Raw genomic sequence first — 260,662 nt, forward strand, 5'->3', positions numbered from 1 at the left:
GCTCTTCTTTAAGAAGCAATATTTTCATCTCCATTGTTTAAAGATCAGAAGACTAAGAGAGACCTTTATGTTCATCTGGTCATCAGAATGCAGGTAGCGAATTTCACCCAGGAATGGTCCTACCAAAAGCTTCCTACTTAATAGTTAATATCAAAGAAACAATTAATAACAAATGTGGACAGTTAAAATGTTATAACAAATAAAATTACCATCATGAAAAACAACTGATTTCCAGGTCTGATTTCCAGGTCTCTGAACAAATCCCTGACAGTCAGATGCTATGTTGACCATTCTGTCCTCCAAGTAACACGTGGGAAGCTTAGCACAGCTATCACGTTAAAGCCTTGTGTTAGTTCACAGATAGATACACTGGTAGTATCTCAGACTCACATGCATTAATGCTGCATGGATGAAACTCCAGTTTCCATAGTCAAGCAGAAGAGCAGAGTCAAACTACACAGCTAATACATGTAAATCTCATTGTCTCCACACAAAAAAAAAAGCTTTGTCATGTTTTCAGAATAAGCCTTGACTGACGCCAGTATAGCCAATATAGTTCAACCAGAAAATGTGGAAAAAGAGGTTTCTCTGAATGAAGGATATTAAAAGACGTAAGGATGTCTGGAGCAGCCAACCCCAATCTTACTAAGTATCTCCTCCTCCCAGTATCAACTAGCAGTATAATTTCAAAGTGGTTTTCTACAAATTCCCTAACTCAAATTTCACAGCTTCCTCCTATCTATTGAGTTAAGTGAGCCCGAAATAATTCAGCTTTGTCATCTGAGTCATCTTTGAAGCAAATATCAATGACACCCAGCAGCGCAGTGTGACGGCAGAAATCAGCATGACAAAGAAATGCATTTTACAGGTAGAGGAGATGGGTCTTCAAATTTAGACTAAAGAACCAGAGTAAGTGACACATGAAAGCTTTTCAAAACATTAGTTGTTCATACCTAGCTACCACATTGAGACCTGCAGAAAAGGCAGATAACGACAGTGCCAGGTAAGTAAAAGAGGGCAGGCACAAATAAATTCTATACGTACAGAGACAAGTTGAACGAGAATCTTGAAATTCAAGAGGTTTGTGCTAGATCATGAAATGAATGCCTTGAAAAGAAAGACCACCACAAATTGTTAAAAATTGCTATTGGATATCAGACTTCATTCACACATAGCTGTCACTAGGCGCTAGGCTAGTACTGAGGGGTTATTCGCCTCTCAGTCAATTCACAGAATTTCACTTCAGTGTTGAGATTGTATGGATGTATATAAGAACCCTTTTTTAAAAATCAACTCTGAGCTGAATTCAGTTACATTTTTCCCCATCCAGAAAACATAGTAAGGAGGAAAGAAATATTGCTAATGAGACTTTGTCTTGGTTGACTTTCAAACTTGTGAACTTCCAGCTTGCAACAGCATTTAACAATATTGATTTTTAACACAGTCTGTAAGATGATTTATATGCCCATATGCTCGTATCAGAAATAGTCTGGCCAGCAGGACTAGGGAACTGATTGTCCCCCTGTACTCAGCACTGGTGAGGCTGTACCTCGAACACTGTGTTCAGTTTTGGGCCCCTCACTAGAAGACAGGCTTTGAGGTACTGGAGCGCATCCAGGGAAGGGCAATGAAGCCCCTGAAGGGTCTGGAGCACAAGTCCTGTGAGGAGCGGTTGAGAGAGCTGGGGTTGTTTAGGCTGGAGAAAAGGAGACTGAGGGGAGATCCTATCACTCTCTACAACTACCTGAAAGGAGGTTGGATGTTGGTTTCTTCTCCCAAGTATCAAGTGATAGCATGAGAGGAAACAGCCTGAAGTTGTGCCAAGGGAGTTTTAGATTGGATATCAGGAAAAATTTCTTCACTGAAAGGGTTGTCAAGCACTGGACCAAGCTGCCCAAGGAAGTGGTTGAGCCATCATCCCTGGAGGTATTTAAAAGATGAGGTGCTTAGGGAGATGGTTTAGTGGTCGACTTGGCAGTGCTAGGTTGACGGTTGGACTTGATCTTAAAGTTCTTTTCCAACCTACATGATTCTATGATTTTGTTCATATAAAGAATGCAAATACATTAATAAAATGCTGAAAAAGAGGCACTAAAAATTGATTAATAATCCAGATCGATATGTCAAAAAAACGTTTCAAATGGCTTCCAAATTTTTCAGCAAACAAGTGCAGAGATAGTAGAAATACCTCTTTGCATTTGGAAATGACTCGTTCATAAAGACCATCATTTTATATGACCTAATGTTTAAAAAAAATCCTGCACTGAATATAGAAGATCTGTTACACAAAAGTTTTGAAATGACAGAGTAGAAAAGTATGCATAATACTGCAATAAAAATATGCCTAACAATCATCTAAAGACTTTAAGGTCTTCTTCATGGCTGCTTTGATTTTCATAGCAGTAATGGATTGTATCCATTTTCCAAAAGCAAAAGCAGATTTTCCCTTAGCTGTTAGGAGCTCAGACAGGTATATTTTAATCATATCACCCAGTCCATGACACACAGTAGAACAAATATGACCTTGTCCAGTAGAGAAATGTTCATCACAATTAGCCGGGGTGCAGGTTCAGTAATACTTCAGATGAAAAATAAAATTCGCTGTGGAAGTATTTCAAATATGAAGGCAAAGGGCATTAAACCATAGCATATAATTTTCATGGTTTCTTACTTCTTCAGATAAGCACCTTTTCTTTCAACCAGTGATGATTCAAGTAACTTAACAGTTAACACAAAAGTAATGTTCTATGCATCACTTTGAATCAAAGATGGTAAAATATAACCATTTCTCTATTTTCTGATATGGTTAGCTATGGGAACTGTAGTGCCTCTAGTGAAAGGGATTATAGCAAAACAGAGGATGATAATAGCAGAGATATTGTTACCATAAAACCACACAACAGTTTTAACCTGATTGTTTCCATTTGCTCAATACATACATCAATTAAATGGATGTCACTGCAGTCAGGGAATACTAGTACTTGTCATGTTAGAAGAACAGCACTGTACAGATAGAACCAATACAATGTGGCTGCACTTGGCAACTAAACACCATCTCATGTCTGCTTGTATTTTTATATTCTTAGCTAGTTTTTTGGGGGTGTTTCCTCATTTGATCCAAATTTGGGTTTCTCTCCCCTTCTTAATTTAAAGTGCTGGCTCACTACAAACCTTTGGAAGTCATGAACTTCCAATTACTTTAAAATCATCAACATATTTCTTAATCCTTGGTTTTTATAATGATGAGAGAAGTCTTCTATCAAGATACATCAATGAGAAAGGTAATTACTCAAAAGGTTACTAGCAGCTTCATAAGCCTGAGAATTACCAACCCAGATTTTGCTCTGGAAATACCTCAGCAGGTCAAAAAAAAAGTGCATAATTATCTCCCTTATCAGAAAGATTTAATATCACTTCAAAAGGGCAGTGTTATATGCTGGTAAGATACCTTCAGAGCTTACTGGGGTAGCTTCCTCGGGACAGGCAAAGCACCAGATAATGATTTGCTGTGTTCACTCTAGGAGTAACAGGGGCATATCTCAAGTTCTCCCACTTAGGAGATAAAAGGGAAGAGAAAACTCAGTCCCACTCTGGAGATTAAGACACTGTGGGTTTTGATACAGTATGTCTTTAGTAAGACATTCACAATCCTGCAGTAGAAAGGAATATTGTTACTAAGAGAGGATATTTGGAAAAGCATAAGGTTTGCATCTTTGTTTGTCTTCAGGGTGGGATTACTCATTCCTCAGTGCAGCTTCCTCCTTGTTCAGTTTAGTGCAATAAAATGATAGACTGATTTCTCTCATAGAGGCACCGAATCTTAAATAGACAAAATTGGATGCCTAAGAAGACAAGACAGAAACACCACAGACTTTGTAAAAGACACTATAAAATTGACAATCTTCCCTCTGCCTCACAGAGCATATAAGCTGAGGCTACTCAGATTTTACCAAGATCTAACAGAATTTTCTGAGCTCAGCAATGTGCCAACTCCAGTTCAATTAGATTATCTAAATTTTATTTGTCTCACTTGAATGCACGTGGTCTCAGTGCACTATTACTGTTCACTACAGTCTGAGAAATTTCTCACTAAAGTGAGAAGCGTTGCATTTCCTACTGATACACAAGGGGATTTGCCAAGATCCAGGTAAAATTTACATAATGTGTATATCTCAGTGCACCATTTTAACATTCTGGGTTCAGTTGTAAAATGGAAGAAGAAAATAAAAATCACTGTCTGCTTCAGTGAGAAACTGACAAAATGGAACAAGTTATTATCACCTACACACGGCACCTATGATACTACTTGAGAGAGGAGAATCCAACAATTATATATGCAGCAGGAAGAAATCCTAGGGCACTTCAGCACCAAGACATACCCGTCATCTTGACTAATACATGTAGATTTTTGCAAATTGATCTATCATTTAAATTACTCTAAAATTGTTAACAAATTAGTCTTTCCAACAATGTAGTTATCATCTTTGCCTTTGCTAAATAAACTACATTCATGCCTAACAAGGGAATTTCCATTTTAGCTCTAAGAGAAGATTTAATGTATTCATGTTATTAAAGATTTATAACACTTTCCCTCAGATTTCACTCATTCTGCTGCTGAAGATTCTTTTTTAAATTAGTTCTTCTGTGACAGATGTCTATGCATGACTTTAAAGAGGGATTCATGCAGGGGACTGTCACCAGCATATTGGGGAAATACTTAAAATATTTAAGAGAGTATTATTAATGCAACAAAGAAGATCAGAGTAATGAATGAAGAAACATAGCATTGGAATAAAAGTATTTTTTCATTATTAGAAATTCCAGCCCAAGCATTCCTGATATTTTCAGATGTTCTCGATTCAGTTTTATAGAAGTTATTACATACTCTCAGACTTATAAAAGACTGGAATTCTTACATAGCTTTGGCCTGGGTATCTTTAGACTATGGTTCTCCCAAGGAAGTGGCAAATGGAAAGAGAAAACAAACTCCCAGTTGTTTGCACAGTACAGTAGGACTTTGGGAACCTAGTTTAAGAACCTGCTCTACTCATCTGTTACGAGTGGCCATAAGCAAGTCAGGTAGCTTCCGTGTGCCAAATTTGTCCAATATTCTGGTGAGTTTAAAAGTTAAAAAAATGGAGGCTATGTAAACAATACCAGAAGAAAGATAAGTACTAGGCAAGTACTGTCCAAGGAAGGCATCCATACCAAACTAACACCAGAATCCCTACGCAACAGCTTTTAAAAAAAAAACTAGATACCACTCATTTTTAAATCTTCTGAAACCACATACCATAGAAAATTTAGGATGCAAAATAACTGTTTTAACCTATAGTAACTTTAGCCTAGAAAAATAGCTAATATGGTTGGTTAAATTACTTCAAGTCAAGCAGCATGCATCTGCAAACTCTTTTTTTTCTTAAACTTTTTTCTAGCTGTGTTCAAATAAAAATGAAATTTAACATAATCACATATAGAAGTACTGGAGAGAGATACTGATGTTTGAGGCTCCCAAGGAAAGTGTTCCATCTGACTGTAGTGCCAGAATGGAGTTAATATTCACCTGCGAATCTATAAGAAGCACTCTACAGCACTGCTGATGATTCCATTCTCCTTCCTGTCTGGCTGGATCTTTAATTAAACAAAAACTTTCAAGGAGCTTATTATCAGAGCCTATTCTTCTGGTTCTCTGAAATGATGGATTAGCATCACTCTGCTTATTTTGTAAAAGTACTAGCAATCAATGAAAGCAATTACAGTCATAATAGAGTACATAGATAAACACAAGATTTGATGACCCTTTAAAACGTCAATTATCCTTGTAGCTAAATAATATTGCTAAAACACTCCATCTATATTAATGATTTATACTACTGACCAGTCCTACTGTGCTTAACTGCGTGCTGCGCTAATTAGACAGACTACCTGGAGTTTCTGGCTTTTCCCGCATTTGGGTTACAGAACATTGCCTTCACATATCAGGTTTTTGCTGGGTAACAACAGGTAGTAATGTGCCTGTAATTCTGTTCTTTCAGAACACTGTTTTCATTATCTGGCCATAAAGAATACCATGAAAACAATATTGATATTCAAATGGCACAAGACATAAACAACATTTCTGGACAAGCAACATATGTTCCATTTTTGTTTAAATGTAAACAAGCTGTTTCACAGAAGTCAGAATTGGGATGTGGCAGTTTTTACCACATGGATCTTGAAAGTTTAAGCAACGTTATTTGTTGCATCACGAACCTGTGGCAGAACCATAGCAGAGGCACTTAATCTCCCACAGACAATAGATCCGTGTCTGAACCATCTACAACTCCAGCTTCATTTGTCAGAAGAGCACACTCTCCTTCTCGACAGCTCCTCCCCTTTCCTCAAACACCCAGAGGAGCTCCCAAATCGCTGAACAGATGAGCCAGAATGGGTTTTAACTGGCAGCCTAAATTGGAGATCGCCACCTGAGATTATCAGGACTCTGTATATATATTTCAAGCGTCAAAAGAGGAATCAGCTTCAGGACACAGGGTGCACACAAACCTAATGTAGTGTTTAATTAATTACAGTCTACATAACAATGCTTGTTAATCAAATCAGAATTTCAAACTGTGTACACATTTGCATATTCCTTCATGACCACAAAAAAGCAAAATAACAGATTGCTTAAAGGTGCATTGTTGCTTGGAGTTAGAGTGTGAAGAAACAGTGTTTGTGATGAGCAAACCAAGCATTATTTATAGTACTGAACTTATTAAGTACTGATAACATCCATGCCCGTCTTTGTATTAGCAGAATTTCACTAAATACTAATTACCTTACAGAATTATTTGTCAACTGAGAAGCTTTAAATGGGTAACTGCTTCTCAAAGCGTGTTTTATACTGCCATGGTGACTTCAGCTACTTGGCACAATGCTTGTTTTGCTCCAAAATAACCTTTAAAAAAACAAATAATGCTAAAAATCCAAGCAGGAAGCCTTAGAAGTTTCAAATCAGCATTATGAAGAAGAAACTGAACAGAACAACTTCTAAGTCTGCTAAAATCACTGATTACTGGCAGGAAATAGCGGTATAGCAAGGCTGCTCTCAAGTAGACACAGTTACTAATAGTAAAACCAAGGAGGCTGGAATGCATACGCAGCACAGCTGAAAACGCAGCGTGGGCTCCACACACCCATTTACAGCCGAAACCAGAAGGGACTAGTGAAATAATAACTACGCTGATACCATGTAGAGATAGCATTTTTTTTTTTCCATGACAGCTTTCAATTTTTATAAAAGGGATATGCTAAGGTCTGCTGCAAAATGTGGGTAGAATTGCTGAAATTCATAGATGACTTTTCCCTAACAATAAGGTTTTCTTATTTGTTGCATGTAACATAGGACAACTACTCCTTGTGAAAAGGGTATCAATGAGAAAAATAGTGCAATAATTTCACAAGTGCATCTAGGTTGAAACAAATAAACCTGAAGAGATCAAAATGGGAAAATAACCAGCATTTAACAGCTGAGGTTACTAGGAACCTTGCATTAGCCAACCAATGCCTGTAGTAAAAACCAAAAATGCGTCCAAGCACATTTTGCTACTTTTGAACCAGGAGTAATTTCGAGCTAAATGCAGAACATGAATAATCATTCTGAGTTAATGCACCTATGATAATTAAAGCACTTGAAATAGCATGGTGATTGGCACTACCAGAGCATAAAGAAGTGCTACTAACAAACACGGTAAGTCATTATCTCTGGTGGGAGGGAGAGACACAAGTAATTACTACCTGCAGATCACTGAGGAGTTGGTTGAGATACATTGTGAGGGAAATGGCAATGTATTATGAAACCAGTGTCTTTATTTAATCTGTAATTTCAGTATCCAGGGTTACACTCCAGCCTGGCTGGAGTCAGGCTCTCCGCTCCCAGCCATGCCTGTGGAAAGTATGGCCTGTGCAGGGTCCTCTTGGGGAGCTGAGCCAAGAGGCCAGGAAACGCACAGCTGGCTTTAAGAGAAACATTTCTTCAGTCCGTTTTCAGTCGTGTGCAAATTCATTAGAGTCATTATGAGCTTTCGTGGCCTGCTTTTATTTGCTTTTCATAAAACATCTCTAAGGCAGCCATACCAGTGACCTACACTATTGAAGTAAAGCCTGGTTCCTTCAGGAATCACTTAAAAATAAGTGAAAAAGCCATGATGTAGCATCTCTTTTGGTTGTTGTCTCTGTCAATCACCTAACAACAGAGTGACACAGTGCTTCATTAAATATACATGTTAAAACTCTTGGAGTACAGAGAATACTAAAGATGTTTACATCCAGAATCTGTTTTCATGATGGTTAAATTTATGTATAAAGAACAGACTCTGTACCTACCACCCAGCAGTGTTTCACAACCCAGGACCCCACTGCCACTTTAATTTTTGGCCTCTTCTGAGGGGGAATGGCTTGGTAAGAGCAAACTGCCTTACTGCTCTCCCCAGTACTGCTCTCCCCAGTTCCACATGGGTTTTGGGCTACTTACAAATAGTATTTTATCAGCCCAAGCAAACAGTTTTATGTAATTTTTTCCCCTAGCTACAAAACCTCAATAACCACAAAAGCTCCTTAAAGACTTCTGACATCAAGAAGGCCCTTTAAAAAAAAAGACTTTCTAAGTGGCTGTAACAATGTGCTTACTGGCAGAGCTTTGCAAACAGCTCTAATGAGTTGAAACACACATATATACTTTATTACAATCTTCTGAGTCCAAAGCTACCTGATGGCTCTGTTTTATGAGAACTATTAAGTATCAGATACATTACAGCCTCTGGCGTCTAAGCCACTGGGGAAAAATAGTCTCCCTGACCTTCATTAGAAAGTTTCCCCAAATACCTGTGTGCTGCAGCCCAAAAGCCTAGCTTAGTAAGACTGGCTCCTATGCTTACAGGAACTGCCATAAATAACCTGAAAATTCCTTCACTAATCACAGGCCTGCTAGGAAACAGCAAGAGGCCATCATACGATCTCACACCATCAAGCAGGCCTTTGTTCAGCAGAGCGCTCGACCTCTGCAGAACGGTTTCATCAGTCCTTTTGGAATAGTGAAAAATTGAACAAAAGCATGCCATTCTGACTATCAATTGGTATTTCCTTTCAAAATAAGATACTTTGATAGTAAACAAGATTGGCCTAAGATTTTAGGCTGACCATGAAAACTACTGAAATTGCAGACTCATTAAGTGGCCTGGAATTAATCACAAAGCTTGAAGCTGCAAACAGTGTGCGGATAAACACATCTCTTTTGAAAACAAAACAAAACCCCCAAAACCCACACACTAACTTTGAATAACTGCAAGGGATCAGGTGTTTGATTTTACTTCAGATGTGAATACAATTATCTATAAGAAGAATTTCCCAAAGCCAAACTGGAGCTTAGTCAGTGTTGACCATTACCAGCCTCATAGATGGATGACTTCTGGGCATTTGCTTAACCCAACTGAATTGGTGATGTGGGTCACAGACCACACAAGGAACATATTTCCTCATTTTAAATTTTTCTTTTTTTTTCATCGGAATATGAAAAATAACAGATATGTTTTTTTCTTCTTTTTTTTTTTCTACATTGATAGTTTTCCCTGCTGTGCTTGGTCACATATGTGAAAAATAGCACTGAAGAAACAAATAACCATAAATTCACTTAAAATATGTTCTGAACTAGGAAGATTACATTTTCCATGATATAGTCCTGAAGTTGCCTCATTTTATCTTCATGAAAAAAGAAACACCTAAAAAACCTGCATGTATTACATTAAGTCAGAAACTCTGCTACCTTTTATCATCATTTTCTAACAGGATTACGATGTTCTCAAGACCGTGGCTATTATAAGCTTTGATAAGGTTACAACAGATATCCAGAATTGCATTGTCCATTGTTCATAAATATCAGGCTGAGCTTCACACAGCAGAAGGCTTGAACTGTGCAGAGCACAGACCAGTTTTGACCAGAAAATAAACAGACATAGGGGAGCCGAAAACAGGAGGGTCAGGCAGCTTCATGAAGAGGTCAGGCAGCGTCATGAAGTCTCATGCGCTTCATCTCAATGGAGAGATTAGTACAAGTAAGTAATAGCACACACAAAAAAGCTATGTCAGAGAAAAATACTTGTATAGTGCTTTGAGATTTAACCTAGGCATGTTGATTGATGCAAGTAGCAATTCAATTTCTATTTTCAATGGGAACCTGCTGTCCTAATAATATTAGAAACACTAACCAGACTGAAGACTTTTAGACTCTGGAATGAAATTAATGCATTCTTTTGGGTGTTTTTTTTTCCCCTGATCCAGCAGGAGTAAAGTTAGAGGATACAATCAAATCTTAGCAACTCACTGTGATTGTTTTTTCAGCATTTATAGCTCACACTTTTGTGAGCGGGCGGCAGATAGAAACACAAACTTGTATCTACTTACTCCATTTTTTACTTGGCTCACAGAAGTCCTGGAGTCCCAACTGCAAGACTTCTCTGGCAGCTTCATTTTTGTCCTGACTCAAGGCTGAGCGAGATCCAGATGAAATCTAGGTGCTACAATATATTGTTCTTTCCCATTCCAAATCCAAGTATTCTTGAACTACTGACATTGCTATGCTAACCTATGCTTGTGCTCCTCCTGACATGCCTTCACGAAAGAACTAGCAAAATGGGAGAGGGCATAAGTAGGGAAGGGGAAAGAGGAAGTATTGGTTTAAAAAGATGACAAATTCAGTACACTGACTTGCTGAAACTTTTAAAAAATGGTTTAAGATTGTATGAGATCATATGCTACTATAATTAGAAAATTTAAAAAGTCTAACCTTAACCTAAATGAGATATGTCTTTAAATTTAGGTATTCTCAATTGTTCTTTCAGCTTATGTAATGTCTATTTTCGATTAAAATAATATTAATTCTAGTGAAAAAAGGCACTTTACATCATCAAGGCATATGCAGTATAGGGAAACATAAGGGGAATATTGTTCTAAAATATCTCCTAGCAAGATGCATATACCTTACATCATATAATATCGACAACTTTATATCTTCAGCAGGGCCTGTTGTGATAGGATGAGGAGTAATGGTTTTAAAATGGAGGGAAGTAGATTCAGATTAGACATAAGGAAGAAATTTTTTACAATGAGGGTGATGGAACATGGGAACAGGTTGCCCAGAGAGGTGGTAGATGCCCCATCCCTGGAAACATTCAAGGCCAGGCTGGGTGGGGCTCTGAGCAACCTGATCTGGTTGAGGATGTCCCTGCTTCTTGCAGGGGGGTTGGACTAGTTGACCTTTGAAGGTCCCTTCCACCACAAACCATTCTATGATTCTGTGATTATTGTACCTTGCTTCATTCTGTCTTTGAGACACAGTGAGCTTAGAACATGTGATTTAATTTAGCAGACTACGGGAACTGTAATAGTACTCAGTGAGAGACACAAAGAGATCCACCTCTTACAGCATATCCACTGACCTAAGACCCTATCAGATCAGTTCAATACACTGATGTTTAGGCAGATGAAACATTTGAATTGTGTCATGAGGGTAACCTAGAAGCCCTATACACACAACCACATTCATAGTCTAGTATATTTTTCCTAATTAACTTCAGATCTGCTGATGTCTGATGCTGTCTACGTCAATCTGCCAGAGATACGGCCAATGGCCTAAATGACAGAATTTCTCACTGCAGATGAATCATCATGGAGACCTCATTCTCATGCAAGTGGAAAGATATCTGTACGAACTGAAGCAGAAGAAAAAAGCATTGTATGGAACTGGGAGATTTTAGTGTTTCCTTTCTCCGTTTACCCTTTCAAAGATCATGATCAGAAAGAAAACACTGCAATGAGACATCCTTTCTTTACATTGATCTTTGTTCATGCTAGAAGGAGGTAACACTATGTAAAGACAAAGACATCATCTTCTGAATGCTGCTCTGCCCCTAAAGCTTGTGAAGGGTAAAAGAAGACATAATTTCAGAGACGTTGACCTCTGTCAGGGTATACTGCATTATACTAAAGAGTCTTATTTAAAAAAAAAAAAAAAAAAGTGCATTCTTTAAAAATGCTTATTTATCCAGCTTAGAATACTTTATTTGTTATACCACTGAAATCTTCCATTTTATAAAGAATTCCAATTTACCATGATGACTCTTCAGTGATGAAGGACAGTTGTTTTTACAAGCAGTGCAGTCCAACAGACTAGAATACAAATAACCCTTAGGAGTGTGCTGCTTGTATGGAGCTGGGAATAAGCCTTAGAGGAGGCAGCATGTAAGTGTCTCTGTCTGAACTTGCTCAGGTTTACTTCTCTCTCATGCCTCTGCTCCTTCCCTATTTTACTTGTTTTAATATTCTCTGATTATGAATGCACTTGTCAACATTTGAAGACCTGTAATCTGTAATTATTGATGACAGCTGGAAGGTGTATTGTACTCCTCTGAAATAAACTAATTAAGAACAATTCCAGTGACTAGAAAGTATAAAATTCAGCAGTCTTTTCTGAAGCCAATAGTAACAGACAGAAAGCTTATATAACTTTCCCCATCCATTATTACTGCTCTCCTGCTTTAATTAGAGGAGTCATAAATGACTAGAAGAGGAGACATGTACTTTTTGGAGGATGGATATAATTGCAAGCCAGCAGGAAGACTGTAGTGAATGTAGGGAGAAGAAAAAGAAATGAGATAATACTGTGCCATGATTTAAAATCACACCAATTTACACAGCCAGGTTTAACACTAACTCAATTATTCTAGAAAGAAAAAAGACTCAATTCTTACTTCCAGTTAGTACAAAGTCTGATGTCCAGACTTTAGACTGATGTCCAGACAGCACCTTATTTACATGTATACAGAATTAATCAAAACACTATAAAGCACCCATTGGAATAAACAGCAGACAATCTTGCTTTCCTCTACATGAAATAAAGTATATGCACCATTAAGTATTTTACTGCTAAGATCTTATAAAAGCCTCCTTATTTGCTAGAGAATTTAGCAATATCACTAAAGAGCTATCTGAGATGTTTGGCAAACAAGTGAGGCTTTCCAATCCAAGGTAATGGTAGTTATGCCTAGCAAAGAAAAAACATTCAAAGCAGCAGCTACACTGAAAAAAACAATGTCGTAGAAAATTCCCTTGCTGTAGCCCATCGCTAGGTCCTGTGTGGAAATGGATGTAACACTATACTGGTATTGTTGCTGCTAAATGACAAAAAAGGTCCCCAGAAATACTCCACATGAAAGAGATATGGACAGGTTTGAAACGTGTGTCCCCAAAACAGAACAACACCGTTCTAGACAAACGCAGTTGAGAATCAGACTGAAACAACCACCTACCAAACTGGCTAACATTCCCTTGCATGGACTCTCTTAAAAATCCTTGGTTTTATTACTTATTTCTGAGAATAGCACTGTTAAAAGCTAGCAAACATGAACTCAGAGTTTTCACGTACTAGGAAGAAAACAAAACCAAAAACCTCCAAATCACTTCAGGTATATATTCAACACAGCAAAGTGACCTCACCTTCAACAGTAATGGGTTAAGTTACTAGGTAGCGTGAGCTCACTGAAACATTCTGAAGGTCAGTACATTGGAGGAGAGATGCAAACATGCCAAAATCATTAATAATGGTTATTCAGGCCACAAAGCAAATGAAAGTACTGAACACCTGAATTGTGTTCCTAGAAAAGAGTCCACCACAGTACTGAGAGGTGTACTCAATTAGGCTCAGTAAAGAGAGCAAAAGGAAGAGTCTTTCGCAGTAAAGCAGGGAAGACCTTCTGTCCCCCTCAAGATTAACACCGATGATCAAGTGACGGCGCGGGAAAAAGCTGAAGTCACACTAAAGCCTACAATGTATATGTCAAACACCAGTGTAACTTTGGGGTATTATCTTCTGTGTTTTTAATTAAGGCCAGTATTGGGGATACAACTGAAGCACATGGACTTTGTGTCCGACTGAAACTACGCAGGATAGAAATCAACACAAGAGTACCTTCTGAATTTTCAAGGCCATGTGACCTACAGTAAATACTGTATACTTAAATGGATGTGGTGGTAATTGCTTTCCCAAACTCAGAGTTAGTTCCTCACAGTTCCTTTTTTATTAATGCACATATTTTTATGGCATTATATATAGATTTATAGACAGGAAAGATCTATGTAGAAAAACAAGGTTTTTTTGGTGTAGCATGTGCATGCATAAATATACACAGCTGCAATGAATCTGTCTTTCTCATACAATTTCTTAAGATAAAGTAATAGAAGGCACTTATCTATTTGTCACAAAGTTGCCTGATAAATAGAAGCTGTGCAGGACAGGCAATTATGAGGTCCTTCTTCTATATGGAAATGACTGCTGTGAAAACGGTAAGTGTTAAGTGCTTAAAGGACATCTCCAGTTATTTCTACTGGATGGCCTCTCTGAGGTGGTGAACATCATACTCGTTCTGTTTACCATCTATTCATGATGTAATTTATCTGACACACTTCAGATTCAGATTTCTCTGTGTGAATCAAAGCATGGCTTATAGTACAGCTGTGAAGAAATAAATTAATGGAGAATTTGATTCAGTATCATAACATGTAGAATTTATCCTTAAACTCATCTGCAGACCCAAAAGGCTCTTTAATGGCTACAGCCTACTCACAGTCAGGACAGTGATGTACCTCCCAGTATTGGTACAAAAAAACCCAAACAAACAAACAAATTACATCCTCTAAGATAAAGCAAAACAATTTTGTCATTCTGACAAGCCTTACATGGCCTGAATTGTTCAAAAGGTATCCATGCAGAACAACTCTGAATGAGAAAAAAAACATACTGAGCACACAAAACGTTGGTCACGTTGGTGAAATAAGATTTCCAGGTGTTCATGTGATGATCAGTGATTAAGAGTATACTTTCTTCAGGAAAAAAGACGGCCGCAGTTGCTATCTCAGTTCTGGTCATAGGTACAAAACAAGGAATTTGCTCTTATATCTTTCCCTGATGCCATGATGCTGGCCCTTATCAGAACAAATTTACATGAAGAACAATTTCACTATAGTGACAGCCTTTGGTGCAGCGCAATAGCTCTCAGATAAAAAGGTTTCCCCTAAAGAATTAATACTTACCACTTTCCATGTAATTTATAAGAGTGACTTACATAAAAATGATTGTGTCAATAATGTGGCCAGAGATAAACTTCAAGAGTTTTTCCCTGTAGAGAAAAAAAAACCCATAATGACAAGATGTAAATAAATGGAACTGACTTCCATCTTCCAGTTGTTTTAATGGGATCATGAGAACTTAAGACAAAAAATAATGTTAATTTTAATAATAAGCCAGCTAGATGCATAGAAATTAGACAGTCTATATAAGGCAATATAAATGAAGACTGACAGACACATAGAAGGAGATATCAAAGAGGTGTATTGGTTTAATTTTGCTCAGAATTAATATAGAAATATATGCATCTTTAAGAACTACATACATTTTATTTAGATAAAGGTGTGCAATGACAGAAGTATGATTCTCAGCCATTGCAGAGAAACAAAAAAGGGACAATATTAAGTTATGTTCATTTCATGATTTTCTGTCTACAGCAATTGAAACAGCTTGTTTATTAGCAGTATAATGAATCAGTACGTTGACGTTAAGTAGCCTGTAAATGTTTTAATCATTGGTTCTGAACTAATTGAAGTTTCTATGTTCTAAAGTTCTTCATTGCTGTGGTAGATGATCAAGCAGTTCAGAGTTTGGCATAATCTTTCAGGATCATTTCCAGTTTCTGGCTCAGCATGATGTTCCCCTTCACTTTTAGTTTACCAGAAAAGAATGCCTACAAAAAGCAGAGGAGGGAAAAAAAAATTATTCAACTGTTCACTCACAATCCAAAGAGCTGCTAGAGCCAAACAAGAAGCTAAAGGTAAGTCTGCTTATTTAGTGATCAGGAGAAAGCTTTCAGTGTGCAATGCCCATTGGTTATTGGTTATTAACAGAAAGCCACCTACGTTTGATTTTAATAGCATCCAGAATCATCGTTTTCAATCTAGAGTGCAGGTAAGGCTAAGTCTATTACTCAGGGGAAAAAAAGATAAAGACAAAGCAACATCAGTCGCTTCCATTTATTTTCTACATATAGCACAGAGGACTTCTCCTGATATAAGACAAACTTCTTCACAGAAGCTGATGGCAAAACTTCATCAGGACATAAAAATAAAGCTCCCAGTCCTCCCCTATGCATGCTACAGATATCCATATATCCTTATATGAAATGAGAAAATGGAATGAAAAGGCCATTTAATGAAAATTAAAGGTCTAATTTAAAGGTCAGCTCCTCTCTCAAATTCATAATAAATCCAAACAGGAACTTGCACAATACATTTACACACATATTCCAAAGAAAAGCACTGGCTTCATACATAGCATATTACAACAAACAGGAATTAAACAAGATTTCATTGTGTTTGGGAATCATAGACCAACCAATGTTTTTACTGAAATGCTAGTATAGCACATTTTGGTTGTCCCTATTTGAAACAGGGAATACAGCTCTTTGAATCTAGTTCAGTATTTTTTTTTAAATTAGTTTTGCTTCACTGTGGCTTTACAATTTGAAAGCTTTTTGAAAGTTCTGAAATAATGTGCTTTTGCATAGTTCCATTAACTTGAAAAACATTCAAAAAAAGAAGAGAGAGAGCCAGCAGAAAATAATTTGAATAGATGCTTTGAGCTTCTTTAGATTAAAAACTTCACAGGAACTCGAAGGAAATACTAATACTTAAGAATAGATAATGTTCCTGAATTGCAATCTCTGTTCTTCAGCATTCTGAAGGTTACATGTTAACATCTTGTTTGCTTATGCTTTATGCTGCTATATACAGAGGGTCACAAAGGATTTTACTCATGTGGTATGTAGGACTTAAAACAAACATTTGCCATCATCGTTAGTCTCCAATTCTACAACTAAAGTTTCCAAAAACTTCTGCCTGGGATCAAAGAAAAGGAATTGTTTGATGTATGATAAGCTTAATTAAAGTTTTCATTTGCTCAAGCTTTAATCTGTAAGCTGACATATTAAATTTGTGACAGTTTAATTTACTTTTTACACAAGGCATTTTCATTAGTAAAATCAGTAGTTTTAAGCAGCTAATTACTCCAAGAAGCTACATGTGCAGACTCAGATTATATACCTTTCCTAAATCTTTCTCTGCCTTAAAAATCTACCTAGTTTGGGTGAATTTCGACCGGTTTCAATGGATCTACATGCATGTATTGTCTGAGATTTCTCTCTGCTGCAGTAGTAGCAATAAATCAGAATATGGCAACAAATACCAACTTCCTGCAAGATGACCAACCAAAATAACTTGAATGATCCAAACTGACAAACTTTTACCTTGCAAATTATATATTAGGAAGTGCCAGGAAACAAACAAACAACCAACTTTGTACTGCCAGGCTTTATGTAATTTAAGGTATCTTTATCTCAAGATGATAAAGGTGGCATAAATTCCTCATCACGTCTTCCACTTAATTCCACCTTATATCTCATCTGACTCTGGTTTGCATTGTCAAAACACCAAGTGTTACAGATTTTGGAAGGCAAACAGTCATGAACCAGAACTTTATTTAAGGCAAACAGTATGTCCCCATGCAAGTGAGTATGTCTGTGACACACAGGTTTTACCTTTTGGGGGTTAGTCTTTTGTTGTACCACATCCATGAAATCCTCATCTGACAGAGTGAAGGTGGTATCAGCAGAACTTCTTGCAGGTCCTTGATACACTGCTCCAGAGCCATTCTTTAAGTCAATTGCTGAGAAGCAGCAAAGATTGTTTTATTTAAAAATAAAATTGTCAGTTTAAAGAACTCTACTCTTCTCATATATTATTATGAAGCATCCAATCTAAACAAAAATCTTGAGCTAAGAGCCACTTAGAAAATGAAAGGATTTTAATTCTTCTTCTTTAATGAAAGAAAATAATTGAGATTAGAATAGAAAAAAAAAAATTATTCCTGTACTAAGAGGGTAGGGGTTTACAACAAAGACTGCCACTTGAAAATTCATGCATAGAGGGCAAAAAACCATTTTTAAACAACATTTAAGATTCACAAGATATCAATTAGTGCAATTACTGCAGAAATGTTACAGTTAGCAATGAAGCTCTGATGTTTTGAAAGAGCATCCTATATTCAGAGAAGGCAAATGTGGTGGTATTCAAATATGCTGCTGCATTTTCCCTGTTCTGCCCTACAGGCAATATAGCCTGTTCTGTTTCATGCAAAGAGCACTTAAAGCCTTGCCAAATATCTGTCTTTCTCTTCTGGAAAGCCAAAAATTCCTCAAAGTGTCTGGAGCTTCAGAGTATTCTTCTCCCATACCAAATGACCTGCCAAAATAATCTATTACAAGGCTAAAGCTATCAGGTATTTTGTCATTTGTTTAGAAGAATATTTTGACAGGATGTGCTCTGCCAAATCATTCTCAGATTTTGCAAATTCCCAGTCTTTCCCTTCACACCTTTTCCTCTTGGTCCTTCCCTGTTTTTTAAGCACAAAACAAAATCACTATTCAAGTGGATGTTCCCATAATGATACAACATCTCTAATCACAGAATCACGGCTGCCTAGCCAATACTAATACTGTCAGTTGGTTTCTCTTAGTTAAGATACTGGTCTAACTATGGAGACTTATTTCTGCATAAACTCCCTCATATGTATTTTCCAAATACTTTTTCTGAAAGAGTAAGGTGAACTATACAGACTGGGAGTAGCTTTTGTCTGTTTGAGTTAAGTTTTTCATTTTCTGAAATCTGTTCTAAGTGATATTTACCCACTTAACAAAACTAGAAGGGGAATTAAGTGTACAATGATGCTCAATTAGAAGTGACATACGGGCTGATTTTTTTCCACTTGATTTTAAGTTGAATTATAATTGCAGGAACAGGTTTAATGGACATCATTAACTTGATGCAATAAGAGAAGAAAGAAAAAAAGTACTGAGCACTAGATGAACAATCTATACCTTTTATGTTTGTGGGTAGGAGCTGTGTAACAATTTTTTTGATCCAAAACAGCTACTACATAGTCTAACATCATCAGTGAGACTTTAAACATTGCTCCTATAAGTTTTGCAGGCACAGACTATTATTAAAAAAAAAAAAAATTAAAAATTATATAGTGAATCATGAAACACAAGTTTCACAGTGGATACCAGCTCCTCAGACTCAGTTAACGAAGCTTAACTGTCAATATGCTTTTAAAATGTACCTCTACTCAAATGCTAGCAATGGTATGAACCACACCAATGTAGCCAAACTGAGCTCCCTTTGAGCCAAACAGCGCTGGTCACCGAGCCCCACATATAAATTCAAAAAACACACATATGGTTTACTAAGATGCTTACAGTTCTTAAATATTTATTTTAAATTACTTTTGGACCTTAGAAATAAAAAAGCAGCATGATTCCCTTCTTATGCTCCATTTCGCATGCATTCATTTTTTTTGGCTGTCTCCACCCTTCCCAGAATGTTCCAGAAGGGAATCCAGACGCTGAAAGCCTGACATAACATCTCCCAAGACACAACAGATCCTCTTTTCTTTCCCTACTAAGCACCGGCTGGAAAAGCAGTTTTGATATATCTCGTTAATACTCATCCATCAGCCTCAGTAATGTAAAGTTTAGATGATAAAAAGTTAGAATGAAAAAGGTGTACTGACTCAGGAAAGTTCTAACTCCTCCTAGATTTTAATCTGAATATAGTACATACATAACACTGTTAAAATCCCTGTTCTCCTTCTCCATTTTCTATCCAAGTCTTGAGAGCATCACTTACCAATCCATGTCTATAACTAATTGTAAGCTCTCAAAGCACAAATATACCTGTAAACATTGCATCATCAGAATACCATGGGCAAAACTGTTATGTTTAATCACATCAAATCCTTACCCCATCTCAAACTAAAACTTCTGAGACATTCTAGGAAGAAAGAAAAAAAAAAAAAAAAAAAAAAAAAAAAAAATCAATCTAATAGTATGTTCTTCTATGTTCTCTAATGGAAGTAGGGGGTGGTGGCGGGGGGGAAGGCACCCAAAACCCCAAAGGAAATAGCTGGAGGAAATTAAATCCCAAAACTTGATATGTAAACCCTAGTGGGTGAATTCTGGTGATCATACTGGAGAAAGAGTGATCCAAAATACACCATATGTTGGTATTTCAACGAGGGAAAGAAACACTTTTTTTTATACAGAACGGAAAACTACCCCAAAAACTTATTCATTCTTTTTTTTTCGCAAGGGGAGAAAAAAAAAAAAGAATTAGAAATATACACAATCATTTTTCTTGCCTCCTGATGTACACCTAGCCTAGAGTATTCAGATGACAACTGAGACTAAACTACAGCACTGGCACATGGACAAATGAATATAAACTAGCAATAAAAGAAATGAGCCGAATATCAGAACAGATTCTAACCAAAGATCCTTACTTTCTAAAATGACCTGAGAGGGTGCCTTCTTGTAAAATACAACTTTATGAGATAAAGCTATATAACACAGCTGCTTGCTGCAGCAGTAAATGGTCTTGATGCAAGGCTCCTACACGTCTTCCACATACAGATCCTGGATACACATCTGTATGATTACAGCTACCGTCTCGTCACTGCAGCTTGCGCGCTGCACTACGACTGCAGCAGCCAGCTTGGTAATGACTTGGTACTGGCATAGCTATGTCCGTGCTGACCACCTGAGGTGGCAACTACCTCACACACTGCTAGTGCGGCTCCACTGCTAGCAGTAACAGATGAGTAGCCTTAAGGTGTCTCTGGTGTTCTTTGTTTCTCAGAACATGTAGCTCGCCGTGCCTGCTACAGATGCAGCTACTCTCATCCATGGCTGATCCACTCTACACAAAAATAGAAGTTTGAAACACAGGTGTGGTACTCCTCAATACTGTGTGTAGCAAGACAAATTAAACTTAAAACTGAAGTCTCTTTTAAAAATCAACTAGCTTCTTAAATATGTAAAATTTTAGTATTATGCATCTGGCAGAAAAGCAAACTCAAATAGTTTCAGTGATGAAACAGTATTATCCTTCAGATTTTTGTTTTTACTTGTATACATGTCATATTACAGTAATTAAATACCTATGAATAACTATAATCCATAAGATGCTATAGTCAGAGACATAATAAAAAGGTCAAAAAAATCATACATATACAGGCCAAAAACCACTAGACATTGACATTCCATAGCAGGTAGCCAAATAGCCTAAAAACCTAAGATTTGGGGCACATGTTTTGCTTTGCCTTCGAAGACTGCCTTATAATTTCTAGGAGAGAAATATTAAGGGGTCTGATTATTTTTTGTTTGGTTTGGTTTGGGTTTTATTCTCCTTTACAGAGGGTAAGTAACTGCAATACAAGCCTCAACACCAAAGCAAACAGAACAAAGTTTCACCCACTCTTCAGTGTCTGAAGTCATATTGCATCATAAACTATTACGCAGTTTTGCCATAATTTGTTAGATGTTCACAATCAATTGCACATAACTATCTCCCCCTAGTCTTCCCACAAAGTTTTATTCTTCTGAGAACTGGAAGGGAACAGAAGTATCTTCTGCCTTCAGAAGCATAATGAAGAGCAACAGATGGGTAAGCTCTTCTGAGTACTGTTCTAGAGAGCCATTAACTACCAGCTAACAAATCTCCATAGTAATGGTTTTTTTCTCTGTGGAAAGAGAAGTTGAAATTAAGTAGCTTACCTCTAAAAAAAAGATAAATAATTTATAACCATTGAAAACAAAGGCAATTGTAGTATAGTAATAAATATGCAGGAGAAAGCAAAGCATGCTTTAGGTAGTGAAGCAAACTGGAGAAGTCAAAGCTGGGGGGGGTCTCAATTAATAATTTTGTTAAAGAACAAGAAAACATAGCTTCAGTACTACTAAGCGGATTCCTTAGGTTTTGATACTGCCAAAATCTGTACTGCTTTATCTTCTTAAGAGTATTTTCAGTATCCTCTTAGAACAGCTTGCTTCTATAAAGAAATTTCACTAATTAAGATCAGTTGTCAGTGGCTACAGTTCAACATTGTTTAGATAGCGAATGAGCTGTCCAAAATTTCACATCCTGAGTGCAAGATCAATGGTTCTACATCTCCCCATGGCTTCACACCATCCACAGAGGGCTACATAAAAGCAAAGGTCATTGCTAATTAAACAGACTAGTGTTACTAATATTAGTGCTACCATCAAGAAGTGTCTCTGTAACAACAAAAGCTATATCAAGTTCACAAATCCCATTTAATTTAAACTAATAAACAAAAATCTAGGCTTACTGCAGAGAACAGAGATCAAAAGGTTACAGTTGCAATTAAAACAAAATACTAAAAACAAATACAAATTAAAAAAAAAAACAAACCTTTTAGTTCCCGAACATTTTGAAAACACCAGAACGACTGCAAACATGAGAAAATTTCAGAGCAGTCCTTAATACTGCTGCTTTCTCTCATTTGCTTCTCTCCCAGATCTTAAGAGGCTCAAGGACATTAGCAGAAAATGCTAAAGCTACAACCATAATATAAGACAGCAATGAGCTGCGGGGCCCTGATTGTTTCTAGTGCTGTCAATTGCTGCAGTTTTCACAACAGCACAAAGCTGTGCAAAAGTGACAGGTCAAAAAATTAAAAGATAAGCCAGTACATCTACGTAACAAATTTAATAAGGGGAAGAGGCCTAGCAGATAGCCCAAGAGAACAATAAACACTGGCTGTAAAGGCCTGGGAGGCGCTCAGAAAGAGGCCTAAAAACAAAATTGATAATGAAATAATTAGTGTCAACTCAAGGCTTAAAACAAAACAAAAAACTCCCCCAAAATAATTTACCTCTTCACATTTCAATTGTTTCTGTGATAACATGTCAGGAATTTTGACCCTACACTGAAGGCGTATGCAATATTTATCCACAGGAACAAAATTCTAAATTAATTTTAATGTCATATTTTCCTATGTGCTTTATGTATTTATGTATGTTATATGATCTAACTCTCAAACCAGCAATTTTACTTCAAGAAAGAAAGATAATTCAAAATAAAATTGTTATACTCTAACTTAGCATAACATTTACAAAACTGTTTTAAAATTATCATACACAGACAACCCAACCAATAATAAAATTGGCTGTGATCATTTACATGCATTACAAAAGTCTGGGTGGTGACTGTATAAAGATCTGTCAGAAATCTTTCTGGTTATCGACAATATCTTAACTGCAAGAAAGTTGTGTTCCTTTGAATGCCAAGCCAAAACTGCTCTCTTCTGCCACATACACCATGCAAAATGAATTATGCTAGCATCTGGTAGAAAAGACAGTACATGATTATGCTTTTCAATAGCTGAATAATAATGTATGCATACAAGCAAAAAGAACTAAGCTGGCAATTTCAGCAATCAAGCTGAAATCTTGAATGCTTTTCTCTGGAAGATTTTTTTTTTTTGCTTTGTGTTTGTTTGGGGTTTTTTAATGACCATAATAATGTTTAAAAAATCCCCAAAATAAAAATTTCGTCAAGCATATATATACACACACACACACACACACCTTGCCATTAGAAAACTACTATTAGAGTTAAATAGACAGCAAAAGTAATATGCTATTAATCCACATAAGGACAAACTGTTACAGTTGGCACTACAGTTGTCACAACTACTAACGCTCTACCAGTGAGTTTACATAACAATTTTAATATTATAATGTAATACTTATATTAATAAAAAACTAATTTTTTTTAAATACAAACCAACTCCTGCTTTTTTCAGCTTTTAACTACTTGAGATTTCAAAAACACACAAAAACATTCAGAAAACTATCAGATGATACACAAGGTTCTTTGAAAAAGTGATATAAAAAAGGACTGCTTGCATAGTAATATTCCTAATTAAAAAAGTAAGCAACATTTTCTACAGACACCCTTCTTGTCACCCAGATATTTAGCCTTACGTATTTACTACATCACAGAGACTACAGTAATTCATAAACACTAGCCACTGTTTTGACATCTAAGCTTAAAGGAACTGACCAGACTACATAAAAATTTGCAGTAACTTTTCCAGGATTTTGGAAATGTTTCATTTCAGCTCCTAATAGTAGTCAGCAACAGGAAATGTTTAAAACGTTAAGATTACCTCCTCCACTCTCCATCTCACAGGCAGCTTTAAGCAATTCCAAATTCATATACAATTATAGATACTGTTCATTGCAACAGAAGTAGAGGGAACAGGACAAAAAAAAGTTATGTCTATTTAATCCCTTTTAGGTAGGGAAATAAGTATTGTAAGAAGGCACTACTTTCCTTCCATTGCTCCACTAGGAAAAAGAAGAGAGGACAAGCTTTGTCTGAAAACCAGAAGAGGCTGACTCTTGATTTACTCAAAGTAGGAGTACTCTCTCTCTCTCTGGATACAATGGCAAAAACATCCACCTGTTTCCCCTTTAAGAAAACTTGGTCTCATTAGGCAGGCAAGGCCACTGCTCAGGCCTATATCTTTAAGTGCACCTGTTCTGTGCTCTGCAGTTTGCAGCTTAAGGTCTTCCTAAGTGAGAAATTTTATTCATGTCTTGAACACTTTTCATCAGATTTTTCTTACATTGATTTCTCCCTCCATTCTTTGAACATAACGTAACACTGAGTTTAAGTGACAAACAAAGCAGTTCTAAAATTAAAGACAATGATAAATCATCTTGAAGATCATTTTCTGGTTGTTATTATAAACAGGACCATCATTTACATTACGTTTAGTTACACATGAAACCATAGATATGACTGATGTAGTGTACAGAGTGATTCTCTAACAAACACAAGCGTCCACTTTAGGTACTTTGAAGTTTAATCTATGTGCTCCTCATGCATCTTCTAAAAATGTAAGCAAGAACACAGGAAAGACCTCATAAGCCTTCTGTCCAGGTTCTAAGCATGCCCATCATTTAAATTACTGAGTGTAAATGTAGAAAAATGCAGACGGTAGGAACGATCAAGAGCAGTAATGAGTTTTAAGACAGATCTGAGTTGAATTATGCAGTATTTACCTCCCTCTCATTTTGATGTGTAGGTACTCAGCCTCCATAATCTACATAGATATAGTCAATATGTTGATTAACTACTATCCAAGTAGAAATAACCACTTATCCCTCAAAAATTGGTTAAAAGGCAATCCAGGTAGAACAGAACTATCTTGATCAATTTATGTATGGTATTTTTCCTGAAACTTAACAGCAGCCTTACTACTCAGAATGTCTGCTGGTTAACATTAGGAAAAGCAAAGTGAAATTATAGGTTTCTAAACTGCTCTGTAAAAGAAAGAGCAGTTTCTTGAACACAATAACCACTTATGGAGAACAGAAATTGCAAAGACTTACCAATAATTTTTAAAAGTCACAGTCTATGGGACAAAGCACAATGCAGACCTTATCTGAACTACCAGCACGACAGTCTCTCCCGTCAGTCTGTCAAACGGCAGCCCACCTCATCTGTATCTCCCCCAAAACTGTTCTGACTGGATCCAACCATTGAGACCAATCAAAATGGAGCAGCTTAAGTGACAGACTTGACCCCAAGACTTGCATTTCTCCACAAAAAAAAGTAAAGGCCTGGAAGTTACAGCATGACTATGGTTTATGCTTTTGGAAAACCTTTACATTCTACTAATAAACCATGTAGGACACCTCAGCAAAAAAAAACCTGAATAATTACAAAGACAATGAAATATATCCAATTACTAAAATTAGACTGCTTTTTTTTTGCAAATACACATGTCCTTAGAAACTGAGCACAAAAGAATTTAAGAAGATAAGTTTTTTGAGGATGTAGTTTTGTCCTCATCAGACCATTTCACGTAGTTGTATAACCCACCTTACCAGGAAACACTTGCCCTTTAACCCATTGCTGTTACAAGCTTTAGCCTCTCTTCACAGACTCAGTCCCAAGCTTAAAGGACAGGTCAGCATCATCATACCTTCATAAAACCTTGATCTCAGAAAATTTGAACAGAAACAAACTCAGCTATATTTTCACTGAAGTGAGAAGAACAATGCAGTAGAAATAAATACTTATGTGTTTTAGATTAGTTAGCATGTACACCACCAGCAGACTAATTACAGAGCTCCTAGTAGGTTAATTTAGCCTGCTTTCCTAAGTGCACTTTCCTAAGTGATCCATTCTGGAAAATGTAAATTGAAATGTACTGAAATTCTAGAGAATGGTTTGCCCATGCCTACCTAAATAGGCAAGTTACAGAAGTATGTTCCTAGAAAGGTTAGTAGCTGCCATTATGGAACCTGATCTAACCTCTTTGTCACTTGTGTATTCAGCACGCATTCAGATTTTTAGGTCTCAGTGAATATTCATCTACCACCTTATGCTTATTTTCAATATATCGGTTAATTACAATGAGTATAATTAATCTCACTTCATTTAAAAAATGCATCAAGGGATTATATAAAAGCTACAACTTACTCCACTGCATTGCTGTTTTTCCATCTTTAGTGATGTCCCACTGGAATATGGCATTTACTTTCTTTACCAATTCATTTCCAATCTCTTTTACACGACGACCAATTTCTTCAAACACAACATCACTCTGCAGCCCTGCAGTCTTAAAAAAAAAAAGAGTGAGTACGAAAAATTTACAATTGAAACTCTGTTTAAAGTGCACTAAATATGTCTATCAGGAAAGTCTCTACTGCAGAATTATTAAATGCAACTGAGATTTCTTCCACCACAAATAATCACCCCTAGCAACTGTCAGCATTAAAGAGTACATTCAAGCAGAAATGCTTCATGGACAATTCCTTGAGAATTATTTCAAACCTTGCTTTTGCAGCTTTTGTCATTTATCACTGCAATTTAAGCTATGTTTTGTAATTTGGGCTCTAAGGGCTTCTAAATTGCCCTTTATTCCCTTTGGAGGATAACCATTGCCTCTTTTTCCAAGGTGGACAGCACGTTAGGTTTTAGAACACAAAAATGTTTTTCCCAGTTGTGGTGGTTTTGTTACTGAGGGGGGGCCTAAGGTGGTAGCTTCTCTAGGAAACTGCTAGAAGTCGCTCCTCTTTGTTCAGGGGACTTGGACAGGCCTAGGGTGGACCCACTGCTGGCCAAGGCCGAGCCGATTGGTAGCAGAATGTCCTGTGATAACGCCTCTGCGATAACGTATTTAAGAATGGGAAAACAGAAAAAAAAAAAGAGGAGAGAAGATGTGAAGAAGCTGAGCGGGGGCAGAGGTGCAGAGGGGGAGGCGCAGGCCTCATGGGCCTTGCAGGTCTCACCCTCTGGCCTCTCGCCAGGCAGCCAACTGGGCCCGACTCGGGCCGTGTCAACTTGGCACGGAAGATGTTCAAAACATATGGCGCTATGAACACAGTCGGAACTCCAGTGCAGACACAATGTGTTTATCATTTAAGCATGGGATTAGCTACACTTATATTTTCAAATTTTCAAACACTTACTATTTTGCAAGCCTTTAGTTGTCTTTCTTCAACAAATATTTGTACTGGATAAAATGCTACACTTTAAGAAGCTCCTCCAGTGACATTTTTCATCTAAGTGGTACTGGAGCAAAGAAGCTCTCATAGCTTTAGTTCTTCTGTACTTTTCTGTACAGCAGAATGCAATACTCCTCACACTGCTATCTTGTCACCTCTTTGGTTAGGCCCAACATTTTCTGTTATATAAGAGTTCTCGATGACATCTAAATTTGCCAATCTTCACTTACTCTGGCTAGTTTCCCCTGGTGGATGACTGCCTCTGTCAGTAAATGTCTGCCAAAGCACCTTAATTTCTCCAAGCAAGCTTAAAGAAAAAAAAATATTCTGCACATGTTAAAAAAATGTCTATAACTATTTCACTGAAAAGTTCTAATGCTTAGATGTTTGAACTTTAAATGCAGACTTGGTAACAGTTCAGAATGTCAGAGGACTGAACACAACCAGGAAAACGAAACAGGTTCCAGGAATATATCACAGGCTTTATATGAAGGTCACTACTTCAGTATTTCATAAACTTCCACGCACTAAAGTTTCAACATTTGCAGGCAAGAATCAATGGGGAAAAAAAAAGATATAGTCCATTAAGGCAATGCACTGTGCACCCATGTCTTTTAGACCACATCAAGAACCCAGGACACCCTCAGCATTGCATGTTGGATTCTGTCTTTTGTGACAAGTCCAGTATCCAAGACTTAATGAATGCATGCAGAGGATTTTTTATATACATATATACAGTATAAAGTGCTTATGGTGTGTTAGGCCTAACCACACACACAAACAGCCATCAGAGCCTTCTTTCAAAATGATTCAATGACAAAACTGTCTTTCTTTTCTACGATTCAATGACCAAACTAATTCTCTTCTATGAGTATACTATCTCATTTTCATTTTTTCTGCTCTTCTAATGCCTTCCTGCCACTTCACCCAGGAAAAAACTGAGAAAGAAAAATCACATACTTTTACAAGTTACATTGAGTTTGATCTTCAACATCTACAAAATAAAAACAAAGTGCTCATTTTATAGGTACAGGCCCAAATTACAGGTACTGATTTCAATCTTAGGTTATGCAAGTGCTCAAAACTTCCAGCCCCCATTGATGCATGCCTCACTTGTTTTGTAACATACAGTGCGATACTTATCATAATGGTTCAACTGGCATCGAGCACTTCAAACTACATCAGCCATCCTGTGTATCTCAAAGTGTCTGTACTTTTCCCCTCAAACTGATCCATAAACTTCTGTGTCTTAAACAACTATGTGTTCACTTCTCTGAACTCATATACTCATCTAAATACTGCAAAAATAAAACTGGTAAGTGATCTAAGGATTTTTCCCATGGTTTTCACAAAAATAAAGCCTAATTTGCTGCTTTGCAAGTTAAGACTTATATCACTTCCCCTTACCTTCAGAGGCTTCTGAGCAGAAGGCTTATCCAAGCCTGGTACTATATCCACATAGCCCCCTGCGATAGCAACTTCTCCAGTCTCTTTGACCTGTGGTGGGGGAAAAAGTTATATTAAAGGGGCAACATACTTGCAAAAAGTCACAACAGAAAGGCAACCAAGGAGTCTTCCTTACATTTTAAAATCAGAGATGAAGAAAAGAGGAAACATAAGAGCTTCAGAGTGAAAAAAAAAAAACCACCTGATAAATACATTGTACTCTTGAGGCAAGTTAGTATACTATGTTTTGCAAACAGCTCTTCAAACAAAATAATTATTTGCTTCTTGAGAAATTATACCAAAACACATTGCTGGTTTTCTGTTCACAAAGTCATAGAAAAGTCTTATTTATCTGAAAATTTATCTCCAGTGTTATAGATTACTTTAATGTCACTTCAGAAATAATTCTGAGAAAGACACTGTTCTAAAATGTTTTTCCTTGAGGTAGATACGCAGTTGCCAAGACTTCATCCAAACAGTTCCACTATCTCCAAGTGCCTTACACTGCAATGTTTTAAAGCACTGTAAAACCAGAAAGATTACAAGAAGAAAAAGATGAAAAATACTTGAATTCCCTTCTGGTTTAGTTTTTTGAAATAGTTAAGTCGGAGAAGAAAATGTGTTTTTATTTTGGCATTGTCTGCTTAAGGAGTCTGACAAACCATTCTGACTTACGGCAGCGAACAGAAGATAGCAAAACAATTCACTGACAATGCATAGACAGAGTTACATGATAAATAGCCAAAGTGGAGGAACATCCAGGATCACATCCTAACTCATTGCACAGGTGAAATTAATACAGAAAGACTACATAATAGCAATTAGTGAAATAATGCCTAACAGCTTGTCACCTGCTGCCACTGCACTACAGACAATGCTGAAAATGGATTTAAACCAGCATATCAAAGTTGTATGTCTACTTTTAGTTTGATTTAAACAGAGTTTATTACAAGTAGAAAGATCGTTTTACTTCAGACTAATACAACGTGCAGTAAGAAATAGAATTTTGGACAATATGTAACTGTAGAACCAAGGTGGTTTTCTATAATCTTGTTAAACATTGTAATTTCTCTCCAAAATAAGTTACTCCACATTTGTGAAAAAAAACCCTGTATCAAAATCCACCCAAACTCTACAGATTAACAATGACTAAACCAAATGTAATAACAAATCCAGCCTTTAAACACAACAAAATATCCCACTCTGTTTACAAATTCCAAAGGGCTTGGAAGCATATCACTAATTCTGCTAATTTACACTGTACATGCAAATCCTCAAAAGTAAATACATGAAGTCTAGAAATTCTGTAAGGACTGGGTGGCAGTACCTTTTAAATATAGCTGCGCCATCTCCAATACAGTACTCTCCAAATCTCATTTGAGGCACTGAACTGTCTTCTTTACTACTAGTAACCAGGGATGGAAAGTTTGTACATAGTAGCCTCGATGTTATCATTCTGAAATTCTATAGCTGCTAACACTCATCAGGTCTGCAAACAAAATTTACCTCCTTTAGTCAATGTTTATTCCACAAAGCTGTATTCCTGTGGAACCAGCAATCCTATGCTTTACAATGACTCTCCTCATTTGATTTTGCCTGCCCAATCCTCCCTGCAGCTATCACTGCTGCTGTACTCACTAATCAACAGCTGCCTACATTTTTACAGAGATGGGGTCGCAAAACACTGGCCTGCCAAAGCAATGTAAATTACATCTGCATAAGCCAACACATATTGACAAATACCAGTAGTAAATCATAGTTTAAGAAAGTAGTAGTGTCATAGGATGCTACCACAGAAGCGATTAGAATTTACTTTTCCCCACTACATGGAGGATTTTACCCTTAGCTTCCAGTAATTATCCTACCAAGTGTAAGAGCCCATTACAGGATACCTACAGAACACGCTAACAGCAATGCCAAAGAAAACAGAATAATGCAAAAACTGGATTTATAAAAGTGTAAACTCTGTTTTATTGTAGTTACTATGTCCAACTGCTATGAAACTTCCATTTTTAAGTAAGCTGTTCTGTGTAGACACAGCTTAAATTTAACTCAATTTAAGCTAGATTTGTAGAAGTTTACCTGCATAAACTAACTATCAGGAGTTTATTTAAGATAAACAAATGTTTAAAAAGATGCATACATAAGGTTATGATTAACTACAGAAAACACAAACAAAATATACAGACCTGAGAATGACAAACACAGAAAATGCTATACAATTAAATGAATTCTCATATTATTTAATGTAAAGACTGTATTGAATCCTATGAGTATAATAGCATTTTTATCGGAATCTTAGTGACACCATAAAATAAGTAAGAATATTTCATTCTATTCACTTAATTTCTTTTCAAAACCTTCTTCAATGGTGTGCTTGATGAGCCACTTTCTTTGCTTCCCTACTCTTTGTCTAAAGCCCACAATGGTGACTGTGTTCTGACCTTAGTCTGAAAATGGATTCTATTTCCTTCCTTCCACATTTCTGTTTGCAAAGTTTGTCCTGGGAACACTGGTTTTGCAAAGCGAACCTAAAAAAGAAAGTAAAAAAGTGACAGTGTGAACAGGTGTGCCCTATGTGCATGATGTACACGCAAAGCTTAAAAGGATAGGCTCTACTGAAACGAGAAAAAGCTAAGAGAAAAATCAGTCAACTAGCAATGTAGAAAGCCTAAATATTTAAGTCAACATTCTAGACAGAGGCATTAAAATGCATGCAGCAATAAGTAAAAGCAACTGTGGCAGTTAAGACTGTGCAAAAGCCTTTTCCCATCCTAAACAATTTTTTTTTTTTGGCACCAAAACCAGAAAAATCAAGAAAATTAACTGCCATGAATGAGCATACAGACCTTGATCGCCTTAAATCTGTTCACATCATTATTTGCAAACTGCTTCAAAACGTTCCTAGCAGCAAACCCAAAGGAGCACAGTCCATGAAGTATCGGCTTCTTAAATCCTATTTCAAAAAGTAACATTTTAGCATTCGTAATATTAGGAGTTTGCATGTTGCTTCTACAATTATTTATATTTTATTAATAGTATTTTCCTCCAATAATGTTCTTAATCCTTTTTCTTTTTAACCTGATTTACATCACTGAAAAAGTGTCTGTTACCATTTATTATTATTTCCTCTACTTTGAGGCAAAGGAAAGTGCTTACTGAGAACTCGCACTCCAACACTGCCTATACTATGTAAGGCTCATAAGTAGAATTAGTCTCTGTCTGTAGAGGTGACAAAATAAAAAAAAATAAGGAGATTGGCTGTTCTAGTATACGTGCATAGGCACAACAGACACACAGTTACATGGAAGTATGCATATTAAGAGGTATTGTAATGATTAAAATGTGGTGATACCAAGATTATTCAATGCTTCCTATTTTTCATTCCTGTTCATGATTGCCAAAAGTCTTCAAAGATAATGCACACTTCAGGATTAACTTTTTTTTACTTAGAAGTGGAAAAAACCTTGAAAAGATTTCAGGCATTTTGAACACATCTAACAAAAAGAGGGAAAAAAAATGGCAGTGTTTTGTTTATACTGTCATTTTTGGTCACGTTTCCTCACACTTCTAGACTTTGGAGCAGGAACTGAAGTCTGGTAGAGGATCATTTTTGTATGAGCTCTGAGTACTTTTCCAGTCATGTCACAGTCTGGCAAAATAAACCTTTGAAAATTGGCCTGAGATTTGCTAAAGTGCAACGGTTAAGTTCTAAAGGAGCTGCTTCTATTGAGTATGTTCTGATCCCTTAACAGGTTGCTCTGACCTGACAGCATGTGAACAGTAATTGATCACATTTGCAACAGCCCATGGATTTGAGACAGGTCTGTCCAGTTTTGGCTCTGAAACCACTTTGCCTGGAACTCATCTGCCACTCTCACCTGCCAGAGTCTGTTTTTCCTGAGGTCTAAACCATTCCTCATAGCATTTATGCATATGAAATGTTGTGCCAAGGGACAACAGCTGGAAGAAAAAAGCAAAAGCAAAACCAAAGAAACAAAAAAGAGGAGACAGCAGAAAGTCTGGCATGTAGACAATCAGAAGATGCAGAAGAAGAAGAAACCACTTTCAAGGTACAGACAAAAAAGTCTCTAGGACTCAATGCTAGGAAAGATGGGATGAGACATGGCCCAAAGGGAAGACAAGACTAGCAGGAGTAAGGATGAGAAACAGGAATTTTGACTTGTTAGATTAGTAGAGGAGATGTGACAGAAGGACAGGCTAAAAGGAACACGAGTCTGTGTTCTTGCTCTAAGTACTCCACTCTGATCATTCTGCCATTTCTTTCCTGTAAAATATTTGAATATGCACACCTTTAATAGCACTCTTTTTTGTACACTATGCACAGAATATTTCTGAAAGCACAAAGATACAATGCAGTCTTAAAAGACATTACTGGCATTATTGTAACAATATCAGTATTCAGTATCCGCCACACAGCATGTTACGGTGACATTTACCTCTTTAAAAGCTTAGCTTAATTCACCATGCAAGAACCAAAACCATCACTATTTTCAAAACTCTGAAACAAATATATATGGTCCTATTCTTCCCAGTACCTTCTTTATAAAAATAATGCATACTCAAAGAAAAATTCACGAAGCAATCAAGTTACTTTTTATGTAGACTGAAATGAAAATAAAGTAAATGTTGCTTTCACTTTCTAATACATCGGAAATACTCACAAGCTACAGGAATAAAGGCATAAGAATATAAACAGGTGTTTTCATGTAGTACATCTCTGAAACACTACCCACAGAAAGGCTTAACAACAATCCTGGAACGACCTGAGTACATTAGGCTGAATGCTTGCTTCCAGCGCACACTGGTGAGAGCCGGTCAAAGAGAACATTTACAGAGATTAAAGGCAAGAAGGTGTGTGAATATGCCCAAAGAAAAAAGCTTTTGTATAACCAGGAAAAATGTTTGTGGAGTATCTCTATAGTAATTTTCTTCTTTGTTTGAACTTACATTCAGTGTAGGTATTTAAGCAGGAGACTGCCACATTTCCAAAATCCAATGTGGCAGTTTTCTGCTCAAAGAGACTCTCTCATCTACAGAGTTAATTTCATTTTTCACTGTGTCTACGACCCAGTGCTCTTTGTGTGAGCAGGCAGAAGATTTCTACTCCTCTTCTTTTGTAAGGTTTTTATAGGATTATGATCATTATATTAAACACAAGGGTTTCAATTATAATCATGTATCCATCATCTTCAAGAGTAATTGGGTGATTCCATCCAAATATTTATCCAGAATCAGCTGAACAAACAAAACAGAACAGTCTAATAAACCGAGGAAATCTCTTTATGGACTTTGGTATTTGATTATCACTATTTATTAATACAAATTTAGACATAATTATACAAAACAGAAGGGTTTTTGCTTATGAAGCAGAGTCTGTAAAGATGGGACAGTGGCAACAAATAAGCTCTAAAAGGAAAATAGGAGGCAGGTCGAGTCAAGCATCATTCCACATTCCTAGCTACAAGAAGCAATGCTTTAAAATGAAGCTCCACACAGAACTTTGAAGACATCTAATGGTGACTCTGAGAACAGCTATTTAAAAAGCACTGTTTTTCCCAGCTTGTTAAAGATGTACAGACTAAGTGAAAAAAAAGATTAAAAATAAATTTACATCATACTTCATCCAAATATTAATACAATGGCAACCCTCAGCTCACCTCCGAGAGCAGCAAAACTTGGATCAACATGTAAAGGATTCCAGTCCCCACTTAGCCGATATAAGGCAGCCTGCAGAAACAGAGAAAAAAAAATGGGAGGCTAGCTGTGTTTGGCAGAAATGAACAGAAGCCACTCAAAAACTTATGACAAATTAACCAACTTATCACAATCTATTTGACTAGTCCTTAGATAGCATATTCTACAAAAAGCAGGTAAAACAGAAATTAAATGTTATTGTGCAGACAAACTGCCAAAGCTCCAAGGAAATGTGCCAAGATACATAAAGTAATACAACTGCTTAATGGGAGGAAAAAACAACCTACTGTGCTGACATACAGATCCAGCTTCAATAAAAGTTGGCAACAGTGAAGTAACGCATTTTCTAGAATTTGTTCATAGGTTCTTTAGCTTGAAGCGTAATTTTAAAGAGTCTTCTCCCATGACAGATTCATCCATATTTAAAAAAAAAAATTACATATGGAAACTTCTTTTTTTTTAAACACACACACACACTCTAACATGCTTTTTCAACATTTGATTCATCTTACAGTGATCAGAAAGTTTTTTATCCTTCTAAGAGTAACATGATTGACTAATTGGGATAAACTCTTAGTAGCTTCAGGCATAGCTGGTCTCAATATTAAAAACAAACAAACAAAACCCCAAAGTAACATGCCAAGTTTTCTAGAAGACTTTTGCTTCACATTAAATATTCTCTTTCACTAGCAAACAGTAGAGAAACACAGATTTAGCCTATTGATATACTATGAATGTGAAAAAAACCTGAGAAATTATACAGAATATGGCCACCGCACTTCAGTTTTCTGTCTCTGTGTGGCCTAGGCGTTTTCATTACCAAATCTTGTATTTACTGTACATGTACAGCAGCCAGCAGTCCACAATACAAGACCAACTTGTGCTTCTTTCTGAACTAAAAACTTATTCCCAGGTCATCACATTCCATTGAAATTGACTAAATTATTTGTGGAGTACTCTCTAGTACGACACTCCCAAAAGTACAGAGAAAATCAGTACAGATTTCAAGAATTTAGTAGTATATGATATATATATATATATGATATATACATATAAAAATGGAACATGAATTTAATTGAAAAGAGCTTCTAAATTTTAATTGAGCACATTATTGGCCTTTGGAACCCCTTATCACTAAACATCTTCTCCCAGCATTTTAGACTAGGATTGTGAAAAATCGTATGTGTTTATCCAAATGATAGTAAACTGCACTGAATTCTGTCAGCAGGAAAGAAGCTAACAGATTTTTCAAAAGGAAGACAAAAGAAGAAAGATTCCCCAAAGGAAGTATATTTTCTGATATAATATTCAGGTCAATTTCTTCAAGTATATACAGCTTTCACATTAAGCTCTAATTCTCTCTTACTTGTTCTGGTAGCCTTCACTAATACAGCAAATGTTTTGTATCTCAGTTATGGTGGAATGTAGAAGAGCCGGTGACTGCTTTTGTGTGTGAGAGTTGGAAATATGCACTAAAACCAGCAAGAATAAAATCCTAAACTGCAGCACAGCTTAAGCACTCAAATCTTAGAAATGCAAGAACTAAGCTAATACTTCTTCATGGCTGCTTACATTGTTGTTTACTCTTTTTGAAACAGTCTTCCTTTTGAAAACAAAGATGTATCACTAAGTATCACTGGATCTGAAATTTTTAACTGTAATTCTACTTTCTCCCAAAACATATATTTATTAAAACTTTTTTTTAAAAATTATCTTCTAATTGATCCTATAAATTCTTAGAAAAGTAGTCAAGAGTGGAAATTTCCTAGTAATGTAAGACTACAGTTCAGATGGGTCCGAGTTTTACCTTCCAAAATGGACAAAGGAGAGGGTAAATCCTTTGCTGAAGGAATAAGTAACCTGAAATTAATCTTACAGCATCACCAAGAACTAGAAATAGCTACAGTATCTCACTTGGTGAGAAGAATAAAGTCATGATCTTCTGAAGGCAGTATCCTCCAGTGCCAGGACTCTTCAGTTAGCAATCTACGAGCCAAATCAAGTCCAAAAGAGCAAACCAAATGGACTGCCAAGTGATCCTGTGCCACAAAGGCCATGCTATAGGGGCCACCCAAGAAGTGTGTGGTGAAACACATAGCTGAGGTTGGTTGAGGGTGCCTGGTTGCGGGGTGGAACATGAAAGCAAACTCAGGTAGTATAAAAACTGACACTCCACTACACCACTAAGGCAGCTGGAGTGAAGCGATGAGTGGGAAGAGACAGCTGGAAATGGGCTAACAATTACCATCCACGGAGGCACCTGCTCCCTTCATTTACCATTCTCTCTTATCTCAATTCTCACACAAATTGAAGAAAAATGGGGAACTAAGAGTGCCACTGCACTCCCTTTTGCACACATAAAAAAACTCATAGCAGCAGGGGTTCAGAGCAGAAGACACACATGCTGCTATTCTGACTCACTGTGTCTTCACTTGCACCCACTCTTCCCCTGAGCAGTTGTTAAAACTCTGTTTCCACTGTCAAAAGGTAGAGATGAGCTAGATGTGCCACTAGCTTCTTTGCTAAGACCTGTCTCAGGCCTTAATACCACCAATATCAAAGTTATAACACTATGAAAGAGATTTTTAGTGAGGAAAAGACCCTTAGTTCCTTTTTTAAAAGAAAAAAAACCTGACAATTTAAAGAGAGTTACTCTTGATAGACATCTACAAAGTAGAGGATCATCCTTCATGACTGAAGTTTTCTTTCAAGAGAGTCTCAAATCTAACAGCAAATCGCCAGTCTTGAGAACTAGAAAATAAAAATTGCCAGATGTGAAATAATTAAATAATAAAATTACTTTTTAACTAAATTAAAATTCTATGGTCTCATTTTCATTATTCCATTAATTTGAATTTTTACAAAAGATGGCAGGAGGCTATTTTAACGAAGGAGCTTTAATAAATTTTAATTAAAAGTAAATAACATTCAGTTGTATCACTGGAAAATTATATTTATGTATTATTAAAAGAGACAAATTTCTGTTTTAAGCTCAAATTTCAACTACAGTGGCACTAGTCACAGCTAGACAACACATAGGCTGAACTGAATAAAACAGTTAAACAGCAGGTTATTTCAGATTCAGTGCAGCCAAGTAGGGTCTGCCAACAAACTTCATTTACCACAGTCTTTGGTATTACTTCATTATATAAATTACACTCCATGTGAGAATATAGTTGTTTTAAAGCCTTGTTGGTTCTACTTTATATATTCCTCAAATAATGACATTTCCTGAAGTCCTGAGTGATAGCATTAAAAAAATTAATTAAAAAAACCCCAAAAAACAAAGAAGTGATGCATCCTTGGAGAATGACAAGAGTCAATCGATGCGGGGCACTAGATTGAAGTTACTCATAATATGGTTGGATTGTTCTCCAATTAATAACACAAACTGTCAAGTCTCATTTCCTAACAATTTAGGAGTTCTGCCAGACCACAAAGAAAAGGCGATATCCAACCTGTCTATGCCAATTTTTCAGTCTTGCCTGCAGACTGCAATAAAGGTCAGTGGTTAAGCTAAGGAAAAAGGAAGTCAACTATCCATATATTTTCCCTTTTAACTGAGGGGAAAAAGAGCTCTGCCCAAGAGCTTATTTTACCAGGTACATCCTTATGTATGTATACATGTAGATATATGTGTGTACACATATGTACGTATAATTTACCTAGCAGCTTATTTAAGTAAATACAAGCAGTCAAGTAATCTCTTGAAGAAAAACAGCCACAAATCTCATCTATACAATGCAAATTGGAGCTCATTGAAATAAGAACAATGAATGTTTCCAGTTAAACTGGCAGTGCTGATGCTTCAAGGGCTCAAATTTAGCACTGTACTTAAATAATTCACTGTAGTTAAAATTAAGCAGCTACCCTTTGACTGTCTGAGATCCCCATTTGCCATATCCTCTTTAATTAGTTATCTCTGTAAGGGTAAGGAGAGATATTAAGAAAGAGGAATTGGTAGAAACCAATACATACAAAGATAAAAGGGTTTATTGTTTCTCCACATAACCAACTATTTTTTTCCAAGTAGGTGTAGGTGGAAAATAAACAAAATAGCTTAAGTTGCTCATAATAGTTTCCAATGCCTAAACATATTTTGTGGAAATCTGGATCACACATGATTCTATTTTCTAACAAGACTGAAATTAAGAAATAAGTATGGTTTCCTGGACGGACTACCTTACATTTGCAATTACATGCTCTCAGTGGTCTGGACTATCCAAACACTACCTTATTCCCTACATATCTTTGACTCCCTCAACAGTAAGTATTACTAAAATGTTCAATTAAAACACCTTCACATACACAGCTACAAACAGGAATAGGTACAATGAATATGAAACAGCACAACATCTTTTCTCCTTCCTCACCACACATTATTCATGTCTTCACTGTTTATCCCTACCACATATTTCAAATTTAAAATCAACTTATATATTCTGGCACAGGCTTCACAGGTCATTAGCCATTTTCAGTAGCATGGCAAATGTACAAGAAGCCTTGCATTTAACAGTGTCCCCTCTGAAACAAAAAAAAAGCGACTTCGGTTTGGGGAACTTCAAACAGAATAAAAATTTTTATACGCTTTACTAAGACATGCACATATAATGGGAGGAAACAAACTCTTGGCAATGAAGAGCATCTTGTTTAAACAAAATGACTGCCAGGCTTGTACCTTTTCTTCTTTTATCATCTTACCACACAAAATTCTAGTATAATACAAGCTCTCAACAACTTTTCAAAACTGCCATGATTAGAAAACTATATTCTGATTTTCTCAACAGGAATAAACACACAGGGTGGTGCGGGGGTGGTGTATAAATCTTGAAATTACCATCATAACATGTAACAAAGTTTTAAAATAATTACTATTGCAAATGCTCATTTACTATACAATTTCAAGAGTTCTGAGAGTATCATCTCTGCATACTGAAATCTCTAGACAAATTAGGAAAGCATTATCAAATCCTCACCATGGCTTCAGATCCCTTTGTTTTGCTTCTACCATTCTTGGCTGTTAAAGAACTTTTTTTCAGCCATGCTTTCCATATCTGTGAACCTACCACAGAACTTCATTTTCTCTTTCATGATACAAATTATTTATGCTACAAACAGAATAAAAAAAAAAAAAAATCACCTGAGGCTCTCAGGAGGCTCTCTTGTGCTATTCTCTGAAGTTAATTTAAATTTACATGTTTCCAGGCAATGCTGTACTACAATCTGTACAGAGCAGGACACAAAAAACCCTCATTTCTCCTGTAACCATATTTTCCCTATCCATGCACATGTTTTCATCATCTTCTCTCTCACATGACTTTATTATGCATATTCGAAAAACATCCTTAACTCAGAACACTTACCTTTCTATAGCATTTTTCTTCTAATCTGTTTAAAATAAGCACAAAATTTCTCCAAGGAAACAAACCCAAGCTAGAAATAAATAACTTTTTCCCCATATGTTATCAATTACTTATTCTATCTACATATATGTTATCTAAAACCACAGAAAAATATTTACATATGCTTAAAACGAAAACACAAATGAAATCTGTGTAGAATAAAAGATGACTTTCCATCATAGGGAAGTAGCCATAGCCCGATTACACAGAAGCTTGCAAGGGTCCTATCACACCATCCTCCAAGTAAAGCATTGACTTATTGTACAGAACCTGTTAACAACAAGCAGAAAGCACTTTACAGTAAGTTTTAGTTTAATAATTCATTAGACTGTTAAATGTTTCCCATCAACCTCTTTCCTTCCAAGGTATCTTTTTAATGAGTTTTTACTGCAAAGTCCACTATTTTACAAGAAACTAGATTTGTGCATAATTGTCTTCACAATTGTTTTCAGTTACATTAAGAACTGCAGTTTTAGCTGAAGTTGACACAGTGAAAAACTAAATTCAGGTAGCTAGAGGACAGCAGTATGAGCAAAAGAACTGCAGCACCGAGAATGACTCAGGAAGGGAAGGACACTCCTGCAGTCTTAGTCATAGGATGCTGATAATACCACTTGAAACATGGCAGGTGCCAATTATTTTCCCCTCTTTCAGAGAAAACAAAAGAGAACTGTATTGTAGAAAAAAACCTAACCACTGAAAAGCAGCAATTTCTTCACACCTTGTCAATGTTTGATATATACCTGGAACAGAAGGCTTTACATAGCTGGTATATTTTCCTACTAGAAATCCTACCAGATTAGTCTAGGTGTGAATTTACCAAATCTCTCTAAAAATCTCTGAATGCGTAAAGAACCATATTCTCTAAACTGGCTTTTTTTAATGCTGCTCAGTGTATCACATTCTCAAAAATCACCATCGGATGCTATACGCCACTTCTTTAAACACGCTCTGTACAATTAAAATGTCTCAAACATTTATAAACATCTTACTTTACAGACTGGACACTATAAGATAGCAGAAAAGGTCATAACTATCAGCAGCACAAACCAATTCTGGCTTTCCAGTTTAACCTTTGAGGGGGAAATTCTTCAAAGTGCATCACCTTTTCCAAGTATACTGTACAAATTCAGAACAGAGCTCCTCTGAATTTCAGTTTCAGCCTGTGACACTCCCAAATTTCATCTTCCAAATTCCATCATCTCATCCTCTCATATCAGATACTGATTAAGCAGCACCCATAGACCATAAGAATTCTATGGACAAAGCAAAGAAAATCCCATTGTCAAAAAACTGCATCTCCAACCGGTCACTAACCATGAGATCATCTTCCTTTCATTACTCTTTCTCAGAACACAACTTCCTGCAACAAATAATAAGGAAAAGTTACTTCCTACGCTATCTACTACTTCCTACTCATGCCTAGAGTCCTCTCCTTGCCTGTCAAAGGAGATCTTGAAGGAGACTGAACACTCCATTTATGCCTGCATGACTGAAAACTGTATTATAAAGCACTGTATACAAAGGGGATTAACACTATGAACAAAGCAAGCTTTATTTGAAATTTTTATCTTTTTAGACTCTGTAACATTTAAAACATTATTGTAGTTTTGCAAATGGAAGCAACTTAAAAATGATAGGATATCAAAAAGCTGTTCTTCCAGCAGACCAGTACCAGTCTCAGTTTCATCATCTCTACCAAGGAATTTAAAAACACTTGAAAGCCAGGACGTCCAATTTTGCTGACTCTAGAAACCACAGAGGAGAATTACCTTGTGCTTGAGACACTCAAGTTGCATGGAAAAGTAGCTCTGGCAGAAATTCACACGGATAGCTCACATGACACTGCTTTGCAGAGGCTTACATGTGCACAGCTGGTCCCAAAGCATGGTAGCCTGAGACACCATATTTAAAAAAAAAAAAAAAAAAAAAAAAAAAAAAAAAAAAAATCTATCTAAATGGTCTTTTCTACCTCTTTGTCATGTCTATTTCTTTCTATCAATTAAAGTAACAAATACTCAGAGTCAGAATTTACAGCAGGAGAATGCTTTGTATGTTACAGTTGAAAGCAAAAAGAATTTTTCAACTGCCAACCATTTCTTAAAATCATTAGCCATTTTACTGAAATGAGCTGGCATTAACAAAAACTTGGAAATCCTGCAAACTCCACATGTAACAGCTTTAGGTTTTCTATATAGGCCAACAAGAGAGGTAGCTTTCAGAAGAAAGTGGGAGGAAACACAGAACAGTAAAACTGAAACAACTTCCTGAAAAATTCCATTCTATGGGCTACTGTTATAATGTTTATTTATTGTCACAACATTGTGTATTCTGAATATTAATTCTGATATTTGAAGACAGAGAACAGCTTATTTCTTGGGAGGCAACCTGCACAGTATCAGAACATTGTGAGTTTTTCCCACAAGCAAACAACAAAAACCCCCACAAATAGCCCCCAACAAACTCAAGACCCCATATTTGCTTCTTTTTTTAAAAGTGACCTGCATCACTTGGACATCATGCACTTTAAATACCTACTGCTGCTCATTTTGTGTGTCATCAGAAAATGAATTCTGAAGAAATCAACACACTTGGGAAGGAAGTGAGAAGAAAACTCTACAGAGAAAATCCTCCAGAGATACAGGTCATTCACTACCTGGGACTCTTAATTGCATTAGGAACCATTCAGCAAAATCTGTTTGATTAATTTAAGGCCCTAGTTTGAAAACCAGCAGGACAAGCGTAGCTTGGTGATACTGAAGCTATGTAACTACATTAAACATTCCCTACAGGGTTGAAATTGAATGATTCATTTCTTGCTAAACGGCTAATAGTCAAATGCCCTCTAGACTTCTTGATCTTCTGTCAGAAGGTCTATTCAAAAGATTTATGGCAGTATATCTGGTAAAGCATAGCTCAGGTTACAGAGAGAGAACAAGCTAGAAAAATAGCACAGCACATGCACATCTCTACAGGGCAAGATGGAAGAAATGTCATCTAGTTCTTTAGAGAAAAATTCACAAGCGCACAGAAATATTTTATGTCTTTCTTCAGCAGGATGCAAATTCTAAGCCTTAAAGCCTTTTAGAAGGTCAGATACTTCTAAATTTTTCTTAGCCATTTTTCACCTTTAAGCAGCTTACATCATGGTACTGCAACTCATTCATAAGCACTGGTTGGTGTTTAAAGAACTTCTCAAAAATGGGTATAGATTTGAAAGGGATAAACATTTATTATACTACCTACTATTAGTCTTTGATACCACTAACCAAAAGGATTAATTTGTTCTGTCATGGGTCAACGACATAACACAATCATTTTTCAATAAACTGTAGGTGCCTGTACCCTCCATTCTGCTGAACACATGGTGATCAGCAAAAACAGCTATTAGCCCTCTGTTCCCAGTATCCTCTTCACTAAGCAGTGCTTCCCCCTTGTCTGAAAAAATGTAAAAGCCATTCTTCCTCTTGGAAAACAAAAACCAACAACGTAGTTGTGTTAGAACTGAATATAACTTTGAAGATAAGCACAATCATTGACTTCAGTGAAAGACAGGAGTCATCCCTGTGAACATTTTTAAAATATGCATGATGGTCTGCTTACCAGGAAGTTTATTACATGGTCATACTGTGAAAAGTTAAGGAGGGAAAATACAAACTATGAAGAACGGTTTAGCCACATAATCATGGTAACACAAAAAAACCAAATATCACAACTATCATTGGAAATTAATACAGTTCAAGCTGTATTATGCCATCTGCAAAATGACTCTTTCAGTCTGTCTCATACTCTATACTAATTCAATAGCTGAATGGCAACAGTCATTCCTGCCAACACCTTTTTCATTTAAACATTAAGAAAAAAAAAATTCAGACTTTGATGCAATTTGTGTGCCAGCTTCCATTTTCAAAAAGGATTTTAGACAGTTACGTGTCATTCCACAGACGCATAAATGTAAAATCTTGATAACATTTCCACAAGCTGTCCTTCACATGAAAGTTATGTATTCCTCTCCATAAAGTTCCCAAGTTCTACACATCTCCTTCCCCTCCTGTACGCAGGCATCATCACTTAAGCACAGATGCTACCGAATAATTTGGCAGATAAGCCCTCTTGAGATTCTCAAAGTCCACTGGCTGTGGTTCCTCCAAGATCTAATTAGATAGGAATTCTCTTTATATACCTACCTGTCAGAGTAGATCTTAAAATAAAAAAAAACCTGTGGTGGCTACTCTGTGCCACTTCCTTTCTTTCCAAAAATCAATTTTGCAGCAGCAAAATCTCCCAACTTCTGCATTACAGAGTTACTACCACCTTCTTTTTTTTAATGAACTTCGCATTTTCTATACAGACACAATTCCAGACATAAGAGTTTAAGGCTCAGAAATAAGATTACTGTATGAACAAGGGGATCAATAAGAGGTTCAATAAGACCAAGTGCAAGGTCCTACACTTGCGTCAGGGCAACTACCAGTATCAATACAGGCTGGGGGATGAAGGGATTGAGTGCAGCCCTAATGAGAAAGACTTGGGGGTACTGGTGGATGAAAAGCTGGACATGAGCCCTCAATGCGCACTCACAACTGAGAAAGTTTCAATTTTATCCTCAGCTGAATCAAAAAGAAGTGTACTCCCCACCTGGAGTACTGCATTCAGCTCTGGAGTCCTCAGCACAGGAATGACATGGAACAGTTGGAGTGGGTCCAGAGGAGGGCCACAAAAATAATCAGAGGGCTGGAGCACCTCCTATGAGGACAGGCTGAGTTGGGGTTGTTCAGCCTGGAGAAGAGGATGCTCCAGGGAGACCTTATAGCAGCCTTTCAGTATTTGAAGGGGGTCTATAAGAAAGATGGGAAGAAACTTTTTAGCAGGGCATGTTGTGTTAGGACAAGGCGTAATGCTTTTAAACTAAAAGAGGGTAGATTCAGACTAGATATAAGGAAGAAATTTTTTACAATGAGGATGGTGAAAGCACTGGAACAGGTTGCCCAGAGAGGTGGTGGATGCCCCATCCCTGGAGACATTCAAGGTCAGGCTGACTCAGGCTCTGAGCAACCTGATCTGGTCAAAGATGTCCCTGCTCACTGCAGGGGAGTTGGACTAGATGACCTTTAAAGGTCCCTTCTAACCCTAACCATTCTGATTCTATGATCACAAACGTCATCTGAAAATTCATGGACTTTGAATCAATTCCCATATAACCACGCAGAGGAGAATCTAGGAACTAGGGTTCCAACATTCAAAGGAAATACTTCTAGCTACCAGGCCATTAGGGTTGATGTATCTTACCTAAGAAAGCGTTGGGTAGAGAGCACCTTCCACTACTTTTAACCACCTCTTAGGAGCAAAGTACTCTCTCACCACTCCCTGCTCCTTGCTCACCTTGCCAACTTCCAACGAAGCCTATTCCTAAGAATTAGACATTTGTACCTCCCAGACCAGTGCTGTGAATTTTAGGATGCAGCAAGTACATCAGTGACAGAAACAGAAATGCTGATCTCAGCTCTCTTTCCTGGTTTAAGTGGGTAGGACAAACTTGGACTTCAAGCACATGAATCAGCTGGATGAGATTTAAATTTAATTACAGTCAGAGGCTAAGCAGACATCACAGTTATCACAGTTCAGCTGATGCTGAACTTAATTGCATCTCCAAAACCTACAGCCTCCTGCCATGACTAAGTTGCTTTTGAAAATAGTACTCGGTGTACTGACACGTCCCTGTGTTATTCATCTAACACCTGCGTATGTTTACCTTCAGATGAGGATATATTTATTTACTCAGGTTTTTGCCAATGGAAAGTAGATGCCTGTGAACCAGTGGGACTGTGGACAGACAGAAACATACCTGGACAGACATCTGTCAGTATTTCAGATTACTACTACTGCTACAGAAATTTAACTTTTTCAAAACTGAACTTTAAGTACTTTTTTTTTTGTCACTATGTGTTTGCTTGCACCGTTTGTTGTAAATTTCACAGATTCTGAAGCTCTTTTTATTCTTAAACTACAACAGAATACAAATGTTCATGTCCTCCTTCTATGCAGAATTTTGTAATAAACTATTATAAAATTCCATCAGCCCTGTGAAAAGTGCTTCACATAGTACACTGAACACACTGTCATAACTTAACCTAGCACAAATTTTAGCTTCATGTTATACTTAGATATATACACACACACTCACACATGTATATACATATCCACAAACAAATATACATATATATATATGAGGTATATCAGCAAACTTGAACTATTAGTGAACATCATATAAGACTCCTCCAAACAAAACAAACATTTCCACACCTAGAAGCTTACAAAGCTTTACCTGATCAGCTGTTGTGACATCAGAAGTTACAGCATCAGGGGGCCTCTTGGGTGGATTCACTGTTACCTAAAGCAAAAGCAGCAGTATTAATATTTCACTGCAAAAATATTTTATCCGTACCCATGCCAGAATATGTCAGGTATGTATAAAAAACCCCAGCATTTACAAAGCTGTTAAGGTTCCTCCTACCCTTTCTACATTTACAGATAAATAGAAAAATACATTTAGGCCAGAAATGTCTCTTATCAAGATTAGCTTTACAAAGATAGTGGTCCTGAGGCACCAGATCTGGCTAACAGTTATTGATTACATTTCTTCCAAACAAGTCAAAAAAGCTCAAGCAAGAATTATTTACCCAGAAAAAAACAGTTGTCTCATAGAACATTAACGTTTTGGAACACAGAAATGAAAATGAAGCTTTTTAAAGTATTATGAAGCTTTTTAAAGTATTATTTTTAAAAGTACGATACAGTACAAAACTATTTACTACCTCACTCATGGAATACATCGCTTTTGGTCTTTAAGACCTTCCAGTTCTTTTTTTGTTTTGCACTTTTTTCTTTTGTTTTTGCAATTACATGCTGCATATTAAACCTCACAATACTGTAAAAAAAAGCTGTTCCATCTGCAACCTACAGCTTCATTGTTCAGCTCTGAAGAGATAACTTCGCCAACAGACTGACAGAAAACAACCAAGACCATGCTAAACACAAAGAACACCATAACCAATTCAAAACTATTAAAGTAGATGAAATCTTTTTTCCACTCTCCTTCTTGGGTTTTCAAAGCAAACTAAAAGAAGCCCAAAGAGAAACTGGCATAAGCCCTAAAATGAAAGGAATCAACTTGACTCTCATCTGTAGTAATTCTACTTAATCTTAGTTTGTGTAAGCTCTTTACCAAAGAAAAGAGAAATCAAAAGAAACGGAGTGCTGCGTAGTTTCACATCAAATAACAGGAAAGGTTCTTTCCTGTTCATTAACAGCAGAGAAAAGCCACCTCTTGGGTAGAAACTTGGTAACATCACTTCTGCTTTTTGTCACTTCAGAGAACCACAACAGACCTACACATTAATCAGCTTGATAACAAGGACACTGCCTAATATGCTTTCAGAACAAGAATGGCTTGCCAATATATTTCCAGTTAGTTTAAAGAAACTCCACCTGACTTTCTGAGCCACTAAAACATTAAAACTACCCAACATACAAATAGTTAAGGAAATCTTTATGCCAGTAAGGCAAGAAAACCCTAACTCAAGAGGAGAGATATGACTTACACAACTTGTTGCTCATCATAGACCTCAACTTGCAAATTTGTTCTCCTTAGTTTGCAGATGTAACAAATGTGTAAAGTGGCAAAATGACGCCATACAAAACATATCTGATCAGCTTGGGATTTCTTTTTGGCACAGAAAGACCTGAAAGTCTTTTTAATTGGGAAGGTTTGCAAAGACAAAGCAGCAAAAATTATTGTTCGAAACTGGCCTCTTGCATGCAAAGGTCTCGCATTTGCTATCACTATGTTGTCTTAACTAGACTACATTTTGTTTTCGTCTATCACAAGAAGGACTGCTGCCTAAAACAGGTATTCTTTCTGTTTTAAAATGAAAAATCATTTATACAGCATTCTCATACTTCACTAAATAGAGTGAAGGAGTTGCAGTTGCCTGAAGTGCAATGTTTAACTAAAACGTGCCAAGGTACAGTGGACTCACCACTGTAGATTAGCAACATTTCCTTTGAACCACTATTTTTTTCACAGGCACTGTTATAAAATCTGATTACAGAAGAACTAATGGTTCTGTCAAAGACCTCTGTGTACTGTCTGCAATAATATTCTGTGAATTTTTCATACTACAAAGAGGCTTTTCCCATTTCTCTTTGAAGCAGAAGCATTTCAAGATTTGGTTTGTAAAATTACATATGGAAAAACTTCTATATAATTGATATAGATTTTTTCTGGTTTTGTTAGTGAGGGGGAGCCTAAGGTGGCAGCTTCTGTAGGAAACTGCTAGAAGTCGCTCCCCTTTGTTCAGTGGACTCGGCCGGGCCTAGGGCGGACCCGCGGCTGGCCAAGGCCAAGCCAATTGGTAGCAGAATGTCCCGTGATAACGCCTCTGCGATAACGTATTTAAGTAGGGGAAAACAGGGAAAAAAAACCAGAGAAGATGTGAAGCAGCTGAGCTGGGGGCAGAGAGGGGGAGGCGCGAGCCTCATGGGCCTTGCAGGCCTCACCCTCTGGCCTCCCGCCGGGCAGCAGACTGGGCCCGACTCGGTCCAGCCCGGCTGCAAGAAGTGGAGAGGAGATGAGAAGTGAATAAGATGTAAAAAGGATCCTGAGAGGCATCTGCCAGCCTGTTGTAAGGAACGGCTGCAGACGCTAAGGTCAGTGAAGAAGGAGGGGGAGGAGTAACACGGCTCCTGGCCAAGATTCCTCTGCAACTCGTGGTGAAGACCATGGTGGAGCGGGTTGTCCCCCTGCAGCCCATGGAGGTCCATGGAGGGGCAGAGATCCACCTGCAGCCCGTGGAGGACCCCACGCCGGAGCAGGTGGAGGCCTGAAGGAGGCTGTGGCCCATGGAGGGCCCGCTGGGACAGCTGTTCTAGAGGGACTGCACCCGTGGAAGAGATGACCCACGCCGGAGCAGTTTCAGGAAGGACTGTGGCCCGTGGGAGGGACCCCACGCTGGAGCAGAGAAGGAATGCAAGTTCTTCCCCCGACGATGACACAGCGGCATAAAACAACGCGTGATGAACTGACCGCGACCCCCATTCCCTTCCCCCCCCATGCTGCTCAGGAGGGGAGGTAGTAGAGATAATGTTAAGCCCGGGAAGAGGGAGGGGTGGAGGGAGGTTATCTTGTTCTCTGTCTCATTCTCCTGCTAATTTTAGAAATAAATGAATAGTTTTCCCCAAGTCGAGTCTGTTTTGCCCGTGATGGTAACTTTAAGGATTTCTCCCTGTCCTTATCTCAAACCTTGAGCCGTTTTCCTTATATCATCTCCTCCTATTCTCTCAGAGGGTGGGGGGAGCGAGAGAGAGACTGCATAGTCTGGTCCCGATCGGGGCTGAACTACTACAAGATTTAAGTAAGTTCACATCCAAAAATCCCAAAAAACATTACCTACAGTATTACAGATGTACAAAATCGAAGTATTTGACAATAAATTTTCAAAAAATCTGAGCTTAAAATAGCCTCTATTCAAATGACTGTTTCTTATTGTAGTGCCTCAAGGCTCTAGTTCACAGTAAGATTCAGTCATAACTGGCACTACCCTTAAAAATAGTATTGAAGGAGACAGTAGTTGTGTGTTGGGTACGTGAATAGCTACTTCAGGCATTTGGACATAAACACTGTGTTCATGTGACATTGTGTAAAAGACTATGTAAAAAATTTGTCTCAACTCTCTCCCAAAATGGAGGAGTTCCACTCCACTGGAAGTGAAAAAACTATAATGGTACTTCTCTCTTTTCCTCTTTATGCTTTCAAACCTCTTTCACACAAACATATAGATTTACAAAGAGCTACACCTAGAGATCTCTTCTAGAAATTGCAAGTTCAAACCTAACACCACACATTTGAGTACTTCTCAGCTTTTTACTGAGCTAGTCTTTTTACTAGAGCAACATCTTGCAAAATTAACATGTAATCATACCTATTAGCACAAATGTAACACATGAAAAATTAGTTACTAAACTAAACATGAACACTCTGTATATACATACAAGTGAAATTATCACTAGGTATCAATTTATTGTTAAATTATATAGTCCTCCCCACCCCCTATAAAGAGAAGCAAATAAAATATCTTCAGCAGAACACACTGTAATGCTAAACTGGTGACAGACAGATCACATATTCCCAGTTGGAGATGTAAGCACTGAGGCAGAAATTGAAATGTGATCATGAGAGCAGAGCTGAGATAGGTATAAATCAGGACTCTGTATGAGTCGAGTTGGCACAATCCAACAGCTCACTATTAGGTCCTGTTGTAGTTCAGCCCCAATCGGGACCAGACTACATAGTCTCTTTCTCACTCCCCCCCACCCTCCGAGAGAACAGGGAGAGATAATATAAGGAAAAAGGGCTCGAGGTTTGAGATAAGGACAGGGAGAAATCCTTAAAGTTACCGTTACAGGCAAAACAGGCTCGACTTAGGGAAAACTATTAATTTATTACTACAAACGGCAGGAGAATGAGACAGAGAACAAGATAACCTCCGTCCACCCCTCCCTCTTCCCAAGCTTAACATTATCTCTACTACCTCCCCTCCCCGAGTGGCACAGGGGGGAAGAGGGAATGGGGGTCGCAGTCAGTTCATCACGCGTTGTTTCATGCCGCTGCTTCATGGTCGGGGGAAGAACTCCTCATGTTCCTCCCCTGCTCCGTTGTGGGGTCCCACCCATACGCCACAGTCCTTCCTGAAACTGCTCTGGCGTGGGTCATCTCTTCCACGGAGTGCAGTCTCTCCAGCACGGCTGCCCCAGTGGGCTCTCCGTGGGCCACAGCCTCCTTCAGGCATCCCTCTGCGCCTCTGCCCCTGCTCAGCTTCTTCACATTTTCTCTTCTCTCCTTTTTTTTTTCTGTTTTCCCCTTCTTAAATACATTATTGCAGAGGCGTTATCACGGAACATTCTGCTACCAATTGGCTTGGCCTTGGCCAGCAGCGCATCTGCCCTAGGCCCGGCCGAGTCCACTGAACAAAGGAGAGCGACTTCTAGCAGTTTCCTACAGAAGCTACCACCTTAGGCCCCCCCTCACTAAACAAAACCACGACAGGTCCCTAGGCGAAGTACGTAAAATCTCAACTTTTTGTCGCTCTCCATGCTCAAACAAGAGCAGCCAAAAAAATCTGCTCTTAAAGCTACAGAATAAAGGAGATAAAGCTCCCAAAATCTACTTGAGAAAACCTTATAGATAAAAGCCAGTTCTCTGCTCTTGTTCTGATCTAACAGGTCTCTGAAAATTTTTCAATTCGAAAGTAGATTGAGAAAATAAAACCTTTCTCAAGCTAGCTTTTAACAAGAAATTAGTAACTTTCCTCATCTGTTCATTTACAGAGAGTGTGATTGAAAGTAACTAAAGAAAGAAAATCAAAATGCATAAAGTTTCTTTTCTTTGCAAAGCATACACTTGGGTTTCAGAAAACCAAGAGTCTATAAGACTCCTGATAAATTGGACAGTTGAACTGATAGCATCTTCCATCTGCCCTAAGGAAGTAGGATTTTAAAGGATTTTGCATAGGCCAAAGTACAATATGTAGCAGATTTTACCACTTCTGTGGAATTAATTGGGTCAAATCGGGTTAGATTACAGCCTGCTACATGGTCGACTTCAAAATACCCTCTTCTAAGAGATCTAATAAGAATCCTCTAGAGGAGTGTTTTGTCCACATCATCATGAATTTCCATTTTATTCTAACTCAGACAAAATTTTCTAATTCCAAGTCCACAGAATTTAGATTCTAAACATTTTCCAGAGAATCTCCTATTCTGTTTTCCATTAGTGTAGTCCATATCTGTAATGTCAAATATTTGAGCATAGGAATATCTCATCAGTTGCATATTTAGCAATTCACTTTTGTCCCTGTCAAAACAAAACCATCCATTTACCATGTCCTGAACAGTACCTTTTCACGCAGGTTCTTCAAGGAACAGATGTATTTAAATTCTATTTGAATTTGTACTGCCACACTGCTCAAACGCTATTTTATCCTTCCTAGTTGATATAGCAATTATTTTTCTTGCAGTGCTGACAGAAGTTATGTGGTTATTTTTCAAATATGAATATGCATTAATTTACCTTGGCCTTTTCTGATGTTCGTTTTCCACCAAATCCTCCAGCTCCAACAAAAAACAAAGAGAACTGATTATAACACACTAGGTCCTTTCCACAGTAGGTGTTCACTGAAAGGCAACAAAGAGGAAGGTCATACATTGTCTTTGATGTCCTTTTTCATATAGGTAGCATGTGTTGTTACAGGAGAAAAGTCTAGCTTCAAACCTGACAAAGCTTATTATAACAACTGAAGGGACAATGGTCACACTTTCAAGTTGCACTGTTGGAAGTCACTTCCTGGCTAGTGAAGGCTAATGATCTGTTTCAAATAACATTATCGTGAATTTTATCTATATGAAAGCATTAAAATTAAAAAATGAGGTATCAAAATGCTGATGACATTCAAGGCGCTAAAAATACTTGACAACTGAGTGCTGAAATTAGTACAGATTTCAGCATCTCTCACTGCATTAGCAATTTGTTTAAATATGATAGAATTGTGCCACAAAACACGATGTATTGGAAGCTATTAAGAATCCCTAGTGTGTAAAGCACTTTACAAACTCATACAGAAAGCAGTACTAGTACATTGTATGAAAAGAGCTCCAGAGCAAGCTCTAGTTTAAGGTCACTTGTTAAGTTAAATTTCTTACAGTGAATCGAGATTCAGCTTCCTAGTTCTGATTCATGCCTATTCCACTCCCTTACACCTCAGACTGAAATTTACAGTATTGTTAAAAACGTTCATTTCCAGTTCCAGAAGAAATTTAAAAACCACTAAGACTCTGTTCACATAAAGAACTTCTGTGTGTTGCAGAAACATATAAGCTTAATGTTAGCCCAGTATGGAAGCAAAACACAGCTAGGAGGAACAAAGGGACAGTAAATATTTTTTTTTAAATTTTATCTGTGTACTGAATGAATAAAAGCTCAAGAGTATTTAGAGATTCACTGCCTGTTAACCTACTCTTGCAGTCTAATTTCCCAAGGGACCTTGGTATAACTATACCTGAAGATACCAAAATTCTAAAAATGACAACTTACTATTCTGATCCTTTAACTTGGATACAAGGGGAAGGAAATGCAGTTTTGTTTCCTTTTATTTACAAAAGAGTAGTGTAGACACAAAAAAAAGAACACAGGACATGCTCATAAACATGGCTGCTTTGCAGATGAGTCTACATAACATATCCATATGACTAACCATTGCAAAACCACTCCATAAAACACATGTACACACACACACCCTTGCTGAAGGGTGGCACAATCTAAAATGGCTGCCTTCAGATAGGACTAAGTATTATTACTAAAGAACTTTGATCAGTTTGCATAGTGCACTATTCCAGCTATACATCGGAAAAAACCAAACCTTCACTGAAATCTTCTTCCAAAGAGTGTTTTTTAATGTGTTTCAGTACATTAACTGCCCAAGAACAATTACATTTTACACTTACACATGCTAATTAGCTCTTTTCTCAGCTTTCATTGAGATTTAATAAGCTAACAGTCTTTACTGTGGAACGGCTGGCAGTTACTGGTACAGCTAGTTAAAAACTAAGCCTGTCAAATTTTACTGTACCCCTTCCAAAAATTATAAACCTTCTTACCATCTATAAGCAAGACTGCTCCTGATCCTTTGTCGAGAATATCAGCAATGGTGGAAACTGAAGTTAATTGCCCTGTAAGAAAAGCAGAACATGCACATATTGTAATGTTTTCCTTCAGGAATGAAGTCCACAGATCACTTTTTACACTTCCTTACTAACGATAACAATAATGGAAATAATAATCATAGTGATAGTCATAGTAATCACAATCACCATTATTATAATAAAACCATATAAGAATCTTTACAAATCTTGGTTTGCAGATGTGAGGAATTTATTGGGGTTTTTTTTTTTAAGTTTTGGAGGTTGTTAAAGTGAATGTTGCTATAGCTTATGTATTCAGAGCTAAACATAAATCACATTTCAGACTCAAACACATCACTAACTTCAAAGATAGCTCCCATCACTGAAGGATTGTCCACAAATTTCAAGAGGGTTGAGACAATTATAGTTCTACAGAAGAGATGCTCAGCTCAGGGCTTGGGTCTGTGGGTTTATGAAGTTTGTCTCCAAAGAAGTCATTACTCTAGAGAGACATGTAACCATCTATACGTTTACATAATCAGCCTATGGAATGGAAAAATAAAAAGCTTTATGAAGCTCTGGCAATCAGTTATTAATTATGAGACTTCTCTGAAGTTAATACAGGGCCTGTTGTGGTAGGACAAGGGGTAATGGTTTGTTGTAGTTCAGCCCGATCGGGACCAGACTACGCAGTCTCTCTCTCACTCCCCCCACCCTCCAGTGGGACAGAAGGGAGAATTGGTAAACCAAAAAAAAAAAAAACAAACAAACAAAAAAAAAAAACACATGGGATGAGATTGACCAAAAAGTAAATTTAACAGCAATAACAGAAGAAAACAAAACAGTGATGGAATACAAATACAGTATAATGGTTTACAACAAATCTCCACACCTAGTTTCTTCCAAGTAGCAGGAGGCTCCCTTCAGCACCCTCCTCACTTATATACTGAGCATGATGTCACATGGGATGGAATAACCCTTGGGCTAATTTGGGTAAATTAACCCCAGCTGTTAGCTAATTAGTTAATTATCCCAGCTGGGTGCCCCAGCCACAGGGGCTACCAGCTCCAGTTCTCCACCCAGCTCAGGTGAATAGTAACTCTATCCTAGCCAGAACCAGGACATGGTTTTAAAATAGAAGGAGGTAGATTTAGATTAGATACTAGGAAAATTTTTTTTACAATGAGGGTGGTGGAACACTGGAACAGGTTGCCCAGAGAGGTGGTGGATGCCCCATCCCTGGAAACATTCAAGGCCAGGTTGGATGAGGCTCTGAGCAACCTGACTGGTTGGAGATGTCCCTGCTCCTTGCAAGGGGGTTGGGCTAGATGACTTTTAAAGGTCCTTTCCAACTCAAACCATTCTATGATTCTAATATAACTTTCATACATCTCCGTTTTGTTTCAAAAATAAATTATGCCATTTATCTGTGGCTTGCAAGATTTTTTTTCCCTTTTGCTCTCTGGAAAAGTTAATTTTTAAAAACTACTAATGAAGAAACCCAGATACATGCATGCATATCCTGAATGCGTCTAACTAGTACCTCGCAAGTGTTGTAATCTGCGAAAAACGAGCCATCTGAGGAAAGAGCTTGCAACTGCAGTAACTAGTATCTTGAGAATTTTGACAGGAAGAAAAGTAATTGTTTTTTAGCCTCCACTGTCCATTCCACCTTTACCGTACATAATTTAAACTTTACCCTGTTACAGGCACACAGATGCAACCAAAGTTGAATGATTTTTAGGTAAATATCCAAAAAGTTCTATGATACAACCTTACAGAAAGCATTAAAAGTTCTGCTAGTTAGTATCAAATTGCATGAGTAATACATCAGTATGTGGTGCATTTGCTTATTATGTTAAAGATTAGTCATGAGTTTACTAAGTATACTATAGAAAAGCAACACCTGATCCCAAGAACATAGAGTTTCAGAATTCCTTCAATAACACAACAGGTTTCCTCTCTTCTCCTTCACCCCTTGTAAAAAGAATATGCAAAAAAAATCCAGTTGGAAAGATCTGAGCTTCCCTAGTTCCATTTATAACATGGCTACAGGAACTGCTGTCCTAGTGAAAAGCAAATCAGGAAAATTAAATGACTAACCTGAGGTTGGTAATGGTTTATACAGTTCCAGATATTGCTCACCATGCAGCATCTATGTAAAGAAAGGCAGTGCTATAACAACAATCAATATATTCTACTGCTTTCCCCTTACATAATTGCAAGGAAATACAGTAATTTTTGAAAGTGTTCAGAACAAATTTTTTTTTAAGTAATTTTTTTTTGTTTATTTTCCCAATTTCATCCCCAATACTTTCAAGGAAAGTTTTAAACTTACGTGGTTTCATAAAAGTACAGTGAACATAAAATTTAATAGAAAAATGATCATACCATCTTAGGAAGACATAGGTTATACAAGATGTGTATGTATGATGTAAGAATACAAAACATTGGATTTTCCTTTTCTAGAAAAAAAAGGGAACTTACCGATATTACAAACATAATTATTAAAGTCACCTTAGAGTTATATAAAGCACAAACAAAATTAGATACTTAGCTCTTCCATACCTTTGCAGGATCAATATTTAGTCCTGGAAGAGAAGGAACACCATTAAACATCGACGTCTGAGCAGGAATTACTCCAAAGGTAGGTAAACAGCAGAACTCTTCACTTCCTTCAAAGAGAAATTTTAGGTGATCTGGATCCTTAGTTGACATTCCCACTCCAAGGGCATAGAGAATAGGCTCTAAGTGAGTATAATTATACACGTTGGTAGCCAATTCCCGGCCAACAATGCTTGCCTGAAAATTAAATGTCAATATAAAATAAAACTTCATAATAGTTAATATTGCACTTGCATTCTCACATCAAACAAAGTTCACATTTGAGCATTTTCTTTACAGTCACATGCAAACATAAAGTATGAGTAATACACATAACCTAAAATATTAATATATTTGTTGCAGTATAAGCAATGTAATGCATTACACCTTGCTGTAAGCAATTTACTTCAAGAATAAGTAGTATAATGTCATACAGCTACACTCCCTGCAATGCATAGGAACTTCTCTAAAACAAACCACAAATGAAATAAATAACACTGTAGTAAGATTGAAACAAGCAAAAATTATCTATCTATAGAAAAGGAATCAGAGTAAAACCACATTGCCCAACAAGACCTATCCGCTGCCCCTTTTCTGAACAATACCCTAACTAAAGAGGCTTACAGAAGTCAACTAGAAAAATAAAGAGTGGATTCTGGAGATTTTTCTTATTCTGTTTCCTCACTTCACAGCTTAAACTCCACCTTTCTTTTTGCAGATCGGAAGCCAGAGTAGAAGCTGATCAGCAACACAAGTCTCTCTTGATCAAAGTTTTCACCTAACTTTGAGTGCCTCTGGTAGACAGAGGTACTTACCGTTTCAACAGAGGAAGACACCACTGATCCAGAGCTTGTTGAATTCATAGAAACGTTCCCCTGAGACTCTATCTGACTTAGAGCATCATTCAGTACACTTATGGACTCTAGAGGAAGAAATTGAAAAAAAATCACTTATAAATAGCCATAAATAAGACACTCCAGTTAGACACACAACAAACACACCAGCAAATGTGATATAGCCTGGTATTTCTCAATTTATTTTTTAACACAACAAATATATATCTGAAAATTGAGGATAGTGCTGTATTTTATAAGCATCTACACAACAGTTGACGATAAGTGGTCTCTACACTGGTTCCATCAGTTCTGCACTGAGAAGTCAACCATGACACTTGTCTAATTCAAGGGCCTGAAATACAAGTGGTGCTGTACTCCACCATTCAAGCCAACAGGAATATGTCAGTCGATACTTTGCTTTATTCGCTGAACTGTGGTGCTAACAAAAAAATAATGAGCATTACATTTCTATTGTATCAGAAATAAACATATGAAAACTAGTACTGCTTTCTTATCCTGAGAATTATTTTCAATACAAGTAGCAAATCTCATCTCCTGGCAGGTACCCTCTTTCCCAAGTCACCTAAATAAATAAATAAATAAATAAATAAATAAATAAATAAATAATCTGAGGCTTGAACAATGCCAAGATTACAAGCCAGTTGATGCATGGTTGAGATACAGAACTCGGGTATGGTAAAGGCAGGCCAACAAGAACAGTCCTCTCCTTCAAGTTCAGTATGGCTAAAATCAATATTAAATATCTATGTGTTAGAAAGAATCAAACAAAAAGTGGTGAGAACAGTGCTACTACCTTTACCTTGGAGCTGCTCCTCTCCACTCCAAAACCCCTATACCCATACTGACTTGCACTGTTGCTTGGACTAACACCATGTTGCTCTACTGCACAGCACTCCCCTAAATATCCTTTAAGTTTGCTGCGTACCCTCTTGCAGAAACTTGATTTTCTAAACTATTCCTAACTTCCCAGTCTCACTGCCAGAATCATCATGATGTTTTATTTGTGGCCTGAATCTCATGAAGAAAAAGGAAAATCTATGAAACAAACACACATCGTCACCTTTTCTGCCAAAGACAAGCTTTATCTTTGGGTACAAGCACTATCATAACGTGACATGAGGTTATAACATTTACATAATGTGAATATGTGCAAAACAAGAGATTTGTAAGTTACAAACCCTTCTGTCGTAGTTCAGCCCCAATGGGGACCAGACTACGCAGTCTCTCTCTCACTCCCCCCACTCTCCAAGAGAATAGGAGGAGATTTGACAAACAAGAGAAAACCAGAAAAAAAAAAACAAACACGTGGGTTGAGATTGAACAAAAAGTAAATTTAACAGTAATGACAGAAGAAAACAATAGAGTGATGGAACACAAATACAGTATAATAGCTCACAACAGATCTCCACATCCAGTCTCTTCCAACTAGGAGGGCCTCCCTTCAGCACCCTCCTCACTTATATACTGAGCATGATGTCAGATGGGATGGAATAGCCCTTTGGCTAATTTGGGTAAATTAACCCCAGCTGTTAGCTAATTAGTTAACTATCCCAGCCATAGGGGCTACCAGCTTCAGTTCTCCACCCAGCTCAGGTAAATATTAACTCTATCCTGGCCAGAACCAGGACACCTTCAAAAAGTAATCCCTTTTATCTCTGACCTGCTGAGCACACTTATTTTGATGCAGCCCAAGATATGGTTTGCTTTCTGGGCTGAGAGCACACATTGTCAGCTCACGTCTACCAGTACCCCCAAGTCTTTCTCGTTAGGGCTGCTCTCAATCCCTTCATCCCCCAGCCTGTGTTAATACTGAGGGCTGCCATGATCCAGGTGCAGGACCTTGCACTTGTCCTTGCTGGACCTCATGAGGCTCCCACGGGCTCAATTCTCAAGCTTGTCCAGGTCCCTCTGGATGACGTCTCATCTCTCAGGCACATCAACCGCACCACACAGGTTAGTGTTGTCTGCAAACCTGCTGAGAGTACATTTGATCCCACTGTCTATCTCATTGATGAAGATACAACACAGCACTGGTCCCAGTACAGACCCCTCAGGGATGACACACTAATCTCCATCTGGACGTTGTGCCATTGACCACTACCCTCTGGACATGACCATCCAATCAATCCCTCGTCCACTGAACAGTTCATCCATCAAATACGTCTCTCTCCAATTTAGAGAGAAGGATGTTGTAGCGGACCCTGTCAAAGGCCTTACAGAAGTCCAGATAGATGACATCTGTAGCCCTTCCCTTGTCCACTGATGCGGTCACTCCATCATAGAAGGCCACTAGGTTGGTCAGGCAGGACTTGCCCTTGGTGAAGCCATGCTGGCTGTCTCAAAACACCTCCCTGTCCTTCATGTGCCTTAACTTCTAGAAGGATCTGTACCATGATCTTCTCAGACACAGAGGCAAGGCTGACAGGTCAGTAGTTCCCAGAGTCCTCCTTTCTACCCTTTTTAAAATGTGAGATGTCCTGTTGTTCACCCTTAACATCAAAGGCCTCACTGAAATTTGTTTTTTTTTAACCTTCAGTATACTGTTATATTAGTAATCAGCAACAGCACTTGACCTGGATCATACCACCACCATTCAGTAACACTTTTATTGATTTTTCAAAGCTGTCTTTAAGGACAGACTATTCTTTCACTGAGTCCTGGCTTTATTTCACTGTATCTACAAGAGATATGAACTGCATGAGATATGTCTATGGTTCTAGGCTCAAATTTCTTGAGAGCTATCACCAAAAAGTGTGTGTGATGCTTTCCATTTCAAGGTGGTTCTCATCCTTTAATACCAAAGCTACTTTTCAGATGCTGTCCCTTCAAGTTGCCTGAAAAGCTGAAGTAAGCTATTAGAATATCACCAAATACAAGCAGCAAAGCTTTTTTTCTCTTTTTTTTTTTTAAATAAAGAAAAGGGGGATTTTTTAATTCCCCTCCCCCCAACTACTATGTTACAGAACTTTTCCAGTTAAGAAGCCCAGTTCTTACATATTTCTTTTGTCTTCCAGGGCCTGCTAGGGCAGCATGCAACTGAAATGTCTCAACATATTAATTTATTTCAGTCTTCACTGCTGTTCTGCAGCCTGGCATAAGAAACTGGACTAGTATAACATTAGATTTACAGTAATATTCTAGCAGTTGACCAGATACAAGTCCTCCATGTGAGGCAGGGTTACACCTTCAAAGAAAGAGTAAATTATATTACTGCATTAAGAAGTACAAAGGTTATAATCAAATACATTGTTATGAGCTAACAATGCAATGAGATTCCCAAAAATAAAGATGAAACATTACAAAACCACTGATAAGTGAGTTTGGACACTGATAAGGATGGTTTCAACAGTCTTTATTTTGCATTCATTTTGAGTACTGAAAGAGACGAGGAGGGAAGCACAGAGTGGTACATGTGTTTTCAGTCATGTAAACACACAAGGATGTCTATGTTGTGGTTTGTGGACTGAACTACGACAGTCTGAAATTAACGTTTCAGGAATAGACTTAACTATTACAATTGGTACTTTTTAATACATGACTCTACAAGCTGAGTAAGGTTCTTCTAAGATCCAAGAAATAGCTCAAAGGGTATAATTTTGGCAGAAACAACCTTTTCATTAATATAATAATTTTTAATACTGGGGTTGGGGTATTTTTTAAGTTGCTATGCTGTCAGTGAACTCTAAAACCTTAAGTGTCCACTACCCCAGCATGGTCTGCTATTATACAGCAAAATATGAGCAGATAAAAGGGAAAGATTAACCTGAAGAGCAAAGGTTGAAAATGGTCATGGCAAAGTCCATCACTTTTCAAAAGCATTCCTCTCACTTCCCAACAAGGGAACATTGCATGTGAACCCTACTGCTTAACTATGGAGGAAACAGGACCACTGTTTAGACCCCTTTTAAACACATACAAAGAAAGCTGACATTGAAGCTAGACGTTTTCTTCTTATGCTATTTTTTTTATATACACACAAAGTATGTGCACATAAATACACATAATCTATATGTTTTAGATTAATTTGCTCTATATCAGAGATAAAATTTCAAAATGTGTCAAAAGTCAGCCAGTGATAATACTCAAGCTGTGTTGTGTGCCTAGACAGCTTCTAAGAGAAGCATGTGAACGTAAAAGCAAATTACAGACCTTTAAAATACTAGATTTAGCTGAAAGTGGCTCATTTTCACAACGATGGAGGACATGGAGACAGAGAGATAGAGATTGCCTCATATGTGTGACAGACAATGAATTCTGTTTTCCTAGATAACAAAGCAACTAAACCTACTAACCTGTGCAACGCACACTACAGAACGCCATATAGAGGATACAGTCTGCAAGACAAGGACAGTTGTCTTCCACCTATCCCACAATACAGTTTGATTTCTCCCTTTGCATACCAGGAAGAATCAGACTAGGACACAAGAGCAAGTAGTGCACTGTGGAGGCAAGGGCTGCTGGACCTAGCTTTGTGTGAGAGGGAATACAACGAGAAAAAAACGCCATGTGCAGTGCAATGTGCAACTATGACCCACTGCACGTGCACTACACATTAAGCAGCTTCTGTATCACATTTAATTTGGTCTTTCTGCTTATCATAGAATCATAGAATGGTTAGAGTTGGAAGGGACCTTCAAAGGTCATCTAGTCCAACCCCCCTGCAAGGAGCAGGGACATCCCCAACTAGATCAGGTTGCTCAGAGCCTCATCCAGCCTGGCCTTGAACGTTTCCAGGGATGGGCCAGCTGCCCAGGACCTCTCAGTATCTCAAAACACAGAATCATGTTACCATAACAAATATGTCAGCTCACTAGATCCAGCTGCAAATAAGAGCCTGTGCAATTCTTTTTTAGTATTAGTTAAGTCACATTATTCTGCCACTGCTACTGCCAAAGGGCATACAGGGAGCTGGTTACAGTGACTCACCCACGTACACTGTAAGTTGATCTGTGTCCTAACCTTAAAGCTCTGATTATGCCCTGTTTATCTTCTTGAAAGATTTCTAGCTTGTTTGGAAGAGGTATAAAGTAACTATTATTTCAGCTTAATCATTAGTAAGAAAATAACATGATGCAAATTAGGAAAAAGCTCTAACACATAAGTCACTGAAGATTCACTGCTGCCTCAGATGCAGTGACATTGTCATGTTATGTTAAGTAGATGGTTACCTTGGTAAAGGGAATGTAGAAGAATACAGGCTAGCAAAACTACGTCTTCAACTTCCTAAAGCATAAATTCTCACACAAATTCTTAAAAAAATAAAGAGTCCATTCTCAGATTTTCCTGTTGTTAAAAAGCCATCGTGTAGTGAATCTGTAAGTAATCATATATTTTGCTAGTTAACAGGACTACACCTGAAACTGTGGAAGTATGGAGGAACTGTCAGAACTTCTCCAAGTACATTAAGTACATTAAGCCTGTAAAGCTTAGGGAATAACTACAGACCACATTCAAAGACATCTGAGGCATTAAAAGGAAAGTAGGCATAATCAGTTATACTGACCGTGTCAGATAGCTTTTGGGGTAAGGGTCTGAGTTTGGACAAAAGACTGTATTGCACAATCAGCAGCTGCTCATCTAGAAATACGTAGACTAACTACTGAGAAAGATTGCTTTATTGAGCACATTATCACAATATCCGAGAAACTTCAGTGAGTTACTGAATTAACATGAACTGCCAAATCAAGCAACAATTAGCTATTTCCTGTTATTTAAAATTGCACAAACCCCATAAAATCATGTTCTGCTACACAAGCAAGAGTTTTTTAGCTCAACTCAGTTTATGTGTCAAGAGAACAAATTAAGCCTACAAACTGAAGAAGTTCTTGAAGTAAAAAAAAAAAAGGAAATTAAGATTTGGATCTTTTTACTTAAACTGGTTTTAAGAAAAATAATTCAATGTTTTAATTTCTTCAAATACCACTACTAGAACATAAAGATGAGACAGTATTTCCATTTAGTCTTCAAGAGTTCAGTATCTCCGGCGAAATGACATTGGCTAAAATACACAACTACGAGCATGCCCTAGTTAAATATCAAATGAGTGCTCTGCTAGGCCAGGCTCTCAATGCATGATCATTCAGATATTAGATGTCGAGCATTTAATTTATTTATCTTTAAGAGAATGACTTCCCTCTATGCTTGCAAAAAAGAGAATTCTAAAAGAAAAAAAAAAAGTACAACATGAATCTAAGTATTCCATTACATATGATTGTTATACATGTAAGAAAAATTACCTTTAAAAAAACCCTCAACCAACCAACCGATGACGCTCTTACTTTTTTTCTAATCTAGAATGAATAAAGTCAAACTGTTCTTATCAGTATGCCCAAATTATGAAACAAGATTAACATCTCTGATTATGATATTTTCTACTATATTACAAGCAAATATTTCATCTAATTGTTTTTTTTTTTTAATAAACATACATAATGGTTAGTACACGATTGCTCTTCACATCATCAAATTACTTAAATTAATGAAATCTTCTGGGAGAGTTTTAACTTGCAGACATTAGGTATTGTAACTTTTCATTTTTAATGCAAGTACTCTAATTAGTTTCCCTTATTTAACAGTTGAATACCTTCAAGCAATAAAGTGGTGACTTTGGCAATAGAAAAAGCTTTTAATATAGAACTGAAAATTCTATTCAGCTAACTTATTCAGAATTTTCCTCAAACCTTCTGCTGATTGTCACATCCAATAAATTAATGTAAGAGTTTTCATTCAGCCTGGCAGTATCTATGGCTTCATGTTACTGGAAGGACAAAGCTGTATTTTGGATAAGTTCATAACAAAACAGAAAGTAAGATATATACACTGCACGAGAGACTCATGCTAATGTAGTATTTACAATTTCCTGACTGTAGAAACCTGCTGTGTTGTATTGTAAGCACATTTACTTCAGAAGTCCAAAGTCTTGTCCAATTTTTTCTTCCAATAGCAGCAAGAGGCAGATGTAGACTATCACATGTAATGCTGAAGCAGCTTTCAAAAGGAACTCCTATCTACAACTTTTTTCCTACAACATTTTTCTGCTAGCAGGGCCATAAAAATAACATAGTACACATGACAGGTTGGAGAACAGATCAGAAACTATAAAGCTGGAATTATGTTTTTATAAATACGATTTCATAGCAGGACAGACAACAATTATAAACTAACATACATTTGGAAATGGGACATCTGTAAGCCAAAGAACAATGAAAACAGTTAGTAAGGTGATACAGAACTGCTGTATGGCTGGTTACATTCCCCTACCAAGATCTGAGGGAAAGGACAAAGTATCTCCTATTCTGGTTTTGGTTTAGGCATCTAAAAACATAACCTTAAGTTTTTACCAAAATGCCATAATAGATTTCAGGACCAACAGCTTAACCATCTATTGTGTATCTAAGTATCTTTTAAATTTAACTGGCATTGTACATAAGGATGCCTTTTCCCTTCTTCCCTCAAACACTTAAATGCTGGCATTTCCTAATTTGACAAATATCCAGTCCAACCTAAAAAACTACATACATAATAAAAAAAAAAAACCATCAGTGATACTAAGCATACATCACTGACACGAACAAACTAAAGGTAACATCTTAAGAAATCTTGGAAACCAGTCAGGAAAATTACACTATGAACTAATTCATCTATGAACTATGATATCTATGGATCTAAATAAAGAGAGGCATAAGGCAACAAAGAGAAAGCATGGAAGACGAAAGAAAAGCAAGTACGGCAACAGGGAAGATCAGAGTCATTTTGGAAAAGAAAAAAAAACAAAACAAAAAACTAACAAATAATAGGAAGGAACAAAGAAGGGAAACAAAGCTTTGAAAGAGATAGTCATCTTGGTCACCAGACAATGGGGTGATGTTACCTAGGAACACAAAGCAGTAAGGAAGAACATCTTTGCTGTGTTGTACCAAATGACTTAACCAGAGAGCTTTTTGATACGGAAATGTTTAAGAAAAACCAAGATTCTAGGCCTGAAAAAAAAGTACAATCTCTAATGCACTGCTACTACCTGTAGGTGCAAACCACATAAAACACTACCATTAGTCTAGCTGTAATACATAAAATGACAGCGATCTTGCTTCCCTATAAACATAAGAAAGATAAAACTGTCTTAATTTTACAGGTAAGAACACAAAAGTTTCATTTAAAAGATATGACCATAGTGAAAAGGTAAGTGATTAATGTTACACATTTACAACAGGATTTACTGGTTCTGGAGACTTTTGAAGTAAAGTTTCAGCAAACATCTGACAAGAAAGCATTCTCTCTTAAGCTTTGCTTGCCCAAGCTATCCATATTATCAAAGTGTCCTTTACCTTGGATACTTCTGGGTTTGCTGGCGTTATCAAAGTCACAGACCTTCTGCCATTTATCTCTCACTGCTTCAGGCGTCATTGGCTGATTCTTTCCTCTGACAATAGCACCCAGGGATCGCTCCCAGCGCACTAATGGGAAACATGTGCCAGGGAGTTCAAGTAACAAACAAATTTTTAGTTTCTTTAGATCACTTTCATCTAGGCCCCTACTTCCAAGACAGTGCAAGAAAGGAAAGTACTCCAATTTAATTCACCAGTAAGACTTCAAAGTAGACTAAAAGAGATCACTGCCTTTAATTAACATTTAGAAAAGGAATAGCACTAGTTTTAAATTTCATTAGAGCCACAACAGACCAATTCCTCTCTGGAAATATTATGTAAGTAATATTAGCATTCTGTCTAGTGAAAAGTTTTAGCTAGTATATATGTACAGACATTCTCTTCTGACATGATTTTGGCTACTAATGCTTAAGAATCTTCTGAAAGCCTTGGAAAACTATACAGGAAATGTAAAAACCACTTGTTATCTATGAAAGAATGTTAATACCAGTAGCCAGCATCTCCAAGTGGTCCCTGAAGTGCTATTATTTAAAACTAGTGCTATTCCAATACTGTAACTTGGGAGAAACTGGTAAGCCTCACGTGAAATCAGGAGATTCCTCTTGACTTCAATTATACTCTCAGGATCCAAGAGTTAAGGTTACTTAGGCAGATTTTCAGTCACTATTTGTCAGCTCAAAAGCATAACAAAGCTCATACCTAAGTTACCAGTTTACTCTGTGCATAGTGAAACTTGTGACTTTTACTTAAAATAAGCAGTCTCCTCAGAACCCTAGGCTTTTGTTAATCTTCTCTCCCTAAATACAAATGTCCTGAGCAGAGGTTAACTGCAAAGACAATTTGCACACTCTTGTCATCAATTCAAACAGAGTCAATCCTGCAACACAAAGTACTTACACTTTCCAATCCATCCAGCTCCCACCTGCCAAGAAAAAAGAAAAACATCAGCTTACCACATGTTACAAAGCAAAGTTCTGCTAATGTAGGGAAAAAAAACTATACTTCAGAACAAACTCAACATAATAAAAATTTCTGAACTACCACTGGTTGCATTTAACAGTTTAGTTAAGCACTGGAACATGAGCAACATAAAACTCCAAGAACAAGATAACAGCTTCCATCCTATCTATAAGCTAGCATTTTGATGACAATACTTACAATGTATTCCATAACTTAAGTAATTCTTCCTTCCTGCAAGTAACTTTCTGTGTTTGAATGATTTAGAAAACAAAAACTTCACTTTAAGTAGTTGCTTTGATACCTTTTCAAGCTCACAAGGGTACAGTAAAGAATTGTAACAATCAAAACAGTAGCGTTTTGAGCACGTACCAGAATTTGACAAGGTTGTTACTGCCTAATGTACTTGTCATATACAGCACAACAGGGTCAACAGCTCTTGTGTCTATGCTGAGTATGTAGGGTCTCACATGTGATAATTTGGTTTCAGCAAAAAGGTTAAGACTGGACAGGCTAAAGCAAATTACTGATTTCAGGGGAAGGAGCAAAGGGAGGGAAAGAGAGGGAAGAAAGAGAAAACAAAAAAATTACCTCAAACAGACTGCCATTCTCTGCACAGCTCTCGTGGCAAAGCCAAACAACTAAGGGAGCAACATACTCTGGTTTGAAAGCATCGACCAGATCTAGAGCAAATTAGAAGGGGGAATCATAAAATAGAAATACTGTATGATTTAATCAAATTATTATTACTGTAACACCTTCTGATGAACAGCAGAACCAGGAGAATTTAACCAACAGTGTTCTGCAATGAAAAGAAGGGACAAATGAAATGAAATATTTGAAGATTCATTAAGTACAAACAACTTGTGAGACAGGTGCATGCGTCCAAATCCAATGATGTTCTTTCTCAGCCAGTCAGATGAAAGAGGATCTAAATGTTGGGAAAACCATAACACCTCAACTCCAAAGCCAAGTACCCTTCTAAATTTCCATTCGATAGGCAGCCTGAAAAAACAACAACTCAGCTAGAGATAATCCTGATAGAGACGGACCTGAGCAATTTCCCTTTTAATTTGCTAGTCAGTTATAAAGAAAGACAATATGAAAAAAATTGTAGCTCTTGAATATTTGAGAGACATCCCATTTGGAAACTTTGATATTTCCAAATGAGATATTGGGAATTATCAGCCCTGATAAATTTATGTATCAGCTGTATTTTAGAATTTTCATTGTCATGTGTCATAAGAGAAAACTAACTGAAAATAGACTTATTGTCATGGAGCAGAGTGTGGTTGCCCAGGCAGCTCTTAAGAAATGATTAAGAAATAGGTGGTAGAAGTTTAAAAAAAAACCACACAAAAGGTGCAGACTACATTTAGAGTTCTAGCAAGAACAACAATAAGTGGGCCAAGTTGAACATAAGTAACTGTGGCAATGGTAAAGCACAGGTCCTTGCAGACATATAAAGATGAACAGAAAGTTCTAAGATAACAAGGATAATTTGAGAAGACATATGAAAATTTTTAAAAAGTTCTGGTGTCCAAACCTTTTAAGAGCATTTGAAAAACTGGAACATGGAGGGAGTTAAGAAATAAACGATCAGAGTTGTAACTATCTTATAGGGAGACCAAAGGATCTCACTCTTATTAAAATGACTAAGAAAGAAAACAAGGAGGTAGTTTTATTACTCTATGTAAATATCTTCAGGAAATTCCAGCTACTGAACTTCAATTTATCCTTCAGGAACTTATGGCTGCAAGCTTAATGCATTTGACTCTTCTGTAAGTAAGTGTAATAAATCCTTGGAACCTGCAGCCTACAGAGGTGCTGAATTTTCTGATTGGATTATACAGACCTGAATCACGATACTTTACACAGAACTTAATTAGTCAAACAAAATCATGCACTCAATCCATGCATAACTGTATAAAATATATTACTCTTCAATATCTCATATATCAGTCTGAAAAATTTAATGATTCCCTTGGCTTTGAAATCTGCCTATCACTAGGGAAAAGAAAGGTGGGAGGGAAATGAAGTAGATTGATTCTAGAAGACTTTCTGAGAGTAATTTCCCATAACAGACTTATATTTTTCCAAGTTCTTTTTGTTTTTTTCTGGTCATCTGCCAGAGTAATTAGTCATTCTATCCTAAATTTACACTTCACATACTGTTGTCTCCTGCAACATTCTTTACACTGACTTCCCAATGCAGTGCTCTTTTAAAACCTGTTCAAGTATTCAAAGATTAGTAACTGACCAATAAAGAAAAATGTAATATATTAGGCAACTCAGTTTATTATCATCTCCTGCTGATGATGGAATGATGAATTACACATGATAGCTTGTGCTAAAAACAGTATTTTGCAATTAGACAATATTATAACAAGTGTAGACAACTTATGCACATATCTGATTCCACATCTGATGAGACAAGCAAGCCTTTCCACTACAATAGGAGGATCTTGGAAGAGACTATAATTTAAGAGACTTGCCACATGAAATTACTTCTGTGAATTACAAAAATTACATCTTATCTTGTGGCAGAAAACAAGAATTCCTTACAACAGACAAATAAGCTAGTTGACAGTTCAGAAACAAAAAGACAGTAGGAATAACGAATTAGCAGTGTAGGAAGCGTAAAGGATTTGCATTTTCTAAAAGGTAAGGAAGTTAACTGGGCTTCAATTCACTAAAAAAATATCAGTACATGTAGACCTTAAATGATTCACCTTGTGGCATGACAGTCTGGGTCAGTCTGGATCCAGCGGTAGGAGCAATGGTGTTGCAGTGGATGTTATACTTCCGGCCTTCAATTGCAATTGTGTTTGCAAGTCCCAAAAGGCCAAGTTTTGCAGCACTGTAGTTTGCCTGACCAAAGTTTCCATATATTCCAGCAGCTGAGGAAGTCATAATTATTCTTAAAGGAGAAAAGGACAAAAAAAAAAAAAGAAAAAAATAAGTTAAAAGATTTCTTCCAGTTGTTTAATTCTACATAATAGCATTTTCTAGCTTTGGCATTATATTCTTCATATTCCACAAAGCAAAAGTGTGCAAATAAGAAAACATTATTTGTTGGTTTTGCTAACAAATAGATACCTTTCATATGTTTGATTGATAGCAAACATCTGACAAACCCTGAAGAGTTGTCATAGTAGCAGAAACCTAACAAAGTCACAAGCCTTTCTGAGTTATACTGCAAAACTAGAACAGACATTCTGTGACGATGGGGTAGCGTATAGAGAAAAGTATCTTCTTTTCATGTTCTAATTGCCCTTCAAGTGGTGTTACTCTTATAACTAATGAATGGCTTCAGCGGTCAGAAGAAAACAATTTTATTGAAAATTACTTCATCTTAGTATCTACCCAGTAATATGTGAAGATGCAGTCTTACGGAATTCACATTCAAGGAATCCTTAACACATGAACAAAGAAGATAGCAAGCTCTTGCCCTTTGCTGTCCCCTAACATTATCGCTGTGGAGATGACTGAACTGCTCATAGGAAAGCTCTAAAATCACTGCAGTTCAAAGCTGGTTTGAGACAAGAAAACACTGTACTGCATGTCTTCTCATAAACTGGAATTCAAAACAAAAGGGCCTATACCTTCACTTCTAAAAGAAGCCTTATCAGAACCTGTTCCAACCTACTATAAACACACTGCATAGCTGGGATTAAAACCTATTTCATTTTTATTATTATTTTCCTCACTGACAATAATCCACTGGTTTTAATCTAAATAAAGAGACATGTTACAAGTACTGGCTCAATACAATCAAGACAAGAAAAGCTACAAAATCTATACAAAGCAGTCATTTCACAGATGGCACGCATCTATATATAAACTACCTCACTACAATTGCTATCTGAGCAAATAGAGAAAAGGAGCCAAGGGAAACGTTTTCCTAAATGGATGCAGCTCCTAGATTTTAGACAGGTATTCTACCTGCTGATCTCTTCCCTTATCCTTACAGGTCAGTTCCCTGGATAAGAATGGATGTCAGTCTGGTCACAGAATGACAAAGAAGCTCATACAGTTTTCAACATGTGGGTATTGTTAAGATCAGTATAATCACTCCGTGTTCCCATAAGGAAAAACACCAGAAGTGAAAAAACGTCTCAATTCACTGCACTCTTTCAATTAACAGTAACACATACCAAAATAGACTAAAAACACTTCCACAGCTTCTAAGACAAATATCTTTGTCTGAAAGGGGAAAAAACCAACCAACCAAACAATTCCAAACAATAAAAAACAAGACTCACAAGCAGAACTGTATGTACCTGTCATTTGAATAAGAAGGAGCAGGAGAAGAATCCCTCAGACTTGCAGTAACATACAGGCAACAAACATTTCTAACCAGTCCTCATGAAAAGAAATGGTATTTCTAAAACCCTACAGCACCTGTCTGGGATATCTGCATCTACACGGAAAAAAAATTTGAACATTTGGCTAGGGAAGCAGAAAGCAGGGCAGAACTGAAAAAAAAAAGAGCTTACACATTTGGACTGATTTTGTTTCATCTCAGTGACAGTGAAAGAAAAGGACACAAAACTCCTCCTTCACTGTCAGGGCATGCATCATATTCTACTGGATAAGCAATAAGAAAAAAAAAAGAAAAAAAGACAAATTTTTACCTGCCAAATTTCTGATTTTTCATATGATTCCATGCAGCTCGCGTGACCAGGAATGATCCCCTCAAATGAATTCTATGAATTATATCTAGGAACAAATCAGTGTTGGTTTAATAATTCCAGGATTTTGTCTCCCAACTTGGAATACACCATTTGTTTCTTCTTCATGACAAAAACTATACTCTCTTCACACTCTCAGACTGTCACTAAAAAAGCAGTGGGCTTCTGGGCTTTTTTTTTCTTTTCTATAGATATTTTTGAAGTGCTTGCCTGAATATGCACGAATCATCTCTTCTGTCTCTTGTATGAGGCTCTCCTGTATAGAATTCACAAGCATTCAAAATTCCTGCACTTAAGCACAGTCAAACAAGGACTACAGAAGCCAGACCATCTTTGCAAAAGTCTGCTCAACTAGCTTATCAACACCTACCATCTCAATGAAGGCTCCCCCTGTTCTTCTGTTCCTTGGCACATCAGCTTTCTTTCCTCTCTTTTTAGTTCACAGTCTTTTAAATCTGTTTAGTATTCAGCCAGTCAGTGCTGGTGCTAGGAATGTGTGGTCCTCACAAAAACTACTGTGTGTGTTTCACATGGCTCTTTTTTGTATTCCACTCAGCAACTAGGAGTGTCAGCTTGAGCCTTTCTTCCCATTTGGGAAGAAAGGTAGACCTACCACGCACTGCAGCACAGATATGGTTCACAAGCTGAACACAAGCAGCTGACCACAAAGTTTTCAAGGTAAAATATAATTCTCTGATCTGGCATACACAGCCTTCCCTGCATTCTCTTCTTCCCTGTACCAACGGGAGGGATGTAGGCTTCATCTGGCACACAGAAAGTACATTTTAAAGTTTATGAACTCACCCCAATCTTCGTCACTTATTCGAACAAATGAACGGTCTCTTAGGATCCTAAAACACATCATTAGGAGAACAAAACAACAACAACAAAAAGATGAGCGGGTGTTTACACAAAAGTGTCAGCCCACAATCAAACAGGAAAACATCTGGTTTACTCACCCAGCATTGTTTATAACAATATCTGGAAAAAAAAAAAAACAAAAACAACAAAACACCTAAGTGAATGCACTGATAAAATACAAGTTTGATTCTATTTTTCTCTCACTTCTGAAAATACATACAGACAAGAACACTGCACACATACATCATATTGCTATCCTAGAGCTCTTTGTCCCAGACAGTGGAACTCTACCATTGGACAATGATTAAGACAAAACACTTCAGTACAGGCAAGTCTTGGCCTGCCACAGAACAAAGCCTCACAGGGAGGTATAGCCAAGAAGTGCTGGCTACCTACGAACACCATCTTGCAAGATAAAGCCATCCTGCACAGTTTTGCACCTTGCTTTGAATTCCATAATGCTCCCAATATGTGGTTTGTGCTACCATCTTTGTTGCAGTAAGCCCAAACGATAAATGGAAAAACCACAGAGTCACAGAGCCACTAAAGCAACCTGGATATTTAATTTGATTCCTGATGGCTTTGATCATCTGTACTTTCAGTCATTTAACCCTGAGTTTACAATCACATAAACATCACAATTAAACAGTGATAATCACATAGTAAAGAGGAATATTACTTGTTAGGTAAAATACCTCAAGTTTTCTTGGGGTTTTTTGTTTTTTGATTTTTTATAATTTGTGTTAAAGCATTTTGATCTTCACATAGGCAAAAGAGCTTCCAAAACATAACAGAGCATCTCTGACTCTTCAGCAACAATGTTTATCCCAATTTTAGGCAGCTAGTTATAATACTTGATGAACTTTGTGCTTTGAGACAGAAATTGTTAACCATTACTGAAGTATCACAATTCTGAAGGGCAGAAAACCAAGAATCATATATTGAGCTTTAAACTTCTGCTAAAAAGTACCAAAAAGACAGAAAAGCTGCCCATTCAGATTTAAAGTGGAAAGCCCCTGATTTAGGTTTCACTAACTAAGGGCATCAAGGATTGGTGAGTTCTACTGTTCCCCTACTGTACTTCATACACTTGTTGTCAGTTGCACTGCTTATAATGGCTCTGCACTTGGACACAAGTTACAAGAATTAAGCAACTGTACCTATCCTTCCAAAAGCCTCAAGTGCTGTCTTCACAAGCTTTTCACCATCTTCCACTGAATCTGTAAGAAAAAAAAAAAAAAAAGTATAAATTTTCAAGTAAGATGAACTGGATATACTGTACTTCCTGGAAAGTAACAACTAATTCCGTGGAACTAAGAAAAATAAATTGTGTATAACCACTATATAAAATAAATTCAAATTAAGCCACTATTTGCATGTGGCCTAAAGCAAATCCCACACAGTAAGTCTAAATGGCACATGGTAAGAAAAACAAGAAGCGAAAAAGGTAAGAATCATCCAGTCCCATTTTCCCTCTGACAACTGCAGATGGACAGTTTCTCAGTACTTCAATGGTAAGAAAGCATATGAAAGAAAAGGGCATTACTAGATGAGAATTAATTTAAAAAGCAATTTATGTACTTGCTTTTAGCATCTCTGTCTCCCTACTCCACATTACATTACTCTTATTTAATTTATACAGTATTGACAAGCTGGCAATAGTCCTTTATTAAGCAATGTCAAATTTTCATTCAACAGGTCCACTATTCCTTTAGATAAAGCATTACATTAGTCTGGAAAAATAACATACCATAATTGGGCACTGCTTTCCCTCCTTTTGCTCTGATTTCGTTGACAACTTTGTCAGCAGCTGAGGAGCTCTTGCCATATCCCTTGAAATCACCTCCAAGATCATTCACTGTGCATCACAAAGAAATGAATTTTTCTTAACACTCAGACTTCATGATCTCCCCTTATCTCATTATCACAGTGGATGTTATATGGAGTATTAATAAAACCTGCTGCCTCTGGATCCTGCTGAGAATCTTAGATTATTGGAAAAGAACAATAGGACCCTTTTTTTTTTTTTTAAATAGCACAACGTACAGTATCATTTTTCTAAAATAGCATGGAAAACAGAACATTTTTTTTTCCTCTCCACCATGCATTCAACTGGCATGCCCTGCCCAGGCTACCTCTTGAATTGGGTTATTGTAGTTCAGAGATTAAGATAAAGGTTACATACCAATCATAGGTGATTAATTCTGGTCTCCTGTCAAACTGCTATAGCTACTGCGTGAACCGTAAAGAAGACTGAGAAGACTTTGTTCTTGTTTAATAAGGTAGCTAAAATATTACTAGTAACTTTCACCACAGAACAGATCAAGTGGCCTGAACAAAGGGAGAAGAGCCTGCTCTGGAGGTTCAGATCGTGCTCCTGTGGGACAAGAGGACCACCTGACACAGAAAGCTGCTTTGTTTCCAGGCTGCCTTCTGTATTGGGGCATGAATTATTAATGGTAGCTGCACTATATCATCACCACAGTTTGCTGCACTGCTGTATTGACATGTCCCAGAGTTCCAAGGAATTCATCATGGGAACAAAAACATGTCCCAAAAAAGTCTACACACACTTGGACAAAGAATTCACAAAATGTTATGTTTAAATGGGTGCAAAATGAAATTGTAAGAAAACAAGAATTTGCTGTGGATTTACATGCAACATTCATATTTTGCTAAACAGTCTTTTTCTATGGTGAACTCCAGCTTTTTGCCTTATAACTTTTTTAAGTCCTCAAGAAGCCAACCATAGTGAAAACCACAAAATATGCACGATAATCTTGCTGGTCTGGATGATAAACAGCAACTGTAAGTCTGCTGTATTATCACAAAACAAAATAAACCCATATTGTGCACTTTTTTAAAAAAAAAACTTCTCCATGTAAAAAGGAACATAGCTTAGAGAACACATGACAAAATTGTTCTCTCTTACTCAGACCAAGAAAGTCTCATTTGGAACCCCGTATTCAATTTTGCATATAGCACTTCAAGAGAAATGCAGAAACACTGCAGAAAATCTGTATGAGCAAATGAAAATGCCAAAGCCCAGAAGAAGTGAGCCATGTAAAGGAAAAAAACAACAACAACAAACCAAACCACAACCAAGAACTGCCTAGCCTGAAGCAGGAAGAATTAAGACAGAACATGATGATATACTTGAGTATATTAACAGACCGATGCAAAAAAAGAAAGGAGACAAAATCTCCAAGTTGAATAGATTAATATCTAACAGTTCAAACATGCAGCTAGCACAATTCAGGTGAGGCACCAGGGAAAATTTCCAAGTGTAGTGAAGCATTAGAATAGGCAACACAGGCAGACTTCTCAATCTGCAACATCAAAGGTCTTTAATACGACATTAAAGTAAAGCGAGCCAGGAACAGCACTAGGATTTCTAATCTGTCCTGGGAAAGAAGAGTCAACAATTTTGTGTTCAACATTTATACAAAAACATTCAGTTAGTCTTGTTAACACATTACAGCTCTCTACCAAAGACATACTTATATATGTTTATCCTTCCCTTCAATAGTAATTTGCTCACAAGAGTTTAATTAAATATTTGGGAAAATTACCAGAGGCAGGAAAGCACCTTAGGCTGAATGCAGGCAGTAACAGAGTTGAAGCAAAAATGAGTACGCAAGAAAGAACAGAGCTATTCTAGGCTTTGAAAATAACAAAATTAATTCATGAGTGTGACAGAATATTAAAAAAAAACAAAACAAAACAAAAAATAATGTATAAATAACATTATTTTAAGCTCAAGAGATTAATCTCATAATTTCCAGTTTAAAACATCCAGTAGAAAAGAGCCAGAGACTGTAGCAGCTGTAGTAGAGCATGGCTATAAGTCTAAACCATAGAGAACGATTCCTCTAAGGCTATGAGTGCGTTATTAACAAGGAGTGCAGTGCAGCAAAAGCAAATCTGTTGAGTGAAACAGTTGGTGCTGAAGACCTGACATCTACAGTATATGTTTTTTTAAAAAAATAAACTAGCTCATTTCTTGCTGTAGCGTGGTGCTACAAAGCGAGTACACATTTGGAACAATTCAGGTGCACTACTAAATTGCATCTTCCAGTTTGGTTTTCAAAGGAACTCCACTCATGTACTTCAACGTCATCCCACAATGCAAACAAAAATACAAACAGATATAAACGTGGAGAGATGCTTCAAAAGCATGACTCTAATCTAAACTAAAACAGCAACACAGAAGACCCCTCAGGTAGACTAAAAAGGAAGAAACAGTAGGGTTTGGACATAATACAAGTTGCAAGACAAAAAAAAAAAAAATGACATTCCTTTCCTCCTGCTTTCAACTTTTTCTGATTAGAAGCATGAAAGACATGACGCACCACAAAAAAGGTGGCAGGAGACAGCCTCTGTATGATAAGAAAAGTGAGATTTCCACTTGGGTCACACTGGTCAGTCTAACCATGCCAACAGCAACTCACTCAACAGAAGGCTGTACATCGAAAGAGATGTGGGACAGGACAGAAAAAGCTTCCACGTTGAGACCCACTGCTATTCCTCCAACTAGAGTATTTGATCACTGTTCTTACAGCATATCTTCATTTCCATAAATTTAAAAAGGGAACTTGTTTTAAAGAGACAAGACATGAGTCTCATACGTGCTTTAGTTAAAAAAATTCAAACAAAGTAACACAAGTTACTTCTCAACTCTTTGAAGTCAGAATCATAAGAGAACAAGCGTAAGAAAAATAAATACAAGCATATAGAGGCAATTGCAAAGCACTGCTATAAGAGAAAGTGAACTGAGGTGCAGTTTCCAAAGGGAAACAAGAACCTTCCCCTACAGACAATTAGTTTTTAACTTACTGATTTAGCTATTGTGCAATAAGGTCATGAGATAAAGGAGTATTAGTTGTGGGCAGGTAATACAGTACATTTTCTTTCAGACCATTCTGGAAAGTCAGAACACCACTAGCTATATAGAATCAATATAATTAAACATTTAGGCTACTTTAGTGATGTAATTTTTGTTAAATAGGAACTAGAGGTGAAGTATTCATGTTCCTAGTAAATAAGGTAAGTAGCAAAGGTGGCAACTATCAGGAAAACAAATGTAGATTTTTTTTTTAATTATCTACACACAGACTTCTTAATTAATCAACTTCCTTATTTAATCAATAAGGTAAACCTATTTTTTTTTAAATTTTGTACACTGAAATTGGGATTTTTATTAGAAAGCAAGTTCTTGTCCGTAACCTGTTTAAAGGTTACCTTGAAGGTACCTCAAGGTTAACCTTGAACTCATCAACAATACCTGTGCAAATTTGTTCATAGGCACTCAAATGGTGATGCCAACTGCCAGAGAGCGCCCAAGAATATAACTTAACCTTCAGAACTGGCTTGTGATACAGCATTTTGTACAACTAAATATTCCCAAGGTTCAACCAAATAACTACGAAATTATCAGAAATCCTTTACTGAGAGCTGTCAATGACACCGAATGGCTCTTTTGTGTAATACACAGCAGAAAGGAACAATGCAGTGCACTTTCAGCACATCCTGTGTTTTCTAGGGGATACTGATACCGAGTTACACTCCAATAATGTCTTTCCTGGGAGAAGGTACTAGAAGATAACATATTCACATTTTCAAATGGTCATATTAAAAGTTTCTGAACAGTATTCACCTGAGACAACATCCTCTCTGGCCACAACTCACAGTAAAGATTGGTATGTACGGATGAAAGTAAAGGCTGGGAAATGATCTGATTCAAATTGCCTTTGCAGCAAAGATAAGGCCTTGGACAAACTTAGGCAACTTGTTTCGTAAGAAAATAAAGCTTAGAAGCAAAATTTAAATAGCAAAAGATAAGACAGAAAACCATTAAATAACAAAGGTTACTCTCTAAAAGTGCATGGACTGTTGAATATGAGCTACGTAAAAAGGCAAAGGTTATTGTCTAGATCAAGTTAGTTAACATAAAACTTACCAACTACTGAAGCTCCTCTTTCAGCGAAAGCCAGAGCATATGCTCTGCCCAAACCTAGTTAAAAAAAAAAAAAAGTAAAAAAAAAAATAAAAGAGAAAAAGAGACACAAAAGTAAATTGTATGAAGAAAAATGCACCAAATCAATACAAATACCTTGAAGGCTCAAAGTAAAACCCTGTTTCCCCTAGGACACTAAAAGTTTTGCATAAGTTCAAAAAATAAAAGTAAACAAACAAATCGTAGACAAAACTTCCAGTCAAGAGAAAAAAAAAATCCCCATGCTTACTCTTCGTAATTGGACTCAACAGAACCATCAGGGAAAGCTGTCTGCTGCTGAGCTTGTGCTTATGACAGAAAAAAAGCATTTGTAAAGTCTAATATCTTGACATAAGCTTGAAGGAGGGGATGTTTCAAGTTAATTAATTACATTCTAAGTGAATAAAATTTTTTCCTGGTTAAAGTTAGCCTTTAAGATTTGTAGGAGAAGCTGAATAAAATTTAACTATGACTGAAGATGTACTGACAAAACCCTTCCAATTACTTGAATATAAAGGAATCACTTAATACCACAGTTAACTAGATGCATCCACAGTTTACCTGTTGTAACAGAACACTCTCATCTTTGCCTCACATACAAAAGCAAGACTGTTGTACCTTCACTCTGTGTTAGACTCTAGGTGTGTTATACATTAGTTATTTGTTATGACAAATAATTTACAAAGATATTATCCACAGTCAAAAGTTACTGAAATCAATGATAATGATGCTTTGTTTCATTCCAAAACAGACTGAGATTTGAACTGTCAAAAGAGGATGAGTCAGAGAAAAGTTTCTCAGAGTGCAACAGTATCTATTTGTCCCTCACAAAAACATCCAAAGATAGCTCTAGGGAAACAAAAAAAAAAGTTTAAAAAAAAAAAATCAGAACTGTTTAGACTGTTTCGAAACACACTAATCTCACACCAACAAATTGCAATTTTCCTTAAGACTCCTGTGAGTCTCTGCAACGGAGATTATCACATGTGAGGTAGCATGTATGCCCACTGCCTGATGTAACCGAAGTCCAAGAAAACTATGTTTTCAAAAGCCGCACAACTGAGAAGGGCACGTAACTCAGACTATGTTACATGTGCCAATATTCTCAAGTGGCAAGCAAGGACTGAATGCTTAAGAATCAAAACGAATCTTAAAAAACAAGCAAACAAAAAAAAAGAGCTTGAATTGCATAAACAATAACAAGCAGGAACAACACTTCACAGGGCATTTGCTCAAAGTGAAGAGAAACTACTGTACTTTTAGATGTCTGTGTATGTAAAAACAGGTCTCACTTTAAAACAAATTAGTGATCCAGATGTTTTAGATAAATCCCTACCTCTGGTCTGTTCACCAGCATCCAGTTCAAAAATCAATGTTGACAAACAATGCTATTAGCAGTACAGCCTAACTACAGTGCTATAAAATAAATAAAAGAAAACCAAGAACTAATCTGACGTTAACAGGGCCTCCCACTGTCTTGGCTTAGATTTAATCAACTACTTATAAAAAAAACTGTTGTGAAATAAAACATCCAAGGACATTTTTCTCTACTAACAAACCATTTTCAAGCATCCTAATACTAGAAGTACAAGGGCCACTGTACCCACATTTACAACAAGCAATTATTGCTCCATGCAGTGCTTTTAGAAACTCTGTTATTGCTAAAGTCTTGTTTTGCTGTTACCCAAGGTCACAACCTGTTCTTCAGTGAGACTTCCTATATAGAGAGAAGTACATAACTACAGATCTGGTAAAAGCTGAAAAGCAGCATACAAAGTCACGAGTGGCGTCCCCCAGGGGTCCGTGCTAGGCCCGGCCCTGTTCAACATCTTTGTTGGCGACATGGACAGCGGGATAGAGTGCACCCTCAGCAAGTTCGCCGACGACACCAAGTTGTGTGGTGCCGTCGACACGCTGGAAGGGAGGGATGCCATCCAGAGGGACCTTGACAGGCCCGTGCCAATCTCATGAAGTTCAACCAGGCCAAGTGCAAGGTCCTGCACCTGGGTCATGGCAATCCCAGGCACAAATACAGGCTGGGCGGGGAATGGATCAAGAGCAGCCCTGAGGAGAAGGACTTGGGAGTGCTGGTGGATGAGAAGCTTAACATGTGCAGGCAATGCGCCCTTGCGGCCCAGAAGGCCAACCGCATCCTGGGCTGCATCAAGAGAAGCGTGGCCAGCAGGTTGAGGGAGGTGATTCTTCCCCTCTACTCTGCCCTGGTGAGACCCCACCTGGAGTACTGTGTCCAGTTCTGGAGCCCCCAACACAAGAAGGACATGGACCAGTTGGAGAAGGTCCAGAGGAGGGCCACGAAGATGATAAAAGGGCTGGAGCACCTCTCTTATGAGGACAGGCTGAGAGAGTTGGGGCTGTTCAGCCTGGAGAAGAGGAGGCTCCAGGGAGACCTGATAGCGGTCTTCCAGTACCTCAAGGGGGCCTACAAGAAAGATGGGGAAAGGCTGTTTAGTAGGGCCTGTTGCGATAGGACGAGAGGTAATGGTTTTAAAATAGAGGGGGGTAGATTTAGATTAGAAATTAGGAAAATTTTTTTTACGATGCGAGTTATAGAACACTGGAACGGGTTGCCCAGAGAGGTGGTGGAGGCCCCATCCCTGGAAACGTTCAAGGCCAGGCTGGATGAGGCTCTGAGCAACCTGATCTAGCTGGGGATGTCATAGAATCATAGAATCATAGAATCACATGGTTGGATGGGACCTATAAGATCATCTAGTCCAACCGTCTTCCCACTACCATTGCTGCCACAGCTACTAAACCATATCCTGTAGCTTCTCATCAAGCCGCCTCTTGAACACTGCCAGGGACGGAGACTCCACCACCTCCCTGGGCAGGCCGTTCCAGTGCCTTACCACTCTTTGAGAGAAAAAGTTTTTCCTCAAGTCCAATCTAAACCTCCTCTGGTACAACTTGTGGCCATTTCCTCGGGTCCTGCTTGTTGCCTGGAAGAAGAGGCCAAACCCCTGTTTATCACAACCTGCCTTCAGGAAGCTATAGAGTGCAATGAGGTCTCCCCTGAGCCTCCTCTTCTTCAGACTAAACAACCCCAACTCTCTCAGCCGCTCCTCATAAGACTTGTGCTCCAGACCCCTCACCAGCTTTGTTGCCCTTCTCTGGACACGTTCCAGGGCTTCAATGTCTTTCTTGTAGTGAGGGTCCCTGCTCCTTGCTGGGGGGTTGGACTAGATGACCTTTGAAGGTCCCTTCCAACCCTAACCATTCTATGATTCTATGATCTGGCCTTGATTATTCTCAGGTTTGTCACCTTCAGGTGACACTAATGCAATGTTCACTGCTTTCCACAAAATCTCATATTCTTGGTCTTTCTCTGCAAGGGATCACACAACCTAGGCTCCCAAAATGACTCCTCTGGCTATGTGCACACACAAAAAAAAGAACAAAACTTCACTGTACAAAGGCTCAAGCTTCTTAGAAGATGGTAGAACAAGCTCCTTTAGTGGCTCACCACTACTACAAACTTTGCCTCTCTCTCTTCTACATTCACAGCTTTTATCTTTGCTGGAAGTACCGAAGTAGGCAAAGGTCAAAGCATGCATTCAGAGAAAAAAAGGAAAGAAAAAAAAAAAAAAGGGAAAAAAACCCCACCAAACACAACAACCAACCCCCACACCACAACAAATACAGAAACACTTCTTGGCAAAACCAAGCATTCCAGTGCAGAACCACCTCCCCTGGAGAGGCCAGGCCTGCAGCCCACCAACAGCACAGGCCAGTCCTGCTGCCAAAGAATCTCCCCACCCTTTCCCCTCCCTGCTGCCCTCTCCCCCGTGCCTCCGGGCTGCCTCCCGGGTGGGAGCCAGGGAAGGCACCAGCAGCAGCTCGGAGGCCGCTTTCTGGCACACGTCGGACCCCGGCTCCAACAGCCCTGTGCCAGGTCACGCAGGGCACAAGGGCCCGTCCCTAGGTGCCAGGCAAAACTGCAAAGCAGCAGGATACCAAAACAGTACGCGGAGCAGGACATGCACCGCTGCCTGCCGCGTATTTACAGAACGGAAAGCACGCCCCTGCGGGCAGTACTACCGTGCTAGTTTCCAGCAGTACCGCGGCTCAGACGGAACCGCCGCAGCTCCCAAGCCCGGCAAGGCAGGCGGCGGTAACCCCTGTACAGCCTTGGCACTGCCACGCCGGCCCTGCGGGAACAGGGCCCGCACCTCACAGGCCTCCCCCGCAGCCCCGCGCCTCCTGCCCCCCGCCACACCTCTCTCTTCTGCGGGGAGGTAAAAAAAAAACAAACCCGTTTTTAACCAGCGAAGCCCTCGCAGACGTCCCCGGCTGGCACCGGAGGGCACCTGTCAGGGTAGTGGGGTGTCCGCTTCGCCCGAGCCCCGCCACAGACCCAGCCGCCTCCTGCGAAGGACGAAACCCCCGCCACACCGCACCCCGGGACGGGACGGCGCTGCTCACCTCCTCCGGCGCCGGTCACCAGCACCACCCGCCCATCAAACCTCATCCCTGCCGCCATGGCGCTCCGCTGACCTGCGCTCCTCTGCGCTGCCGCCGGCTCGGCCCCGCTGACGGAGCGGGGCGGGGCGGCTGCACCGCGCATGCGCCGCCCCGCTGCCCTCTGGGAAACGTAGTCCGGACGGCGGCGCCGGTCCCGACGGCGCCGAGCTGAGTGGCGGGGAGAGCGCGGCCCCGGGGCGGGGAGAGGCGGTTGCGTTTGGGCTGCCGCTTCTTCTACTCGCGCTGTTTCCACACCTGTGCAGGGGCGGGCCGGCGCTTTGTGAAATGCGGGGGTTTTAACAGGCGAGCTGGTCTGTCCTGCTCCGCGGCAGGCACATCTTCACCGGCCTCTAGAGAGGGCACCGCCGGGGAGGGTGGGTTTCAAGATCAGGCTGCCTGAACGTGCCTCTGTGCAAAGTTAATCTTTATTTACTTCACTCATCTGATGGCTTATGTCGTGTTGGGTTTTTTTTGCTCTGTTTGCTATTTCCCAATCCAAATCACTGCTTTACAGCCGTTCCTTCCCTGGCTGCGGGAGTTCTTCAGATTGAACAGCGAATGTGAAACGCGCCCCCTTCTCTTCTCCCCAGATTTATCCCCCTCCCTCTGCGGAAGCCTGCGCGGCGTGTCTGTGCCCAGGCGCTGGCCGGGGGCTGCAGGGGCCGGGCCTGCCCTGCCCTGTGCGGGGACTGCCGGCCCCGGTGGGGCCACCCCAGCTCAGCCCGGCCGCCGAGGTGGAGGTGCCCCTGCGAGAGCATATTTAAGAAACTGTGAGAGGGGAGTGAGAGAATGTGAGAGGAGCGGCCCGCAGGCGCCAGGGCCAGTGAAGAAGGAGGGGGAGCAGTGATGCTGCTCCCGGCAGAGATTGCCCTGCAGCCCGTGGTGCAGCCCATGGTGAGGCCGGCTGTGCCCCTGCAGCCCATGGAGGCCCACGCAGGAGCAGAGATCCACCTGCAGCCCGGGGAGGACCCCACGCCGGGGCAGGGGGATGGCTGATGGAGGCTGTGGCCCGTGGAGGGCCTGCGCTGGGGCAGGCTCCTGGGAGGAGCTGTGGACCCGTGGAGAGAGGAGCTCCGGCTGGAGCAGGTTTATTGGCAGGGCCTGTGACCCCATGGGGGACCACACTGGAGCAGCTTGTGAAGGACTGCAACCCGTGGAGTGATGCCACAGCGAAGCAGAGGAACAGAGTGCAGAGGAAAGAAGTAGCAGGGATGATTGTATATTGTGGAACCAGGCAGTGGGTTAAGTAGGAGTTAGCATGCCTGTCCATTATATCATTACAGGCATGGCACAGTGTCGTTCAGAATGTAATTGTACTGGAGTTTCATAGGGCCACTACTCTAGCTCTCAGCAGTAGTTCTAGTTAGGACATGCCAGTATTACCTACCCAACTCAGGTGATGACAAACTATCTAAACAATGGACAAGGATCTCATGAAGCTATTCCTTCTTACAAACACACTCGCTCAGCTGACTGAGCACCATAGGCCTGAGCCTCTGTAAACTCCCTGCTTCTTGGCAGTGTCTGTCTTAAATCTAGGCAGTGCTCAGGGAACAGAGGATGGTGTAAGGAGAGTCCACAATTCAGAGCAGCTATCTAGCTTATTTTGTTGGGGAAATCACCTACATACTCCCTCTGCACAGATGAACTTTAATTCATTATTAACCTTTCTTATACACTTTGTAGAGTTTGGATTATTTCTGGGGCTAGTAGAAAGAAAAAATATTTTTGCTGCAGATTATCTCCTCGGCTGTTGGTGCTTTACTGCCTACACTGAAGTGAGGTGTGACTGCTATTTGGAGACTTCCAACGAGAAGAAATTAGCATTTCTGACCTCAAGTAGTCTGTAACATTCACTCCTTTAGAAGTATTAGGAATAGAGATCTATTGCCTGTGATTTTATTACCTGCAATTCAGTTTGAACGGAGAAGTTGCATTGAATTAAATACTATAGTTGCAATTCACAGTTTGGGCACTGGAGGGAGCATTGCGATACAGTAAAACTGACTTAAATATCTGCATTTACAGGTGCCACACCACAAGTAATGAAATTCTTGTACGACGAACCTAAAAAAGGCTTAGGCACAGATCGAGTCAAAGGAACACTGCTTTTGATAGACACTGGTTTTACTTAGCCAATACATTCATTGGCATGGTGTCATTCTTCTGGCTGTGTACACATGTTATGTGTATGCACTGGAAGTTACAAAAAGTTGTTCTGGAGGCAGGCAAGGGAACACAGGACACATAAGTAGTGTACAAATAATCACGAGTTTTAAGTATGGGAAATATTGTTGAATGTCTGCAGAAACAACCCCTTGCACTGAGTGTGTGTTATTCTGGCACTGTATTAATCAGCACAAAATACCCTCACAACCAATTACACTCCCAAAGTTTGGCTATTTCATTTGATTGCAGCTCAACGCAGGAGCAAATTTCCCAACAGTGAGAGGCCCAGCGCAGTTGCCTGTGTATTGCAGAGAGAACATCCCTGATGGCAGTTTGTCTGTGCTGCACTTGGCGGCAGGAGGAAGCTGTTTCCCAGGAGAGCTGAGCTGTGAGTCAGTTTGCAATTGCTCTTCCTGAGGAAGTAACAGATGGAGCTCATAACCGCCTGTGAGCTTTGGTTCAGCCTCAGCATTCAATATTTTGCTTATTGTTGCTACACTGTGGGATTGGGCTCCCACCTGGGAGAAGAGAAGGAAATCTCCAGGATCAGAGCAGTGCTGGCTGCTGTGACAGTGTTGTGGTTTTGTTTAGTGAGGGGGGGCCTAAGGTGGTAGCTTCTGTAGGAAACTGCTAGAAGTTGCTCCCCTTTGTTCAGTGGACTCGGCCGGGCCTAGGGTGGACCCGCTGCTGGCCAAGGCCAAGCCAATTGGTAGCAGAATGTTCCGTGATAATGCCTCTGTGATAACGTATTTAAGAAGGGGAGAACAGAAAAAAAAAAAAAAGGAGAGAAGAGAAAATGTGAAGAAGCTGAGCGGGTGCAGAGGCGCAGAGGGGGAGGTGGATGCCTGAAGGAGGCTGTGGCCCGTCGGAGGGCCCGCTGGGACAGCCGTTCTGGAGAGACTGCACCCGTGGAAGAGATGACCCACGCCAGAGCAGTTTCAGGAAGGACTGTGGCCCGTGGGGGGGACCCCACAATGGAGCAGGGGAGGAATGTGAGGAGTTCTTCCCCCAACCATGAAGCAGTGGCGTAAAACAACACGTGATGAACTGACCGCAACCCCCATTCCCTCTTCCCCCCTGTGCTGCCCGGGGGGGGGGAAGGCAGGAGAGATAATGTTAAGCTTGGGAAGAGGGAAGGGTGAGGGGAGGTTGTCTTGTTCCCTGTCTCATTCTCCTGCTAGTTTTAGAAATAAATGAATACTTTTCCCCAAGTCGAGTCTGTTTTGCCTGTAACGGTAACTTTAAGGATTTCTCCCTGTCCTTATCTCAAACCTCGAGCTGTTTTTGTTATATCATCTCCCCCTGTTCTCTCGGAAGGTGGGGGGAGTGAGAGAGAGACTGCATAGTCTGCTCCTGATCGGGGCTGAACTATGACAGACAGCCACCTGGCTGGCCCCGCAACATGAGCGTGACACAGGGTGTGCCTTTAAGGTACGGCGCACGGAAGAGAGCCTTGCACTGGTGCAGTGTGAATCCAGTTCACTATCTGCTGGGGTGTTACATACCCTTATTCGCTCCTACATGTTTATTATGGGTGTTAAAAGGCTTGTTTCTATACTGTTGTGTTTAGGATTAATTTGTTACAGTAGGAAATGCATGCAAACTAAGAGCACAAATACCCAGCACAGTCAACTGTTCATGCACTTCTGGAAACAACCGGTTCAGACTGGAAATACTCAGACATTTAGACAGGAACTAATGTGGTCATCCTTACACCACCAAATTTATTTGCATAATCCGTTGTATAATCATATCTATCTAAAGCAGCACAGTTCTGTGTGCATGACTATAAATGAGTCCTAGGAGAACTTGTTTTGTTTTCAGTGCTGGTTCTGGCCTCTTAAATGATCTTGAACAGGCAATTTCAGCTCTAGCCTTTCAGGTTCCATATTCTTCTGAGTCCTGTTTGTTTTTTGGTTTTTTTTAGATGATGGGCTATTCAGGGAAAGGACTCTACTCTGGAATTTGCCTGGAAGCTAGTGGTTACAATGACCCAGGTAGATCAGACCTTGAGGTACTTCTACAGCATTATTTGTTCTTTACACAGCTAATGAATAGGCCTTGTTAACAAGTCAGAATGTTTTATAGCTTCCTCATTTTAATGCATACACTGGAATTAGAATCAGCAAAGAGCTCACACTGCAAAACAATAAATAAAACTGGAGTTTCCTCTGCAGATTTTTTTTTTTTTTCTGCGAAACACAACAGAAAGTGCACTGGAGTGAAAGTATGTAACTTTTATGCTTTTAAAGTGAAACCTATTGCTATTTAAAAGATCCAAAAGACAAAAAAAAAAAAAAACACTCAGAATTGAAAGGGGTCTGAGGGGTTCCCTTAACAGTCAGAAGTGATTTGTCGCAAAAGCCCTGCATCTATCAGGAAATACTTACATTTGTCTGAAAGAAGGTAGGAGCACAAAACTGCCACTGTGAACCGCAGTGGGGTGATCTTAGGTGGAAACTTGAATGGAGTAGATGTCAAGCCACAAATCAGTAGCAGGTGTCAAACTGATATTTGAATGAGTGAGCCGTAATGGGAGATGAATAGCAGGAAATGGAGATTCCAAACTCTGCCAGACAGGATTTAAAGTGGTTGAAACTGGTAATGAAATAAGTGAGTCAAAAAGGAAGACAAATCTACTTTATTTTGTCTCTAAGTGTGCAGTGTGAGCCAATATATATTTATTATTAACTTTTTTACTAACACAGTAGGCTTTGTACACCAGGAAAAATTTGCCGAAAACCCCAAGCAGTACCCTGGAATATTGGTTATGATTATGTATTTTTCTGTTACATTTCATTGCCTAGAGCAGGTAAGTTCTTTTATAAACAATGAATTTTCGTATTGTGCACTAAACCAAATTTAGTGTATATTCTAAAGTCATTCTTTTGAATGACTGATTAGATAATTGGAGGGGTTTTTTTGGCTTTGTTTCTTTTATAAACTTGTTGCTTGTGTTGTGGATACTCTAAGAACCTTAACATTGAAAATGTTTTCTACCGTCTGCTGCTGTACATGGTGTGCCCCTTTGAACCTTTTATTCAGGGGGATAAAATGATTGACTGACGTGCTTTTACTCTGTATTTTTAAATATTGCTAAAAGATCTGTTTGGATCATAAGGCTTATTTTCAAGTACTTTATTTGCTTTCTAAATGGTTTTGCTCATAGAGATTTGTGGAGGCCTACTGACTGAGAGCAAAGATTTCTCTACAAATGTGAGTGAAGGGGGCAATCAGGTGCTTCTTGCCATGTTCAAAACCGTGGCATCCTGCACTGAACATTACAAAAGCATGGCCTGGAACAGAAGGTACCTCCCCACAGCCTTAGTGCTGTAGAAGTCCCCGGCATTTTGAAGACAGATATTTTCTGCTGTGACCAAAGAGGCCTCACTTGCGGCCAGGTCATCATCCCCATTTCCTCTCTCTTTGCAGCCATCCTCTGGCTGCCAGGGCAGAGAGGTCATTGAGAGGTCTCAGCTGGTCACAAATATTCATCTCATATAAACTAACTGTATGGCCCAGCTCACCCTACTAATTACTCTTTCAGTAAAAGTGGTTAGAGAAAACTGCTTATTTTGATTACGTATACAACTTTATGTGACTGAAACCCCTGCTGAGGAATTCTTCATAGCTAGCATATACTGTTTCTATTGATTCCTTTCATCTGCAGGAACAGTGAATAGTATTATTTCCATTCTAACCTGCATTCTCTTGTATTCTTTTATTTTTTTAGTGAGCCTACAGCACTTAGTAAGTGGGGTGTTTCTTGCCATTAAATCCATTGTTTGTCACCTTCAGAACTTGAAAAGCAGCTTTCCTAATGTGATGTTGAGGAGCAGCCTACTGTGTAGTTAAGACTGGATATATTCTTATGAACCAACTGCAAATGTAAATGCAAACATTTTTATAGCTCTTGTTAACAGCCGACCTCACAGGAGGTCTTATGTCCCTGTTTTGGTAAGAAATGTTAATTTTGGCATTTGTAGCGCATACCACTCAATTAAGTGGAAAAATCCATGCTGGGGGCGCAGGCAGAGCACTATGGAAGCTCTCCGTTTGATTCCATCAGACTCATGGTTTAAGGGAGACTGAAGCCCTGGGTCAGTCAGGGCTTGGTGGACTGCTGAGCTGGTACGTAATAACACATTAGCAGAACAAACTCATCAAGCAGAAACTAGTTGATAGTGCACATCTAGAGCTTTGAAAATAGATCCTGTGGAGAGATGTTAGGGAAGTGCCAGCAAAAGGTTATGGTGTTGCTCCTGTAATGCAACCACTGCATTTCATCCTAAATGATTCTTCATGAGAAATCCATTAACTTTGTCTCCTTGAAGGCAAAAAAAAAAAAAAAAGGAGACTAAAAACCACATGGACTAAAATAAGAGGTAAAAAGATTAGAAAATAACCATATGTAACATTCTGTAGAAATCAGATGAATATTGGCACTACTACCAAGTTACGAGTAAGTAGAATCTACAGACGAGCTGATTCTTTACGGAATAGATGGAAGACTTGAAACGCCTCATGAGAAAACTGATTCAGTGCAGTTGCTTCCTGAGTTAATGGCCATATTGAGCCAAAAATTCCAAGAGGTTCTGCTCTTGGAATAAATCCAGGCAGCTCCTTTAATAAACAGAAAACATGCACAAAAGAGAAGCTACTTTTAAACTGTGCCTCCTAAAATGGCCTCTTCTCTCTAGTTGCCACTAGAGAGAGAACACTCTAGAGTTATTAATCCCAGTGTTGCTGCAGAAGCTTTCTCTGTGTGCAACAGCACATGTATATTTATTCCCCTCAGATAAACAGCAGACTTAGAGTTGTCTCTCCGAAATACCACTTACCCACTCCACCAGCTTCCATCCCAACCACCCCAAAAAGGCAAATGAAAGCCAAATACCACAGGTTCAGACTGACTATATTCTGTGGTGAGAATTCCTCCCCAACCTGCAGTGAAAAGCAATTCAATTTTAGCCAAGAATATATATTAAGTATAGAATAGACCACTAACTGAGAAGCAAGATGGATAGATGGACAACAGCCAATCAACTAAGTAACAACATAAACCCCTTTTACTTTAGTCGTTTGTACTCCTTTTCAGCACTTCGTTTGCTCATCAGGAATGAGGTGGGATGTCTAAATTCCCCAGTCAAGTTTCTCCCAGCTCCAGACAGTAGCAAAGACTAGTTTTCATCACACTGTTTTGTAAAGGGCTTCCTTCCCTCTTCCGTATTTTGTAGCACAAACTTCTCAGTTCTAGTTTTGGGGTAAACTGCAGATTGCAGTGTCATAGGATACTGGAACTGTAAGCTTAAACATACTGTCTTAGCCAAAGTCAAATGCCTGTGCTTCTGGTAAGGAGACGACCTTATCACAATGAAGATGGCAAAGCAAACTTAATGAGATCTTTGTCTCATTACAGCCTTCTGCCATAAAAGTGCTGAGCTTTCCTTTCCACTTTTCCTTAATAGTTTCTTGTATGATGGCACAGCAAATGTACCTTTGGGAGTGTCCATAGCGTTGAAATTGAGTTAAGCAGACTATAACTGAGATAGCTTTTCAACTGGGCAAAGAGACTCACTTTAGTTCCAAGGATGAGATCATTTTTTTCTGTTGCTGAATTACCAAGATCCTTGAGATATAGAACCAGCTTTCTTCAAAGTAACAGCTGATCTCATGTTAAGTCCCAGCTCCAATGCGCTTACTTCCACCCTGGCTCAAAGCACTGCCTCAGTCTGTTTTATTTCTGCATTTTCTTAGCAGGCCTAGCAGATGATGCACAGTTGGTAGGTCTTGACTCCTCACAAAATAGAACTGAACTCCAAATAAACAAAGCAAAAACCCACAGTACCTCAAGTCCAGTCAGTGAGGTAAACTGAAAGCATCAGCTAAGTGCTTCTGGAATGGGGAAAGGCTGTCCCTTCATGTCACAGGAAACCTTAATTAACATCAGTCTATCAACAGAGAGGGGACTCTCGCCTCAGGACCCAAGCTAAGCCCAGCTACTGAAACACATTCCTCAAATGCAAGGAGACTAAATTCTGATGAAGAAAACCAAAGAATTTTTCAATACTGTCCCATAATGGAGTAGAATTCATTCAAGAAAAGAAGGGTTGGTGGTATATGAGGCCTGCTTGGGCTGATTTATTCCATCTACACCATCATCACCTCTGTATAAAAAAAAACCTCACACAAATTAAACGTAACAATATTTTTTCATCCACTATTAGCTGTGGCTTGGCAGAACAATCAACAGTAAATGAATTCTGAAAAACTTCTCACAAAGGGTGTTGCAAATGAAGTGCTCTAAATTGCTATGTTTAAAGACCAGTGGGGCTGATACTCTGAAAAGCTGCCAGCAGGAACTGGAGAACAAGTGGGTGAAAAGCCAACTATTTTCTTTTGGAACAACCTACATTTATCAAAACCTTCAGAACTATATCCACTAAGAAGACTCTTTATAGCACACAAAACACCTACTGACTGAAGAAAAAACAAGGTATCCAGGAAGAAAAATAGGATGCACAAGGCTGACTTCTATTTTGTTTCAGCTCATATTTATGTGCATAATAAAGGCCCACTTAAAACCCAACTATTTAATACAAACTGAAATAGGAATTAATTTGTCATTAAGCCAATGGGAAGCATGATTTTAAAATTTAGTGTTAAGATTTTTAGAGTAGAAAGTGGAAGATCTTACGTGTGATGGTAGAAGTAATTTATATCTAAATCACGGCAACTGTAGGAAGCTCCACCTTTGTTCTCCACCTACCACATCAAGTTTTTCCCACAGGGGAGAACAACAAATAGCAAACAAGTTTCGGTTGCTTGGGAAAGTTTGGCAAGTAACGTACCTCCTTAATTCCATTATTCTTAATTGTTATAGTCTTGTTTCTTTGCTTGATACTGTGTAATTATGGAACATCCCAAAGTTATGAGCTGCCTCTTTTCAATTTGCTCCCTAACAGAAAGAAATGCCATAAGGGATGTTTCTCTAGAAACTGGGGGAGGGATAGTAAGTAGAAATTTACAGATTGTTAGAAGATACACTTCAGTTTCTGTATGTCCCAAACTCACAAGAAAAAGTAGGTATTGATTCAGGAATGTCCTATCCGTAAATATCAGCTTTAAAATTAGAAACCAGATATTAAAACTGAGTACTAAGAAAACAGAGGTCACTTCAGCAATTCGTGGTTTAAACATTAAGAAATCTTGGTCTGGGATACAGACCATGCACTACTGTAACAGAGATAGCTCTTAGCTTAGCCTGTGAAGAGATACTACTCCTTTATTTTCACAAAGGGAAAATAAATCACCTACACAATACTATAGATATGAATGTCAAAGTTGCAATTTAATTTCAGCTGCAGTATGCAAACCAATAGATTAGTAATTTAGTATGAATTAGTTTTTTAGAACTTCTTTCTCTGTAAGAACAAATGCAAGGGTTTTTTTAACAAATTTGAAATAAGTACATTACTTAGTCTTTCTGAGTAGTAGCCACAGTGTGTTTGGGTAGCTTTTTTTTTTTTTTAAGATAGATAGGAAACTTTCCTCTTCCCAAATAAGTTTCATTTATGTGCAAATCATAAAAACAAGATATTACGGAACTTTTCTGGACAACCTTTGATAGTTGTTTTATCCAGAGCACAGATGTTTGCCACTTAACTATGAATGTTGGCTGACCTACCCAAATCTCAATCAAAAACAGTCGTAACAGGAAGGTTTCTCTGCAAATCATTATGCAAACGGGAATCTTCATTCCGTGTTCATACTAAAGTATACCCTCTGTAATGTATTCCAAAAAACTACTTTTTTTTTTTTTTTTTTTAAAGGCTCAGAAGTACATGTACTGAAATCACAGCTAAATGCTTACTATACTGATAAGGGTATAGATTATATCCAAAACAGTATTAAGAACTAAATAAAGATGTAACTATTCTTTCAGATTTAAAATTACATTGCAAAAAAAACCCCCGGAAACTGGTATTCAGCTCTGTTTTTTTCATTAAGAGAAATGGGTAACATATTCTTCTACTGTTCTCCTTCAATGCATACACAATGTAATACAATCTTGGGGCAAAAAATGGTAGGGAAGGAATAGAGCTGTCTGAAGAGCAGTTCTGCTGCCTAGAAGGGCAGGAAAAGCATGTAAGGCCAAAGGAAAGCTATGGTTGCAGGTGACCAGATGGTGAACGCTTGTCAGAGAGAGATCATCTAAGCCAGTACAACATGTAACTTCTCTGTCCCCCTGATAACACTGTCATCTTTGACAATGATGGACTTGGGAGTAGTGTGGATTCTTCTCTGCTAGACCATGAAAGCAAGCATGTTCTGGTCCTTTAAAGAATTACATGCAGAATTCCAGTTCATGTTTAGTTACATTTTAGCTGTTACAGCTACAAGGGGCTGGAAAGCAACCGAAGCCAACTGGCATCAAAACCAGATCACTACTTCCTTGGGACAAAGCAATATTTTTAGCGAGAGATGTGAGAAAGCAATTGGCCATCTCCTCATTCCTTTATTTTACGGGAATTTGCTTTATGGGTGGGGTTGAATCTTTTTTTAGAAGAGACATGATTTGCTATTTTTCTAAAGAAAAAAAAAAAATCCACACCAGTTGCTGAAAGGTTCCAGACTCCTAATCATCTCTGTACCTTCTGAATGGAGATAATCCTCAAGGCAGCTTAAGGACAAGAATAAGGCTTATAACTTAACCAATTGTGTCTTTTTGTTTGTCTATGCATACACACAAATGCATACAAACATAATTAACGGGTAGCCAAAAGTTCTAGTGAATCCTTTTTAAGGTGGCACACACAAAATGGCCATGATAACTTCCCTGTATCTCATTTTCTTTGCACGGCTGAGATCACAGTTGTTTGAAGCGTCTTGCAAAAGGTATCCAAGGTCTGACTTAACACTTTTTCAACTCCTCTAGAGGCTCTAACATTAGTTTTAACTTCCACAACTTCACAAACGTAGATTTGGATGGCATAAGGCACTACATTAACTAAACATTAAAAGGACATTACAAATATGAAACACCTAAGGTACTGACATTTAAAAGCCTATTGTAAAATGAATCCAGGGTGACTAGATTTTAATACATTAGTAATTTTGACCCTATTAAAGCCCAGTGTTGCATCAGTTTTACAACACAGAATAACAACATTATCCTACCCATAATTAAACAGTAGTAGTATAACCTTTTTTAAAACTCTTGACTATATCAAGTTTCTGCTATAGTGTCAATGCTTTAATGAGACAAGGAAAAATGCTATCAATTTATTTCAGAATTTTGACAATTAAAGCCACTATTTATGTATACTGCAGAAAAAATAAATTAACTGCAAAATTATACAGCTTGAGTGCTATGTCATGTTATTTATAAAGCTACGTCTTTGGACATCTGGTACAATTGTTTTCTTTCATCATTAAGAAGTCACTTCTTTGTAACTGAAAATGAATGCCAGACAAAACTATTGTTACAGCACCTCAGAAGAATCTAATGAGATTGTGAGCTAAATATAACTTCTCCAAATTGTGAAGTTTTTATGGTTATAATTTAATCTCCATGAGCAATTTTCACTTTTTCTAAACAGTATATGGCCAGATAATGCGACTAAATAAGAAGTTACTGTGTCATGAAAATATACATAGTTGTACTATGTATGGGTCATAGACATGTAAGCAGGTGTTCATTAACAATGTACAAAGGCCATTTAAGCAATTTTGTCCCGGAAAAAATTCATATTTCAGCAGTCAAAATGTCCTGGGTCACGGATGAGGAAAATCTTCTGTGGTTTACGCAGCACATGCGTATATTGTGCCTGGTTCTAAACAAGGTACCGTCCTGTCCTCCTTAGTGAAGACACAAGTGGCTTGCATAAAATGAGTTAATATTTTGAATACACATTTCTCTGGCACATTTCCAGCACCTTTTTGGGAATATTCAGAGGCTAATGACGAAACAAACATGAATAAAAGTGAATTGTCTCTCAAAAAATCACAAGTAATGCTGAAGCCATATGTTAGGAGCTGTGATGCTTTTGTTCCTGACACAGGTCAAGTCTGCTCTTTAAAATGCAACAAGGGAAAAAAAAAGGCATGAAAAGTTCAGAGTGCAAATATTCTTTGGTTTACTCATTAAAACAAAAGGACACAGCAAACAGCAAAAACACTGGCAATTAAATAAACAGCAAATTCTTTATATGCTTCCTAACAAAAAATCTTCAGGTGTTTGAAATGTATTAACTTCATGTTTTTAAGTACATTACAGTGTCTAGAAAGTCACATTTTTTTATCCCCAAAGGCAAGGCAGGCAGAACATAAGGGAGAAAAAGAAGGATGAAAGGTGAGAAAAGAAGAAAAAAAAAATTATTCAAGATTCCATTAGTTAAACAGTATATAATGCAACGATAAACCTATTTTCTGTTTCTAGTTTCATTGTACACAAAGCAAATCGTCTTGGAATTTATTTTCAGGTGATTACATTTTCTGAATTCACATCATCATCCACATCAGCCTAGTGTATAGAATATACTGACTCACACCTTTTCAAAAAGAATTATGACCTATAAGCAGGATTCTAAATATCGTAAGGAATTGCACAGGTAAGTCACTGCGTTTTACCTTACAGGCAGAGTTAAAATTACGTACCACAAGTGTTTTCTAGGGAATGCTTTTCCCCAGTTAGGCTATTTTTCTGTAGCTTATTCCTCAAATAATCCCCATATAATCATAAGGAAGCAAGCATCTGTGCAGGTCTATAAGGATCTATACTTGGTAGTCTTGCAGACAGGAAGTTTTCACCGCTGAGCTGGAGATGAACAAGTCCATTAAGACTCTACGTAACAGCATCACTGATACTATTTAGAACTGAATGCTTCAGAAGGGCAACACTAGGAAGCTGTGATCTGTGCAGAGAGCATAAAAGACTATAAATTAATCAAATCTATATTTTACAAATAAGTCAAAGAAATTATAGAGTGTACCATCACCATGATAGCCTGTTACTAACATTACTGGACTCTGATAGTTTAGAAATAATTCTGTAAATATTTGAAAGATTTGGATTGTCTGACAGCATATTATTTTGTTTTCTGTATCTACCTTGCAACTCTTACTCTACTTGGACTGTTCTATTGGCTTTATCCAGCTGTTCTGTAAGCAAAGCACAGTAAAAAAAGTCATGTGCAGTCTTTCTTCCAGATGGACTGTGAATAGCAACAGATAGCTCATAATAAGGAATGAATTTAATAAAGATATTTTGCAAATATTGTCATAATGTAAAAAACCCTTTTTGCATGCTCCCTTATTCCTTCATAAATCAACAGTGTTCCATCTACAAACAATGCATAGGCAGTCAACTTTAATACAAATACTTATATGTTCCCCTCATCTAGCATTTTGTTGACACCATCACAAAGTTTCTGCAAATGGAGTTTATAAGGTCCAAAGGGATTGTACAAGGCAGCCAAAAATTCACAATCAGAGAAGTGATCAAACACATTGTTGACACGTCCATGTGACTTTGCAGTTAGGTGACGCTGAATGATTTCATGAAGTAGCTCTCTACAATCGTTTAACAGTTTGGACAAAAAATTCCTGTCAAAGGTATAATCCACCTGATGGAAACTGACAACGGTCTTAGCCAGCTGATGAACTTTCTTCTTGAATTTCTCCATCAACGCTATTTCATCTTGATTGAATTGGTTGTTCCTGTAGAGGATTGCCAATTTGAGGACTATTTTAATGAGGTTTTTGATTATTTTCTCTGCTTCCTTTTTATTTTGTGTATATTCCTTTGTCACTCTGTAGAGCTCATCTAAAACATCACTGCTTGTATCATCAATCAAAGTAGTTGCTATTGATTTGGACACCATTTTTCCAAGGATCTTCTTCTGGGCCTGAATGGCCAGACTTTTGGAGTTGAAGACATCTGTGGCCACTGGGGGAGGAGAAAAAAAAAAAAAAGGTATGTAGTCAGTACTTCATAACAGACGAACTATGGACCATAACTTGAGGAATATTTCCATGTCTATTCATTCAAGTTAGTCCTACTAATTGCCACAAAAACAATGCAAACTTATGTATGTAGTTGCAGAAAACCTTATCTTTTAAATCCCTAAAACTCTGTTGTCTTTAGATTTACATTCTTTTAGACTATTTTATTTTTGAGAAAACACAAAATGAGATAGAACTTGCTCAAAATTGTTCTGAAGTATCTCTATATATAGATTGGTGAGATTTCAAAGCGAGGCAGTAAACCTGCCCTGTTTGATCAAATGAGTGGTAAGTCTGATCTGAGTCTCATACTCGTAATGAAATCTGAAACCATGACTATCCCAGTGTCATGACAATTACCAGTGCTACTCAGTTAGAGATAGTAATTCAGTGAATTTACTACTGCAAAACTTTTTCCTGCTTAGCATTTTACATGATCAGTGAATTTAAATCCCACACATGTATTCTATTTTATGTATGTATTTTATACATATATAGAGATATATAAATATAATACAAACATAAAAATCCTTCATCAGCAAGCAATACTGAGATTCTCTGGGTGCAATCTGAAGATGCTAGTTTTCAGAAGGAAAGCAAGAAGGAAAGAGTAACACTTCTATGTCCTACACTTAATGCAGAAATAGCCAAAAATTAACAGTCTAGGGATTGCTATAACTTGGTAGCATAACCTGACATAGAAATCCTTCTGTGACCAATAAAGTAGATCCTACAATAGATTTATACCTCTAGAACTGTGCTTGCTTGCACCAATATACCGAACGACTAGTTTGTAATTTCTTCAAACACTTAAAAACCACAAACATTCTTTCAGAGACTTGTTTTGTGAAATGCTACTGCTCGTGTTCTGTTGCCAGTGACCATTATTTACAGCATATTCCCTTTGCAGCATGTTCTCCACCAAGTCACACATGAATTTGTATTTCCAGATTGAACAGTCTGGGGCATGGCTGCCTTTATGCTGCAGCTTTCCTGGAGACTCAGACAGGCTGAAGGAGAGCTTCCTCTGTTTACACTTACTTCATATATGGAAGGTTTCCTTTGCAAACATAGGGCCTGGAAACATTTTTTTTTTTTCCTTTTAATGAAAACATAAACTCTGCAGATGCCAAACCATAAGCCCCTGAATTTGAAAAAGGTTTCCTCTTAACTGTTTATATTTGGGCAGCTGAGTGTGTTCAGACGCAGGATGGCTCTGAGGTTCCAGCAAATAGAAGGAACTTGTCCTTCAGGACGTGTGAGACACACACATATTTTTTGATTCAGCAGTACCTTTGAGAAACTTAGTAACAGGCTCCTTTTTTATCATCTCAGAACCTTCCAAGCAGGTTTTTTTCTTAAGGCTTTCCGTGCATACCTGCATTTTGTTTTGAAGCTTACAGCGTTTGAGCGCATTTTTTAGAATTCTTATTAAGTGAAGATACTCAAAAATCAAAGAACCCATTGTTAACTATCGTGGGCAAAGCACTCAAGATCACAAGACAGACATGTTTCTCAACCACAAAGATACAGGAAGACATTTAAGACGCAAAGCAGTCAATCGGAACTGAAAACATTTGACTTACTTTTTGTGCTTTTAAATATAAACCTGCAATTGTTACTATTAAAATAAAACTAATCAAAGTATTTCAAGGGGTGGTCAAATATTAGAACTCAACATCCAAGGCTTTACAAAGATCTACAGATGAACGATAGCTTTTTTCTTCCAAAACAGGAATATCAATTGTTCCTTCATAACTTCTATTTCTGAAAGCCTTCCAATTTACTAATTGCTCATGATACCTTCTTTCTGACACTCCACAAAGATATATAGATGATCGTACTAACAGCAGTTGCTGTTTCAAAGTACATTCCATAAATTGTAGAGAAAAACCTCCTACAATACAAAATATATGTGTTTTAAAATGTTATTTCTCCGGATGCTGTAGGTATTCTTATAAAATGCTAACTATATCACACAGAATACTCCATGGTAACTGAACAGAAATCTGTACAACCTGCCTCCAGCCAGTCCCAGAAACACTCAGGTATGGTTCTAACAATTTACACATAACCACCTGCAAAATATCAATAAACTGAAAACATGACAGTTTTCTAAAAATTTTACAGTTTATCAACAACAAACCCCTTACATTATGTAATTTAACATTTGTCAAAGTGAAGTTTGAGGTGTAATTACCATTGTTAAGCAAAAAAAGGAATTGCTCATTTACTAGAGGTATTAAACTCTTAATGGTATTTATCTAAAAACTGTTCAAGTTTTGGGACTACCCCACATTGCCTACTTTCTATCTACTTTGCAATACATCAAAAGTCCGCTTCATTTTCCCTGTGCTATTACATAGGTTATAATGTAATTTATAAATATGTAAATTTCCTACTTCAGTATTTAACTCAATCCAAAAAGGAACGTGCAAACTGTTTGTATTTTATAATCAGAATTTTTCCTCACTACTCATAACAGAAAGACCTAAAACGTTTATTCACTGGTAATTGCTTAAATAAGACTGAGTTTAAGTAGTTACATTATAGAGCTCCTTCAGACCAAACATCCATGCTCCCTTAAAAAACAGTAAAATTTCTTACTTGTTCATCAAATGGAATTGCAAACGTTAATGCTGACAGCTGAAAAAGAGACAAAATACCGGAGATGAAGACTGGCCTGAGGCTTATTTACTCCGCTCCATCCAGCACACACTTTATCATGCACTTCGAAACGCAGTCAGAAGGTATCACGGAGTGAACGTGAGTTTTTCCCTCTCACCATAAGAGCAGCTCTTCTCAGCTACCTTTCTCTCCTGCCTGCAGTGCTTCATTTTGCTTTAGCACCTCAGAATGCAAAAATATATAGCAGTGGTTTCACTTCCATGAAAAGAGAGCTGAAAGGAAATGGCACTGCTGAGCAAGCAGTGCAACACCAAGAGCCGTTACTGCTAACTGACAACTGGAACCATTAGCAGAAAGGGAGGGAGAAGAAAGGTCCGGTGACTCAAAAGGGCAGGGGACGTGTCAAGAAGAGGTTAAAACATTAACCTGGTATCTGCAAATGCAGATACTCGTCTGTATCAGAGATGACTGATTCACGGGTCACTGGGTGCCAGCGAGGGGTGTCTGCTGGCTGCAAGTGTCGCCAGCCCCCACTCCCAACGTTGAAGACAGCCGAGCATCCCCTTTCACACCTCTGACAACAATTTCAGACACAAGCACCTAAAAATAAGACTGTAAATCTACATTTAAACAAAACAGCCTCATCTTCTTAGAGTTGGTGGTACAGCATCAACTTTTCAGAGTGATTACAGTAGCTGGCCAGGATGTATAAATCTCTGACTACACCTATTGTATTGACAGGTCCCATCCTTGCACTTTAATAGTGCCATTTCTCTGGTGGCCTGCAGTAGCCTCAGAATTTGGGCAGGTGATCCCACTAATTTTAAGCATCTCACAGATAGTTTTTGCTCATGACTGCTCTTCATAGCTCCTATTTCTCATGTGCAGTTTCACACTTCACTTTTTTAAAGTATATGATGAAAAAACACCCCTTTGAAATCAATGAGGTGTCATTTTCTGTACAGTCTATACAAATAAACATGATTATGTTCAAATGAACATGATTATGTTCAATAGAGCCGCCCCGCCGCAGAAGAGAGCCGTGCAAAGGGAAAGGCTCTGAGAGGAAATCCTGTCTCCCTTACTGTGAAACTCACAGGATCTTAGAGGAAACAGGGACATCTGCAAAGTCGTCTAATTTATGATTTAGAGGACCAAACAAATTGCTAGACATTACCTCCTGCGAAAGTTGGGAGCTTATTAACTTCTTAATTTTTGCAACCAACAGTAGGTACATTTAGCATTAGTACTTTGTGTGTTAAAGTCTGTAAATATTGGAGATGTAGCGTTCTGGATGTGTTTTCCCCCAGCTATTTTACCTTACACATATTTTCCTTAAAACTGTGGTGGAAGTATAAACTGTCAGTAAAAATTTAGAATTGTGGGTTAACAGGGTCTCAGGAGACTGGTATAGAAGTACAAGAAGGCTACTGCGTACGGCTGCAATGCTGACTTTTCCCTGACATGGAAGCCAGTACACCTCACTCTGTACTGTGACAAATACCTATTACCAAATACCCTATTTCCCAACTCTATTTAAACTCAAAAAAAAAAAAAAAGAAAGAAAGAAAGGAAAAAAAAAGAAGTATTTGGGACGAAAAAGAGTTGAATCAGATCTTTTCATTGCCTTATATCAAGGCAGGATGTTTTTTCCACAAGATAAGTGTCAACAGTAGATTCGACACTACTTGCAGTTAAGATTACTGTATTCGATCTTGTGTACATTGACAGTGAATACTTGGCTGACTGACTATTTTTAGTCTTCTTGTAATAAAGAAGGACCAGGAAAAAAAGCACCCAGTAAAAACTTCCAGGGAACCATGTTAAATTCCATGGGCAAGTCAAGAGTTGACATGAGCTGCATTTCCAGCGTATGTACTGGGTGGTGTTGATACAACAGTCCCAGAGGAAGAGAAAATGCCACTGTGAAGCCATTAATAACAACACTGCTGCGTGAGACCCAGTTCTCATTTTAATGACCAGCATACCTGTACTGCATCAGTACGTGGTGAGCGCAAGGTCCAAAAATTACAGGGTTTTTTGGGCAAGGAACAAAGAACATTTACATGAGATTAGGAGGAAAGAGACAGCACCAACTGAGCACTTCAGACAGCATTTAAAAGTCTGTACCACACAGCTCTGAGAAACATCAGAACTGATTTCCTGCCAGGCATCCTGTGTGGATGAGCGTGTTTGCCTCTCTAGAGACTGCAGGTGAGAGCTAAAGCTGGAAGCCTGTGCTGGCTGTACGAACTGCATGTTCAGTCAGACTCCTGGAGTGAGAGAGCATCATTTCCCTGGAAGGAGGCAACTTGAAATCAAGCAGGACTGACAGCACTACGCTCTCCGGGTGTGTATGACCATGAGTCATGCACCTCCAAAATAATGAGATTACCTAGATAGTAAGGAATTAAAAACTTACTGAATTTTTACTTTTCCTTGTGCCTTCTACTTTCTGGGTCTTTACAGGGCTACCTTTGTTTTCAGGAATGATAAAGGTCAAAAACATTGAAAAAATAAATATACTGAGGCATATAAATATATGACTTCATGTATAAACACATTACTTCAGTAAGGTAAAACTCTGACAGTGAGAAAATGCAAGAGCTAGCATCAGTGAATGAGCAAGTCCTGAAGTACAGAATAGGCAGAAATAGTCATAAACCTGTTACCAGGGCTGTAACAATTTTGACAATGTACTTACTACATTGTCAAATGTAGTAGTCAAATGTATTACTGACAATAAGATTAAAAAATGAGTGGAAGGACACAGACTATGAGTTCTTCAAATATGAATAAGGTAAGCTGATTTTTCTAGTTGCCAACATGATTTATAGCTGCTTCTTAGCCATCTGAGTAAGTCACTGTTTCAAAGAACGATTTCTGGTGGTGGTGGTGTTTTGGTTTTCTAAACAGAAGTCAGTGCTTCAAAATTTCTTGGGAGAAAGGTGCATTAAATTTAAACTTTTTATAAGCACAGATAAAGTAATGTAGAAATCATTAAAACAAACGCAGCAGTCCCCAGGCAGTCACTTCAGCATATTGGGCCGCCCCTGTGTTTGCAAGCATTTGTTCACATGTTGGCGTTCCAAAAGCTGATGAAAACTGAAGCTTGTACCAGACATGCAAGACCAGACAGCGCTCTGACAGCTTTCGCTCCGCAACCTCAGACAGTCGGGCTGCAGCTTCTGAGCTGGCTGACGGCAGGGGTGAGGAGACCAGGCCAGCCACAGACTTTACTGAGAAAAGGACTGCAGCAGCACACACAGCTTGGGCAAGCACCATCAGGCAGTGGAAAACCCAGAGGGCAAACGGCTAAGTGCAGGAGAAAAAAAAAAAAAAAAACCCAACCAAAAACAAGTGCCCTATACAGTACTTATTTCTTCCACGTCTCTACTTTTTTGATTCAAGTACACAAGGTCCTTATTTGAAGAGCAAATATTTCATTTGGCTTCTTGTTTTTAAAAAGGTAGATTTATATATGAATATAAATTTTAACTAGAAAATAGTTAAACTACAATTTTCAATGCATACAAAGCATTCATTCATCAAGCTAAGTAACCTTTGCCTACAGTTCTTTTAATAGGTACAGTAAATTGTACTAAATTCTCACTCACTGTAATCTTTACCAAGTAAGCATACTATGAGAATGTTAATTAGTCAAGCAACATGTACTAATTTTAACATTCAGACTGGAAGACCTTCAAAAGAAAAAATACCCTATCTGAAGCCAAGCCTAATGCATGGCGAATAATTGCATGAGCAGGCTCACTGGATTTGGAAGTCAGCTCTGAGGCTGCAAGTCACTCTGAAGCAACAGTTAGTCAAGCCATTCTGGAAAAAAATCTGGCTAATCAAGTATTTTTTGAAATATACAGTATGACTAATCTACGTACTCAAAGTGAGCATACATTTAGCAGCAGGAACACAGGAAAGAAAAGAAAAGCTAGCAAACACCATTGGGAACACCTTTTTTTACTCAGTCAAGTGCTGAATAAGTCATTGTCAAGAGGTTTACAAAATGCATATGATACTGTTTCATGTTTCCTGATTTTGCTATTTAATTCTAGTGTATTAAAATGTGCAAAATTTGACCAATAGCAAAACACGACCCACTTTCTAGCTGCAAAACCAAAACCAAATCATGAGAAGACAGAAAACAAACGACTTTTTTTGATCAAGACGTGAGAAGAATTGCCAAAAAAAGTACCTGGAGGTTAAGGCTGGGTAGTGTGGCAGGGAAAGATGCTATTTCCAACAAGAATGTATGTGCAGAGATTTGCAGTCCCATGAGAGCAGTCTGTGCCAACAAGTTATTCTGGTTTTACATGCCTGTGCTTCCCACAGCCACCCTGCACATCACGTGATACACAGACTGGAGCTGATTTAGAAATTTAAAAAGCCTTCTTAAAAGCTCTTTTTCCTAGGGTCTCTGCATGTATTTTAATAAGCTATTGCAGCCTTTATAAGAAAAAAGCAGATTAACTTCTGATGACTGCTTTTAGAAAAGCATATTTTAAAACACGTTGGATATTAAACAGAGAAGTGACAGTCACACAGAACAGAGTCATGAACTTAATTTGGTATTTCACTCCTTTGCCACCATTTGTTATCTTGCTAGAATGTAACAGCAGGTGCTGTGGTACTAAACATGCAGCCCGTGTATCTCAGCTGTTGGCCATTTCAGGGCTACACCAAATTCCTCCGCATCTGCCAGGTGTCCATGCACACTCAACAGTAATACTGCACAAATCTTTTAATAGGAAATAAAGTGTATCTTAGGTCATTCCTTCTGATCAAACAAATGCAACGCAGGTACTGTATTTTTTTGTCCAGCCTTATAAACACGTACCAAACTGCAGCCAGGCAACAGTGCCAGGCTCCCTAACCCAAGTGGCACTTACCATAAAATAATCTGGCCATTACAACTGAAGGTCTTAACAAAAGTTAATGTTTAAAAAGAGGTATCTAATAGCTCTTATAAACATCCTGGCAAAAGGACTATCTTCATACAAAAAAAAACCTTAGCTGTAGGCAGAGGACTTGGAGTATAACTGCAGAGCTTTTGGCTTGAATGCAGAACGAAAAGCAGAGACCAACAGCCCTGGGGAACTTTGAATATGTTGGAGAGGCTTAAATTCAACATGGGGGGAGGGTGGGGTGGCGAGGAAGTTCCTCTGAGTTCAGAGGAAGGGTAAGATACATGTGACAAAAATACAATGAGCTGGAAGGTTAAGACAAGATGGCAATCTGGCATGAGAGGAACAGGGAACTCAATTACAAGGACAAGGTAGCACCTGGCTGTCAAAATGCGAAGGGCCTATATTTTGAATAGCATGTAAAGAAAGCCACAGCAGAGGCTTTAGAGAGTTCAAATGACAGAAAGGTTTGTCAGTGATCTTACAATGGCTTTGAAAGTAGTTAATAATGCTTTTCCTGTCTTTCTAGTTCTGGTTCTCTGTTCTTCTCGATGTCGCTCCGTGCAGCAGCCTGTTTCTTGCAGACAAGATGCAGTCCCTCAGTATCTCTCTTTCAATGTAATGTTGAGAAGGCTGGATTGCTACCTTGCACTTTGTTTATATATATTACTCTTGTATCTTCCACTGACAGCTCTGAGAAACTAAATGACACCTGCCCCCGCCGCCCATAGTTTGATTTCTGTCTTTTCCTTTCTAAAGAAACTTCTGAGGCACTGAAGATTGCCACAGCGACAGGCTAGATACAGGAAAAAACATCAGTGATTCCCAGGACACTCAGTTCTCAGGTTTCTGGTTACTGTATCCTTTTTTTCAATATCAGCCTTGAAATGCAGATTATAAAATGCAAGAAAACACGCCATCTAAGAATTTTACTTATCTACTTTACTTACACTAGTGACACCTCTTCTGCAGTTTTTAATTTTTTACTACCTGTTTTCCTGTTTTATGGGATGAAGGCCAAGTTTTCTGGCATTAAATGCATGGCTGTACATACACTGTGTGCTCTTCTGCACCAATGCTACCTGTGATTATGGAGGACTGCACTTGGTGGCCATTTTGGCCTTTTCCATTGCTACTGCTAACATGCATTTCCTTCACTTTCCTCTTCCACAAGCAGAAAAATAAACGAACCCCTCAGTTTTAATTTTTTCTCACAGTATTTAGTAGCCACAACCTGCTCCCTCTCTATCCGTCCCACAATTACCAGGACTTCTGTCCAAACTTCCAGCCATTAAATCAGTGGCTGAGAGTATTTTCTCTCCCTCATTCCCTTACTCCCTTGCTGTCAGTTCAGAACAGGCTCCCCAGGACCCAAATGCACAGTCTGTCTTTTGGAGGCTTTGCTTTGACTCCTATCTGTTTCCACTTGGTTTGCTTTATTCCTGGCATCTCCAATTCAAAATTAATGCTGAAAACAGCTGAAAAAGTATGCAAAGTATTTCTATGCATAACACTTACTTGGAAAAAATAACCAGACCAGCAGCTTTCAAACCTTGGCCTTACAGCATCTAAACTCTCAAGCACTAAGACTGCCAAAACATAGGTCCACCTCCCCACATATCTTAAGAATTTACTTTTGCTTTCATTAATGTCATTAAATCCTAGTAGAATAAAAAGCATAAGAGAAAAATCAGGTCTTTAATACTGTTAGCAACTTGTTCTCCTGCAAAATTAAATCTTCTGGTTAAACATCCTGTGTGTGACACTGTCATTTTATGTCAGGAACCAGCATTATTTGGATACAGACCTTTGACAACCAGCAAAGCACTAGCAACCCTATTTATTTTTAAATGTTGCAAATATATTTACTGACTAAAACTTAACAGTGTCCAGAGGTCCCTTTCAGCCCCAACTTGCTCTGTGATTCTGTAAAAGCTGCATCTATTTTGTAGTTCACTCCTTAGGGAAAGGCACAGGACTCTGAGCGTACTGTTTTTTACAGTTGTCGACTACTGTAGAATTATCCAGCTTCTTTACTTCTTTTTCTTATGTCTATTAATAAAACTATCTTTGTAGAATAGTTGTGCGGACACAGTAAAAGCAAAAACAGATCTCATGACGGAATTTCTGCATTTTTCAAAGTCAAAGTTTCTGACACACTTTGATGAAGTTAATTAAGTGGAAGCTTGTCTGTGCATGCACTGATTCAGTGCTTCATTAATTCCTGTGAAATGTAAACTTGTTGGGATCAAGACTTGAGGATATCACATCTTAGAAGTGCACTGAAATCACAGTGCCTTAGAGAAACCTGCAAGTACTGACCTTCACAGATACGTAAAATACATCTCAGAATGTGTCCCTGGATTTCAAATTACAAACCTTTCAAGGATAAATACTCTCAGTGAAATGAAATCCTAACTCCCACTTTACTGCAATTTGTTCTCATTACTGTAATCTGCCAGCAGGAACAGGACTCTCTGCAGATACCCCAACATTTGTATATTTTACATCAAGTTGAAATGTAAGTTTCCCCTATTTCTATGCAAAACAGACTCTTTGATCTCGCATTACTAACCTGTCTAGCTACAAATATCAATACTGAATTCAGCAGAAGGTCGGGAAAAATAAATTATCTTATACAGTGTTTATTCAATCCTCTACATTGCTTCCACTGAAACAGATGTGTGGTGAACTTTATGGATCCCAAGTACCCCAGACTGAATCCACCATGCCATGCAGAGGGGCAGGCTCTCTACTTATCGCTGCTGGCCAGCCAAGCACTAGAAATGAACCACAAAACAGAACTGTGACAGAGAATCAACTGATGAAACTGAATCAAGCCACGCTCCAACCCAGGCAGGGAATCTTATGAAGAAAACCAGAATTTATGAGAAAATATCACAAAACGATGAATGCAGAATGGAACTCTCAAAGGGCTGGTTTCCCACTTTCTCTCCTCCTCACTCAAAACAAGACTGTGCCCAACAGACAGCAGATTTAATCTTGTGCTTTTGCTGACGTTATGGTTAAAAGAACTAAGTCACTGGCAGTTGCATTTGCATCGCTAATCCCACAGCACATCTTGGCCAGTAGTCATGACGGAGGTGAGTCCACAAAAGAAAAAATGTACACTTACCATTAAAAAACACAAGTAAATCGGCAAATCTACTGATGCAGGCAGAAAACATGAAAGTCTTTAACTTCCAGATTTACCACAGTACAAAAAAAAAAAAATGTTTATCAATAAGAATAACATTGGCATTGGTGCTATTTATTAATGCAAAAACAGTCAGTTTAAGCACTCCAATTTCATATACAGCAACTGTTACTACCAGCAGTACTACTACGGGATACTACTGGATCCATGAAGTATCTACCCAACAAGCAAACAAGAAAAAATAATCCTTAAACATGAAAAAAAGTAATTTTGGCTTTAAAGCCATTACGAAATAGATGAAACTATTTTTAGCCTACTACTTCTTCTATTGAGCGTGATGTATGGAAAAAGAAAAACAGAAGTTGTTTCATAAAGCAGCATAAAAATCAGTAGCTGTTTTACACCTCTTTCCGAAATACTCTCCTCTCACCACATTTTGTAATCTAACAGAAAAAAAAATCAGTCCAGAAGATTGAAATAACATCTGCAATATAGTTTTCATTTGCTTTATATATTACCCAAATGTGATTCTAGAGACTCTAAGTCTGAGGAGAGAGGGGGAGGGGAAGCAATTTGGTTCTCAAAAAGCAGTATTGAAGAACCCTTACGAAACTGTCATACTTAACAGAAGATTTGAGCAAATGACAAATCGTTACTGAGGAAAGGAATGATGTGTGCTTTTGAATAGAAGTTACAAATTACAATTAGTATTGGAGAGTTACATTTTCCTTATATTATCCCTGGCACATGTATTACAAAACACTCATTATTCTGAGAAGCCATTCATTTATCCTGTTGCTATACTTGGAAACAATACTGATGAAGAACACAGCTTTTCAAATGTAGGCACAAGGCCCTTCCCTCACCCGGTTACTTACTTTGATTCTCAAGAGATTCACTGACTTCTGCTCCCTGATCTCCTCGAACCTGTTTCATTTATGACAGTGCATAGCTTGCAAATTCCTCAGAGAAAATAACCTGAGGGTCTAAGAAACACTGTAACACAGCAAATGCTGTCAACAACAGACAAATGCAAGGAAGAAAGGGAAACTCAGTCTCCAATACAACAATCAGTTCTATAAGATGGGAAAGACTTGTAGAATTTGAAAACAAAGTACTGTCTTCCCATATTGTAGTACTGCATCCAGCCTGGGGCTCCCCAGTATCCCTCCAGAAAAGGAGCTGACAAACTGAAGCAGGTCCAGCAGACAGCCACCAAGATGGCTGGGGAGCTGCAGTGCACAACACGGGACATGCTGAGAGCACTAGGTTTTTTTACCCTGACGATTAACAGTGGACCTAACCGATACCTCTAACTTACTACCAAATGGTTAGAAAGAAGACAAAGCCAGGCTCTTTTGAAGATACGCAGCAAAAGAGGCAACAGACACAAGCAGCAACAACTGGAATTCTCATTAGGAATGACCACCTTCATAGCAAGAGTGGTCAAATATTGGAACACATTGCTAGAGAAGTAGTGAGACCAGCACTCTAGAAGACACTAGCAACTTGACCAGAAAAAACCTAAGCAATCTCATCTAACTTAGAATTTGGGTCCAACTTCAAAGCTGGCTCTCCCTTGCGTGGACAGTTGTGCCTGGTGACTCCAGAAATTCCCTGCAACCTCAGTTAATCTACGATTCTATCGACCAGATAGCTCAAGGAACTGTATCTTATTTGAAATTAATCACGAGTCTTGTGGTTCACTATGGATTAAAATATTTGATTACATAAGTATAACTACACTAATGGAATTTTCACAAAGCAATCTAATATTTAACCTAACAATTGCAGCTAAATTATTAACCTGTCTCAGTGATTCTCTGAAGTAACCTACCAGCTACAGCCAGTGCTTATCCCATGGCCTCTGCTCAAATTACCACCTAGCTTCCTCATCTGCTCCAACTGGACAAAGGACAGGTGGGGTACAAAGTGTTCTGCAGAAGACAACTACTCCATATGGACTTCCAAACACGGTATACAACAAAAACCACCAGTTCAACTAATTCAATTCTGAGCCTGTAGAAGAAGCGATGAGAGTGGCCACCTAGTCCATTCACAGGTAAGTTAACTTAAAGGTTGCCCTGATTCGGCTAGGAAAATAAAACCAACCATTCTTTCCACTTTTGAGGGGAGAGATGCAGAGCTGCTTCCAGGGTCTGATGGTTTAATAGCCTTAAGTCAGTGCTTTTAACAAGAGAATCAAGTGCCCACAGCTAGATGGAACTGTAGCAGCTGTACTACAAACCACGGCAGTTGTATTCCTGTCCTCAAAGCCCTCTGTTTCCTGTATCTTGCTTCATTACACGTACAATCCTCCAAACTACATTAAAAAAATCTAGCAGTTCTGACTTGCCTGTGTACTATGGTCATATTTCCTCCAAATTTCCCACTGTTCCTTCTTCATTAAGATGTTAGCCTCTTGCTTTTCCTTCTGCCCCCACTATCTGCACCTCTGGCAATGCTTTCCCCATGCCTATGTGATACAGCATTACAGAGTCCGGTTAGTAATATTTCTTTCTTTCTAACATCTCATAAGCTTACTTCCTTTTTTCATTCTTTCCTGTATAAAATGATTTATTTTGCCTTTAGCTTGCCCTATTAAACTTGAATTCTAATAATCTATAGAAGGGATTACATGAAACGCCGAATGGTTAAGCACTGCTCCGGTCTACAGAGCTGCGTACATTATATGTATGACCCCAGTAATCTTTCAGTTCTCTTCATCGGCAGTACGCAAGTTATCTGGGGAACAAACAAATCCTCAAATTGACTAATCTAGATCTCTGACATATCCATTGGGGCCAGATGACTCTTCCTGCTCCTGAAATGAACTTTTCAGACTATTCTCAACAAAAAGCCCCTGTTTCACCGTCCTTAACGTTTTACAGAGATTGATGTTTTGACACGGGAAAGTAGGTGAAGAGCAGGTGAAACAAAGGAAGCCCACATTTTGTAGTCTTTAGGGTGAGAGCAGAAGGTGGGTCTAGTATGTGGGGTAAGTCCTTATTGTTAGTGCTGCTTTCCTGGAGCTGCATATGGAAAAATGAGCTCCACAGAAGTCAAGGGGACAATCTCTAACTTTGTCAGCTGTCAAAGCCACCACGATTCACATTCAGAGTAATGTACAAAAGTGAACACTGAGACATCCCATTTCTGTTTAAGCTTATGGTTGTCATGCAGTTCATTCTAATTATAGAATTACAGAATCATTTGGGTTGGAAAAGACCTTTAAGATCCTCGAGTCCAACCATAAACCTGACACTGCCATTAAGCTATCTCTCTAAGCACCCCATGTACACGTCACCTTCAGGGATGGTGACAACACCACTTCCCTGGGAAGCCTGTTCCAATGCTTGACAACCCTTTCAGTGAATAAATTTTTCATAATATCCAATCTAAACCTCCCCTGGTGCAATTTGAGGCCACCTCCTCTCCTCCTATCACTTGATACTTGGGAAAAGAGACCAACACCCGCGTTAGTCTGTAACTTCAAAAGTGAACATGAAATGGTGCTGTCATCTCCTGGTACATGTTGCATTTACATATGGATAGGGCTCTACTTTTGCACAGTTCAGATCTCCCCATTCACTATCACAAAAGCATAAAAGGTTCTAAAAAATGCTGGTTTTGGAAATAGTGGGATGCAGAATCTTACATTACAGACTCCCATCAATGTTTTGTATGGAGTAAGTGGCCTGTAGGAGCAGAAGAGCAGACAATGATTCTACCCTGGAAACCTTTCATACAGTGAGATGTGAATGCAAAACGTCAAAGCAAACCCATGACTACTTACAGGAGGGAATACTGACTTCGCAAAACAGCGAGTGTTCTGCAATTTTATAACCCCTGTGCCTCTGTTCTGAGCTCTAAAAGAACCTAAACAGGTGAGCTCATTCCTCAGTAATCTCATTTGGATGAAAAAATGCTAACTGTGGCTAAAAAAGCTCCGATCACTTCTAGGAATACAGAGAGATCTCTCTCCCATGAAATGTGGTACTTAAAACTATAAGTATGATAAAGATGCAACACAGGCTCTCACTGCTTCTGAGTTTGTAATACAACATCCACTGTCTCACAGGCCATGCATTACACTTGCTCTGATACCTGTTATTATTTTACTTTTCCTTTGAGACATTAGATTTATCTTCTGTTGTTTTCTAAATACACAACATAAAACCGGTAAAACAAAGCTGAAGCATTCTGAAGCTTTACATAAATTATTATTTCCTTCTATTGAAGAAATACGATGTAAGGAATCCATTAACACCACAATAGTTTTAACCAGTATTGGGACGTACTTAAAAAGCTATATATTAATGATACATATTTTTAATATGATAGCATTAAGAACATTTCCTTCTGATCGTAGAAAGGAATTAAGTCAAATAACAGCCCGAAACCATTTATTATCTTCCTTGGTACATGACAGGCCACAATGCAACATCAGATTGAAATTGTGCCATGCAATTAAATGCTGTAGTCTTTTGCTTGACTTTACCATGCTCTTTGCTTCACCCACAGCAAAAGTAACTACAAGAAAACGTGCCAGGGTTATTTATATCACGACAGTTGTTGGAATCTGTAAATGCAATACAGACTGATGCCATACACACACCAACACATGCACGTACACATATTTACCACAGTATTCTGGGATACAGATGAATACAAAGATTGTTCTAATGTTACTAAGCAGCAGAACAGGAAAACAACAAAACTGTTTCATGTTACCATTCCAATACGGACCACGCAGAGATCAAAGGCAGAAGTTGAAAAGCTCAGACACATTGCTGCATACCCCATATCCAGCAATTAGTACAAAATACAGTGAAGTAATGATTGTCTTCTCACAAGGTCTTTTTACTCCCATTGCCTGCTAAAAAATTAAGATTTTACTTGCATCAAAGACTTTACCTTTATTTGATTAAATATAAAAAAGAAAATATTCAGGAGTTAGCCATTCAAAATTGACTTTGGTTTTGTGTTTCACTGTAACAATGGCTATAGTTCATTTTTACAGTAGTAAAACCTATGGTCTTTGATCTTGTTATGCAGATTTTAAAAAATAATCCACATTAACCCATTAAATCCACTTTTATAGAGACTCCAATATTCTCCAAATACTGCGATTCACTTGTATAAAGTAGCTGACAGTGCAGTATTGCTCACTTCTGCCTCAGATCATTGTCAGAACACATTTACATGATGTTCAATGCTATTACTGTGCCCTCAATCTTCATTTTCATTCAGACTGATCTTCCAACACATGGTCTGAGAGTCATGCCTGGCAGCTGAAACTGAATTTCAGAGCTCCTGGTATATCCCTTTACTCACTCCCGGCCAGTGATGCTTCCTGGGCTACCTGAGCATCTCTGCTTTAAGGAAAATAGAAAAACTCTGCCTTCGCTTACAAATAACATTAAAATAACATTTTTCCTGTAGCTCTCTCCTCCTTTCCTTTCTTTTTTTTAGTATGTAGCAGATTAACCACTATGCTTTCATCACTTGATTTGGCCCTGAAATGTACAGCATTTGGTAAAACAACTATTTTATAATTGTCCAAATGTACCCTCTACCCGTTCCATAATCAGTCACAGACCTTTATGTACTAATTCCCTGGCCAGGCCTCACAATTAGTGGGTAAGTCAGAGAGTGACATTGGGTCTTGCACCTAAAGGAAAAATCAACCACTCCTTCTTTGGTAAACCACTTAAAAGATTATATATCTTTAATGCCAAAAGCGTGAGCCCCAAATTCAATTTGAATTTGTGAAGCATCAAAATTTTTTTTTATGCAAAAAGCACAGTTTCTTGCTTAAACACAGCTAGTTAGTTGAAAGACTCTCAATACCTATTTTATGCCACATAACACTGGACCACCACAAATCCACAGGTATTTGACTGTATTTTTCAGTATTTTGATCTGTGATTTTTCATGGCACGTTGAATTAGACTAGGCAAAGAAGTGTAAAAGCTGCAGTTCTATATATTCACCCATTAATCCCAGACTTTATTCACATACACACTACGCCACCTTTTCTCAATGCACCTTCTAAATTATTCTCTTACAGATGGGAGCGTTTTACCAGCAATATGTTTACAGATCAACTGAAAAACCTTCTCAGTGATATCTGTCCCTCATCTTCCCACAATGGCTACTGCTTTTATTTTCCATTCTAACCTATTAAAATCGCGGGACAGCAAAAACCAAATATTTTCCCAGCTAAAAATAACTAACCAAAAAGCTACCCTTCTTTTCCTGTCTCAGCCACCTGCTCCAAGTGCTTTTTTCAGCATGAAGATCTTGACATCTCAAATTGTTTCAAAAGAAATGCACAGAAAGGCAAAAATATTCTCAGAGGATTTTAAGAATCTCAGTCATCTAAGAAGGTAAGAGGTTTCTTTAAACATGAAGATTTACATTTCAAATATAGCCAACTTGGTAAAATTGTCTGGAGCTTCCTGCACGTAAGCCCAAGGACCTTTCATGCTATGGCTTGCATGCTGATCTCTTCTGCTGTAAAACTGAGGGAGCACGCTCATATTGCCATATTCTTATTCACATATTCTCTTTTTCAAAGTTTCTATAGAGAAATATTTTTTTCCGGTCCTGCTTTTCAAAAAATCTGTTCTACAGCATTAAGTTTGATTCAGTCCAAGATGACCTGTCTGCAAATCAACAAAATACTCTTTCAGGCAGGTAAGCAGACAGAGGTACCTGGCAACGTTATTCTTCAAGGGGGGAAAGTTGTACAGTGTGAGGGGAAAACCATCTGAAACATTATAGAAACTTCTTGTTTTCACCAAATACAAAATGCTTAGGTTGCCTTGCTGCTTGCTTATCGGTTGTGGTTTTTAAATTATTTTTCTGAGCCATACTGGACCTCTGTAAGTTTGAGTCTCCCTAAGGACTACACATAACGATGAAACATCAGTTCTGCTCTCAGAAATCCAGTGCAAGGCCCCACTAGTGCCCCGTTCCCTCTTCTGTATCAATGCTCTTTTGTATTTAGGCACTTTCAGGAAATTGCCCTCCTCCTCCCCCACTTGCTCCCTACTGTCCTACTCCAGCTCGCACCCCCTCCCAATCAACACCAGTGAATAACAGTATTTTTGTTGGAGCACTTCCAGCTCCTCCACACGTTCCACTCCAGAAGCAGTAAATGAAACCCTGTAGCTTTGGCACACTCCTCTGAGCTTTAACACACGCACACGTGTGCACACGCGTGCGTGCACACTCATTCGCACAAGGGAAGTAAGCAGCATCAAGCTTATTCCCAAAATAATGACCTTTTACTTCTCCCCCATTCAACTTCCTCTTTTGCTGAAAAATACAGTGCTTCCAAATTAAAAAGATCTTCCTCTTTCGATAATCTACTCCTAGGCAGTCTGGAAACAGCGTTTCTTCCGCTTATCAGTATTCCACATGCTAGTAAACTACCATTGCCAAGACAGACAGATACCCCTGGGTGCCAACACTTCGGTCATTTCGTATCCAGCGCAATCGGCAGGACTTCGGATGGTTTTGCCAAGTCCCTTTTCCCTCCCCTTTGAACACCCAAGAGCTAAAGCGAGCAGAAACTCTCCTCCGCACTCACAAAAGTGCTGCTAGCAACGCAAGTGTGCGCGTTTCCTCTCCTGTGAAAATAATTAAAAACTGTACCTTCCTTGGGCTCCTCAGCCTCTGAACTCATGGTGTCGGCACAAGGCACTGGGGACCAGATTACAGCTGACGTGCGCACTGAGAAGCAGCTGCAAGTCAACTTCTCAGAAAAAAAAAAAAAAAGAAGAGAGAGGAAAAAAAAAAAAAGAGAGCGAGAGGGTTGGGATTTTAAGGGGAAAAGTCTATGAATTCAGCAAATCACAACTAAGCTACTTGAAAAGAATCCCGCCCCTTTCTCAGCCGCACACCAGAGCCTGTCTGGAAACCCAGCACCTTCGCAGAAAGCCTCATTTTACTCGCCAGCAGCCGCCGTTTATGCATTTTATTCTCCTCAGTCTGTAGGAAGGGTGGAGTTTCACTTGTTGCAGCTTGCCAGCGTGGTATGAGAAAGCAAGCAGAGGAGACCAAAAAAGCTCTGAGCGTGGAGCAGCGTCTGATTGTGGTAACTGACAATCAGATTGGGGCTCTCTTAACTTGCAGGAAAATCTAATTTGAATAAATGATTTTTTTAAGCCTAAATTGTACATTTCGACACCAGTGTCTATCTGGAATTAGTTCTACAGCCTCCGTAATTACAGTGACTAATACAGGATGACTAAATAGGTGCTTAAAGGATGAGAAGCAGCAGCTTTCTTTCAGGTAGTTTCAGCTAAATAATTTTTTCTTTCATGCTCAGTGCATGGTGCCATCTACCCTGAAAGGGGCAATTCACCTTTCCTTCCTGGAAAAATATCTGATTTCTTTGTGCTACAGACACCATTATTTTTATACAGCAAAGATTGTTGTTTTAACTATTACACAACATCGTTTTACAGCACAGCAAGAGGATAGTGGTCTTCTGCACCTCCCACCCCTCAACTCGCTGTGCATCATATACACATTCGGGGCAAAAGGAGGAGGAATTACTCAGAAGTCTACTTTCTGATTGGCACAGCCTCTAGTAAAAATCACAGCCAGAAGGAATTATACTTTCCTAGTTATTCATTTAAAATATTTTTAGTACAGTGCACAGGACAAAACCTCAGTGGAAGCGTGACTGCTCAGACAAAAGGAGAGGCGTCATCTCTCAGGAGAAGTCCCGATGGCGCTGCCAGCTCTGACACACAACCAAATTCCCACCTACCTCCCCCTCACAGGATTAAATGTGCGTGCCTGAGGGGCTGTCAGGGTCTTCGTGGAAGTAATGCTGTTAACAGTGAGAATGTCACTGGAGTCAAGTAGAAATAAGATGAACCAGAAAGCACCAAAGCTGCCAGCTGCACAAAACTGGGGCACATAGGAAAAAAAAATACAAACATTTCAGATTTTAACACTCAGCTGTATTCACTAAGGTTTATGGGAAGACTGTAAGTAGGTAGGATGGTCTTGTACGTAAAAGGTACAGTCAGGAAGAGAGGTATGAATTTTTCAGCCATGGCAAAGTTGCTCTGGGGACCAGAGTAAATGTAAGTAACTTTTGTCCTATTTTGAGTGATTTTGTTCATGATAAGGACTGTCCTTTGCCATGTACTTCTTCCACGTCTAAGACAGACAGATCTCATTTTAGTTAAAGGCTCTTGGTGACACTAGCAATTTTTAATTTTGCAACACGCACAACTCCATGGGTCCCTTAAGGACATTTCTAGAGAAGCTAGCTGTCTTCTACAGGCCTCAGTATCTCCTGCGGCATGGCAATGCACAGCAGCTTCACCCTTCAAAGCACAGAGAACGAAAGCGAGTATCACCCTAAGCGATATCACAGAAGAAAAAGTAATTACAACACTGGACTAGCTAAAGAAGCCACATTTTCAAGTTAAAAAAAAAATTTAAAGAAATTACTGGTTTGGAGTAATTACTGGACAGTAGATTGAAACAACTAAAAAAAACCTCACAGAGAATAAAGGAGGAACAGGAAGAAACATAGTGCTAGTCAAGATAAACTGCAACCACCTTCGGAGTGAGCGTTGGTAGAGAGATAAAACAGCCAGAATATAACCCAATATCAATAGCCTTGAACAGATTTACACAATGGATGGATGTCTTTTGCTATTTTAGATGACAGATGGACGTGGAGAGATAATGAGCCTTGTGGCTAAACATCAGCAAGTTCTGCAAATTAAGATTTCTCAAATCTCTCAGAAAGTTCAGATCTCTCTGGACAGATAACAAAAACCCAATTATTTTGTTTTGTTTCTTCCCTCCAGAGTTATGACTGCATCTCCTCACTCAGCCCTGTTCTTCCTGTGTACAAGGTCTAAATTCAGATTTTCTGAAATGATTTCTTCTGTTTCATTTTGTTTGTTCTGCTTCTTAAAAACAGACCTCTTGGCTGAAAAGACCCCAACCAGATGAAGAAGAGTTTAAGTAGGTAATTTTCTGATGTTAGGTTAGCAGCGCCTTGCAATGGCATTTGATCACAGAATCGTAGAATAGTTTGGGTTGGAAGGGACCTTTAAAAGTCATCTAGCCTAACTCCCTTGCAAGAAGCAGGGCCATCTCCAACCAGATCAGGTTGCTCAGAGCCTCATCCAACCTGGCCTTGAATGTTTCCAGGGATGGGGCATCCACCACCTCTCTGGGCAACCTGTTCCAGTGTTCCACCACCCTCATTGTCAAAAATTTCTTCCTTGTATCTAATCTAAATCCACCTCCCTCTATTTTAAAACCATTATCCCTCATCCTATCACAATAGGCCCTGCTAAAGACTTCTCCCCATCTTTCCTATAAGCCCCCTTTAGGTACTGGAAGACAACTCTAAAGTCTCCCCAAAGCCTTCTCTTCTCCAGGCTGAACAGCCCAAACTCTCTCAGCCTGTCCTCATAGGAGAGGTGCTCCAGCCCTGACCATCTTTGTGGCCTCCTCTGGACTTGCTCCAACAGGTCCACGTCCTTCTTATGTTGGAGGATCCAGAGCTGGACACAGTACTCCAGGTGAGGTCTCACCAGACCAGAGTAAAGGGGCAGAATCACCTGCCTCAACCTGCTGGCCATGCTTCTTTGGATGCAGCCCAGGATGCGGTTGGCTTTCTGGGCTGCAAGCACACATTGTTAGCTCATGTCCAGCTTTTCACCCACCAGTACCACCAAGTCCTTCTTCTCATGGCTGCTCTTAATCCATTCCCCACCAAGCCTGTATTTGTGCTTGGGATTGCCCCAACCCATGTGCAGGACCTTGCACTTGGCCTTGCTGAACTTCATGAGATTTGTATGGGCCCACCTCTCCAGTCTGTCAAGGTCCCTCTGGATGGCATCCCTTCCCTCCAGCATGTTGACCACACCACACAGCTTGGTGTCGCCGCTGAACTTTCTGAGGGTGCACTCAATTGCACTGTCCATGTCGCCAACAACGATATCACGGGGATATTCTCACCCTCTTCAGAGTTTGCACCTAATGAACTCAAATAATTTTACTTAGAAGGCAAATAAAAATAAAAAAAATATGGCAGATAAAAATTAAAGACTCTCTGGACAATGCTGGTGCCCAAGTAAGGGACGAAACTACCTCATCTGCAAGGAAAAGCCAGTTACTGAAGCATCCAGACTGAGTTTTGGATTCTATGATCAGTTAACAGCCTGGAAGCTTGAAAAATCTCTTTAATTGTAAATTGTGCATGTGATATGGATTAGGAAAGACCAAACTAAGAATGACAAAACCTCTAAAAATAGAATTAGTAGACATTAGTTCATAGGGCAGACTCTCTTAGGGGGAAAAAAAAAAATTAAATTCCTAAAATGAAGGGCTTAAAGCCCACCACTCTCTCTCAGAAGGAAGGCCAGAATTCCCAGAGGAAAATGAAAGGTTTTGTGTGGCACACACACTGAAAAAATGGGTTTATGTACTAAAGTCTAGTACTAGAAGTCTAAAAGCCATGAAGCCGAGTAAGACAAGGGGAGTAGTGTGAAGTGTGGTCCTTTACACCTTCTCTGCTGCAACAAAAAACTTCTGGTTCTACTTTACAAAACACTTCGTTGGGGTTTGTTCTGTTTTGTTTTTTAGCTCCTTACTTGTGAATTGTTCCCACTTCTGCTAACACTAAGGCTGGGTTACCACAGAAAGAACAGGCTGCAGCCAGGCCTTGGCTTACTGCAGCAGCGTGCAGGGCATTGTGAAAGGATGAGCAGCTGTGTCAGCACGTCCCCAGCCCAGCTCAAAACCTTGTTCATGTTTTGTGTCTCAGTGCATGCTGAAACAGCCCTGTTTATGGAAGCATTTTCTTATTAGAGACATAGGTGGCAAAACCTATTATGTCCTCTATAAATATTTAAAATAAATAACAAAAATCATAGTAGCCCAAAAATGGTGCTAAAATTACTGCCATGACAATTCTGAAGCTCAGTGCTGAAATATGAAAAAAACCTGCAATATTTTAACTCACAAAAAAGAGGAAGCAGCACTACTACAGAAAAGTATCAGGAAGAAGCTTTCAAGAGGACGTAGCTGCCATGAAAGCAAGAATAAATCTCCTACTGCAAAAAAAAAAAAAACCCTGCATAGCCCTATAACAGTTCTAGAGAAGGAAGTGGTAATGTAACACTTCAAACCTTACTTATTGGTGTTGTTTTTTTTTTTTTTTTTAAATCTCCCTATGTTTGGATAACATAATTAAAGTTGTCTGGTGGTAACTTCTGGTCGTCTAGAATGTTACCTTCAATGACTGCAAACGTTTAAACAATAAAAATAAGGTCCACGTCTGACTTCAACTCCTTGCTACAGATGACAGCCACCAACCATATTTTTCTTCCTAAGCCAACTGCCTGTCTTCTGCCAGCTGCAGGTGCACTGAGTCATCTGAAGCCACATGACAGAACTCTGATGGTAGCTGAGGAAATCTGGGCTTCCCACCCTACTCCCAACTGTGAGACAAAAGAAAGAGGTGTGCAAGTACCATAAAGGAACATAACACACATCACTGCAGGTATGGTTTCTTCATGCCACGCCAACAGACATGCTGGAGAGATTTTCCTTCCCATGAATTAGCAAGAATGGAGAATGTTGCATGGAGCAATGATGAGAAAGTAATAGGGTTGCTCTACACTGTCCCATGTGAGACTGTATAGTTAGACAAAGTACTGGCTTTCACAGTACTACTACAAACAAAGCTTTCCAACCAGCTATTTTCATGGAGTAAACTCAAAAGGTACCATACTTAAATGTATAACCTAAGGATTAAGTAAACTTCGCCATTTAGCAATCATGCAGTAATATAAGGAAAGCTTACACCATCTCTCTTCTGTAGCCCCAACAAGTTGTACCTATTTCTGATACAAGGGTTTTGAGTTGACAAATTTTCAACTTCTGACACACTTCAGTGGATGTGGATTGCACGCACATAATGCAAATTCTCACCCAGGACAAGGAGACCACTAGATACTGTCCTGAAGCACTCACATATATAATTTCTTCATATATATCATCTACAAAATGTAATGAGAAACGATGTGATACACCCATCAATGTAAATGCATTTCACCAATTCTCAAATATTTGAGTTCTTCTCAAACTAATGGTGTGGGGAAGAACGTGATGTAAGATTTTTGTATTTCAATCCAAGATCTCCCAAGCAGAAATAAGTGCAGCCGGTCTAGTCTGCACACATTTATGGAATTTCCAAACATGCTGCCCTATCAGAAGGCCAACAAGATGTTTATACAGTATCACAGAAAAAAAGGCACCAGATAATAATAGTTCATGGAAAAAAAAAAGAGGAAAAATTGTTAAATTCAAAAGCCTGGAAGCCACAGTGAGATATCATTAGGAAATTAAACTGCAAGTGGTGCCTCATTAACTTGTAGGTTTTACCAGAAAGACCTTTATATAGAAGTTACTGATTGAGTAAGCAGTCAAAAACAACACAGAAGTGTGCCGTCGACTTGCTCCATTGGTCCTTTTCTGCATCTCTTCCAGCACCCACTGCAATATTTTTTCAGGCAGACAGATCACAACTGCACTGAGTTTCAAGATGTACAGGCTTATAAAACAGGAGATATTTTTATTTTCTAGCCCTTCCCTATTAGTTTAGACTGGTGGATAAGCTCCTTGGAATCCCTACAGAGCGCTGAGATCTTGCAGCACAAAGCGAGGAGCTGCTGCCCCCTCCAGCACTGCCCATATCCCGGGATGCAGAAATCCACCTGCCAGGTGCAGCCCCGACCTGCTGTCTGTGCCTTCTGCTGCTGCCACACACAGACATCACCTGCGCGCGAAGGTGCACACGGACACCCCATGTGCACACGATGGTGCACAGGCAGAGGAAAGGTGTGGAAGGAGGAGCACGGAGTCACAAAAAAAAAGTACAATTTCAGTCTTCTTGCACTGTATGCAAGTTGTTCTGCTTTCAGTTGGGCACTTAAGCAGCTACACACAGACATTCAAATTAGCAAACCAAGAAGCTATTTTAAAGTTATTTCCTAACCCAGAGGTAAAGTAACACCATGTGTAGTTGTGTTACTTCTATTATTGCAAAAGAGAGTGCAATATGCGCTGTCTGTGTAGTGTGAGCGCAGCAAAAACAAGTTCAAACTCTTATGCAATTTTGTTAATGTGGAGATTAATGTTATCTTACAGGAAAAAGAAGACTTTTGATTAGCTGTATGATTTTAATAGCACTGTTTATACAGTTCTGTAACTAAAAGGATTAGGTACAATAGACCATCTGTTGTTGCTGTAGCCAGACTTTACTCCTTATTTCTATTTGTTTTATTATCTTCTACCACAAAGCACACTTGTATCAAGACAATCTAGACAATGCTTAGCTTTTGACTAACATAAGAAATACTATCTTCAGCATGCAGCATTCAGTGTTTTCATGTAACAGCACAACTCTAACATCTCCGTTATCTATGGTGCAGAATTTTTAAGCAGTTTGGCTTCACGTGCATAAACCGCTACCAGGTACTGTTTTCATTTTAGGAAAATCCAGTCTACTGAAAGCCAGATAGACAAAATAAACCAAAACATTAGCAGGCTGATCTATAAGCCAGATCTGAAAAATGTGCACAGTCCTGATTTTAGCCTGGTCGTCAATGCTTGCTATTCCTTATCCTTAACTTGTTTTTTCCCCTTTGCACAACAGACTTTCGATCAGTTCAGATGATAATGCCTGGGGCACTTGTTGAAGCACTCACAGTACTTCCACCTGCTGGGGAGATCCATGGATGATACTCTGGTGTATGTTGCTGCCATGTGGTTAACAAATTATAAAAAGTCCAGCCCCAAGGGATCAGGCAATTCCTCAACAGCTTCAGCACCGTGCTTGGCATCTGGCACTTCACCCTGTTCTCTCCCCTCCCCTGTGCTGTCCTCCTTGCCTATTTCTATACCCTTCTGTTCGGCATCCGTTCTCCACCCTGATAGTGGTTTATTGTCCATTCTTTAATTTCCAAATAGCAAGAGCAATATATGGCAAATCTACTGTTGTACAAACCCACAACACACTGCTGGTGTGGCCTTCAGTCAAGCTGTACAAAAGCATGTCTGAAGACCTCCTTGCTGGTAATGAACTAGCATTATGAGTAGCAGAACAGGGTGACAAACTGATTCACAATGAGCCCACTAAGTTAGAGATAGGAAGCAGCTGTATGTAACAGATAGATTCTCGTTGCAGTAAAACTTGCTTTAAAGAGCTTCCTCACCTCACCTCTTCTGCCCCAGACAGAAAACGGACAGAGACAGTGGTAAGATACATGCACAAAACGCTTAATAAAGTTGAATCCGCTTAATACTGAACATAACTCTGCTATGAAATTCGAAAGTCCCATGAGTCTCATCTGTACAGTTTAAAGTGTCAATCTGCACAATACCCACAATCACATCTATGTATTTTCAGCACTTACAGCCCAAGAAGGCAACATAATAGTAACCAACTTGAAAGGCTACTGCACAGTACACATCTCGCAAACCTGTGTCCCCACTACAAACATGCTGAGATTCTTGGTTTCCAAACAGCAACAGCAGTTGTTTTTAAGCTGCTGTTGCCTTTACTCAAAAGCTCTGTGGTTAAGAGATGAGGAAACATCTTCACTTAGCCTCAGCTAAAATGCCGCTTTCTTCAGAAGCTTTATCTGCATCTGCCACTAATTGTTGGACATTTCAGCCACAGCACAGCCTCAGCAGAGGACCAGGACACTGCCTTAGACTGATCCCCACCTTTCAGCCTCAAGATGAGCATCGTTTGTCACACAACAGCGCACTGCCGCGGTACGACACTGCTCTCAGCTCAGAATGGGTTTCACTGACATACATTTTTTTTTTTCAAAACAGCTCTGCAAATTCACACATAGAGCAATGCTGTAACTTCTGAGATGTTAACTCTGATGTAATTCTGTTGCCTGGACTATAGGTATCACGTTGTACAAAACCACTAATAATAACAATAGTTTTATTGTAGCCACATAGATACCAGCCAGTGAGAGGCGATTATTTATCCAGCAGTTACCAGTCACTGAAGACAAGGTTTCAGTACAGGAACAAAAAACAGTTTCTAAAGAGCAAACTTGCCAACTAACATTCAATGACTTGGTTGCTACCCACAAATAGGTGATTATCGACAATGGTTGCTGGGTGTTCAGGAGTTCATAGAGGACATGATGGAAGTTAAGGACAGACAGTCAAGGTTAGCTGTCCTTTGAGGGCCATGCACTAAGGACTGCAACAGGTAAGGCTTATAGCTCTGGTGTGGTCAACATGCTGGAGGGAAGAGATGCCATTGAGAAGGACTTTGAGAAGCTGGAGAGGTGGAGTTCAACCAGGCCAAGTGCAAGGTCCTACACCTGGGTCAGGGCATTCCCAGGCACAAATATAGGCTGGGCGGGGAATGGATTGAGAGCAATCCTGAGGAGAGGGACTTGGGAGTGATGGTAGATGAGAAGTTTAACATAAGCAGGCAATGTGCCCTTGCGGCCCAGAAAGCCAACCGCATCCTGGGCTGCATCAAGAGGAGCGTGGCTAGCAGGTCAAGGGAGGTGATTCTCCCCCTCTACTCTGCCCTGGTGAGACCCCACCTGGAGTACTGCATCCAGCTCTGGAGCCTCCAACATAAGAAGGACATGGACCTGTTCGAGCGAGTCCAGAGGAGGCCACGAAGATGATCAGAGGGTTGGAGCAGCTCTCCTATGAGGACAGGCTGAGAGAGTCGGGGCTGTTCAGCGTGGAGAAGAGAAGGCTCTGGGGAGACCTTATAGGCAGCCTTCCAATACCTAAAGGGGGCTCATAAGAAAGACGAGGAGAAAGTCTTTAGCAGGGTCTGCTGTGGAAGAACACGGGGTGACGGTTTTAATATAGAAGGAGGTCAATTCTGACTTGACATAAGGAAGAAATTTTTGATAATGAGGGTGGTGGAACACTGGAACAGGTTGCCCAGAGAGGTGGTTGATGCCCCATCCCTGGAAACATTCAAGGCCAGGCTGGATGAGGCTCTGAGCAACCTGATCTGGTTGGAGATGTCCCTGCTCCTTGCAGGAGGGTTGGACTAGATGGCCTTTAAAGGTCCCTACCAACCCAAACCATTCCATGATTCTAATCCCCAGACGAGTTGGGAGTCAATGTGCTACACAGAGACTGACAGCATCACCACAGGCCATGAGACGAGATACGTACACCAGCTCTGCTCTGAGCAAGACATAAGATAAAAGATACTGCCAGAGACTTTTGCATCAAAACACAGTGCTGGAAGAATTTTAATTGAAAAGGAATATTTAAATTAGAAACAGAAAATCCATTATCGCCAAATCTAACATTGCCAAAACTCAAAAAGAGCTTGAAAACAAATTGTCTGAATTGGTGTTAAATACAGTATCTTTTAAACAATGCTTCTGGGGTGGATGGCTGAAGAGTTACATTTTTTCTTTTTTTTTTTTTTTAAAGGTATGGCAGTGCTGCTGACAGAACAGAAAATTGAATATTACCTTAATAAAAGGAAGAGTTTTGTTAATTTAAAAGCAATGTACATATGGGAAGACACATGTGTGTTGGTTTGCAAGGGCTGTGTTCCAGTCCCAAGCACATGATCCAAATGTTTTGCTAATGCACAACAAACTACGGCCTTTTTCTTTTAGACACCAAAGCTATTAATCATGCAAATAATCAAAACATCACTTGCATATCAGATGCAATCCTTTCTAGATAAAATTTCAAATAAAACAAAGCTTAAAAATACCAAGCTGTGAGAAAACCTCCTTTTAATTGAAATTTAATTAAAAGAAATTAAAAGAAGGATTTAAATGGATATTAAACCTAAGCAGAGTTTGTTCTTTAAAACTTCAGTTTAGCTGAATGCACAAGCCAGATGTACCTAATTATGTGGTGCTCACTCAATGAACCATACTGATTTCTGCATGTTACAAATCAGTTTTAAATCAGTGTATTATTTGCCTAAAGCTTAGACTGAAGTCACATTAAGAATCTGGAAAAGTACTTGCAAGAACTGGATTTCCTTTGGGAAAATATTAACGAAGACTATGCTGAACAAGTGCTGAAAAGTCAGTTCCCAATATCCAAACAAATTTAAGAATTCATCATTTACGGCAGCCTTAGAGGGAAGATTTTCAGCACTTGCTTCCCCTGGCCTATGGTGATATTTTCATAACCAAAGCATGCTTGGGAGATGAGCACTTCAGGCTGCTCCAAGTGAGAGTGACTAACAGAGCAGCAGCATCTTCCTCTTCTCTTCCACCTACCGTGCCAGTGTAGGCATGTGGTGCCCACTTAAGGAAGATCTCAGTTACAGCCAACCTTTCTTTTCTAGCTAGGATATTGTTAACGTAAAGAGCTCTCAGATTTTTTTTTTTTAAATGAGTATCTAATACACAAATTGCAGCCAACAGTAATTATGTCTCTGACAAAAGAATGGCTTGGATGAGAGAGGTGGTGGATGCCCCATCCCTGGGAACGTTCAAGGCCAGGCTGGATGAGGCTCTGAGCAACCTCATCTGGTTGGAGATGTCGCTGCTCCTTGCAGGGGGGTTGGACTAGATGACCTTTGAAGGTCCCTTCCAATCCAAACTACTCTGTGATTCTATGATTCTATTACTTCTAATCTAGATATGACAACTGAAAATCTCTATCTTGCATATTTTCCCTATATTAAGCAGGTGTACACTGGTGAGCAAAGTAGGGCCAGGTGTAAATTCCATTTAGCATTTTAGCATTACTTTAAAAACTCAACGTTGGATTTTTATTTCTTGCTGTAAATACCAATTAAAAAACCCAACAAACTCAGAATTTTTGCTGGAGTCCAAATGAGTTTATTTAGTACAAGCATGTCTAACCTTTCAAATATTTTATCTACTTTACAGGAAATTCATACTTCAGCTCTTAAAATGCTTTAGCAACAATAATAACAGAGTTTGCACTCTGGGGCTAGGCCAAACCGAATACCACCACACAGGGTTACTGCAAGACTTTCATGAACTATTTCAAGCATTCAGTTTTAAAGAAAAAAAAAATTATGTGGATAACAAGATCTGAACAAGACTTCCTAGTCTTTTTGCTCAACATCCTGTTGGCTGAAAACTGAGTTAGGGCACATACTTAATACGACTTGCTGTTCAGGCAGCGGGTCTGTTGAGGCTGTGCTACTGCAACGCTTCCTGAAAGGCTGAGGACTTCACAGAGTGTTTCCAAAACCTGATGCTCAGTATGGACAACAGTTAGTATCTCTGTCCACTTCAGAAAATTAATGGAGCAAGAATAAAGATTGCCACGGACTCTGCCACTGCTGGCACACATGGGATGGGGCATTTCTATCAGAAATCCCACGTAACAAACTTCTGAGTGTCGCACAGCGGTAGAGCCTCAAAAGAGACTCACCCTGCGCATCCCACATCCACCTCACTCTGCCAGCGACTGACGCAGCTCACTGAGCATTTCTTGCTGGTTTTGGCCAATGCCACGAGGTGGCAACAGTGCCCCGAGAAAAAAAAAAAAACCAACCAAAAAGGTCTTCAGGATTGTGTTCTCCTCCAGCCTAGGAAACAGAGCAGGACCAGCAGCAGAGGGCAGGTAAAAATTCGAGCGGCTTCACGTATAGCCTCACGTTAACATTTGATATTGCAGCTCAGACAAAAAGGCTGCAATTGTGTTTCATCTGCATGTGCCAGAACAGAAAATCTGGAGAACTAAATGCTTCTGATTCAGCGGCTGTCGCCAAACATATATAGAGAACACTTATATTAAGACAGCAATATGACGGATGATACAGTGGTAACAACTTGGTTCCATGAAATTAAAACCATACTAAAATGTCAAGTATCACTTCAAGATCCAGATACAACTGTGCTATTCATGGTGCTCATGCCTTGCCCCCAATTTCTGCCTGCAGTGACTCTGTTCAGCCCTGTTCTGCCTGTGGTGTTTTTGCCTTCCCTATCCTGTCATCGCCTTTCCAGAAAATGGGATAATGCAACCCTTTTTAACCCCCGGAGGGGAAGTTTTGAGATAGTCACCTTCTCAGCTCCCAAGTCAGTGACTCTTCACGCTATAGTCACCTCTGTGAAGAAGAGGTCACGCCAAAACAGGTCCTAGGTCCCCGGCAAGGTACAGATGGGGTGAAAAAGCAATGGAGAGGTCGGTGTGGGAAGGGAGAGATCAGCCCGAGCCCTCAATCTCACCATCCCGTTGGGAATCCCGACGGCCTCTCACATGAAGTATAGCACTAATACGAGATCCAATGCCAAGAAGTCACAAATATCACAACTATGTAGAATTAAAATGCCCATCACAACCAAGGAATGCCATGGATAAAGACTGCACATACACTAAGCCTGCAAAGCATCCCCAAGCTTTACAGGCATTACATTTTTCTTTGTGTCACTTCTAGGAAAAGACAAAGTCTCAGTAATACTGTGAGAATTAAAAAATTCAAAAGAATTTTTTCTTTTGAAAATTAAGAGCAACTCAAATGGGGGGGAGAAAGGATGGTTTACCTAAAATTAGATAATAGTACTCGTTTCTGTGTACATTGTAAAACTGTGATAACCTGTGGACCACCCTCTATAATAGTTTCCTCCCAAGTATTAACCTCTTGTTTTTTTCTGCATGCCAATTAAAATCTTAGAAGACATTTTTTAAAAATGCAGTTTTTAACTGAGATGCAATAAGACAAATTAGCGCAATAAGACAAATTAGCGCATTCTAGTTTAATCACTGTTGGGTACAAACACCTGCCTATCACATTTTCAGAAGTCTAAGAAAATAAAACAATACTAAATCTATGTTTTCTACTTCCTGGTTGCCTTAAAGCATTTAATCCTTAATGTATGTACAAATGCATTCACATTCCCATAAAAAAAAAGATGAAGCAGGAATTGCCACCACTTTTCCAATGCCACCACATTCCCATTACTCTAAACAATGTTATCTAAGCAGATAAGATTTTCCGCAACATCTTGACCCACGGTTTAAGCCAATGTAGAGTTATCAAGTTTTTCATCTCTGTTGAGTGAAGTTGAAAAAAATCAATCTCCATTCTTTATCAAATACCAGACATGATATGCATGTCTTAACTGTGAAACTACAGCAAGGGTACTAAAGAACACACTAACTGAAAGCAGTAAAACATCATCTATTCAGCAGAAAGCTCCTGTGTTCTCTTGGCTATACAGGTGTTCCATCCAAATTGCATTTCTATATTCAAACAGCCTTACTTGATCTCAGTGCAGTTGATTCTGCGCAGAAAACAGTAGCAAGTCTAGCTGACAAATGGAAAAGCAGAGGTGAAATGTAGCATTTTGAGGCCAGGCTATGAATATATTTGACTCAAAGATAATGCAATGCTTTCCCAAAACAGATCATTCCAACACCTACATAACACAACTTACTTTTAACATCAGGAAAAAAACAGAAGAAACTTACCTAACAGTAAACAGGGAACATGTTTGGGCAACATAATACTAAAGCCATCATGTTTCCCCATTTCCTGAGAGTTTGGTTTCACAATCCTCTGTGGCCCTTTACTCCAGAGTTTATACTGTAAATGCAGACTGACCTTCAAGCTTGTGACCTATTCAAGACAGCTCTTCAACCGTTGCTGCACAAATAATCTGATTTATTTTCAAAATTCCCATGGAATTTAAACACAGCTGTCTCCATATGGATATCTAGAAGTAAGTATATCCGTTTATCAAATAAAGTGAATCAGGAGGTGAAGAAGAGAAATCCTCACTTGCAAAAATCACAGGCATGGCAAAAAACCGACAAGGAAAGCCATCTCATCAGTAGTTACAGGGTCTTGACCCAAGGAAGAAATGGAAATGCTTCTTTGTCATAGTGAGTTTCTGGCATTTATTTCAATACTAATCAGAAATAGGTGAAATACTAACACTTAATAGTGAATGAATAGGGAAATAATGAAAAGAAAAAAGAACCTACTGCACTAAAATATGCAAGTGTCTAACACCAATAAAGAATTCTGTCTTAATGTAATGTTTAGAGAAAAACACTGTCAAAAAGTTTCAAAAAAACTTGCTAATGAAAACCACTATTTTGTGGTGACTGCTGACAAGCACTGCTGTTTTGGCTTAGAGTTGTGAACCGGATTAATTTTCTTTTTATCTAGTTTTTAAGAAGCATACAAGTACACTCAGCACAAAATGCTACATTTTATGTGACAAGGTATAGCAAATGTCAGTATCTCCCGCTTGATTCTGGGCGACATCAGTTTCTGTGGAGCCTTCACTGATGATACACACATGCACGCACACACACACAGAGCACCTGTGGGGCACCTACTGTCTTATCTTATTTTTCCAGATCCTTTGAAATATGCTATCTATGAATATTTACCTTTCAAAAAGGTAAATATTATTACACATTGAGCCACCTCCTTCCTTTACATGCAGCTTTGAAATTATCTGCAGAACTATAGATGTATATAGGCCAATGTGCACAACAAAAAACAGAAGCCACTCATATTTAATAACATTTATTCAACTAAGATCTGAAAGAAAATAGGGTATTTGATGACCACAGAGATTTACGCTCATCTTATCTGATCTCCAACACAGAGCTACTTAAAGCTTTTCACTAAATGGTTTCTAAATGAAATCAGAACTGAACTGGGTTTGAGAAGCTCAACCTTGACTGAGACTTGAAATAAGAACTTTTTTAATCATCTTGAAGCTGTTCCTACCCTCAGTATACAAAGAAAAAAAACAAACCTCACAACTGATAATTAGTTTGAATTCATGTATTAGCAACCTCCATGCATTGAAAGACCTTGCTTCAGAGGTGAAAGCTCCAGGATACAAATTTTGGGGTGAAACAGGCCCTACCTTTCTGTTCGAAGTAGGGTGCCTCTCGCCAGAGAGGAACTAGGGCCTTCTGTGTGTCAACTTCTCCCACTGATGCTCAGGCAAGCCCTTACCTAACCTACTGGTGGTTGTCAATCCCATGTAAGTTGGCCAGCTCTCTTCAGGAGTCTTGATGTTCGACTCAGGGCTGTGTGCTGAAATCCCTCAATGAATAAAACAGCAGCTTTTTCCTCCCTAAATCTCTTATGGCAAAACCCTCAGGTATAAAGCAACAGATTTCGGATTTCACACAGTAGTGGTTTCTTAGGGTAAAAACACTGTAACTACAAATACCTGCTCTAAAATTGGCTGTACAGGGAAGTTAATTATTCACAGGTGTTTTATACTAAAACTCAAACTAGACATAAATGTTATTTTGACTAAATAAGACGAATGAAACCATATCTTCTGCATCTGCGCAGAACTGCCAACCCTCAACAAATAAATACTATCTGTTTCTGCACTGAACCAGAAACTAGCTATTGATGAAAGTGTCTGATAGGCCTCCGTCAAAAACAAGGTTAGCAACATTATGAAAGATAAAGTCCAGATAGTGACAAAAAACATCAACAGTTAGCATCTTTGAAGGCATTTGCAAGGATCTTGTTTCACTGTATAAAATAAAAAACTGTATTTCTATTTTTACATGCATTTTCATGACTACAAATTTTTTGGGACCAGTTTCAATACAAAAATTAAGACATTTATTTTTAGGCCAAATGCTTGTTTTGAATGTTAACACTCGGTGAACATATTCAGCATATCCTGCCCCAAGCCTGTGCTGTCATTTTGGTCTGTATAAACCTTGATTTATTACAAAATAAGATAGCAATATCAAACAACTTCCTGCCTGGCATGCAGTTCAGAATTCATAAGATATGCACACTTCATCCACAAATGCTAGTGCTTTCCAAATCCAACTCTGCTATATTCCCAAATGTGCATGTTACCAGTAATCAACACCATTAAAAGAGATACCGTCCACTCACATCATGACTAGGCATGACTGGAGCTGCTGGGACAGGAGATGTCCTCGCATTTCCTCCCTCCAAGAGGACACAAATAGCTGGAACACGCTGCCGCATTCTCAGTTCCTTTACAGACTTTGAATCTCAAAATCAGTTGACAGCACTTGAGCAGAAAGACAGAGGACTATGAATGTGAATACAGAATATATTTGGAGTAACCTCTAGTGATTAATAAACAGTGTTCACATCTCCTTCAGGCGAGTGCTAATTCAGGTTTACCCTCCTTTTCCTCCAGAAGAAACTGCAGACCACTCGTGCTTGCAGCCTTGAAAGGTTCTTTTGCAAAAGACAAGGATGCCTGATTAAGGTGCGCTGTGAAACACTATCCCTGATCAAAGGAAAATACAAAGGAACTCAACTGAGGCCTGACAGGAGGACACAGGATATCATTTACATAGACTAACACTGCATTTAAAATTGACAAGTGCATCTCATGGGGCTGAGAAACCCACACATTTATGTGGCTGCAACAGTTCAGATGTCAAAACGGGAAGGATTTGGGAAGGGAAGTTGTCCCAGCACTCCAGGGATTCCTGAGCTTTTTTGAAGAAGAGGCAGAAATGCTCAGTAGAAATGTGCACCTCAGACTTAGGGAGGAAGAAAGCATCCAGTGCTGGGAATCAATAGGCTCAGGAGCAGAAAAGCCATTGCTTCTTAAAGTAAAAAGAAAGGTAAGCCTTAGGAATTCTTAATTCAAAATGTGTTATCTTGAACCTTTGTCCCGGGCCTCTCACTAGCAGCCCAGATGTTTAACCAATCTAAATTATCTTGTAGGATAACCTCCCAAAAGTCAATTACTTCTTTACACAGGGGAAAGATCTTAGACTTATGTTTATGTTTATGTTTACCACCATGATGGTTGGTAACTGTCAACACTAGGACATGACAGGTGTAGATTCAGTGGGAAAATGCAGGACATCCCTGTGTACTGCGTGGAGCTGCTGTGCAGAGGTTTATAGAAATGCTGTGCCTCAACCATCCAAGTGTGCCACCATGCTGAGGAGAGCAACTTCCATGTCATCTGAATCTGGATGGACCGTTCCCAAAAACTTTGTCTAGCTTTCCATCATTCAGAAAGAATTTAAAATTCTAGAAGGACTGCGATCACAGCTATCTTCAGAGATCGTTGACACCTCGTCAAATATGGCAGGAGATACTGTGTCAATTGATGACATCACACATTCCACTACAGTTAGGCAGAATGTCATAAATATAAGAAGTGAAGTTCATGATGATATCTCTGCAGGTGAAATGGAAAATGTACAATCTGTGTCCAAATGCAGATTGGAGGCAGAAGAAAAATATACCACTTTTAGCAGGCATTCAAAGATGTGGTAGTGAGATACAGCTGGAGGCAAAGACAAGAAGAGTCTCTATCAGCAACAGCACTGCTTCGTTTCCGAAATATATGGATGAGTACGACTGGTCATAATGCTAAATAACAGAGGTAGAGTTTGCGGTTCAACAGAAGGGTAAATTTTGGTTTAGCTTCTTTCAGAGACAGTGCAGAAAATGAAGAGGAACTCCTCAATGGCAGAGCTCTAAGTCCTTGCTGTTGTGACTCTAGCACCTCCTATAGGGAAAATTCAAAGAAAGATGATCTTCTGGAAGAGAAACGCAGCCACTTTACTTCTCTGAGAAAAGGAAACTATTTTCAGTTTTTAAGTCTAGTGAATATAAACTGTTAATGCTGACAGAAAGAATTTTAGTTTACTGTGCTAATCTGTAGAGTAGCTTGGAAATGCAAGTTCTGTCACAAGCACCAGGACATATACATATACAGCATACATATACATACATGTACAGCATACACTGCTTTTGCCAACAAAGCAGAATTAAGCTGTCAGTTATTTTTCACAGTGAAGAGCAGCGATGGAAATCAGTTCAAGATGGATAAAGAAGAACCCGCTGTGTTAGGCCATAAAACCATGTGAAACTTGTGTTTCCAAAAATTTAGTACAGGCAGAATATGATTATATTCATTGCGTCTGACCTGCGGCAGCAGCCTACCCCAATCCCTGCAGCAATCAGATACCAGGAGAAAACCTCTGAGCATTTGTCAGATTTCCTAGACTTACCACCATCCATTTCAACAACTTCGGGAAAGGCCTTAAGATATTTCACAGTAGCAGCAGATGCTGGAAGAGTATGCCACCCGTGACTGAGGCAGCAGGGAGGACGCTATTTGACATAACACTGTACTGCAACAGTGGAGAACAAAGTATGGTTACATCCCTTCTTGTCCCTGTGTAAGAAGCAGCATTTTGAGGTTGTACGAGTACAAATAAACTAAAAATTAATTTATTTTAAAAATTATTTTTATATAGAGTGAGGCTGTCAATAAGGATCATACAGAAATTATTACTCTGAATGCTGTGTGCACTGGTTGAAAATGTCACCAGGGAGACCTGAGTGTTTCCTGAGATAACAGGGTTTTTGTGCCGATGCTCAAATGGCCGGAGTTTCCACTTACGAGAACAATCCTCTTCGATGGAGGAGGAGAAAGATAAAGGTCTGATTAAACTCTAAGGGGAGTTGTAGTAAAATACTGTATCAGGGTGGGTTCCACTGTTACTGCAGTAGTCACCAAAATCACAGAATCAGAAATTTGTTAAGGCTGGAAGGGATCTGCTGAGACCACCTAGTCCAACTGCACTACTAGAGCAAGTTGTCCAGGACCATATCCCGTTGGGTTTTGAATATCTCTGCAAGCTCTCCATTCTACTGTTCGACCACCTCAGAGTAAAAAACTGTGTTTCTGTGTTCAGATGATATCTCATACATTTCAATTTGTGCCCAACGCCTATTGTCCTGTCACTGGCACTACTGAGAAGAATCTGGGTCCCTCCTCTTAATTGATAAGATTCCCCTAAGGCTTCTCTTCTTCAAGCTTAACAGCTCTCAGCCTCTCCTCACAGGAAGAGTCACTTATCATTTTTGTGGCTCTTTGTTGGACTTGTTTCACTAGAGTCCATATCCTTCTTGTACGGGGGAGCCCAGAAGTAGACACAGCACTCCAGATGTGGCCTCCCCAGTGCTGAAAAGAGAAAAATTATTACCTCCCTTGATCTGCTTGCAAATCTCTTCCTAATGCAGCGCAAAAGGCTGCTAGCCTTCACCACAAGGGCCCATCGCTGGCTCATGGTCAGCTTGGTGTCTACCAGGACACACAGCAAAAAGTTTTCCTTGCTTTAAGTAATCACTTTCGATCACGAAGAACAGCTGCACCAGACCAGACCAAAGGTCTGTTTGTCCCAGAACTCCACCTTCAACAGTGGCCAAAAGCATGAAGACCACAAGACATCTACAGCAGTACTACCACCAGCCACCCTCCCAACCATTTGCAACTCAGGATCCATCGGAGATAGCGACGGCTTACAGATAATCATGTACAACACAAAAGAATTTGAGAAAGCACTGGAGTTAATAAATAAAAGTAGAGAAAAATATAAACAGGAAGAATTAGGAACACATTTAAGAGTTCACAGATCTGTAGCTTGTGAAATATATTTCCTAACTCATTAGAGTAAAGCTTTTAGCTTGTATAACTAATATGTAAACAACAGGTGACAACATATCAATCACTGGGAATTATGACAACATTTCTTTAAAGGATTTACATGGGCACTACTTGTATACTCAAACATCAGTGCAACTTCTTAACATTTTAAACTCACCAAATGCTTTATTTATTATTTATTGGATCCAGTCCCAGTATCAACCTGTCTACAATTCTTAAATATTACCTCTCTGTGGAATTAAGCCGAATCATCTATCACCGTACTAGACCAAATTTATTCTTAATCTTTAAGGACTAGCACTTCATAATTTGTTTTAATTTACAGTAAATAGGAGGCATCTGTTTCCATTGTAAAAGTAAACCAGAAATTAGAATAAAAGTTATATTACTTTGTAAAGCATTCAAAAGATCTACTTTTGTTCATTTATGTCAGTCAGGAAAAAAAAAGGAAGCCACTAAAACTACTAAGGTCTTGTCTGGTTTTTTGCTTTAAAAAGAAAACTGGTCCAGACACTATCAAGATGTTATATATTAACTCAGTTTGTCCCAGGACTGTGCTGCAATTGTTATATCCACCTATCTCTCCTGACTGCTGATTAAGTACACGGACCTCCACAGCTTCACCGCATTTATCTTGCAAATGCTTCTGAAAGATTCCAACAGCCCCTCTTGACAGGTAACGAAACAACCCGAATCTATTCTGCTTACATCTACTTTTTTAGAAACAGCATTGCGAAATAATGCCAGGTCCCAAGGGCTCTGAGGTAATTCAATGACTTTGTACAAATCTCCTGGGATCTCAAAAGGATTTCAGAACCCCCAGAACAGATACAGATATGCCCAACCACCCTGCTCCCCAAATGCAGTGAAGAAGCACCAGGGACACTCCAACTAAATCTTCAGTTGCTAAAAATAACAAGCAAAACATTTTAACTCAATAACTGGAAGCTTCTATTTGCCATGGCTTTCTAGGTGTTTTGGTGGACAGCAAGTAAATCATCAGATTTCTTATGAAATGGACTTGGTGCTTCAGCTAACTCTGTGACTGAGGACTCCAAAACACACATCCCCATAGACAGAGTTATGCTCGTTTACACAGTCGGTTCACGAGCAGAAACTCTTGATCACAAAAATCTGCCTGCAGCTTGTGAAAAAACTCCGCCTGTACTATTTGAGGGCACATCTCATAGGGCTTGTTAATTCAAGCTTTTGAGTCAAACCAGGCTCACGTCCTGTCAGACTGGAGGGTGGCACTTGCTTGTTTGCTTGCAACTGATTCAATCTATGGAAATCCATGGAAATCCTTCACAATAGTTATTTTTTTGAGGTTTTACATGGTCAATCAGACACCATGGTATGCTATTATCAGGATTAAAATTGTGGGGTGAAGTTTTTCCAAAGCAGCGATTGCTCTGGGACTGACTGAGCCTTGGTTTTGGGGTGGAAAAGATTGCTTCTGCATCACTTCTCTCGTTTTTTCCCCCCTGACTCCCACCTAATAAACTGTCTTTATCTTGACCCATGAGGTTTCTTCCCCTCACTTTTGTCCTTCTGATCCTCTCTCCTACCGGCTGGCAAAGAGTGAACAAGCAACTGGGTGGCAACTTAGCTGCTGGCCCTCCAGCCCAAGAAGGGAAGCGCCATTAGTAGGTAATTATTTTATTACTACTGTCTCTGTTCCCTCAGCTGCTGTAGGTCAGCTCAGTAGGGCTCTGTGTTCTAAGTCAAAATTAATGCAACAGAGATCTCCACCGCTTTCCAGCACCTCCTCTCTTTCTAGAGCATTTGTCCTCCTTAATATTTTTCACATATAAGTTTGGGGTAGGCCAGATTTAAATTGTTAAAATAAATTAAGATTACGTAAAAAAGGGAGAAATTCTTCAGTACAATATTGCATACTACCAGGTAATTGTTCTTAGGAATTAGGAAGAGAAAATCCACAGGAAAACTCACCAAAATGGGAAACACATTGCAGGAAAACGCATCCAAAACCCAGACCAATTTAGTTCCTGTTATGGCTTTTTTTTTTTTATTCTACCTGAGTGGTGACAGATGAGGAAACTAGCAGTGTGAGTCTATGCAGCATCATGAAAAAGTATGTACGTTAATCCCGCTCCTTCTGTACCCCATCAACTACATTAGAATACTTTCTGCTTTCTTTTCTGTGCAGGGATATCAGGTCAGAAAACATTAATTTTTGAGTCTGATTACATATTACATTATTCAGATATTCACTGCTAGCTCCAATTGTGTGTGTAGTCCCCCTCCCTCCCCCTTTTTTTTAAACTAGCCTGCTCAAAAAAAGACACGTTACACGTCCCTAAACAACACACTCTACAGCTGTCTCTTGAAGCCTAAACAGTAAAATCAGACATCTATGTCTACCAAACCTTCACCACTCTGGTCCAGCAAATAATAAAACAGGGAAGCAAGTCACAGCACCTTGGTTTCCGTGTACTCTCTTGATTTGTTCAAGTACCTCTTGTCACAACTAATGCTTCTGTATTAAGGCTTTAAAGCTTTTAGAGAAGCAGAGAACCGCAGCAAATAACTCGGGATTCAGTCTAACCAGTTTAAGAAATAATATCATTTTAACTTTTTAATCTATTTTGAAAAAGCAACTGCAGATCAGGATTAAATACTACCAGATTAAATACTACTCTTAGCAAAAAGTGAAAATACTTTTTAAAATCCCAGTGCTTCCTTCACATGCACTGACTTGCCACTTGCATTGAAAAGCTATACAGAAACAATTAAACAACTGCTAAAGAACCATATTTTTACAACTCTGCATGGCTACTAGTATAAACATAATAATATTTTCACATGCATATGTATGCCAGCTACACACTTATTTACTGAGATGCTGACACAGTAACAGGTTTATCTAAAACACACCACCACAACACACACACATGTGGTCTGCAGATGCTACATTGGCCATTCTCATATACATCCTGGAACGCAACCCTGCCGCGGCTGACACTGAGGAGACAGATATTCATAACAGCTAACTACATAATTAAGTTACTAGACATGGCTAAAAAAAGGCTAAGATTAATGAAAGAACCTCAGTGTCCAGGACCTTTTGTTTTCCATGTATCTACTGTACTTAGACATTCCTGTGTCAAATTTCCCTGCATTCCAAGGTAAATCTCTCACTTTACTGCGGCAAGTTGCACTAATCAATGCCAAACACTGCAGTGGCACAACATACATGTTATGGATCATAAGCATTACTTAAAGGTAGCCTTTTCTGGTAGGTAAGTTTACGTTTGAGAAACAAAGCCAAGTTGTATTCAAATACTTAATGCTTCAACAAAAGAATATACATTAAAAACAGGCTTAAAGAGAATCAAACACCTTTCCTAAAAATATTTCAGAATCCAAACATACAAAATTTCCTAAAAAATTATTATATATGATTTATGGCTGAATAAATTACATCCATAATTTAGGAAAATTGCAAAACAGGAAACAGCAAAGGGGAATGGAAAAAGGAAAAAAGTGACCTGACCAACTACAAGCCTGTTCATTTACAGCAGTATTTCAGGTTATAGAAAGCTTTTAAAGAAAGAGAGATTAATGAAACTGAAACATAATTCAGAAATGGTTATCTCAAAAGTAGGTCATGTGAAACTAATCTACTATCTTTCCTGATCTAGAGTTATTATATAGAAAGCTACTAGTGAACGATAGATGCCTATTAGTGCACAGCTGGACGGTGGACTTGCTAAAGGAAAAAGATTAACAGGGAGTACTGGAAGGGTAAATATCAGGCTAAAAAAAGGTTTCCTCTATAGTTTAGGTAACGCTAAACCTGGCAAAATATTTAACCAAAACTTCAATAACAGAACTTAGCTCAAAAGAATGTGAGATTTTGTGCGATGCCTCCCATAAAGGCATCCTTAACACAGAAAGGCAAAACACGCAAGAAAAAGTGAACAAATCTGAGGAGGGCTAGTTTCAGCGAAATAAGATACAGAATAGTATTTCTAAGTGCAAAGTCAGACTGAGAGACTTTTATGAACACAAAATTTCAAGCACAGCCTCCATACGAAGTGGTTGCACAATTCCCAAACAGCAGCTCTGTTACACCAACTCTGTCTTCTCCTCCCACTCAGGCCTGAGAGCCCCTTGTGGCAGCGTAAGCATCTGTTCAGCTGTACAACACACCACGCTGCAGAACCGACTTACAGAAAAAAAACTGCTGGAGGGGGGAAAAAAGGGCTAATCGATCTCGTGATCGAGTTCCTCAGTCTGATGAACATGAATGTTTCTGCTGACACAAGGAAGGAAATAATACAGGCATGGGAGCAGGACTGAATGACATTTTTGGCAGCTAAAAATGTGTGTGAAATTAGTGCTTACTCACTTGAATCCTCCAGCAAAGGCAGGATATCACTGGAAACAAAAATAAAAGGTCCTGTGCCACAAGATCATGACAAATAACCAATCATTTACTGCTCCAAAAAAGATAAGACAACAGTGGTGGGAGACACAGACTTTTATCTGCATACAAAAGATGACACAGACAACTGGTATGTGAATAAACAATGAACCACAGCTGCAGCTCTTCTACAGAAACTCACAAAAGGCATGAACTCTGTACTCTTAAGGATGCCTTGTTTCTTATCTCATACTCGATGGTAAGTGGGTATCAAAATCCCTTAAACCAAGTAAAGACCACATAGGTCAAAACATGGCTCCAGTTATCTTTTTTCTGTTCTGAAGTTGAAAATTTATCAGCTCATATGACAGTATTTCCTGCAGTTATTCAGCCCTTGACCACAGCTACCAGTCCAGTGCTCCAGCTGTATCTCATCCCTAATCCTTCACCGCCTGACGACACAAAGACTCCTGTGTTTGAAGTAACACTCACACACCACACTTTTCCAAAAATACTACTGCTGCATTGCCTATTTCTCAGCCCAAATTTCCACTACATTCACTCAAGCATTTTGTGTGCTTGCTAAGTAAGGGACATTACCAGCCCTCAACAGCTTTTCCTAGGTGCACTGCAGCTCTTTCTCTCTACTAACCCTGCACCCAACCTGTCAGAACTTTGCCCATCTCAAGACCCAAATTCAGGCCTGCCACGACAATGTCCCTAGCCTGGCTGTCATTGCATCGTACCTGCCTCGTTAGCATCGATGACTGATCCCATTAATTTCAGCAGCCACCCCTTTCACTGCACAGCACGCAGGTTTCCCTGTGGAGGTGGGCAAGGAGACGACAGCAGGACCACTCCCCCTGATCGCCTGCGATCCCGCCAGCACAGTGCTCACCCCACAGGCTTTCTTTGAGGCTCACATGCCCACAATCCCTACACCCACTGATGCTTGAAACACTGTATTTTTCAATATAAACAAACACCACTGAGCTCCTCTGGTGCTGACAGGTTATTTACCTTACTAAACAGGGCCTTCTTCACTGTCAAGCCAACTCCAGATGAGCAGCTACCTCGGCAGTGCGTGCTCAGAACATTGTTTAACCTCCTTTGCTTGAAACAAGGATAACTTCACCTGCCTACTGATTTTCCACTATTCTTGCACTTAGCTCAAATGGAGGAATCTGCCAATATTTGCTAACAAAGCGGTCTGTACTGTCTCTCACACGCCGAAAGTGAAAGGATCAAACACATTGCATTTCTTTTTGCTTCAGTCAGGACTTCACAGCCCTAGGCATGCACCAGGGCTGAATCCACCCAGGACCTCACAGCCCCATATGCCCCTGAGCTCCAAAAGCATCAGCTACACCATCACACACACTGCTCAGAGCAGCTTTCACAGCCAAGCATAAAGAAAAACACGTCTTTGCCATATGTTTGCTAACAACGTGCCTAACAACCCGACAGTAAGGCAGCCAGATGAGCCTGCGGGTCGGTGATTAGCCTTCCAAGCTGTACCAGAAAAGCTGCCACAATACAATGGCAGTTAACACCAAGTTGTATCTCTGCCTGTGGCACCGTGAAACCCACAGCAGAGGAGCCCACCTGTCTCTCCAGTGAGAAGAGAACAGAAAATATAATGAGAAGTAATTCCAGCACAGACAGAACTCTATCTAGAGATGCTGTTTATGACACACGTATAGGTATGTATGTATTTTAATTCCGCTCTCCTATTCAGGAGAGCGGAATTCAAGCCAGAGGAAACGCAAAGGAAGAGTGTAGGAGCCGAGGGAAAGGAGTGCCCATCCTGTTAGCAGCAGGCAGAAAAGTCTGGCTTATTTACTCTTTCAACAAGCAAGCTCATTACAGAAGACCTCAGTACAAAAACATCCAGGGGCTGAGCAGCAGATAATGGAAAGAATTACTTCAGATCATAGGCTGATATGAAAACAAGTGAGAACGGACCAGCCAGAAAAAAACAAGTAAAACTTTAAACATCAGAAGCCTCCAGTACTAGAGCAATTCTCCACCGTGTACAGAGGGTCCAAGCACCTGCAAATAATTAAAAGGAAGTTTGACCACAACATGAGATGCAGTTGCTTGCTACAGTGGGATGTGGAGCCTGTGATTCAGAAGACAGGCTTCTTCCAGTTACCTCTTCCTAAAACACAGCCACCACCAGGCTAATGAAATTGGTATGAACGTACGCAAGACCAGGACAAAAGCAGAAGACCTCTTTCTTCTAAACTTTATTGTATCAAAAACAATTAGGGCATGTCTTAATAATTAAGGCAAAAATTCTGGCAAGTGTCACCTGATTTCAAGTGAACAGCATAAAAAACATCAGCAAACAAAATATTTAGCCCGCATCCCAAGGTGATTAGAATAGAAGAGGACAGTATTCAATATTATTTGAAAAACAGCACTGAAATTTATGTTCAGAGACATATTATTATTTCTTAAAATTGCACAGCCAGTGGAACTAACAAAATTGACCATGATTTGTTTGATTCTGACTTACTTGATATCATGAATATACTTTTTGAGTTAAATTTCTTTATCTTTCTACTAAACAAACAACAGAAATGTCAACATTTAATAAAGTCATGGATACCTTTCTACTCCTGCCATGTCAAAAATCACGTTAACAGGCTTTAAATATTATAAATGTAGTTTCTTCTTTCAGGAAAGAAGCTTGAGAAGTGACTTTTTTTACCATTTCTATTTGAAAAACAATGGGAGAGAAGAATTTGAGTGAAAGTGGCAGATGATTGCAGCATGAGAGCTGGTTTCAGGATATGACTGGAAAAGCTTGTGCTGGTTTTAACATGCACCAGCTGAAGCAGTTTCTTAACAGCTCAGGTTCCTAGCTTCAAGCTCTCCAGTGAGGAAAGCAGGATCAGTCATAAGGGGATTCATCTCCTCCCACTGTCTCTACAACAAATGTATTCATTATTTTGCAAGAGGGCAAAGAGCCGCACTTCCTGGAATGTGCTGTAACTAGTCATCTTTACCGCCAGGTAATGCTAGCAAAGCTTGATGCATTCAAAACCAAAACTGACATTATCCAAAGGACACTGTGTAAAATGTCCTTATTACACGGCTATTTAAAAAGCATGCTTCCTTACAGCTATCCTGTGCCAGATGTTGTAGTTAACACAAGGAGGTGCTTTAATTGCTATTCTGAGTTACTGTTAGAATGTCATTCTAGGCTATGTAAATAAATTGTCAGCAGGGTTACAAATTTCCATAATTTTACCTCTGAAAAACAGGTTCTCAGTCTACATATGCTACCCAAGCAAGTGTGAAAGGGTTGAAAGCGCTTGCTTCCCATGGCTGACAAACGAAAAAGGCAAGACTTCTGACAAGACAGGAGAAGTTGTGGATGCCCCATACTTGGAAGTGTTCAAGGCCAGGTTGGATGGAGCTTTGAGAGCAACCTGGTCTAGTGAAAGATGTCCCTGCCCATGGCACGGGGGTTGGACCTAAATTTGGAGGTCCCCTCCAACCTAAACCATTCCCAGGATTCTGATAAAAATGGGAGCACACAGTCAAGGAAAAAAAAAAAAAAAAAAGGCAGGATCCTGCAATTAACTCTATACTAGGCATTTTCCCAAGAAAATTCAGGCTTAAAGTTTTGCTAAAAAAATATGTGAAGAGTTAAGAATGACAATGCAGAGTATGCATATCGTGGGCACCTTTCTTCAGTCCTACAATGACAGATTAACAGAACACAGGGGAAAAAAAACAACCTAGGTTTTGGGAAGTAATTTACCTCGCAGTCCCAGGCACTGAAAAGCTTTAATCACAGTAATTTCTGTTTGTTATTAATGCAGCAGAGATCACTGTTCAGACATACTGCACTTACTCTGTGTACATGTAACTATGAAGCTATTACAGAGAAATTTAGAGAAACTTGTCTGGATTTGGCACTCTGCAAAAAAATCAAGAGAAGATATATGAACCGTAGGGACAAATACAAATTTAAAAGCACCTTGCATTTAATGAATAAATTCCATAAACAAGCATTAAAACCAGGTGTCTGAAAAACTTTCCTGTTTACAACAACATTCATGTTAGTATGAATTACCTCTTAAACTCTGCATAAAAGTGATGTGTGTTATGTAAAATAACTACATCACATTATACTCAAGACTAAATATTACCAGCCACTGAAAACTCCTCATCTAAATTATTGCAAAACACAGGAGAAATCAAGTACTTCTATGTGGCAATGTGGAAGGAAGTTTTATCCAAGTAGCAAAGTCTGAACTCTTCTACTCATGTTGTGTAAAAGGAGCTTAAAATTTCAGAGACTATCACACCTTGAAATATTAAAAAAAAAAAGAGGTTATGTTTTTGAAGCACTTCACTGACTTTTATTCCCTTAAAACAATCTCATGTTGAAAGTTTCATTTCAACATTCAGATCCAAAACAGGAGGTAGTTTTGCTACAAGCTGACACACCTTAGGTATTACATAATAACTGCTGCACAGTAATCACATTCGTACAGACAGATATTTCCTATTTCAATCCTTACTGTAGTCATCTGAAGTTTTCAGATACAGGAGTGTAACTTCTGGGACACAATTGCCTGGTGCTGTGCTGTGGGCTCGGCGCAGAAGTTCCAGAAGTGAGAAGTAAGAGGAGTTGTGGGAGCCTGTCACGCTCAGACATACCCCACTGTCCTCTGTCATCACCCACCATACGTCTTTATCATCTTCCATGTGGGTATACGCAACAGCACATCTCCTAAAACTGTCATCAGACAAAACAGATGCTCCAGCTCTCAAATCAACTCTATGGTGATACAACTTTTGTATGGCAAGTTCTGACAGCTGGTTATTCTACCACCATGCCAGTTGTACAGACATAGCAACCCATGTACCAGCCAGGGAAATACCATCAAGTTGTTGTTTGCGAGTTATTTGTTCCTCAGGCAGACCCTTATAGGTGATCCTGTCCTCAGCTGCTTGTAAAGGACTGTGATACCAAACTAAGGTGACCAGCACTGCTGGCTTGAACAAGTGGTCAGAAATGCTCTGGGGCTGCATGTGGAGAATACTGCGGGAAATGTCACAACGTGCTTTTTGATTGAATATTCCAGCAGGGTCTAACAGGTCTTTGTACGTTTAATTTTAGAGAAAGTTATTGTTCTCCTAGTACTTTCTTTCAATAAAAGGGATTGCGGGTGGAACGGGGGTTGTCTGGAGTACAGGATTTCCCCAGCTCTGACTCTGAAGGGCTTCGGCTAGCAGGACATACAGCTTTCAGCAAGCAGCACTCGCTCTATAGCTTGAAAATTATAATTACAATATAGACTTGTTTAAAAGTATAAAGAAGCTTAAGGCATGTTATTTTCAGGGTTACACTGCAGCAACGCTAAGCACCTGAACAAATTACCTCCAGATTAGTCAGGCACAGTAGTGTTGCCCTTGAGGGAACTTCAGTTGAATTCACCTGAGCAGAGGAAATTAAGCAATGGTCACCGCTCTTGATGCCCTCTGTGTGGCATCAACTGACAAATGTTTATTTCCCTCACTTGTGCAGCATAACCTCAGAAGATTCGCACTTGGCCACCTGCCTGAATACAAGAGACACAAATACCCCAGTCTGATGGCAGAGCATTACTGAAGGCAGACGGTTACTCAGGGCAGATAACCACAACGTCATGACACATGTGAGGGCTCTGCAAAGCACTGTATGTTGTATGATGAGCCTGCCTATCTGCAGGCCACTCCCAGAAGACATGGGTGCCCACAACAGCCATAGCACACCAGGAGCTTCTGCTCCATGCATCCCTGTGGTCCAAGGCACCAGACGGGCTACTGACCCTCACAAAGAGCTGTGCCCCAGTTGCGAGCTTCAATTAATGGTACAGACGGGATCTGCCAGCTCCTCTTGATGCAAGTGCATGCTCTAAAGCCAACAAGCCTTCAAGGCATTTTTACCACAGTGAAATTCGCTGAAGTGTTTTCAGCTCACATCCACCCAAACCAGAAATAGTATCTAGAAAAGCTTTAGTTGACTGATTCTACCACTTTCTCATAGCAAGCCCTTAGTTCACCAAGCACAGAAAAAAAAATGCAGTCAGATAGTCTCAGACTCATGTCGGGTATCTAAACCACTTCTTCTGTAGCATGAAGAGGCTTTGAAAAAGACTTCTCTTCTGCCTAACACTGTTCTCAAGTGTTTTTTATCAGCTTTAGGTCATTTTATTATGGTGCTATCCAGCTCTTCATATCAATAAAAAAAAAAAAAACAACAAAAAAACAGAACAAAACTTACAGATACATGAAATTTTTATTTTCAGTCTTTTGGTTTTGGTCTCAAGAAGTTCATTTAAGCTCCTTGACACTTCTCCTTATTCCTACCCCAGTATTTGATCAAGTTCTGAATTTACTTCTCCTAGCTAATTATTTAATTATTGCTTTGCCTGTTAATTGCCATTCTTCTCCATCAATGTATTTATTGCCATCAAGACACAGAATATGAACTTTCAGATTTGTGCTGTAACTATTAACTTTATAAACAATGTGGTTATAAGGCAAAGAAAGGTGAAATCAGTCACAACTGCATTTTTAGCTGAGGACTCCTACACTACTTTTCTCACAAACAGTTGTAAAACTAACAGACTGTTAAATGGTGTATGCTGCGTTTAAGCTGGGCTAGTACAGAGGTCTGCTTTCATATCATTTTAGAACTAAATTTCAAAGTCCATTATCATGATACACTCTCCTTTCTCAAACTCAGTCAGCTACACACAACCTCCTGTGCTTGAGTAAAAAATAGGGTTGTTTTTGTGACACGGTTTCCTGTGTACATTACAGCAGTACATACTCTGGTTTCAGTCCCTTGCGGGTTTCACAAGTCTCAAATACTGACTCCCCACCAGCTGGGCCCAAACACTCCGAAAATATTTTCAATACACCATGTTCTCTGATCACCGAAACTGAATACCTCGCTTGATACATAGAACCGGGTACTTCTTGTAAAGCAGGATCTTTAGACAAATATGGGGTTTATTTTTCCAAAGGTCTTAAATTTTAAAGCAAGTGATTAGAAAACAAGTATGCTGAAATAGGAAGAACAGGGTATTTTTTTTGGTAACAAAAACCAACTTACACAAAGCTTATTGTAATACATACGCAAACAATTGGAGTTTAGGGATGCCAGACGAGATGGACAGCAATGAACAAACTGCAGCTGATAGCGAGGGCCATGTCCCATGCTCTTCATCTTCTGATGTCACCTAGAACATGCTTGTAACAGTTGGATCTTTTTATAATAATCTAAACTTCCAGAACTCTCTCCTATCCAGTCTAATATCTGAAGCGTAAGAAATGTATAAACTGCCAGTCATCTGAGATTACGTTTGAACACTTTACAGGAATAAAGAAATAAAAATGTGCACAGTATTTTATACCCTGTCACTGACTTCACATTCAGTACTCCTCCTCATCTATTCCCCAGTTATCCTCCTGGTATTAACAACAAAGTTCACATTTCAAGTGCATTTAAACTACCCACCTGCATACTCAAAACCACTGGTACTGCTAGCAAATCTGCACAAAAGCATTCGGTCACAATCAGCATACTTTCTGCATCACTGACCAGCGTGGTGTTTTCCAGACCAGTACAACACAAATTCATAGGTTGGATTACAGAGATTTCTGTACAATTCAAAGTTTAATCGCATTTCTACTATTTTTCAACGCTACACATAACTTCTAATAAGTTTTCAAAAGCTTAAAGAAAAAATGGATTTGCAGATTACTTTTTCTTTAACATGAGGCTAATCTAATACACTGAAGTACTACAATAATTATTTTAATGGCTAACAAATTAAGCAGATGTGCCTGGAAATAACTGAATTCACATAAAGTAGCAGGTAAGACCTTGATATGAAATTCATGGAAACACAGAAGTATCATATAAACTGCTTCTAGAGTGACATCTTCAAACAAGAAACAATTGACAAATACGTTGTCAACTACTGGGGGAAAAAAAGGGCTGGCAGCTAAAAAAAAGTATCTTGATTCCCATTACACTGTTTATAGTAACAGATCTGTATAACCTATTTCATCAGAAAAGAGGCTAAAGCATTTTTTAATTTATCTACATTATTATTAACATTAAATATTACTCAGTGACACAAGAGAAGAAAACTGTAGGCAAACAGAAAAACCACTAGCTTCCCCTCAGTGTGTTATAACTATTCTGAAACTGCTGGAAACCCCAGAAAGACTGAGAAAAACTTTGCTACGCTCTTTCTGAATCTACTTGAGACTTCAGCAGGAGATATCTCTACAAATTAATCTCATGTCTTTTATACAACCGCTTTTATTAACTTAGAAGAAGTTGGGGGGGGGCGTGATACAAAATACTAAACCTGTTATCCCACCAATGCTCTCTCCAAGAAAGTCAGTTTGCATCTCAAAGTTAACATTAAAATAACACAGCTTCTTGATTTTGTTACATAAAAATTACAAAAATTTCAGGAACAGCACAGATACAAAAAGTCCTTGAGCATCATTCCATATTTCACTGTAATAATAGCCACAACTATACAAATAAAGGTAAAGGTTATGAACTGCTTTCTTCTAACTTGCCTTGCAAAGTTTTGGGCAGCTATGCAAACTTCAAGGCTCCTAATATAAGCTCAGCCTCGTCTGTCTTGCTCTACCCTCTATTTACGTTCTTCTTTTCTTCCCTGTATCCCATGCAAAAGGCTTCTACTTTTTAATCTCATAAAAAGCATAATTAAATTCCACATGCCACTGAAACCCTCCTGGCTGTTTACAAAATCATTCCAATCATGCCAAAAAGATAACATAGCTAAAAGTGCTAGCAATATCATAAATAAGACCAAGCCTAGACTACTTGAGAGACAGGTTTTATGTCTGGAATCCCAAACACTACAAGTTGGAGGCCCAATAGTAGCAAACTATTTTCCTTAATATAAATGCAACAATTAAAATATATCAAGAGCCTAAAGCTCTAAGTAGGTTGGCAAGGTATCCTCAGAAAGAGAATTTATTTTTTGAAGTAAAACAATTCTGCAGTTAGTAGTCCTGAAGACAGTATTACACACAGCAGGATTAGATAAAATCTTAATTCCAGTATTTATTCACTATAAAAGATGAAGACGAGCTGGAATTTTAAAAATAAATATTTACTCAACAATTTTTGTTTATTTTTGTTTCCCCATGTAAACAAGTATGAAATACAAAACTCTGGTGAAGCGCACCTGATAAAATGCAGAGTTAGTGTTCCCAATCGAGGAGGACGGATGTGGGATGAGCTGAAGGTGGGCAAAGGTTCCTCCACAGGACTTGAAAGCTACTTCCACACACGAAAGAAAATAGGCTAAGCGAATACACAAAACAAATACTCTTCTACCAAAAAGTGGAAGGATACCATAAATAAACACATATCTAGTTATGAATACTCTAAATTGGCTCAACAATCAGGGCTTAATTACAAGCTATTTAACTTACCCAGGTTTTTCCTGCCTGCACATACTCACTACTTGCAGCAGATGACTTAGAAAGTCACAGATACAGGCCAGTACCAGCTAGTGTTTCTTTACAACATTCTGAAACCACACTATCTAAATATCTACCACAATATCTAAATAAATATCTAAATAAATAAATAGAAAATTAAAAAAAAAAATAAAATCTGCAAAATGTTTTGGGAAAGATGGAAATTATCTCCTGCTTACATATTTTTTTCCCTAACACATGAAAGATTTTCTTTGCCTTCCTGAATTATTTATTACCTTATTACCTAAAATGCCTTTGGAGACAGCCAATGTTATGACCTTATCTCTGTGTGGTACATATGCTGGAGAGGATACAGGGCTTGAAAATGAGTTACTGCTAACGTCAGGTTTTTTGTTTCCTTCGCAAATTAGGTATTCAACCTCAAAGCTCAAGAGACAAAGATGCTTGAGGACAGCCACATGCGTTCTCAGTTTAGAGCTTACTGTCCCACTTCTCAGTACTTTACAGTTTAACATATTCTATCATTTTACATGTATTTGCTACACAGAGGAATAGTTAGGGGTTTCTCTTTAGTTCAGTTATTTAGGATAGCTAATCCTGAAGATACTTGAGCCCCAGTAACTTCTGCAGACAAAATACCAAACAAAAAAAAAAAGTATTGTTTATAAAAGGTACTTGATTAGAATAAAGTTAGATTATAAATACCAGGTGAAGACACTAAAAGAAAGTAAGCATGTAAAACCTTCAACTGTCAAGTACCAGCCACTTTTGTTCAAAACAGTTTGCTTCGCCCGCCGATTTCCTCAATTGCCCTCAAGACCAGCTCCTTAGCAAGAGCACAGCATGCAGACACGCTCCCATAAAGCTGCGATACTAAAGCAAAAACGAAACCATTTGTTGCTGAAGGATCAAATATGCCACACAATAAAAAATGTACTATTGATCCAGGTAATAAATACCACGTTCTTATGCCAAACATCATTCCCACCACTTCATTCTGAATTCTGGGGGCTCCAGACATGGACACAAAATGGGACAAACGCTCTGCTGCTGATGTAGAGAGCCCAGCCCATTGCTCACACACCTCCCTCCAGACGATGGAACAACTATCGCTCGTGGTCAGACACATATCCAAACAACTACCCTTAGCAACAACTGCAGCCAGCCCAATTTCCACAGAATAACACTGTTGTATACTGTGTTACTACTGCATTATTCCATACATTGGAAAACAATGCTGTTTTTTGATGTGTCTAGTTTTGTTGATCCTGTAATACAAGTTGAACTTCAAAACTAGATATTTAAAAATACCCAAACTATTTCTGGAAGAAAAATGGGATCTTGCATTAAGCCAGGCATATTTAACACAAAAATTTACCTATTAGGTGACAGGCTTTTAGTTAATGAGAAAGCATTGAAAGAAATGCAGATTTTGGTACTGATCTCCTCTGGACTTAATCCTCAACATACATCTTACTCACACTTCTCAGTGGGGGTAAGGTCAGTCTGTCTTCAAGTTAAAAAAGGGAATTCTGGCCTAAGCAAAGCACTACTCAAGAAGGAGAGTGTAAAAATGCCAAGTGAAACTTCTTGCTCGCCTGCTTAACTGACAAAATGCCATCTTAACTTCTACTTGACCACACAAAACACTTATTCTGGGTCTTATGATCTGAAGATGCTGGAAGCATAAGGGAAACAAAACCCCGTAACTAATTTCAAGCCATAGTCAGCCTTCTTTGATGATGAAGCCAGTCTCAAATAAAGAAGGATAGATTTTCTGCTACATCACAGTTGAAAAATTTTGCAAACATTTATATTACAGATCGAACAGACAACATGGTGGCTCATGGCTGTGTGCATATAGGCACAAAAAACTCCAAACTAATCCTAAAAAGTCCCTAAATTACTTTGACATTAAATCATCAGCTCCTGGAGCACCACATTCTTTGTATCAATACTCCAAACAACAGATAAGAGTACTAGAATTTGTTAAATTAAGATACATACCACTGGAATATGTCTTGATGCTTGTTCAATATATATTGTATACAAGGTATACTTTCCCTGTGAGAAAATTCTTCCTATATACTTAATTTTCAGTTAAATTTTGTTTTGTTTATCAGTTCAATTTGATCCACAAAAGCTAACTTAAACAAAACATATGAAATTTGTCAGTACGGGAAGATGAAAGTAGTTTGAATGATCTACCTAAAGATGGGAAAATATAAGAAATGGCAAGAAGCATGCCTACAAAGGATCAAAAAAAAAAAAAAAAAAAGGATTAAAGTACAGTCCAAATGCCTCATATTATATCTCAGTGATGTAAGAAGCTATAAAACAGATTCACCCAAACAGTAGTCAATGCTGCTACAAGGTAATAAATACAGTAAAAACTATGAAAAACATACTACCAACCATTTAGATTAAGGAGGTAATTTAAGTGGATATATCCAATGTTATGATCATGACAAATATTACTTGGCAATTTTTTTTTTCTTTTGACTGTTTATGTACAAGGAGTACTAAAAAAATTAAAGGGAAGTTCTAGGCCAAAACCTCTATTAAGAGGTAAACTCAAGAGCAAATACCTCCAACCTGGAAGAAAATTCATCATAAAGATGTAACTTTTCTCAAACCAGGTATTGTTTACACACCATACTTTGTTACTCAGTACTTTTGTTATTTGTGTAAAAATAATCTGTAGGGATGCATTACCTGCTCTAAAGTTTATTAGGCATTTTACCGTCCATCACTTGGAGGACTGGTCTTGACATACTGAAATAAGAAGTTGACCAAGGTTGAGATTTCACAACCATCTGATTATTTCCTCAGCCATTTGAAGCAGCAACTATTATTCTTTACCTAGCAGCAAGTATCTAAAGAAAACTCAAAATAGGCAAATCAAGCCACAAAGTACACTGAAATCTAGGTTTAGTCAGATTAGGCTAGTTACTATTTAACGGAAATGAGCAGCTTCCTGTTGTCAAGGCAAACAGCGAGCAACTTCCATTTCAAGCCTCAGTGTTCTGTGCTTCTGCAGAGATATGTGCCATAATTCTTATTTTGATAATATTCCATAGGAAATTTGCTTCCAGGTTAAATAAGTATGTAAATATAACAGAACACTTCAGTTCCTTCTTCCTGCATGTTCCAACTTTAACAAATTTTGTCTTACAAATAAAGCTATTGGACCTCTTTCCACTGCAAAACTCTTCCTCTCTGGATTTTTTTTTTCCCCTACCAACTCCCGTTTAGAGCCTTCAGAAACTTTTATGCAATTTAGTTGACAGACAGCAGATGATTCCTACCTCTTCTGGGATGAAACAGTGAGGAAGATCTAGATATCTTCTCCTAATATTTGAGTGCATTCAGTCTAATTTCAAATTATAATACCTCAGGCTTGCACTATCTCCAAAGTTTATTAAAATGCTCATTAATCACTGCATAGTAGAAATAATAATCAGAAACTTCCACCACAAAGAAATAGAGATTTCCATCAAAAGCCATTAAATGGAAGAGTTACAAGCAGTACACAGCATCATCGGCTTTCCCTGTGCTTTTAAACAGCATCCATCCATCCAACATGTCTTCTCCAGCAGGAAGAGCGTGGAGGATGAGGACCTGGTCTAGGCACAGTGCCTTTCCAGATACGGCACAGCCAGACCCCGTGCTGCCCCTGCAATACTCGCCTTGGGTCTGCCAACAGAGAATGGTAACTCTGGATCTGACAGCAAGGCCCACTGGTTCAGACCAGTGACCGTTTTCACATCAGACCTGTGGTCTGTGGCAACTGAAAGGCCAGTCTGCTGTGGCAAGGGCTGCAAGCGCTCGGCTCTGCTATCAGCGCTCTTGCAAAGCGAGCACAACCGACAGGTCCTCATTTGGCGCATGGGACAGCTCAGAGAAGTTTTGGCCAGGCAGTTTGTAACGCGAGTAGTTTCACAGGTCAGTTTTGTGAAATTATTTGCAAAGGACCGTAACCAAAACAAAGACATGTGCAGAGCAAAGACACGGTTTGGACCGCGCTTTGGTTTACCGGTGCGTATGTGCGGTCAGGTAAGATTGCGAACGCGCACCCCCAGAGACACACTGACCTGCAGCACGGAACGTCTGACCGCCCAGGTTTCTAAGCCAGAAAAGCCCACGCTGAACCGTGATCTCTCTCATTTAATTAGCAGTATGCAGACAAGATACAAACTGATTTTACTGGCAGAACTTTTGCGGGTAGTATTCCAAAACCAAACCCACGTATCTCATAAGAGTCTGCCTTTTACCAGCACCGTGCCGAATCCGGCTGTGTTACCGCACTTGTTGCCTCTGCGTTAAGAGCGACAGACCCGATCCCGCGAGCCCAAGCACACCCCGACGAGGGCGGCGGCTTACGCCGGGCGACAGCAGAAATTATTTCTGAAAAAAAAAAAATAAAAAGAAAACTGCCCGGGAAGAGCGACAGAGGGAAGGCATGCGGTCACATTTCCCCGAACAGAAACCCACGCACAGCTTTCACTCAAATACGTTTTTGCGTGACGAAACACCCAAAGGGAGCGCTTTGGGACGGCTCCCACCCCCCGAGCCCCTCTAAGCCGCCGGGGCAGGAGGCAGCAGCGATCTGGCCCCGGCCCAGGCCCCGCGGGACCTTCCCGAGTTCCGCCCCGGCCGCCGCACTTCGCCCCCCGCGCTGAAACCTGAGCGACTCCGGGAGTCGCTTCCGCGGGGCCCCTCACCTGCAGCCGCCCCCTCGGCGGGGAGGCTGCCAGGACACCCGCCGGGCTGCCAGGCCCCGGCCCGCCCCGCCGCGGCGGGGCTGCTGCCCTCGCTCCCTTTTCCGCCGGCGCGCAGGGGAAGGGGCTGCCCGGCGTAGGCGGGAACGGGACCCCGCGCCGCGGCGCGGCGGCACTTACTGTGTGGGCGCGGGGCGGCGGCGGCGGCGCCTCCTCCTCCTCCTCGGGGCTGGCGGCGGGAGCGGCGGGAGCGGCGCTGCCGAGGTGGCGAGGGCACGACAGAGGCAACCCCGGCTCCCCCGCGCCGCGGGGCGGAGCGCGGTCCCGCCGAGAGGGAGGGAGAGAGGGAGGGAAGCAATGGGGCGTCTCTGCTCTCCACGGCCCGGCGCTACCGCCCGTCCCGGAGCCGGAGCGGAGGGAAGGCGAAGGCCGGGCAGCCAGTCCCAGGGCCGGGCCCACCCGTCGCTGGTCCCGCTCAAACCTGACCTCGGCAAGCGGCTGGCGCGGCAGCCTGACCAGGCTGCCTGCCCCGGGCAGGCGGCGAGGAAAGCGCCGGGCGGGGACGAGGGCGGGGCTGAACGAGCCCGAGAGGGACACCGTCGCCTGGGCACATCTTTGCTTTGCTTCTTTCCCTGCTTTGCTGCCAGTTAGAGTTATTGCAAGGGCAAACCCCCAATAAAACTGTCCTTTCGTTCTACCGTTCAGGTATTTTTAATTTTGGCAGCAGCTTGCTGCCTACTCTGTACCCAAAGTCATCTTTGTATCTCTTCTAGAGGTGGGAGAAAGAGAGAGGGGCAGTTCCCCCAGACCTTGAAAGGCTTTCAAGTCTAAATGAAACAGACAAGGGGTTTAAAAAAGTTGAGTTGTGGAATAAAATGACACCATTATCATCTCGGCCTCGTTCCACTGAGGAATGTCTTAGATTGGATTACAAGAGACTGTTTTGCACTGAATTTAAAAAAGAAAAAAACACACAGAACCCCCCAAAACATCAAAAAGCGAATACAAGGAAAATAAGGCATGAAAAGCTAAGGTATGTATTTTTTTTAAAATTAACCCAAACCACCCAACAGGAAACAAGGAAGGCCAAAACCATGCAGATTTTAGATCTAAAAAGGGAGAGGAATAATAAACACTAAGAAACTTGGTAAATCAATATCTTTATTTTATAGAAAGTAGTTTGATCAGTGTGCTGAACCTGCCATTAGAGGTGGCTTTGCTATTTTTAGTAAAAATAAACATTTGAAAAAAATTTCCTGGAGAACATATAATCTCCAAGCTTATTTACTTGTAATTGTTGTTGCTTTTTTTCGTACCTATTGCAACTAATCTGACACTGGGTGCTCTTAAGAGAAAAGGAGTAGTACCTAATGTAAGATATCTCAACAATTTACTTCCTGTAACTGGTAGAGAGGTTCCTAAAACGCAGTAGACTATTTATAAGCTCACCTTGCGCCACAGCGGTGTGGTACAAAATCCCCATGTATTCCACTTTCCATCTTTCTCCATAAATATCCCCCAACATCAGCTGTCAGCTGAGAATTTTCTGGTTAAAAGTCACACAGCAAGCCAGTTTAAGTACCCAGATGGCCAGAGTTTTAACTCTCACAGGTTACTAAGGTAATAGTAAAGAACTTTGAGGTAATTGAATCAATCAGCAACACAAGAATGACACAATCCAACTGCATTATGTATTGCTACACAGACAAACACAAGTCACAACTGCTAGTCTATGATATTTAAAAGGGACATTATCAACTACAAGCTCAGTTGTTTTTTTCTGGTTGTGGAATTATTGTTGGTTAAGCACTGGTAAATGCAAATTTTAAGTTCAAGCGCAGAACCCTGTGTAGCCACTATTACCCTTCTGTCTGAGTAACTTGCATAGCAACAGGGAGAAGCAAGCATTAATTGCCAGAGGACAAAAGTCAGTGGAAGTCGTTAAGGGCAACAGCTGGAAGAGTTCAGTTCTCCCCCAACAACTAGATTTGAAGTTGAGAGTGTCCCTTTAAAAGTTTCAGATACAACAGAAGTTAACTCCTTTTGACTCCATCATTACAAGAAAGCTACCAATAATTTGATTTACAATAATTGTTAAACATCAATGAACATTATACAAGCAAACAACTGATTAGTAAATGAAGTAGCAGCAACATGGAATTCTAGAAGGTTGAGTTTCTGCGGGATTTATTGGGAAGATTATGAAGATGTGGCAAATACATTGTAATTTTACACAATTTGAGAGTAGTTTATGGTAACTATAAATACTACTGAAAATGCCTGCTCACAGTCAGTACTTTTCTGGTATAAGCATAAGTTTGCCAGGATTACTCATAGTGCAGCTCTACTCAGAAAAAAGACAACATTGTACGTCCTGGCAAATTACATGTAAGATCTGCTCAGTTCGCAGATAAGACAGCTTTTTTTTTTTTTCTGATTGCCAGTATAATAAACTGAGCTTGAAATATTAAAGCTAATGAGAAATAAATACTTAAGGACAAAACATCAAGGACATCATTATATAATGTTGCCATGATTTTTGCACATTTTCCTTTTCTGAATGTAACTTTGTTAGTTCAGTGGGTGCATAAAACTAATGCGTGTATATAAGCAGCTACAAAGCCAGGGTTTCAGTTGATTCTCAAGGAGTGTGCTACTGTTAACTCCATTGTCTTCCTTCTTTCCTAAGAATAAGGAATATTAGAAACTCAGCCACTGAGCAGATATGACATGTTTTGTAAGGTGGTGTCACTTTTAGTCAGTCACTTTTCTGGTCCATCACTGTACTTAAACTGTTTTGATATCAATTTTTATTTCAATCTGTAAGTGTTGTGGAAGAACAATTACAATTGAATCACTGAACAGCTGTAACAGTTTGAAACGTTGTCACATGTTTCTTCATGGCAAAATATTCACATTCTTTTTATTGCACAATTTGAAAATTCACGTTATGTGCATAAAAACCTTCATAGTGTTTGCACTGCAACTTGCAAAACATACATTTAAAATGACCTTAATACATTTTACAAAATCTTTTTAAACTATTTTATATTCTTAAGATAAAGGCATCCTGAGAATGTTACAAAGTTCATTTTACAAGCCCTTCATTTCTGCTATGCTTTATTTATCCCCATAGTTCCTAATTTGACAAGTTTATTTTACAGCTAATATCTTGGTGCTATATTTCACAAAATATCTTTTAGCAAAAAGTACACCATTGGCATTCAAGTAATCCAGCCTCACATCTAATTTACAAATTAAACCTTTGTCAAGCTCTCAAGTCAGGAAAAGTAAACCAAAATACTTACAGAAACAGTTTTAGCTGACTAAAAAAAGGTAAAGGCTTCGTGCATTAATAATTTGGTCAAACATTTAAGTTATGCAGTTTAATATTTTGGCAAAAAAAAATCCACCTATCCTTTTCAAATTTTTTTCTTTAATTTGACACCACATGTAAACATACATGTACAAAGTCTGACAGTATTAAAGTACTTTGCTGTTGAACTTTTTTTCCTCTTTTAAAGTACTTAGGAAAAGCAGACAAACAAGAGCATAAGTGCTAAGAATGAACTGAGTATCTTTGGGCTAAATAAAAGTCTTACTGGAAAAAATGTAAAAATAAATTAGGTTGTGTTTTTTTTTTTTCCTCTACAGACATGTAAATAAATAGTCTTCGAAGAAATTCTAGTGCCATATCCTAAAGCAGTATCTTCCTGTATCTTTTTGATCAAGACTAAAGCTTCATATATAATCTTGACTATTTTACTAGGAAGATATCCATTAATATTTACATATTTTTGTAAAGGGAGTGTTGAGGGTTAAAAATATATTTCTTCTTAAAAGGTGAGCCTGCCATCCTGATGGCAGCAGTTCAAGCTATAGAACAGAAGACAAGTTACAGAACATCCTTCAGTTTCTTATACCCTAGATCAGAGGGCGGAGATCAGACAAGTTAGAGAGGTAAACAGCCTGGATTGCAGGAATGGAGACAGACAGTGGCTCATTATATGAATGCTTGCATGGCCAGGAGTATCTACTCATACAGGCTTTGTGTCTCCTCTACACATAGTTATAAATTTTTATTGTCAGCTGACTAAAGTTGAGAAGAGAGACAGTTATGGTTGCCACAGTGAAAGAGTAGCATTATCTAAGGTTTCCATCTGGATGGAACCTGCTTTTAGAAGGCAGCCAGGTGCTGAATATAAGCAGAGGCCACGCCCAGATGGTACACTCCAGGTGAGTGTAACTACCTCAAAAGGAAGAGTAAATCACTTCAGCAACATCTTAGTAATAATAAGTATATAATTTGGAGTCATGTATAGCTTTTATTTTAGGCAAAAATCAAAATCTAAAGGACTTTTTTTTATCCTTAAGGCATCAGTGCATCAGGGACTAAAAGCGCCAGGTAATAAATATGGCGAGGGGTGGGAAAGCATCTCTGTGGCACAAGCTATCATTGTGTATCTGCTTTGTTGGCTAATTCCAGGAAACACATCTTCAGGGATGGCAGAACGGGAATGTTATACACTGTTTTCAAAAAAATATTAGATCATAAATTTCACATCATTTTTTAACATATCATTTAAAGGGCTGAATCTATCCGGTAAGATTCTCATCTTTACTGTTCCATCAGCACCACACGAGAATATGTGATTTGCTGGTCCTGTCTCAATTTGCATGACGCCCGTCCCAATGTTTCTGAAGAGAGACTGTCGAGCATGCTCATTGATGAAAGTGTGAAGAAGATTAAACGTAGACAGGCTCCATACCTGAAAAAGCATCAAAACACCAATCTCTTGTAAGGATAATTACCATGATCTTAAAATCCACCAGTATTGAGTCGTGGAGAAATTGGACTATATTTTGCATTCATTTTTTTGACACTAACAGTAAAAAAAAAAAAAAAAGAGATATGTAGCAATCTCTAATGACACAGTTAGAGAATATTAATATTTGTTTTCTATAATAAGAAATATATATGGGGACTAAGATAAGACTAAAAGGAGCACTGCAAGGTAAGACTAACATTTCATAATTAAATTACTAAATGTGAAAGTTGAAGTTGAGAACAAATGCAGAACGTACGACATATCTGATTATTCCACACCTATGAAATATTCATTTTGAAATAACACATCATCACCATCTTCATCTCTGCTCCCTCCCCCTCATTAATACCTTTATGTTGCCTTCAGCAGATCCTGTGACAAAATACTCTTCTGTAGGATCAACAGCAATCGCTTTGACTGGAGAATCATGACTCTGGAGTAACTGTTGCTGCTGTCTTTGGCGGAGATCAATTATACACGTAAAGCCTTTTCTGCCTCCAGATATTAACAGCTGATGCTTTGGAGCATATGTTAGCACAGTTGCTCCACTATCATGACAGATAAAAGCTGAAAGCCAAAGCAAAGAAATTTAAATAAATACACAGCACTAACTTCAATTTCACAGTACTGACTTTAGTTTTCCATCAGCCTCTAATGGTTCAAGACAGTAGCAACAGTGACTTTGATGCTGTAATCCAAATGACCACAACTAGTCCATTTATTGCAGGACTGTCTATATGTAAGCCCAAGGTTCACATCAAACATCCTGAAGTTGCAGTATTCTCAAATTAATTAGTTACAATCTGTATGAAAAAAAAAATTCTATTGTTTTTCCTACCTCTGTGTAATCACAAACTATTAAGCCTTGACCAGAAACAGGTTATTTTTAAACTCTCTAATGCTTGTTATTTTAAGGCATATGTTTCCCGTAAGAAATGTCCTGCTAAATTACTTGCCCAAATGTAATAATATATATAATAATATCTTTTAAGTTTCCAGTGGTTACTTTACTTTTAATTTGCTGCTTATCACATTTGTTTGGATATGTCTACTGCCCTAAATGAGTGGAGGAAGTGAATGAAGATTACAATGACCAGAACAAAGCTCAGAATGTCTGAGACTAGACACTATGAATCCTAACACGTGGCATGTAGTACATTGTACTTGTCATTCAAAGTGTTCTCTAAATTTACATTTAGAAATTCCATGCATGTCTCATATACACTTAAGCATTTACCATACTTCTTACAAGGAGTTCACAACTCTCAGCCTAATTCTGTATTTCAGACACGGAAATTTATTTATTTTCCACTGCAACAAAGTATTAGTAATAAAGTTAATGAAACCCTGCTAAATATTTATTTCATCTCAAAAAGCATACTTACAGGAATAACTCTGCTAAAGCATTTTTATAATACTGTATGTGGATATCTATACATGCAAACACATACAGAAAGCATTTGAAACATTCCACAGTATTTGGCATGATATATAGAATAGAAGTGCCATAAAACTGGACAATCTTTGGAAGCAAAAATACACTACTTTGCAAATGCAGAGGTTAAGTTAATCTTTTAGTTCAACTCGTAATATTACTATATAAGATCTTATTTGTACATCTGCTTGTTCAATATATTAATTAAAAAAATCACTGAATATTTTATAGAAAATTTGCTGCGTTTATTTATATACATACCTTCAGAGAACTATTTTATAATCGTGGCTATCCTGAGGACAGGATTTTCACAGAGGCTATGAAATACTTAACAGTTCATAAAAAGCATGTCCTCTCATATTCTCCAAACAGATAATGTATCTGCAAGTGTCCAATGTTATCTTTATAGTACCATTATTTGGTCTAACACTTAATTGATAAATTTTGAGTGGGGCCTCTCTGATTAGTAGGGACACAGGCACAGCAACCTTGAATTGAAGGGTGTGGATGCATATCCTGCAAATAGGTATCTCATAACTGTGCTAAAAATTGTAGCTTTAATAGTGTTATAGTTATTGTCTTCTCAACATGCTAGTCACGTACAAGCAGGAGTTGCTCAGAATCTTTTAAAAAGGAACAGAAATTATAGATGTCTGCCTGTCAGTGGTTACACTTGTGGTGTGAAGATACAAGATATGGAAAGGAAGGTGCTCATGTCCATGAAACCAATCATTTACATATAGCACTAAATAATTTCTGAAGAATCTCTTTTTATATTCCTGCTGGTGCACTCACACAGGACAGTGGAAGATGTTTTACTGCTAATATTAAAATTACTTCCCACAATAACTTTTCCATAAAGACAGTAACACACATTTTTTACTGTGATTAAATATTTTGCTGGTTGTATTTTACTTACCATGCACCAAGCTATTTGTAGGTGAAACCAAAGTATCCCAAAGACAAATATTTCTGTAGAAAAAAAAATACAGTTTTAATTCAGTGACAAATGTTCTAAAATATTTTGAACACTTGAAAAGTCATCTGAACCTTTAAAAGACTGTTTCAGGCATAAAAGCACTGAAAACAGACTTTCAGTGATTACTTTTGAGCAGACCCCAAATTACTTTCATACTTAAACTGCAAAAACATACCCTCTCACAATCATTCTATGACTAGTTATTCTCATAAAGGATTCATATTGAGATTACAATCTTTTGTAGATTAAACAATCACCTGAATCTTAGCAGTTTTCACTATTTCTTGGTCAAAACTTACTTAAGAAAGTAAGTGTGTGTGTTGGCTTTGTTTAGGGGGGGAGGGAGGAGGCCACAGTGGCAGCTTCTGTAAGAAGCTGCTAGAAGTTTCCCCTTTGTCCAGTGGACTTGACTGGGTGTAGGGCAGATCTGCTGCTGGCTGGGGCCAAGCCAATTGGTGATGGAAAGTCCTGTGATAACACCTCTGTGATAACGTATTTAAGAAGGGGAAAAGTTTAAAAAAAAAAAAAAAAAAAGATTGGAGAAATAGAAGTGGGGGCAGAGAGGGGGGAGGTGCGAGCCTTGTGGGCCTCCAGCCCCCACCCTCTGGCCTCCCGCCGGGCAGCCGACTGGGCCCCACTAGGCCCAGCCCGGCCGAGAGAAGAGAACCAAACCTGAGAGGCGTCTGCCTGAGCTGGTTGTGAAGAATTTCTTGTGAGAGGAACGGCTGCAGACGCCAAGGTCAGTTCAGAAGGAGGGGAGCAGTGATGCTGCTCCTGGCAGAGATTCCCCTGCAGCCCGTGGTGCAGCCCATGGTGAGGCCGGCTGTGCCCCTGCAGCCCATGGAGGCCCACGGAGGAGCAGAGATCCACCTGCAGCCCGGGGAGGACCCCACGCCGGGGCAGGCGGATGCCTGAAGGAGGCTGTGGCCTGTGGAGGGCCTGTGCTGGGGCAGCCATTCCTTGAGGGACTGCACCCTGTGGAAACTCGCACTGGAGCAGTTGATGAAGGACTGTAGCCCGTGGGAGGGACCCCAGGCTGCAGCAGGGGAGGAATGTGAGGAGTTCTTGCCCCGAGGAAGAAGGAGCAGCATAAAGCAATGTGTCATGAACTGACCACAACCCCCATTCCCTCTTTCCCCCTGTACCACTTCAGGAGGGGAAGCAGGTAGAGATAATTGAACATAAAGTTAAGCCTGAGAAGAGGGAGGAGTGGGGGGAAGTTGTTTTTGTTCTCTTCTTCATTATCTTGCTTTGATTTAATTAATAATAAGTAAGTGGTTTTCCTCAAGTCAAGTCTGCTTTGCCTGTAATGGTAACTTTAAGGATTTCTCCCTGTCCTTATCCCAAACCTTGAGCATTTTTGTTCTATTATCTCTCTCCCATTCCCTCAGAGAATGGAGAGAGTAAGAGAGAGATTGAGTAGCTTGGACCCGAGCAGGGTTAAACTACAACAGTGTGAAATGAAGAGCTATGCACAAATCCCTACACATACCAAAATAATTTAAGACACGTTCATATGAATAGAATTGAACAGAACAGTTCATTTGGAAGGGACCTACAACGATCATCTAGTCTAACTGCTGATCAACTTCAAGGCTGATCAAAAGTTAAAGCATGTTGTTAAGGGCATTGTCCAAATGCCTACTGAAGACTGACAGGGCATTGCCCACCTCTCCAGGAAGCCTGTTCCAGAGTGTGACCACCCTCTCAGTAAAGAAATATTTCCTAATGTCAAGCCTGCACCTCCCTTGGCACAGTTTTGAACCATTCCCACACATCCTGTCACTGGACACCAGGGAGAAGTGATCAGCACCTCCCTCTCCACTTCCTCTCCTCATATAGAACATGAGCAGAGGATCTGTGCTTCCCTATGGAATCTCCTTTAATAAGCACATGGAATTTAGCTGCAAACATTGCTCTTTCATCCTTTGTGGGAGAGGGAGAGTAGAAGTAAGAAGAGAAAACATAGCACCACTTATTTTTTATACATTATCACAGCAGTTCTTACCTGTTGTCAGAAGACAATCCTGCTGTGGCTATCAAAGATGATGAACTGATGAAAACAAAGTCATTGGCTGTTTTGTTATGACACTGCCACGTCTGAAAAATTGCAGTTTAGAAATTATTTATTAAAGAAGAAATGAATTTTGAGTAAGCATGAAATCTTAAACTTCCTTGAGAAGGTAAGCTGTTTCAAAAACAATTTTAAAAGTACAGGATATGAAGGTATGTGTATGCCTTCTGATACTCTTAATTCTTCATGGAAGTGTACTTTCCAGTCCTGCATTATTGACAGCTAATTAACAATTGACAATTATTGACAAGTCTCAAAGAACACTAAAGTTATTTCAGATCTAACACTGCATTTTCTACTCTCCAACTTAGTAAGCATGGTTAGGATTTAAGAACTTGTCTGTCATACAGATCACAGGATGGCAACAATATATTCTTACATCTTGATTAATGCTGGTTATCAGTACAATCCCTGCACTCTTCTAACTATTCTAAAGGGCGAAGGAAATAAGAGAGCACAACACAAGTTTATGGAAGCAAATTTGGTTTTCAGCTTACCAAGTATGGTTTAGGTGAAGTTCCAGTGAGTGGGCAACATTTCCAATTTGTTTGATATAAACTTATATATCCATCAGCATCAACAATTCCAAACTGAAAAAAGATATATTACTTGTAAATACTTATATATGTATTACAGAAACATTATCCACAATTCAGGGAAACTACTTTAGATTTGAAGAATGTGAGGTTTCTCCAAATTTACAATTATATTTTGGGCTGTGCAGGTGTGGGAGGAGGCAAGAGGCTAAGTACAGAAGCATTCCGTCAGTTACCTTATTTCCTTGGTAATTGAATCTCATTCGAGTTACCCTTGAGTTGCCACCAGACCGAAAACATGTGATTTGCTGTGCATGACCCCATTCAAACATTCTTACACTACCGTCTTGAGCACCTGTCAGGTCTGCAACAGAAAATGTTTAGGTGACTTTTCACAGGTGGTGTAGAAGTTGACCAGAAAGGTTGCTTCCAAAATTTTAAGAAATCCCACATCAGCTCACAACATCCTCAAAATAACTAGTGCCACAATATGTGCCACAGTACCTGTCATACTGTAGGAACAGTGGATGCCACTGAAACTTAAACTCATGCTGTTCAAACTTGTACTTACTGTACTTACTCATTACTTTAGAACTACATTTAGATGGTACTCAAATATAAGGCTATTTACTTGAAGATAATAATGTATCTTCTTCCTACTACCTTTCTTCCAAGTCACAAATAAAACAGAAATACAGTACTTTCTGCTACCAAAAAAAAAAAAAAAAAAAAAAAACTGATTCTAAAGGCTATTCTAGGTCTCCCAGTATTTTTTTTTAAATTAAAAATAGACCTATTTTACTGAAACCATAAGCCCTAAGCAACTTCTAAAACATATAATAGATTGCTGTAGTAGTACAAAATAGCAGCATAGTATGAAACACAGCCAATAAGTAAATATGTAATATTTAGATGACCTTTTTTAACAAAACGGAACTTACAATATGGTAATGTTGGATGAGAAGCCATTCTTCTGACATTATTAATAGCCTTCTTGAGCATCTGTTCAATACAGAAAATAACAGAAAATAATTAAACAATATTACTGAACAAAAAGTTACTGAACTAGAATAATTAGTGACTGCAGAGCGTTGTTTCCTATCAAAATTCCTACTGAAAGCAAGTACTCGGTTTAGAAATCCGGATAGAAGTCAGTTTCTTTCAAGACTAGTGTAGATGTTAATACTTCTGCAGCTTTATACATCTAGGTAAATAATAACTTTTTGCTTGAGAGATTTATGGATCCAAATATAAATACTCCTTAGACTGCAGTCTTACCTCTTTTCTTGCCAATTCCTTTCTGATTCCATTAAATTTATTGGAATATTCCTGAATATTGTAAGATAAGCAAGAGAGAGGCAGAAGCATGTAAAGAAAGAGGTAAACAAACTTTAACAGAAGTAAAAAGTAGGAAGGAATATATTTATTTTCAAGTCTAGTTGATTTATTGTCATTCATTGAAAAATGATTATTTGTGGCCATCCAGAATAAGCAGTATACCTAGCAACTGGTAAATAAAAAACTCTTCAAAAGTGTTTATAATTTTGCAAATACAGATCCAATAGATTTTCAGTAGCACTTTTGTTTCTAAACTACAAACTTTGCTTTGAGCAAGATACAATACCAAGGATGCTGTTTTTTAGTTGATTAATTGCTAAATTGGAAGAGTTCAATATATGAGGAGGACTGGAGACATTAGACAATTAAGATAAAAACCCCATCTAATTAAATCATAAGACCACCCCACAACAGGAAAGAAAGAGAAGAGATTTTTCATCAAGGAACTGGATCTATATTTTCCTTGCATGTTTCTTCCCTTCTTTTCTTTCTATTAATGTACATCAAGTTTTCATTCTTTCATTTCCTATTAGTTCTCCTCAAAAGCGTTTGGCTACTTTGAGGACTGTCTTTACTCAGAAAATTACTGGATTCAGTTTGCTCATGCATGTATTATTTACCTGAACATCTGAGAGAGAAGAGGGTGTAAGTTTATATTTCTGCCAAGTATTAACTTTAAATGATAGCACAAACAAAAGTTTGTTGCTGGAGCACTCACTTTCAGCATAGCAGCTTACCACTTACTACAGATCAGTAGCAAGCTGGCACCGAACTACCTTCATGGAATCATTTAGGTTGGAAAAGATGTTTAAGACCATTGAGTCCAACCGTAACTTTCAACTGACATAATTTTGCACAGTATTTTGCCACGGCTTTGTCACTGAAACAGCAGATAGTGAATCAAGTATTTTAAGTATGCTATTCTCCCCTGGCCTCCAGTCATATCAGGGTGTCAACTAGAAGGGGGTATGAATTACAAATTTTTACTTGCTTCGCATATGATTATGATCCAAAGAGCTGAAAAGCAATGTTCTCCAAATTTTAAGTTTGCAAACAAAAAGGAGGAAAAACACTTAGAAGGGAAATAATTTATTTTCTTTCTAAAATTTCCCATGGTTTGGGTTAGTGGAGTAATTGCAACCCTCTTGATTATGTTTTGGAAGCAGATTTAGATCTTTCAATTCTTAAAGCTTTATTATTTGTGAAAGATAAAGCCTCATGCCTCTCAGTTACCCAAGTTTATTTCAAAACACTTGCCTGAAGATAAAAAATGAGATCTTCAAATACATTATTTTCCTTTTTTTATGTAAGTACTTTAAATGACAAGGAAAAAAGCCCAATGGTTTGGTAAAACATTGGTGAATAAAACAATGTGTATATTATATGATTTATGACAAGAGAACAGAGGATGATATTCTTCACACACTGGTATATGCACTAATTCGTAAATAATTGCAATACTTTGTTCTGTATGTTTAAGTGAAAGAACAAGTATTCATGCTTATTCTATTTCTTTATCAAAATAAAGAGCTGTGTTGAGTTTTACAGCTACTAACTTTTACCCAGAAGTCAATGGAAATAGTCTTCCTTCATTCAACAGATGAGCATGCATCATGATCTCCTAACCCCTACTGGATTATGCTTTGTAAAAATGCAAGCTTACAGAAACGTGCCTTTGAAAGACTATGCTAACATAAGTCTCTGGTGCAGCATTCTCTGATTTAGAAGCCAAATATCATTATCAAATGCAAATACTTCCATTATGAATGTAACTGACATTTGATACTGCTAGCCCTCAGTTTGCCCTTAACAACAGCTGATGGATAGAACACAGATTGCTTTGTTGGGGAGTTGGGTGCTTTGGTTCTAATGTACAATAAGACTGAAGAATTAAAAAAAGTTTCAAATCTGACCCACCAGTTATTAAACTGGTGAATACTGGCATCAGTCCTACTGGCTTGGAAGACAAGCTGTTGAAGATTACCTGAGTTCCAAAGCTGACAGTAAGTACTATTTGCTTCAGTGCTCTCTTAGAAACACCTCCTGTTAAGAACTGTGTAAACACACTGTACTGAAGGATCTGGTGGTGAGTCTCCTTACTTACCCTGTATGAATGGTGTAACAGGAAAAAGCACAGAACAGTAATAGAAAAAACCTTAGAGCTAATGTAACACTGTTAACTGCCTGAGTATCATTAGTGCAATAGTTTTCCTTGCTGATGGAACTAAATCAAAGACAACAGGACTGAAAAGCCAGTAATGGTAAAGAACAGTGGACTATATCTACTAAATCATTTGCAAATTATGGAAAAGCAAAGATGGGAACAAGCATCAAAAGCAGTGTCTGAAGGAACAAAGTAGTAGCAACAGAAAGATTTTGGTGAAGCTGGTTTTCCTCCAGATTTGAGCCCTTCCACAGCAACACTATTTCCTCCCAAGAATCCCACCATCTTCCTTCATTTACTTTGTCCTTCATTCAGTACCTTTGTCTCCTCTCCCTAGTGGGCAGGTGTCTGTGTGCTGTGGTTGGTTGTCCACTCTGCCACAAACAGTATGCCAGACAAAATTTAGATCCAAAGTTTAACAGCAAACGCATTCAATACAAGCATAGCCATGTATCTTTAGGTAGAAAACTTTTACTACGTATAAAATAGAAAGTAATGTAAGAGTAGCGTACAGTGGTAGATTATGTAATTACTTTGTGGAGAAATACAAACATACATGTGTGTATATATATAAATATGGAAGTGAGAGGAGAAAGTGGCAAAGGCATTCAAAGAACACTTGCAGAAGAGACTTGATCATGATAATAGAGCTGCAAAACTGCTAACTAGGATCACTAGTTCCTAAATCGAAGGGAGAGGCATAGGTACTGGCACAACACCCGTTTTCATGTGTGGCTAACATTATCACTCTTATAATGTATGTTCATTCCCTATATTACTCCCCTAATCATCAAATATTTTCAAAAATCAACTACAATATGAATTAGCATATGGTTCTTTCATTCTGCCACCACTTATGGACTTGCTCTGAGCTGTTAAATGCCACAAAGTGCAGCCAAGCCCCAAGACTTAATGCACTCAGTTATCCAGGAAAACTCCACATCTCTGTGCAGATAGGCTGAGAGATACAGGTGTCTTATATGACCATTTCAGCTCAGTTAAGTGGCTCCAAATAAGGAGCTCCCATCTAACTCATCAACACATCTGCATTATTAGAGAGCATCTATGCTGCATAGGAACTAAGGTAAATATGTCAATGGCCAGACTAGAATTATCATTTGATCTGAATTAAATCTGAGCTAACAGCGTTTTCCTCAGGGCCAAGCTGCACTCCAGACACAGAATCTATTTCTAAAAGTAAAAGCCACCCTTGTGCAGCTGTCACCTCTATGATAAGAAGGATCACTTTGCTCATGTGGACATAGTCACACTTTACTGGGTGTCCTTCACTCTAGTGCATTTCAGAAATGCCAAACAGTGGAACTGATTATGTCCTCTAAAACTTGATCTTCAGAAGTGAGATATTTAATAATGCTACTAATCAGAGTTACAGCAAAACTGTGCACTTCAAAGACGACAGAGCAGACAACAGCTTTGGAAATAAAGTCATACATGACATGTAGTTCAAACTACACAAGATGTTTATAGCTGGTCCTATTTCGGCAGTTCTGTCCTCCTCAATTTTCTTATTAAACCAAGAATCCCTATTTTTTCCCAATTTAAGTTGCTCTGTTTCCAGGTTTTAATTAATTTCATTTGAAGCCTCTGTCCTGCCAGTGAAATCTGCTTTAGGAGTTCACTCGCTGTCCTTTCTGTAATGTAGGGTCATATTAATATGCAGTGCACTACAATGGTACTTCATACTACTGCAAAGTTGGTATTTACTTTTAAAAAACAACTGGAATAGCCTGGAATTCGGAATGAAACTTAAGATTATGCTTAAAATAAAAGCTACTTTGATATTCACACAAGTATTTCTACCCGATCTTTACAAATCTGTATCCTGAAATCTCCTGAATATATGCTTTTTAGATACAGCATTGGCTTCAAGTAGTTAAAAAAGAACTTAAGCTGCAACTTCTTACCTGAACCCTTACTCTTTATTTTTAAACAATGTATCTTATAGTAGATAAAGCACATATGACTTGACTAAAAACTTTGCTTACTTAGTTGGTGTATCTTAAATTCTGTGCAGTATTTTAATCTACTAATCAGATGACTACAAGAAAAAAATTCCAGCTTGCCTTGATAACACAGAAAAGCTACATTTACTTGCACACTAGTTGTAAAAACACAGCCAGCAACACTGAACAGACAAAAGGAGAGAAGTAGTTAAGAGTACATAAGGCTAACCTTTGACAAGCAACTTACCACAGATGCACCCCTGCCAGTTTGTGTACTACCAAGCCAAGGCATATTGATAGGTGTGCCGGGATTACTATGAGTATAAGGAGTGGTTCCCTGAACATTTACCAGATCATCACGAGCATGTATAACTAAGAAATCATCAGCCCTATAAATGAAACAACATTGTAAGTTAGATTCCAAACAACATCATTAAATACTGTGCTTTGTTACACTGATTTATACACAGTCAAGCTGTGATATTGGAAACATAGAAGGTATACCCTTTATTTTCTACTTCCACATCATCATCAACCCAGGTATAGATTTGTGTAGCTAAAATCGCAGAAACATCTAACTCTTGAATGTCATGACTCGATGCTATTGCAATGCAGTTCCGATTTGCCTGAAAAAAGGTAACACACACAAAAGCATATACAAAAGGAATACTGAAAAAAGTGCATTTTAAAATTTTTTCGGGTTATGGTACAATTGTTTACAAACACATACACTCAATCAATTTATAACTTGTAGACATACATGTTTGAGTTTTCTATATGTAAACTGTCTATATGTAAACTGACATTTCCCTTAAGAAAAGTTTATTTGCATCTGGGATAGCATCACACACTATTTCTATTTTATACTTTCCTCAAGCAGCTCTAGTTTCTGCTTGCTTTCCTCAGAGGACAAACAAGAGGTAACTATCCTACAGTGCTTACAACCAAGCTCCCCTCCTCCACTTCTTAAGGCTTAAATGGCTAAACAGGATAAGAAATGAAGATTTCCTGGTTGTCTTTGACAAAGAAGGAAAAATACTCTGACACACAAGCTTAAAGAAATAGTAGAGTTGACTCACCCTTTCCTTAATCCATCCCACAACAGAAAAAAAAAAAAAAAAGACAATTTGTAGTAGAACTGTTTAATTATGAAAAGATAATTGTGAAGTGCTTTAGAGAAGGGAGCACTAAGAGTTCAAGCTGTAGCAGGATGGCTTGTGAAGGGTATTTCACCCATTCACAACGTGACTACCACCTGTTTATCCGGAAGTACAACACAATTAGATGATCCTACCTCCTTTATACTCACCTTATTGACTGCAAAAGCAGTAATGATGTCAGACTCCTTATGGATTATTCTTGCCCTGCCTCCTGGGTATCCCAAATCTGCTTCTATCTGTATTTAAGAAGTAAAGCATATTTAAATGCAAACTTTCATGCAACACTGCTTTTTACTGGAAGCACAGAGAGCAAACACTGAATCTTAAGATATTTCATGTATTTTTTCTTTATTTTAATTTAAGAAAATATTACAAATAATACCTGTAATAATTACAGTAAACTTGTTTCATATGTAATAATCTAGCTTCTCACTGCCATGTTGGGATTACCACAGCAACATAGAAAGTGTAATTTGTCACAGATGTTACAGTACTGTGTTCATTCTCAAGTTTTTCAGGGATGCTGAAAACCAGCAAGGCTACATGCACACTTTGGAGGTGTTGATAAAATAATGAATCTGGATGTTTTGTTCTTTAAAAAAAATTTGGTAAGTCTTTTCACATTCTCAGCAAACACTTTGCCACTGAAACTGATGAAATAGTCCAAAAGAACATGTAGAAGAGATCCTGAGCAGGAAAATACATTTGAACTCTTTCAGCTTATCCATTCGCCATTTTCCACAATTAAATAAATTTGGAATCCTGCATATTCCAGTACCACAAACTTTTTACTGTCACATTTTCTTTCTTTTTTTCCTTAATGCCACCTGATGTTGTATTTGAATCCTGTCTACCTTCTTGTATTTTAGAAAAGCATCCAAGTACATGCCAGCACACAACAAAATTCTGAACTCTACCAGCACTGTAGCCCTCCTATTGAAAACTAAAGAGCTCAGCACTGCAGGTATTAAACTGACATGTTACAGACTCCAGTCTGTTGTAGTCACAAATAATAACAAGTGAAATAATAGTCAGCAAGAAAAATAGTGTTGCCAAAGAAATGGTGACGTAACTCAAAACTGAGTTAAAAATGTAAAATTTTGTATTTTCTTCAAAACACAAAGAATTATTCCAGAACTATTGTTTCCCAGCCTCTCCCCTTCAATTTCTTAATTCTCTAGTCTTCCAGAGATTTAAACAGGGATATTTTAGTTGAAAAACAGTAAGATAGTGCTGTCAAAGAACTGCAAACAGTCTTTTTTAAACTCTGAAAAAAAGTCTGTAGCTGTTATACACCACAAAGTAGAATAACTGCACAAAACTGCAGTGACAAATAGATACAAAATCACTATCTGTGTTATGTGGTGAACAAACCCACATGGAAGATTATTTTGTCCCCAGTCAGTTCCAATTACCTACTTGCTAATACAGCTTTATTGCATAATTAATACCAAGGTAGCCCAAGGACATCACAGGGTGTTCTAATTTCTGTCTTCTCAGAAGTTTTGTAAAACAGAGCCTGAAGATTACAGTATTTGTTTCTATTTCTAAGCATAGTATTATACCTTTTTAGTCTCTCATACCAATCCTTCAAGAAAGTCACTATAAAGTTGTTATACAGGTTCATTTGTCACCAAAGACTCAGCAAAAATTTTTGGTAGCAAACTAGTGTTATGCTAACAAACTGCTCTAACTTTAGTTAACCACCTTTACTTATAGGCAACTATTCCAGCCATTTCACACTAGTGAAAGGTCCTGAGCGTACTATGTTCCCATCATACTACTGAATTTTTGTAATTTGGACAAATCTCCGTCTCAGCTCTTCACTTGGCATAGCTTTGGAATTTGATAATACATATTGTTCTTACAGAGTTATTTAACCGAGCCTCCTAGAAGACATCTCATTTCAGATAGGCTCTACAACAAGAGTAGTTTAACTCAATTTCTTGCAAAATTGAATTTTTAGGTTTATTTCTTATGCCAGCAAACATTTTTTTTAAGGCAGGTCAGCACTATTTCAAAAAGGAAATATTTCATAATGATGTAAGGCCTAATTAATTGAGCATTACTATTGTGTACCTTATTGATGATGGGCTCCTCCACCACAGAATTTTTCATGGTTTCATTGTGTTCCTCTAATGACTTCACCAAGGAAAGAACAACCACAGAACAAAGAATAAAGATAAGACATAACACGCAAGGTATCAAGGAAATCCTTAATTCCTTGTTGTTTACCCCAACACAGAACAATTGAAACACAACACCATGTTTGCACACATGCACATACGTATTTTATGTAGTAACAGTAATTATGAAATCCTAAACTCTATATTCAGTACAGAAGACACTGACGTACCTATTTTGTACCATAACAGTATCTTGTCCATCTTAAAAGTAAAATTTCTTGGAAAATAAGTGATCTTCACTGATATTTTATCAGTAACAACAGGATATAAAATAAAACCAACACACCTATGCTGTGTAAGGCTGTTAATAAGCCTACTTGGAAACATATAAAGCACATCTAAAATATTCTGAAATACCTTCCCATACAGTGTAGCAACATGACTGCTTTAACATAATACATGATCAGAAATGGTGCATCTTCAAACGACAAGACAAAAGGAACAATTCTGCTTTTAACTGCAGTCTATAGTGAACACAATTAGCCACAAGTACTCAAACAAGCTAGTATTCTAGTCGTGACAGGACAAGATTAGCTCATACAGAACTCCTGGCTGCCATGGATTTATTAGTCATGAATATTCTTTGTCTCCTGCACATTTAATTTGTTTGCATCTGCTTCTTCTTCCTATGTTTCGGCTACTCCATAGTTTTTTGATAATACAACTGATTCTTTCAAATTATTGGGAGTAGAGATGAGTAAGAAAGAAAAAGAGCAACTAAAGAGGGAGAAAAAAAAAAACCAAAACTCCATTACAGAATAGCAACTTTAAAGCATTTAACCGATTCTGGAACCCGGAATCCAGCTAGACAACAGGACAAGTTATCAGGGACAGAAATATTAACTGTTGTATGACCATTTTTCTTATAAAAATTGAATCATAACATTATAGAAAACAGTGGATAAACCCAGGATAACTACGGTAGGGATAAACTCAGACTTTAAGAACTTTAATTAGGTTACTGCTTTTAATCTTCAAAATTTTAAAGTTTGCCATTCTTTTAAGGCAGCTTTTATACTCATTTTAAAGAGGCTGACTATACCTAAGCATTCTTAGTTGTCAGTCTATACTGAAAGACTATTTTTGTTTTTAATGAAACAATTGACAAAAATCTTTAATATGAAATAGAATGATAGCCAAATATATTATCTACTCACACTCTAGGAAGCGAATAAGCCAGCCAAATAACTTAAGTAATAGCTCATAGATTGACCTGTAATATTTTATGCATTTTATATACTGTACCAACCTCATTTAGGGATCGCTTCTTTGTAAAAATATTTCTGATAAAGGTTTCCTGAACTTCTTCCTGTTTAACCAAGTACTGCCAGAGCCTCTTCACAGACAGTGCAACATGACTGTTAGACCTGCAGAACAAAGTTAAAATAGGTATTTGCATCATGCTCATACTTATAAAACACTGCAATATCTCATATTCTATTCAAACTACAGTCAGAATAAATGCTGAAGCAAAACTACAGCGCTCTAAACACTGTACAAGACCTATTTGGAAGCATTCTGGTACCATCTTCCTGACAAACCTACATGTGAGAGGAGATGCAAAAGGAAGAAGGAAAAGAACATGTAGCATTTTCACCTCCTATTTCGGTACAAGTGAGAAAAGTCTATTTAAGAGAACACAAAATAAGGTGAACATAGAGATTATTTATTAGTCCACCTCATTCTTTATAACATGCAACATTTCTGTTTGTTGCTACTGAGTGCTACTATCACATGGACAATGAATGACTAACACTTCCTGCTATGAACACATCAGCTGTGTAACATCTCTGAAACAACCATGACTTTTCAGTAACAAAACTGGAAGGATTGTAGAATCAGATCAGACTTCAAATGTATATGCTAATCCCTAGAAACTGTATGCTCAAGCAAAACTTGTAAATACAAATATAGCTGCTTATAGCAGCCCAAAAACCATCAAACCCTGAGTCACTTTAAATAATAATTTAAAAATAATGCCAGGCAGTAGATACATGTTAAGCTGTTCCTTTTAATCAAGTTACTAAACCTAGGTGGGACAATTGTGAGGTATTTACAATAAAAAGGGAGAATTCCTGTTGATTCTGGAACCACAGGTGACAGTAAGATTAAAAAGGCAGAAAGTTATTTTAAAAGTAATAATTTAAGTAACTGAGCACACTTTTCTGGCTGAACATGCAATTATGTGGACTCAAAAATACGCAAATACTATAAATAGTAAATATTTCTTCTCTGATTTTAGGAAAAGATACTGATAAAAACAATTTTATTCCCTCCAAAGCTGTGGCACTTATTTAATTCACTATCAGTCATCCTTAATTATCTCTCAGGGTATATTTGTTACTCTTTATGTTATTGTCAACCATAGTTTTTCCACAGAGATATGCAAAACCTGGATGTTAAACTTCAATAGAATAACTTAAAATTAGGAACTTCTGATTGTTTTTCTTGATCTTGCTTTGGACCAGAGATGCATGAGTTCTGATGTGTACCCACAACTTCACAATGGATTAGAGCAAATCTAGAAACTGGCATTATATAGTTATTGAAGTTATGGTCTATCACATGCACTAACAACATAATGCTTGATGTATATTAAAGAGATTATAGTCAGTGTTTACAGGAATTAGACTCACCTGAATGGAGTGTTTGTAGGCTCAAGTAAGGTTTTATGGCGAAGCAATGCAGGACCAGCAGCTAGGACATCTTCAGAAGCATGAACTAAAATATAATGTTGTGGTGGACCCCCATACAGCTCAAGACGTCGCAGAAGAACTTGTTCCCAGCGCTGTAGTGTTTTCAAAACTGCGTGGCATAACGGGGAGCTAACTGGAAGATCTAGAAATACAAGTAAACAACAATAAAAAGATTTCCTTCTCCATTATAACCTTGACGAAGATAATTCCACAGCCTAAGCTTGATGTATATTTCAAATATTTCCAAAAGTAAGCTTTATTCAAACCTTAACTTGGTATTTGCAAGTATAAAAAGATTAAATGCTTTGTGCTATCATTGCTAGATACAGGAACAGACATCTCCAATGCTGAGAGAAATGAAGTATCATGGAACAGATCATCCTGGAAGCTATGTCAAGGCAGATGGATGACTGCACTGGTGAGCAAGGGAAAAGCAACTGACGTCCTCTGCTTTCGACTTCTGCAAGGCCTTTGACATGGTGCCACACAACACCCTTATTGGAGTGATAAGGATTTGATGGATGGACTACTCAATGGATAAGGAATTGACTGAATGACTGCATCCAAAGAGCTGCAGTCAACGGCTCAATGTTCAAATGAAGATCATTAACAAGTGGTGTCCCTTAGGGTTGCATATTGGGATTGGTACTGTTCAGTATTTTTTATGACATAGCCAGCGGTAGTTAATGCACTCTCAGTTTGCAGATAATACCAGGTAAGTGGTGCAGCTGATTTGCTAGCAGGAAGAGATACCATCCAGAAGGGCCTTGACAAGTTTGAGAAGCAGGCCCATGTGAACCTCATGAAGTTCAACAAGTACAAGGTCCTGCACAGGAGTCAGGGTAATTACCAGTACCAAGACAGACTCAGAGACGAATGGACTGAGAGCAGCAGGAGAAGCACTTGAGGATACCAGTGGATGAAAAACTGGACAGGAGCCAGCAACATGTGCCTGCAGCCCAGAAAGCCAACTGCATCATGTGCTGCATCAAAAGAAGTGTTGCCAGCAGGGCAAGGGAGCCAATCTGCCTCATCTAACTCGTTCTCACGATACCCAACCTGGAGTGGGGCTGCATCCAGCTCTGAGGCTTCCAGTACAAGGGAGATATGGACCTACTGGAGTGGGTCCAGAGGAGGGTCACAAAAAACAGTCAGATGGCTGGAACATCATGAAATGAAGCTGAGGGAGTTGGGGTTGTTCAGCCTGGAGAAGAGAAGGCTCCAGGGAGACCATATGGTAGCCTTTCAATACCTTCAAGGGGACTTAGAAAGATGAAGAAAGACGTTTTACCAAGGCCTGTAGGGACAGGACAAGGAGCAATAGTTTTAAACTAAAAGAGAGTAGATTTAGATGAGATACAAAGGAGACATTCTTTACGAAGAAAGTGGTAAGGCACTGGAACAGGTTGCCAGAGAAGCTGTAGATGCCCTATCTCTGCAAGTGTTCTAGGTCAGGTTGGATAAGGCTCTGAGCAACACAATCTAGTAAAATATGTCCCTAGCCACAATGGGGGGTTGGACTAGACCACCTTTAAAAGGTCCCTTCCAACACAAACTATCCCATGATTCTATGGTTCTATAAAACAACAAGCAGGAATGAGGTAACATGAATTACAAAAAACTATAGGGTTTCCACCAAGAAATAAATATTGTAAACATTCTTGTTTGACTAAGAGGCAAAGAAAAAACTAGGTATGTAGAGACTTCAGCTAACTACTGCGCATACCTTCTCACCCACTCATCTTACCCATCCATCATGTTATTTCATAAATATACCTGTATGATAAACAGTATCAGAACAATTATCCCAGATTATGGAAAAGTTAAGAGCTTTTGAACTGAAAATAAAAGCTACAACATATATATTATTCAACACATTACTGATTTTAAATGTGGTTATTAAGTATGAAAAGGCAACTCTGCTGCTTATTACCTGAAAGATCATGTCCAGCCAAAGGGTAGAAAATCTTCAAATTGTGAAGTACCAGCTGAACCATTGCCAATCTCATCAGTGACCAACTAACAAGAAAGCACTAATAAGTCATTTACTAATAGGAAAATTAATTTTTCTCACTTATTCACAATTAGGATTTAAATTAAGAGTTTTAAATCCTCACTATAAACTGAAAACTACAAACAGTATTTTAAAATATTATAGATACTTTGAATTCAAGGCACTATACAATTTATTAATAAAATAAATAAAATAATCATTGTAAAAAATGAACTGCTAGGTCTAGATAATGCACTGCCATGAAATATCAAGTAACTACTGTATTAGCTCAAAAGAAAAAGGCCAGAAATGCAAGTCTAGCCACTACAGAACATCATGCATTCTAAAAAGTTACTTACCTGTATGAATTTGAATTAGAATGCTCTTGATTATCTGAATTTGATGCAAACACATCTCCATCAGTATCATCATCATCGCCACTTTCCTGACTCTCTTCTGAATCATATTCCACTCTAGTTTGCGATGGAAGAAAAGGCTAAAAATTTAAACAATATTCCTTGAACATCTTCTACCGAATATTTAGTTTTAAAATATCTTTTAAAAAATACATCATTAAAATATTTATTGCTTTTAATTAAAAAGCAGGCATATAATCTTACCCAATTTAGTAACACTCTGAGTTTGTAGCTCATGAAAAGGGTAACTATCCATAAGCACTGCATACTTTAACAGCTTAGCTATTTTTTACATTGCTCAAAGTTCTAATGCTGAAAGTGAAAATACTAACAGTTTTTCAATTCTTATTTTGCTTTACTTTCACATATCAAACCACATGTAAGACACACAAACTTGTTACTTGTCAGAGAAAAGGCAAAATCACCAGTGTATTTTCTCTCTAGTTCTTCCAAGGGCTCAGAGGACTAAAGAACAAGAAAAACCTTCCCCTGCCTACAGAGTTCAATACTTATCAGAAGCCCACCATCAGTACTCCATTGTGTTATTCAGTATTTGCAATTCCTTTTTTGTCCTTGCTCCTAAATACTGCTTACATATTATTCTGTTGATATGGCTAATATTTGATATAGAAAAGAGCCATACAACTCCATATAACAATGTATCTTTCTACAAAGAAAGATCTACCACAAGAGACTTGACAGACAGCAACATAATTTGCTTTCTAGTAAGTACACGTTCATTTCACCCATTTGAAATACATGATAAAAAGCTTCTCATATTTGCTTGTTCATCTAAATAGCTGATCCGTAATTACCTATACATTTGTACTCTGCAACTGTAAAAAGTGACTTTTTTTGTTCACATTATTACCTGAAAACAAATTAATTTCATAACAACACTTTTAAAGAAAGCTGTTTCAAAAATACCGATAGGTAGTGTTTTAGAAAAAGGCTAAATCTGAGTAATACAAACAGGCAGCTTCTATCACACATCTAAATCAATACCTAGAATAAAGACTAAGAAGAGAAAAATTACCATTCGAGAAGTGACAGAAGATATTTAACTGTCGTAATAGCAAAAAACTTACCTTCGCAATGAAATAATCCCAGATGCTAAGCTCAGGAGGAATAAATCTTTCTTTGTAAGATGCAGATTCTTGGTCTAACAATGGCAACACAGGCAACTGAGAACTCTCTTTTGAAGAGGTTTTTGATGAAAGCCTGTAACGTTTTTGCTGTTTCTCTCCATCATCTACAGAGGAAAAAATACAGTATGCTGCTTTAAATTATCTGCTCCATCTCCCTACCTGCTTTTAATAAAGGGATTCATAATAGAAAGTAAAAATCTTCTTTATTACAAGTTTTCAGAATTTTATCTTAATATTTATGTCACAAGTAAGCATAGAGAATGTTAATCCTCAAATATCATAGAATGGTTAGGGTTGGAAGGCACCTTCGAAGGTCATCCAGTCCAAGCCCCCCTGCAAGAAGCAGGGACATCTCCAACCAGATCAGGTTGCTCAGAGCCCCATCCAACCTGGCCTTGAATGTTTCCAGGGATGGGGCATCAACCACCACTCTGGGCAACCTGTTCCAGTGCCCTGCAACCCTCATTGCAAAAAATTTTTTCCTAATATCCAATCTAAATCTACCTTCCTCTGATTTTAAAACCATTACTCCTCATCCTATCACAACAGCCCAACAGCCTCTCCCCGTCTTTCTTGTAGGCCCCCCTGAGGTACTGGAAGACTGCTGTAAGGTCTCCCCGGAGCCTCCTCTATGCAGAAGTAATATATAACTAGAACTGCAGGAGGTGAAAACTTTCAGCACAAATCATACAGAATAGTAGAGTACACCCATAAATGCATTAGAAGCTCTATTCCTACAACAAAGATGACAAATATTGTTGCTTAAGCATCAATACTGCAAACCTAAATTACTTTAATAAAAAAGTATAAGCAGTATTCAGTAGTGCTTCATACAAGCCAAGTCTGGTCCTTCTGAAAATGCAGTGCAAATATCTAAGCTTGCCATTCCTTCTCCAAGTTTTAACTCTGAGTCTCCTTCCAGACGAGGTCTGTTGTCTTTTCTAAGTAGTATAATTCTGATAAATCCGTATGTCCTTAAAATATATTTATCCAGCAAATATAAAAGATTCCATTTTAACTAATACAATCCAAAATATAGGTTATCAAACAGGGAAGGACTAATAATTGTAATAATACTCTAACTCCTAGGAATTGATGGGTGCCCTCACTTCCGTCAAAATGTACTTTTTTTCCAGAGTAAAAGTGTTTATGAGGGATTTACTTACATTACATGTTGATGATTACAATATTCAAGGAAATAGCTTATCCAAGCTGTTAAACTGTCTAAATTAAGCTATATCACACATGAAAGAACAAGCCTCATTTCAGATCCCTTATTTTCTTGTTAATTGAAAAGCATCAACTTCACAAATATGGAAAAAGTAATGGCTTCTTAAAGAGACTCACACAAGCATATGATAACCTGAAACCATTCTGGTTTTTGGCAAGTGAATTGTACTCCAATACACCTCTTCTGTTATTGGAGGAGAAACTTTATCTATTATTACTGTCCCTGAGCAGTAAGTTAGTGTTCTCACTCTCCAGAATACTTCTCAAGTAGACAGGATGATGGAGAAAGGGAATTGTATGTGGAGAACTGATACAACATGATGGCCTTCACTGATCTTCCATTAGAGGCAAAATGGACTTGAATCCATTTCCTACTTGACTATAAAATTTGTTTTTTATTTTCAAGTAGATACATGTAATGCATGGAGATTCGTTTCTATAGTGAAACAATTGAACGGGTTCAAGACAAAACAAAAGAAAGCTAAAACATCAAGATAAAAAGGGAGTCAATTTTTTTAACTGCCTTGTGAAGTCACTAGAACTTTGAACATCTATTTAACCAAGTACTGAACACTGACTTTTTTCTTAAGCATTTCAAAATCTCCCTTTTCCAGTTAACATTTGGAAATGATGACACCACCCAAAGGAATCACAGAACACACTTGAGTTCTGCCCCACACCACTTCATTTTTTTTTTTTTTAAGTGGAGGGAAAAAAAAAAACAAAACAAAAACAAACCAACAACAACAATTAAAAAAACACAGTTGGGGAAGACTATAGAAAAACATTTTGGTTGCTTCTTGTTTAATTAAATGAGCTTTTTGTTTTGCATAGAGAAATAATGAGACCAGGCAGCTAATCATAAAAGATCTCATCTAAAAACCTCTTAAGTAAAGGGAAGTATGGGTTGTCTTATGATTTAAGACTGGTTGATGTAACAGCAACAATAACTAAGCTCCAAAAAAGCAAATCTGCAGGCTAGAAGAGCTGTCCTGGAGATTAGATATCGCTATCACTCAGTTCATGCATCGATATGTTGGGTCAGACTGGTTGCAAGAATGAACTAACATGAACATCAAAAATGCAAATAGGTGCTTTATTAACTTTCCTTATTTCCTTCTGCTGCCAAGGGCCCACAAAACTTCCACTGAAGCTTCTGAAATTGTTTCTCCTGTTAATAATGCTGGGCATGGCAAAAAAGAGCTACCATCCCTATGCATGCCTGAAGTGAAGTACTATAAAGAAGTATTTCCTATTTCCTTTTTTTTTTTTTTATTTACATGTCTTTTCCACAGATTTTTGAGTCTTGACAGATGCTTGACATACTGTTTCCTTCAAAACTCTTATAGGTACATCACTCCCTTGAAAATAGAAGGTCTAACACTCTGAACAAAAGAAAAACAGCGCTCATTTAAAAACAAGTCTATTTCACAAGTAAGAGTTACACACTCATAACACCAAGTGAGCCAACTAAACCCTAAGGGAGGGAAGATTTCCGATGATTTTAAACAAAAAAAAAACCCGCAACAACTTTTTTTCTTCTTTTATACCTCACAACTATGACTTTTTTTTTTTTTTTTCAAATGGGCAAATTCTCTGTATTTACAGTGGCTGATGGATTTTTTTTTTTTCATAATTCCTGGTCATTTTTGGATAAGAGGAAAAAAAAAGTTTTTCAAAGGATTTTCAAAAACATTTTTGACCATGTATGAAGACAAATATTACCACTACGAGCAGCTGAACTGTAAAATAATTTCTTTATAGAATCTAATAAAAGCTGAAGACAACATCTTATCTTTCATCTTGAAACTGGAATATTTTAAGTCTGTGTTGCACTACTGTACTGTATCATAATTATTTTTTTTTTCCTGTTAGGGATATTATTTGAAATCCACTTACCTGTACTAAAAGTTGCAAATATAATAGCTGCAGTACAATGCATTTTCATTTAATTATTTAAAGCTCACCAGCTAAGAAAGAGCATGCACATGCATCACTGTATGAGTTTTTAGCAATTGCTTAAAAACAAACAAACAAAAAAATTCACTAGGCATGAAATAAGGAGCAAGTGTTGCATGGTACAGAAAAAAAGCAAGTATATGCTTGCAGGTTGTTTTTCTAAGCATAATTCAAAAAGCAAATGCTTTACTTTAAAACTACTTTTTTTTCCATTCTGTTGGATCATTCTTTGTACTGTTAAGAATGCTACAGCCTAGCCACTGGAGAAAAAAAAAAAAATTCATATTTAAGGCAAAGGAAAGCACAATCATCTATGTGGTTTGAAATTCATACTACTAATGTAAATATCTTTTTTTTCATTCTAAAAATCTTGAAATTTAAATTATACTAACAACTTAATTACAAATCCGACTTTGTCATTTGAAATTTCAAACCACTAATTATATTCACTTTCAAATTTTTCACGTTTCTAGTTAAAACCTTTGCATCTGTTTTACATTCAAAACATCTACCTTTGGCGCTGTTTTACTTATAAGACAAATGTAAGAGTTATGTTATTTTCCAAGAATATTGGAATATTTCAGACAAGGAAAACGGTTCTATTTCTGCTAAGATCTAACATAGGCAATGATTATTCTAAAGATCCGTTGCCCACGTCACCTTGCTTCCACCTTCCCAGGAACAGCTAAAAGGCAGATCTCTTTCAATTTCCCAAAAAATTAAAATGGAAGTCAGAGTTAGTGCTTTATTGAAGACTGTATGTAGGCATGAAGCATCAACATCCCAACACTCTATGAAAAATCCAAGTGTTCATTAACAGATATAAAATTATTAAGTCCTTCTCTTAAGAAGTATCATCCTTGACTGTAGACATCAACAAATATCAGCACTGCTGAAGCCCAGAACAGAGTGGCATGACAGAGACATGACAAAGAAATACTGTTTTTTTTGAATCACACCTCAAATAATTTTAGTAAGTGTAAAGCCCTGGATGTATTTCTGTAACTCTTTGGGAAGCTATGAAAGCTAACTAGAACAGCAGCCTGGTGAAAGCCTACACTGCTGGACACTTTGACTTCAAACCTAAAAAGAATTTGCATCTTGCAAGGTTACAAATCCTGAAGTTTTCAACATGATATTCTGCCTACTTACAGGCAATAGCTTGTGCGTCCAAGGTGATCAATTTAATGAATCAGCACTCAACAGTCACAGATGCAATTAAGTTCCATAAGCTGCAGTTTTATTACTATATAGACACAAGACTGTAAATTCTTTGTTATATTTATGTGCCATTTAATGAGTAGTGATTCACTGAAAAGCTCACGGCAAGAATATATCAAACTCTCAGATGTTTCTAAGACATTACATAAATTGTGGGCATTTCAATAAACAGTGAATGGAAACCTCTCAAAAAATTAGATATGCACAGTGAAATACTTGTTGGCATACACAAATTTTGTTGACATTTCCTGTTCTGACCATCTAAAGCTTCTTCTACTGAGCCGAATAACTCCATCATTCACAGTGAAAACACTTCAAGTCAAACGTCTAATCTGTTTTAATGGCTAACAAGAATAAGAGAGTAAGAGTGAGAAGACAAAGATGTTAATATAGAATAGAAAGGCCACACAAGTAATGAAGTACTCAGTACTCTGAAGTACCATAAGAAAAGAAGCCCAACATTGCAGTCTCTAATTCTGAGCTGGAATTCAGGGGAATTATTTTCACATTCATGTCAAAGTTTCCATTACTAAGAGTATCACAGGAAATTCTGTAATAAAAAGAAGTTTGGCATGGCTGTTGTAGTCCTTACACAAGCTGGAAGGCTTTAAAACTTCAGGAATCTGTACACTTTTATCTATTCTGAGATTAAGTCACTCCTGGAGATAAAGTCTAAATATGAAGACCACAGTAAAATTATTGTTTCTGATTTGCTGGTGAAATTGAGTTGCAGATACATAGCACTGCTGGATCTAGTCCAAAGCAGAAAGCTTCCAGTCCAAAGCACTACTCACTTAAGTTCAGTTTTTGCTGTTTTGTTTTAGATCCTGGATTAAGCCTACCTCACAGTAGGTACAACAAGCAGATAAAGGTAAGAGTTCCAAGGGTTTGTTTTTCTTTACAATTGCATAAGCAAAACTTGGTCGAAACTAAATTAATCTTCTGCTTAAATGTTCTGTTACTTCAAGTCAGACATTTATAAAATCTGTAATGGCAGTATGTTTTCTAGGAGGTCATGATAATGGTTTCTGGGGAGCAAGTGAAATCTACACTTTAAGTCAGGGGATCTAACAAGAGAAATGCATGCACAAGACTGATAGCAGGACTGCTGTCATTTATCCTATGGATAAATTTTATGTGCATATCCTCATTATCAAGGCATCTGTTTCTCAAACCCTCTGGCATGTAAGGCAGAACTCATCACAGTAAGAGCTGATAGTTCATAATTTTTCTCTACCAAAGTACTCAAATATTTGTGTTAAAACTTTTTTAATTGCTGGGAAAGTTAGGACAATCAGCAGAGAAAAAGAACTAATCTTAATAGTCAAATCTTATCAGATTTCTGATTTTCTACATTGGAAACCCAAAATGACAACTTTAAATCTATAAAGTGTACTTCATGGAATAATTGAACTGAAGAAGTTAAGGCAAAATTCAAACTTTTCCTTAAGAACTCTCTGGATAATAGAGAACTTACCATCTCTATACCAACTTAAGTTACAAAATAGTTTTGAGACAGTTTTGAAGAGAAACTATGTGGTAAATATCATTCTGAAAATATCATCTACTATAATCAACAACAGGGTTATTTTTTAGCCTGCTAATTGCCTCTTTGAAAACAAAACATATCCACAATTTTAAGACAACGTAAATTCTCAAATGCTAATCCAATCTCTAAAAATCATTTGCTACAATTGCAAAACCAAAAAACAAGGCTGGAAAGTGTAACATGTCAGGCTGCATTCAAAGCATTCAAACTGCTATGCTTTGTCTGATCTTTACTGTGAGAAAAGCAGTATGCTTATATGCTCAAGCCAACTAAAGGAAAGAGCAGAAAAGGAATCACATAACTGCATTGGTCAGCCCTGTACATAGTACTATAATCTTTTAAAACAAGTTTGAAACTCAGAGATCCTAAAGGATTGGGCAGGGGGCAAGGAGGAGAAGATGTGTAGGACATACAGTGTTATCATATTAGAATTTTTAGTTACGGATTTTTTGGCTTTTGATCTCCATTTGAGACTGAAAACATTTCACAAAAATCTAAAAATAAACTTAAGAGAAAAGAGTCTAGTTAAGCACAACAAAATGGGAAGCTATACAAAGTCTAAATCATATTATGGAAGAATGTGCCATAGTTGACTGGAACAAGCATGCCAGTCACTTCTCAGTGTTTGTTTCTGGGTGTCAGAAAAAAAAAGTAAGAGATTACAATAAAGGCACAAAACCATAGCTGATTTTAACCCAACTTCTCTGATTCACTGGAGGTCTATTTTTTCCTTTTTTTTTTTTTTAATTTAAAGTGACAGAGAAAGATGTTTCTCTAAAATTTTTTCCCCTAAATTTGCTCTAGATAAACACACATTAAAAACAAATAACAGACCTATAGAATCCTAGAACTACATATGTTGGGAGAGACCTGGTCCAACCTCTTGCTCAGACCAGGGCTGACTTAGGTGATGGCCCAGTTTGGAGTTATTCAAAATTTGAACAAAGATGGAGACTCCACAACCCCTCCAGGTTCCTTTTCCAAGGCCTGATTATCCTTACAAATTAGTATTTTAAAAGGTTCCTTCTTCCTTTAAATTTTCAGTTTCAACTTCTTGATTCTTCCAGCAACTAATTCTGCGATCAGACAGCCAGCATTCATTTTTAAGAAAATATGCAGTAGACAGGCATTTAGTATCCATTTCAAAATACATTTCTATGTAAAAACAATTATCTTATACTTTTAAGACAGCATTAAACACAACTCTGTATAGTTACCAACACCTAGGAAATTTAGAACTGCTAACAAAAGCCAGTTATGCCTTACAACAATTTTGATATAGCAAGTATATTTACCTTAACTAAATGGTAATGAGAAATATTTATTCAAATATAAAAAAAAAAACCAGAGAAAATGGATCAGATCTAGAATAAGAACTCATTTTTGATTGAAGAAATCTACTCTGAAAATACTTTTCTGAATGTATTCAAAGTCTGTATTTAGAGAGACTACATTTTCAGTTTTGCTTAAATGCAAGGTAAGACATTTTTGTATTTAATATACATCTAACAACAATAATAACAAAACAAAATTATATAGTTAAATTTTATACATATATATTCAGATGTGATGTACAAAGTCAACATAGCTTGAATAAACTTATCTTTACAAGATCTTCCTTTTAGAATTGTTGCTCATGGTTTTACAGAAGTTCAATTACATTACAAAAAGAAAAGCATTACAGAATTCATTCTGGACCTCAGAGTAATTTATAATAAACTGAATTTAAAACTTCAAGGTTGTTTGCTTTCCTAAAGGGTTCTCAGACTATCAAAATTGAGTATCAACAGACACCTTCTCTTTGTAACGTCTAGAATGAACACTTAGAAACCCACATGCATAATAATGCTTATATTCAAAAAGCAAAACAAGCAGCTCTCCAAAGATATGAAACACTTCTGATCCTTTCAAACCATGGTCAAAGTAATTTTATATTTTATACCAGTTTCAAATGAAGTGTAGTAAGAACACAACAGAACTGCCAATTTTCTTTTTTAAAAGGCCAAATTCAATTGTTGCTTTAATTACAAAACTTCACTTTAAATTTTGATGTCATGGCTTGCAAACAGAAGTTTTTCTGTCTTTCTACATATGCAAAAAAATCACACATAGCAAACTGCATGTAAAGGCCTAGTACTAAATCTAGTATCTTGCCTGAAGATTTGGTAGAACTATGAGTACTGAAGGCGGTAAGGGATTTGGAAAATCCCACACATTCCATGGAGAACACTACTACCTGATGTGGGCTAGGCATTGGGAAGTGCCTACCTGCCAAAGAGAGAAAACATACTGTATTTGTAAAATGGGAATATATTCCTGTTATGAGAGAACTGGAAAGCTTTAAAATTAACATCAAAAATTAGGCAGTAGTAGTACTGAAAATTTTCTCATTATGATTAACTTAACCCCCTCACATTACAGCAATTTTGCCATTTGGAAGCTTTACTCTTCTACAACAGTATCTATGCCAATAATTTTAGATCCTTGTTCTTCTTTGTGGATCTAAAAACAAACTGAATTCTTACTGAACATGAGCTATTTAAAGTAATGACTCTTAAGCTTCAGCAGTCACATAATTTTCTTAAAAAATCCAGAAGACAAATGTAAGTAAAACAATAGAACTAACCAGTTTTTGTTGTTAATTGCAGCTGACCTCTGCTGGGCGTATGAGATCCTCCTCCAAAGATAGCAGACCACATTTTGTTGTTAAGTGGATGAGCCATAATTCTATACAACTCATTGCTAGAATGTGTTGCTAGGCCGTGGATGAACAGACTCAGATAGACTGCAGTGAGAATTTCACAAAGTAAAACTGTGAGACCTGGCTGGGCTTCCTCACCAGCAGAATTCAAGAGACGTATTAGAGCTGTTATTCCTGTTTATTAAAAACAAACAAACAAAAAAAACAAACAAAAAAACCATACATGCGTGTGTGAACATACTCTAGATTGTCATAGATATTTTGACTGGCAACCTACATTATTTAGTACCTTTTGGTCCAGAAAAAAATGTAAGTTCTAGAGGAAATTAAAAAAATCCAGGAGAAAGTGGCATGCTATTTATTTTTACAAGTTTATCATAGCTTTTCAGCTTCATGTTTTGGACTACTAGTTAAAGAAATGCATAGCAACTTTTTGAAAGTAAGAGATAAAAAAAATCTCCCAAAACCACTCAAATTTTGGGATGCATCTTAAATATACCACTAACAGCTTTAATTCAACTCCCTGGTACTGAAACTCTATGATACAACATTTAGCTACATTACTCACATAAATCTTTCTTCCTCCCACGTCTCAAGCTCTCTCTTTTCTGGCTGCTCAACTCTTTCAGCATAGGGTTAGCTCTTTATTTTCTTTTTTTAATCCAGTGCCTCACAGCATATTCAAGATACAGCATCCAAGTCTTATAATTAAAATAAAAATACTAATCTGCTCATTGACTTTCCTGTGTTTCACTAGTTTGGTTTATAACTCCAGCATAACTCTAAGTTGAAATACTATATTCTCACTTTACAGTGGTAAAACCAACCAAAAATCATCGGCATCCACTTGAACTATGCAATGTCTGATAAGTGTTTTTTCATGCAAGCACTAAACATCTTGTAGTATTTTTATGCTCCTACACAAAGTTGTAGAGTTTCAGATGTGGCTCTGACTGTGACTGTGTCACTTTGTGCACATAAGTGAAAATACAAATAGCAGTGGCCAAAGAATTTTGCTTTGTGTCATACTCTCCTATTTGCACATAAAGCATGTGAAGCTATTAAAAAGACAGGAATCAGTTCAAGGTGATGTTACCTATAAGCACAACTGCTAACAATCCCTTATGACATTCATTAGAAATGTAATTCTGCAACTAATGAAATAACAAGAAAACATATGACAATCTGATTTTTCTCTAAAATTTGTAGATTCAGTGACAGAATGTTTTATGGAAAAAAAAAAACAATATAGCAAACACAAGGACTGCTTAAGTTTCTCCAAAAGATTTTTCAATCTGAAATTTTCTCGTTGAAAAAACAAATCCCATAATATGAAAGCATATTTCTTGGTTACACATACATTAAAGTTAGTCTGTAAACTGAAGCTTATACAGACGTATGTTACATAGCTTACACTCCCTCTAATGTGACCAGTATAGCTTCATCAGCATTGATTCCATCACATGTTAAGAATTACCTCAAGTACCACATGGGTTTTGGAGCTACAGAAAAACAATTCATTATAAACTTCTCATTGTCAATAGTTTCAAGTTAGTCCAAAGGTCGTACATACGCTACAATCATTCTGAGATGCAGCACAAACTAAGAGAGCATTTCAAGTCCTTTTTAAGAGTAAGGAAGTAGAATAATGGTGAGACTGATCTGTTGCCTGCAGAGGGAGCAAGTAAACACAGTACAACACTTCACCTTACTTTCCATTTTCTTGCCTTTTACTAGAGCCCCCACTAACACTTTTTAGCAAGAGAAAGCAACATAAATCAACTTGACTTAGTGAATAACTAGAATTACTAGCTCACAGCTTTTGAAAAACTAAGACTTTATTATAAAAACTTATTTTTACTACACAGTTGTTACAAATACTACTAGAAAGTCCAGAGCATAGCTACATGCTTTTGCAGTGGATCCAGACAATTAACTTTTCCTTAAGAGGAAATAAACAAGTCAACTCTAGATACCTGGCCACTGAGCAGGTGATGTATTGGGAGTCTCTGTTTCTTCTAAGCTTGTTGTTCTTAGAGAATGGCGCTGAGTTAATAGCACTGTCTGATAAACTGTTCCAGTGAACTGATTTGCTTGAAATGAGCTGTCAAACAGAAAAGTGGGATGTAATATTCAGAAAAAAAGTTATGTTTAAAACTATGCAAGTGACAGCCCTTTCTAGATGTAGGCAGGTGTGAGCACTGCCTTGTGGTGCACTATTATACCACCACCATAATGAGACAGTGTGTTGACTATCCTCTAAAAAGTACTTTTCATAGACCTTTACCTGTAGCTGTGGCCATCACAAAGACACTGGTAGATGCAAGCAGAGAGTGACGCTGCTAAGGTATGCATTACATATATCTGTAAGACAAAGTACATAGAAGATATTACCCTCAAGATGAAGAGCGTTTAGTGTCATAGCCTTTCATGCATACAGATTTGGACAGTGGAACAAGAACTGAATATGGAAGGTATAAGCACTTACGGCAAAAACCACTTAGAAAGCCACCTTCTCTTCAGCATTCATTTCAGATAAATCAATTCACTTTCCAATGAAAGGGATGGGGAAGCACTCACACATCCCACCAACCCCTAATCACAGATCAGCTCTAGCTGCGATGTTTTCAATTAAGAAACAGCAACATATTAAACCTCTAGCAACAGTCATAAGTGATTACACCCTGAAAGAGCAGCAATATGCAGGCTCAGGATACAAAGGCTTTGCTTCAGAATTAAAATTATAATGCAGCTTAGTTTTTGATCAATTCTTGTGCAGCTCTCAGTATCACAATGACCACTACTTTTATCATAGCTTATACTTTTCTTAATGTATCATGAAACACACTCATGTAAAGAGCTACAGAACCTGGTGATCAAAAAGGTTCAGTTAAAAAAATGAGTTTATTATACTTATTTGTATGTTCCCTCTGAAATCAAGCACAGACTAGGAACTGAGTATTCTCTAGAAATCCCTAGTAAAAGTAAACATGATTTGTGACCTAACACATACAAAACTTAGGGAAAGATTGAACCTAACACTTTGAGTTCCAGTCCAAATTTAAACAAAGAAGAAATCTTACAGAAATATAACTTTAAAAACCAGACTATATTTTACTGTATGAACATATATACTACTTCAGAAAAAGTCTGTGTTCACTGCACTTTGTTGACAATCAGTTTTTATACTTCAAAATGTAATATTTCTTAGGTCTAGGACTGAAATGCAGAGTGTACCATCAATATAACAGAAGTAATGACCATATTGTCATAAAGACAAATGTGACACTGGTAGTGTAGTACGTTTTCCATAACAACTTGTCATCTTGGACAAGTACCCAGTCCTGAGAGAGGCCAATCTACTTCAGCTTGTTAAAAACCAGATGCTCAGCACTTCAATGAGTAATAATCAGTGGACATTTTTTTAGGCGCAGATTAAGTCCTACAGAAAATATTTATGTTCCACAGTTTTATTACTTGCCACGGGTAGGCACACCAGAAAGTTTTCACACTGTCAGAAAAACATTCATTATTTCAGCAAACTGGACAATGACAACAACAAACCCAAACAACTACCAAAAAAATACATACCTTGTTGTTCTGAGTATCTGGATGAGGTGGCGAATCAAGGTTTATTATGGCATGTAATATATCATGAGTTAAGTTACCAAGATGTAGCAACGGATTAGCCACTACTGTTTTGACACTAGCTGTGCAAGCAAATAGGAGAGGTATGGAGCTTTGCTCTGGTAGAGGGCTGGAAGGTATCTGTATTGACTGCTCCTAAAAACAAGCCAGAAACACACACACAAAGTGATTGTACAGCTTCCTAAAGGGAACAGAAGGACTTCCGAAAGAGGGGAAGGGGATTCTAAACAACAAAAGCTCACAACCTACAGAAAATATAATGTGAAAAACAGTGTTACATTTATTACTATAAAACAAGTACATGCTATAATAGGAAAACAATAATACAACACACATTAAAAAAAATCTACATCAAATCTGAAGCAGAGAGCACACAAACTAAGCTTCCCCACATACCTGCTGAGATTCCTGCAATAGCAGAATTAATTCCATTCTGACAGATGCCAAACCTCCACCGTGGGAGCCATGAAGTATACAGTAACTAAGGAACATTCTTAGGAGAGACTGGTATTTCAGAAGCCATTGACGTCTTTTCTGAAAGTCTTCTTTCTGTAGCATATTTTTCTGCTCGTCAGCTAAGTCTTCAGTATTTTCATGTAATGTAGCTTCCTCTGGCATCACACTAATTCCTGACTGTATCTCTTCTACTTCAACACAATAATCACAGGTCTTTTGAAGAGCTATGACTTCTCTTTCAAGCCATTGATAAAGCTGATACCTCAACTTCCCACCATCTACCTCATAACCAGTGGACAGTGTACGAAGCTCTACAGTAAGAATTTTCAGGCATGCTCTAAACTTCAGCTGTGCTGAAATTATATCTTCTGATGGACTTAGAATATCTTTGTCATCAACTACACTAAAAGATGCTGTGTAGCTAGAACTTGTTTCATATGATTTTTCAGTTTTCTTCAGAGGTTTTAGCTCTTTCATTACCAGGGAAGAATCTTCACTCTCGTCACTTTCATCACTGTCTGACTGTAGTTTCAAGTCTTCATCTTGGAATACCACACTTGGCTGGCTCCAGTCAAAGGAAGTAGTTGAACTTGAATGTTTTCCTGATGAACAATCTGAAGATGAACCTAGACCATTCAATACTGGTTGTGACCAATCAACACTGGAAGATTGGTCTTTTGTTTCCAACTCCTTAAGTGGAGAAGATGGTGAAAAATCTTTACTAGTATCCATTAAACTAGAGGATCTACAGAATGACTTTGACTTCTTGACAACTTTGGGCATCTTTGATAACACTTCTAAGGCCAACATTGGACAACCAGCTTTTAGATGAGCATATGCAGTGGTGAAAAACAGCCGTCTTTCACCTAGGTTGATTTTGTCAGCTAATCCATTTTCTACTGTTAGGCAAATGTGTGTGGAGGATGTATCTGAAGAGCCAAAATGACGTCTCAACAAGAGAGGATGTGTTCTTAAGTAGTTATAGAAATTAAACACGGCAGGGTTACAACTTGATGAGCCATCTCCTTCACCTGAAAAAATATTGCATCATGAGGAAAATCTACCATTTTGTATGAAAAAAAAATCCATTTGAAAGTTCTAAGTTCATCAGAAGGCTATTAGGTCTTAATATTCATTCTACTGTTTACTTTACTGTACTGCTCCTTTTCACCTTTCTTTGCACTTTTATCATTTTAATATCTTGGGAGGGAGGACACTGCCAAATCTAATCACTATTAAAAAGAGAAGCTCTAGTGAGAGAGCAGGTAAGGCCTTTAATTTAAAATAGCTGCTATTTCTTTTTCTTGCAATCAGGCCAGTTCTACTGCAGTGAGACCAGACCACATTCTTGATCAGTTTAGACTTCTGAAGTCTCCATCACTAATTTACTTCAAAAAGCTTTTTTTTTTTTTTTTTCAAATTTTCGATAAGGACTTTTTGTCTATCTTAACAAAAATGTAACTTATATTAAAACTAGGAAAACTGTAACATTTATACATATTTATATACATATGAAACAACAAAAAAATTGCTTATACAGCGGTGCAGCATGTACACATTTTCATGTCCAAAACTGTAACAAGAAAAACCCTGAAAAGTTACAAGCATCAGCATAAGATGATTAATATAGCTTTCAAAAGAGCCTGGGTTAGCTGTTTCCTCTATCAGGAGTTACGGCACAACTAACTACAATAATAGGAAGAGGCACATGAAAGAGCACCTTTTAAGTAAGAAACAAAGCAAAACACCACAAACAAGCCACTGAACTGATTTTAGAAGAATGAGTAACATTTTAAAATTATTTTATGCAGGAGGATGTGACCAAGACAGAAACAACTGAACACTCAGTTTGCTCAGAATTATCCTCAGGTGTGTAACTTAACTGAAATCAGTTTTTAAAATGAATTACACAACTCTGTGGATTTGAGTCTTCATTAATCCCCATAAAGTTTCTTTCAGTAGCCAGGATGGAAGCCAGCTAGTATGCCAGCTACTAGGGATTTGAAACATTTAACTTTCTCCAGAATCTTAACTTTAGAAAATAATATAACTGATTCTTATTAGGCCTATAAAGCTAGCAAGTGAACAGGGAAAAGAATCACATTTGGAAACTTACATGCTATTTTGGGCACCACATGGGCCTCCTCATATCATAGTAAATAGCAAAATCTTTTCTATGGTAGTTTATCATTGTAGTTAACCATTCTTCCCAAGGACTAAAAGGTACAAAACACCATACCTTCCAGACTCTGCTATGTAACTGTGCAATTAGAAGCTTTTTCCTAGGTTCTGATGGAGTCAAATTAACTAATGAAATCAATTTGTCTCTAAGCTGCTGTTGGAAAAACAGCTCTACTACTCCAGGGTCATTCTCATTATCCTGATCTTCACATAATATAAATAAATTAAGTACCATTCATGGGATATAGGATAATAACAACATAGTCATCTCATTTTCTATAAAAACCACATACATTGCTACAGCAAGCTATTTACTAGCAATGGTGAGCTACTGTGCAGTACCTACTCTTGTTCAGACTACGCTTTAAGAAACTATTACATAAATGAACAAACATTTAAAACCAACTTAACAAGGAAAATACTCATATTCTTACCTCCTTCATCTTCAACAGAATGTTTAATCAAAGTGTCAAGAGCCTTGCTATAATCTTCCAAAATCCAGTAAGCCATACTTCGCAGAAAAGGATCACAGTGCATGTTTCCTGAGCTTTCTTTTCCAGGAAACACACATCCCAAAATTCTCTTCTGTAGTACAGACTTGTAAGTACTAGATACTTCAAATTCTGACTCATAAAGTCTTGATATTACAAGAGCCAACTGAATGTCATTCAGTTTTTCAAGGCAGACCTAATTGAAAATAAATATATTCACAAGACCGAATGTTATAATTTCTCCTCTGGTTAAGTGATCACAAAACATGACATGAATCTGTTCAGATTGAGATAAATAGGTCTATCGATTCCATAAAAAATTAGCAAGAGCTATGTAGAACAGCTGTGGCCAACTGTTATATGCAAGATGCGATTTGTAATTTCTTCATTTTAAGCCTGATGTGACAATAGATCTTTGAAATCAACTGGCTTCAAAAAACCTCTGTCAGTGTGCACTTGCCACCTCCTGAAGCTGGATGTTTTGGTTATGAAGCTTTACAGGACAAAGCTTTCATTATTGAAGAGATTAATTTCCTCCCGATTTTCAATTCGAGCCAGGAAATATTTTTTTTTTTTGTGAAGGGATTCTGGTGGCTAATGCACATCACTGAGAAAAAGCCTTCATTTTCAGATGTGGAACTTCCTAACGAAAAACTATGTTGTCTTCATATATGACAGGGGAGGGCAGACAACTTGAAAGGAAGTTAGTGGCAGGCCTTTTAATATCATTATGAGGAAATAAATCATGGGACTTTTTAGTATCACTAATATGAGAGCTAAAACAGAATCAAAATGTCAACATCAAGGATTTGTATTTGTCATTAATTTGGAGGAGGCGTAGGGAAGGAAAGAGTACAAACAAATCAGAATCTTCAAGGGTCATACTAATGCAAAATGCAAGTCACATTCAGTATATTTGTAAGTTTGGGACAACATAACAGTCTTAAATGTAAAAATAAAAGTTCATTTTATTACCTCCACTGCATCTTTTAAGTGTCCTGCCAACAAGAAAAATGCTGCAGAATGTTCAAAACGCTGTTTGCCAAGCAAAGAAAAAGCATTCTTTAATGCTGCTTTACGCCATCTGTCCTCAGTAAAGTTGTTTCCAAAAAACTGTGTCATTTTAGTATCTTTCTGGGACCTGCATATTGAACATAATCGATAAAAATAGTATATATTTTACTAGGTGCATTATGCTTCTTCATTTCATCAGATGCCAGTAGAATTTTACACAGATCTTTTCCTTAGGAAATGCAGACGCTCTCACCACACTGGGAGCATAGGAGACTTCATATTTAAAAATAACAAAAACTTTACTAAATATAAAAGCTAATGGTATTTTCCATTAACCTGATATAAATACAGAAAAGCTAATTTTTCCCAGGTGAGCTCTTAAGAGATAAAGCAAACTACTTTTTAAAAAGTTTGCAACAGTGAGTTATATTATGAAATACAAGTTTGAAAGACACACTTAATTCAGCTCCCTGAACTTAAGGTAAAATTTATAACAACAAACACTTTTCTAAAAGACAGCTGTATCATTCCACATGCTACGCAGGTAGTCCTCAAAAGTAATTAAGCCGTGACTGAAATTACAGTAGATTTTAGACTAAAACTTGAAGCATTTACCTTCAGAAACAGCAACTAAATTACCTCAGTAAATACAAGAATCTTTAAAACTACCCATTCAGTGTAGTCACTGTAGAAATTGAATCTTGGCTTTCAATGGTCGTATTTGTGCTTCTTTTGGACTACCATAACATTCAGCCTTTTTCCCCAAATTATACCAGACAGTATGAAACTCTGTGTAAGAGCTTACATGTCTCCTACCTGTACAATCCCCAGATCACAGCCTTCTTTTTCATTGCAAGGTAAAAGATAGCTGCATCAAGTGGATCACTGTTTCGCTGAAAGGCTGCTTTAGCCACCTGTGAAGACAGTTCAACAGCAAAAAAAACCCCAAAATTTATATGAATCTTAAATGAAATTCCTGTTGCTTCTGATATCCCATGCCCCATAGTGCTTGGAAGTTGTTTTTAATATAGGATCCCTCCTCTCGCCATGTATCTGACAAAAAAAAATGTCAGATAAGTCATAAGAAGTTGACAGCTTCAACTCCTTGTTTTGGTTTGGTATCATTCAGCTAATGCTTTTCCAGTTACAGAAACTTTTTGGCAGATCAAACAGGAACACCTACATCCAAAATCAGTTCCTGAAATCATAACTTAATTAATTTATTAATTGCTCTGGTAATCAAAGGACAGTTGGAGTCTTGAGGAACAGGCTGGGACCAGTTACAACAGGAGAAAAGTTGTTTACAGCAGATTACTTTTGGAGGTTGGAAAGGAAAAAAGGGTAAGTGATAGCAAGAATAGTCAAGATCCATCTAAGATAACCTTAAATGCAGGTCCAGAATACTTAGAATTTTTTAAATGTAACACAGGTAGTTTCACAAAGAGATAATTAATTGCTGAAGACTGAAAAGTAAATGCAGAGACATGTATTTTACCACTTTGTGCTTTGTAGTCAAAGTATCTTGTGCATGCTATTTTCTAGCTCAACACATCTGGCTTTTCCAAGAGCTTAAAACAAGTGATAATGAGGTTAGGCTTACTGCTGCATCTGTGATGACTGAAATATGTACCTCAAAAAATAACCCCAAAACAAACAACAAAAAAAACCCAAAAACCTGTGCCAAAACAAAACAATTGGAAGGTTTTTTTTTTATCATGGAAAGGTATCAATTTGTAAGACAAATGTACACTATCTTAGTTGACCCCACTTCTGACAGGTTTCTAAGGACAACCTTTTTTTGTAACTTGCTTCCTAATTTTACTATAAAAACTAACTATATGTCTAATCTGTATCTTGAGCATCCACAATAAGCACTGTACACCACCATCTTCAAAAGGAATAGCTAAAAGCCCAAAATGTATTTCACAATAGAATTTGAAACCTAAAGTACTAGAAAATATTAATACAAAAGTTCAATTCATACAATAAACTGTATGTTAAAAAAACCACAACACAATATGTTCAGAAACACTGAACATATCTAAAAATTTAAAACCACATAAATAGAAGGTAAACACCACAGCTGTTTGAAAAAGGTTTGGCAATTTTGTTTCAGAATGCTACGTTTACCTTTTCTATGCATTTCCGCAGGCTATGGATATTTCGAACCCACCATCCTATACCCATAGCTCTGAGTTCTGACCATGTTGGATCTCCTTTCTGCACTGCAGGGAGCATGCTCAGTAGCTCTTCTTCCGCTACTGAATGAAATGCCCAGGCAAAATGACTAGTAGATAATCCTACATAATAAGCCATTAAAGAAAAAAAAAAAAAAAAAGAAAAAAAAAAAAAAAGAAAAAAAGAAAAGAGATTCACTAATAAAATAATCCAGAATTTGAAGTTAAGGGGGTGGGAAAGGAAGACGGGAAGAAGGCCAGATTTTTTATTTTTGATTTTTATCTGCATTGCTGATGAGGCAATAGAAATTTTAAAATATTTGTAAGCACTGCATACTAAATATTAAAGAAACCTCACAGAGATTAAAACATTTTTTTCACCTGCAAACTCTTTATGTAACTTTGCAAAGAAAAGAGTTACTGACTGAAGCTCAAAATATACTTATAGTGGAAGGCATTAAGATTAGCCATAATACAAAGTACAATATATTGATTAAACTTTTCAAAGTTCTGAAACGTAGGTTCACTATTTTGGCTTGGATTAGAAAAAGCAAAGTTTCAGATAATTACAGTAGAAAACAGGTTTGAGGATAAGCACACAGAAGAAAACTGGAAGGAAAAAAAAAATCACATGTGGAAGACAGCAATTACTAAATGGCAGCATAACTGGCTGTGGATAATTGCAGCTCTAGGGAGGTACAGGAGATACTCCTTTGCACAGAGATATTATAAACATATGCTCAACTGCACCTCTGCAGGTGCCTTGGATGTGCTTCTTACTATCAGCAATTTCTGAGCTCAGCAGAAGCAGAAGTATCTCAACTAAAAGTATTCCATCAGAGAGCTAACTCAGTGGTAATCTGTTGTGGCAGTCCTGGCAAATTCCGATTTCTGAGGGATGACAAGCCATGAGACTGGAAATGCCATCAACTGTCGAGATGCCTAATGAAAGGGTAAAGAAGTAATCACAGCCAGTACTTTATATTTGATTAGGCCTAATCAAATCCCTCTTATTCAGTCACCTGCAATATCAAATTGGAACTATTTAAAATTATACCAGTGAAAACTATTTGAGATAACTGGATAATTAAGTAGACTCTAAGAGATTTTTTTCAAATATGGCTTAAAAAGCTAAGTAAATATGTACTGTTTTTTACTGCATTATTCCTGCAATTCCATCAATATGGTACAAGAAGTATAGAAAAGCCAGTTCTTTTGGGGAAATAGAAAATAATCACACCTAAAAAAAATGGTTAGAAATTTAAAAAAAAAAAAAAAATCACTTCAGTTACAAGACCTTTATCTAAAATAAAATACGCATTTTCTGCTCTGGCATACATTCATATTGAACATTAAAAAAAGAAAAAAAAAAAACACCCTTTGATTCTGCAAAGGCATGTCAACAGCACAGCAATCATACTTATAGCTATGTCACTAAGATTCACCTCATCTAAGGAAACATATCAGTTACCTTGGTGAAGCAGCTGAGCTCGATGTACAGGAGGAAGTGAAGTTGTTAGAAATGTATGAAGCCGAACAGCCAATAAAAATTTTAAACCACATTCATCAAGAGTTTCTCCACCTGGAATTCAATATTTTATACATACTTTAGAGAAACTAAGAAGGTGGCTATTGAGTATCTTAACAGAAGAAATACCCTACAATTCTGTGACTACTAATACTTTAAATTCATAAATGTAATAACTTAATTCATATATAAAATTTTGAACTTACTTGTTCTTAATGCAAGCAACAGAAAAGGTGTTATTGTGTAAAAAAAAAAATCCATAAATGTCTCAATTTCTCTACATAGTGCACAAAACATCAGCCATTAATAAAGTTCTCTTCAAAAGTGAATTAGAAACAACTACGGATGGGACTGATGGACTAATACTGACATTAAAGTCAGGAACAGAAAATTTGATTTTATGAAAGTCTAAAGTCTTGAAAATTTAGTTAAACACTAAAGGTGACAGCATAGGAAATAATACCGACTGCACTATGAAACAAAACTATGACGTGCTTTCACAAGCCACAAAAATATTCCAAAATAAGAAAAACTCCCTAAAAAGGTTATGAAGAACAGTAGTACGTTTAACCTGGAAGAGAGAGCTTACCCTGATTTCTGTCTCTGCTTTCTCCAATGTCAGTACTGGTAGTAGCAATTGTATCTGCCAAGGCCATCAATGACATTTGCTCCATCCTAGTCAGACCTGGCAAACTCGAATGGAGCAAGTGACAAGAAAGAACTTGAGCATGTTCCGGTCCAAAGTACGTTGGGCTATATTGAGAAAGGTCAATGACTTTTGGTTTTGAACTGTCTTCATCAGCATCAAATGTAACAAGTTCATCTGTATTTATAACAGCATTCTGAAAGAGATCTTCATAATTATCACAGGGCATATCTTTTTTATTTTGACTATTTTGATTATTAGACTTCTCTGAACAGGAATGAGATGAATCACCATCTGCAGCAAGCAGAGCATACAAAGGCAATGGTGGAACAGAGTCTATTTCGATATAGTCTGTAGTCTCAGTTTTGCTGAATGTTTTGGGATCTCTTGCAGTACTTCCACTAGCACTGATGGTCAGAGATCTGAGCCTCCTATCATGATTAGATTCAGATTCATTTATAGCAACAACTTCTCCAGCAATGCACTTCACCAGATGAGACAATATGGCTTTTGCTCTACGTACTTTACCAAGATCCATGAGTTCCAACAGTTGATATGGATGGTACTGAGGTAAAATGGGAGATAATGTATGAGCTGCTTCAAAGAGACCAGAATCTTCCATTTCTGTAGACAGATCACAGGCAGGTCTTTTCCCACTAAGTTTCTGTGCAAGGCTGGTCATAGATCTGGTCAAGGTTCGCTTTGGTGGATGCAGACCTGCCGCGGCTGACAGGCTTTGTTTCATTAAGCTAGTTACACATGGTGTACTTCCACTGTAGGAATCTGTACTAACTAGTTCCTGCTTGGAAGGAGATTGCCACTGGGAATAAACATGCATTTCACAGTCCATTCCAACTACAAGAATGCCATCACGCACCCAAGACAAGGAGACTGGAAAAGGAGGTGATCCCTCTACAGATGAAACCAAGTCAACACAACGCAGTAGAACAAACCTAGAAAGGGTTGTAGCCTTCGTACTGCCACTATGGGAGATTGCTACAATCTCCTTACCATTTTGTTCTTGCATGTTCCCAGACATCTGGCCAAACATATAAAGTTTCGATCCAAGTCCCACTGTTAGAAGATGTGAACCATCTTCCCTAGACATCCAATCTAAGTGTACCAAGTGCTTAGTGTTGGGCATAATATTCCCACCATGAGACACAGAAACTTCTTGTCGGTTATATGCCACTAAATTACTATCAACACTAACACCAGAATCTAACATGGTGCCTATCTCATCTAAGTGAAGAGTCTGTTCTAGAATCCAAGAAGAACCCCCTGTAGATTCACATTCAAAAATACTAACATGCATTATAAAATCTTGAGAAAGACTACTATTTTTAGGTGTTACCTGCTTGTACGCTACAGCTAATCTGTTTGTGTGTGCACAGCTAACTTCAGTTGGCCTTCCTGGAACACTAATAGCACTGCTACTAAGAAGTCCATCCTCAATCAGTAATGGCCATTCTTCCCATACATATGTAACATCACTATTGGCACTATATTCTGGCGTGGAAGAAGCTGATGATTCAGTGGTAACTCTGCATCTCCAGAATCGAACCTTTCCATCAGAGCATGAAGTAGCCAACAGATATGGTGCACGACAAACCGGATATATGGAAGAAGAACTCAGATGTCCTAAAAGTAAATAAAATACATTTTTACTGGGGGAAACATGAAAAAGCAAGTGAAAAAGTAAAGATTTTTTTATTCAGTTATCATTTTATTATTCTGAAAAAAAAATATTAGCACTTCCTCACAAAGAGGGTTGTTTGCAGGGCCTCACAAAGGAGATGACAAAATTACTAGGATACCATTTTTCCCTTTTTTCCATTTCATGCTCTAGAGAGGAATCAAATTGTATTATTTAAACGTGAATATCTATAATCTCTTCCATCAAACAAATATTTCCCATTTAGAAGTCTAAATATCTTTATAGAATAGTTTTGGAAGCCTTAATATTTAAGTGGAGATGCTAAGAAGTGTCATGAATAATTGCAAAACCAAATTTGTGTTTTTGTAATTACTTTTATTGCAAGAATCTGGAATTCAATAAACATTATACCTTAAATAAAAGCTTTATTTTAGTATTAGTTCCAGGATCAAGATATAAAGTCAGAAGAGCAAGTTTTAGCAAACCTTTTGAATCCACCTACAGGTGTTTTATTTTTAACCACAAATACCAAACTTGTTTCTATTTTAAGACCAAAGTCAGAAAGGGAAGGATTCCTTATTTTATTCTTTAAAAAAAAATTACAAACCTGCTGATGGCTTTACACTTATTATCTCTACTCCTTCTGGCAAATCCAGCTCTTGACTATACACCATTCTGGAAGACAGAGTAAGCCAGCTGGTGCTCTGAAGGTTTGCTCTACAGGCCTGGTACTTTTGAGCGAAAGGTGATTGGATCTTCTCTGGATCTGGTGAAGAATACAGTTCTTCTATTTGTGTTGCTGCTTCAGGAGCATTTGAATCTATCTTTTCATCTAAAAAAAGTTTGCATTGTTAATTTTTAAAAGTCAATTATTTCTGTTAACCAAAGAAGTAATTTTATTCACCTTAAAAGTTCCAAAGAGACAGATAAACCATGACTTAAAATTTTAATTTAATTTTAATTAAATGTGTTGCCACATTCAGATTGTATGAGAAATGCTAGCACACCTCAGATTAAATACTTCTGAAATTCCATAACTGCTGAGAAGTTACAGCTTTAAACTCTTCAAACTTAAAACAATCAAGTTGTAACCAGAAATACCAAAACTGTAGACAAAAGTGGTATGTATGTGGTTACCCACAGAAATTAACGTTTCATGAAGCACAAAATACCTGCAGCTAGGGAAAATTAAATGAAGACCTCCATATCTTACCTTACAAATTAGGGAAAGGTATTTTTCAGTAAGATTTTGTAAATATTTGCTTAAAATGTAAGATCTCAGAGATTATGTGATACGGATGCTTCATTACTTTTTTAAACAAAACTCAATCGTAGAAGAACAAATTTGATGGATTTGGAACATGAAAACTGCCAACAGGTTGTTTCAAAAGCCTTATCAGTAATGTCCTCATGTAAGAGGATCAGAAAATTTCCATCTTTAGTCACCAGCTTACAAACTAATTGCAACAATACTTAAAATAATTAAAGAAAATCTGCCTTTGAAAGCAACAGTAAAGACAAATGCCAATCTGGTTTAAATTACAGAAACATGCATTGTAACGATTCCTCTGGTATGTAGTGAATACCAGATTTATGTTTTCATAAAATTTTATATGTTAATGGAAAACTATGAAGCACATCTTAGCTTACTTCAAAAGTTTTATAGTTTTTGTTGTAGCTTGGTAGTCTGAAAGAGAATCAGCAGATTTCAAAATTTCAAAGTTGTTCATAATTGTAATTGTGTTTCTGATGTTTAGGTGCTTCAGACTATGTTCCAATTCAGAATTTCTGTGTAAACTCAAAAATTGCAAAACAAGAACTTCTGAGAAGCAAAACATCTGAACTGTTATGATCTATTAAAACTAGATAAATGGTTTTTCCCTTAATACACAAAAAAACCAAACTTTGGGCTCAGGCTGAACTCAAAATCTTCAGCATTCTGAAGACTACGAAAAAATCAAGAAAGAATGCATTGTGATGAAGGCTTGTAATAGAATTGCAAATGCTTTTCAAAAAGCTGACATACAATTTAGAATACATCGAATAGCACATATGTTCACGAGATAGTGACTTTTTTTTAAAAAAAAAAACCAAAAACAAAACCAGAAAACCACAAAAAAAGGACTTACCTACTGAGACAGGAATAGACTTCAAATGTAAATGCCACATATGCAGTAATGAATGGTTTTGAGTGTACTCTACTACTATTAAATAGAATTTTTCAGAGAATCCATTCTGCTGGTTTCCTGATGAAATTCAGAACAGGAACATCTTAGTTGTTATTCACCTGAAAGCACAACTACATTTTGCTGGCTAGTAAACAATAATTTCAAGCTAGCACAAACCAATACTGAAATGCAATAGTCTGACTACATCCAACTCTGTTATATTAGTCTTACCAATATTTTATCACAAGCAATAACTACTACAATTATTAGGTACACACATGACGAACTGTCAGTGTTTTATTTTACAGAGAACAAAATATTTGCCTGAATTTAATATGTTTAAAGTTAAATCTCAGAACATACTCTCAGCTCTACACCTTTGTCTTTTACATGCTTGTCTCTGACAGTTTCTTAGCTATTTGTTATTGGCAACCATAACAGCTAAGGCAGTGAGCGAGACATTTGGTCTTTAATGTATAAAGAGTATAAAAGTTACATCTAGGGAAGAAATGCCATTTTAACAGTTGGAAAAGTCATAGCCTGGCCTAATGGATAGGCTCATCCATCAGAACCCAGCCAGACTGACTACATAGTCTGGAATGCACAAGAAGTACAATGCTTTTTCCTAAGAAATTATTCACTGAAGTTGCACCTCAAGAAAAGACAACATGAATTGTAATATCAGTAGAAGTCCACTTCTAAAGGGTGCACCCAGCCATTTGCCTTCCGTAGCACCACAGTAAACTCATTTAGGACCAAGAAGGAAGAGTTAATTTAGTGACCATCTTTCCTCCATGATTCCTCCAACCCCATATGATCAAGGATAAGCTGTATTTGCCCTGCAGGTTTGACATTGGGTTGCTTATAGTACTGTACAAAAATGCAAGTGAATTTGTTCTTTTTTAAAAAAAACAAAACAAAACATCATGAGCTAAATACTTACATGCTTTATTAAAGAGGAAATAGTGGGTTTTTTAACACTAAAGTGCTGTAAAATACTAGAAAATATTTTCAAATTAGGCTGTATGCAAATGATAAGTTTTCAATTTACAGTTTTTCAAAGGGTTCATTTAGCCCTATTTCTTACATGACAACAATCCATATAAACCTTCAGAACCCATACAGATGTATACAGTTGCACTTTTATAAGATCAAATAGGTTCCATATTTATTTCAAAGTCCTTTCTGTATATCCGACTCAAGATGCAAACATATAACAAGTTTACGTTGTACAACAATACTTATTTTTGTCTTCTATTTTGTTGCTGATTTTCAACATCCCATTTGCATTTTTTAGTCTCTACTGAGTTGAGTTTACATTTTCAAAGATTATTTCCACTAGTCTTTCTCAACTAGAAACAGCTAGTTCAGAATTTATCACTATGTATATACAGTTCAGGTAATACAGTTCAGTTCCTCAGGTGGCTCCCTTTTCTTCTAACAAAAATAAATTTTGTGTACCAAGTTATTATGAACATTTTGACACTGTTCCACAACTTGGCTTCCTTTTACTCAGCATTCCCTTTACTACTAAAGATCATAGAATCATAGAATAGTTAGGGTTGGAAGGGACCTTTAGAGGTCATCTAGTCCAGCCCTCCCACAATAAGCAGCAACATCTCCAACCAGATCAGGTTGCACAGAGCCCTGTCCAACCTGCCCTTGAATGTTTCCAGGGATGGGGCATCCACCACCTCCATGGGTCACCTGTTCCAGTGTTCCACCACCCTCATGGTAAAAAAAAAAATAATAAAATTCCTGATGTCTAGTCTTAATCTACCCTCTTTTAGTATAAAATCATTACCCCTTGTCCTAACACTAAAGGCCCTGTTAAAAAGTCTGTCCCCATAGAATGATTATAGTTGGAAAAGACCTATAAGATCATCAAGTCCAACCGTCAATTCAACACCACCATGCCTACTAAATCATGTCCCGAAGTGCCATGTCTACATGTTTTTTGAACACCTCCAGGAACGGTAACTCCACCACTTCCCTGGGCACCCTGTTCCAATGCTTGACCACTCTTTCAGTAGAGAAATTTTTCCTAATGGCCAATCTAAATCTCCCCTGACACAACTTGAGGCCATTTGCTCTCATCTTATCTCTAGTTACTTGAGAGAAGAGACCAACACTCACCTCACTACAACCTCCTTTCAGTTAGCTGTAGAGAGCAATGAGGTCTCCCCTCAGCCTCCTCTTCTCCAGACTAAACAATCCCAGTTCCCTCAGCCGCTCCTCATAAGATTTGTGCTCCAGTCTCTTCACCAGCTTCATTGTCCTTCTCTGGATGTGCTCCAACAACTCAACATCTTTCTTGTACTGAGGGGCTCAAAACTGCACACTGTATTCGAGGTGTGGCCTCGCCAGTGCTGAGTACAAAGGGATGATCACTCCCTTACTCCTGCTGGCCACACTGTTCCTGATATAAGCCAGGATGCTGCTGGCCTTCTTGGCCACCTGGACATACTGCTGGCTCATGTTCAGCTGGCTGACAACCAGCACCACCAGGTCCCTCCTCGCCAGGCAGCTTTCCAGCCACTCTTCCCCAAGCCTGCAGCGTTGCACAGGGTTGTTATGACCCAAGTACAAGACCCAGCATTTGGCCTTGCTAAACCTCTTACAATTTACCTCAGCCCATTGGTCTGGCCTGTCCAGATCCTTCTGCAGAGACTTCCTACCCTAGAGCAGATAAGACACTCCCGCCCAGTTTGGTGTCATCTGCAAACGTACTGAGGGAGCAGATCATTGGTAAAGATATTAAACAAGACTGGCCTCAAAACTGAGCCCTGGGGAACACCGCTTGTGAGTGGCCACCAACTGGATTTAACTTGGTTCACCATTCTCTGGGAGCTTGGCCAGACAGACAGTTTTTTACCCAGCAAAGAGTACACCTGTCTAAGATATGACCTGCCAGCTTCTCTAGGAGAATGTTGTGGGAGGCAGTGTCAAAGGCTTTACTGAAGTGCAGGTAGATAACAACCACAATCTTTCCCTCATCCACTAGGCAGGTCACCTGGTCACAGAAGGCAATCAGGTTAGACCTGCCTTTCATGAACCCATGTTGGCTGGGCCTGATCCCCTGGCTGGGGATCCATCTTTCTTACAGGCCCTCTTGAGGTACTGAAAGACTGCTATAAGGTCTCCATGAAGCCTTCTCTTCTCCAAGCTGAACAGCCCCAACTCTCTCAGCCTGTCCTCACAAGAGAGGTGCTCCAGCCCTCTCATCATCTTTGTGGCCCTTCTCTGGACCTGCTCCAACAGGTCCATGTCCTTCTGATGTTGCAGGCTCCAGAGCTGGATGCAGTACTGCAGGTGGAGTTCCACTACAGCAGAGCAGAGGGGAACAATCACCTCCCTCCACCTGCCGGCCACACTTCTCTTCATGAAGCCCAGGATACAAGTGGCCTTCTGGGCTGCGAGTGCACATTGTCAGCTTACACGTAGCTTTTCATTTACTAGTACCCCCAAGTCTTTCTCGGCAAGGCTGCTCTCAGTCGTTTCATCCCCTAGCCTGTGCTGACACCAGTGGTTGCCCTGACCCAGGTGCAGGACCTTGCACTTGATCTTAGTGAACCTCATGAGATTCAATGACTCGGTATCACAAACTTTACTGACCTCTTTTTTTCCACATTATTTCATTGGAAGAGAACAAAACAAAATTGAGATGCTCATATAACATAAATACTGACCCACTCCACCAAGAAAAATTGATAATTTATTTCAGAACAATTCAAATCTGCCTTAAGACCTACAAATCCACACACTACTCATAGTACTGTATTTTATAGCTGTGTTTTGGGGCATTTGTTTGGCCTGTCATTTATTATACAATGCAAGGCCTGAGGAGCAGTATTTAGCTGATGTAAAGGATGAACATCCATCAGGAAAGGACTGGAGTAAGCTTTGTGTATGTCATACCCTGCAGGTTACAGGCTCTACATTTAAAGCCCTTTCCTGCTCATGTAAGAAAAGTATCAGCAGCGGAATGCTTAATACAGTACATGGTAGGTACATCATGATTTAAGGTACTTTATCTAAAATTTGGTTGCACTCCTAACGGAAGTGAAAAACTCACGAGTTTCATTAGACTAGATTTTCTTCTGTAGTGTATAAAGACCTCAAAGTAAGGTATTTGACCTTAAAATGCTAAAAGCTATATAACAGGCTATTTTTTCCTCTGTGGAATTAAAAATGTAATAGAAACATCAAATCATAGAATAGTTTGGGTTGGAAGGGACCTTTAAAGGTCATCTAGTCCAATCTCTTTGCAAGGAGCAGGGACATCTCCAACCAGATCAGGTTGCTGAGTGCCCCATCCAACCTGGCCTTGAATGTTTCCAGGGATGGGGCATCAACAATATCTCTGGGCAACCTGTTCCAGTATGCCACCACCCTCATGGTTAAAATTTTTTTCCTAATGTCTAATCTGAATTTATCTCCATCTATTTTAAAACCATTACCACTTGTCCTATCGCAACAGGCCTGCCAAAGAGTTTTTCCCCCATCTTTCCTGCAGGCCCCCTTTATGTACTGGAAGGCCACTATAAGGTCTGCCTGGAGCCTTCCCCAACTGTCTCAGCCTGTCCTCATAGGAGAGGTGCTCCAGTCCTCTGATTTGTCTTCAATGCTCTATGAAAAAGAATTCTTTACCAGAGTCTGATAAATTGTTCTTCTTTTCATGCATTTCCTTCTCCTGGTTATTTAAAATGAAGTCTTCTTGAAAAACATGGAATAACTGCGTTTTCCTGCCATGCTAAGAAAGCAAAAACACAAGAAATGCATATCATGCAGTGTACTGTTTAAGATTGCTCTCTAACATGGGAGGTTTTAACTTGATTGTTAAAGTTATACACATCAATGAAAGACTTCTCAGGAAAATGCACCTTCATTACTCACAATTTTTTCATTTACAGGTACTATGAAACTACAAGTATATGCCAGAATTAGTTTTTAAAGCTCTCATCTTTACCTGATGGAGAGCTACAAGTACAGCCTTATTATTAACACTTTTAAAACAAGCTTATTACGATATAAAATGAGTATAGAAAAAGGTCTTACAAGCTCTGTGATAGCATCTAATTCAATGATACATCCTGGCCGAGCCGTAGATTGCTGACTTACGATGTTGAAAACTTCACCAACATATTTCTGTTTAAAAAGAGCCAGTGGGATGGTATTGTTAACTCAGTTTTGTGCATTTCTGTGGCACAGCCTGCTAGGTAGGTTCATCATCACTAAGCAAATGTTAACTAGAACTTTAAATACACACTAGTTGCAATCCACCAAGAACATAAGTAACACTCCTTGTTATTAAGAGTCACACTGGTATTGATGGCTGAAAGGTGACAAGAACTTGCATCTCTCCTCTGGAAAGCTCTGCATGTAGCAGTTTTTGTCCTTTCCCCAAGCTGCACTGTCATCTCAACTTTTCCTTAGGATGGACAACGCACACACACAATTTGTTGCTCTATTATTACTCTTTGTAGCACAAGTGTTTCAGGAGCATTTCTCAACCACTGACCTGCCTCAATATGCAGAGTTTGAGATTAAATGGTATTCAGCATGGCTACAACGTGAAACCTCAGCAAACAGCTTAGTTACCAACACGTTTGAAACTAGTGCTACTAAACGAAGTCCCAGCCTCCAAAAACTTGAGAAAGCCTTTCACTTACTGAAATTTCTGGATTGGAGAGCTCACACAAAAGCTTCTTCGCATCTATTACAGCTTGATATAATCTCAAATGCTGTCCATCACTAGCCACAAAGCAGGCACTTGGAGAATTACAGTATGCACCTGAAAAATAAGAGTGGACAATGTGCTCAAATATTCAAACACCAACTTGCTCCTCCTTTTTTGGCAACAGACAATTTTGAAGTTATGAAAGAAAACAATGTAGTGTAAGAAGAATTCTCTCTTGTTAATTTCTATTCACAAGAAAAAACTACAAAGTTTAATGCTGCGCTCACCAACCAAATAAAAGTATATGAAAGAAAATGGGTATTCCATCTGCAAACTAGACCAAAATGTACCTCTGCTTTTAAGTACTCAACGTACTCTGAAGTATGCACTAGCATCTAAGAACTTTACTGCATTAGCTCCTAAAATATCAAATTCAAAAAAGAAGGCAGGAGAACACAGCAACTCTTCACACAGGAATAAACAATTTCCAAGTAGCAGCAGCTTGGAAATTTGTGAAATAAAGGACCCATGCTTAACATTTTTTCCATTGCATTCAAGTATATTTACATTCTCTATTTAATAGCATTATTAGGTTATATTACTTTTATTCTAGAACACTTGACAAATCAGGAAATCAAACTCACCAAGGCAATAGCTGGGTATAAGTGTGGGCAGCCATGCAACATTAGAAAAAGCTGAAACATGGAGAGAATTGATCCGAGCGAGTTCAGAAACTCCACCAGAAAAGGACAACGGTCCAACAGGGTCAACTCTCCAAAGAATAAGTTCACTGTAAACTGCATTGGGATCCTGGAACGTTACATCTGCATTGCCTCTACTCTGAAGTCTTACTGGTGACTCCTGAGACTTTAAAGAATCATTTGCCTGGTTCACATTCTCAACATCTGGAGAAATTAGAGCATTGTGATGTGAGGTGGTAAGCAGCAGTGGTAACACCGAGTGGCAAGCTAAGTCATTAAGATGAAAACGGTGACCGCAATATCGGGATTTATGTGATATACTGAGTACAGTTGAAAAAGCAGATTCCTCAGCAAAACTCACTAGCCACTGGTTCAATGACCCATCTGCATGTTTGGAAATCATCATAACATTGGGTGTGAAGATACTTAGTTTTAAGCTGTTGGTTGATTTACTGTGCCCAGAAGAGATAAGCATAGACGAAGATCGTGTAAGGCCAGGAGGCTTTTGTTTGCCCTGCTGAATAGCTAAGTCAACATTTTTGGTACAAGCATACATCACTATACTTCTGCACAGAGAGTTTGCATCACCCGTCGGAAATGCAACAGGAATTCTTGACACAAATGACACCTGGAATTTTAAGAAAGAAAGAATAATTATCAAAGTTATTTTCTCATCATACTTCCCACTGAATAACAATGCATAATCCAGAAAAAAGTCAAGTACCTGCACCTGGCGAAACATGCCAGGCTGATATTCATCCAGCCAGTCCACATGCCATACTAGCAGTGAACCATCCATAGGATGTATACTGAACAGCATGTCAGCATTTTTACTCCATTCAGAAAGTAGTACTTCAATTTCATGATCAATAATAGCAGAAGATAAAGGAATAAGGCTCGAATTTGGAGTTGTTTTCTCATCACCCAGTTCCTTCTTTTCTTGATTTCCTTTTTGTTCATCTCCATTTTCACCAACTTCTAGAACACACACAGATACATATATATATACACACACACACACATATATATTATATTCAAAAGCAGAAGTACAGCAAGCAGTGTTATTCAGGCATGGGAGCACCTTTCAGGCCTTTAATAAATCACTCATACAAGCACAAACTTAAAATAAGGAAAATCTTAACCACAAATCCTCTAGTGGATCTCAGCCAATGACTAGCAAACTGAAATACTTTATAGTGCACCTTAATTTGAAACACTTTTATTTTTCCCCATTTTATATACATTTTTGCATGCACAGGCAGAACCAAAGTAGTCATCTCCAAAAGGTATATATTTAAATTGTCTGTATTGTGCTATAGAATAAAACTATTTAAATTATGTCTTCATTAATATTTTTTTAAAAAAGAAAGTTAATTCTAAGGTTACACTTTTTCCCTTAAACATGTTAAAATAACACATTGTCATGCAAAGGCCTCCAGGTCAGCCTAAGTAGTGACTTTTACAAGTCACTTAGGTAGTTCCAGTGTAAGGGGAGGATATGCACAGAAATGCTACTGTAATCTGTCTGTATGCTTATATGTCAATTTGCCCACCTTTTATTTCATGTAAAAAAACATTACAAAATACTTTGTAAAATGAAAGCCACCTCTCTACAATAAGACTTTTACCTTCTTCTGATCTGCCATCCATTTGATTAGATTCCTCAGTGTTAGTCTCAGGAGAATGATGTTCAAAACTCTTTTTAAGTTGCTGCAAAAATACCTCCATGGATAAGGTAAAATGAAGTTCCTTATTGTTCAGCCAGTGCACAACAAAAGGTCCACTTTTTTCCTCATTTTCACCAAGGCTCAGAGATGTGATAGAAGGAAGTAGAGGAATATCTAACAGAAAAAGATGTTGACATTTTTGAAAACAAAGTAGCTGAGCCAAAAATAATTTTAGATTACTTTTAAACAAAAGCCCTACTATTAAAAAAAAAATACACTAAATGTACTGCCACTTGTCCTTCATTTCACCAATAACATCTATTTGCAGTATCGCATTGCTTGACTGCTATGACAAGAGATGTTCCACAGGGAGGGTCTTCGGTGTGCTTACGTTAGGCTCAGAGTATGGGCCTGTGCTGTTACATGTTCATGATTTAACACTGTCTGTACAGGTTAATTTACCCTGTTTTTCACTACTACAGCTCAGTACGAACCAAATAATTTAAGCATAATATCCCACCACTTAGTCCAGAGTGGAGGCTGCAGTAGATCAAGGACCACATACGACAGGGCTTACAATAGCAAAAACTAATACAGTGATTGACTTGAAGATGATCAGAGGGCTGGAGCACCTCTCCTATAAACACAGGCTGAGAGAGTTGGGGCTGTTCAGCCTGGAGAAGAGGAGGCTCCAGGGAGACCTGATAGCGGTCTTCCAGTACCTCAAGGGAGCCTACAAGAAAGATGGGGCGAGACTCTTCAGTAGGGCCTGTTGCGATAGGACGAGGGGTAATGGTTTTAAAATAGAGGGAGGTAGATTTAGATTGGATATCAGGAAAAAATTTTTTACAGTATGAGTTGTAGAACACTGGAACAGGTTGCCCAGAGAGGTGGTGGATGCCTCATCCCTGGAAATGTTCAAGGCCAAGTTGAGCAACCTATCTGGTTAGAGATGTCCCTGCTCCTTGTAGGGGGGTTGGACTAGATGACCTTTGAAGGTCCCTTCCAACCTTAACCAATCTATGATTCTATGATTCTATGACTCTGTAACACCATCACATAAAGCCAGGATTTTTTTATTCCTATAGATTCTGTTATCGTTTTATACAGTCCTATGATGCTACTTGGTGGCTGTGAAAAACAAAGTAGTAATCACAAAGTTAAGTGACAGAAGTATCAGACTGCTGCAGAGTAACATCATTCAAATTAAGCACGGCTAAAAGGCAGCTAGGTGATTTACTGTAATTTCCTCGAACAGGTCATATAGCAACATGTTAAAAGCTCAGTCTGCATTTAATTCCCACCTAGATGTCTCCACATATACTCTCATCTCCTTCTCCCTATTTATATAGCATTATGTAAATTTCATGCCCTGAGAGACAAAACACTTTTTACTCCAATTCTGCTTTTTTTTCCCCAAAACCAGCGACAGCTTTGGAGTACCTACCCTCCAGTCTAGCCTAAGAAAATGGTAACTCAGAGCACATAGTTATAAGAAAGGACCACCATGGCTACCAGTAATTTTGTTGTGGGGAGACAACGCATCAGGAGAGGAGGACAAGAGCAGCATAGAGTACTTAAGAACTCCAGTCTGCCTTCCTAAAAAGGCCAATTAATGCCAGTCTCAAAAATACCATAATACATTTGGAAAAAACAGAACTCTGAGCGAAGAATTCTGTTGACCTCTCTTTGGACAACAAAACTAAAGTAAACTTGAATAAGAAGGTGAACTGGAAAGATAACTTTTCAGATTAGATTACAAATCTATGTACTTTGAGTATATCTCAAAAAACTGGTAAGTAAATAACTTTTTTTCCCCCCAATTCTCTTACCTCAGAACTACCAGCTTCTAGCTGATGATTGGCTCTAGAAAAAATCCTTAGTGAATTTCTATTTGCTTCATAAATCCCCTTCACTCTTTCCAGAAAACTTCTAAGGTCTTTGGAGTCAATAACTTTTTCTGGATTTGCCTAGAGATAATTATGCTCTAACAATCACCGCTTACTCCTTTTACTGAACTCGACTCAGGCTGAGTATCAGTTAGAATAACACTCTAGTATAAAAGAAGGTCTCAAGGATTTTGTTGCTACAAGAAAATGGAGTTTCAAAATTAACAATAGAACACAAATACAATAAAAATTAACATGACATTCTTTTATATGACAGCATTATTCTTCCTCAAAAAGTGAATGAGAAAGAGAGCTGCTTTGGCCTTAGTTTTTATCAAGTACTCTATTGTAATAAGGGCAAATTTTCAAGTGGGAGATCACAAACCAATTTGCTTTAAATTATATGAGAGAAAATACAATTAGGTTTTCAGATGAAATTTAATTTCAAAAGGGCAAACTAAAAGAACTACCTAGAGAATCTCGTTAGACTGAGGTACTTAAGGACTTGTCTGTGAGAGAGAACAGCTATTTCTTCAAATTAAGATTTAAGATGTCAAACATATATCAAATAGAAGTTGTGCATTAAAGAACAACCCGTGATCCTCCAATTTACTGAGTTAAAGACCAAGTCATCCAGAAGACAGCATAAAGATATATGATATTAATACAGATAACACAGAAGGAATACAATATTAAAAAGGCCAAAGACAAGTGCTAGACACTTAGGAAAATATTTCACCATTATTTTCACAAATTATGTTAATTTCCATTCTTGGAGTTTGCTGTTGGGCATATTTATATTGCAAAAACTATCAAAAGCTCAATTAAAGTTTACTTACTTGTTATGTATAAACAAACAAGGAAAGAAGTGCATTAAGGGTATATATAAAATATATACAGTGAAAGATTATGTGCTAGTCACATCAAAAGGTTAGCTAGCTCCTTGAACAATTTGAAGACACAGAAATGCAGAGAGGAGAACTACAAATCTCCAAGAAGCCTTGGAGAAATCTTCCTTTATGACATAGGGTAGTAACATATATTATGACTGAAGACACTTCCTGAAGAAATAGGACAGTATTGATGGTATAGAATGAAACTGCAAAAAGTTTCCTTTTGGTAGGCTGGAAGTGATTCTAGTCATACCTGTTAAAAGAAACGTGAACCAATACTAAAAAAGGTGAAGACTAACTCTAATTGTACAGGAGAAAGCATTTACAGCTTGCTTAGTGCAGCAATGGTAATGGAAACCAATAGTTCTTTATAATTGTATCAAAGACTGTTCAGCTACAAATATGAACTAATCACAAATGCCTTTAGGTCAAAATTGGCCGTTCAAACAAGGGCCAGTGGGAACAAAAAGCCAATTTAAAAATACTATTTATAAGACAGAGTATAACTAGTTTAAGAAAAGGACTATATAATATGTTTGCTCATAAAGTCTAGACATAGGGTATCATATCACAGCAATAAAAACCTAATGAAAGGCCATTCAATATTGCATTTCTACTCAAGTTTTTCAATAAGCATACATGCATTTTGTTTTCAGCATACACAAACGATTATGAAGACAAATATTAGCGACTATAGGAGATTTTCCTACATGATGACTACAACATATTCCTGGAGTACAAGAGAATATTAGAAGTTTATGGAACACAAGATGAGTGTGTGTTTTGCTTGGTTCAGTGACAGAACAGAAGTACAGGGATGTATGGTTATATCAGACACTTAGTGTCAGGTACTCATTTTAAGAAGCTTGAAAAATTTTTATTTATCAGTGTGCTCTCGGTATAACATACAATTCGCAGAAAATTCCTAACTCCAGTTACAAACTCTTAGCCTTCTGCATGTCAAACCACTGTGAATATCAGTTAAAAAATATCAAAAATTAGAGATGAGATTACTGTAGAGGAAATGTATTCTAACAATTTCATTACTGTAGAAGACTCTTCCATGCATTAAGTGAAACCAACATGCTAGTAATTTTGCATGATCATGTGAATACTGTACAAATACATCTGAATCAGTTAAGCTTACACAGACAACACAGACCTAGCAGAAATTGTAGCTTACACTGTAGCAAGGATTCACCATACATCTTACCTGTGGCTGGATTGATACTGGCAGCAATATGGAAGTGACAAAGTGCATTTGCATGAGGAGGGATGTTCCTGTGAACTTCGTGGGGATCTTGCTGATGTGGAGCATATCCAGTATGTGCTACAACAGCACCTGATCTCCTCCTCCCTCGTCGGAAGTGCCTCAGGTTTAACTGCATGAAGAATAAGGTGTCATTTTAGATTCCTTTCAAAAAGCAGATTTCATCTGTAAGTGGTCTTCTAGATACTAGTGAATTTTTTTTTTTTCAATTTAAAAGCTACTTTAAAGCATTAGTGGAGTTTCTCGCAAAAAAATCACACCATTCAGGTTGTATCTGTAGTAAAGAGATATCAGTGTCTTCACATTAATTCATGAAGGCCCATCTAGTAAGTGCTTCGTATTTCAGTATACAGACAGTGTTCCTACAGTTTTTATACTTAAACAGAAAATACTATTGTATCTTGAATAAGCATGTATACCATGCTTATTCAAGACTCTAAACATAAAGTAGCAAATCTGAATAATCTCATTTCAGAGACTGAAAAAACAGATCAGTACTTTGGATCTGATCAGATCACTGTTTCCACTCCCATCACAGGGGCCCAATGAGTTTTAAAGTCTTCCCCCTTCGTGCAAACAGATCTTTCCAAGGGAAAAATAATATTCAATCTTTAAGACTGACTGTGCTAGTGTTAAAAAGTCCCTCCCCACATACTGTACAGTTCAAGGCCATTGTGCTGTATATATCTACATACGCACTCAAAGGTACAAGAAGGTACACGACTTGTATTAAGGATGGTATTACTCTTGGCATTCCTTTTCACTTGCTATCCTTTACATCTTACCACAGCGTGCCCATGTGAAAGATATTTCTCCCAGTTTTTACATAATTGTTATTTCTGATCTCTAATGCTTCCTCTTATTTCCAGCAGGAACACAGAGTTGTCTCCAACTTCTCTTCCCCTCTCTCTTTCAATACTTTTTCTTTGCTGTGTTGTACCTTTCAGCCTGTCCTATTTGTCATCTGTGCCACATGTGCTAAGAAAGCACCACGATCACGCTAAATACATCACTCCATCAAGACAGGAGCATAATACCCACATAGTGTCTACACAGATTTGCAGACCACTAATGATTCGCCTTCCTTCTGCTTCCAATTGGTTAGAAAACACTACATGGTAAGTGTCATTTGCCTTAGAGATACAACTTACGAGCAGTCTGCTCTACTTGAGAACTACAGCAGAAAGGAAAGGAAACAAAGGCTTTCCTCCTTCCATATTATAACTGTTTTTTTCACTTGCAGAAGCCAGAGAACATCTCACAGCTTCAGAGGTAACAAGTGAGCCCCTAGCATACATCTTAAGGCAGTATAATTAATGGGTTTCACATAGCCTATATACATTATGTGCTCCATGCTGCTCCTAGTCTTTTTAACTAGAAAATCCAAAGTATTTTGCTTCAGTTACCACAGAAAATAGCCAGTAGTAACATAAAGACAGTGCATCTTCTACTGTGAAAGCTTAGTAGGACGGCTGTCAGTTTAGCGCTCCTAAGGAGGATTTCAAGTAGATCCACTCTTTTATTTTATGCACATTTATGGTATCAAGGATTTCAGCTTCTGACACATGTCTGAGTTACTAATTACGATCCTATCTAAAATGACGTGTGCATACATGTGTTTATTCTCACTGTTCAATTTCACTTCTTACCTCTAAAGCACTTTGGACTTTTTCCTTACTTGAAGTATTTCTCTTGAAGTTATTTGTGAAGTTCACTGCTTCACTCCAATTGTTGCATCCTCCGCTATACAACAGACTGTCATTGGGTAACAAAGTCTCTGCCCAGAGACGACAAACATTATCCTTACAGCAAGTCAGGAGCACATTGCAGACAGCACCACTAATGAAAGAAAATTTGATGCGTGAAGAAGTTGCTTACTATCATGTAGCATCAAAATAAAGCAACAGTACCAAACGGCTTTCCATTAGCAGTTTTCAGAATTGCATCAAGTAACTTACCAATACTAAGGAAAGAAAAACTCAACAATACATGCTTAGGAAAACAAATCATGTGTGAAAGGCTTTCATATCTATTCAAGTATCTGAATACAGATAACCTCAAAGTTCACTACATAATGTGCAACACCAAATCTTCAATTTCAGTGTACAGAATTAGGCAGAGCTGGAAAAGCAAAACTTATGTTTTTCTTTTTAAAGTCCTTTACATAAAAAGCTAATCATATTCTGGATACTTGTTCTCAATTCTCCAGATCTTACTGCAACTTCACACTTACAAAATTATATATACAAACCAGAGAAATCAAGGTAATACCAGGAACTTTAAAAACAGTCAATTTAAAACTTCAAACTTTTCTTAATTATTTTACCAATTAGATTTACACCCCAAAAATCCAATTAACCTAAATCAGGCACTGATAAAACTATGCAGATCACCAGGTTTCCAGTCCATATAAGCTCACAATTTAGTTTTAGCTAAGACTCAAAAGCTATATAGATCACCTGTCTGCATTGTCCAAATGCAAACTCTTAAGTATCATGGAGTAGGTGGATTTTCAAAATTGATTTAAGGACTACAGTAGTGGTTTTATGAAGACTTTTATGCTTAAAGTTTGGTATAAAAGACAGCATAAACTTGCTGAAACACACACAGGTACGCAGAATTCAAACGGCTACTATTTGGAATAATATGGCAAAAAGATGGTTGCAGGCCACAGAACTGCTAACGCTACTTCAGTCTGAGATTGCAATTACTGGTGAACACTAGGGACAGATCATTCAGGAATCGTCAGATTCCTAAAAAAAAAGAAAAAAAAAATCAAACTCAAAACACCAATTCCAAATGATCATTTTAATTCAATTTCCAGATACTGTTCCTGACAGACGTCTGGTTTTGTACTAGGTAGAGAAAGAAATTAAGAGACACGGAAATATATGAATGTTTGAGAAAGGTGACGTAAAGCAACAGGACTTTTGAATTGCTCTGATTCCATTGGGACAGAAAGAGAGAAATAAGCTGGAATCAAATGCGTGAATAGTCATTTAAGACACTGCAATCAAAAAGATGCAAAGAGAGGTTATTTTTCAAGAGCTGATTTTAGATTTAGTCCAATTTCTAAGCCAGTCTGTGGTGCACTCTATCTTTCCAGTTCCTTCCCAGGCAAGAGGATGCTTATCATCCCCTCAAGAACTTCAGTGTGAAGGAATTATATGAAGGCACACAAACAATATATAAGGTGTGCAAACTCAATTATTAACTAAAGTAAACTTGTGTCACTATATAACTTGTGCCACTGTTGACTGTACAGCTGGGAAGATTATACAGTTTGTGTCTTCAGGGCAACTTACAAACCTCAAGTTATTAGAGCTACTGACCGTGGCATGAATTTACTGGTCTTCCTCCATGAAAATGCGTTTACTGATCGAGGATGAGCCAAATAAACAAATGAAAAATCAACTTCTTTTGCTTGTTTTTCTGGACTTGTGCCAGGTGGTGTTATGGCTGATCGCCAGCTGTCTGCATTGTACCATATTTTCACAAGACAATCATCCTGGTGAAAGAAAAAAAGACAGTAAAAAAGACTAGCTTGCATAAGAACATGATGCACTTCAAGTACTCCTGGGTATGTCTCCCATGTTATTGTTTTTCTTTGAAGTTAAATACTTTTCTGATGACAGAAAGTCAGCTCAGTAAACAGAACTTCAAAACATAATCGTAAAGAAACATGGTAGCAGAGCTTCCTTTTAATCTCTCTTGCCATTACCAACTTGGATTTAATTTTGCTCCTTCTGATGAGCTGCCAGCTTTTAACCAAAAAAATGCAAGCTATACTGGCTTGAGCTGGTATTCACATGTTGATACAACTTACTGTACTTTGACAGAAAACCCTCAAAACCTACACACACAAATTTAAATGTTAGGAATACAAACAAAGGTCAAAGATGACATCTCAAAGCTCAGCCTGCTTTTCTTAAATACTCACATATATAAATTGGAAAAAAGTCATGTTCATAGAGTCCTTGTTCTTATGTCTTTAAGAACGAGATAAGTTAATCTGGACCTACATTTGCAGGTTGTTGATCAACTATTAAATACGAATGGTACTGAAATACTGTGTTAATCTGGGTATGCTTAACACAACCCTATTGGAGGAAGAGGGAGGTTGTTTGCTGACCAGCATCTTCTCTCATAAAAATTAAACAAAGAAAGAAGACACAGAAACAAAGATGCATTTTAAATATTCTGCAGGTAAGTAATTAACTTAGTCATTTATGGTAAAAAAATTCATTATTAATTTTCCTGCTTAGTAATTTTTCCTCCTTATTCCTACTTATTTATTAATTCTGCTTTGCATGACTTCACAATGTAACATAACACAACAGGACTTAAGACATATCAGTCAAAAACTCTGCAAGGCTATTACCCATATAGAAGCTATTTGCAGATTAATTTATTTTTCCACAATTCAGTCATATTGTAACAATAGAATCCATTAAAACTTGACTTTTAAAATAACTATTAACTACTACCCATAAAAAATACATAGTGAAACACATAGTTTGTATTGCCAACAACAAAAAAACCCACACTTTTTCTTAATAAAACTTGTAGTCAAACAATGTTATAAGTAATAGTTATCTTAACATGACTGGAATAACTCGTTTCAGACAGTAAATGGCTAAAGACAACACAGAACACACAGCAAGCAACTGATGTTGCAAATAAGCAAAACAGGAATAGAACATGAGAACCCGTTGCTTTGTTATTATACAAAGTAAAGTTTATCAACAAGAAAGTCTAGTATTTCACTTTGCGTCTTGGAAACTAGTCAACTGGAATAGAGTTTACCTAGAAAAAGTAATTTGGACTATTTTACAGGTTTGTTACATCTTTCTTCCTCAAAGATAGCACAGGCCTTAGAAGTTAGTCTTCTAAGCAAGCATAATGAAGTAGCAACCTTTAGAGATAAAACCACACACCTACAACTAAGCAAAATGTGTGCTACTCATCTGTTCTTGATGCATACAACTGAATAACAAAAATATACATGACAACTACCTTTTAAAAGCAAGACTGATTTGCAGACTGAACCGTCCTTGAATCTTTGTGCTTCCAGTATATATTAAGAGACATAATGATCCAAACAGCAACAGTGAAGCTCTACATACTACTACTAAATCAAACACTGTTCTAACCAATCTTTATGTGTACATACTACTTTCTCATTCATGCTTCCCAGAGAGACTAGACCATACTGCCCAATTGCCTTTCATTCTTATATATGAAACTTGTTTTGTCAGGTTAATACTGCTCTGGACACTTAAACCAGGTTTTCTCTAATCTCAGCAACTGCATTGTCCCAATTAACTCTCTGCTAGGTTCTTCAGTTGGTAGCACACACTTGATGCCTACCTGCTTCTATCAATCTGGGTTAAAACTGCTTATACTCTTAAGTTTTCTGTTTCCTTTAGAAAAAAAAAAAAAACAGTAATCTGAAAAATTTTTATATTCTTCCCACAATCTACTTTGATAATTCCATAAATTCTCCTAACATGGGTCTGGACATTCTTACCGAAACTTTTGACTGGTATTAATGTGACTCTCTCCTCAAAAAAAGACAACAGTATTATTCGCAGAAAGCAACTACTCATTTCACATTCCTTAACAAGCAATATAGATTCTTGTACAGATTTGTCACACTTTCACTGGATCCTCTACATGATCTTGATTTTTTCTGGTCTGATTTGTTAGGATATTATTTTCTTATAAAATCTGAACAATAAGTTTTGTAGTATAAATATAACATTAGTTAAGTGTTTCAGGAAGTGAAAAGATACAACAGTGACATTTTGCTTTACCTTTTTTGCTTAATTTGTCAAGGGGTTTTATTGTTTTTGCTGACAGACTACTGAATGCTGAGCACACAGAACTAATCTGTAAGACTGGTCACAAACACTAACATTAACTATGTGCAAATATACCTGTGGAGTGGAATGTAAATTCTCTTCTATGTATACAAACAGGCATACAGAGACATTTACACAAAAAGACATTGAAGAGCTGTTTTTGATGAAGTATGTCACTATAATACTGAAATATTGAATACTTTCTCACTAGAAGGGTAACCAGCAGTAAGCTCATCCACAGATCTCCATTCCCCGAAGCTCTTCTCTTTCTGATGTCTTATAACTTGGTACTGATTAAAAATGGGTATTTTAAAACAGGAAGCAGTGAATATTTATTGGGTTCCCTCACCCCAAACTAGCTTTCTCACAAATTCTTATTTATCAAATTGTAAAGATGCATAGAGAGATCACTGGAAATACTAAGCAAAAAAAAAAAAAAAAATTAAAAAAAAATTTTTAATAAAAACTTTTTTATATAAATCTGTAGTTTTGTTTTGTTTGTCTGCTTTAATATCTTATCTGAATCAGTACAAAATAAATTAGGAAAAAATGCTTACCTTTCCGGCGGTAGCAAAAAACTCCCCATCCGGCGAGAATTTCATTAAACAAACTTGAGAAGCAGTTCTACGAAATAAAGACAATTAAAAAGAGAAAATAAGTTTTAAGAATTTTTTAGAACTCTAAACAGTTTTTTTCCCTTGAACTCATGAAAGTCATTTAATTTTTACATGCAAGTGTCCTTTGTATTGTGTGAAATAACTTAAGCTTTAACAAAGTCCAGAGGGATTAGGAGGTAAACTTGTGTGTCACATGGTTTTGGTTACACAGGAAAAATAGAAAAATAGAAAACCAAAAAGCTGTAGCTGAGAGTGCTACAATATCCAATATTCCAAATTATCATATGAGAAAAACAGCTGCTAACAGATTAAATTCTATGCAGATATGCTCTACTTCCACTTTACAATCATTTGGTCTTCCAGCTTATCTGAAAGATACTTCCATTCCTCATAGCTCCTACAGTTGTCAAGAAAACAAAAAGGTGTAAAATGACTAATATAGTAAAGAAGTATTTGAAAGCAGTTTTTACATTAACTGTCACACTGATAAAAGATGTCACACTAAAATAATCTAAACGTAAGTCTGTCGTTCATTTTTGCTGTGTTTTATTTTCACTGGAAATATTTATAAATTAGCTTCTTTTACAGGTTTTGAAGCACTGAGCTGTTGCCTAAGTGACTGGCTTATTAATGGCAACAAGAACACAAAATAATTCAATTGTGCAGCAGAAGTACTGTGTACATTTTCATCTTGAATGTATTAGACATCTCCAACAAGATGTGAGGCTTAACTTTCAAGAAGGATTAAGTTAGCCAACAGCTCAAGAAAAGCACGATGTATCTAGTGTGTGCAGTTAACGACCAGAAGTCAATTGCAAAAGCTGTGTATCAAAGAAAATCAATTTCCACCTACGTTTAAGCAACATTATCCTAGAAGAACCAATATGAAGACATTTGGGAATGCCTCCTTTGGACATTAAAATTATTCTGGCAAAGGGTAGTACTGCAAATTCATTATCCTGCAAAATTCTTAAAAAAAAAAAAAAATCTATTCTAAATCTAACTGAACTACAAATGCCAGAAGACAAAGGCAAAAAGGGGTGAACTGACAAAGCAAGCTCAGCTGACCCTTTCCAGGACCTACTGGAAGTACACAACACTCTGCTTTCTCTCCTCCACAAAACAGTTTAAAAGAGAGAAACAGGCTGATGGCTATGAAGAGTTCTGTAAGCTTTATGATGCAAAGGCAAAACATATTATTGAAGGGATGGAGGAAAAGCAGAATCTAAGTGATCTTGACTATTGTTAACAGAACCCCAGATTCTAAAACCATACTCATGACATTCTATCTACAGGTTGACTCCTCCTCTTACGAGGCTGTGAGACAAGAGTCCAAAGGTGTCTCAATAAATTGAGTAAGTCTTCCAAATTCTTTTATTTAGAAAGTCCATCACATTCAAAAGTAAACTTTCCAGCTGTCATTTGGTTTATATTGGGATTTTAAACACATCCTTGATTAAAGTTAGAGCGTACACAGAAAAAGGAACAACTGAAGGATTAAAAAAGGATTTTTTCAGGTACATCCAAGGAACTACCCAACTAATGCTAAGTGCTTCATAAAGAATAATTTCAGGTTGGTCTCTCCAGCCAGCCACTTTGGAAGACATAGAAAAGTTCATTTTAATCAGTTCTGCAAGCACAATAATTTTCAAATATGCAGCTCTCACCTTACTTCTTGTACAAGGAGCAAAGTCTACTGGTACAGCCTCAATAGCAGCCTTCCCTCAGTATTTTACTAGTGTTCAGCAGAACTGGAGAACTGACTAAGAACATAAACTACCCCAAAACCAACTACAACTGATCTTGTAGGAAGAAAGAAATGTCACATATTCAGGGAAATATGATTCACATTTATCATACATCAATAGTATTTATCAAGTAACAGTACAGAACAGGATTTCACAGAACTACATTAAATATTTAACCTGAAAGGTATGAACCATCAACAAAAAATTAATTGTCTTTAAACAAGTTTCTTACTTGCACTGCCAGATACACCTCCATTCTCCAAGTCCAGCATCTGTTCTTTCAGTTCTGTCACTGTCAGAAGAGTTTTCCAGAGGAACATTGGACCAAAGCTGAAGACAACTGGAACCAGTCAAAAGGCGAGTGCCTAAAACAAATACTTATAATTACAAAACAAGTAGCAAAATTCCGTAAAGAGAGAGACTTCCGTAAAGAGAGAGAAAAACCACTGTTGCAAAGCTGAAACTGCAGAACAAAATAAGCCATATATTATTGTAACATCTTTTCTACAGCAAAGCTACTGTAATAGCAGCATGCCTTTTACACATTCCCCTACGTGAATATATACTGGGTCAATCTTAAAAGAAGATACTCTCATATAAGACATTTTGATTCGAGTATCTACAGTTCAAACAGCGAAAATTAATCAAATTTTCAAAGTAGTTATTCACAAAAAGAAACACCGGAGCTAGGGTAGACATCTCTCTTTCACAACAAATACTTACCACTTAAGCTATGTTTTTAAACATTAGATATTGCTGAGATTAGGATAATTGAGTAAGATCATACAGATTTACCTAATATTTTGGCTTTCCTATGTAACAAGTGACAAGAGGTAGATTTCACTCCACTTTTGTGTTCTCTATAATGCTATGACAAAAAAAAAAATACTTTCCCTGTCCCCAAAGAATGGTGAAATTTCAATAAAAATTAGTTGCACTATCAAATATTTGGTGTTTATTTTATTCTATTCTTACCTGTGGGATCCCACGTTAGATTATGTGCTATGGTTTCCAGTAAGATTTGAGCATTCTTCTGCCACTGATAATGTAATGTCTGAAATTTCAAGTATTCACAAACATTAGCATTAAAATGCTTCCTTCCCCTCCCTTCCTCTTTTATAATAGAGATAGTACATCTTCACTGCACTCTCCAACTTTTTTGAAGGACATGTTTAAAAATACATTATTGTTTATCTAATAAAAATGGATTTATTCTGATTTTTAAACAAAATAGCTTTCCATTAATATAACCATACAAATAAAAGTTTCTAACTTATTTTAAAAATATAGCTTGAAAAAAAAAAATCAGTACATAAGATCACGATCAGAATCTGAGATTTTTTTAAAAAGAAGTCTGATTTTCTTTTAGAGAAAGAAAAAAGGTATTTCAAAAATGAAATACACTATACACTAAATGCACCTGATGTTTGCCATCAGTAGTATTGCTGAATTAAAGGATTTCAATAAGGTCAAGATAACATTTATGATGCTTTTCTCCCTTTTTTTTAATACACAACAGGACAGACAACTATCTTCAGATTTTTCATCTTTACTTCATTCACTGGAACATGCTGAGGATTAAATTCACTAAATATTTGTCTAGTCTGTTTTCGTAATGGGTTGCAAAGTTTTGAGGCTTTGAATTATAAAAGAAACTGAAATCATTACTGTAGATAATATGAAGAGCCAATAGGTTTTTTCCTTGATTCACCAACATTTTTAAAGTAATCATCTGCCACTCAAAAAATATCAAACCAATAGAAGTGAAAGTTTTAGATTCTGAATATTCTAGCAAATGAAAGAGAGACAATCTTACAACCACCTAAATTTGCTGGAAATTATTGCATAGAAGAATGAATTAACAGAATAATTTCCTCAATTACAAATATTTAAAAGCAACTCATAGGTGGATACTGCTTCTTCTATTGCTTACAGTTCCTACACTAACTTCAAAGTTTCAAACTAAGTGTAGTGTTTACCGGTATATAAAAACATTCAGGATAGAGTCAATGGCTCCAATGATCGAAAACAAAGCAGTCCTTCTAAAAAGTTCATATGAGCACAGGAAGTCACATTTTACCATTACCTTATTCCACTGCTTTCCAGTGGTATAAAATATTCTCTCTCTTTATAATATATATATATATACACACACACACACACACACACAATACCAGCCATTTAATTAATATATAAAATAGCACTTGTTTACAGGTACACCAGGAACCATATGACCGAGCTGGTTAGTACAAAGAAGGGAATCCACTATACGGCTGTATAAACAGCTTATTAATACAAACTGAGAGACCAAAACTCTGAAGATGTAGACAGAAGCTCCTTGAGCAACTGCTGTCAAAGCCCTTCTATTGTCAAACTGACTTTAACTAGAGTTTAATGCTTCTAATGATAAGAATAATCCTCTCCATGTAAGAAGCAGTTGTTCTTCACCATCACAAAACTGAAGAGTAAGCATTCAGTCAGATACCCTAAAAAAAGCCATAGATTTCTTGAAACTATTACAGATTTGACCAAGAGCATACAGTTTCACAAACTGAAGTTGAAATAAGAATTGTAAAACACATCAGGACACAAAGAGTACACGAGATGGTTCAAAAAAAATTCCTACTGTAATGTCTATACTCTTTGGAGAACGGGAGCATGCACATCTTTTGGGGTTCTGGAATATTTCAGTTATGAATTGCAGGGCTAGATAAATCAGTAATATAAAACCCTACAGTAAAATCTATTTCTTTTAAAACTACTTCAAATAACATGTCTCTGCTCTCCTTCTAGCACTTTCACTTCCCAAGGACCATCTTATCTCTTAGTTTTATCCTGGCACTAAAAGAAGGCATCAAAGAAATCTTTAACTTTAAAGCAAACCAGAAAAATGAGTCAGGCTTTATAACCAAGTAAATCAATTATGGAGTTATGAATTACTTACATTATGATGGCTGCTGTTCTGCTTCAAGAGGCTAACTGGCTCAAAGATACAAATCACATTTCCGTAAGAAGCTGCAATCTAAAGCAATTTATATTTATATGTACACAAACAAACACAGAAAAAAACAAGGTATACAACAAACAAGAATAAAATGCAAACTATTGAGTCAACTTTTAATCCTCCTTGTAGATAAATTTGAAGCTCACATCCATATTCCCTTCCAGTAACAGAAAAACATCACCTAGCAAAAATTATGAAGTGTTGATGATAACAAAAACATAATTCTTTATTTACACATTAGTCCCGATGAACTACTGAGAGCAAAGGTACACATAGGCTTTTTAATTATTTTTTTTTTTAAATCAGATCTATTATTAGTATTCTTTCCACGTTAAATTAGGTAAACATTCAAATGAGTCTGCGGAGTTCACATTCTCAGGAACATCAACAACATCAGTTCAAGGTACTTTTGTAGATTTCTGTGGCATGAGAACATGCTACACTATAGAAAGTTAATTTGTAAGACTTGACCTACACAAGCTAAACATCCAATGCAGAGAATTGTAAAACAGAAAAACTACTAAATATTAATACAAAATACTTCAAAAAAGTTCCAGTACAGTCAGATAATTAGTATTTCAAAGTTTTATTCCATCAGTGATATCAGCCACTGCAAACTTGCATTAAGACAAACTTAAAAGTACTTTTTCTCAAAATATCTCTATAGACAGTAGCTTAAAAGGCTTGCTAAGAAAAGCCAAAACAAGCCAAATTTATGTTAAAGACCTAAGGCAGAGAACAAAACCAGAACAGCCTAAGAGACTCGTCACAAGGCAATGTTACCTAAAACTACTCTGAAATACAGATTTACGAAAATGGAGTTTGCACAAGTCATGCATAATGGACAACCTGCATTCTGAGGTGATGCTTGATGTTAAAAGGAGCACATGTACAGTTCTGATATGCTGTGTCAGTTCCCTGTTTCTGCTAAATTCTGGCTCAAAGTATACAAAGCATTCCTTTAACAGCATCAAAGAAGGAGAGAGTCATTTTATAAAATACACTTTTATTTCAGTATCAGCCACAACAGTTTTAAGAAACAAAAAACCTCCTGAACTGTCATACCCAAGTTGTTAATACTATTTACAGTTCTGTTAATTACAGACGTACACGATCTGTACAAATGCACAGATGTACAAATGCACAGATCCATACAGATCCTAAAATCCATAGATCCGTGGCTTCGAGAGAAACCCTCAGCATTAAGAAGAATAGATAGTTAAATAAATTTCTATCACACTAACAACCTAAACATCAGGCTGACACAAAAATGCCAAGAATAATTTTGTCACAGTTGCAAAATGCCTGAAGAAACTTTTTGCTTACATCTTAGACAAATATCTGCCCTCTCTAATTATCTTTAACTACTTCACTTATTCTTTTATTCTCGTAATTCCATTCCACATCCTAACAGCAGATGTTTATACAAACTCATATTTATTAGATATTTTTTTTCCATTTTTCCAAGTGTGGACAGTTCTTCCAGTTTTTGTTGTTCAGTGGGTTTTTCAAACACATTAACATTAGCATGCCAAAATCCTAAACAAATAGTGTCCAGAGCAATTCCTGCCCCCTGAAAGTTTCCACAGGCTTCCACAATGATACAGCCAGTCAGACCAGTCCTCACTGAACAGCATGCCACCAAAAAGAATAATGTAAATTCATGTGTTGAAGAATTTCTGGAACTACCACAATAATCATCCAGACATCAAACAAATGCCCACTGTAGTCTCAAGTCCTGTTATTAGAAATAAGTTCTGCAGAGAAGCCTTACAGAGTTGTAAGTGACATTCCTAATGATAGACAGTGGTAGCGAGTGCACCCTCAGCAAGTCTGCAGATGGCATCGAGATAAGTGGTGCAGCTGATTTGCTAGAGGGAAGGGATGTCAGCCAGAGGGATCTGGACAAGCTTGAGGAGTGGGCACATGTGAACATCAGGAAGTTCAACAAGTGCAAGGTTGTGCACCTTGGGTAATCCCCAGTATCAATACAGACTAGGAGAATGAATGGATTGAGAGCAGCTCTGCGGAGTAGAACTTGGAGGTACTGGTAGATGAAAAATTAAACATGAGCCGGCAATGTGCACTCACAGCCCAGAAAGCCAACTGCAACCTGGGCTGCATAAAAAGAAAGGTCGCCAGCATGGTGAGGGAGGCGATTCTCCTGCTCTCATGAGAACCCACCTGGAGTACTACATCCAGCTCTGGGGTCCCCAGATCCCAAAAGACATGGACCTGTTCGAGTGGGTCCAGAGGAGGGCCACAAAAATGGTCAGAAGGATGGAACACCTCTCCTGTGAAGAAAGACTGAGAGAGTTGGGGTTGTTCACCTTGGAGGAGAAAGGGCTCCACAGAGACCTTACTGCAGCCTTTCAGTACTTAAAGAGGGCTTATAAGAAAGATGGAGGCAGCTTCTTACCAGAGCCTGTAGGGACAGGACAAGGGGTAATGGTTTTAAACTAAAAGAGAACAGATTTAGATTAGGTATAATGAAGACATTTTTTACAATGAGGATAGTGAGACACTGGAACAGGTCGTCAGAGAAGTTGTAGATGACCCATCCCTGGAAACATCCAAGACCAAGTTGGATGGGACTTTGAGCAACACAATCTAGTGACAGATGTCCCGGCCCAAGATGGTGGGCGGGATTGGGCTAGATTATCTTTAAGGGTCCCTTCCAACCCACACCATTCTTTGACTCTGTAATTCCTGCACTGCTGTGTAAGAATAAAGCATCAGTCCTTGGGGTAAAAACTTTGTCCACCCTCACTACTTTGTGTAAACTAGTAATATAACTGGTAACATCAGGTTCTCATTTTATAGAGTTTTAGTATAATCCAAATAGTTTCTTGATACACTCATGTTCTTCTCGACCAGGCTTCCATATTGCACAGAAGTCCTCAACATTTTTCTCCTTCATCAAAACATCTGTAACTCGTACTAGGTTACATTATTACTCGCTACCAAACAGTAGAAAATAAAACAGTTCCTTTGAAAAGAACCCACAGCCTGCATACTAAACATAAAATTAAAAAAAAAAAAAAAAATCACTCTAGTATAGTTCATGAAACTATAAACCCTGGATTCAAAACTGAGCTTTCATACTCATACTTCATACTTCTACTTATGAAAAAAAGGTCTTATTAAAAATGTCTTCTTTAACAAACTTACTGGTTTTACTACCAATTTTCCACAGGTAACCTGCTACCATGTAAACTAAATGAAATTTTTAATTAGTACCTAGATTGTTCTTTGACATCAGTAAAATAGCTTGCTCCTTAAAGAAAACATTTCATATACACTGTAACACTGCAGTCACCAGCCATGATGCAAACAACTTTTAATAAACACTTCAAATTATATGAAGAGAGGACCATCTTCTTGTACCCTGTCAGACGTTTGTACAAGTCAAGCCATGAAAACAATTAAAGTTTCGCCAGGTTATCATTAAAAGTTTTGGGATAATTCTTATGTTCACTAGAGGAAGTAGAAACAGTAGCTTCATCGTGTACGAGAGGATCAAGTATTGAACTCACTTACAAATAAATTGTTGATTACCAAGTTGGCTACAACCAGAGGCAAGAGGCTGGATTCAGTGGCATAAGATTCAATTGTCCTATTTGGGAATCTAGTCCTTGCAAATCCATGGGAGACTTTTTTAAAAGTTTACATAATTAACACACACAAACATATGTAAATATAAACACATACAGACGTGCTTTCTTGGGATGATTTAAAATTCTCATCCCTTTTTTTCACCTCATCTCATTCTTGGAAATGGAGAATTAAGTTTCTCTCCAAAACTAGACAAGGAAGAGGAAAAGATGGTGCCATGTTCCCCCCACCCTTCAAAGCCAAGGGAGAGGTGGGTCATACACGAACGTCTAAGCGGTTTTACAAGGCACTAGTTTCCCGATAAACTAGAATTAGATTTAGGAGGTGAGAATGGAGAAAAATTTCAATGCATTGCTTTTACAACTAGAAAATAACTCTTTTACAAACAGATTCTGTCATCCAAAGGGAGAGTGACAGAGATCTTTCAAAGAGGGTAAAGGTCAGCTATTATGTAGAAAATGCTTGATAGTAGTTCTCCATAAAGTAAAAAAAAAAAAAAATTAAAAATGCATCATTCTTAAACTACAAATTATAACCAGATGCTTTCTAGAAAGGTTCAAAATATTGCAGCCTGAATAAAGAAGCATTCTGCTTCTTCCTACAGATTTTAAACAAAGAATAACCTGAAGATAAACTGATGAGAAATCTGTGTCAATACTGATGATGAAGCTGTAAGAAGAAATTCCATCCTTGCAGTGAATGGAATTGTATTGATCAGTCCAGTCAATAAGTAGATCCCTAGCCATTCACTACTTAGTATTTCAGCACTCTGCAAATACATCTAGTCTAATTGCTAAGAGCAAACAATATCAACTTGCAGAATCAGAATGACCACATAGGTCTATTTAAGAAAGTTCTACTTAAGAATTCTAAAGCTTGTGTTAATTTACAGTTCAAGGACAGTTAGTCATTTAAATGCATACAGAACTGCTATCATGCAGTCAAGATGACCTTGAAAATTTGCAGAAAAAATTAACAGATTAACTGTGATATGTGATCTGCATGTGTATTTCACCATCTGTTAATATACGGTCAACAAATTCAAAAAAACCTTTCTAGTTCACAGCAGCCAGTGGAGAAACACACCGTGACATCCCAATAGATAGAGTTACCCAGTTATTTCTGGTTTACTGTGACAGAATAACTAAGAAAAATCTCTGTAAAAAGGACTCGAAGTCTAATAATGTCCAAAATACAATGTTTCTGATCCAGTTTACCTACATAAGAAAATCAAAAGCTGAAAATAAAGAATTCCAGGTGCAATTTCATGCCTTTATGAATTGTTTGAAAGAGATGTCATTTTTCTGGATGACCTGAAAGTGATTTTTGTGGAAGCACTCATCTGCTGCCAGTCACTAATATGTCACAGCATGTTGATGACATGCTCAGTAGTGTGAAGCCATAATGAATAAATTACCTTTGCTTCCACCTTACTCATCTTTTAGTCAAATTCTTGCTGTCTCCTTCATGCAGCCCTACGCGTATCAGTATCTTCCTGTGCAGCCCTACATATCTTCTGCAAATCCATACCTGTGGTTGCTATTTCACATTCACTGTGCTGCTTACCACAAAAAGACATGAAGCATCAGCCATTTTACTACTCATTCTTCTATATTTACTTTAACTTGCAAGTATCCACACTGTTGAGAAGGTGCTTAACATGACATTGCTAAAAAACTACTAGAAATGGTGCACTACGTACCTTCCCCTGTTGCATTGAACAGTCCACACATCCCACCTGAATGTTTCCATGTTTTGCTCCAGGGATTATCTGTAATCTTTCAAAGTCAGTCCCCAACACCACAATATCACATCCTGATGCATATGCCTAAAAAAGAAAAAAGAAACAAAAATTAAGTAAAGCTATATACAGCATATCAGTGTAGCTATATACAGCATATCAGTGAAGTATGAAACAGCATAGTCCATGTATCCCATCCATGTAGAACACTAGACAGAAGTACAGAGGTATTTGCAGAGATCAAATAGATGTCTACATTTTAAATCAAGCAACAGAAGTGGCAAATTACTCCTCTTCCATGCTTGGAAGTCCATCACAACACTTGTGTAACAAGTAAACGGTGGTTCAAGATAGAAGAAGCAAAACAGGTAAGAGTTATGCAAACATCTAAGAAAAGAAAAAGCATGAAGAACAAAGTTCATGTAAAGTAGGAAAAAGTAACATATTTCCTAGACTGGAGAGAGGTATTTTAAACCATTTTTTTTTTAAAAAAAAAAAAAAAAAGGAAATAGAACTGAGGAGCTAAAATGGAACAAAGCATTTAATAAGGAATAATTCAAAAGGGTAATAGAACGAAGCTTAGTTACAGAAAAGTGAAAGTGTATTTTCAGACTTGTTGAGTCTCCTGTTACTTGCATTCCACGGATTAATTTCAGTTTCTCTTAAATTTATATTATCACTGAGTAACTTGATATATGTAACATATTTACAGAGCCAGCTGATTGACTACTGCAATATTTGAGTCACAGTTTCTTCCTACCTTTATGCAAGTTTTGTCAGAAACTGAGCACAGATCAAAATGGACAGAAAGATTAGATACTGGAGAAACTTGAGGAAACTATAATGAGCAGAATTGCCCAATAAGCATAAGAATATAGCATTCAAGGATGGAAGTCCTAAGACAACGAATGTACATCCATTAAAAAGCTAGACCCAGGAAGCTAGCAACAAAGTTAAGAGCATAAAACATAGCGGTTTGTTAGAAAGCAAGAGAACAATAAGAGGGTCAAAAATGCCATTTTAGTTGGCCAAAAGATGCAAGAGCAGAAGTCTCACAAAAACTGCAGATGGAAGATTTCCATCTACTGACATAAATGATTGTGTCTTACAACCAATCCTACTAACTTCTACTGTATTAACTAAAAACACTTTTGACTTAGAAAAAAGTAGAAAAATTGAATGCTAGATTTACAAATTTCAAATCTGATGATCATATTTTTTCAAGTGTTTCATGTGAAAGAGTACTTTTGGCCAAGCCTGACCCAGACTACCATACCATTACACACATTAAAATAAATTAAAAATATGGAGCTTTTGGTCCAAATACAATTTTCCCCACAAAGAATTCAGTGATATTTCACAAAACAGTCTTACCCAGAAGATCACCATTCTCAGTCAACATTCAGTTATTACTTTCCAACCAGCAGACCATCAGTCACCCTTAAAATAATCTCATAACTGTCTAGAATTCTTCTGCGGACTAAATACAGCCATATATTTATTTATGATCATTTATTATTGGTCGGGTTTTTGAGACTCTTCCTGTCCTGTCCCTTCTTCAGCTTCAAGAAGATGTTCAAGCAGTGCAATTCCTCATGTCAAAAAGAGCAGTATTTATTACAAACTGATACATTAAACTTCACGATCTAAAACAGTCTGATTTAAAAATCATTCCAAAAGAGGAGATTGAGCACTATTTTTTGTTCAAATGTTGAAGAGATTATTTTGATATCACAATGACACAAGCTCTGGACCTGTTCCTCACAGAACATTTTTTTTCTTTAGTTAAAAAACATCTCACCTGGTGACTCACTGATTAAATCCTTAATCTGCCAGACAAAGGTTATTCAGAAGTACCATACATACAATTTTTCCCAGAGCCATTTTGTTGAATTTAGTGTTCTCTATGGAGGCAATTTTAGGGGAAGGGGAAAAAAAAAAAAAAAAAAAGTGCTTCACTTTAAAGAGATGACTTCACCAGACTTCAGTCTTTAACAGACTGAAGCACCACAGACTGTATGAAGCCCACCTGCTCTTCTCTATGCCCCTTTAGGCCTCATCAGCACTTTATAGACTCTAGTAGATTTCTCCCACCTGGTTCTCTCCATCTCTAACTTCACAGGCAAGCCTGGCACCATGTAGCGACACAACACCACAGTATTTCCACTATGGTGAGTAAGAACTAGCATGTATAGCAACACAGACTATCAGCAGCGATCTTGAATTTCATAAACTAACCATGTTTAATGACATCAAGAACTCAATCAGTTTTACCATATTAAAAAAGTCCTGAGCACACTTGGCATTTTACACTGGAAGAATGCTAGACTAACTATCAAACACTACACATTGGAGTCTTTAGGAACTGACATATTCATCAACGTAACAGGAAAAGGACTTTAAATGGTACCAGAATGCAGGCTATCTCCTGCTAACCCAGGCTGTCCTGGACAGCAGTAGCTCAAAGAGGTATGCAAGCATCCTAGACTTGCTGTTTCCTGAAAATATCCCCTTTATTCTTGTCCAAGAGCTATAGCTCCTCCTCCCTTTTGCTATGCTTAAACATAGCTATTACTTTCTATTTAATACTCACTTAATGCCCAACTCCATATTCTGTGTGTTTAAGAAAAAAAAGTTTGTCATCAGAGCTGAGCTTTCTGAAGAAAAGCTAGGGGATCTCTCTTCATCCTAGCAGTTCTCAGTTCTAACAATTAATTATAAGTGCACTTGTAAGAATCCGGGTGTTGTGATTTTGTTTAGTGAGGGGGGGCCTAAGGTGGTAGCTAGAAGTTGTTCCCCTTTGTCCAGTGGACTCGGCCGGGCCTAGGGCGGACCCGCGGCTGGCCAAGGCCAAGCCAATTGGTAGCAGAATGTCCCGTGATAACGCCTCTGCGATAACGTATTTAAGTAGGGGAAAACAGGAAAAAAAAAAGGAGAAGATGTGAAGCAGCTGAGCTGGGGGCAGAGAGGGGGAGGCACGAGCCTTGTGGGCCTTGCAGGCCTCACCCTCTGGCCTCCCACTGGGCAGCCGACTGGGCCCAACTCAGCCCAGCCTGGCTGCAAGAAGTGGAGAGGAGATGAGAAGTGAATAAGATGTAAAAAGGATCCTGAGAGGCGTCTGCCAGCCTGTTGTGAGGAACGGCTGCAGACCGGCCAAGGTCAGTTCAGAAGGAGGGGGAGGAGTAATGCAGCTCCTGGCCAAGATTCACCTACAGTCTGTGGTGATGACCATGGTGGAGCAGGCTGTCCCCCTGCAGCCCATGGAGGTCCATGGAGGAGCAGAGATCCACTTGGAGCCCGTGGAGGACCCCACGCTGGAGCAGGTGAATGCCTGAAGGCGGCTGTGGCCCGTGGAGGGCCCGCTGGGACAGCTGTTCAGGAGGGACTGCACCCCGTGGAAGAGATGACCCACGCCGGAGCAGTTTCACAAAGGACTGTGGTCACAGGTCTCACCTGTGGGTGAGACCTCATGATAGAGCAGGGGAGGAATGCGAGGAGTTCTTCCCCCAACGACCAAGTAGCGGCGTAAAACAACGCGTGATGAACTGACCACGACACCCATTCCCTCTTCCCCCCTGTGCTGCTCGGGGGGGGGGAAGGCAGTAGAGACAATGTTAAGCTTGGGAAGAGGGAGGGGTGGGGGGAGGTTATCTTGTTCCCTGTCTCATTCTCCTGCTAGTTTTAGAAATAGATGAATAGTTTTCCCAAAGTCGAGTCTGTTTTGCCCGTGACGGTAACTTTAAGGATTTCTCCCTGTCCTTATCTCAAACCTCGAGCCATTTTTCCTTATATCATCTCCCCCTATTCTCTCGGAGTGTGGGGGGAGTGAGAGAGAGACTGCGTAGTCTGGTCCCGATCAGGGCTGAACTACGACACCAGGCCAGGGTGGGGGTGAGAGGAGTGCCTTTTAAAAATCTTCTTGGAAGAAAAATACAGTCATTCCATCCTTACGTTCTGGTAATTCTCCACACTACCTGAAAAAAAATTGACATTTAGGTAAAAAAGAATCACTTCTGACATCAGGATATTCAGATGGATTAGATCATACTTGGTCACACCGACTTCCCAATCCTCAGTAAGCTGCAGAATGACCGACTAGCTCATAAGCTTGTAGAGCTGATCTGTCCTCAAAGAGGTAGAAAGGGAAGGGGGGGAAAAAAAAAAAAAAAAAAAGCATTTTCAAAGAGCTTCCAAATATAACTACAGACAAGCAGACGAATGATGACTTGGAGGTTATTTTTGATGTTTAGTCAATGTTCGCCTGCAGGAGAACCACAATTTCAAAAGACAAGAGACAAGGGAGGCAAAGGGAAAGGAAACAATAAATTTCAGAGAGAAAAAAAGTGTCTGAATAGAAGGTAACTAAGCTGTCTCGCAAATGAAACTGCTGCAGACTCCCTGTTCTACTGTTGCCTACCATCCCAATCCCATTACAACCTCACTCTGACTAGATACTTTGGGAGGAACACTTGAGTGTTCCCCTCGTCCTAAGGTGTCCTTCCTTTGGTTCTTTGCTGTCCCCACTGTAACTCACCCATTAGACTTTCTCTGTGCAGAGAAGTCACATTCTTACATGTGCTCACTGAACTCAGACTCCAGTTCTGAATGAGGTTTCTAAGCAGTAGTATCCTATAAATACATTTCTCTGAAACAAGTGCATAAAACTAACTGCTGGACTAATTTTACACTTAGATTGTTTTTTTAATCTCCGAAAACTCTATGAGGTATTTTAGCATAGTATAGTGAAAGTCAGCATTCAGAAGTAAGCAATACTCTCTATACCCTAACAGTCTCTCAGATAAAACAAAAATTAATTCTCCCTACCAGCCAACTTTACTTTTTACTGCAAGATTTGTCCACAATAGTTTGCATGTCACTCATCTTAATTTTGACAGATGCTACTGAAATTACATTTTTATAAGCTATGGGAAAAAAAAAAAAAGACAATTCAAGTATTCCATTACTTATAGAGCAAGAAGCAATTTCAGAGTATAAGCATTTCTCATATCTATGCTTGTCCACATTACCTGGCCCTTGATGGAAGGGGACAGGGGGAGAGGCACAAAATGCTGCCATACAATTCAACTAGGAAAGATTTCCTAAATACATATTAATTTTTAAAATAATAATGATGATAAAACCCCAAGATGCCTTTTTAAAGCAAGCAGAGTCTTTATGTCTGATTTTGGCAAGCCATAAAGGCCTTTCACCTTAAGAATGTCCTAGAGTATTTACAAAAAAGTTGTCTCTGCACAATGGGACAAGCAGAAAATGTTGACATTATCATGTTCTTGGAATGTTTATTAAACAATGCTTTGTTCTTCTGTTACACAAATAAACAAGATAGAACTAGTTCAAACTGCAGGAACATGGACTTCACTAGTTGTTGACATAGCAAAACAAGCCTGAAATTAGGAAGTGAAAGATGTTTCAAGGCCTGTGAAAATAAATGTCATTTTGCATACAGTACTGTGTTTTCACACAATTTCTACCCATTCTTTTTATCAGATGTCAGCTCTTATTCCTGTAACTACATTTCTTTGGAGAAGATTAACAGATACTTTGACAATAATAGTGCTTTAAAAACATGTTAGTTTTAACAGAAAATAGCATAGACGATTACATGAACTATTCTAATTTATTTCTAAAGTGAAAGCCTGATACGCACAACTCTTAAAAACAGAGACTGGCACTGGCAAATCAGACTCTGCTCTCAACAGAAGAAAAGCAAATGAAGGTGTCCTCAACTCCTACACAATGCAGCACCTCTAAAGCAATTATTTCCCTTACACTCTACCCTCTTCATATATTTCTTCTATGTACTGGCATACAAAGTTTTTGCTATAGTTTCTTCCACAGCTACTTAAGGACTGACACATTATCTCATGTAACTTGCACAAACTTGGTTTAACCTACATGTCCTATATGAAGGGCACAAGTACACTTATGAATTGCCAGCTATTATCCACAGGTGAATGCAGTAGTATGTGTGGGCACACCTATGCATTTATAAAGTTACGTATACATGTAAATATATATAGGATGAATATATAGGCTAGAAAGAGAATACAAAACTTGGTGCTGGGCCCAAGGTCACACAGAATCACCTAGCCAAAGCAGACCAAGGGACTGCATTTAACAGTTCACAGTAACTTAGCTGGAAGTGTTCTCTTCCTGCTATAGCTATACTGGAAGCTTAATCAGTATAACAATGCACACTACCTTTTGCTTCTTTTGTTTTGCGACTGATTCAGTTACTGTATCCAAGGTAATTCTCAAGCCACATCAAGGCTATTTTTATCCCTGATGGGCCTCAAGGGTTCTGATGTGCCTTGCAAACGAAATAAAGCAAGTCCCAAAGATCTGGATGCCAGGGCTCACATCCAATTGATCGATTAAAAAGATTTGATTGCAATTGTAGAATAGTTGAATAATATTTCTATCACATGTTTGAAAGTGGAAGTTTACAGTAGATATTTTTAAAACCATTATACCTTGGAGAAGATTCATTTTCCAGTTTAAAAAAAAAAAAAAAAAACCAAACCCTATTCCAAGGAAAAGCATTGTAGGCTAGAAACAAAAACTTACTACAAAAAAAACCAGAAAAAACTAATCTCTATTAATTACATCAGGTACCTGTTTCTTCTGCTGGATTGAGCATATAAATATAATACATTCTCAGTCTGTAAGGGCTAAATATGTATTATATGCAACACAAATAGGCATGGGCAGGAGTATTTCCTTGTGTATCACTTCTCTTATTTTTCCCCCCTCCTTATTGGTTCCTCTTTGAAGAAAACTTTACAACAAAGGTCATTCTTATAAAAAGTAAAGATAAAAATTAAGGGCAAATAAACCTATTAAGTGGGTGATACTGCAAAAACATCTGTCTTTTTCTCCTTCGCACAGAATGGTCAAAATAAAAAACCACAGTCACCATGAGCCACATGGTACCTTGTGGAATTACTCTATTAAAAAAACCCTCACCTATGCAGATATAAATTTGCACTAGTATGTCTTTAACAGAAGAAAAGCAAATGATTTGCACAGTATGGTCTTTATCCATCCCTAGTATTGCACTAAAATGTAGACTAGTAAGTATTACATATACATGTCTTATTTTTGGAAAAAAAAAAAAATTCATTAGGAAGATTTAATTAAGTTTAAGAAATATTCTTTCATCATCCTCAGAAAAAAAAAAAACAACCCTTCCAATCTATCAAAAGTACTTGAACTAACATACACCTTTATGTGGTAAATTGATCAGCCACGCGGTTAGGATCAAGTCTCTCTGAAACGGCACTTTTTATAGAAGTGTAAAGAGGTTTTATCCAATTTTTTTTTTTAGATTAATTCCGTTTAAAAAATTAACTTCTTAAGTTCATAAGTTAATTGGAACATGGAATAAAAAAAAAAGTTATCAACAAGGTTTCCTTCTCTTTTCTGAATTACAGTCAAGAAGCAGGTGTAAACAGTGTAATTTCTTGAGTGACTCACAAGCAGTCCGTTTTCTTGACTGCAGATACACATGAAGTTCTAAAGATAAAGAAAATGTTAAGTATTTTCTAGACAGAAAAATAACAATTTTATTGAGCCACAGAATCTACTTCTATTTATCAAAAAATTTTAGAAAGCTGGAAATCTTTATATCACAACCCACTATCTTTGGAAAATTTAGTGAGATCTTCACCAAGCTATCCAAAAAAACACATTTTCCAAGTACTTTTCAACTTAACATTTGAAGTTTGCAGTTTTCTCAATCATACAAAGCAAGTCTCAAGTCCAGGATGAGTTGACCACATACAGAGAGGAAATCTGTCCAGAAAAGGTTCTGATTGTTTTGAAATAAACCATGCCATTTATGTTTTTCTCAAATTTTCACCCCTACAAAAAAAGTGCTTTTTGGTGACTTCCAGTGCCAGTCTTGGGACTTGTGCTTGTAAAGTTACTATTGCTTACAGTCATTTTTCCCCCCTCTTCTGATACTTTGGAAAAAAAAAAAAAACAAAAAAAACCAAAGAAAAAATATTAGAGAAGCAGAATTGAATAAGCAAAAATGCACAAAATCAACCAGTCACCAAAAGGGTATTAGTGTTGGTTATCCAATAACTGAAATACAACTTCAGCAATAACTAGTACAGCAGCATCCTATGCGACCAACTCCATGAACTTTTTAAACAAATGAGTTTTTACTCAAATATTTCAGACCTGAAAACAACAAAACCAACCAAAGGATGTAGTCCACCGTGGACAAGTACACAGAAAACAAAACAGTTAAGATTTCGGAAGAAGCACTTAGAGAGCAAACAACTAAATTCTGACTTCTAACGGCTAAGTTCTCATTCATCTAGTGTACGATGCATTATTACCACCCACTCTCAGCAGATAAACAACAGGCATACTTCTTATGTATCTTGATGTTTATGAGCCTTTTCCTATATAAATAAAAGACACGCCAAAAACTCTTTATCAGTGTTCTCTCAATGGAAGCTCAAGCTCCATTTGACACTTCACATCCTAAAAAAAGAATGCCAAAACAAGAAATCTCTGTCAACTACACACCATTTGGACAAGTATCTCAAATAACATTTTAAAACAGAACTATACATATGCAAACAGGTACATGCAATTCAGTGAGTGCAGGCACTTTTTACAATCTTTGCTTCCAATTTTTCAGAGTTTAGGAAAAGCATCTGAGTAATCTCATGAACTTAACATAGCATTATAAAATGAGTAACAGCAACAACAAAAACTAAAGCAGTTGAGGATATATATGTTAGTAGTTTTAAATCTGAGGAAAATAAATCCATTAATAACCTTCTGGGCAGGACAAAACAAAGCAAGATGAATGTGTCTACAGAAAACATTGTTACTATATTTATGTCAAAATAGCTCTTGTAAAAAGGAGACTACAGAAACAGTTACTGCAAACCGCACTTCCCTGTCATTCCTTTCTCCCTTAAGAGTGACTCTTACTCTTCTTATCCACTACTGGGGAGCTCTAATACTTTTGATCCGTTAGGCCATAACAGGCAAAGCACACTTCAGTGACATTGATAACCAGAACTCTTTCGATCAAAAAGGAATGATATGATAACGGGAAACTCACAAGAACATACTTTGAATGCTTACTAAAATTTGACTGTAAAGCAAACCTCCTTGCCTCTTACTAAATGGTTTCCCACTACTGGTGGGTCTTTAACATCTCTGGATAGGTAAAATCAGAAAGTCTGGCACAGCTGGAATTTGAAGCTGCAGTTTAAGAAGTCTTCCAACATGAACTAATTTACAGGATTCATTTTTCTTTTTCTTTTTGGAAGCAGGCACATCATCGGTACAAGGTGGTAGATAAATGGACTTTGCAGAGCCAGCCTACCTCTGGGGAAGCAGCTCGAGGTGCTTTGCCCTGAACACCGGCTGCACCCCACGTCCCCAGCACTGGCACTGCCCCAGTGCCACAGGGGGAAGCTGCAAGTAGCTAGTTGAATTTAACTGTGTACACCAGACAGGACAGAAAAAAAAAAGTTTCTTAATTCTTGCACGTCTATCTATTATTCCCTACCAAATTCATAACCGCACTATCTTGTAGTTAGGGGCGGCCAGAAAAAGCAAGGTTAAACACACTTAAATGTGGTGCACCGAGAAATTGTGCTGTGTCTTATTTCATGCCTCTTTAGCCCAAAACAGAAGGCAGGAAGGGTATATTTCAGAACAAAAACACAACAGAAGTCTGTTTACAAAATAAAAGGGAAAGGGAAGAAAACAAACACTAATAAAAGGCGTCAGCCTTCACTAAATACTGCCAGTTTTCCCTCCCCTGTAAGAACAAACATCGACAGGGAGTTCAGAACGGTTTTACAATCTTACCACTAATGCACGGTATTTCAAGATCTTCTTCAGCCACGGCCCGTACAGATTTCAACCGCACATCTGACTGAAAGGGAGCGCTGAAATTCCCTTCCGCAGAAAGTCGCATGTACCGGCTGACGTTTATGTAACCTCGTACCGGAGCCACCATGTTCCTGCGCCGCCAAACCCCCGCGAAGGGCGGCCTGGGCGCGCCTGCCGCTGCCGGGCACCGCACCCGCCCCTGCCCCGCCGCGAAGGCCGCCGTCCCCGTCCCGCCCGCACCCCCGGGCTCGGGAACCGCTGCTGCCGCCGCCGCCGCTCCGGCAAAGTTTCGCATGCCTCCCCGCCCGCCCTGGCCAGGCCCCAGGCAGCGGTGCCGCAGGCCCATCGGAGAACCCTCCGCCGCCGGCGGGCAGTGCCGCTACCGCCCGGCGACCTTACTGGGGGCGAGCCGCCCCGCTCCAAGGCTGCTCCAAGCCTGACGCAGCCGCTTTAGGCGCCGGCTCCGGGAACGGGCCCGGCGGAGGCGCCCGGGTCCCGGTGGAGAGGACTCACCGTGAAGGGCTGGTCGTGCAGGCTCCCCACCGAGAAGCAGTTGTCTCCGGGGTTCACGGCCCCCGTCAGCACCTGGTGCAGGTTCATGGCCGGCGAGCGGGCGAACGCCGCTCTGCCGCCCCTAGTCCCGCGGGTGACGGCGGAGGCGGCGGCACACAGGTCGGGGGCGGTGCCGCGGCGGGCGGGGCGGGGCGGGGCGGGGCGGGGCGGAGCGCGGAGGCGCAGCGCCCCCTGCCACTGGCCTCGCCGCCCGCGCGCTGCCTGCCTCCCCGCCAGCTCTCGCGAGAACCCGCTCCTGCGGCGTCACCGTCATCGCCCGCCCACAACGGCACCGCCCCGCTCCCCTCCGCCTGCCCACGCCTCACCGCCGGCTCCGGCCACTGCACATGCGCGCCGGCTGCCACCGGCGACGAGAAGGGCGAGGGGGCGGGCCCTCCCCGCGCATGCCCCATAGGGCAGAATGGGCGGGAACCGGAGGCCCTGTCGAGGCTGTGGGTGGTCTGTGTCCTACTCAAGCTGGCGTAGTTGCTAGGGCAGGTTATGGGTGACGGCAGCTCAGTGTGAGTCTGACGTGCTTAGTAAAGCAGCCTTGGAAAATGCTGCCTCGGCCTGGTGCCGAGGGGATCGGTGTGGGTCACCCAGGAGGTGGGCTGAAGGAGGGGGAGTCAAAACTTGTCAAGCCAGCTGCCACTCCACCTCCCACCTGGCTGGAGAGAACACAGGAGTCTGTAACCCTCAAGAGAGTCGGTCACCCCAAATGCACCCCCTTCTAGGCCACATAATTTCACAAGCGGAGGGATTCGGCTGCAGCTTTCCTGCAGGACATTATGGGATGGGATGGGAGACGTGGTTCCCTCAGGCTTGGGAAACAAAGATGACATTTTCCTGGGACACCCAGGAACTGCTGCAGGCAACTGGATTTTTCCCCTTCATTATAAAATAAGAAAAGAGAAAATGGGAGCTATCTAGGATGTAAATTGCTTTACATGCAATTTAAGAGCAGGATTAGGGGGAGGCTGGCTTGGTCCAACAGGATGAGATAAGGTCAAGTCAGGCCCAAGTGTGACAGGCAGCGTAACCTACATGTTTGGACAACAGGAGGATCTTCAGATCTGTCCTACCCAGGCACCTGACTATTTAAATAGCTCTTCACCTCTAAATGGACTGAGAGATGGAAGTATCTCCCAATTGTGAGAAAGTATGGCCATTCTCTCTGATACACTGAAAGCACTTCATGTCTTGTTATTAATATTTCTTTCCACAGCAACTAGATTTTAGTATTCCATCAATTTCTCACAGAAACTTCAACATTACTTGTGATTTTTCTTGTAAATTATAGCTTCCGCATTAATTTTCATTCTTACATTATTGCAGTATCAAATATTAGAGCCTCTTTCTACCCACTAGCTGTTCCAATAAGTAATACAATATCAAAAATAATTTCATGGTCTACAGGTATAACTTTGTGTACCACATCACACAATAGTTATAAGGTGATGTTATGTATTTGTGCACAGCAATGCCTTTTCTTCTTGTGTTACTTTTCCAGTCCTTGTGTAAGCAATGTCAACCTCATACCCTTTCGGGCATGGTGACTCAAACATTATTTTAGTAAATGTAAGACTCACATCCATTGAAAAGCATCTCACCATAACATTACTGCAATAATTCATGCAAATGAAAAAAAAAAAAAAAGGATTTATTCTCTTTTCTAAAGCCTTGTGATGTGAAAAAATCTGTCAGATTTGGCACTATGTGTATATAGGCCTTCCTTCAAAGAGCCGTGGTTTTCTCATGCTGGGTATAAACTGCTATCACCCTAATAATTTTATTTTGCAAAGGATCAAAAAACTTACAAAACTTTCCTATCAAAAAATAGATATCTTACCCTTGCCAGCTGTGCTCATCACTAATGAGTGGTCTTACTCTTCTGGTAGCAGCAGAATCTCAAAAAGCAACCTTAGTGGATTTTTAAGTTCACAAAAATTATTTTCCTTGGGTTCTAAGCCAGAAAGTGAATTATGACTGAAAACAGTAAGAGGCCCTGATTTGTCATATTCAGCATGGCTGACTACTTCTAGGCTCAGAATCTGAACCTCTCCAGCTTTGGCTGCAGCCGGCTGATAATTAGAATCATAAAATAGTTTGGGTTGGAAGGGACCTTTAAACGCCATCTAGTTCAACCCCCTGCAAGGAGCAGGGACATCTTCAACCAGATCAGGTTGCTCAGAGCCCCATCCAACCCGGCCTTGAACATTTCCAGGGATGGGGCTTCCACCACCTCTCTGGGCAACTTGTTCCAGTGTTCTATAACTCACACTGTAAATTTTTTTTTCCTGATATCCAATCTAAATCTACCTCCCTCTATTTTAAAACCATTACCCCTCGTCCTATCACAACAGGCCCTACTAAACAGCCTCTCCCCATCTTTCTTGTAGGCCCCCTTGAGCTACTGGAAGACTGCTATAAGGTTTTCCCGGAGCCTCCTCTTCTCCAGGCTGAACACCCCCAACTCTCTCAGCCTGTGTTTATAGGAGAGGTGCTCCAGCCCTCTTATTATCTTCATGGCCCTCCTCTGGACCTTCTCCAACTGGTCCATGTCCTTCTTGTGTTGGGGGCTCCAGAACTGGACACAGTACTCCAGGTGGGGTCTCACCAGGGCAGAGTAGAGGGGGAGAATCACCTCCCTCGACCTGCTGGCCACGCTTCTCTTGATGCAACCCAGGATGCGGTTGGCCTTCTAGGCCGCAAGAGCACATTGCCAGCTCATGTTGAGCTTCTTGTCCACCAGCACTCCCAAGTCCTTCTCCTCAGTGTTGCTCTCAATCCATTCTCTGCCCAGCCTGTATTTGTGCCTGGGATTGCCACAACCCAGGTGCAGGACCTTGCACTTGGCCTGGTTGAACTTCCTGAGGTTGGCACAGGTCCACCTCTCCAGCCTGTCAAGGTCCCTCTGGATGGCATCCCTCCCTTCCAGCGTGTCGACGGCACCACACACCTTGGTGTCATCGGCGAACTTGCTGAGGGTGCACTCTATCCCACTGTCCATGTCGCCGACAAAGATGTTGAACAGGGCCGGGCCCAACACGGACCAGTCGTGACTGGTCTCCACTTGGACATCGAGCTGTTGACCACCACTCTCTGAGTTCAGCCATCCAGCCAACTCCTTATCCACCGAGTGGTCCGTCCATCAAACCCATGCCTCTCTGGTTTAGAGAGAAGGATGTCGTGTGGGACAGTGTCAAAAGCTTTGCACAAGTCCAGGTAGATGATATCTGTTGCTCATCCCTTGTCCACCGATGCTGTCACCCTGTCATAGAAGGCCACCAAATTGGTCAGGCACGATCTGCCCTTGGTGAAGCCATGTTGGCTGTCACCAACCACCTCCTTGCTCTTCATGTGCCTTAGCATGGTTTCCAGGAGAATCTGCTCCATGACCTTGCCAGGCACAGAGGTGAGGCTGACCGGCCTGTAGTTGCCCGGGTCCTCCTTGTTCCCCTTTTTAAAAATGGGGGTTATGTTCCCTCTTTTTCAGTCATCAGGGACCTCACCAGACTGCCACGACTTCTCAAATACGATGGCCAGTGGCTTGGCAACTTCATCCGCCAGTTCCCTCAGGACCCGCGGATGGATCTCATCAGGTCCCATGGACTTGTGCACCTTCAGGTTCCTCAGATGTTCCCAAACCTGCTCTTCGAGTACAGTGGGCGGTTCTTCATCCTCACAGTCCCCGCTTGTGCCTTCAAGTCCCTGCTTGTGCCTTCAAAGGGGAGTAGAGGGGAAGAATCCCCTACCTTGACCTGCTGGCCACAGCTTTTTTGATGCAGCCCAGGATGCATTTGGCTTCTGGTCTGCGAGTGCACATTGACTGCTCATGTGCAGCTTTTCATCCACCAGTACCCCCAAGTCTTTCTGTGCAGGGCTGCACTCAATCCCTTCATCCCCCAGCCTGTGTTGATACCAGAGGTTGCCCTGACCCAGGTGTAAGACCTTGCACTTGGTCTTATTGAACCTCATGAGGTTCGCAAGGGCCCGTTTCTCAAGCTTGTTCAGGTTCCTCTGAATGGTGCTGGGCAGAAAAGGTCAGAGGTCTTGCAGAACCTTATTGGTTCTTCAAGCCATATTCACTCCAAAGGCGTAAAGCACGCAAGATCTGCGGTATGACAAGATAGTAGGGTAACAGTAGGCAGCAAACCTAGACCCCAGTCTGAGGAAGGTGAAGCGTTCAGGAAGAAGGGAAAACTCAGGACACCAAGTAAAAGAATGAAAGAAAGAGTTTTACTGATAACTGTTTTTTAATCTATATCTAATTACAATACAATATGATATGTTTACAACTGACACACCCTAACACACTGGGATGGTAAGAAATTACAGAACTTCTCATTTCCTTCCTGACTAGACTGATTTTTTGTGACTATTCAGATTAACACATTTGGCTTAGTTCATAACAGAAAGGACATTTCCTTTTATCCTCTCTTCTGTGGACAGAGTGAGAGCCTATGTATTGACATGCCAGGCACATGCATCCGAACCCTGCCGGCCATCCCCACGGTGATGGGGCGCAGCCTTCCCCTTCCCACATTTCCTGTCAGCAGGGAGCTGTAGTGCAGGAGCTTTCACTCCACGCTACTGATTCCTGACACTGCTGCTGTGCCTCTTCCACTTCTCAGCCTGGGGGATGGCAAGGGCAGCCACCAGACGTGGGACTTGGGACATACCCTTCAGTTTGGTGCCCATTCTCACTTCTCTTGCAACGTCTGTGAATTGTCTGTGAATCAGCTACAGACAAATTAGGTACTGTAGAGTTTATTATAGTATCAAAGTGAGTGCACCGTTGGACACTGACGTATTTCTGCTCTGGCCTGTGCAATTTCATACTGCAAGCATTTTTCAAAAAAGCTTAAAATGGTTCAATACAATTTAAAGTATATTTGTATTGTATAAAGTATATTGTATTGGTGACAAAAACATAGGGGTTGGTTTTCCTCAGAATTTCAAAATCTGACAGTTATTGGAAGGTAAAAAAAAAATCTCTGAAAGCTACTAGCCACCACAAAAGTGTTGCCTGTGCTTTTTGTTCATTTTGCATATTTTTCTCACCTTCTCAGTAAACATTTTTTTTTTCCAAAAAGCCCTTTGTTTTGCCTTTTACTCAGAAGTATCTAAAAAACAGAAAAGGCATTGAGTTTGCTCTGCAGGATTACAAAATAGTGTCACAAGCTCCTTTCTTTTGTTTCGCCCCCTAACATCAGTAAATCTTATTTCTTTGAGTCTTTCAGGAGCTGTAATTCTTCTCAAGATGCTGACTCCTGTCATTCACAACTGCTCCTGAACATGCTCACTCCGTCCTTGCCTTTGGCTTTTTAAAGGGGCACTATACAGAATATTCTGAATATCAGAATAGCAGAAGACAGGAAAGACTATCACTTCCCAGTATTTTAACAGAGAGTGGCTGTGGCTGTTCTGCAAGTCTGCCAGAATTTTAGCATTTGTGCATCCATAGAAGGACTTGGAAGTTATGATTTACTGCTTTTCAGTTATTGAGCAAAGCATTACTTTTTCAGTAACAACAAGGCCTTTGGAGTCTCCAAAATGCAACACCAAGTATATACATATGCATTTTTCATTAGGAAATACTAGTTGTATTTCCCTAATAATGTGCAAGGAGAGTCCAGAATTTACTCCCACAAGCCTCTAAATTAAAAATTGCTCTCTGCAAAGCAAGTCCATTACAATATTGTTCAGTGTAATGCAGTAGAAAATTGATGTATATTTGTAAGTTATTTCACTTGCACAAGTACAATGATATACTCTGTGTTCTCACTGTACAACAATAAACATCCATGAGTCACTCATTAACAGCAGTGAGCTCGCTTATGTAAATGATACACAGGCAGCTTTGAAAGAAACTGGCATTTTAAGTGGCATGTTTAGAGTTTGTCTACGGCACTAGAAAATGTTGCTTTCTTCCCTGATTTCTTAATAATAAGCTATAGTAGAAAGCATTCCTTTCTTTTTTTTTTCCTCTGAAATAATTTATCATCTAGAATTCATTGTATTTTAACTTGCTTCTTACAAAAACAATGCATTGCAGCTGGGAACAACTGTTCCACCTCACATACTTTCGACCTTGTGTTTGTTGCCCTTGATCTTTCTGCAGGGTTTCTTTGGTTTTTGAATACCCGAGGCAAAAGTCTGACCTAAGTGAGATCAAGAGAAAAAAAAAACCCTTACTGATCTTCCCAAGATCTGGAGCTCCTTCTCTGTGGCCACGCTGAGAATCACTTGAAGAAGTATTTGATTCTCTTCTTTAGTTTTTATGAATTTTAGTAGTGTAAAAAGAGCCAAAACACAGTGTAACATCTTGGGGAAACATGAAATGCATAAACACATAAACATTGACATTTAGTAGTACGGTCCTGAACAGTTGACCACTTTGAGAAAAATTGCTTTGCAAAAGCTTGTTTTGTTCATATCTTCAGTACCCCGTGTTTTATATCTGTAGCCTGCAGGCTGGAGTGATATTTGCTTCTTTTTTTTCTACTGTTTTCACTTGGTGAAAGACATTTTGTAACAGCTCATGTTGCTGTCACATCTCTTGATGCGTACAGTGCAGTACATGCTCTTTCACTTCAGTGATCTGATACAACCTTTTACTTGGTGAGGGAGATACATGCTGACGGGTATCCTTTCTTACAAGAGATTAGTAAAGATGTTTTGATTTATCCAATTCATCTTTTATTTGGCTTTTGGTGATACATCCTTTTTATAAGCTCAGAGTACCTTCAGTAGTTGGTTCCAGATAAAAAGACAACCATTATTAGATGCTTCAGGCTTGCAAATTAACAGTTAACAATTAAAAAGCTTTTTAAATTTCCATTAGTATTCAGAGATTTAAAATTCCATTTCACAGACTGAGATTAAAGCTACTTTTGAAGAAAATCATGAAAGGGCTGCTGGATAATAGATTATATTTACAAAATATTCTGTGACCACTAACAATTTAGAAAGTGGAAATGAGGATTTTTTTTTTCTTTGCTTCATTTACTGATCCCTGTATCAGTAAACTCAGCTTGTGCTCACCAGTTTGTCTAGACCCAATGAGCTTGGTGGGAAGACTGGGCCAGGCCATTTGCTCCTACCTCCTGTTCACTATTTATTTATCACTGAACTCCAGACACTGCTGTTTCAAAGTGTGATTTGGAAAGCTCAAGTCTTAGCCCCTGTCTGTGGAGACAGTGTGCGCTTCACTCCTTCCCACCAGGGACCAGCAGGATCAGGGCCAGGCGAGGGGAGGGAGGTGAGTGGGAGCTGAGGACAACTGAGGATGCTGAGCTGGAGTTCATCTCTGCAGTGAGAGCGGCAGGGTGGCCCTGGGGAGATGTCTCACGGATCCCTCCATCGTTCCTCCTGGCTGCTGCCAGGCCATGGGGCTGTGCCACAGCGGGGCTGTGGGAGCCAGGTGGGCTGCTTCGGCACGCAGCTGCTGTACAAAATACCCACTGGTGCACTCTGTGGCGCGTGGTTGAGAGTGAGCTTGCCTGGCATGTAGGAGTCCTGTCGTACTGCAAATGCTAAACAGTGCCAATTTACAGACGCATCAGTCAGTTTTCAAATGCCATCAGTCTTGTGCACAGTGTACTTTTTATGCCATGGTGCAATAGTCAGTATCCTGGACAGGACTGAGCCAGGCTTTCTCCACCCATACAAAGATGCCCTTTTAGTTGGTTGGTTCTTTGTGTAGGCCTCAGAGACTCCATCTGGCCTTGGAGAAGTTCCTCTGACAGATCACCTGCTGGCTCTGGACTCCGATCAGCGTGCTTATGTATAGTCTGTTACTTGAATTCACATGAAAGGCTATTGAAATATGCATTATGCACTACTATTTACCAGAATGTACTTGTCCTTTTAATGTAACCTCTAAATTATTCAGGAAGCCTATTCTTTTCTCAGAGATACTGTTGATTTCAGGTTGAGTATAATACCTTTTTTTTTTATTTTACTATGAAATGTTAAATAATGCATAAATAAATATATAGACTCTACATTCACATAATAGATATTTTATTCATACTGGCAGTCTATTCCAATAAAGAATATTCCATTATGTATTTTCAACTTTCATATATGTTTTCCATATCGTATTTAAACGGGTGCCGCCCTTTACAGGTGTTCCTAACAAACTTATCTGAGGTATAATGCAATCACTTTACTGTTCCTTTCATGTTTATATCAAGTGTTTGTATTCCTTGATTCTATATGTTTCCAAATGCAGTATCAGCATATCTCCACAAACCTATCACATACAGATGTTTATATTTAGCTGGCTTAAAATGGCTTAACATGCTCAAGGGCTGGCCTGAAAAAAAAGAAAAAAATGACTTTGTGCTATTTTTCAACTTTTTACCTCTCTAAGGTTCTTTATAGTTAGGTTTTAACCCCATCGCAGGGCGGTGTGAGCTTGTGACAGAGGGCTGGTTACCAAACCTTACCTGTACACAGATATAAGCAGATGGCCATTCAAGTATTGGGAAAGAAAAATATAGATTCATAGAACAGTTAGGATTTGAAGGGACTTTTAAAGGCCATCTAGTCCAACCCCCTTGCAAGGAGCAGGGACATCTCCAACCAGACCAGGTTGCTCAGAGCCCTGTCCAACCTGGCCTTGAATGTTTCCAGGGATGGGGCCTCCACCACCTTTCTGGGCAACCTGTTCCAGTGTTCCACCACCCTCATTGTGAACGATTTTTTCCTTATATTCAGTCTGAATCTACCTCCCTCTGTTTTAAAACCATTACTCTTTGTCCTATCACAACAGGCCCTGCTAAGGAGTTTGTCCCTGTCTTTACTCTAAGGCCCCTTTAGGTACTGGAAGGCCCCTAGATGAAACACACCAGCCTGTTGTTCTCTTCTGTTGCAGCGTAACTCAAATATACACCACTTTCCTTTCAAGGGTATACACTGTCTCTTATCTTACAGCCGGTTCAGAAAGTAGGTTCGCTTTTTGTTCTTTTGCCAGCAGTTTTAGTGGTATACAGTGAAAGCTCGCAAGTTGTTTCTTTTTCAGCTTGCTACATTTCAGGTACAGAGCCGTGTTCCTCTGCTCAGGCATTCATATACAAATATCCAGGGTGCCTGACCAGCTAGGCATACTTGCTTTTTAAATATTAATATTACCTTCTTTATGTTGTTTTTACCCTCAGAAGTAGAGAACAGAAAGCAAGAGCAACCAAATCAAGGAGAGCTCATCATTGTGTTACTGCAAATTCCTTCCAGCGTTTGATGGCATGTTCATAGCTCTGTAGAAACATAAAGAATGAAGGAGCTCAGAGTAATAAAACACTAACATTTCAGCCTGGCGGTAGATTTACAGTTGTCTGCTATATGCTGAGTAGAAAATGGCATTGCAATTATTGATTTTGAGAGGAACTTACCACACTTTACAGGGCTTGAAAAACAAGAGCTATTAAACTTGCCATCTTTCTCATCGCTTGATCACCTGTATGTCACCTGTTTTTCTTTAACTGGTAATAAAGTGTTTGTGTTTTTATAGAGAATGGTGTTGAAACATCATCCATTTTATAAATAACAAATTGTGAGGTTTTTAGCATAGTTGTTGACAGCATCTAAAATTTACACATGCTCATTTTAAGACATATTAAAGGGTGGTGGGTTGTCTATCAGTACCAAACTTTATCTGTTTTGCAACTAAAGAAAATAACTTTTTTACTAGATTTTTTAAAAATCCACACATTTTCCTTGTTTAAATTTTGCTGTGAGTGTAAAGTGTCAGTGTGTTTTATGAAGACTGTGACCTGAAACAGCATGTGGTTTTGTGATGTAAACTGTTTAATATGCCCAAGAGCGATAATGCTTTCTCGTGACTCTCTCTCCAGCACATACTGTGCAGTCCACCTCAATGGACTGATTTTATTTACTGCTGAGTCAATATTTACCACTTTGCTACTGCCTGCAGTAGTTTTAATCCCCATCTGAGCAACTGAATGGTACCAGGAGCTTTCCAAAGCATTTAGGCCTTAATCCTGTCATAATCATTGAGGTTCTAGTGAAAGTTAAGGGTACTCAACACCCCAAAGCACTGGAATGAAAATCTGATTGCAGAAACCATCTGTAACAGAGCAGCTCTAAAAAATATATTTTTCCATTTAAAGTTTGATTCTTCTTGTAGCATAACATTGTTTGTACGTGGATTTTAATATTTCATTGCAGAAACTCATCAGGAAATATTTTTGCTGTATAAAACAAACACTTGATTTCAGACGTGACAGTTGGCACAGGCAACGGCAGGATTTCGTTATTTGTCCTAGCTTCTGTCGGCAGGTAGAATTGCAAAAGTGCATTTAAAGGTAATGTGTAGGGGAAAAAAAAGGGACTACACAGAATAAGTATGGCAGAGAATTATCTCAGTTGTTTTGATAAGATAAAGGGCTATTTGGTGTTGCTGATAATCACACATAGATAGCTGTTTGGTGGAGCAGGCAGCAGCATCACTGAAAGGGGGAAAACATGCTGTCAGGTTTACCGGGGCAGGCGTCAGAGGCAGAGGCAGCTGCCTGTGTGGCAGCTTATGTGGGAATGACAGCAGGGAAGGTTTTCCTGGCATATACAGGTGGTGGATGAAGAGGAAGCTAGTCATATTTAATTTCCCTAGGCCTTGGTTATTACTGTTTGTATTGCAATAGTCCTATAGGACTTGACCAGGCAATGGGGAAATACTGTGCAAGGCAGGGCCTATATAAAACCTGGAACATGTATTTTCTACAGTGGTGTTCTATCCCTATGGAGCACGTAACAGAATATTTCCCATGCATGTGGAACAGAAGGGATCCTATTTTACCAGAAGCACACACCTGAGAAGGAACCAAACCTAAGAGAAAGAGAGAAATTAAGCAACAACAGATGTCAAGAAGCAGAGGTCTTGCTCTGCTTTGATATACTAAATCACTTTCTATATACAGACTCAGATCCAGGAAAGGCTGTTTCAGTCTTTTTTTTTTTTCCATGAGGTATATTTTTTTGTAAGCAGTTTACTCTGTCAAGTTATCAGGCAATGATTTAAAACCACAAAATCTGCTTGAACCACACAGATATTAAAATGCCAACAGAGCAAATAAAAAACAGCTATGCAAAGCTTTATTCAATAAATACAGTTAGCTCACATGTAAAAAAATCGTAACTGGTTGGGGTAGACAGCTCTGTTGTGGAGATGATGCCCTTAAGCACATTTTGGAAGAAGATAAATAAATTTCTCTTCTGTAATTCTAGTGTGCTAATCTGTATGTTAACTGCTGAACTTCCATTGCAAAAGCCACTGTGATTCAGTGGCACTGATAAGTGAAATGCAGTGCTGTGTCAATACCGTATCTATAAGGAATTTTTTGTTTGAAATTTACATCAAGTATATTATCTCTATTTTTTTCCAGGAGGCTTTGCAAAGAAGCAGGTAGCAAATACAATTGCAAGGCGAAAAATAAGCCTGATACACATTCACTGTTTTCTTTTACAGCTTACTCTAACTTTATCTTAAATAAGAATAAAAATACCCAGCCTTGCCTCAGGAGGAGAGTGAAATAATATTGATGGTAATCTGATATCACCTATAACTGTTTCCTGCCCTTGAATTCCGTGTAAGCATTAAACAGTTCTGCTTAACTTTTGAGGGGTATTTATGTGCATATGTGTGCATCCACGTGTGTGTATCTTGTGTGCAAGAAAGAAGGAGGCTATGAATCACTACTAATTGATGCTACTCAGAATGTTTTCAGAATGCATAGCAATCAGCAATGATTACTTGAAATATGAGGAGATATGAATCTTTAATTATTTCATTGCTAGATTATTCAAGCAAAAGCTCATCACCCTTTGATTTACAAGATTTTTGCCATTCTAAGAGTTCACATTGTTTTCATATTACACAAATACTGTCTAATATAAAGTAGATTTTTTCCTAGATGTAGCACTACAATTTCTGCATTAACACCAAATGACTATCTGACAAATCAATATTTCATTATTTTAATGTGCTATATAATAACCAACATAAAATATGAGACAATATATCAAAACCACTAAAATCACAAATTTGATTTGGATCATAGCTAGATGAAATGTACTGTGACAACTGTAATTTTCCATTGAATGGTTGATACACATGTAGTTAAAAATAACTGTCCTCAGGAAAGTGCCAGTGAGGTATTATATGTTGGTTTCAGTACTGTGTGCATAGTTCTACAAATGTCATCTTCAATAACTTACAAAACTGTAAGCAAAAGAGGGCTCAAGAAAAACAATTTAAAAAACTCTAGTACTCTTTAACAAAGCAATATGCCAATTTTACTAAAGGATATAGATATTTCTGGGAGAGGGAGGAAATGAAATGTTCATATTTCATATTTTGTAACCTACATGTTAATTCTAAACTGGTTTTACTTATGAAAGCTTTGAATTTTTGGGGTTCCACGTTAAATGCCATCACTGCATTCTTTTTTTATGAAGATACATTGCATAAAGAACATAAATGCATTTAAGATTTGGGAAATAGTAAGGGTTATTATAAGCCCACTTTGCCTAATATTATATTAAATAAAATAATTTAATTGGAAGAAATTTAAAGTTTCATAAAAGAAGGAAAAATGAGCAGCTTTGCTGCACAATTCTAGAATGTCCACTAGTCAGATGACTGGAAGGAAGGAAAATGGAAATTAAAGCACAATGCAAATAATGCACTAAATGTTTCAGCTGCTAATTTTATCAGTTTTGCAAAAGTCTCATTTGAAAAATGCCTACAAATAATTTCATTCCTTCCTAGGGGAAGTGATCTAAGTTTCAGTCAAGTGTGGGTTATATTTACTAATTAGAAGAAGGAACTGAGAACAGGGAATTTTCCAAACTCTTTGATAGATACTAAATATATACAAAATAAGAATGTAAATCAGATAAGTGACATCTGGCTTGGGCCGTGAAGCTGTCAAATACTGAAGTATGTAAGTATTGGTGAAACACCTTACCAGGCAATACGCCTTTGCGCCCACCAGTGGAGTGGGGTGACAAGCTGACTGCTGCCCTCTAAGGATGGTATTGTTCGCCCATCTATTGCAAATATTTGGCAGTAGCCCCATTAGGAGACTATCACAAGGCACAGTGGACAGAAATAAATTAACTGAGTAAAGAGAGAACTGTGTCCCTTTTCTTCCATTACCATTGTTAAGTGAAATATGTGAGTTTTGGCCTAAGATGCCCGGAACACTAAATGTATTCACAGGTGCCATTATTCAGATACAAGTATTTCTAAACATACCTTCCAGTGCTGTGCTGAAGGGCCCCACTGCGGCAGCAGTCAGCAGCATAAACCTGCCCATCACAACTGTTCGGGCTTGTGCGCAGCTCCCTTTATTGCTGCTTTCAGTCTCCTTACAAACGGGCTGTGGGCATGGGACCATCAGGTGGTGTACAGGTGGATACAAACTAGATTATTTTAGAGTTAGCTGCTCTCCATTAAAAATTCCACTACAGAAGGGAGTTTATTCAGTGTAGTGCACACGCTGAGCACCTGAAAGTGATGCAAATGCATATTCCCAATAATTTAAGGTACTCACTCATACCCCTTTCTGACTCTTCAGTGTGCACATGACACCAACAAAATTTCTGTTGCACTCTGGTAAACAAGTAGTGTGCAAAACAAGGTAATCTGAAGATAAACCCTTTACAAGCTGTGAATGTATGTCACCTTGGTTCATATCAACACAGACTTTTTAACACAGAGGCTGTTTTATTCATTTCACACTTGAGAAGGGCACACAGAATTGAGATACTAGAACGGTATTCCCTTTCTGTGTTTCATAACTTCAGGTGGCAGCACCATAACAAAAACCTTTGCTGCACGTGATCACACAGATACGCAACAGCAAAATCAGTGTCAGACGCAGCTCAGACTAGAGAAGGTGCTAAAATGTGCAGCTTTTCATACTATTGTGCAGCCACAAGCCACACTAATTGCAATATTTTGACAGTGTTGTTTGACTGTTAAATGGCTTTTTGTTCAGCACTGTGTAGATATAGTGCTGTTGCTTTTGTGATTTTTTTTTTTCCATGTGGATGTCACCTTAGCTGGCCTTAAACATGCAGGAGGTTTATTCCTTCCAGCCTATATTTCTCACTTTTCACTGACTTCTGTGCTGATTTTTCTTACTGATCTCAGTGGAAGAGCACTGAGACATCTTTTCCTATTATCTCACAGCAGTTCTATACTCTGTGGATCCCCGTGTTGTACATTTGGACTTTGAATTCCTCTGTACTCCAAATCATCACTTGTGATGGGAAATGATAGGGTGTGATTATTTCAAATCTGTTCAGTAAGGTGCTTCCAAGTCCTCAAATACAAGTCTATATATGCACAGAATTAATACTATGAAAAAATACAGCTTTTCATATTACTTTTATCCTTTGGATTTTCTTCTTTCCACAAAACTTTAGCCTTTACAAGGGGAATATGAGGATGTTTCAAGCTTCTTAAGGAAGCAGACCTGTAGCCAGACTCATGGCTCAAATGGGACTGAGCACACTACAGTAGATGGAAGAGACTCCGTGGATGGGACCTTGGGAGGACAATATTGGGTTCCCAGCCTGCTCCAGTGCTTTGCACAGAGGCTGGAGGAACGTGGCTGGTTCAACCTGGACAGGAAAGGCTGAGACTGGCTGTAAGGAAACCTTTCCCCAGGAGGACAGGCGAGCGGTGGCACAGGCTGCCCAGGGGCTGTGCAGGCTCCCTCTTTCCCTGAGCAGCCCAGTCTGACCCCATGGCTGATCCTGGCTGCAAGGGCAGCACCTTGCACCTGGCACATCCCAGGCTCCCTCGTCACCTGCATTGTCTTCCTCACCTGCACCGTGATCCTTTGAACTTAGTCCCTGCTCTGATGGTGACCTTATCCTTGACATGAACAGAAAAATGTATATGCTTGCAATTTTATATTACAACCTCTTATATTAAAAGCACTTTCAATATTAACCATCTTGAAAGTGCTTAGGAACCCTTCCAAGCGTGTGTTTGATGAAGCAGATCCCTAAGAGGCAGCTCTTTCTCCCTCCTGCTTGCTGCAGCTGCTGACTTTTTTTTCCATGTAGAAAACATGGTAGAAACAGTTCTCTGCACTTGTACCACTTTAAGTTTACTTTGCTGTTAGAGGTTCCTCCTTTGTATCTCCCACTAAAGATAAAGGAAAGGGGAAATGGCAACTTTTTCCTGAAATAATGTTATTCAAAAGCTTATGTTTAACAGGGATATGAGCAGCTTGAGCTGACCACATGCTGTTATGCATATAAATATAATCTTGAGGCTTCAGCATCCTAGAACCTCAGCCATTTTACTTTTCTTTGCATTTTTGCTATGTTTTTAATTAATTGGGGTCAATTACGGTTTTTGCTGTCTTGGTTAAAGAAAAATTTCTGTCTACTATTTCACGTTAATTATTGGCTATCCACTATCCTGGGGAGAGTGTATATTTTAAGGCACTGTTCTGAAGTGCCTTAGCTTGGATCCTTTGTCAAAGGCTAAACTTTAGAAAATCTGTTTGCTCTTTTATCACACTTTTCAGTAAACAGTTCAGTTTATAATATCTGCTAATGTATGTTTCTCATTTAACTCCTTAATCCTCCCCTATTTGTTTAAAATCCTGACCACTTTCCATGAACTATTTGTAGACACATCAATTTTAATATTTTGTGTTTGACAAATAATGGTGTGCTGTGACATGATTTGTTATTATAGTCTCTGATAACGTAATTTCAGGCTAATGACACAACATTATAACATGATCTCTGCCAGAATGTACTTACTTTAGAGTTTGGCTTCTGCATGTCCAGAACTGCATTCATCTACTTTACTATTTTTCACAGGTTTGTACTTCTTATATTTTTTTTCTATCCCTGTAGACTTCTCTTTTACAGTTTTTTATACCATATGACCTCCAAATATTTTTCTGAAGCCTGCTATAATACTTGTGCTGACATCATTTTATTGCCTTCTTTAATAAGTCATCAATGATATGTATCCCTGAGCTGGTAAGAAGGGGGTCAGTGTGTACTTCCCTGGCTGCCTTACTGGGATGACCTTCATGAGTTTCTGCAATGTCTCACCTTTTGCTATGATTGCTGAAAATTTATTCCTTATTATTTCTAAGACTGGATAGTCTAAGAAAATTACTTAGGTTACAAAAGCCTATCATTTTAAAATAAAATTATAAAATATTTTTGAAAGCATTCATCCTATCAGATGTCTCATCAATCTTTATTTCCCTGTTTACACCCTACTATTGAATCATAGAGTAATAGCTGGGGGAAAAAAAGCCAGTCATTGTATTTTGGGAGGTGCACCCATAGGAAAGGTGCACCCTTTGCTATGGATATTGTGAGTTTCTAGTTTGCATCTGCCGCAAAGAATATCTCAAAAGAAATGTTTTGACTCCTTCCAAGCACCACAATCAGAATCTGTCACCCCACCTGCAGTACTGTGTCCAGCTCTGGAGCCCCCAACATATGAAGGACATGGACCAGTTGGAGCGAGTCCAGAGGAGGGCCACAAAGATGATAAGAGGGCTGGAGCACCTATCCTATGAGAACAGGCTGAGAGAGTTGAGGCTGTTCAGCCTGGAGAAGAGAAGGCTCCAGGGAGACTTTATAGCAGCCTTCCAGTAGCTAAAGGAAGCCTACAGGAAAGTTGGAGAGGGACTTTTGACAAGGGCCTGTAGTGACAGGACAAGGAATAATGGCTTTAAACTGGAAGAGGGTAGGTTTAGATTAGACATAAGGAAGAAATTCTTTACTGTGAGGGTGGTGAGGCACTGGAACAGGTTCCCCAGTGAATTTGTGGATGCTCCATCCCTGGAAGTGTCCAAGGCCAGGTTGGATGGGGGTTTGAGTGATCAGGTCTAGTGGAAGGTGTCTCTGCCCATGGTAGGAGGGTTGGAATTAGGTGATCTTTAAGGTCCCTTCCAACTTAAAACCATTCTATGATTCTATGATTCTACCTTCCTTTCTTACATACCATAACTATTAGAATCTTCTGTTCTTACTAATTACTTCCAGTGTATGAGGGTGTTTACATTGTTCTTTGAGCATCTTTCTCATGATGAGAGGAATGCTTCTGGGATAAGTAATCCCTGGACAGTTACTTGGTATTCCACAGGGTCTACAGCCAGTTTTATTCTGCTCCTAAAGACATACTGATAAAGATACACTATTTCTATTGCTTCTTTTTTTTTTTTCTTGACAACAAATCATTGCAAAATGTTTACATCTTTCTGCAGCTATCACAGGATTTTTCAGGTGCTGGGTGTTGTTAGCAGCTGTGCATACTCCTTGTTTTTGCTCTAGACTCCCTTCTGAAATGTCTTCCAGCTTTCCAAGTTCCTCTTTTTGAGTACAGTCTACTTACTGTAGTTATATCTTTTCTCTCTAACATTTTATTTTTAGCTAATTTCTTTATTTCACCTAAGACATGTAGAGAGATTGATAGAAGTTAGTCTGTATCTTCTACCAGTCTTTTCCACGCTTTCTATTTTTTTATTTCAATTACTGTATAATATCAAGTAAGTATAGTTAAGGTAAATATGAGGAATATGATGAAGTATGTCTGAATCATTGTTTAAAGTTCAGTCAAAATTTTTTTTAGAGAATTCTCCTCCCTTCTGCAGTCTGGTGTGAAATCTGCATTTTTTTCAGAAGTAGCTTTTCCTAGCAATGCAGTTATCTTTCAGTTTATTGTTTATAAAATCTCACTATTTGCCTTCTTATCTTGATTTTGTGAAAACTCCAGCAATATTGAAGAAAATCAATAGTTTCTGTAAGTCTCCTTTCTCCTTGGATCTAGCTTGTTAAAAGCCTTATTATCTTTTCCCCAGGATTTCACAACATTTTGAGTAAGTTTCAAGCCTTCTGAATTTTTTTTTTCAGTGTAAAAGTCCTCTTGAAGGATCCCACTGCTGCTAGTGAACAGTGGTTGGGATTCCTCAGAGGCAAAGAGCTGACTCAGGACGTAGATTAGGAAAGGCTTAATGGTATTACATTCAATTAGGAGAGTGGTGCATGTGGGCCACTGCCAGCCTTCCCAAAATCTACACACGAGACAGAGCCTATGACAGCCCTGCGGCAGCCTGGTCCTTACACATGCACTTCTCATAGTGGTTTTAAGCTAGTTCGAGATAGTGGCTCTTCAGACTATGTCAGACAACTAGTTCAAGGCAAAAGCAGGTCCTAGTCTTGGAAAGACAACGATGCCAGTAGGCTCTTTGGCATCCACTGCTCCCACTGATTTCAAAGCTGGCTCCAATTCTGCTGAGAACACTATCATTACTGGAGTATCAACACCGTGAGT

At 38.5% G+C, this 260,662-nt stretch overlaps 3 protein-coding genes across 13 annotated transcripts; all 3 read right to left on the reverse strand.

Annotated features, from left to right (window-relative positions):
* Positions 1-15,395: 15,395 nt before the first annotated feature.
* Positions 15,396-82,723, reverse strand: HSD17B4 (hydroxysteroid 17-beta dehydrogenase 4). Its single transcript, XM_086769839.1, has 24 exons — positions 82,620-82,723; positions 78,141-78,194; positions 73,932-74,039; positions 73,342-73,401; positions 72,280-72,301; positions 72,125-72,171; positions 71,264-71,348; positions 69,359-69,546; positions 67,218-67,309; positions 66,567-66,591; positions 65,610-65,738; positions 57,244-57,350; positions 56,393-56,626; positions 55,928-55,979; positions 53,801-53,872; positions 52,218-52,321; positions 46,416-46,481; positions 34,652-34,721; positions 31,820-31,926; positions 31,415-31,501; positions 28,932-29,021; positions 26,497-26,635; positions 17,676-17,803; positions 15,396-15,827 (listed from the first exon to the last, which is right to left on the reverse strand). Exons 1-24 carry the CDS (start codon positions 82,675-82,677, stop codon positions 15,738-15,740), a joined length of 2,214 nt encoding a protein of 737 aa, XP_086625965.1. The 5' UTR covers positions 82,678-82,723; the 3' UTR covers positions 15,396-15,737.
* Positions 82,724-94,942: 12,219 nt separating this feature from the next.
* On the reverse strand, positions 94,943-154,140 carry TNFAIP8 (TNF alpha induced protein 8). 5 transcript variants are annotated; one of them, XM_086769844.1, is made up of 3 exons: positions 153,815-154,056; positions 153,251-153,320; positions 94,943-96,777 (listed from the first exon to the last, which is right to left on the reverse strand). In XM_086769844.1, exon 3 carries the CDS (start codon positions 96,710-96,712, stop codon positions 96,212-96,214), a length of 501 nt encoding a protein of 166 aa, XP_086625970.1. In that variant the 5' UTR covers positions 96,713-96,777; positions 153,251-153,320; positions 153,815-154,056; the 3' UTR covers positions 94,943-96,211. The 5 variants fall into 5 exon arrangements, with proteins under 5 accessions (XP_086625970.1, XP_086625971.1, XP_086625968.1 ...); XM_086769845.1 differs by lacking the exons at positions 153,251-153,320; positions 153,815-154,056 and adding an exon at positions 154,121-154,140; XM_086769842.1 differs by lacking the exon at positions 153,251-153,320.
* Positions 154,141-155,457: 1,317 nt separating this feature from the next.
* DMXL1 (Dmx like 1) lies at positions 155,458-242,412 on the reverse strand. 7 transcript variants are annotated; one of them, XM_086769838.1, is made up of 45 exons: positions 242,272-242,412; positions 231,829-231,954; positions 226,452-226,529; positions 224,483-224,561; positions 223,740-223,872; positions 221,700-221,766; positions 218,611-218,786; positions 216,928-217,117; positions 215,222-215,390; positions 211,188-211,400; positions 210,284-210,537; positions 209,503-210,187; positions 208,851-208,972; positions 208,237-208,326; positions 207,829-207,931; positions 203,140-203,256; positions 201,618-201,842; positions 199,297-200,994; positions 198,651-198,761; positions 197,133-197,302; positions 195,819-195,916; positions 194,964-195,129; positions 193,932-194,184; positions 191,257-192,347; positions 190,804-190,995; positions 189,500-189,576; positions 189,189-189,316; positions 187,138-187,386; positions 186,666-186,779; positions 178,493-178,656; positions 177,348-177,484; positions 176,929-177,014; positions 174,936-175,137; positions 173,549-173,666; positions 172,193-172,255; positions 170,263-170,349; positions 169,458-169,579; positions 169,201-169,342; positions 164,429-164,489; positions 163,724-163,851; positions 163,449-163,541; positions 162,886-162,977; positions 160,818-160,870; positions 158,813-159,030; positions 155,458-158,403 (listed from the first exon to the last, which is right to left on the reverse strand). In XM_086769838.1, exons 1-45 carry the CDS (start codon positions 242,356-242,358, stop codon positions 158,179-158,181), a joined length of 9,252 nt encoding a protein of 3,083 aa, XP_086625964.1. In that variant the 5' UTR covers positions 242,359-242,412; the 3' UTR covers positions 155,458-158,178. The 7 variants fall into 7 exon arrangements, 5 of the variants coding, with proteins under 5 accessions (XP_086625964.1, XP_086625961.1, XP_086625960.1 ...); XM_086769835.1 differs by lacking the exon at positions 186,666-186,779 and having other exon boundaries at positions 210,284-210,534; XM_086769834.1 differs by lacking the exon at positions 186,666-186,779.
* Positions 242,413-260,662: the final 18,250 nt, after the last annotated feature.

The sequence above is a fragment of the Chlamydotis macqueenii genome, chromosome Z, assembly GCF_036417535.1.
Source record: "Chlamydotis macqueenii isolate bChlMac1 chromosome Z, bChlMac1.mat, whole genome shotgun sequence".
Taxonomy (NCBI): Eukaryota; Metazoa; Chordata; class Aves; order Otidiformes; family Otididae; genus Chlamydotis; species Chlamydotis macqueenii.

Coding starts and splice junctions, on each gene's coding strand:
- HSD17B4 (XM_086769839.1), bottom strand. CDS start 82,677: ATGGCGGCAGGGATGAGGTTTGATGGGCGGGTGGTGCTGGTGACCGGC. Junction 72,172..72,279: donor ATTGTTATAAACAATGCTGG/GTGAGTAAACCA, acceptor GATGTGTTTTAG/GATCCTAAGAGACCGTTCAT. Junction 34,722..46,415: donor ATGTCACAACAGCTGATCAG/GTAAAGCTTTGT, acceptor CTGTTTCTGCAG/GCTGCCTTATATCGGCTAAG.
- DMXL1 (XM_086769838.1), bottom strand. CDS start 242,358: ATGAACCTGCACCAGGTGCTGACGGGGGCCGTGAACCCCGGAGACAAC. Junction 223,873..224,482: donor TCTAACGTGGGATCCCACAG/GTAAGAATAGAA, acceptor TATTTGTTTTAG/GCACTCGCCTTTTGACTGGT. Junction 186,780..187,137: donor GCAATTAACAACAAAAACTG/GTTAGTTCTATT, acceptor TCTCTTTGGCAG/GTAGGCACTTCCCAATGCCT.
- TNFAIP8 (XM_086769841.1), bottom strand. CDS start 115,233: ATGAGTTCAGAGGCTGAGGAGCCCAAGGAAG. Junction 96,778..115,202: donor GGCTGAGGAGCCCAAGGAAG/GTACAGTTTTTA, acceptor CTCCTCCCCCAG/TGGCCACAGATGTCTTCAAC.